This window comes from Rhipicephalus sanguineus, chromosome 10, assembly GCF_013339695.2.
Source record: "Rhipicephalus sanguineus isolate Rsan-2018 chromosome 10, BIME_Rsan_1.4, whole genome shotgun sequence".
NCBI lineage: Eukaryota > Metazoa > Arthropoda > Arachnida > Ixodida > Ixodidae > Rhipicephalus > Rhipicephalus sanguineus.
The window spans coordinates 5957282-6245639 of NC_051185.1; the positions used below are offsets into that span (position 1 = coordinate 5957282).

Below are 288358 nucleotides of genomic sequence, written 5' to 3' on the forward strand. Positions count from 1 at the left end.
GAAGAAGAGACGGGACACACACCGCAGTGTGTGTCCCGTCTCTTCGCCCTCGTCTTTCAATCGTATCCACTTCATCGACATGCAGAACCAACTGGCCCAACTAAGTGCATCCGCTATCAAATGTACAGTGCTCGTCAAATGAAACCCGAACAGCGGCAAGCCTTCGCACGGTATAGTGCGCGCCGTCCAGTTATCACCATTGACAGGCGCGCGCATCCTGTTTGACCGCACTGCGCATATGCGCACCTGTCCATGGTGATAACTGGACGGCGCGCACTATACCACTGTTCGGGTTTTATCTGACGAGCACTGTACTTCGTATATGGACAACAAAAAGCAGTGTCAGAGAGGCTTAACGACACGTGCTGAGCAAGAAAGCAAATTGTGCGTCTTATACTGAGATAGAGGCCTGGCTGGCTAAGTTATCACCGATGTTTCTTATATGGAACGCCATTTACGAGTTTGCTTTCGTTGTTGCTGTTGCTGTGCCCTCACATATGGCTCGTACCCACACTGGGAGAGTGGGCAAGAATTTTTTATATGAAGTTTTAAATATGTATAGTAATAACGGATGAATAAACAGAATAAAAAAGCAAACTTATAAAGAAAAGAGTGCAATAATTATTGATACATTCAGACCAGACAGGCAATCCTGGTAATCCTGAAGATAAATTAGAATAACGGACATAAAGTGTAACCCAACGTGCTTTTTCTGGTGCGTCTTTCTTTGCATGAGCTTGTTGGTTAAGGGGGCACCAACTTCTTCCACATTTTCGACAATCGGCGCTGGACGAGGGACTTCACGCAATGGACAATCGTTACTTGTCCTCGCTTGCGTCTACACCATCATGTAGACTAAATAGAAGCCCCACTGCTTCTTGCGTGAGAAGCGATGGCAATGCAATTTATAAATTGAACCACATACAAGGAATGCGTGTCGCGCTGCTTCGGTCTCTTCTTCGTCCTTGTCTAGTGCTAAGCAGTTAATGATGAAGAGCATGAATACGCAAAACCATTGCCTGCTAATGAGCGATTGGGATTAGTGCCTGTCTTTGTCTTCTTTCTTGCGCCAGTTGTATTTTCTAGTGCGCTAATTTACCTTTTCCGCAATCATTTTCTTCATGTCATGGATGTGTAACCTAATAGTCCAGAACAGCAACAGCGCGAACACATTGTCTCCCCAACGCGGCAACAAGGGAAGAAGAAAAAAGATGTCTCTGCCGCTCAGCCGCCGAGGTTCGCAAAGTGGATTCCCGTGAGTTGACGCAGCACTTAACATCAAAGCATCGATTACTTCTGACTCTAAGGAACCTCTCAGAGAGCCAAATGTTTGCTTGCTTATGTGCTTCGCGTAGTGAAAAACGCATACACGAATAGATGAAAAACACATCGTAATATGCGCGAACAAATGAATCTTCTAACTAAACTTAACTCATTTTTGCAGTTTCCTTTAACACGAATTAGTACGGAATTTTGATGGTGTTCGATGCGATAAGGATGCCTATGTGTTCTTCCCGATTTAAGTGGCAATTTCATGCTTTCGTGCTTGGTTCAACATTGAAAGACTGCAGAGCTGGGCCCAAAAAAGTTACGTGTAAGCTGATTTATGTGTCCAATGCGGAGCCCAACATCTAGGTGTCTTCACTATATAAGCGGCAAGAATGAATTAAAGGCTCCGATACCGCAGTAGGGGCTGAGTCTGCGCGGCTTCAATGAATTTCCTATATTTACAACAAAGATAGCTACCTAAAGCGGTACTTCAGTACATGTTACGTGTGGTAATGTATACGGGACAATTGTAGCGCTAGCTGGCCTGTTGATTGATTGATTGATTGATTGATTGATTGATTGATTGATTGATTGATTGATTGATTGATTGATTGATTGATTGATTGATTGATTGATTGATTGATTGATTGATTGATTGATTGATTGGCCATCGCAGTCATCTTGGCCCGCAATGTTGGCAGCCTGCGCTGCTGCTTTTGCTGCTGCTCTGCGCGCAAGATTTGCTGGCCGAGGACGAAGTCGACTTCAGGAAGCCTGTGAGTCATACAGGTTAGCTGTTACTTCTTTAGCATTTTTACAGCGACTGAGATTGCACGTTCAGTGACTGCTGCAGGTAAAGCAGAATCGTTACTATGATTGTCCTCTCGTCCAAATAATTAAACTAAAACGGGAAAAAGAGTGCCGGTGTTACCGAAATGCTCGGTTCCTAAGAGATCCCTCCAGGCTTGCTTTTGTCCCCTTCCTTTACCACCTTCACGGTATATCCTCATCCATAAGTGACGCTGTTGGATTCATGTATCACCAAACGATTTTTCATTTATTATGTATGTCGACTATATTCTGCTTGGCTGTGTAGAAATGCCTAGGTGTGGATGGCGAGTTCATTTGTAATATTTATACACTTAAGGCATCGCAAAGTGCTTTCGACTTTTAAGCACGAAAAAATTACGACATCTTCAATAACTACACTTATCATCACTCGTGTCGTTAGTGACCACGTAACTTTTCTATCGCGACAAAGTTTATTTATTTTGGTAATGTTATAAGACCGCTCTTACCATTAAAAAAATAATTCGTTACTTCTCCTGGTTTGCGTTATCCGCGGCACATTTCACACGTATACTTTGTTCACGGCGTTGTAGTGCACCGGAGTTGTAGGTTACCTCTTTATACATCGTTGCTGCAGAACTTCGATACGGTGTCACAGACACCTCGCCATTCGAACAGCTGACGATATAACTGACAAGGATAAATAACATCGCGTGAGTAATGGTCGTGCAAAATATATGCCTTCATGATATCGAAAAATTAAGAATGCTGTGAGTCTTGTTGAGAACTTCTCCTAGCTTGCTCAGGGGGCGTATCCTCAGGGGGCGTATCCAGGGGGGTACGCCCCCTGAGGAGCAAGCTAGGAGAAGAACCCCCGAACATACATAAAGTATAATTGAACCCCCCCCCCCTGCCCCCGAAAAACATTTCTGGCTACGCCCCTGTTGCTCATGTAGGAAATATAACAGCATCGTGGTGAGACTTATGCGAATACTTTTAAATGAAACCGACAGACAGTGTAGCTAAGGAAGGTATAGAGGGCATTATTTGTATGTTTTAAGTGTAGTGTAGTAATTATGAAGTAATTGGAAAGGAACTAAAGTGGATTAAAAATCAGCTTGCCGCAGGTAGGGACCGAACCTACAACCTTCGTAGAACGCATCCGATTCTCCACCAATTGAACTACAGCGGTAGAGCATCGGATGTGTGCTATGAAAGTTGTAGGTTCGGTGCCTACCTGCGGCAAGCTGATTTCGTCCACTTTAATTCCCTTTCATTTTTCTCATAATTGCTCTACTACACAGTGCTCGCTATCTTCTCAAGCGGGAGACGGGGATGCAAATCTCTGAGAGCCAGGAGACATTAACAAAATCTCGTCGCTTAACAGTAGGGGAGGAAGTGCTCATCCGGCAGTTTTTGAAAAAGCCAGATTTGATTGAAGGCGAAATACTGCGCCGCGTCGGACCATGGTCCTGGCTGGTAAAAAGCGACCAAGGAAAGGTTCGGCGTCACCACAACCACATGAGGAAAACGAGCCAGACCGGACACACGAACCAATCACAGACAGATTGGAGCGTCGCAGAGGATCTCTCGGACACAACGTCAGAAGAGACGCCATCGAATTCTGATGATCAACGGCCTGACTCGCTCAACATGCAAGACAACACTCCCCCGCAACCGTAGACCTCGACGTCACAAGCGGGAAGCACCCGGCAACTGTGACCATCAGAGGTTAGGCGGCCTCCATACCGCTATGGAGACTCCGTCTAAGGGGGGGAAGAATTGAGATGTCTCGCTCGAAGACTACGACAACGAAGTGCGCGCGCGAATGCACTGGCGCTGTGGCACGAGCGTCATTCTTGTGTCGAAATGTCGATTCGATGACCTGGTCAAACTTATTGACAGATCTTGGCAGCGATCACCATATCTTAGCCACTAGCATGTTTGTGGAGACGAAAAGACTGAGAAGCTTTACCGTCACAGACTGGGACCTGTTTCGAACACTCCGAGAAAAGCGTGGGCAATCCCAACACTCACCTCCTGATTTGGACCGATGGTCTGAACAATTAAAAGAGGACGTCAAGGCAGCCACGAAGTCAATCCAGACCGACCTCGAAGTCGACAGGATGGACAGCCGGTTGGCGCATCTTCTGGAGGCTAAAAAGTCACTCCTCGACCGATGGAAAGGGCAGAGGCTCAATCGGAAGCTTCGAAAAAAGATTTCAGAACTGAACGGGACCATTGAAGAGCATTGTCAGGTACTAGCTAAGCAGCAATGGGACGAACTCTGTAACTCTGTGGATGGTCAGATGAGAGTCGGAGGAAAATGGAACTTGCTAAAACACCTCCTAGATGACACGAATTCTAAGTCTAATCAGAGGCACGCGATAGAAAAGGTCCTTCATGAAGCGAAGCGGTCGGAACCCATGGGCGTCATTGCGGATAAGTTGGCAAACAGATATCTTCCGGTTGGTAGCGTGCGTCCGACGGACTATCCTACGTACAAGGGCGAGCCGAATCCAACACTTGACGAACCATTCAGCACCAGCGAAGTCAGGGCAGTATTACATAGCCTAAATGGAAGGTCTGCCTCTGGTCCGGACGGAATTTCCAACAGGGCTCTCAGGAACCTGGATGACGACTCCATCGAGTATCTCACTGAAGAGATAAATCGGGTCTGGAAGCAGGGCTTGGTTCCAGAGACCTGGAAGTCCGCATCGGTGATACTCATTCCGAAGCCGGGAAAACCCCCAGGCCTCGCAAACCTTCGACCCATCTCCCTCACGTCATGCGTGGGGAAGGTTGCAGAGCACGTCATTCACAAACGCATTTCGGACCATGTCGAGAAGAGCAATTTATTTCCATACAACATGGTTGGCTTCCGTCCGGCTTTGTCGACGCAGGATGCGATGAAGCTCATCAAGTGTCAAATAATCGACAATCCAACCAGAGACGTCCGGGCTATTCTGGGTTTAGATTTGGAAAAAGCTTTTGACAACGTGTCTCACGCACACATTCTGAATGCCATATCGGATCTCAATTTGGGCGCATCCTTTCACGGTTACATCAGCTCCTTTCTCAAGGGGCGGAAAGCGACACTTAAAATTGGAGACCTAACAACAGAGGCTTTCGAGCTTGGCCCTAGAGGAACACCGCAGGGAGCGGTCGTTTCACCGCTATTGTTTAACATAGCAATGAGAGGTCTCTCGGAAAAGCTCTCTGCTATAGACGGTGTTAGTCACACAATCTATGCAGATGACATAACTATATGGTGCACCAAGGGATGTGAAGGAGATGTTGAGGCGAGTCTCCAATCGGCAGTCAATGAGGTTGAATCATACCTGGAAAACACGGGACTAAAATGTTCCCCCAGTAAGTCCGAGTTACTCCTTTATAGACCAATCAGACGAGGTCCCAAGCCCAGGGGATGGAAGCCACTCGCAGATGTCGATATCAGGCTAACCACACGTGATGGAAACCTCATTCCTAGTCGAGTCCATACGCATGTTGGGCATGGTTATCGAATCCAATGGATCCAATAGGCTTACGTTAGATAGGATTACAAAGAAAACGGAAATGGTCATCAGACTCATTACTAGAGTGTCTAATAGAAGAGGAGGCCTGAAAGAAGACAATTTACTCCGGATTTTCCATGCCTTTCTCATGAGCCACATCATCTACGTAGCGGCCATGCACACCTGGCACAACTTCGAGAAAAAGAAGCTTAACACCCTCATTCGGAAAAGCATCAAAAGGGTGCTAGGCATTCCGATGACGGCTAGCACAGAACGCCTTTCTCAATTAGGTGTGCACAATACGCTGGATGAAATCATCGAAGCACAAGAATCAGCCCAGCTCTTTCCTGCTCTTTGGCAGGGAGAAGAATCTTAGCCATTCTGGGCCTCAATCCAGTGCTGGCAGAGGAGAGAAGCCATCCAATCATCGAGGAGCAAAGAGAAAATATTCTTGTCGCACCGATCCCTCGCAATATGCATCCGCAGCACAATGAGGGAAGGCGTAGAGCAAGAGCGATTGCGATCCTGAAGAAGATCAAGGATGATCCTCAATCGGTCTGCTTCGTAGATGCGGCACAATATGGTCGCTCATCTCACTATGCCGTGGTCGCAATAGATAACAGAGGTGAAATAATCTCGTCGGCCTCCCTGACTGGGACCACTTCTTCTAAGGCGGAGCAGGTTGCTATTGCTTTGGCACTCTTGGATGATAACAGGACGCAAATCTACTCGGATTCTAGATCGGCAGTCAGGGCGTTTGCCTCGGGCTCCATAGCGAAAGAGGCACATGACGTTCTTAAGAACCGGACCATAACTATGCACACAATCATTTGGTTCCCGGCACACCTAGGTCAAACTTTGTACTCCCTCACCAACCTCAACGACATCGCCCACTCCCAAGCGCGCGTACTAACTCTCCGCGTGGGAGGAGAAGCCTTGTCACAGAGCAGGGTTCAAGAGTTCCGAGACACTTTATTCACATTTAATGAATTCACGAAGCATTTTTATCTGGAAAGAAGAGTATTTCCTCCACCACACAAAAAGCTCACGAGACCACAGGCGATGACCTTTAGCAGGCACGTAGCCAGGATTTTTTTTCGGGGGGGGGGGGGGCCCAAGGCCTAAATATTCGAAAGAAAGTCTTTTCATGGCAAAAAGAAAAAAAAAATTGCCCGGGAACATAAAAGGCTGGACGAATTTCGGGGGGGGCCCGGGCCCCCCGGGCCCCCCCCCCCCCCTTGCCTACGTGCCTGACCTTTAGGATGCTTCAAACTAATTCTTATCCGAATCTGGCTTTCATGCACTGTCTATTCCCAAGTGACTTCAGCTCACAATGCCCTGGCTGCGGGGGAACGTGCGATTTAGAGCACATGCTTTGGCGGTGCCCCTCGTTACGTGGGGATAAGGACCTCACAGAGCAGAAATGGAGCTCGGCCCTCAAGAGCTCGGAATATCAGCAACAACTTTGGGCTGTCCAGAGAGCCTGCGATGCGGCGGTTAGGCTAGGTCTAACTGTCCCCACGTGGGAGCGGCCCGCGGTGTCACCCTAAGAGATGGCACTTCTCCGGATCTTTAAATAAAGTTCTTCGTACCGTACGCTCAGTCTGTTGTGACTCCAACGCCTAAGCCGCTCTTGTTAACGTGTTCATGTTTCCTTGTGTAAAATAAATCACCGGCAGCCACAAGTGGCTGTACAGACGCAACACATGCAAACAATGTCCCCTACACCGTCCTTAGCTCCATTGTCTGTCGATTTCATTTAGATTGCGTCTAACAAAAGAAATGAGTCCTCGATCAATCCCCGGCCCCCTCTTTATTATACTTCTAAGTCACTTAAACTAAGAAATTTCGATTCAAGCGTGTTACGTGTGGTACCAGTCCACTGCATACTGATATGGTTTAGGCGAAAGTAACGAAGTGCTTTCTCTTCCATCAGCATCTGCCACTTGTCCGGAGAAGATGCCAGTGTGGCAGTGCGTGCGCCTCACGTGGTCGGCGCCACCGTGCCGGACGAACTTCGACTGCGCCATGCCGTTCCCCTGCTGCGTCACCTGGTGCAGAAACTTCTGCGCCAACGATTTTCGCGCATGACGTCCTGAGGCGTCACCTCACAGGTCAAATGACCGCTCAGCAAACAGTTTCCTAATAAAAAAAGTACCTGAGCCAAACAGTGGCTCTGCAGGCGATTTTTCTTTGGCGTCAAGCATCAGTAAATGCTTCTTAGAGAAACGAGTGACACTCTTGCTTCTCTTTCAACGACTTCCGGTCGAGTACTTACTTTCGGTTTTCCGAATATTCAGAAAAGTTCTAAAAAATAAAACTGACACGAAATCGATTGTTATGCTTCAAGTTATATTGGTTACGTATATCACAGCATAGGTTTTCGTAAGATAAGAGCCAATTGACCGCCAGGATAACTACTGAAAATATATTGAATGACATCATTTAAAGAGCAGACGGTTTTCTTGCGGGCATCTTGGATCGTTGCGGCACCTGGCGGAGCAGATCTCAACCACGTGCTTATTCCTTCGTGGCCTCCGAGATCTGTTCCGGGGGTGTGACGAAACTCAAAGTTCGCCCAAGGAATGCACCAGGGCACACGAAGGCAGACGTGCGAGTGCCATTACCAGGCACCGAAGTTATGCATCTCCAGTTTTCGTCTGTCCTTATGCGATTATTATGATCAAATTATTATTTACTCGTTTCCCTTTTACTCCTGACAAATCCACTGTTAAGGCCGGTCGACTTCGATTAAATATACCTGCGTGATTTGCTTTCACAACATACATATTTATTTCAATAATGAGAACTTCGAATTTATTCTATTAATGAAACGAACCCTTAAAAAGTCATCTTTTTTATATTTATTTCATAAAATTTCTACGGGGGGATGGGACGATTGTCTGAGTGTCTTGATGTCAAGTTGCGAAATATGTGACAGGAGACAGCGCTGTCACGCGCATGTCACAGTGTGCGTTACTTGTGTCGAAGAAACTAAACGTTGTGTCCCATGAGTAGAAACCAGGATTACATTTTCCTGGTGCGTTCTCGTCTTCAAATGATTACCACTCTGGGGACACTTTATGTATATGTATGGGGGCGCAGTAATAGCGATATTTTGCCTTATTATTATTTTATTGAACTATAAAATACATGTACTTCTTAAAGCTGATCCAAATAAAAGACGAAGTGCGACACGGCTACAGAAATTAACGCGTGCCAACGCAAAAGCGGCAAATAAATGTTCCATGGCAGAAATCCATACGACACCGCTTTCGACTCATTGGAAAAGTTTATTTTTTTATTACTTTTATGTATATAAGGACAGGTTGGTGACAATGCGTGGCGCCGGCTATTCCTTTTCTCTCGCATAATACACAAAGGCACATAGAAGAACACTCACGCACCCAGTTATTCAATAAAAAAAAGTGTCCACTGATATTTGTGTTAGCACACAAATATCGCCCAAAAAATATTTTCAATATGAAACTCGATGAGAAAAGTCGAATACAATCCTCGACAGCTACTATGTTCATACGCCTCTAAATTTTCCTTAGCCTAAGCAGCAGTTCACCATTTACCAGTCAGCTCCAACAAGGTCAAGGTCACAACCAAGTCTGCGTAAACTAGCAATAAGAGGCGGCGGTATCTCTGTCGCCAAACGTATCGCTACGCCTGTAGCGAGTTGTGAAACATGCATTCGCAAGCTCCATCCCGGAGCTCATATTGTTCATATCTATGCCAGGCCTTGAGGAAAGTTCACGATCACGAAAAAAAAAGTTAGGAAAGAAACAAACAAAATTACGGCAAAAGCCATAGAAGCTGTTATTGCTCACTCTTCAGCAGCGATCTAGACGTTGTGCAAAAACGAAGGCGTACTACGCCTGAGGTGCCGATACGGCGACCGCATAGGAGAGCGCGCCGCATCCGCCCCGAGGAAGTCGGCTGCCGAGGCTCATTACCCGTTACCGCAGGAAGCGCGTGAAAAACGCCAGATATGCGAGGCAGCCAGCCGCGGCTGCACGCCACGAAAACGTTGCCGACATGTGGAAGGAGAGTGGCAACGCGTCCTACACTATACCACGCCGAAAGGAAGCAACACGGTGGGGGAGAGAGAAAAGATCTGTAATTGACGAGAGTGCGGACGATGACGTTGAGCGAGGGGAGGACCGGGCACGTGGCCGTAGTGACTGAAGAAAGCCGGGTCTGAAGCCGACCTAGCGGCATTCGAGAGCCCCGCCTCGGTTCGGGGAGGTTGTCGCTTCTTCCCTGACATCCGAGCCTCGACGCCGTGATTTTTGAGTGAACGGCGGTCAGAGGTATTCCAAGTATGGCAGCCATGCGTCGGCCGTCCATCTGCATGGCCGTCGTCCTGGTCTGCGGCATCGGCTTGCACGGAGTCGAAGCCGGGCGAGGGTAAGTGTGCGACCACGCCGAGGGAGGGACAGTTGCATAGGGGTTTTCACTGTATGTCTTACTGACGGCGTGGAGGGACATCCCTTATAGGGATTCAAAAATAATGAAACTAAAGCCTCTGCCCACACAATAGGAATATAGCAGGCATTGCCAATTATAAGAAAAGCATATGAACTGAACAGGGCCAAATAAACTTTTAGGGGGTAGGGTAGCGTGAAAAGGGAAACCTAACACCTGCTCACCACGGCCAAGGGAGCGGACCGGCTGCGGGATTTGTTGAATTCTTTACGAAGAGTTTTTCTTGCTGCTAACATAGTTATTCATATTTAGTTCGTTTCCTACTCGAGTTCTTCAGTTGCAATTGGGGACTACGTCCCCGTGATCTTTGTTTCCCATTTCACTTGAACTGGAGATTTGCAGAGCGAGGACTTGAAGGACCCGCCGCGATGACTTTGGCGTTATGCTCTTGAAGATGTGGTCGCGGGTTGGATTCGTTGCCGCAGATGCTGCATTTTGATCTGGGTAACGTGCAAGCATGCTCGTGCACTTAACGCAGGCGTCCGTAACATAACCACAGAAATATTGCAGCGACTACGGCCGTTTGGGATGTTAAAACCTTAACCTTCAAACGAGTGCTTCTTCATGAGTACTTCTTCGGGAATTAGTCATTCAAATATGAAAGGAAAGAAGCAGTTGTGTGCACTGATATTAGCATCCATAGTCAGCAATGACGCAAAACTTTTTTATTAAAGTAAATGACAGCTACGATGATGATGATGATGATGATGACGATGATAATAATAATAATAATAATAACAACAACAACAACAACAACAATAATAATAATAATAATAATAATAATAATAATAATAATAATAATAATAATAATAATAATAATATCAAATAACAGCTATGAAACGCAGTTAAAGGATAAGACATCCTATAATTCGCTTTCTCAATACCTACATAAAACGGGACTGCAAGCTTACGTTTATTTCTTTAGTATATTAAATGGAGTGGTAACCCAAAGGTATAAAGAAGACGCAAGATAATCAAGCCTTACGCGTCGTGACCGTTGTTAGTTCGCGCTCGTCCTGTGTGCGCTCTTTTCGTGCGTCCTTTGCGCTTGAGCGGCACGTTGCAAGTATCGGGCTGCTTGCCGTTCTTCGTGTGATATTCTAATTTCTTGCTATCGCATTCGTTGCTTCGCCCTTGCGGCGAAACTGACATTTTCTTCCCCTCTTTTCTGAGCACTCTGTAATGTGTTCCATTCCACCTACGCGATGGGGGCTTTCCATGGGGGAGTATTTTGCAGCGCAACAAAACTGCTTTGCTTGACTAGGCGTGTTGAGCCGACTGCTTCAAATATAGTTTACTAGGCCGACATGTTTTTCATTTCGTCAAAAAGTCAAATCATAAGATCAAATTTGCGCAAGGTCTGTCACCGTTACGGTACACCCTTATAAGCGCGCAGCAGAATGTGTTACTAGAATTTAAAAAAATTATCGCAGCTTCGCACTAGTGGTGCCAAGCCTGAAGGAAGAGCGGAGCTGGGTGGCCTTCCCTGTTTCTCTTTATTTTTTTTTTGTTGCTTTCTTCTCTTTCTTTCTGTTTCTTGTGCCTGTTGCTTTATAATTCTTTCTTTCTTTCTTTCTTTCTTTCTTTCTTTCTTTCTTTCTTTCTTTCTTTCTTTCTTTCTTTCTTTCTTTCTTTCTTTCTTTCTTTCTTTCTTTCTTTCTTTCTTTCTTTCTTTCTTTCTTTCTTTCTTTCTTTCTTTCTTTCTTTCTTTCTTTCACTTTATTTCTCTTTCTGTCTCGCTCTCTTTTTCTCTCTCTTTTTCGTGTCTGTTTCTTTCTATTCCTCTTTCTACGTCTTTCCATGTCTTTCTATCTTTTCATGTATTTATTTCCTTTATTTCTCGCTATTTTTCTCTTCCTTTTCTTTCTATCGCTTTTTTCTCTCCCTCTCCCCTTTTCTCTCTCTTTCTCTTTTTCACGTATTTCAAGTGCTCGACTTTGCTGAGCGGACTCTTCGTTTAACGCTCGCACCTGCTGTACTCGGCAGTGGTGCTTGCCCAATTCCTGTGGTACAAGCCCACCACTGGTTTTCTGCAGACACCAAAGTCTTTACGGCCGGCTTAAATAGCTCCGCTGTTAAAAAAATATCTGTCGTCGATCATACGGGCGCACGACTGTAGCACACGTAACCCATGGTCTTTCTGCAGCATGGCCAGACGCCCAGCCGTTTACAAAATCAAGGTTCGTTTTGAATCTAGGCTTATACCAGTTACTTGAGCAGACCGAAATTGAACAATTTTTAACAGCGAAGATGCATGAACTCGTCGTAATTCGTCCATCGGAAACAGAAATCATCATCATTATGAACCGTATCATGCTCTCTACATCCTCTTCTTCATCTTTGCCCTCCTCTGCTCTGCTTTGCTCGAAGAACACGTGCGCTGATTTCTCCGCCGTGGCCTGTAACAACCCTGATGGTTGAAAGAACAAGTACAGAGAGGGAGAACGAAAGAGGGAGAGAGAGAGAAAGAAAGAGAGAAATATAAAGAAAGAGAAAGAGGGAAATTCTTGCCGAAAAAAATTCTTCACGAGGTGGGATTCGAACCCGCGATCCGATTCTAGCGTCCTAATTATTCGGCTATCCAGGCACGCTATAGCCTTGTATAGTATAGTGTAGCAAGGGGGTGGGAAAGGGAAGTGAGCGAGAGGAGAGATGATGGTGAGGAGGAGGGAAAGGAGGAGGGGATGCAATAAAGCATAGCAAAGAAAGAATGAGAAAGAGAGAAATAGAGATAAATGAACGCAAGAGAGAAAGAAAGAAAGAAAATGGAAGAAAGAAAGGGATGGAAGAGGAAGAAAGGTAGAAATAGCAAGAAAGAGAAAGAAATCGAGAGAGAGACGAAGAGAGAGACAGACAATGAACTTTAATAACGAAGAGAGAGAGAGAAATAAATAAATAGAAATAAACAGAGAAAAAGTCATAGAAAAGCAGGGAGAAGAGAGAAGATAAAAAATGGAGGAAGAAAGAGATAGAAAATTTGCAAAACTTAGCAAAGCAGCAAAAGACAGGACTACATGTGCTCATAAGCTCCGTTCTCTCTTTAGCATTGCACCTCCAGTCCAAGGTACACCAATTTTTTTTTTCGAAACGAGGCGCAGAGGACACACACACACACACACACACACACACACACACACACACACACACACACACACACACACACACACACACACACACACACACACACACACACACACACACACACACACACACACACACACACACACACACACACGCGCGCGCGCGTGCACGCATGCACACATTTATATACACCAGCGAAAAGACAGCATCGAAGTCTGCGCCAATGCAAGTGATTTAACTGTCGTGGGAGCAGACATCACAATTGAATGATGGTGCGGTCTTCGGATAACGAGTCAAGCGAACGCTGCAGATAAGATTTAGATTGCGTTAAGGCCAAACAAACGTTGTGTAATTACTCATATTTAAACAGGCCTTGATGTGAACCAGCCCACAGGAGGGAGGTTGGAAGACAGACGGACCGTGCTTACTGTCACCCAATATAGCTGAGTTAGCGCTCGCCCATCTTGAAAAACGCGCTTTTCAAAAAAACGAGAAGCGTGGGTCCCCAAAGTGGTATGTTCCGTTTTAATGAGCCGTGTAATGCCTCAAAACGTGTACGCCTAAGAAGTGTTTTGATTATTTATGAAATTTTTCAATGAAAAAAATAAGCTGAATCAAAACGGCAAGTTGGGCGAGTTGGTAGTTGACCATCGTTTGCTGAGGGCAGCGCGACCCGGATTGAGGACTGAGGTTTGTGTACGTGTCTCTCAGTCCTCAGTCCGGGTCGCGCTGCCCTCAGCAAATGATGGAAAACAATAAGGTGAAGTTAATGAGAACTAACAGACATTAAATTGCGACATTAACAGACATTTAATTGTCTGTTAGTTCTCATTATTATTGTGTCTAACAAAGAAAAACGAGCCCTTAAAAGCCATCTTCTTTCCCTAATAACGTGAAGTGTGATATGGCAGGCTTGGCTTCGTGTTTTAAGATACGGTGCCCTAACAATCAAGGATTGTGTCTTCATGTGGGGGCTACACACATGCCTAGGCGAAAAATTCTAGCGACACTGAAAGCTTTAGCATGCTTTAAAAATTCAAGTATTCTACTCGATACGTCAAAACGAACACAAATGCAATTCCGCCTCGTGGCTTTAAAAATGGCCTCAAAATGCCGTAGTCACGGACTCTGGAATAATTATGTAACCACCTGGGTTCAAAGCAGTAGCGTTTACCCACATTTGAACAGTATATATTGTGTTCGACAACACAATGTGACAGCTGCATTTATATACAATTTGCGTGGATTCTTCTATTAGCTTTAGGGTGTCATAAGGCGCTTGTCGCAATTTAAACAATGTTTTCACGCACGAGCGCTTATTATTCTGCACAGAAACTCCTCGTGCTGTATAATTTTGCCTTGCCAACTTTTGGCGCACGCATCCAGTTACGCCAAAGCTATCGGTATTTAAAAAAAATGTTTTCTTTCAAAAATAGCTTTTTGAAAAATGGGCTCTGTTAGAGCGTATATCTACGAGGAATAAAGCCGGAGTTTGAGGAAGTAAGGTCCTGCCATCACATACACGGGCGTTCGTGGATTACAGTAGCCGCTTTCATATCCGAAAAGTTTCATTAATCAACAGTTGCGCGGCTTATTTCTAAAAAAAAAAGACAGGAAAAAAATTGCACAGCGGAAAGACGCGCTGGCCTAATACCCGTGTGACCCACGGTTTTCAGCCGTAGAAAACCTCTCGGAGCACGTAGCACGCCTCGACGACGCAGACTGCCGGCTTTATTTTGTTTTATTTAGCGTGTGTTATTCGTTACCACTTTTATTCTTGCGCTGTTTTTCTTTATATCAAACTGGTACAAAATTGACATCGTTGGAGACGAAATTTAAGCCTTCCGAACATATAGTGGAAGCTCAGATCTCTTCAATTAAGACGAAGAAAAAAATTAATCCAGTAAGGAGGCTCAGAAGAAGGAAAATTCTATGCAGCAAGTACAAACACTTCAATAAACTAGTGAATAGATGAATAACGAAAAACTTGAAAGCGATCCTAATGTTTGACTTTTCTGTCTGACGCGTCGGCGTTATTGTGCCCGGGTGTATCGCTTGGGTTCACACTGTTTCGATGCGCTGGCTTTGGTATTAAGTCCTTATTCTTGTTTTCAGCATCAAAACAAAAAATTATGGTTCTGGAGGGTTCAAGAGCCCAATCAGGGAGAGGACTGAAATGTCTCACAACTACGGCACCGGCGGCATCAAGAGCCCCGTCATGGAGAGAATAGAAATGTCCCGGAACAGTAAGTGTTTGATAAAAATAATTATTTTGCTATGGCTGCTAACTTCGCAAGAATGTTGACAGGCATGATACTTGTGCGCGGAACGCGACATATGTCTTAGCCTAACAGCATGATCTTGGCACCCTGAGCTGATGTTTGTTTACCACAGAGTGGCGAGAGACAAGGCAAAAATATCTTGGAGGGTGCTTGAGCTTTGCCTTCAGGAGTAGAATGCGACAGCGTGATCGGGCCCCGTGCGCATCGGCTCCAACGTGCCGCAAGTAAAGGAACGTTTGGACGTGTAACATAGGCCATTTCAAACTATCCTATAGAATGCCTACTGCAAGTATAGTTGCGAAGTGCCCCCTACGCCCTAATAATTCCTTTTGAAAATTGGCGACGTACCCACTTTGTAAGGTGCCACGCGCACATACGCAGCTGCACACTTTGTAATGGGTGGGCAGCTTTAAACCAAAGCAAAGTGTGAGTACGGGCTAGTTGGTATTCCATTTCAAATGTGATTACAGCGCAAGGGAAGCCACGGGAAAAAGAGACCAACGAGCGCTCGTCTTCGTTGGTCTCTTTGTCCCGTGTCTTCCCTTGCTCTGTAATCACATTTGAAACAGCTTTAAACCAGCCACTCGTTACGCAGTTCCCATGTTTTGACGCCTGGTGCGATTGTAGGATTCTGCCACGCAATAGAGCATGCGTTAGAGGGACTCCTACCTCTACATGACTTTCATATAGGGTTTTAGGAGCTGGATCGCCAGGTTCTTAAGTTGGGCAATGTCCCGCGCCGTAAGCGTAACCTTAGTTCCAAAGGCGACCGCTGCAGGCGCAGCCCGCGCGAACGAGAACTCTTCTTCCTCTTGTTCTTCGAGCGCCTTGATGATGGCATTAACGCAGGCAAAACCACATTTCCTCGATTTCCTCGGCCACACGTTCAGCCACAGCTGCAAGGTCTTCGACCGCTTGTGGTTCGACAACAACCTGACCACAATCGCTACTATAACAACGTGCGACGTCTTTATATGACAGTGGAGGAATTGTACGGAGAATTCACGGTTTACCCGATTATCTCCGAGCCAGCTCCTCAATCATCATTCACTTCGTGGATATGGCGTGACCTTTTTATTTTTTTACGAAGCATTTTTAGGCACTGTCGTGGCTCCGTGGTAGAACAACTGCTTGCCACGTAAAGGGCCTGGGTTTGATTCTCGCTCGGACCGAAGATATTTCTTCGGTGCTTCCGCGGCGACTGCAGAAGTGACACCTTGCGCATTCTCTGCCGTTCCGGTGCGCGCGCACTTGAAGAGAGCGAACCAGCAGGCTGGCAGGATAGAAAAGAACGCGCGTGCGCAGTGCGCGCTCTCGAGCTTCGCAAGCAGCCGCCATAAGGCGTTGCGGTGTTCGCCACGTACTCCCGTGGTCTCCAAAATTTTGACCGCGACTACACACACTCACATATTAACACACATGTGGAATTATACTTCAACAGACGCGTCTAATTAACATTATAAAGCATTGAAAAATTTTCTTGAAGACAGTGGCATTCTTGGCCGTTACGAGTGCGTTCAAGCTTTGTTTTGTTTTAATGCCACAGTGTATATTTATGTGCGTGTTGACTATTTTTGTCTTGGTTATGTTATGCAACGTTTCTCTTCATTTTTTAAACATCACCGTGTCTGCACATATATGTGATTGCTGAATATGTTGTTTTGACTGTTACGTTATTCCTTGACTGTTATGCCAAGATATATGCTTGGCACTCCTGTTTGTGGCACTCCTAAGAGAACGGAGCACCTCTTGTGCGTCTGCTCACGATATATCACGCAAAGAAATGCGGTGGCCACCGTCTTGTTAAAATATACGAAACAACAAGTTTCAGAAAGAGTTCTGTTTGAACCACCACCTCGTCATCAGCGCGGTATTCTCAAAGCGCTGAACAAGTTTTTGCGCGAGACAGAACTCGACAAGAGACTGTAAATAGTTTTGGGACATTCAAGGTATTGCTTCATCACCATCTTCCTCCTCCTCATCACCATCAACACCTTCTCTCTTTCCGTTCCTCTCCTCTTTCCTAACTCTGAGTAGAAGGCCAGAAGATTGATTCAGGCCGACCTCTCAGCTTTTCTGCCACAATAAACTTTTCCCTCTCTCCGTATGCTTAGAAATTCGGCCCCTATGCGCTCTACGTTAGACACCTCTAAGAACTAAGGAGTAGCAGGCGCCTTATTTGTGCGCCAACATCTCCTCACACCATGTGAATAAAAAAAAAGTATAGTCACACAAAAAAGTGTCTGAGCATCAACAGCGCTTGTGGCTGTAATCGTGAATATATTTAAAGCACTAGTGTTTTTGTAGTCTCTGAAGTTCCTGCGCTACCAAGAAGAGATTACCCACGAGGGGAGTTTAATAATGTATCTCCGGAGTATAAGGTTATTCCAGGGTCAACTAAGATTTCAGGCCCAGAAAATAAAGGCCCTCTCCAATTACCAACGCAGAATATTATGGCATGCCTTCCGCGAACTGCTCTGGTGAACGGTTTCACGCTTGTGCGTGTTTTTAAGGCGAAAGCGTTAACGTCCAAACAGTAAAAATTCTGCCGTCCCGCGTTCACAACCCGAACGGTACTAAAGTTACGTCACATGCCGTGATCTCACGACATCGTCGCTTGATCAAAGGTGGGCCAATCACTGAGATTTTCGTTATGCCACGTCACCTTCAGAAAGCATCAGAAGAGGGTAAAGGGAGAGAGAGGGGGAGGGGGCGATGAACAATGCAGTTGATTGACTACGCCACAGTAATTGAACCTCAAAGAATGAGTGCGTCAGAGTAAGCGTAGGCTTTCGCCTGGGCTCTCTTTAGCGTTGCCTAAAGAGACTGAATTTTTTATCCTGTGTATAAGTGCATAAAGCGATATTTTTATACTCCCTTCATATCTTCCTTTATTTTCTATCCTCCGTTTTATGTCTTCCTTACAGCCTGATACCAAAAGGGATATTGCGATCATGTAGCCCCCCCCCCCCCTTTCTCTCTTTCTATCTCTCTCGAAATGGATTGAGACTTACCATATGACGGCCTAATTACTGCTTGAGCCAAGTGCCACCGAAAGCTTAATCAACGGTTGCGCAAGGAAACTTCTCGTGATTCCGCCAGCAGCGAAGAAAAAAAAAGAAGAAAAAGAAGAATGGCCTTATTTGATGAAATTCTATTTGTGTTTTTTTTCCTACAGCCAGCGCATTCTGCGACGTTCCACCAAACCCCAGCGCTGCGTCGACATCTTGCCAAAGGAAACGGGACAGCATGTGAGTGTGTTCCCTTATTCATGTAGCAGATTCGTACTTCAACTGAAATTTCAAGTTTTCGAAATCGACAAGGTACCACACATTCATTTCAATTTGTATTAACCCAAATGTTTAGCGAAGGCTTGGGGAGCGTGATAGCCACGAAGAACACGCAATCCGAACGTGAGGAAGATGTGTTTCGAGAACATTAAGTAGCATAAATCATTCGAAGAGTTGCGACTGCACAATAATAATAATTGTTGAGGTTTAACGTTCCAAAACCATGACATGATTTTGAGGGATGCCGTAGTGGAGCGCTCCAGAAATTTCGACCACCTGGGATTCTTTAACGTGCACTTAAAATATAAGTACACGAGTGCATCCAGACATGGCTCCTGGCAGTACATAATGGGCGGTCACCATAAAGTAGCAGTGAAGTTTCGTTCGGCATGCTTTCCGCACACGGTGGCGCGCCCGATCGTTCACACCGACGCGACTTCATCCGTTTGCACTGGCGGTAACGGCGACAAGAACCTGCTTCCTTCTCTCATTGTTTTCGGTTCGGTTTTTATCTAAAGAGAAATAGCAGCTGAGGTAGCGTTTCCCCAACCGGTATTTGCGGACATGCCTTGACATCCGACTTGGCAAAGGCCGTTGTGAGCGTGCCGTAAGCGCGCGCTCGTTTCTGGGTGTCGAGCTTTTCTTTCTCATAAGGAACGTGCGCGAAACGCTAAATAGAATGTTTTTGTCCTTTCATATAATGTTACCGTTTACAGAATACAGAAGCCCACGGAAGCAGTTATGAAAAGCGGTGCCTTGCGACGCTTTTCTGAACTACAACGGAATGAAATTATTTTCTGTTGCTTAATGTTTATTGCACAAGAAAAAATAAAGCCACAACACCTCGACAAATGAGCTACCATAGAAACGTGCATTACATTACGTGGCTACAGAACATGACGTGTAATTGCAGTGATTGTTCTGTGGGCTGTGGTATAATTGAGCGTCATAGGACTGCATCACAGACAGGGATCATCACTGCCATTTGGCGCTGATGATCACGGGAGCAGCCGTCTGCGTTCGGCTGCTTCATACGCAAACAAATAGCATTACGTAAACAAACAGACTAAATATTTGTAATTACACCAAGCATGTGCCTGCGGATGACGAGATGTACATATTTTTACCAGGCGATATGTGACGAGATGTACGTACATATAGCGTGTCGTGTAGTTGTTCCACGTATCATACAAGCGCTACGCGTTCAGGCTGCCAAAACAAAATCAACATTTTTGCGCAAGTAACACTGACTGTGTCAGGCACAAATTCTTGCATTGATTGCACACATTGAATCAATTTCCGGGTGCTGCTCAAATTTACACAACTGATAATTATTTTTTGTCATCTTGGTTACTTCTAATTTCGAGCTGAAAGCACGCTCGAAAGACGTCATGCGCTTCGCAGAGGATGTCAACGACCACCTCATTTACTGCTGACACATGGCTTCTACGCACGCCAGTGAGATGCTATCAGAAACAAATCTCAATAGAGAAAGAAAATGGCGTTATGTAGCGTACAGCAGCAAATCCTGCGTCCTGTTGCGATAATACACGTGGCTTTCCTAACGCATGGCTTCCAGGCGGTGTACAGCCAACTGCATGACTGGGTTCCAGTTTCCCGACGGAAGACGTCACATGACATTGAACTGTGATCTAACGACCCGACAGTGGACGCCACTTCAGCGGTTCCCTGACTGCGAAGGTATACAATGCAGACGCCGGCACGATAGTGTGTTGGCGTAGGCGTCTTTGTGCACCACGGCAGGCATGCACTTTGCTTTCCTGATAAACCTGCAGGAGCCCGGCTTTTCAGAAACACTTATTAAGCTCTTTTGTTAGTTATTAAGATGTGTTTGAATATTCATAATATTCATACAAGTAGAGAGTGGAACGAACTGGCAGGGTGGTTAACCAAGGGAGTGCCCGTGTAGGATGGCCTACCACTGGCAATGCTACGCTTTGGGAGTGGAAAGGAAGAATTATGATAATCATAACTGCTAGAAGACGGTGGAGGGGGACTCCGTAATAATTTCGGCAATCTGGGCTACTGTAACGTGCACCTAAATCTAAGCACACGGTTGTTCTTTGCATTTTGCCCCTTACTGAAATGCGGGCGGTGGGTGGAAGAATTATGCGGCAGGTAAGAAAATGAAAAAAAGTAAACATTATAATGAAGATGGAGTTAAGGCACAATCAGCATTTGTTATCGAATCGGTGGCCTTTGAAGATTTAAAATAGGCGAGAGTTTCTAATAGTACTTATGGTAGTGCTCGGAACTACTGAGCAGCGGCCACAGCTTCAGCCGACAAAGACATCCCGAGACACATATGCAGCGCATCTCGTCATAACAGTTTAATTAAGATTAAGTCACAGCGGTGATCCAGGCCGTTGCACATATTTATCTGTTCACTTCTGCACAGTGATTATAAAGCCCGTATGTGCTTTTAAATTGGGAAGTGCGCATGATGAAAATCTCTTTTCCACGGGGTATAGGGTAGCAACAAAAAAAAATGAAGAGAGATGATCTCTATTTAGCGAAATGTCTCATTTCCGGGCAAACACGTAAAATTTAAATGGCCCCAACCTTTGAAGTTCTGCTCTCTGTAAGGGAACAACTTGTCCAAGCGAAAAGAGTGAATTGCATACATGATGGAGTGAAGTTTGGGCTATGCATTGCACGTTTCTGGCAATACTGAACACGGAGATCCGAGGCGGTGCTTCCTTTCAAAGAACTTTCTTATTTAGTGCGCCAATATGTATTTGCTACATATATAGTACAATAAATCGCCGGCAATATGCAAATCAAGTTTAAATATTAATTTCTGCTCATCGTCAGTTGAAATCTGGAATACATTGCCAAATGGAATAGTTGAATTTCATTCCGTGGATGGCTTTAGCCCCAAATTGGGACCATATTTTTATCGTGCATAAGAGCATTAGAGCGCATACTTCACGATGTAATCCGTTGTAGGCATACTTGAACAAAAAAGCACGTGTAATTGTACGGTACTAATATGTGATGTCAATATTTGAATGTACTGTAAAGTGATATTTATTGAATCTATCATATTATAGCCACATTAGTGTTATATGACTAATGTTGCAATTATAAGCATTTTTTTCTTTTACTGTAAGCCAAGAATGTTTGGTGATTGCCAGAGTGGCTGTTTGCAGTTTGTAGTTCTTTTTGCGTCTTCTCCCTTTTTTCGTTATTTGTTATTTCTATGCTAATGTACATATTTATCATCCACTTCCTGTATGGGCCTGTTCGAAGGCTCGGAGTATTGTTAAATAAATAAATAAAGAAATGAAACAAGTTGTTGCGTAAATACACACGAACTGAACCCCCCCCCCCTTTCTCTGTGTGGCACACAGGAATCTGTCAGCCTCAGTGTCTCCATGGGGGTCGCTGCTACGGCAACAACCGCTGTGTCTGCTCCAATCAGTACAGGGGAGACCACTGCCAGTACCGTGAGTATACGCCGTACTTTTTCGTCTCCATTAGGCAAGGCTGATTCATGGCATCAAGAGCCAAGTTAGAACGTCTCGGGACTTTCTTAATTTATTATGTCTGGGATTTTACGTGCAAAGACCACGGTAAAATTACGAGGCACGCCGCAGTGAAGGATGTACTCCGGACTGTTTTTAACCACTGGTGTTCATTAACAGGCACATAAAGCTAAGTGCACGAATGTTGTTGCATTTCGGCCAGGTCGACTTGTGGCTGCCACGGTCGAAAATCAAATGCCGTCTTCCAGCTTACCTGCGGGACACCTTACCTGTAAAGCTACCACAGCGGGTTAGGCTTCTTCAAACAGGTGCATAGGGGGACTCTTCGAAAGTTTTCAAAGAGGGACTCTTCAAAAGTTTGCCCAATCATCTTATTAAACGTGTTTAAAAATTACGAAGTCAAGCATTGAATGTAGTATTCTTCAGAGATGAAATGGTTGTTTCTTCAAGTGATGTAATCATTTTCAAGAGGTAGACCGCCTACTGGCCTCTGAGAGTAGCACAGTTATCGAATGGGCTACCATATACAGTGAATACAAAAAGAAAGACCGAAGGTCAGGGGAGTATGGCAGCTTGAAGAGATAAAAACTTCTTGAACACGGCGTGTCCCTGGAGCCGACGTTTCAACAAACGGACTTGTCTTTTTCAAGGTTGCAGCTACTTTCCGGAAAGTAGTTGCAACCTTGAAGAAGAAAAGTCGGCTTATTGAAACCTTGGCTCCAGCGACACGCCGTGTTCAAGAAGTTTTGATTTCTACTCGAGCGCTTACGGCAGAGCCCTGAATCTGCACGTGCCGTTTGCAGCCATCACCCTGTGCGACGGTCACATGCTGGGCGCGGGCGGATCGTCGTGGCACTGCAACCACACGCACGTGGAGACCCTCTGCTACGTGTCGTGTCCCGCAGGATTCGAATTTCAGGCGCCCGGAGCGGCACCAGTGTACCGGTGCAGCCTGCAGGGTGTCTGGGACCCACCTTTCGTTCCCCCGTGTGTTCCCGGTAAGTCTTAAGAACACGTCTCAAAAACAGCCCAGACAACAAGTGGGCGAAGGAAGACGAACGGGAGGGGTTCTTTTTTCGTCCACTTGTCGACTGCGCTGTTTTTTCAGATGAAGCTTAACCAACTTTCCCAAGTGTCTTGTACACTAACGTTAAAAGTGCCTGCACTTCGTGATCAGCGGTTATGACAGATTGATTATCATGCCCAAATGTAATGCGCTGGCGAGAATATAGACGGTTAAAGACGGAAGCTAGTGCGTGACATTTTATCATTTTATGTAATAGCTTTATGTCGCTACTCAAGGCTAGAGACACATGGACTTAAGTTTTCCTTCATCATTCCTTCGACCCATGCACGCAAGAAACTGCGCGAGGTAACGCAAGTACAGATCTTGCCTTCGAAACGTAAACGTCGCCAATTAGTGCTGACTATAACGCCTTGTTCTTGTTAGTGCCTACAGCTGTTACAAAGCAACTTTTCACATGATTTTTTTTCTAAAGGATTGCGTATTACTTGTCTATTGGGTGGCCGTCGCTAGAGAGAGAGAGAGAGAGAAAACTTTTATTTGTGAAGGCCTCAAGGATTATCCTCGTTGGGTGGAGCCCTTAGTTCAGGGCCCCATTGGCTCGCGCCACACACACTATAGTCGGTGTAATATAGATTATAAACTGTATTGTACAAACACTATAGCTTCTCGCCTCGCCTAGTGTGCGTTGCGTTGGGCTCTCCCGATTTATTTTAAGTTTTGTTTCAGCCCTACGAACTTTATCTAAACAGGAGGCGTCACAATATCCGCCACTAGCATAGCAGAATGATAATGCGCACAACTTTGTTCCTAGCATGTAGTATGAAGAAATGCACGCAAATGCTTTCACGGGCGCATTAAAAATTCGAGTGAACTCGGGAAAGGTCCGCAGACAGCTTACAAGGTCAAACGGAAGGCGAACTTTAACGCATTTAGCGCACATGGTAACGAGCCATGGAAGCTCATAGACACTATGTTGCGCAGCAAAAAAAAAAAAAAAAAGGCGCTTGACATGAGCGATCGAATAGTGAACACGAGACGCCAATCGCTGCTTCATTGACGAAAAAAAAATACTTGCGGAAAAAGGATATATAAAAAATTCGTTTTACTCTGCCAAAAATCAAGTGCATGTGTATGCCTTAAAGTACGAAAATATAGAATTACCGTACAAAATACAGACGTTATCACTGGGGATGGCTCTTAAAAATTACCCTGGTTCCCGATACATTTTGCCACTCGGAATATATTCTCAAGAGTAACATATTTACTTGCCTAGACATAACTTTTATTTTACTAACTCGAGAAACATTGATGCAGAACTTAGTTAGTAGCTAGTTTGAGAACTGGGGCCCCAAGGAGTTTGGGGACCCAGGAAATTTGCAAGCCACCAGGGCGCATGCGCAGAACCGAAGCAACTCTTGGGCTCTTGCTCTCGCGTTGACCCAAGAGCCAAAAATCGAAAATTAGCGTGGTTCCCCAAGGCGTCTTGGGTCGCCAGCCAGACGACGCAGACGCAGAGCGGGCCACGGCGTAGTATGGCCCGCGTCTCGCATAATTTTCATTTGGCCACGTGTGGCGCCCCGTGCGTTTGACCCAAAGCAGCCTGCGTTCGGCCCAATTCTCAAACACTGCTGATCCTCCGAACGCAAGAGCAGCCTACCCAATGCAGCTTGGGGACCCAGTGTCTTGGGTCCCCAGTTCTCAAGCTCTCTAATGCTTCAACACTGGCATATGAAAAAAGTGCATGAGCCTAAACGTGCCGCTGGATTTATGTCCACTTTGAAAGCATCAGAAGTATTGAAGCTGGGAAAAAAATGTAAATATATTCCCAAGCATACTATGATCAGAAAAATCGTAACTTAAGGTGTTCTGGCGACATTCCCTGAGCTTCCAACAGCTATGGAGGGCAAATACATTTAAAACAAATAATAATCTTTGCGGTTTGACGTCCCAAAATCACGATATGATTATGAAGGACGCTGTAGTGGAGGGCTCCGGAAATGTCGACCACCTGGGGTTCTTTAACGTGCACCTAAATCGAAGTACACGGGCCTCAAGATTTCGCATCCATCGAAAATGCGGCCGCCGCGGCCGGGATTCGATCCCGCGACCTTCGGGTGAGCAGTTGATCACCATAACCGCTAGACCATCCGTGGCGGGTACTTTTAAGACAAATACATTTTCCAAAATATTTCACACTTCACGCATAACTCTCTTCAAACCTGTCGGGATATATTTACGTCTACACGTTTTCCCTCTCAAAGCAACGCTGTTCCGGCGCACACGGTACCACGCGACGCTTGAGAAGGCGGCTTTTAGCCGTCACCTCCTTGGGCAAACATAATTTCCAGACATGTTTGGATAGCGCCCCCTCTAAAGTTTTACGATCGACGAAATCTTAATCCTTTCGCACTTTTGCCTTTAGTTCCTCTGTGACACATTTTTATGTGCAGAAAATTTCTTTCTGAGGGCGTGATGGGAAAAGCTTTCTTTTTCTTTTTTGCAAGCTGACCTCTGAGAACTACATGTCGTGCTTTCTTTTGCTTAGTTGTCCGGGAAGTATAAGAATTCCATATAGCTGAAAATAAATTGTGTTCAAATGTTTAGATTACATAAGAATTTGTTTATCCGCATGAAGGCGCACCCACGCTGTCAAATTTGGAAAGAGTGTTTTACTTACCAAGGAAGAAAGGAAAAGAAGCGAGAGAAAAAAAGGTTCCAAGGAGTCAGAATTTTTAGTTTTGACTTCTAAGCTTTCTGATATTTCCGAAGCTGAAATTTGATCTACGTTTCATAACATTTCATAAAACTTCCCAGCGCTCTTTCTATCCTTCATTCTGTCAAGTACAGTGCTCAAAGATACGAAAGTAGAGGTAAACTCGCTCGCCAACGAGTGTTACAGAATCCTTAATCCGAATTAGCAGCAGTGTTCGCATAGAGTCGTGGACCTAAAGAACATGATCATAACGTACAAGAACATGCTGATGGTCACTTAGCTATCCACCGTAGTGATTGTGGTTGCACACGACATTTTGACAACACAAGCATTGCGTATCGCAACAGAGAATTATCATCCCGCCTGATTGTTGAGGCAGCGGAAATGAAGCGTGTCGATTGTGAACGGCTTTTTACGCAAAAAAAAACCAAAGGCAAGAAAGGAAGAAAAAACAGGTGACAAGCGCAGATCAACTGGAAATTTTATTGTTGAAAACACACACATATATAGTGCAAATACACGTGGTTAAGATTAAAGGTTGGCGGTTAGATAATCAATATCAAGCTTATGCAAGCTCACCGACGGCTTTGCCACACACATGTCACTAGACTTATGAATGAAAAAAGCTTGAACAATCTCTCGCGTGGTCCTTGACAACACTTTGGTTTCATTTAGTAAAGGATGACATTTACAATCTTTACAACGTACGCAGAGACCACAAGATAGCTGCCCCTTCAGCGAACTTCTATGATCCATTAATCGGTTATTCAAACAACGTCAGGTTTGACGAGTATAACACTTTCTTGTCCATGTTTTTTTGTACAAAATGTCCTTCACGATGAATTACCAACTCGCCCTGTTCTAAGCGTGACGACACTGAATGTGCGAGCGGGCCGTCTATTTCCCTCACACAAGAAGAACTTCGCTATCTCGACAGGGTCTCTGATACAAATGGTTGAGCAATGTTTGGCTTGACAAGGTGAGTATGTTTGTTGTTAACGCGATAGCGTCAAAGAGCTCGTTTCGCAGAAATTACGGTGTCGATTTAGGTGTCCTTGGTTGTGAGCGAAAAAGCAGCGTTGCCCATGACTGAAAATTCCGGAAAGACGCAAACAAAATAAATAAAAATCTTAGATTCGAGTGAGAATAGAACCCACGCCTTCTGCCAGGCAAGCAGGTGTTCTACCACAGAGCCACGCCATTGCTTGTAACTGCTACGGAAAAAACAGTATAAGAATGTCATGTTGTGGAAGGAGTCCCCTTACCGCATGCAATGTTGCGTGGCAGAAGCGTAGAAACGCGCCAGTCGTCAAAAAATGTTGATTGTGCAAAGAGTGGTTGTTTTAAAGGCCCGCCCATTAGAAAGCACTCACGCATATTTAATCATCATCAGCAGCAAAAGCATCAACAAATTGAGAAGCTGCGTAGGTTTGCGTGCTGCCTTACGGACGCGTAGTGAGTGAGCCCTTCGCCGATTCGCAAAAGGAAGAATCATGGCGTAGTGGGCCCTTAATAACTGTACTTGCAGTAGGCATTGTAGGATAGTTTGAAACGACCAGTGTTACGCGCACAGACGTTAGTTTCCATACGGCATGGCTGAGGCATCCGCCGAGAACCGAAACGAGGCCAGCAATTGAGAGGGTGATGCGCATGAGACCCGATTACTCTATCGCGTTCGACTCTTGAAGGCGAAGCTCAAGCGTCCTCCAGGGTTTTCATTTCCTTCATGCGCATGTCTATGCGTTCAGCAACCATGATTATCGCTTTTTTTATGCCTGTATGTGTGATAACTTGCAGACTACACAAGTTCTTCCCGTACGAACGGGACAGCGCACGGAGACTTCCACCAGGGCCAGCAGACGGTCACAGAGGGCTCTGAGCATGGCGGTCAACAGCAGCTGGATCTCGGCGGACACGTGACAGAGGTCACCACGAAAAAGAACTTGACCAGTGCATCGCTGACAGACAAAGGCTCCGACCTTCCACCTGATCAGGTTTGTATCTCGCATAAAGTGGCCGGAAATGCCGGGTGTTTCTGTTGAAATGTTGAATTCTCGCTCTTTTTTCGAATAGCAGTGCTATTTTCTTGATTACACAATCAATCTACCATCAACAATCTTGAATAACTTGAATAATCTTGCATTATAATACATAATAATAATTGCTGAGGTTTTACGTGCCAAAACCACGATGTGATTATGAAGCACGCCGTAGTAGAGGGCTCCGGAAATTTCGACCACCTGGGGTTCTTTAACGTGCATCTAAGTCTATGTACACGGGCCTCAAGCATTTTCGCCTCTGTCGATAATGCGACCGCCGCGGCCGGTATCGCATCCGCGACCTTCGGGTCAGCTGCCGAGCACCGTTACCCTTGTACAGTAATATTGCATTAGTAACAATAATAATTAATTAAAAAAGGTTAAGCATAGGGGCAACAACCATGTCAAGTTGCTACAAAACAACTCTTTGTTCTTGTCCTCGCGTTCGTTATGTTGCTGACGCTGTAATTAATGCCAAATAAATTGGTTGATTGATTTATTGATTCAAGTAATAGTATTGAATAAGTATGAATAACCTTCACCACCATATTGATCACTAACTACGTCTTTGTCTTTCTTTTTCAGATTCCTGGAGAAAATGGTATGAAACTGGCTTTTATATCATGTTGGTTAAAACAGCACGAAATTTCAAACAGCTCTGCACATCTCGATCCTTCCCGCCGTACAACTAAAAAGTTTGTCCCTACCGGTTCACGCTGTTCATCGAGCGGGTCTTCAAAAAGATTATGTCCAATACTATTAAACGCCAGGAACAAGCATCCTGTTGTGAAGAGACGTAAATCCAAGCATAATCGCTTGTTGACAACGTAGCGAAATTGACAGGCGCAATTTTCATAGTCATATTTCGGACGCATTCCATGTCCAATCAGCAAATTATGTGGGGAGTTCTTACGTTTACGGTCAAGCTGGTGCATATTTATAATTGCACCTAGAACGTTTCCTGACGTCGTACAAGCCGGCTCCAGCCTACTTGTTTTCGCAACAATATAAAGAGAATCAGCCGTTATGTAAGAAACAATATTATAATATTAATTTTTTTACTGTGCACAAAATGTATCGAGCTGAAGTAATGCAAGAAGTCATTTCAAACGAAACCTTGAAAGAATGTTTACACAAGATACAGATGCGATTTGTATGCTAGCTTAACTTGTCTCACAGCATTAACAAAACAATAATAATTGTTGGGGTTTAGCCTCCCAAAACTGCAATATGATTATGAGAGAGAACAATAACGCAATACTTTCTTTCTCACGACTCGCTCACTCAGCAGCCCACAAATCACTCGCCTACTTATTCACTCCGTAATGCATTCTAGCACCAAGCCACCACTTTGCTCACCCACTAAGTCGCTCGGTGTTCTTTGACTAATGATCAATCTCAACAACGAGGCATATCCTTCATCGTATCTCCTACCAATAACACACTATTCGACGTCACTTCTGTCACGCGCAGAGCTTCCTCCACCGTCCACCGGTGTGTGCAGCACGTGGGGTCGATTCCAGTTCAAGAGCTTCGATGGCACTCTGTTCCGTTTCGCGGGTGCCTGCAGCTACGTCCTGCTCAAAGACTGCGCCCAGCCGGACCCCTCGGCGAAGTTCTCGGTGGAACTGCAACACTCTGCGGGCTGCCCCGACGTGGCCAACTGCACTCGAACTCTGCATCTTGTCGGCGCGGGAGCCGGTGAGCGCGTGAGCCTAACCCTGGGCCAGCCCCCGCCACAGGACGCCCAACCACTCGTCGACGCTATTCCTGGCCTGAGCGCGCAGCACGCCGGAAAATACCTTGTTCTCCAAAGTCCGCAGGGATACACCGTGTGGATCGATCAGGTAGGCGTTTTAGCGTTCTTCAGAAACCATAGCACAAAAAAAGAACACGGGACAAGAAAGAGACCAGGACAAGCGCTTGTCCTGGTCTCCTTCTTGTCCCGTGTTCTTTTTTGCTCTATGGTTTCTGAAGAATGATGAACAACCAACACGCCCAAACGTTCTCCCTTCTGAGGCGTCTTAGCGCCAGCTTTTGCAGTCACTTGTTCGTACCTTCAATTTACATTAACCAACATATCGAAACAATTATGGCGTATCATTTCTATGTGATCGCAGATTCGATCCAAGGCCGCATTTTGATCGCCTCATCTTCAGTTATTTAAATTTATCGTTTCTTGGAGCCAGTCCTAGCAAGCCTTTTCTGACATCTCGGATTCCAGCCTACTTCAAAAGAACCGCAGAGGAACCGGTCTGAAATATTTCTCAGTTGTGACTACCTGGCTATGGGCGGGGAACGCTGATATGTCTGTGCGCGTATCAATTGTCCTATATTTCCTCCTTGCTTTCCCTACTCGTGTTCTCCGCTTCCCCCTGCCTCGCCTAGGGTAGCAAACCGGGTACAGCCTAGTTCATTTGTCTCTTCTCTCTCTGTCGACACAGAGAGTCTTCAAGCAGCGGGGTGTTATAAAACTAAAAAGCCCTTATCTTCGAACGTGCGGTCGTTTCAATATTTTGCTCCGCATCGAGTGAATGTGCTATTGTATGTATATAGAGCGGGAGATAGAGATATGCAGCCCGCATAGCAATGTTTCGATTGCATTCCTTAATCACCTTTTTTTTTGCTGTTTACAGGAGTCCGTTCAGATTCGAGTGACGTCCGCCCTACGCGAGACCGCGTGTGGCCTCTGCGGACACTTTGACGGGGAGCCGTCCAACGATCTGGTTGTCCTAGACGCCAGAAGCGCCCTCACACCGCGCGAGTTTGGAATATCGTGGGTGGTTGAAAGAGGTACGAATAAAACATCTCGCTTGGTGGGCATTCAAATTCACGCATACTCTATTTAGGTCATTCAAATCAGCGCAGTTATTCCATGAGTGTCTGACAACCCACAACCAAAAAGAATTTATGCAACGATAAAGCAACAGATATATAGCATTGATGTGCGACTTGTCCGTCTACTGTGTGCAAAAGAGCTAATGGCGTAGGCCCAACTGCACAGGCTGCTGGCTCTAAATAATCCACCCGGTAAGATGAGGAGTCACGTTCCAAGCTATTATTAACGTGTGCACGCGTATGGGCTATTGACTATTGCGAACTCGTGACTTCATTGACGCTAAAGCTCTACATGTCTCAAGCGAACGCAACCTTGAACGAAAAGCCGTCGCGAGAGAAGTGAAGCAAGAACGGCCACGTGACATCTAATCATACAAAAGCGAATAAAAGCATGACTGTGCATATATACGATGAAAACCAAAGCAAATGAAGCGGGTAGTAAGTTTATTAGTGAACGTTAATTTAGCGAGACTTAATCAGTGAAAGTTAATTATATGATGCTGAAGGAGTGAAGCAAAACGATCACGTGATGTCCAAGGGAGCAAACGCCAAAAGCGCGTGAAAGCATGACTGTGCGTATATAAGATGATAAAGTAAATTACGTGTGTAATGAGTTAATTACCGAGTTAATTAGTGAACGTGAAACTAGAGATACTTTAGTACACGTTATTAACAGAATGTTGGATGTCGATGTAAAGGACATGGTAAAATAGCCCGCCGGATGGCGATCGATCGCCTTCGAGTCGTCTTAGAACCCAGCGAGCTTTTGGATTCCCCTTTTATCCTGTCATGCTGTTTAAGATAGTAAGCGCTGTAGCCTGTTAGTTTGAGGTAGCTTGTCAGTCTCAGGTACCTTGTAGGTTTCAGCTCTGCGGCTTGTTAAATATAAATCAGGATAGCGAACTGGACGGACTGTCTATATAATTCATGGCTTTCATTTTTTTCTCGCCACGTAACTTTCCTTGCGTGTGCTGCCCTTGGACAGCGCGTACACAATCTGAACTGAAACTTGTATGCCGCCGTCATGCAGTGGAATTCCTTCTTATCGTTCTCGATGTTCCCGCAGATTGCATCCACAGCGGCCTTGAGAGGGAAGCCTGCGCAGTCCGGTCCAGCGCTGACAAGAATGTATCCCTGGCGGCTTTCGACCGCTGCTCCATCATCTTCAACGACATCTACAGAGAGTGTCACAAGGTAACAGTAGGCTGGCGGTGCAGACGCTAATCCCCAATAATCAACGGTGAATATTAGTGAAAGTTCCACTAAAGATTACTGCGCGCCTTTCTTTATTCTTATTTGTCGAACTTTTGAAGCTTATTTCATAGACTACAACTCCCGACTCCGCTGTGCAGACCACGGGACACTGCGTGCGATGTTTGCTTTTGGGCCGCCTAATGGTGAAGAGGCTGGATGGCTAGATGCTGCTTCTGAACACGCGCTGCCTAAAGGCCACCATTGCTCACATAGATCTCATTTTCAATTGACTTCTGTTACCCTAGCTTATTAGAGCTCAACCGTGAGCGCTAAGGGACCTCACAACCATTAGGTAATAATGTGAAGGCAGCCATATTGTCGTCACTTGCGACTAATCTTTCGTAGCTTCAGCGTTGAATTGATCTTAGATTTATTTTTAGCATTACTTGTCTTTTGATACGATTTTGTGATGTGGGGCTCTTAACCTGCGAACTTCACCATGTTGTCACACTAAGTGAACTAGGGGTTTCGAAGTGAGGGGTAGAATAACTTGGTGTTTGCTTATGTATCACAACAAACTGGACGACAAAACCACTTCCGAAATCTCGGTGCTTCATGCTGAAGAAGCAAAGACACCACGGTATCCGATTCTATCGTTGTACGCAGATTGCAACAACGCGATCCCGTCTTTTGAAGACCACAAGATGTTAATGGGTAACATCACATCAAAACTCAGGAGGAAAGCATTAGTACACCATAAACACAATAACCGTGAGAATGTGTCGACAAGACCTGCGTGAATGAACATTCTTATCTGTCCTCGCTGATCCGCCGTAGCAAGAAAAAATGTACCACAAGTTGACCTTTGAGGAATAACTCACTGACTTGCGCTATTGTGCAGGTATTAAGGCCGAACCGTTTCTTCGAGTCATGTCAGCAGGACTGCTGCGACAGGCGTTCGCCCTCGGGCTGCGAGTGTGCCACATTGGACGAGTACTTCCGCGAATGCCAACGCCTCGGTGTCGAGCTCAAAGAAACTTGGAGAAGAGACACAGTTTGCCGTACGTTGCAAACTTGCGCACTCACTACCATTGCTTGACTGTTAATCTGCCGACATGCCTGACTGATGTTTTGGGCATCCTAAGAACTCGAGAACGTATTACATTTTTATGCTGTCGGCCCAGAACTCTCAAATAAGCATTGACCAAGACCTTCATTGACCCAGAACTCAAATAAGCACGGTTATGGTATAGTGACGTCACACGTGACGCGCAGTGCTACGGAATTGTGGTTCAGTACTCTGGCTCAAACGTGTTGGAAGATACATAAGCTATAGCGCACATGAAGGAGAACGCTAGTCGTATCTAGAATTTTACGAGTAATCGTACTCTTTGTTCCCGCGTTTAACGTGGAATCTCTCTATGGAAGATGTACGCATCATTGTCAAGTTTCATTATTAGCTTCACGCACAAGGTAGGTTGTTTTGTTAGTGTTTAATCTAGATAACACTTGGTGCCACTGAAAAAAAAATTAATCGCACAACGTAGTTGCCTCCTTCCTTCCCCCTTTACCCTCTTTACGATACTCCACAAATTACAACTTGTGCGCTTACAACAATGTTTCGCGCTATCCTACAGTCATTACGTTGGTACCGTTGTAGGTTTATGTACATTCACAAATTTCTATACGTATACAGTACCAACATGAGAAGAACAAACTTACGTAAGTTCTAGACAAAGCTTATTCACACTGTCGTTGCTCTACCGATATCTTTCCATGCATCTTTCCGTCTGAACAGCACACACGTGTGACGGTGGCAGTGAATACCGCGAGTGCGGTCCTGCGTGTCGTGCCACGTGCGCCGACCGCGAGCCGGCGTGCGCGCTCAGCCAATGCGCCTCGGGCTGTCACTGTCCCCAAGGACTGCTCTGGGACAACGGTCGCTGCGTGGAGTCCAGTGAGTGCGCCTGCACCTACAGGGACCGGAAGTACCAGAGTGGCGAGCAGATCGACCAAGACTGCAACACATGGTGGGTTAAGCCTGCCGGGTAACTTTAATGCCATTAATGCGCACCGACGGATACGGAACATTGCATATAACGCTCGAAGATCCAAATTCATTGTAGGCATAGAAAGAGATCAACCTTGCAAGACAGAGACTGACGAATCAGCCGACAGCTGTGAAAGTTTTGAAGAGGTGTTTTCACGGATAAAAGCTCTAGCGGTGAGGAGAGGACACGCGCGCACAGAACGGCTCAGGAAAGGCGTGATGCCAGGAGGAGGCATGGCTGTGGGAACGGAGCTGGTGCCGCAGTGCAACTGTGGTAGCTTCCCGAGATATAACGTGAGGTGTGACGTAGTTAAGAATAAGGACTAAACACACATGTGTCAGGAAACCGAGAAGAGGCAGGAGGCTTATTGTGTGTTACAGTGCGAATCTAAGATTCCGCGTAGTACCAGAAGTGAACTTATACAGCATATCTGGTACGCGTCTTTTCAAAACGAAGCCTCTGAACGAAGCGTGCATAGCTATCCCATGAGCCACAGCTGTAGCTAGAGATAGCTTGGTCATGGCCCTTGACAGTGTTCTGTACACTACTCGTATACTGACGAATTACGAAGCGAATTGAACAAACAGCGACGTAGGATCGCGTTCACGGATGTTGATACTCAGCTCAGTCATTGAGGTTGATGGCGAAGATATTTTTCATTACCTTCAGATCAAACGAAATCACCATAGCGCATTCACCTAGTAATCTTTGGAACAGCCGCAAGCAACAAAAATAGCAAGAAATATGCATAAATTTCCTTACTGTAGGCGCCTTGTTCACAACAGAAGCAAACAAACTAGAGAGGGTATCGTAATCTACGCGCTTATGATCAAAACTGTTCATATAACCCGGCAAATGTTCTGCGAATAATTCAGCTGTAAGTAGGTTAGCGAGCCGTGCAATATCCCGCAAGCTCGACACGCAAACCATATGCTTTCATTTGAGGGACAAAGAATGGGTCACACAGGCTGCTTCATTTGGTCCGTTTGACGATGACAGCGTTCTAGAACAATGTACAAATATTCTTGCTGGTACAGAACTACTGAATAAGGATTCAACACGACAGTCCTGTTAGAACAAAACTAACAGGACTGTCGCGATGATGATGTTTGTGAGGACCGCAAGGTTCTATTCCGTTCATAAACTCAACAAAAGAGCACCTGGTTTAAAACAAATCATGACACACTCAAAGGCACAGATGCTTCCCATGGGTGTTATTGGCACCACCATTATTCAAATATCGCAATCCTGTAGCATTGCTATCTGGCCACCATAGCATTGCTTAATGTTCATGCTATACTATTCGATGCTAATTCCACGCAGTGTGTGTGACGACGGCCGCTGGCAGTGCACCAAGGCCATATGTGACGCCACATGCTCGGTCCTCCTGGGACGCATCTACACCACCTTTGACGGCGGCCGGTTTCAGACGCGCGGCCATTGCGGATTCATTCTGCTACAGGCCGAAGGCATCCGGGTAATTCAGAACAAGCATGTGTGCGCTGGCCTTCCAAAGGACGCCGTCTGCTTGGGAGACATACACATACAAATCGGCGAGAACATCCTTGTGTCCATCAACCAGCAGCTGCAGGTGAGGGTTGTTGTTAGTTAAAAATGGCTTGTTGTAGAAAAGGTGTGCCCTCCTTGCAAGTTTTTATTTGCGCATGACTAACTTCAGCATGGATACTCAAGTACACCAATCACATTGCATTTACCGACCATTAGTAAGGAAGCCCTCCACCTGACAATATGAATAGAAGGTCCTAGCGTACAGCTCCCTTCAAGCACACTGTCTGCAGTGTTTGAGTTAAAATATACCAGGTCTTATATTCAAATCAACTCTATTCATCACAAAAACCCTCATAAATTTTGTGCTAAGTAAAATGTCTTCTAAACGTTTAAAAACACGCTATCCTTTTGCCACGTACAGCTCACATATAGACATTGTTCAGAGAACTAAATAGGCTGATAATGACGGAATATAGGAAGAGTACTTAACTTTAAGTTTATGGCAGAAATCAACGAAAATGTGTGTTTCGACGGTCCCTAGCAAAATTCCCGACCTGAAGCAAGCATTGCAAACTAGAAGTTTTAATCGCGGTTAACGTCCTCCTCTTGTTTCCCTCGTTTTCATATATCTCTTTTTCTCTCCCTCTCTCTGCACCCCTCCCTTCAAATGCAGGTTCTCGTCAACGCCCGAGAGCTGACGTCACTTCCCGCCGTGCTCCCGAACGTCACAATCACGAAGCCGACTTCCTTCTTCATCGAGGTTAGAGCAACCGCGCATGAATTGCGATGTTTCGATCCTCGTGTCAATCAAACAGGAAGGTAAACACCGCCCTCTCTTCCAGGTGGAGACCCGAGGTCTGACGCTCCTCACGGACGGCAAGAGTCGTCTCGTCCTAACTGCCACCGAGGGTCTGTACACAAAGACGATGGGCATGTGCGGCACCTTCAATCACAACAGCCAGGACGACTTCTTGTGTCCCGGAGGAGACATAGACTACCAGGTGCGCATGCATTCCAGCCGTGGCTGTCTTCGTCACCTAAGCATCGATCTGGAACGGATAGTATAGCTCTGCGATATTAATATATGTGACGGACATGATAACTGGCATGCTATCCGCAAATTGGTTCGTTAAAAACATTTACTATATTAATAAACTTTGTTTATCTACAGGAGAAGACTACTACAATTACACAATTTTAATGATCGAGTCGATGAAAAAAATTAGATATATGTATATCTGTCATCAACAGGTTACTGTTCAATAAGGCGCAGATAAGGTTGCCTGCGGCAGGATGCCTTTATTCATGGCGATGCTTTCTTCGTACTAATGCCAGAGTTGAGACTGCGTTAATGAGAGTGTTAGGTTGGGAAATTTGACTAGAAAATAATTGAACTAATACAGCAGGATTTTAGACGAGATTTCGCTTTGCCTTGCAAGTCGCCAAAGCTTACGTTTTCTCTTGGTAAGATTTTGCGCAATTAAATAACAGGCAGTTCAGTAATCGGTTACTTCAACATGGAATACCGACGAGACCAAACACTTTTCCGTAAGCAGAAGAGTCGTACAGGTATCATTGTATGCACTATCGCATGGGCGTGGGAATGTTACAGTCAAATATGAGCAGATGCAGGATAAATCCTGATGTAACACGAAACGACAAAGAACAACGCTTATGTTTGCGTGATTCTTATTTTTGTGCATTTGCAGGTGGAATCGTTCGCGAAGCAGTGGGCTGACGGCGAGTGCGCCGGCGTTGAGGCTGTGACAACGCAGTGCGACCAAGACACCCTGCTGTGGCCAGAGAGCAAGCACATTTGCAGGCAGCTCTACCAGGGCGCCTTTACTGGTATGTCGAATGTATTCCAACGGTCAATACCTAGACTCGGTGATGGAATTTTCTCACTAAAAATAAACTTTTCACATCTAATACGCTCACAATCACATTTAAATTTCGCGACAGCAAAATCTGCATTAAACACTTCGCAATTTACACAGACAACCCGTGCCTTGATCTTAATATATGACAAAAAAAAAACGTTCAGTAAGAAATAGAGCCAAACTGGATAGTTACATCCTCTGCCTTCATAGCACCGATAGCGCATGATGCCCCGTAATATGAACTATTTATTTAACATACATTTATTCTTTAAAAACAAGAGATTATTGAGAGCTTGTCTTTAGTGTTTTTTTTTTCTACCACGAAGAACAGTGTCTCCCCTGTTTACGAGTACGTATACCATACGTATACGGTGAACTTTATTGACAATAGTTCCGAGGGATAGCTAGGCCGCCCTAAGGCAGCATCTCGGGCCTGTCTCATGTGGGCACGGGTAGGCCAAACCGAACCGCCGCATCGTGAGCCCTCTGGACCATTATCGATATTTAATTCCTCTTGCCTATCCTTCCCTGTAGAGGTGTTAAAGTATTTGTCCTTGCAAACAGCCGTGTTACCGTTTACTTTTTTATTCTAAAATAGCCGCATCCGTTGAAACTTGCAGTTTCCGGAGAAAACAGCTGAGCAGTTTCATCGATATCTGAGGAACGTTTTGGTTATCATATACGCATGCGAAAAACAGAGCCGCCCGTCCAGAAACCACATGCAGCATATAAACACGACTGACAATGATTCCACGTGTAATTGGTGTGTCTGTATGATTTACATTCTCTTCTTAAATGTATGATTTACGAGATGCGGATGTAATACACGCGAGATTTGCACCCATCTGGGATTTCTGTGCAGTGTGTCATCATTCGGTGAACCCGGACCCGTACTTCGAGCTCTGCATCCAAGCTTCGTGCGGCTGCCACTCAGACTCTGGAGACTGCCTCTGCCCCGTGTTCTCGCACTACGCGCATGCGTGCGCTTCCAAGGGTCACGTGATCGACTGGAGACCTCAAGTGCCCGTGTGTGGTAAGTGGCTGCTAGCGCCACAGTGATTATTTTCCACAAGACAAGAGTGACCAAGATTTCTTTTCGGCAAGCAATCACGCTTTAGATTAAACAGAAAACACCGATCAGAACGTATGCGTATGATCCTATCAGTGGCAGGGCTTCCTTGTAGCTCATGATTTCTGAATTATTTGCAATAAATTTCTTGCATCTGCAGTCGGTGGTTGGAATTTAGTGATAGAATTGACGTCCGAATGTCCTCGCTCTAAAATATTCGATGCGAATTCACGCTTATTTTTAGACAGCCTTATAAAACCTTGACGCGCTGTTCGACGAGGAATGGGACAAATGAGAAGCTATCAATTCATAATATGGCAACATTCTACTTTGCTTGCTTCATAGGAAAAAAACGAAAAAAAAATAAAAGAAAAACAATACAAGAGAGGACTATTTCTACGCCTTTATCTTGAGCCGTTCATGATCCTGGCTACACCGCACACTCCGAACAGCAGCAATGGAAATCTACATTCAATGTATGCGCGATGCCTGCGTCACGTGCTCAAGCCTACTTAAGCGAGCTGCTCGAACCGATTTTTCTTTTTTTCATTTTTGACCGTTAAGAAGGTTTCTGTGTGGGAGCTGAAACGTCCTTTTCGCACATAAGTTCTGCGGAAACCTGCAAGGTGGCGGAAGGGCTATGAAAGGAAGAACTGATTGTATACGAAAATGGCTTAACCAAGAAGCTTTCTTTCTGAGGAATTCGTTTGGATTTCCATGTGGCTTTGTGCTACAGACGGGTGCGCGTCAATTTTTCCTTGTACGAACTAATTTTTTCTATTAGAGTTATACTTTGGTCGGCACAGTGTACCGGGTTTTCTGTACCTTTAACCACGTTTCTTTCCTACCAGACGGGGTTCCGTCAAACCTTAAACTTCACTTTAAGTGCTTTATGAATGTATCACGGGCCAGGCGTGTCGCATCTTATGCTCATCATCAATAAATTCCGTAGCGAGGACACACAGAAAGAAGTAGGGTGCTTCAATAGAGCAACTGTCGAGACACCCTTCATACAATATTTTCATTGAGGCATTTAAAGGTATCCTTCCTCTTCGTTGTCAAGTCTCTCGAGAGCTAACCGGCACGCTTGTACGCACACGTGCTTACCCATGATATTTCAGGATCAACCGGCCACAAGAGTCAAATCTACGTAGCCATTCTTCTGTCGCTGGCAGCTATCCTATAAATTGTATTTCATTAGCGGACGAAACGGCCGTGAGTACTTTTACGACTCCACACGCCTTTTTTTTTTCACATAGCAATACACGTTACTTTCAATCCTTATAAGTGTAGTTTAAAAGACGACCACTGCAGCACTGGCGTGGCGTGGCCAGAAAGGGGGGGGGGGGGAGGGGTTAAACCCCACGAAAGTTTTCAATTTCGCATACACGCACACGTACAAACGCACGTACGAACATACACAAAGTATGGTTGACCTGTCTAGAGTGTCCACATAATTGCTGTCGCAATACAACACGTTGTGTCTGCAGGCGTGTACTGCGAGCACGGCCAGACTTACCAAAGCTGCGCTCCGGTATGCGACTCCAGTTGCGCGCTCATCGGTCGCAACACGTCGTGTGGCGGACGCTGCGTGGAGGGATGCGCCTGCGAGCCGGGCTTCAGCCTCGACCGCCGGGGCCGCTGTGTGCCCGTCAGCCAGTGCGGCTGTCTATTCGCCGGACACGAGTACCCTGCAGGATTCAAGCAGCGTAGACACGATCAGCACTGGTACGTGGCTATTGCGCATGTTGGCAAACTTTTTCTCCCTTTGAAAATGAACGACAGAAAGCAACGTGAATTACGACATAAAATGGGACCACGCATGCGCCGATGCATGAGCGATGTCCACGTGTCCTCCCGTTCCCCTTCCTTTAAATTTGTATGCGCAGCGTCAGCATGCAGCTCATGACGGCATTCTTCCTAGCTGTCATTTCTCTTTTGCGCTGGACAAACAAAGAAGGTGTAATGATTACAGGCAAAAATCTGCCAGAACGTAAATAGCTTGCCGTTAGAAACGCGGGGCATGAATGTCGAATGTGAGCGTGAAAGAAAAAAAAAAGATTAAATAAAAATAAAAGCACGGGAAGGAAGGCTATGCAGAAAATTTCGCACATGCGTAACAGAGCAGGCCGCAAGAAAAACATACGTGTCAAGACTACCATAAATCTAGACGTTGCATATAGGCCTATCAGTTAGTCGTTATCACAATCAGAACCTATTTAAAACAGCATACTCCTTATCGTATAGGGTAATCGTGGCTTGACTAACGGACTTGTGTCCCCTTTATCGGATGTGGCATCAATTTATTATCTCGCGAGTCGCTTCACGCTTATGCCGAAAAAAGAAATTATGTCATCTTCGCACTAATGGTGCCAAGCCTGAAGGAAGTGTGGAGCTGGGCGACCTTCTTTGTTCCCCTTCATTTTTCTCTTTCGTTCGTCATCTCGATGTTTCCTATCTCTCTCCTCTATATTCTTTCTTTGTCTCTCTTTATATATGTCTTTCCATTTCTCGCTCCTTCTACATTTATTTCTCTTTCTTCCCTCTGTTTATATATATCTCTCTTTAGTTCAGGCTTCCTCTTTCTTTCTATATCTTTTCCTCTTTCTTTGATTCTTTCTCTTTTTGTCTTTCTTTCTCTTTCTGTTTTCTTTACCTTCTTCATTTCTCTCGTTCTCTTTCTTTCTTTCTTTGCTGTGTTTTACTCTTTCCCTCCTCCTCACCGTCACTTCTATTTCCCACCCCCTTTGTATACTACACTATACAACCTTATATTATGCTCTACTAGCGTGCCTGGATAGTCGAGTGGCTACGATGCTCGCCTTCGGATCGTGGGTAAGCGGGTTCGAATCCCGCCTCGTCAAGAATTTTTTTCTGGCCAAGAATTGCTCTCTTTCTTTGTCTGTACTCGTTCTCTCGCCCATCAGGGTTATTGCATCCCGCGCCGGATAAGTCGGTGCACGTGTTCTGGGAGCGAAGCAGAAGAGGACGAAGAGAGCGCGTGCCAGTTCATGATGATGATAGTTTTCTGCTCGCGGATTACGACGGACGGCTGGCATAAACGGCTCCACTGTTGAAATAATTTGTATCTTCAATGGCGCACATTCTAAGAGATATTCGCTTCTACGCTACAGTGAGTGCCTGGCAGGCCAGTGGCACTGCAGACCGGCGAGCGCCGACGAGGTGATCCTAGTGCCTCCGGCGGGTGAGTGTGGCACGAACGAGGAATACACCGAGTGCCGTTCCAACTGTCCGGCCAGCTGCGCGACACTGCACAGCCCACCGGCCGCTGGAAGCTGCGCCGTCGACGTGTGCCAGGCTGGATGCCAGTGAGCTCTCCACATTTCAACACTTGTGCGGAGCACCTTTTTCGGTCGTATAACAGCGATTTTCTCCACAGCTTCGGGAAACCTGTTTATTTTCTTCAAAGGACACGAAAAAAGCGATAAAGGATTGTTCTCGTGTTAGTAAATTACTTCTTTCACAATACCAAAATCACCACGCTTACCGCGGGAACAAGCGTGATAAAAAACACGAAAAAGAAAGAATGCCGGTGGTGACGCGCCGCCTTGCAGGTCCCGCGCCAGTCACCGTGACGTCATAGATTTTGACGGCGTCTATAGGGCCTGCGTAGTTCCTAATCGGCAAGAAATGAAGTACAATATTTCAGAGGGAGCCAGGGAATCAACATACCACGTTTCAGGAATTTTCGCTGCGGAAATGTCGCGAAAATATGAAAAAAAGACACTTCTTGAAATTCATGATTTCACCATTGGAGATTTCGACGGGAAATTTAAAAGTGAGACCTTTGACATGGATTTTCTTATTTATTATTAAACTTATCGTAGTGCAATTGAAGATAGCAGGCTTTTCAAAGCATAATTTTTTTTCAGTCAGCACTAATTTGCTGTTTCACTTTAGTGTCCCTTTAATAGACGCAACACTGTTACTGACGTGATCATTCAAACTGTTGAAGGTAATGAAGCCTACTGCCATGCAGAATAATAAAAAATCGAACAAACGGAACAGAAAGATACGACCACTGATTTTTTTTGTCCTTGTCATCGTCTCTGCCGGCATTTTCATAAAGTTGTTCCCTCTCTCTTTGTCATCGTGTAACTTATTGCTATTCCGACCAGTACCAACAAGGCACCGTTGTTCTTAGTTACACCTCATTAATTAATTTCCCGAATCTACAAATCAAACAGGGAATGCAAGCACGAAAGCGCCATAGTGTGCGCAAGTAATACCAGCCAAAATATTCAGTACAACCAACTATATTCCCCTGTAATTACGCTTGCTTATTAGGACCGCATTGGCACTTCTAACATGAAGATTACAGATTGTGTCGCATTTGCAGACAGAGACGAAGCCCACATTTGCTTGCGAGCCCAGGACAGACTCGCGGATGAAAAACTTGTTGTCGCGAAGCGCGTTGTTCGAGCGTGCAAGAATGTTGAAGAAGAGAGTAAGAATAGACTTTCGCGTCTTGCATGGCACATGCCTCGAGGGACGCACGCGTGACAAGACTGCTCTGACTCTGCCTTTTCCGCCGCAGATGCCGAAAGGGTTTCGTCCGAGACGAGAGGACCGGATCGTGCGTTCCTCCCACTTCGTGTCCCTGCCAGCACGGACTGCGAAGCTATGCCGACGGAGACAAAATTGACATCGAATGCAATCAGTGGTGCGTACAAGCCGCGAGCGCGCAGAAGCGCGCGAGCCCGTCAGCGGGAATCATGCCAGATGCGGCCCGCGACGCGTGCGAAAAAAAAGTGTGTACGTGCATTTATGAATGCTAATGAGTGCTGTCCGCTTATGAGAGGAGTGCACTTCGCTGTCTCCGCATTTCTGAAAATGTTCAGAGCAGGCACGTCGTCGCGCCGACGAGAAGAAGTGCGAGGTCTTGTGTAGCGTTGCAGAAGCGTTGAGAAATCGTGAGCATAAAGCTTGTAGCCAGGCGGGGCGTCGCTTGCAGCAGATAAAAACTATAAATAAATAAAAAACACACGTACCCCTATGCATTCGCCTAAGATTGCTCGAAGGCGAAAACCATCTTGTGGGGCTTCTTTACAGTGCAGTTTATATCTACATTTCACGTTCGCTAAGTAATATTTACTAGTCAACTTTCATGAATTAACATTGTACTTATTAATTCGGTTTTATTAGCACCAAGTAATTACCTTCCGCTAATTGATTTTCACTCGTTTATCTTTCAATAATCACTACTTCACTCACTAGATTTGCTTTTTTTGTCATCATATATTTTTTGTATGCATCTTTTTTTGCTTCACTTCTCTCACGCCGGCTTTTCGTTCCATTAGACAGGCCACGTTCTGACAGGCCACGTTCGCACTAGACATACAAGGCTTTCGCTCAAACATTAAAACTGTGCAGTACAGCAAGAGTGATGGAGGTGAGTGAACGAGGGGTTGGGAGCACCGATGGCTGTATGGCGATGGGTGAAGAATTTTAAAAGTAAGGGACACGAAACAAATGTACAAACAAAAAGCAAATTGTAAGAAAAACAACAAACAAGAAACAAGCCACTCACTAAAGCTCTATACTACGTTGTCCGGCCGCTGAGCAGAAAGAACAGAGCGTAACACGACAAAGGTTTTGGTCATTGGCACTGAGTAAGTGTAATAGAAAGGAGCTCATGGAGTTCAAAAATTTCGACTATCAGATATCTTGTACAAAGTGTGAAACGTAATCATTTCTCGGAGCATAAATCGGGCACAGGATCACTATAAAAGAAATCAATTCTAAATCCGGCAGTAAACGCAGTAGATTAGATAACCTCTAGCGTGCGTACAACAAGAAATGTCAGTGGGCATAAATAATTGCAGGGTGACCACCGTAAGTACGACTACCCCGTCACACAATTAGTACTAAACCGGCTTCTTAATCATTATTTACTATTCAGCCGACTAGCATTAGAAACGTGATATGTGACAGATGGCACGAGTTTTCTCATTCAGATTATTCACCTGAAGAAGTGGACGACTCGTTATTCAGTTAGTGGTATCGCCGCCTTTTTAATTTCAATAGAAAACTGCAACTGTTTCATGCGCCTGTAATACCTTTCATACCTATAGTGAGAACCGTTTCTGCGGATTCTTGATGCGTCCCTATATCCTTTCTCGTAAAGGTTTAACCGCCCGCTATCCACGTCTTCTCCTTGCGCAGATACTTCAAAGTACTTCTCTACGTGTGACGAAAGGAACATTGGTTTTTGTCCGTTGAAAGAACTTGAACGAATACAAGCACGCGCATCTCAGACACTGATCTCCGCGTGTACATTTTCAGCACGTGCGAGCGCGGCCGCTGGCTGTGCACTCAGCACGAGTGCGCCGGCACGTGCGCCCTGTGGGGCGACTCTCACGTGCGCACCTTCGACGGGGTGTCGTTCGACTTCCGCGGAACGTGCGACTACGTGCTGGCCAAGGGCCGCCTCTCCGGCAACGAGAGCGTCAGCGTGGTCATGCAGAACGTTCCCTGCGGAAGCAAGTCGTCGTGCGCCAAGACCGTCACCGTCATCGCTGGTGGGTGTCGTATGCTCGTACGCCGCAATGCGGACGGAAGGAAGAAAGGGGATTTTTTTAGGTTTATACGTTAGACACCCAAACGAATCGAACAGACAGTTTGGTCAGGGAAAGCAGAGATGATGTTAATTCGCCCATATTCGTCGATCGCGCCATATTCTGTCAAAAATGGACGTTAATTGTTGTCTTTGACTGCAGTGTATCAATTGAGACGTACATTGAAATGAATTGATGTGAAGAGAAATCACACTTTCCGTCGGTGGGATCTGAACCCACAACCTTAGAATTACGCGTCCTACGTTCTACCAATTGAACTGCGACGGAAGACGCTTCTCCGTCCAATTAGTTGGGTATTTCTGCGCATGTAATCCCTGAGAGTGTTAGCCAACGCCGCTCTTAGCCCAGGCGGCGAGTGCAAAACACTCTATTTTGCCAGAGGGTGCGTAATTTGAAGGCTGTGGGTTCACATGCCACCGATGGAAAGTGTGATTTTTTGTCCACATTATTTATTTCAATTTACTTCCCAATTAGTAGGCCTACACTACAGTTAAAGACAACAATTAACGAACTCTATGCTTTCCCTGGCCTGACTGTCTGTGCAATGCGGACGGGATAATTTAGCCCTGTGCGCATCTAATAAGCAAACACGCAAACACCACAATAAACATCTGAACAGCCAAAACAGACAAGCGTGTTAAAAAGTAAGAACAAGGAGGAAGCTATCAAAAATGCATTCAACAATTAAGATGGTGTATTATAGGTTCACTTATGTACAGTCTAGGTCGCTAATTTCTTTGCAACTCGCCCTGATGAAATTAAGTCATAGACTGGTAATACACCACAGCTATAAATACAATATCACCTATAAATTGTGCAGTATGGTACCCATTACAGAAATTTAGAAAATTTGAGCGAAGTTGCGGAGAAAAGCGCTGTCGTGCGACCAAAAAAAGAATGCTCTAAACTACTTGTGAGGGCGTGAACTTACTGAAAACGAAGCAGCATTTCAAACAACTTATTACTTCTTCATTTTTTCAATACAATGAACATTTCTGTGGCTGTACATATATTGCGTATTATATAGCTTCTTTGACGTGATATAACTGCACCAGATGACCACCAAGGCAATGACGTGTACATTAAGTTGCAATTATACTACCCTTAGTTGCACTGCGGGCAACTCCCTGACAGATGCACACTTACAACTACCTATTGACACTCAGTGTATGCACCAAATTGTGTGCGAAAAGCGGAGTTCGCTACGAGAGGAATTAACCCTAGCCCCACAAGTGATGCCCAATCTCTTATATTCGGAGTTTAATAAATGACAGGGGCCCGGCGGTCCGCATAAAGTTTCCTAGAGAGCGAAAGCGCATCGTTCATCACGGCCCCTAACTGGCCCTTACGAACTAAATCGCATTTGCGGGCTTTCAATAACCGGTTCTCTTAGTACTCACATTTATATCCTGAACCCAGAAGGCAACTAACTTGAAAGCAAGCTAAGGAAGGCGCCAGTAAGATTTCAATGTAAAATAACACGCGTAAAGTTGATAGACAGATGGAAGTACTAATCAGAGGGAAAACGACTGCAGGTTCTGCTAGTGTGGCTGCCCCGCAAAAGCGGTAGCTCCTGATTTTGACTGTTGCAAGTTTTCTCTGACTGATCAACCGCCTTTTTTTTTTTTGGAGACACATATTTATTTTTCTATTTATTATTAGTCTATTAGCGGGGTTACTATATACCGCACTCTGATGGCATCTCAAAATTTCTGTTTCGCTAAACTGAAAAGGTTGTCACGTGAAAGTTCAACGTGTTATGTGAAAGTTGAGTGTGTTATAAAAGCTGGCTCGAGCGTTAAAGAAGCTGTATTCAGCGTGCCTTCACTTTCCTCGCCATCACCAGGTTCGGAGGAGCCCCTGGTGCTGACCGAGGGTCACCCGGTGCCTCCAGTCCGGGAGGAAAGCGGCATGAGCGTTCGCAGCATCGGTCTCTTCGTGGCCGTCTATGTTCGTGGAAGTCTGAGCGTCTACTGGGACAAGCACACCCGCGTCTATGTCGTCGCTGGACCTGTGTGGGCAGGAAAGGTACGCTGCGGAAATGAGCGCATTTGCATACTCGCCCGCTAAACAGGTCATATTTTGCACGTCTCTTATTACGCGAGCAGCCGATGTGGACGTGCGGTCATTGCGTTAAACATTTGTAGAACCGCCTAACCAACCACTAACTCGATAGTGCTGGCGCACTGCATAAACATTCTAAGCAAAAACATGGCCACGGTAGTAGCCAGAATATGATTGCCGTCACCGCGCGCGGCGTTGGAAAACTTTGCGCAGCTAAACGAAGAAAAAATGACTGCGGTAAGGAACGCAACACACAGACTAGCACTCGAACTGTGTACTTAACATATAGTAAACATGTATCATGCAAAGTTAATTTATGCAGTATAATGTTTCGCAGCTGCATAATTGCTGAGAAACTGTAGTCGGTGTTTTAGAATAACTAAGGCCCTTTAGAGTTCAACTAAATTTGCACCTGATGGAGTGTACTCGATAGTTCTTGCATTCTACTCATTTAGAAGTCTCCACGGCCGAGAATTAGGACCGCAATCTCGTGCAGAGCAACAGAAAGTTTCATGTCCTCCTGAACAGTGAACGTCTTTATAAATGAAAGCGACCGTCGTAATATAACGTGGTTTGACCACAATTTTCATCCCTTCGATCAATCTGCTGTCAGTGCTGTGACACTGTGAGTATGTCGTCCCGCTACTAAGCGTGAGATCCCCGTCGTTTGCAGCCGGGACAGCAGAATTCTGACGATAGAAAATGCAGTGGAGGAAAGTCAGACGTTCCCAGTTTATTAAAAGGCATACACTTCGGTGTGCTCCTGCGTTCTTTCGGAATGTAAAATACACTCACAACATTTTTTCATGTTGTTGTTGTTGTCCGTTCATGTCTTACTTACTGTTTGATACAACCCATTGAATCTAACAAACCATCAGGGCAATGAAAACATAGGGGATATTAATTCTTGTCCATAACTGTAGTGTATTAACTCTGACGTAACTTGAAATGAATTCAAGTTAACGAAAAATCATCCTTTCCGTCGGTGGGATCCGAACTTAGAACCTCCAGCAGCGTGCAAAATTGGGCTAGTTGGCTTAACTTCATTGTAAAACAGCGCAAAAAGACGAAGACAAGAGATGGAGGACCACACAGGACAAGCGCTGGTGTCGTATGTGGTCTCGTGTCTTCGTCTTTTTGCGCTGTTTTACAATGTAGAGCCTTCGGATTACGCGTCGGATGCTCTACTTCCTTACTTTTTGTTTTACGTAGAAAAACCGCTACAGTGTTCTCGTCTAGGTGTGAATGCTTGTTTTGTCCACCTTGTCAGCTCCTTAGTGCCTCGAGACCATCGCGGGCAACGCTTGGGCATGCTCCCGAAAGACGTTTACGGCATCGCTCTCCTTTTTACAAATACACGTCCACCCTGCTTTTCCTTTGCAGCTCAGTGGTCTGTGCGGTAACTTCAACGGCGATGGCACCGACGAGTTCCGGTCCCCGTCGGGTGGACCAGCCCTTCCTCAGGCCGAAGAGTTTGTGGACTCGTGGCGCCTGCACAGCTACTGCGCACCAGCACTACCTGCGCAGCACGGATGCCTGCAACGCCCCGAGCGGCGAGAGTGGGCAGCGTCCCGATGCGCGGCACTCAAGGAGCAGCCCTTCCGCGAATGTCACAGCGAAGTTGACGTGCAACCATTCTACGATCGGTGAGCTTTGAAGTGCTTCGTCGATCAAACTACATACTTCATGCGGAACAGTGCAAAAAGAAAGAAAGAAAGAAAGAAAGAAAGAAAGAAAGAAAGAAAGAAAGAAAGAAAGAAAGAAAGAAAGAAAGAAAGAAAGAAAGAAAGAAAGAAAGAAAGAAAGAAAGAAGAAAGAAAGAAAGAAAGAAAGAAAGAAAGAAAGAAAGAAAGAAAGAAAGAAAGAAAGAAAGAAAGAAAGAAAGAAAGAAAGAAAGAAAGAAAGTGAAAAAGACACAAACAACCACTGACCATCAACTGAAGCTTTATTCCTAAGCCAATATAAGGGAAAGCCATTTAAGTGTTAGTTGGGCCAGTTGGCAATAAACCATTAACAACTGGCACAGTTAACCATGCTACATATTCCCCATACGTCAGTGAATTAGCATTCTCACTCTGTATGAGATGCAATCTAATCATACTTGATCCTATGATTAGGCAGCGTAACGTACTGCAGTTGCTGCGAAACAAAAATCAATATGCCCAGCCACGCAGCTAGGTGTATTGTTTACCGCCCATGAATGAAGTAGCCTTTCAATATGTATGCAGAAACAGTGAATAACTCTCAACAGGGGCGGCTGTCTACAGTATGTTCTTACGGTTCACAAAAAAGTGCGAAAGACTAATGACGCTTCTAAAGGAAATGACTGCCTCAACAACACAGACAGGCCTGACAAATAATCTGCAGGAGTGGTAGCGATGTATACCTATTGCCTCCCGCACGAACGACAACGACGTTTATGAATCACGTTTTCGTATACCACAGATTACCCTTGTTCAGAAGCAACTAGAGAGGCTAAGCGTGAAAATTCGAGATGTGCCTGCAGCAAATGTGTCAAGTCAGAATCTTAAGGTAGAATACGATGAGATTTTCCCCTTTAAGCCTAAATTTCAATCATACAGGGTGTTATATTGCCGGCTGCAAGATTATCTTGCACACGCGGAAATAAATAATATTGTAGCCACAGACGCTTCAGTAATTGACGAAAAAACGGGCGTAGGTATTCACTCCCTTTCGCTTGGCTTGTCATTTTCATTGACTGCCTGACTTAAGCCCCATTTTTGGGGCTTAAGTCAGGCATTATACTAGTCATTATACAATTATACTAGTGCTGCGCAAGGTAACATTGAACGCCCATTAAGCAATAATAATAACAGACTCCCTATCAGTATGTACGTACATCGCTTACAGCTTCATCAAAATCAAGTGCCTTAAAGACGCTTTATACGCTAATCCTCCACAGTTGAAACTCTTGAAATTATTATGGGCACCTGGCCACCGTGTGTTAGAATTAAATGAAATGGAATTAAATGAAATGACGCAGTAGCGCGAGCTGCATTGAATGGTCCAATACTTTCTGTCTTTCCTGTAGTGGCCAGCATAACTGCGATTAGGTATAGAAAATTTTCACTTCGTGCAGCCGCCACAGAATCAATAACATCATGAATAGAATTTAGACGTTTAAAATTTCCTTGGAAAATCCAGTGTTGTCATACAAGACAATTGGAAGTAATATTAACGAGATTACGATGCCGTGTGCACCGCTTCGGCTCTGGGCTTCAGCCACAGGAATGTTTTTGATGCTGTTCGTGCTTTCCTTCATGAAACAAAACCAATGCGATTTTAAATACCCATTTGTAAACGTATACTTATACTAGCAATGAGTCAATAAGGAAAGAAATCCATAAAAAAAAGAAAAATACGTTGGGTTACACTTCAATTTCATTATTCTAATTTCTAGCCAATATTAGTAGTGTGGTCTGAATGTGCAAATAATGATTGCACTCGTCCTTTTTTATATTTGCTTTTCTCTTGTCTTTAATCAATAATTATTATTAATCATATTTAAATCTTTATATCAACAATTCTTGGCCAAATCCCCAGTGTGGGTATGAGCGATATGTAAGGGCACAACAACAACAACAACAACAACAACAAGTGACTGTACCATAAAAAAGCAGTCGGCTGGACAAGCAGCCGTCATTGCGCATGTCCTCATGATGACGCTTCTCTCCTCAACGCTTAAAAAATTCCCAGTCGTTTCTTGACCACATGTTGTCTGTGTCCCTTTATTCTGTGACCCAATCGGCATTTAAAGATAACCAAATGAGGAACACAAGTGCATAATTCTACAATGCTCCACTGCTTTATTTGGCTCATTTTCAACGTACTGCCTTCTACCTCCTTGCAGTTGCGTGTCGGACACGTGCTCTTGCGACACAGGCGGAGACTGCGAGTGCCTGTGCACCGCCCTGTCCGCATACGCCCACGAGTGCGCCCAAAGAGGAGTCCGCGTCCTTTGGCGCTCTCAAGAACTCTGCCGTGAGTACAGATGCTAGCTCCCTAAAAAGTACTTCAGTTATAATATGTTGCCCAAAAGTAGACGTGTAATTGGTTAAATCACTCTGTCAGGTAATCACTCCGTCATTGAAAAGCCTCGGCGGGACTCACTCGTGCGGTAAAATCTCGTAAACTATATTCGTGATGAGCAGTGATAATAGCAGTTGTCGCCGAAACTTTCCCTGGTAACAGCTTCAAGCTGTGTGGCACACCTATATTTAGACAAAATACTGAACACATTAAGTATATTTATTGGTGACTGTAGTGTCGCTCAACAGTGTTCCATACCCTTTCCCATTTCTTGAAACAACACCGTTGCTGTTTTGAGGGAAGCAAATCACACTCTGTGGCAGGAATAACAGATGTCGAGCTAGTTGGTTGATCATAACAAGGCAAAAACAGTGCGCACTTTACGAGGACAGAAGAAAGACAGCGCCTGTGCCCTGTGTTCCTTCTGTCCACCCTCGTCAAGTGTGCGCTGTTTTTGCCCTGTGTGGCAGACAATCCCACTTGATCGTATACACGTGCCCTTCAAATTCCAATGAAAAATCCAAGTTCGTTGCCATAATACCCTCTGGATTGCTCCGCGCTGTCGTGGTTCTCGCGCCAGATACACATGGATACAAGTATGCTTTCTTTCCCGCTTATTCTCAACAGCGGTTCAGTGCGAAACGTGCGACCAGTACTCCGCGTGCGTGAGTGGCTGCGAACCTCCCAATTGCGCCCACCCGGCGTCCGAGACCAACTGCCCGGAGGCGGCGCCCGTTTGCCTCGAAGGTTGCGCCCCGGCACGGTGCCCGACGGGCGAAGTGCATCGCAATGCCACCGACCACCACTGCGTGCCATACGCGGACTGCGAGATACCGCCAGAGACCGGCTGCAACGTCGGCGGAGTCCCCTACAAGGAGGGACAGAGGGTCGCCACGGCCAATCCGTGCCAATCATGGTGCGTGTCTGTGTGTGTTTATTGGAGGAGCTATATTCTCCTTAGACGCATTCACTAAACCATTCATACAAGTGTGTTAAAGGGAGTTCACTCTTAAAGTAACTCAAACAGGCGTACTCACATGTGCACACACGCACACAGTGGCCTATTCATCCACTCACTCAAGTGTCACTGCACAGAGGTGTCACCATACAACGTGAGCTGTGCGAGTCTTTTCTTAAAAATGTCTCCTCAGGAAAGAACATTTTCATAAAACCATACTCTAACACTATCGTATTCCGTGTATTGGTGTTATTCTGTGGCACTGTTTCAAAATCGCGCGCGGGTACAGGCATTTATTCAACCAGGTCACTTTGCTGACCACTGCAGAAGTTGCAAGTGTTCCCCTTTGTTCGACAGCACACGTGTCCTCAGTAACTATAAGGCAGAAAAAGATTAATTCATGAACCTTTCAGCATATCTACTGAATACTGCTTCACTCACTTTGGACAAGAAAAAAAAACTTTATTGACAGACGCGCACGTTCTACGCATATCTAATAATTTGTTAAAGGTCTTTTATTAAGGCTCTCTTTTGTACGCATGCGCATTGAGCTCCTTCCCTCGTCCTTTTGAAAGTGACGATCCAGTTGAAGACCAGCGTTCTTACTGTCTTGACTTTTCTTCTTCCCTGCTCCATCTTTGATCTTTCTTCACGCGCTGCAAAACGTTTTATTCGAAGTTCCATCTCCCCAAGTCCCTGCTGCTTAAGAACTCTTCCAAATGTCAGGTTTGCATAAATGTGAGAGTGACATACTGACGCCTTGGGCAAAAATTCAGCACAATATCTGGTATGCAGCTCAGTAGGCCTTGATGCGATTTACCTAAAGGACATTCTGAAAAAAAACAACGGGATTCTTAGGCCTACCCAAACTTTTGTCGCTATTTATAACTGATACAGCTCACTTTTACGTATCAGGCGATCCATTCTATTCAGGAACATGCGTTTTGTACGAGAAGCTGAAGGCATGGCGGGATTACTCTAAATCCCCGTCAACAATTTATTGAGTGGTGCTGAAAGGGACCGAAAACAATTCAGGATACGCTCTCAGCCTTTACAGAGCACGTGGCAATATTCGCTGCGCTCAATTACGCGGGTCGATTGCCTGCCCTTTCTTGTGACCTGGTTTTCCAATTAACGTTGTGTTCACGCACGGCTGTGGCAGGATACTTGCGCACGCTCAAACCACGCAAGAAAAGCAGAGAAGGAAAAATAAACAAACGGGTGCAGGAATCGGGGTTGGTGTCGTTTAGATAAATGCAAGCAAGCAGCCCGTGCGTGGAGCTTTTATATTCTGCCCATGCGCTGTTCGAGGGTGATGTTTACCTATTCAATTTAGCTCGTGTTTCTCGAGATATTGTGCACCGCGCGAATGGCATTTGCGTGTCTTGTCGCGGTCCGACCTGCGCGTTAATTATGTTGGCAGCTTATCGCGGAGGCTGTGATTTTATCCAAACGGTGCTAGAAGCGTGACAGCCTAGCACGTATATCCTTGATTAAATAAACGAGAAAACTGTCAAGTAGAGGCTGTAGTTTCGTTCATCCCTTTTTGATAACACATTCGAAGCGTAACAAAATAACCGACGAGTCTTGATTTGAACTGGTAATGCCAGTGATGTTTAATGAGTCTTAAATTACGTGAGCGTACGTGAATTTCGTCCTATCTGGACTGATGATGGAGGCAGCCGTCGGTTGTTACTCGGCTTCGCCTTCTTTCTCGTCAGCCTTCGTGTAGGTCCTGGTTTCGCTTCAGGCGTAGTGTGTGTTGGCACGCGCGTAACTGAGAATTCTTTCGGGCTTCTCTTAGTATACCACACGGGCTTCGCTTAATATACAACACGGGCTCCGCTTAATATACTACACTAGTGAATACTTATTGCGAAGCCTCTAATTACTTTGGAAAACAATGCTCCCGAATTGCCTTCGAAAAAAGAAAAGTGCGAAATTTTGTTCACATCAGTGTCGATGGCTAGAGTATCACCGGTTCAGAGGCGTTTTCGTCACATCGCTTTTTTTTTTGCAGCTTCTGCAAGAAAGGTCAAATCGAGTGCATCGGCCGACCGTGCCCCTTGGAGCTGAAAACTTGCAACCAGAGCGGCTGGTCTGACTGGTACAGCATGTCTACACCTCAATTTCAGGTACTGGGCTCGTACCGTATAACTTACGATCGAACACCGCAAGTAATGACCTCAATGTCACAACTTGCGTACACATGGGCACTTACGCGAGCGGGTGCAACGGGCACAACGTACGCGGGCAAAGTTTAACATCGAAGTTGTGGAGCCGGCGTAGCAAATGTGGAACCTTCTGGCTGCCCATTTCAGTTACGGTTGAGTATTTTATTACCTAAGTAACTAGGCTCACATTTATTCTCTTTGACCACTCATCCACCGATGCGCGGAAATTGAAGATTATATGTTAAGATGCAATATTATCGTGACATAAAGTTTATGAGACATTCTTGCACTTGACGCTGAATCAGCAGCATTGTAAATGAAGCTTGTGGAAGTGACTTATAAAGATTATGAAGATACGATGGCTCGGAGTTTTGTAGTTTTAATAGGCTTGCATTTGGATTCACTTTAAAGACCATCGGTTAGCTGGTAATGAGGGGCGTAGCCAGAAGCTTGTTTAGGGTGGAGGGGGTTCAACCATCCTTTATACAGTTCGTGCGTGTGTTTGCATGTGTGCGTGTATACATACACATGCAAGATTGAAAAATTCCAGGAGTGGGGGTTGAAACCGTCTTGCTCCCCCCTCCCCCCCCCAAGCCCCATGTCTATGCTCCCCTCCTCCCTAAAAAAGAATGAAAGCTTGCAGATACCATTACGCTGCTCTTCACTGGCTAATGAAACAATGTTTTGCGCGTACTTGGTCTCACAGCGGGGCAACGACGTCGAGATCTTGCTGGCGCACGCCGACCGTTGTCCGGTGGATAACATGGTACGCGTCGAGTGCCGTACCGTCGACGGGCACGTACCGTGGAATGAGACCGGGGATTCGATGCTCTGTTCGGTTGCCACCGGACTGCGTTGCCTCAAGGAAGACCAGGACGGCGGGCCCTGTGCTGACTACGAGATGCGGGTCTACTGCGAGTGCGGTGAGCTTATCATTTGTACTCGATAAAGAGCTACGTAGCATATCTAGATTGTTTGGTCTTGGACTATGCTAAAGTTGGGTTGGATAAGGCTGTAATGCCGCAAACGAAAGAGCGGGGGCTTGGCCGAGGGTCTATACGTTCCTTAGCTTCATTGTCTGTTGGTTCCACTAGGGTGAGTCATACAGGAGAAGCCAGACATCGATGAATCCCACCTCTTTCGTTCATTCATAGCGAAGGTTTCGTTCCGGCAGACTTCATGCCTTAGGTAGTATACGAGGGTTTATTGGTCAGCTTCCAGCTCGTAATAATATCATTTGCTACGTGACGCCAGCAGGCAACAAAAGAGTGCTCCACACTTGCCGTCATGACTCCAAGCGGGGGTGGCTAGCACTCCCAAGATTACGCAAATAAAGCGTAACCCGAATAATCCGAATCCGAATAATACCGAATAAAGTGGCCTCTGTAGCTCACTTGGTAGAGCATGCATTATCCGAAGGTTGGATGGTTGGTTCCTACCTGCGACAAGTTGATTTTTCATCAACTTTAATTCTTTTCCATTTATGTCATAATTACAATAATACAGTTAAAACATACAAGTTATGTCCCCTATACTTTCCTTAGCTTAATTGTCAGTTGGTTTCCTTATTATGCCGTAAAGTGTCACTATGTACTGAATTTATCCTATTGCGCATCTTCAAGCAGAATACAATGTATTTTGAGTAAGTTTAGAGTGCGATCGTGTTGCCGTTTCTTGCCTACTTGTGTCACGTCTCTCGCAAGCATCGAACCCACGTCTTCGCACTTTGCAGGCAGACGTCATAACTGTTAAACTGGCAAGGCGAGTGTATTCTTGTAAGCAGCCTGCTTCGTTCACGAAACCGGAATGAGTGTTGTCCTATAACCTCTTGTGCAGTTCAAGAAAAACGTATTAAGTTTCTCTTCGTTGTCTCTCACTAGTCTTTTTTCCTTTTTTTTAGCCGAAGAAACAACGCCGGTTCCTCTCATACCGACCACTGTGACATGTGAGTACTTTCTCTTTCTGAGAACAGAAAAAAATTCTAGGAGAGTAGCGTGCGAGAGCAGCGACTGCCTGTAGTAATGCTTGGGGTCGCAATAAGTGAACGTCGTTTTTTGTAGCACATTTCCTTCAGATAATGCCGCGATAGTCTTCAAATGTGCAGTGACTTAGTATTAAGTGCGGAGCACTTTAGGGCGCGGCCTGTCGTATGCTGTCGTCGTCTCATGTAGCTTGGTGTAACGCTCGCAAAACCACGTATAAAAGTAGAAAAAAAGAGGAAGCAAGCGAGAAATAGAAGGAGAGAGAAAGAAAGGAAAAAAATAGGAAGAGAAATAGAAATAAACAGAAATAAAGAGAGGAAAACAGACAGAAAAACTGGAAAACAGAAAAAGAAAGAAAGAGAGGAGGAAAGAAAGAGAAAACAAAAGAGAAATAGAGAAGGCTGCCCAGTTCCGCACTTCCTTCGGGCTTGGCACCCCTAGTGCGAAGATGGCTCATTTTTTTTTTTTTTTTTAACACGCTCCTCTAAATGGACAGACCAGAAATTATTCGTCTTGTAGCATCTCAGAAGTTCATACAAAGAAAAAAGAAGCCACGTTTCTCTTTTTCAGTTGTACCAACTCATCCAACGTTACATTCTGCTAAACAATTTTCTTATTACAAGATGGTAATGTTAAAATGCAGATATGACATTAGAATTTAGATTATTAGAGAAGCCAGTATTTTTGGCTCTTGAGCGATGTTAAGTGGAACTTTGTTTCAAGGAAGTCGCTGGCAAGTAACCTCTGGGTAGGAACGATTTGATGGCACCGAGCGACCCATCAGACGCGAAAGAGAAAGTGACCTATGCATACAAGACTTATATTGCAAAAACTACAATGGCGCTGTAAAAAATACATAGGTAAAAATGAAGGATGGATCAATCACTTCAAGGGAAAAAAATGCGCGCAGCCCAGGATAAGAAGAATCGAGGTACTGACCAGAGTGCGATCGAGAAAGCATCGTCGACGGATGCGACTCTTGTGAAATACGAGCAGCTCATGTTGAAAGAGAAAACTTCGAAAACGTACGAAACAACCTCTTTTTGTCCTCGCGAAGGGCCGCTCGCATGCCTTCTCTACAGGCCATATCAATGTAGGTACTATCATTTGAAACCAAAAGCAAACAAAAAGTGCAAGAAATACTGAACCTCCATCTGTGTTTTCGCCGCAGGATCAAAGTCACAAAGAAACCTTCTAGTTTCATATGTAAAGAAAATGTCATTGCACGTTCTTTTGGAGAATAAGCGAACGGAGCCTCGACATACTAGCTTTCAAAGAAACGACTCTGTGGTTTCGACACAGTCTCTTTTTCATCTGGCTGACTCAGGGCGAAAATATGCAGCCGAGAAACGCGCTGTAAAAAGCCCGAACTGGAGAAGAAGTGGTGTTGCTTATTTGCTGAAAGTGAAGTTAGCCAAGTTAGCCAATACTCCAAACAGTTCCCGCGGTCGCAGTCTACACAACTAGTGTATTAAAAATAAAGACGAATTGAAGAAACATTCTGAAACAACACTCCGATCAATTTCGAACAATGCATCCATCGTACCTCCTGCCAAAACATCTATAGATTACAAAACAAGTAGGAATACTTTGAAACGTCGAAAGAGTTACAGAATTGCCTTAAAAGTAATAAATACAGAGAACGAATGCCTTTGTGGGCGTGGAGGTCTCACGGATACTATGGGCAGGGTGACGTGCGTTGCCTAAGGACGCAGGCACGCTGGACATATGTAAGCGCATCTCTTCGGCAAATGAGAATGATTGGTGGCCTGGCGCTTCTTCAGAATAGTAGGATTAGGCACGAAATTACATGATGATTCAGCGCGAAAGAAGCTAAAGAACCGTAATGTGAGAACGCAGAAAGTACAAAACAAATGTTTAGCATGAAGAGCTGAACGCAGTACTGTACAACTTTTAATTTTTCATTTTCATTTATTGTACGCTTAGTGCCGAAGGATTAGAGAGGGGAGGGTTATCAACCACTAATACAATACAGGTGAACATAAGCAAATAAAGAACAACAAGAAAGACATGAGGTTAACTAATCAGTTACTGTAAATTAAATTGATCCAGAAACGATGATCGGTAATATCTGCGATGACAGCAGGACCCTCCACGGTAGTCTAGTGGTTATGGTGCTCAACTGCTGAGCCGAAGGTTGCGGGATCGAATCCTGGTCGCTGCAGCTGCATTTTCGATAGAGGCGAGATTGCTTGAGGCCCTTGTATTTATATTTAGGTGCACGTTAAAGAGCCCCAGGTGGCCAATGTTTCTGGAGCCCTCCACTGAAGGGTCCCTCATAATCATATCGTAACCCCAACAATTGTTATTTATTATTATGCGATGAAAGCAGGAACGTGGTTCCAATCCTCACAAGTCCTAGTTAAAATGAGTTACGGAAAGTGGAGGTCCTACAAAAAGGAATGGCGACTGTATGTCGGTGATCAATGCGTGACGAGATATACTGGGGAGAAGAGATGAAGTCATCGTGTAAGGAACGATGATGGAATATGCGGTGACAAAGACACAAACGGCACATAGCAAGAAGCTTTATTATCGGTTTGCTGGAATCCTTACACAGAGACTATGAGCGTTGAGGAGTGAGGTATTCAAGGGCCACATCATACGGTGACATTAAGATGGTTTAAATGTGACAAACAGTTGTATACGTTAACTCGTTCGTTAAGATCCTCAATGGAGCAGTTACAATATATGACAAAACAGTATCTATGCCTTGAATGTCGTACTTTGCTATTATGGCTAATCTTTCTTTGCTTTACCATTCGGACCATTACCTTTAGTGCGCAGAATCCTAGGCCCTTATACACCCACTAAACACCATCACTGATCACGTCCTATATCATGACCTGGCGCTCTTTGTTCATCACCTGCCCTTGCTCCATAAATCACCATCTATAATCAGTATCAACCATTCAGACGGTTCGCGCTACATGTGGCTTGGTTCTGGTTCAGTGCGTCTACGCACTAGTCAGTTAGTGACACCGCTCTGTCTGTCGCAGTGACCGGACCTTACTGCGACGCCTGGACGCCGTGGATCAACCAGGACACTCCCTCGGATGACGGCGGAGACAACGAGCTGTTGGCCAACATTCAGCGCTTCTCGGAGATATGCCCAGAGTTGGCAGCCGTAGAGTGTTTGCCCGTTGACCCAGCGCACAGTACGGACGTGGAGCAAGAAATCGCAAAGTTTGCCGAGCCGTGCAATAAGAAGGGACTCCTCTGCACGCCTGGCACACCATGCGTCGACTACAAAGTCCGCGCATACTGCAAATGTATGTGCCAAGATACCTTTTGAAGAAAGAAATTCATCGGGGGGCGTTGTTTGTAAAGTTTAATTGAAGTGTATTAGTTACGTGATAAAGGACGAAAGAATAACTTGCCGCCGATGGGCTATGAAACTACAACGTTCGCGTTACTTGTACGAGTTTTTGGTTTCGTATGACACAAAGGGCAAGTTTTTTTTATCCATTTCCATTTCTTTTTATCCTGTAATTACTACACTTGAATTCAAATCTTAAAACAAGAAAAACGTGCCCGATATGCTTTCCATACCTTCATTATCTATTGGCTTAATATGGCATAGTCTAACGAAAGCTGTCCGCTTAGGAAATTTCTCTTGTTTTCTTTCGGGTTTTACCTCTACTAAATACCAGCAGGCCATAAGTATATTCATACTCTAACGAATTCAATTATTGATTGTTTGTACAATTGCCGACCGTATCGCAGGCCCGTCGACGGAAGTCCCCACGACACCGGTTCCTGAAGTCACCACAACAATAAGTAAGTACCACGTCAATCATTAGGATCCTTAAGCTTAACAACAGAATATCGCTATTAGTGGTACTCGAGATGGTATAGCTTACTTGCAGTGCTGGGCAGGTTTGAAGTAAAGGTGGGTGCAAGGTCACGAGTATGAACTTTGCTTCACGTAGCTATTGGGCTAGATGTCCATATCAATGTTAAAAGAACCCTATGCCTAGCAGTAATCCTCCTGCGAGACCAATCAGCAGAAATGTTTTACGCGTTGGTTCGCTTTCATAGAGCTTCAAAGAAATCAAACTAAAATATGGAGTACTTCGAAAATGTTGATCGTGGCGTGTTGGTTCGAAAAGCAAGGACACACTAAGAAGACGGACAACGCCCTTGTCCGTCCTCTTGTTATTGTGTTTTGCTTGCCATTCAAAACAGCAGTAGGAAACTGGGGGGGGGGGGGGGGGGTGAACTCCATTGTAGGAGCGAACTGAATTATTTGATTCTTCTGCTGGTGGGTGGCCACGTGACCTGTCCATATGTTCGCCAGTTCTCGCAGGTTATCATGGTTGAGGTTGGTGAGCTGCGTATTCCACTATGCAAGTGTACAGTGGGAAATAGAAGAGGATGGGGCGCTCGTGTTCTTGTTGCATTCGTGTATTCACGTACCATGTGGTACAGGCTTTCTGACGTGTGACAGAATTCGCAGTTGTATTCACAGAGTGTGGGCGAATGCGGTGGTGTTTCCTCCTCCTCCTCCTCTTACCATGTGGGTGAAGGCTGGTTTGTAAATGCCTGAAAGCCTTTCGACAGGCGCGGGTGCGGTGGGAGGTATACTTTTTCCGCGTCTACGGTGTCTAAATGCGCGCTACTAAAGGAATTCAGAAAAAAAAGACTGCACTAGGAGCCATGTCGGCAGAAAAAATTTCGGACTGAGAAACACGGTACTCTTCGGGTTCGTTGCGTTTCCTTGGCTTTGTGTTATTGCCGCGTAAACTAAAAGTCAGTGCACGGGTGAAGAACCAACAAAAAAATTCTCTTAAAAAATATACGGCTAAGACCATAATGAGAGTACTCAATTCGCAGTCTCGTGCTTTTCTGAGGTGCGAGAAAGCTTCTCAGGTATCGTGCGGCAAAATTGACTTGCGGAAGTAGGCTGTGAACTTGCCTGCAGCATTACAGAGGTTATTACGCGCTCGTTTAAGGATAGGTTGTTCACATAAAACGTGGGACGCACAAATACATAAAAGCAAGGTATGGGCTGCAGCATAGTTCTTTCTGCAGTGTGAACACAGTTAAAAGGTCGGGACGTGGTTGCGTTTACTCAAACACGCTCACTCTGGTTTGTGACCTTCGTATCACATTCCGTCATGTTTTTGGGGCTGTTCTAGGTTTTTTTTTCTTTTTTTTTCTATTGTTATTACTCAATTTTTTTTCACTAGGCCTATGGTATGGAGATGTGTTGTTAACATTTACTTCTCCTCCTGTTTGTCTTATAATCTAATCAGTTGCGGTGGCACCCGTCGCGATAACTTAGTGGCTATGGCATTGCGCTGCTCATCTCGAGGTCGTGTCCCGGTTGCCCTCTCCGCTGCATTCCCGCTTTAACGTGGCGACATGCAAAAGTGCTCGTGCACGCAGACAGGTTTAGGTGTAGTGTCATGGACAACTGAAATAGGAACAAGTTAGTATCAAACAAAATCTGTTTTTTCGTTCTTCTTTCCGCTAGTACGCTCAATGTCGGCATGATTCCGACTTGCACGCTTGTCTTGAGGTGTGTGTCACGTTTGGGAAACGTCCTAGATATTGCTGTCAAGCTATAACTCGCTAAATCAATTCTGCTTTGTATTTTATTGTTCACGTTTTATTCATCCATGGCTGTACATTGACGAACCGTACGCCGTCAAAATTAGCCCGTAGTCCCCTACTACGACGTACCTCGTAATCGTATCGTCACTCTCGCACTTCCGTGCTTGCGCAAATAAAGTCGACAGGTCTCTGCAACCACCGTTGACTCAGTGTACTCCTGCAAGTGCTCTCTCTCTCTCTCTCTCTCTCTCTTCTATTGTATCTCTTTTAACGCTATCGCGTTAAAAGAGATGAAATAGATAGAATAGATAGAATAAAAGAATAGAAGCGTAGAATAGAAGAATCGAATAGATAGAATAGAAGCGTAGAATTGCGCGAGGCCTCAAAACATGTGAATTGCGCATCGAGTAGGTGTTTCAAAGGCCCACCCATTACAAAGCACTGAGACATATTTTATCTCATCATGAGCAAAAGCATCAACAAAGTGAACAGCTGCGTAGGTTCGCGTTTTGCCTTACGGACGCATAGCAGGCCCTTCGCTGATTCGCAAAATGAAGAATTATGGCGTAGTGGGCACTTAACAACTGTACTTGCAATAGGCATTCTAGGATAGTTTGAAACGGCCAATGTTACGCGCACAGTGGTTCGTTTCCTTGCGCCACGTTTGAGGCATGCACCAAGAGCCGAAGCAAGGCTAGCAATTGAGAAGGCAATGTGCACAGGGCACGATTACGCTATCGCGTTCTACTCTTGAAAGCGAAGCTCGAGCGTCCTCCAAGTTTTTTTCACTCATGTTTCCTAGTGCATGGTGGCAAAGCAAACGTGCGTCTGCTTAAATTCCCTACCTCTTCGTGCTTTTCTCTCTCTCTCTCTCTCTCTCGCACTTCAAGCGGGAAATCTTTACATTAGAACTGTTATGGTCGAGGTTTGCCGTCTGTCGTAGATAGAAAATTATCATCATCATGTACCGGCACGCGCTCATTGATCGCCCAAGCATTCTGTACAGATGGCTAAAAAGAAAAGCTGAAACGTGCCCACCAGCTCTGCTGTGACGCCGCCTTACGCGACTTAGTGCAAGCTGCGGTAATTTTTTATTTGTAGATTCCTGGTGTCTTTGATCTTTAGTGGTAAGCACTAAGACGTAATTTCGAGGCCACGACTTGTAAATTACGGAAGCTTAACAAGTGAGAGATTTTCTGCCTACGTATTCGTAGATTTTTATCTGGTGCTTTAATTTTGTAACTTCACTCTGATATTAGGCTCTTTAATTTATTACTCGATGATATCCCAAAGCCGTTATATGCAACAAAAGCAAGCAAACAAACAAACTACCATATACCCAGGGAACCACAGCTGTTGAAAATAAATCCTGGGCCTCCTATCGCGGCATGCCTCCTAATCTTGTCATGGTTTTGGCGCGTCGGACTCCGAAATATGGCCACGAGCATTTAACCAAAACATGATTGTTCCGGTACGGTAATGGATTCAATCTTCAAGGGCAACTCCGTCTTCCCTGACTGACGTGACGATGTTCTTACGCAGGTGTGTGTCCTCCGGGTAGCCGGTGGTCAGAATGCGGCGTCCGCTGCAACGCCACCTGCGACCACTTCTTGCACGCGCTGCGCTCCGAGGGTTTCTGCGTGGGAGAGGACGCCGTTTGCGTGCCCGGATGCTTCAGTGCCGGCTCCCACTGCGAACCGGGCAGCCTGCACTTCGACCGCGAGAGCTGCGTGCCCGCTCAGCACTGCCCCTGCTACATGCCGGGCAGGGAAGCACCACTTGCAGTAAGCAGGCTCAAGCCGAACCAGAAATTAAACTACACGTTGACGGGAAGGCGAAACGAAAACAGAGAACGGTGGTTTAATCGTGCGCTTCTACTTGTTAACAAATATAAGGAAACCACAGGAGGGCGTCCTTCGTGGTGTTATTTTTTACGCTGTTTGTGGTTGTGTAGGAAGAAAAACGGCCCTTTCGATCCTTCTATCGTTATAATCGGTAATCGTTCATACACATATATAATTACATCATAATTACCGCACTGCATTGTGGTAATTGTGACGTAAATTGAAAGAACCTAAAGTGGGCGAAGAAACACCCTTTTCACACCAACGGAAAGAGTGTGTCTTCGTCCACTTTAGGTCGTTTCAATTTACGTCGTAATTACTGAACTATAGTTAAAGACAATGACTAATGTTCCCTATGCTTTCCTCGTACTAAATGTCTGTTGGATTTATTTGGTTATCTTATAGAAAGAAAAAGAAACGTAAACACATCTCAATGAATAAAAGCGACGCGAACAAGTGAAGGCCTTGACAGGTTAGCAAACACCTCGATTAACTGTCTTCGTTCGGGCTGTCACAAAACAAGGCTCTTTGTCGGAACGCTGCCTCATCGGCAAGAACTCCTTCGTTTGCGCTCCCTTTCAATGACCAGCGCCATTTACTGAGTGTCGCACTTCGATTGGACCAAAACAAAACAAAAAAAGAAAAAAGGGAAAGAAGAAAAGAAAACGCTTGCGTTCTAAGATTTAAAAGAAAGCGCTTGCGTAGATTAGTTAGAAAATCTCCATGTGGTTATAGCTTGTCCGAACTATTTAAGTACGGGGTCCTTGTAAACGCAGTGTGCAGTGTCGGGGCACTAAACCTCAGCATTTTCTTTTCTGAACTTATTTTAAATTTCTCGCCCGCCGCGGTGGTCTAGAGGTTACGTTGCTCAACTACTGACCCGAAGGTCGCGGGATCGAATCCCTGCTGCGGCGGCCACATTTCGATGGAGGCGAAATGCTAGAGGCCCGAGTAATTAGATTTGGGTGCACGCTAAAGAACAACAGGTGGTCGAAATTTTCGGATCCCTCTACTACGGCGTTCCTCATAATGATATGGTGGTTCTTCTAGGTAAAATCCCTACAATTATTTTATTACATATTTTAATTTTTTCACCTTGCCACAGTGACAGTTAGGTATGCTGCATCAAAGAAAGACGGAGTGTAGCTTCTCACAAAAAGTATGTGCTCCCTAGATTGCTCCGACTTATTGGCTGCTATTCATGATTATAGCTTCAGGAATGCACAAAGAGAGAGAAGTAGAATAAAGATGACAGCTAATAACTCTTTTAAAAAATCTGGGGTCTTCAGATCGTCTACATTTCCGGGCTACTTCCCGCGCTTATATTTTTGGTCTTATAGTGCTGCGGGAAAGACGATGTTTTGTTGTTTTCCTGCACTGTGGCTCATGCGCAATTAAGAGTCTTTTTTTTCGTTAAATTTTTTGACAATGTTCTTTTTTGAAAAAAACAATGTGACAGAAATGCCACGAGTCTATAGGTTGTCGCGACAACCTATGAGGTTCAGAGAGAAACCCATACGTTTTCGATAAGTTACTTGTGGGATGTTAAAGTCAAACAACAACAACAACTTGTTCTCACATAAATGCAGCCGGGAGAGGTCGTGGAGCTAGAGTGCGAGAAATGCCAGTGCTTGCACAATCAAGTGAGCTGCGTCGGCGTTCCAGGCTGCGGCACTACCCCTGCGCCGGAGACTACAAGTACGTATATGTGGAAACCCTTACTGTGCATTCTTTTTTTCGTCAGATTTTAGTTGTTGATACTACTTCAAGGTAAGTATCGAATACTCAGAAGTCAACCAGTCTGAGAAGTTAAGAAATTGAACGAGCAAGCGAAATGAAGGCTTTTTGGTAAATCTAGAAAAGGACAGCATACCAAGTGAGACATTCATTATGCATTCCTATAATTCCACGTTTTCAGCACGATTCTTTGGGACAATTTACGTAGGGAGAAAAATTACATGAAATTTTGTATAACATTACACAGAAAGTATATGGATCTATGGGAATGGCGTACGCAACGTTTTAGCAGAGATTCCTTAAAAGTGTCCGTTAAAACACATCATCAAAAGCCAAATCAAAATGAATGGCTCAATTAACACTTCTGAAGTATTACAAACGTGAACCTTTCAGGGGACAGTAACTAAGACGACTAAAGATGCGAGAACGAAGGACAGGCCAGGTTGTGGCGGCACCAACGCCTGATCACATCATTCCATTTGAAAAGCATCGGTTCGAAACAATAGCAAATAATTTTTTTAGCAAGTTAGCAAACCTAGTAGAAATGTCCTCGTAATCATCAAGGAGCTTATCCTAATTGTCGAATATGATGACATTTGAATATAGCTTGTCAACACGGATATGCTGTAGCTATAATACAAGGGTATAGATATGGTTTTCATGTGGTTGATGCGTTAACCCCAACTGTATGCCTACTTTTCTTCCCACAGCCACGCCAGCGCCTACGACAGTGTGGTCGCGTAAGTATACTTTTTTTCTAATGACCAGAAGGTAACGAGTGCTCTCTTAAACGAGCGAAGGCAGATAGCTTTCGAATAAAAAGACAACATGAGATCTGCTATATACTTACAGCAGGGATTTTAAAGTTGGAAAGCATGGTTGCATGTGTACAATAATAAATAGTAGCGATAACATTAAAGAACATTCAGGTACATAACGGAAAGGATCGATGCAAATTGATGATTGCTAGATAAAGTGTAAGTAACAACTAGAGGAGGTGAACCAGCTGGCGACTGCCCACGACGAGTCATATGCGATGCGCTGAAGCGAGCCTACGACACAGCGTAATGCAAATATTCCAAATAGTTTCTTTTTTCGTTCACTGTCAGTGGTACATATGGGCAGCAGTTTGCCTACGTTATCGCTATAATCAGCCGGTATTCACTAATATGTGTGTTGATAAGAAAAAAAAATTATAAGAAGCAGTTATTATGTAATCACTAGAAATATCTTTTTCCCCTTCATGGCAGCGTCTCCCGAAGGTGGCTGCTGGACTCCGTGGCTGAATGACGACGTCCCTGAAGGCCCCGGAGACTTCGAGGATATCCGCACGCTTCAGGCTGAGGGCAAAGCATGCGTAGACCCTGCAGCTATTGAGTGCAGAGTCGCCGGCAGTGAGTTATCTCAAAATTTTCGTTCATTATTGTAGCTCATTATAACACGGAGAGCAGGCACCTGGAGGTTAACGAAGAAGCTTGACAAAAAGCCATGGAACAAAGTATGAAAGGATAAATGATATATGTACAGACGGGTCCACTGTTAAAGGGAACACTTGCGTGCAGGGCATGTTTGGATTTTGCTCTCTTGCAAAAACATAGTGGCTTAGATTTGCATAAAACTACTAGTGGTTGACAGTTTTGCCTTTTTTTTGACAGACTCGTGCAGTGCATGAACAATGTTTCCCTGTCCACTTGCTGTTAGAGGGCCAGCAAAATGAAAGGTGCTCATTGGAATGTTCCCTTTAACAGTGGACCGAACTGTACAGTTAACAGACACGAATGCAGTAGTTTGGAGATGAGAGTAAACGGGAATAGCCTATATTATACTCGACATGAAGAGAACAGAGTTCGCAGCTCGTTTTATAAATGGAGAAGATAACAGGTGATCCGCTTGGATCACCGAGTTAGTACGAAGGCAAAGAAGGACAGCCGATGGCGGTAGAGGAAATATCTCGAGGATAGGCTTTCGTCCTGCACTGTACATTATGATGAAGATGAGTATAGTGGTGTGATGATGGTGACGATGATGACAGCGATCGTAATGACAGCTTAACTCGCTATCGGACATTAGTTTGTAGGAAAAGCCACTGTGCTATTAGCCGCATTTATCATTAATCATGACGAACATGACAGGCATATTATGTTATTCAGGTCATGACTTGTCATTCACGTTCGTAATACATTTATGTCATCCTGTGCCATTTTAGGTGTATACGGGGTTAAGACAACGACGACGAGAGCACCAATACGTAGGCGGCTAGATATGAACACACTGTCAAAGTTCCTTAGGTTTGCCAAGAAATGTTTCACATATAATATTAAAGTATCCGCCTGCATTGAGAAGTGTACTGGCTTCTTTTGTCGATTCTGTGTTTTAGTGAACATCATAACACAGATGTCCGTCTATATAGCTTGATGACACGCATTTATCTGGATACTTGGTTCCCGTGCCTGTTTGACAAACATTCATGATGCTGATCCTCTTTGCACTGGCTCTTTCTTTGCAGACAAGACGCACTGGACGCAGACGGGACAGAAAGTGGAGTGCTCCTTGAAGCATGGTCTGCGCTGCTGGAACACTGACAACAGGCCGCACAGCTGCTTGGACTACGAAGTGCGCCTATACTGTCCATGTGGTGAGCTAGAGGGTACTCGTCAAATTGTCCATTTCTATCGCCGCCAATCGTCAGTTAAAAGCGTGGGCTGAGTTCGCAAAGCTTTTCATTCGTAAGTGCTCTCGGCCGTTAACCAGCCGGCTTCACCGATAAAATACCCTGCTTCAAGATTGACTGTTACCCGCTGTGGTAACTTAGTACGTAAGGTGTCGCGCTGCTAAGCTCGAGGGCGCGTGTTTTATTCCCGGCCACGGCGGCCGCACTTCCATCAGAGCAAAATGCAAAGAACAAAGGTGGTGTTAGATTCAGGTGCACGTTAGCGAACCCCAGGTGGTCAAAATTACTCCAGAGTCCCACACTGCGGCGTGCCTCATAATCATATCGCAGTATAGGCACGTAAAAACCCCAGCAATTGTTATGAAAACGAGCCCATGAAACAGGATAGAAAGCTGGGCTAGTTGGTACAAATGCATTTTTTTGATGCAGTGCTAAAAGAGATAGACTAAGAAGGAACTGTGTGAATGTTCCTTCTTAGTCTCTGTCTTTTAGCGCTGCATCAAGAATGCGAGCCCATGAACACGAGCCCATGCTTTGTGAATACGAGCCCATGCATTCAGTTTCCGTAAAACTAAACTATGCGTAAGCTTTCATGGCTTGTTATCAGATTCTGTGCATATCCATACCTGGACGGGCCCTTCTGTGTTTTTTTCTTAGCTTTTTCCCCCTCGATCGACCTTCAGAGACACAGTTATACCAACGATACTCCTTAAGTTGAATTAGGCGTAGAGCCCCAAAACATAAATTAACAAAATAAATTGTTTAACTAATAAGCTTACGGGACAATTCGCAGTCTGCCACTTGGAACTCAGAATATGCAAAGAATAGCAAACAATTAAGCTGGCACACACATCGGTGTGTCCTTTCATAAAATCTAACTTTTAAATTATGACTTCTTGCTTTTAGCTTTTAGTTAAGCTGCGAACATTTAACTAACACACTGGTGCACTGGTGTATTAGTTGAACGTGCGCACTGTATAATGTACGATGTGTTACAGCGTGCACTTACACATCGGAAGAAAAAAAGCAGCGACGAACGAAGTTAAGCGCTGACTTCCATCTACATTTCACGACTTCCAACTACTGACTACTAACTAGCCCGGCCGCATACTTGCACTGAATAAATGTGTACTTTGTTCAGGAACGTGTTAAACAAATAGTGCACTCTTGTGGATGTGGGTGTCGTCATCTCAAAACCGAGATGAGCTGTAGCAATTCATGCAAGTGGACGCGTATTGCGATGTATGCTATTAAATTCGCACTATATGCAATAGTTGCCCAGAAATCATTCACAGCTGTTAAATAAATTTTCGTAGTTGGTTAAAATTTTATTTCTATTACTGATTCAACATATATGCAGATCGTACAGTAATGTATATCTGGGACCAGGAGGGTGGCGTGTGGTGCAACTGAGTTTTAGGGCAGTTCAGCAAAATAAGAAAAAAAAACATAGCCTAGTGCATCTTGCATAAATGGAGGAAGAAATAACAAAATGTAGAACATATAGTGGTTTGTACATCTCATGTTAATAAGAAAGGGCATGCAAACAAGGACACAAGAAAGAAGTCAAGATAGCACAAACGCCATGGTGACTTCTCTCTTGTGTCCGTATTTGTACGCCCTGTCTCTTGATTATGGATACCCACCAACTATCTCAGCTATCTGTTATCGTACGGCTCCTTTGTACTGATGTACACCACCCCGAATTCTGTGTAAAAAAAAAGCCCGGACATTCACGAAACAAACACGGAGGAACACCACCACAGCGTAGACCTTCCACCATCACGGTGGTGTCCTTCTATGTGGGGTGATTGTGGATTGGTGTTTTTAGAATGTTGAACTAACAAGCCCAAATTTTTCAATATCTCGAATACTGCCGCAGAGGAAGTTGTTCCAACAACGACAACGAAGGAGGTTGTGACGCCTGAGTGCCGCCAAGGTTGGAGCTCGTGGATAAACAGTCACCCATTGGACAACCTCGGAGACCAGGAGAGCCTGCAGTCGGTGATTGAGTCCGGTCTATTAGAATGCCCGAGACCAACGTCCATAGAGTGCAGGGAGGCTGGAACTCAGGTACGTGCTTTGATGACGAAAGAGCATACGCTGTGCGTTTCACAATATATTTTCTCGCGTGGCTTTTATGCTTCACAATAACTTCAACGAGATACATTGTATGATGCATGTGTTGTGTGCGTCGCATGCCACGTGTGTATGGCTGCATTTACTTTGACTACAATGTTGAGCTTGCCCTCACAGGCAACCTCTTCCAAAATTCTTCTCTTACTTTCTCAGAAGACTCGTGCGTTTCTTTTGCTTCATATTTTTTTGGCCAGGGTCTGAATTCTTTAAGTACTTTAAGGAGTACTTTTTTCTGTCTTTTCAACGGCGAAGCTGTTTAAGCTATCGGTGGCTTGTGCTTCATCGTGCAAAGCTTCACAGCTGGGTATGCGTCACAGGAATTGGGCAAACCCCACTACCGAGTGCAGCAGGTGCGAGCGTTAAACGAAAAATCCGCTAGGCGAAGTGGAACACGTGAGGCACATGAAAGAGAAGGAGAGAAAGCAATAGAAAGAAATAGAAAGAGAAAAAAAAGAGATGAATAAATAGAATAAAGACCTAAAAAATGTAAATACAGAGAAATACATAAAAAGAGAGAGAAAAAGATAGAAAGAAATCGACACGAAAGACAGATAGAAAAAAGCAGAGAGCGAAACAGAAAGAAACAGATACAAAAAGAGATACAAGAAACAGAGAGAAATAGAAAGAAAGAGAAGAAAGAAAGAAATAAAAAGAAACAAGGAAGCACACCCAGCTCCGTTCTGCTGTTCAAATCATAGGCGTGCGCATGGGGGAGGAAGGGGGGAGGGAGGGCGGGGGCGGCCGCCCCCCCTAGTCACCTAAGAGGGGGAGCACGAAATATACGTCGTACATTGACTTAGTAGGAGCGGGGGCGCTGCAATCAACCTTCCCCCCCCCCCCCCCTTGATGGGGAGCCCTGCACAGGCCTATGGTTCAAATCCAATATGTCCTGGCGCTCTTTGGCCATCAAATGGCCCTTGCGGCATTGAACAACGTTTATCATCATCATCAACTTCTTCTTCCTTCAGGCTTGGCACCACTAGTACGAAGCTGCCATAATTTTTTATATTATGTGATAGCAATTACATCAACATAAATTTAGGTGTATTTCTGCCGTCATTGTCGCCGTCGCCGTGAGGCTCCTTATAAAGTCCAAGGGCGATAACATCATCCCCCGCGTCGTATGCTCTGTGTGCGAGGGCAGCCGACGATAGCGGCTCTAGCGGAAATAAAACGCGCCGGCCGTCTTCCGTCGCACCAAAGGACAATGGAGGTTCCCGGACGGGGAAGATTCGTGGCTCCGGCAGGAACTGCGTACTTTAATCTGCCAGTCACGGGCGCGCGTGTCCTATCTTGACAGTGATCAACACACATACTATTGTAAGTGATGTGTAGTTTGTGTAGAAGTGACAGACCGCACGAAGGTGCCAGCGTTCTTGATTTAGACCAGGTCGGACGATAAAGGAGTTATCTCCTAGCCTTACTTTGTACAACATTCTGGTATCGGATTCACTGTTTCGCCCCTACCCGGAAACTGGCTTTTATTTCTGGCAGTGTCTCCTATTACCTCTTACTTGCCATATTATCCTTGCACAGCATAGATATCCGGTCTAAGGACTGGCTAAGTTCCCTGTCCTTCCATCTACTGCTCATTTTCTCTCCTGTATCAGTCTGAAGTAATAAAACCAAAGAATGAACAATTTTGCTGCGCGAATGGAACGTTTCAAAAACCTAAAGCAGTTGCCGGCCATATCGATCCATTTGAAGCATCGAGATTGCGTACTAAAAATGGCTTCGAAAAGTTTCAGCGAAATCGCTCCCTTCCTCTGTCTTTTCTGTAAGAGAAAGGCCGTTTTCTTGCTCAAGAAAAACGCAGCTGCATGGTATGAAGTCACGACTATGCCATCTCCAGACGCTTGCTATGAAATGAAAGCCAGATTCCGTTACAACACCGCTCAGTGCAGAAATAGCCATTCACAAATGCTTTCGAAAGAGGGTAAGCCCTGTTTTCTCTCTTAGTTGGCCCCAAGCGTTCAATTAAAGCCTTTTTACACCTTTGCTTCACGGGTTCCAGAACCCTCATGCTAGCAGCGAAAGAATTTGGCTTTCCTTTCCCGGTTACCACATGCCTATAACTTTGGTGCCTTTGTCATAGCGCCGTAGGTGCACTCTTTTTGGACCACAACATACTCGCGTGAAGGCCTCCGGCAACTGCCTTTTCCATCTTACTTGAGCGCAACCAGTCTGTGTACCTACCAGAGTTTAAATTGGAGCATTCCTTGAGTTGATATGTATCAGTTGAACGGGGGCAGCGAGTAACTACTTGAGATGAAAGGAATAGTTGCACTGTTCTTGAGAAGTTGCTGGAGTAACCATGACCACTAATGCAGTACAGATCTCACAGTAATACATATCCTAAAGTAACGATTCACTGTACCAGATACTTGAAAAGGCGTCTGCGAATGATGGCATAACTTGTCTCTGAAGTGAATTACTCGGAGACGTGGATATTTCTTGCACGACAAACTTAAGTGCGTAATTGAATAAATAAATGTTTAAATGGTTACATTGTGACCTATACTGCGATCGTCAAATTGTAGTATATGAGTACCCAAAAGCTAACCACCAAAATTTTGCATATATATATATATATATATATATATATATATATATATATATATATATATATAATGTTGTAGTTCCTCGTACAAAAACTGGTTATCATTGAGCATTTGACCTCAAGGATTTGTTGTGCTATTCGCCATAAGTCCGTTTCAGAATTTCTTAGTTAAGAAAGAACTCAAGGTAGGTGACCCCCTTGTCATGGTAATCACTCTCCATGGTAGCTTAGTGGCAAAGACGTTGTACTGCTAAGCTGGAGGACGCGGGTTCGATTCCCCGCCCCGGTAGCCGCATTTCGGTGGTGTGGAAATGCGCAAACACCTGCGTACCCAGATTTCGCTACACGTTAAATAATACCAGGTGTATGTCTCCTTTTGTTTCTTTGTCACCTGTGTATGTTCTGTTCTAGACAATCACAAATATGAGCAAGCTGGAACCGCGCGTGTGATGAAAATTATTCCGCGGTGCTCTACTACGACATGGCTAATAATCATACCGTCGCGACGACATGTAAGAACTCTGACTTTAGCTTTTTTTTCTACGGACAAAAAATGCAGGTACCCTGGAATCTGCTAGGCATGATTGGTGTACGTTGCGACCTGTCGTCCGGACTGCTGTGCCGAAGCAGTAGCCAGCCGAAAGGCAGGAGCTGCGTCGACTTTGAGGTGCGCTTCTACTGCGACTGTGGCGAACCGACTGTGCTGCCCCCACGCGTGACGTACAGCACGACGCCCGTCCCGACAACCGTAACAGTCGTCACGACACAGCGCCCGTGCGCATATTGGTCAGACTGGTTCGACACTAGCCGACCCGGCGTCGATGGTCACGATGGTGAGCGGGAACCTGGAGTTCGCGGCCACCCAGAGCTGCAGGGCTTCTGCGAACATGCAAGTACAACATTACTTCGTAATGCCAAACTTAACAAAAATACTCACAGGGTCCCTTATGCATTCGCCTAAGACGACTCGAAGGCGAAAGTCATCTTCTTTTTCTTCTCGTCGATTTAGTGACCCTCCCCCGCTCCACTCCGAAAGCGTTCTGCAGCTAACGTGGTTTTGCACTGCCTCCCGCACTGGAGGCATTGCAAGCTTTCAGCATCTCGTCTGGTTTTGCACTGCCTCCGTGATCGGCCCACCTTTGACCGAACACGATGTCACGAGATGACGTCATCATGTGACGTCATCACACGATGACGTCACATGGCGTCTCAAATTTGAGACGTCGCATTGACGTCTCGAGCTTTGGCGATTTGTGACGTCATGGAGACGTCATATGGTGACGTCATCACGCGATGGTGATTTATTTGCATCACTCGGGTTGGTGCCCGACGTCCACGGTCAATTCTGGCGCTTGATGAGGCATCCAAAGCTTTGGCCTTAACAAAGTGCGATGGGAACTAGATCGTCGGCATCTTATGTTGGCAGTTTTATGAGAAGTCCAAATGCATCCCGTTGTCTATTGCAAAGCGATCACCATAATCATTCGACTTAACTCGATAATTATCTCGAGATACCCGCGAAACTGACGAAGGCGCCTACTGAAGTCCCTTTGGTCATGTGACCACATTGAGCGACCCTGACACTCTCGTATTCGTCTAGTGTGTGTCTGTATTTGCTCTGAGTGTGCATATTTTTGTGCGTTGCATTTCTGTTTCACCTCCCCTGTTCCAATGTGCAAGCTGGCAAACTGGACATCTATCGTCAAAGTGAATTATATCCGAATTGAACATTAGGTCTTCATGAAAGAAATCCGCACCATCCCGCATACTGCCGCATTCAGCGACTAGCAATGTAGCCTAAAGCCTAATTTTCTCTTTGTAACAAACAGCATAGCCTTAATTGCTCTTGTGCTATTACACCCAGCATAATTAACTAATCTTTATTGCAGACAGGCTCACGCTATAGAACAGAACGCGGTACGAGGTTTCGTAAATTTCTAAAGAGCTTTTTGTACAAGTAACAGCCAATGTTTTGTATAGTTTTGTATCATTATGAGTAATGCAAAATGTTTCTCCACATTACAACTCTTTACGTGGCAAAGCACGCTTTACAGAACCTACTCATGCCATATCGTTTTGTAAAGCGTGATTTGCTGCAAGTAGGGGAGCTATGTGGCAAAGCGGTAAAACGGTTTCTTCGCATAACTATTCTTAACGCGGCAAAGCAAATTTTACAGAGCAATAACATCTGAAATATTTATTCTCGAATACGAGCGTGCGCGTGTGTGTAGGGGGTAGTGATGTAGTCTGTGTGTGTGAGAGGGTGGGCGGGAGTAATCGAGTTGTATGGAAAAATATTTGCATGTTTCTTCACGCAACTACGCTTATAGCGGCAAAGTATGCTTTACAGTGTAGTACAATCTGAAATGTTTATTTCCACAACTACCCGCACAACAGAAAGCATACGTTAGAGTGCATTCCGTGTGCCATCATTAACATGGCGGAATTGTTTCAAACAGGAGCTCCCTGCACTAATGACATCTACACAGTATATAATTACGCACCCAATGTTGTTTCGTCTGATCCCCATTCTGGCGTTGCGCCAATTTTGTTATCATCGAACTGCACCAAAGACCATCTACTTCGTAATGATAAAGTATCACTCGAAGGCAATGCTCCAAAATACGATCCTTGAATAAAATACGTTAACCACGTGTTTCTCCTCGCTATGCACAGTTCTGACTTATTCCTAAAGCGCATAAAATTGCAATTTTTTTTATTTAAGTATTTGTCATCCACTTGTGCCACCTCACGGGTACCTTCTGCTCCTACGCGGAGCACATAAAGCTAAGCGGTATTTCCATCATGAAATATCAGGGCAGATATAATACGCCTCCTAAGCGGCTAGACAATTAGGCACGAAGCTCTCATTTGGATACGGAAAGAATGCAGAATCACTCGATTATGTAGGCATAGGTACATGTTAAATACAACCACATGGCCCACCGAATAATATCCAATGCCTGAACTATAATTGCACTCTTGTTATAATTACACGTTGCGGAAATGCCGATGAATAAGCTGTACCCACGGCCTGAACGCCATTACTTCAATAAACAAAAACTATTTTCACTCGTGCATCAAGCCACCCTCTGACCCTTCCCAGATCTGGCGACCTCTTGCCTTATAATATATATCCCTGAAGTATATCGTTTTAGGAGTACTTCTTGAGGGTCTAGTTGGTGAAGCATCTTGATAGGATAGGCGCAATTTCAGACACCACGAAAGTAAGATAACAGGACGAGCGCCTGTTGAACGAGCGCAGACAACACCGCAGAGAACAGGATGAGCGCCAACAAGACCTGGCGCTCGCCCGGTTGTCTTACTTTCGTGGTGTCTAAAATTGCGCCTTTCCTTTCAATATATATCTTTTTAACTCTCAACTACGCTCAAGGCTACTCGTCAGAATACTTGCGTATTACATTAAGCTATTTAGTTCAATGCCTATGTTCTTAGTCGGCAGCGTTAACATGGCGTCACAATCACAGGGCTACGTGAGCGCGGCCAATTGCCGGAACGACCAGGATGTCGACTTCAGCGAGACGGGTCAACTGGGACTCGAGTGCTCCACAACAAATGGCTTCACCTGCAGCGATGCGGATCAGCCAGCCGGACACCGATGCGACAACTACAAGATTCGATTCTACTGCTCCTGCGGTACGCTCTTTCTCGCGCGTGCCAATTTCACGCTTCACTGAGCGAGTCAAATCAATTTTCTGAAAGAAAACTTACGAACTTTTTTGGCAACGTCGATTTGTTACGTACGCCGTTTTATAACGTAGAACAATCTCAAGAGACTAATTTTCTTCTCAATTCCGCTGTTCTGTTTGTAACTTGTGGTGAATATCATGTGTTATTGGCGTTTCACCTTACGCTTTATTTTGATGCTTGATGTACTTTAATCTGCCGTAACGTATCTTAACTGACTCCGAGACTTCGGGTCAAAGTGCTAAGTCTGTTATACCGCTTCTAATACGTCTGTCTGCTGGCCGTTTGTTTTTTCTAAGCGCTAGAAAACTGAAAAGCGTTAAGATTTATTGAGCGAGATCCTTACATTTTGCGCATGCCTTTATACAATACACTGTTACGAGCCTTGAACCTGCATTAGCGCGTATTAAAAAAAAATACTATTTTGTATGCTGCTATTGCCTCTAGAATACCAGTGTGAATCTGTGCACAGCCACAAATTCCGAATATTTTGGTTCTCCTGACTCTTATCATTCTAAAACTGCATTGAATAATTCTGTCAGGGGATAAAGTTATCTTAAGTGAAGAGTGAGATCAAAGTGAGTATGCCTAAAGTCAACGATTCTGTTGTTGTGTTGTTACTTCTGTCTGGTTTTAAGTATAATTACAAATATTCTCTTCGATCACGGCAATTCTTTGGTGAAGAATATTTTGCCGAATATAATATAATCATGAGGGTCTTCCTTTACAAGAAAGAAATGTGGCACCACATTTATCGTTGTGAAAACACCGGCCTTAATTCTCTCTAGGAGGTTTGATCGTTATGTAATGCCTAAATGGGCGCAGAGTGTTCAATTAACGAACAAAAGTATTTCGTTGCACAACTGGTCGTTTACTTATTTCCACAAAATACCCGTTCTTAATCTCCATTGTAAATATTGAATATTTCTCTAGTTTCTATTTTTTATATTTGCCCTATCTTAATTAAAGAGCTCACCATTATTTTTTCATGAAATATCAGACATAAAACAGCAAACGTCGCCTTCGTTTTCGTGACATAGTATCGACGTCTCACATGATGCAGTCTTCATGTCGTGTATACATATCAGCAATTATGTAAACGGTCGAAGGCATCAACACAAACATTGTATGAGATCAGAGTTCGAACTTAGGTAGGACAAAAATGTAGCACATGAGAACACATATTGCGCTAAATTTTTTTCGAAAAAGTCGTAAGCGCTGCCCTTCATTTCACAGCATTGAGTTAACTGCTTCACGAAGCCATCGCTTTCCATGTATTCCGACGTGTTTGTTCAGTTGACATATAATGTTTCTTTCTCTTTTTTTCCACCAGAGGGTTATGTATCAACGGAGATCGTCGTCATTCCAACAAAACCACCGACGCCGCATCGTAAGTGAAGCCTCTTCTTTAGGGAGGTCTCTCTTTTGTCACAACTGACCTTTCCTTTGAAGCCGTATCGGTAGAGAATTCTGTATGCAGTTGGAACGCACTGCAGTAAGCGAGTGAAGTAACAACTGGGGTTAGCGCAAGGTTTTCCCGCAGCCTCGCGACAGACAAAAGACAGACTGACTTATGAGGAACTCTCTGGTGTCACAAACATTGTTTGAGACATTACAGTTCGTAGTACATATTTGCAACTTATCCTTCCCGCTAGACTCTGTAAAACAATCCCATTCTGCTTTTGGCATTTCACCCATTGCATAGGGTGCTTAGGCTGTCTACCAGGAATGAAAACCCGTATGTGGTAATCTCTAATACGAGAAATGACCAAGGTTCATCACAAAAAAAAACGAGCTGATTGTGTCAGCCACTTCTTCAGTCTTGCTGCATGATAAAGAATTTATTCTTCTTGTTTTCTTTTCTTTTAAAAGTTGCCTTATATTGTTGTAACTTCTAACCACTGTTCTCGAAACGCATGCGCTGTTGTCGCTATTACCACATTTAGATATGCATCCTTTTCAATAAATGTTTCAGCCACTAGTAAGCGTCTTGTCGTGTCGTCTCTCTGCGTTTTCTTTCGTTCTCTAACATTTTTGCCAAGATGCAAGTCTACCAACTATAGCCCAGTTAACCATTTTGACACAGTGGGCAAAGAAAGACAGCCAATGCGCTTTTCCGTCCACGCATATAGCGCCTTTACAAATCACGTACAACGCGCGAGTGCCACAATAATTGGGAAAGGGGTACCAAATATACTGCACAGACAAGTAAACAACGCTACGAAATCCCCGTGGGTGCCTTATCTACCTATTAGTACGCTTTTCATAGTTATTCATTCCAGACATTTCATTACGCGAGATACACGATTATTTTTACGTTTCTTCTCTGTTTAACGGCGTTTCCTTTGTCTGTTCCTTCTACCATAAAAACAGACAGACAGTTACAAGGGCGATTTTCAGTATATTTAAACCCTCATATCATATTAGAACCCCGCGAAACTGCTCACATATCTCTACATTACAGCTACTAGAAAAAAAAAAGCACATAACTGCTATCGAAAAAAAAATAACTTATTGAATTTCTCGAGAATATGATTCAGTCTCTGAGCTTTTCAACAGAATCAATACTCATTATTGAGTGAAATTCGGGTATTCATTTCACGCTGATGTTCGTTAACAAGGGGGTAAAATTAATTCTGGGATTACTTGGAAAAACTCCTTTTAATCACTCAGACAGCCATTCTTATAATAGGAAAACAATTCAGAACATTCTTGATGTAAGAGAATGTCGGACGCACAGAACAAGAAATCTTCAAAAGGACTAAGTTCGTCTTTAGTTCCAATGACTAATTAATCTTCGCGCCGCACTTAGGGTTCGAAGTAACACCTGAAATGGGGCTTCACACTACGGTGGTTGTCACTAGGTCACTGGTAACCTCACGGTTTGCGCTTGTACAGTGCAAACATGATCACTCTGTGGAACAGTGTTACAAACAACTTGCAATATAGGAACTACTGGCCGTCTGGTATCACCTCGGGAGTGAGATAAAGAGAGAAGAAAATGACCATGAAGTCTAAGCACTAGTCGTCTCTTGAAGGAGCAAATCCCTAAAAGTGGTTTTGCTGCGTAATAGCGAAACAAACACACACGCACACACACGCACACTTACACATGCACACACGTCCTCGCACTCTCACTCGCATACGCAGCGGCATTCGCACACGCACGCGCGTGCACACACACGCAGACACACACACACGCACACAAACACACACTGCAGGGACTCACTTTTGCAAGGAAGCCTAAAATTTAGTGCTCGGAGAACAGTGATGTCATAGAAAAGCTTTAATAACTGCTGTCTGAGGTTTTATTGTTGTTCCTCGCAGCTTCTTGCTCTTCATTCATCCGGGTCATCGATGGTCCCGAACCGATCAGTGATTCGAACCTGAAGGCCAGCAGCAGCCAGGACCCACTGAGCGGACCACAGGCAGCACGCCTCCGCAGCCGTAAGTATCAGCAACTCGATAACATCATCAATAACAGCACGGCGTAGTCGTGATTCGTATTACGTTATATAATTTCGCCTAACTTTGCTAACGCCTCTCTGCTTTGAGTAAGATCAGAAGGAGGTGCGGTGCCCTGTAACGATTCGTTTGCGTACGATTTTTGACTGCTTCCCTTTATATTCCTGTGAATATTAAAAAATGTGATTTCACTTGATCCTTAACATATAATGAAGACTGGCTATAGATAGGATTAATACACGTGTGATGGCCCCTCGGGAAGTGAGGTGTGTCAATACTTACGCTGCTGCTTGATCCTCTCCTTTTTAGTGTGCATTCGCTCTTTCATGTATTTTTTTCTGTTTATTGTTTTATTTTACTTGTTTTCCCGTTGAGATTTACAAGTCTAAGGTCGTGCGGTTAAAGGCAATAAATTTGCTTTACAAACGCCTGTAAATTTATGAATTAGGAGCCAGGAAAAGTCGACTCGGTTTTTCTGAAACTGCGAAGCTCGTTAAACACTTGGTGCTGTCGATTCGTTCAAGAAAACAGTAACGCAAAATAAACAAGAACGGCGCGAGAAAACAGGAAAGACGCTTACTCCCAACTCAAGTTGATTATAGACACGAAGGGGCAGCACTGTTGGTCTATTCTAGCTTCGTGTTAAACAAAGAAGGGTAAGGGCCTTCCAATACATGAACTTTTCTTGTCTCGAGAAGAGTGAGATAGCTGCTTCATGAATCTATCCTAATAGAATGGATGTTGCATACAGCTTAAACATCCGAAAAGAGTTATCACATTAGGTTACTAGAAGTGACCCCCCCTTCCCTAATAAAATATTGTGTAGTACTATTTCGTAGACTCCAGAAAAGAGTTGTCTTTGAGGGAACGCAATCTGCGATTGGTAGTACTAGGTTCAGTATATAAACCTAAACCATTTCTGTAAGCTGCGCTGTCCGAAAGGAGAGCACAAATGCAGAGCACACAACTACAGCAACTACAGCAACAGCACACAACTACAGCAACTTTAATACAAGAGATGACGGTGCTCATATTTCGACATCAAACGCGCCTTACAAGTTTCGCGTATCATATCCTTTGGCGCAAGAACTGAGGGACTCCGGTTTCAGCATCAGCACCTAAAGCTTTCAGCAAGGTAGCCAACTTCATTTTGTACTGAACAAGTGGAAGAGAGGTCTATAGAAACTTAAAAGTCCATTCAGTGACAGAACATCACGAACAATATTTTTTTTTTTCGTTTTTGAAGTGATCGTCTAGACGACATATTTTTTTTTTTCATTGTTGTCGGGGCGAGGCACGCCTGGCGCGTGCGTCGCATAAGTTGTTCGACATATGCTTTTTGTATTCGATCAACATTCAGTTTTCGATCACACCAACAGCACCCGCTATCGCTGACACAGGGTTTCATAAAGAGTACAGCTCCTTCTGAACAGAGAATCTCGAAGTGTGTTAAGTACAATTTCTTAAGGAAGACATGAATACAGACCGCGCGGTATTTTTCAATCACTAGAATAAAATCAAAACGAACCTCCCGCACAAGAAGTTCGTAAGTGGCCAGAAATCAGAAGCTCAGCGCGAAGTGTAATCTGGGATGATAAACTAAACAATTGCGCCTGTCTATGGTAACTTTACATATTAATTTATGGGTATATAAACACAGAAAAATTAATGACCCAGAAGGGTTTTCGGTAATTTGGAGTACCGATCATGCACTTTGAGTAGTTTTTAAGCATGTTACCCACGCACCATAAGAAACAAATTTGCTGAAAAAGTCTATCGCATGTATCGATGTATTCTACCGACTTTTCAGCAACTTTTGGCAGTCAAATATTGCGCAATGTTGAGCCGGTTACCGCTTTTGCATGCGCATTAATGCTTCAGTTAGTCGGCTCACATAATAAACATGGTAGTCTTTATTTTTTTATATGCTTATAACACAAATGTTGCTATCTTCTGGGAAGTTTCAGAGCTTCCCTGGTATTTGGACTCGGGCATATAAATAGTTCGTGCTCTCAATAATATACGCACTAGAATAAGAACAATAAGGCTGAAAAGGCTAATTTTGCTCGCCCCAAAAACTGCAAAAGTCCGTAATGTTGGTACCAATTTCTATCCCACAACAGAAGGAAGCACGCTGGCAGCTCCGCTAATCCTGCATAGAGGAGTTATCATTTGCAAGAAAACCGACACGTAATGTTCACTTAATTATATTTTGCCTGCCTGATCCTTGTGCATTGTTAGAACGTACACATGCGCTGAGGAACACGTGAAAGAAGTGTTTTGCCACTACGTCATTTTATGTGAGCGCACTAGCATTATGTTATGCCCGCGTATGCTTTCGCAAACTGACAACTGACGGGTGAAACGTTTAATATCGTCATAACTGCTTGCGTGCATTTGTTTAATTTTTAAAGAGAAATTCTCGCACGGCTACCAGGCTATTTCACACAATAGACACCAAATGTCCTTGCACGAATAATTTCGCACATCAAAAAAGTATTCTGGTAGCTTGTTTCTGTGTACCTAACATGGTGACAAGTCGGTTCACGATGCCTGAATGCCGATTGTTCCGCAGTCGGATCTTGGATTCCAAATCCTGGCAGCGGCACAGAATTCATCGAAGTGGACCTTGGAAAAGTGACGAAGGTGTACGGGATCGAGACAGCCGGAGATCCGTCGATTGGAGCCTGGGTGACATCGCTCAACGTGCTCTACAGTCATGATGGCGTCGCCTACAGTCAAATATCTAACCCGGATGGATCACCTAAGGTACTACAATTTGAGATATCGGTAGCGAGCTAGATTGATGAAATTCTAACATTGCTGACTGCATTCAGAGAATACGCCTTGAGTCGTCATTGAATTATATTGCACTATTTATCCTGTCTCACAGTGGCAGTGGTTCACGCTGGTATGTGTGTTAACTGTGGACAGTACTTCAACGTGAACAGTTCACAAGACTTTTTTTTCTACAAAGTTTTCAAAGTTCTTTTAATGGTAAAGGAAGTTTTTCGAGATGGTGCGTTTTCTAGCGCAGATTGCTCAAGCAGATGAGGCAGCACTTGCAGTTTTATACACTGCAGAGAAATGAAGACTGTGCAATTCGATAAATGCGTGGCCAGTACAGGATGAAAGCACCGTTCCATGGCCACACAGCACACTAGAAATACTTCTGTCGCCGCCGCACTCCTCGAAGAAAAATCACATTATGGTGTGGGAACAAGATTTTAGAACAGTATGTTAAATCTGCGAAATCATCAGCATGTTCAAGTGGCATCAGAGGCGCGTGTGCGTAGCAACAATAAGCAACGAAATACAGACCATGAGTTTCGAAAAAGCAAGGCAGAGTGAAGAATACGTGCTCATTCATGTGTGAGTGAGAAGCGTGCTCTTGTCTGCATGAGCGACGTCGTCAACAACAACAACAAAAACGTGCAACTGAGCGGCACGACATTATGAATAGCTTAACCGGCTAGACATTTAAAAAATACTTATTTTATGCCGTGGACACGCGTTGTCACAATTGAGGTCACGCTTGCATGGCGCTGAGATCCATCACTCAGTTCGTTGAAAAGGCTTCGCACACAATCCTTCCTTCATATTTCCGCGTCGCCAGAAGTAAAGATAGTGCGAACTACAGTTGAATGTCCAAACCAAACGGAAGTTGTTTTACATTTGTGTCTGTCGCTGTATACATCAGCTACACCGACTGTATCTTTCTCGGCAATCTAGAGCTTTACGTTAAAATAAATCTCGCAGCCAGTCAACCGTTTCAACCAGTCCTGCTTGAAACTAATAACATTTTGTTAAACACGTTTGTGGTATTTTATAAGAAGGTGATAAAAAGCTCCAATGCGAGTGCCGTACTTTATTGGTTTAAGATGTTTACGTTGTTTCATTAATATATCATGGTTTCCTGCAGACATAATATTATTTTTACAGGAATTCAGTGTTTTTTATGTGTAGATTTGCGCTGAGACAACTACAAGTTCCAAGGTTCTTCTCGACTAGCTGGTAGTTTGTTTTAAAACCCGTATTTTCACTAACAGATTGGTCGTTAAATCAACCTTCCAAATGGCAGTCACTCACTCACTCACTGTGCAGATGCTCGGTGCGAACCATGACGCAAGCTCGCTTCACAAGCAATACTTCGAGGAACCTATTGAGGCCCGTTTCGTACGCATTCAGCCGCGGAGCTGGGAAAACCAAGTAGCACTGAAACTGGAGCTCTTAGTCTGTGCCATCGGTAAGAAATCACTCTCTTTTTCTTCAGCGTTCAATAGTTCTAGAATAATTACTTAGATATTGACGTTCAAAGCTCCCGAGAGTTCAAAAGCATTCATGAATTGACGTACTCGTAATCCGCGATTCATTTTTAAATATTGGTTTAGTAGAACTGAACACTTTTTTTAAATATGAAAATCTCTACTTTGCTTAATATCACATGGGAAATTTGCATCAGTTTAGCTGATACGTGGCCTCCGCGGCGTGTTGCCGGAGCTGATCGCGGAGGCCACGGTTAATATTAGAGCACAAATATGATATTGTTATGCAAACGTGGTAAATGAAAACATACACGACAACGAAGGAATGGAAAGAATGTATGCTAATATTCTGACGTTTTGTGCCACAACAAACAAGCTAGGTGTGTGTTTAAACAAATCTATACTTTCTTAGATGCACAAAGCTCTCATAGATATCCTCTGTGGGCCCGAAGTAATGTGAATGATGCTGAAATGATCGCTTACTCAGCAAAAAAAATTTTTTTTTGGTAATTCCACTTTTTGTGAGCATGAAGTGGTGCACGAGCGGCTTTTGTAAAAAAACAATATTGTATTTTTGATATGAAATATTCTAATGAAATCCTTTAGTTTACCAACACCCTTGGAATAACATATATGTTTACCCAGCACCTTTACAGTAGGACTTATATATCTTGTTTACAGAGACCTTTACCGTCAAACCAACGTTGAAACCTGGAGCACAAGTTGGTGAGTATGGCATTTCGTCTGATCACCTGGATGCTTTAGCTGACTAAAAAGAAAATTTAAATTTGGACTTCACTTGGTCATTAGAGCTGTATAAGGTTTATTTTTTTTCTTGCTATGCAATTTGGAAGTCTGTCTCATGCACTCATTACTTCCAAAAAGATTGTTTGACAGCGCTTTATGGAGCTTTTATATTTAGCATACTGCAATTAGGCACACCGTCCAAGATATACGACAACCTATAGGCTTTTACATCAGAGCTGTTATGCTGGAGGTTTGCCGGGTGTCATAGATAAATTGTTATCATGAAGCGACACGTGCTTTCTTCGCCCTCTTCTTCGCTCTAAGAACGCGTGCGCCAATATATATATATATATATATATATATATATATATATATATATATATATATATATATATATATATATATATATATATATAAAGGAAGCGAAAGAGAGGAATTCTTGACGAAAAAAAAATTTTTAGCGAGGTGAGATTCGAACCTGCATACCCACGATCCGAAAGTGAGCGTCGTAATCACTAGGCTATACAGGCACGCTAGCAGAGCATAGCATAGCCTTGTATAGTATAGTATAGCAAGAGGTGGAAAAGGGAACTGAGGGTGAGGCGGAGGGAAAGGGAGAGGGAAGAACGAGTAAAAAGAGGCAGAGAGAGAGAAAGGGAGAATTAGATAGAAAGGGAAGAAAGAGAAAAACCGATACAGACAGAGAAGGAAATAGAGAGAGATATACACAGAGTAAAACAGACACAGACAAAGATAGAAAAAAAAATTACAACATATGCACGGCTGAATGATGAAGAGCTTGGGCGAAGCTCCTGAAGCAATCATGGTTACACCGTGAAATGTTCAGTGGTTTCGCCCAGCAGCAATCAAAGCGATACGCCTCTTTGATTACCGCACGCCATCTAGCGTGCAGGGTGCCGCTGCTTTTTTTTCTTTTTTTTTTTTGCACACATATTGCACACATCTCTATGGGACAGCGCCATCTAGTATATCGTCACCCAACTGCAGTTTGCATGCATCTCTATGGGACAGCGCCATCTATTGAATGATACGGGAGACGCGACAGCGGGGTAACGCCGCATGGAGCGACGACCGACCAGGTGATGCTATAAGGAGCTTCGCCCCTAAAAACCGGCAGATCACACGCATTGTGGGAATCGGTTTCATGCGAAGCAGTGAGCGAGTACTTCAATGCTGTATTTTATGGCTTTGAGCCAAGCTTTTCGAGGTGGATCGAGGTGGATCGAGGTGAATCGATGTGGCGCTACTGCTTTTTCGTATATTCTTCGTCCTCGTTTACATGGCGCCGCACCTTGTGTATTCAAGTAATGAACCAACCAGCTCAGCATCGCGTCTTGTTAAACCAGATATTTATCAAATAGAGCATTTTAAGTTAACTGCAGAAAATATCTGTCTTTTACCTGCAATTTCCAGTTTTCCAGTTCACATAAAAAACACTTCATCAATTGCACCGTTCTGCTATAGTGCCAAATTCCGTCGTCTATCTAATTTCGTTTCAATCTATAATAGGAGACGGAAAAAATCTTCGCCGGTGGTCGCCTATTGTAATCCTGACGAAACAATCAGCTCGAGAAACGCTTTGAAGTATAATAGGATTACAGATTGTACTGATCGGAACAAAGAGGCCCTAATTGCTGGACGTGGGATAACAGGCTTATTATGAGCACTTCCATAATCAGCGTTAGTGCCGTTAGAAGCTTGCTGCTGGCTCCTGCATAACTGAAAATCGAATGATGTTCTTGAAAGGAAACTTGCAATGATGGCTAGATTTTTATGATTTGCTTGGAAGTGCAAGAGCTTAATGCTGCCGGACAAAAAAATTTTTTTGACAAAATTCTAAAATAGGACTCAAAAGTACCAAAAAAGACAGGCAGAGATTCTTGTTCGGCGAATCTTTCGGCTCTTCTTAGCGAGCGTATTGCACAGCCAATCAGCTTCAAATATCTGCTAGACAAATTACTTTAATAGGCTAACATAAGTTGCAAAGCATAGTCATGTGCAACCTACGAATAAATATAAGCTCCGCCCCCAGAACTACAGCGCGCGTGCCATTTATCTGTGAGAGTCACTCTACATGGTTTTCGCTGTAACAATTAGCACTTTTTCGCTGCTAATGCAAATACTGCGAGTACTTATAATTAAAATTTCCTCGTCCCTACAAAAAACGTTAAGTCTCCCCGAGAAGTGATGTCCGATTCTTTGCTGAAATTTGTAAGGAAGTTCACGTTTTTTTGCCAGAAAAGCAGCGACACTAACACGTGTTTGTACAGGAAAATTGCCTGCCTGAAATACACGAAAGGCCCTTCACGTCATGCAAATGAGCGAAAGCAATTGGATGGGACATCTATGCAAATTTTCGTAGTGGACAGTGACGGCTGTCCGCAGACCTTACATTTATTCATAGGTTGCAATCGACTACAGTGTATTTTAAAATGAAATTCTCAGAACTCTTTGTTCGTAAGAATTGTCCGCCATTAATTACCCTTAATCTACGTTACGCTTATTATCAAAAAGACAATAAGATTGAATTGAATTGGGTCGTAATAGCGATTACTCCGTGTTTCCCGTTGTCACTATTGTGAATCACAGTCTGCCAAGAGCCAATGGGACTTGAGAGCGGTTTGCTGGACCAACAGGCATTGCACGCTTCGTCCGAAAGGGATGAAGAGCACGAAGCCAACGAGGGAAGGCTGGGCGGCAAAAGCTGGGTTGCCGGTGTCGCCGACAAGCACCAATACCTACAGGTGAGTTTGCTGCTCGATTGGTCATCTTAGAAGTTCCATAAAGGGCTCACAAAGTTGGATAGGACATGTTGATTCAAATGTTTACATCGACGATAATGTATTTGTGATTTTGGCATTGTAAAGACAGCTCAGACACTCAAAATCAAATCGCAGACAAAACAACCCTGGTCCTTAAAAGAAATCCCCGTCCAAGCACTCCGTGCAGATGCGTAACGACCAAAGCTGAAACGTGCGGCCTCGATGTTTGTCACCCGACAGATTATTCTTTAAAGCTTCAATGGTCTGTCTCAAATTTAGATGCGAGGCATCTTATGGCCGAGTTCAATCCAGTGGTGGTGGTGTGCGGCGTGACCACCCTTACTGCGCATGCGTATCCCCCTCCTCTCCTCTCCTACACTCCCCCCTCTCGCGCGCCTCATTCTCTCCTGCGCAACGCCGCAATGAGCGCCAGCGCATGCGCGTCCCCTTCCCCTCTCTCTCCTCTCCTACTCTCCCTCCTCTCGCGCGCCTGTCGACCGCATTCCCCGCTCGCCCTGTGAGAATTAACGGCCAGGCTAGAGGGAAGACACGACGCGCGTAGCGTTCCTCTTCGCGTTCCACGACGAGAGGTCGGTAGCATGTCCGAGGTCGGTAGCATGCCCAACGACCGCCAACGGAACGCGATCGCGCAAGTGGTCCGGCTTCGCATCGCCTCATGGTCCCTTTTAGCGGGAGATGGTGTAATTTTGGCTTACCTCTGTCCGGAAACCTTAATTGGTGTGTGCCGCCTATGCGTTCCATTCATTTTTAGTGTACCGGTGGTGAGTAGTGGGGGTTGCCCAATTTCCGTGCCACATACGCACTAGGAGATTTTGCATACATAGGACAGACAAACTTTGCTTTCGCCTAGCCATATATAGCTTTGCTCGAAAAAGATGTTGAGATGCCTTTTGGCCGTCAGCATAACATGGCACTTCGATTCATATGTATCAACTTTACGTCTACGTGAAAAAAAAAATGAGAAAAACTTCAGATGTGGTAAAAGTAGACTTGAAGCGTCCATGCTCGCCGTACCGCAGTATTAACTTGTCTGCTCAGAACTACGGCATTGCAAAAAAAAAAAAAAAAATAAACAACTTAACAAATCCTTCCAACAACAAAAACACAATTCTTGTAATTATTTTAGCCGTCAAATTTGGAAGGAACGGGTGCGAAAGTAAAGAAACTCTATTGATGTAAGTGCATGATTAATGAAAGCGATAGCCACCGCGGTAGCTTGGCGCGTGAGGTGCCACATTGCTAAGTTCGTGGGCGCGGGTTCGATTCCGAATCATGACGGCCACATATCGATGAGCGCTGTGTGTTCGGATTTGGTTGCATGTTAAAGACCCTCAGGTGGTTAAAATTAATCCGGAGTGTCTAAGGCGTGCCTCATTGTCCCGTCGTGATTCTGGATGAGAAACTCCAGCAATTATTATTGTTATTAATGAAAGAGATAAGTAGAGTGACATACCCAACGTGTGTAGATCCTGTCGACGAAATACAAGTGTAATTATAGATCACAGAGAAAGCCCTTCGTCTTGCAGAGGACCGAAAATAAAATAATGGCGTAAAATGAGCCGAATAACACAATGCCTCCTTTGTAATCCTAAAAGCTGCTTTAACGAGAGCTGCCGCTTCTTCACTTCAGCAGCGCAGTTTTTCAAGCTGGGCCTTATATGCAGTGTTAGCAGTTAGCAAAAAGCTAAACAAACAGAAAACTAGCATAGCATAGCCACGCGAAGTATGGCATAGCAAGGGGGTGGGAAAGGGAAGTGTGAGTGAGGAAGAAGGAGAGGAGGAGGGGAGGACACAGCATAGCACAGCCTTGTGTAGTATAGTTTAGCAAGGGGATGGGAAAGAGAAATGGGGGTAAGGAGGACTGATGTAACGGTGAGGAGGAGGGAAAGGAGAAGGGTGAGATGGCATAGCCATGTATAGATAGTAAGGGATGGGAACGAAAGCGAGGGTGAGGAGGAAGGGAGAGGGTAAAGCATACCATAGTCTAGTATAGTATATCAAGGGGTGAGAAAGGGAAGTAAGGGTGAGAAGGAGGGAAAGGAGGGAAAGGAGGAGGGGAACGCCACCAGCTCCGTTATTTCCTCATCTTCGCACCACTCGTGCGCAGCCGCCCCATTTTTTTTTCTAATTTCTCACGCCGCAGGTGGACTTTGGCGAGCCCCGCGAACTAACCGCAGTTGTAACCAAGGGTCGGGAGGAGGCCGCGCAGTGGGTCACCTCCTACACGGTACAGCATAGCAACAACGCGCACAGGTGGATCACGATCAAGGACGCCGATGGAAACAATTTAGTAAGTTGCATTCCTGCCGTGGCCTCGTTTTATATTCTTCTGGCGCATGGAATTCATTTTATTGTTGTTGCCTTTACACGTGCGTACAGGTACAGAAGAGTGGTAAGTTGGGCTAGTTGGTAATCCGACGAAGTGTGTGTCCCGTCTCTTCTTCGTCCTCGTCTTTCAAGCGCATCCACTTCATCGACATGCAGAACCAACTGGCCCAACTAAGTGCACTGACAAGTTGGTAATGATCCATACTTATTGTAACTGCGCAAAAAACGGACGGAAACACGAAGGGCGAGAAAAGGGCGGCTTCTTTGTCCTTTTCTCGCCCTTCGTGTTTCCGTCCGTTTTTTGCGCAGTTACAATAAGTATGAAGCGTACAGGTACGTTTTGTGGCCAGCCAAGGCACGTAGCACTTTTTCGCGGACTCGGCAGCTGGCGAAGCATCATCTGCAGTGAAGGCACATAACAATTGACAAACATCTGCAATCAAAATATGCGATTCTTAAAAAGAACACTAAAAATAAGTGTTACTCATCTATATCAGTGGTTAATAAGATGAGCAAACCAGTACGGCCACGAACTGATTTAACAGTGAAAATACACTGACTCTGTGTTGCGTAATATTAGTGTGTTTCCTTCAATGTTCGACGCGTTTTCATGCTGTTTATAGCGCGCCCCTTCGTACCAACAAGCGCGGCTAACCTCCACATGGAAGTTTGTTGCAGATCTCATGACTCATGATACGCAGGTGTTCACGGGCAACTTCGACGCCAGCACAGCAGTGACGAGGTTGTTCCCGAGGGCGGTCAGTGCTCGATACTTGAGGATAGTGCCCGTCACCTGGAAGAACTGGATCGCCCTCCAGCTCGAAGTGCTGGGATGCGAACCAGCGCCTAGGCCTACCGGTAAGCTGCAATTGCTCCTCGCTTATTTGTGCAGTTCTTACTCACCGAAAGCACGGAATTCATAGCTGCGCCAATAATGGATATTTGAAAATAATGTTTTTTGGTAAAAATTCGAATAAAAAGAGGAAATAAATACTAACGCATGCACGTAGTTCTCGGCACTTAGCGTCCAACTTCTTTTAAAATATGTCACTCTGCAAGACATTCATTTTACGCTGCGTTGTGTGAAATTAATGTACGAAAGATTACGACACAAATAAATGCAAAATACAAAAATGGATGCTGCTTTCCGTTATTTGTCTTTATTGATGACACAACCTTTCGTGTGCTGTCTTCGTTTAGCGCCAGCGAAGCCGAACAAAAGCCAACTAGCCCAACTTGCAGCTTTACTAGAAAATATTTTGAACACTAATTCGGAACACTAAGGCCCGTATTCCTTCAGTCAAAGAGGATGGTCGTTGTTACTGCTTAACCATGCTCGACAGATCTACGCAACTGATTTCTTGAAACGGCGCTGTTCCTCAACGAAAAGACGTTTAATATTGCCTTAATTGAGAAATATGGACGGGGATTACTAGCGCACGTCATTTTTAAGACTACCGCAGTGAATCTTTACAACATTGCCAATGTACTTTTTTTTGTCTAAACTGTTTGTTTTCCTACACGATACCTCATAATTATGGCAGTAAGCTAACGATAGCGCCGATTGTATTTTCAACTGAGGCGTACTCCGTAAGCAAGATTTTTCCCTTAATTGACAGAAGCTCCAAAAGCCATTAAATAATATTACCAGGTGTATTCTGTGACGTTATGAACAGAAGCGCAATTATTAACAACGTCCCGAGAATCGCCCAGAAACTACGGCGGCTTCAATCTGAAGAACGACCTAATTACCGTGGCGACGTTCTGAGAGATAGTTACTGCATTAGTTACAGATGAGATTTGCCGGTTATTACAGATTGCGTAAATCTACAGTACGAGCAGCGCAAAATGCACAAAGCATATAAATGCTGGGAGCGCTGCAGTTACGTACCTTTTCGTGAGGCGCAGCACTTTACAAGCAAAATAACGATCAACCCGCCGCTTCAGTTAAATACCGGCGTAGTTTCTTCACCGCTTTCTATATACTAACCTTTTCTGGCACACTCGTGTATTTTCCTTGTCCTATATTAGGGGCTTATGCTAATTGCGCCCGCCCCAAATTCTCAACCCGTGTAATTAATGGTACGCACGCGACCCCTAATTACCGGCTTTTTGATAAAAAGCGTAATTTAAGTTTTCGCTAGAGCGCGAACACTGCTGTTCATGTGCGAGCTCATTATTCGCGACGGAAAACCTCAAATCAACAAAGAAACAAAACAGTACAAATTTATGTCCTGCCAAGATCATCATACGGACAGTAATCGGCTCTAGATAAAATAATAAAGGCAGCAAACATTAAAAGCGCGATTTCAGAAAAGGTGTATTCATCGCAAATGATGGCTCGCAGGATCTTTTTATTTTTATTTTTGCTTTGTTTTGCCCTATCGTGGTTATGACTGAAGATCGACGGCACGTGACTCTATCGTCGTTCATAATTCTGGCAACATAATGAAAATGAATTGCCACACGTCAGGCTCAGAACCACAGTTTTTGTGAGCTTCGTAGAGTAGTTTTATTATTTTATTCTGTGTACCTCTTTATGTGCGGCTCGCAACGTTCATCTTCGGCGTTCAGACAAACAAAAACGCACAGCGAGTGAGCGCACTGAGATGATGTAAACGGCGTGTGAGGCTGTAACCTGAATGCAGCCACCAAAGTCAGCTTGCTCGGAGCAGCAATGTTTATGGCGCAATACTAATTTGCACGAAGAAATACGGCTATCACGTTGCAGTGATCATGTGCGCAATAATATGAGCGCCTAAGCATTCCCGAGAGAAGTGCCTAGACACATCATTGTCTTAAGCTACGTAATGATATATCACTGCGAAAAATATATGACATAAACAAACGCCCCAATCGGTCAAATTCCAGCCAAGTATTCGTTCGTTTTATTGGAACAGCTGTGCGGGCTACTCATACTGTTCGTAAGATTAAAAAAAAAATGTTACAAAGGGTAATGTCTTTGACGAACTTCTGCTGCATTTTACACGAAATATCACACGTAACATTGACTTCAATAACTGGTGCACTGCTTGACGAACTGTTGTACGTGCGGTGTCCACCGCAAAAGTGTTCGCTTATGTCTTCTTGGACCTCGCATGCTTTCTCCAGGGGATTCCCGGCGGCATGCGAAGAACACACATGGCAAGCTTAGCGGCTGAGCTATGCATACTTGAGTGAGAAATTGTGGTGTCAGTATGCACTCTCGGGTGTAGCGTCACTCTTTGTTCTCTCTCTCTTCCCTTTCCTTCTTTTTACACCCATTCCTCTTCCCCCAGTGCAAGGTAGAAAAGCGGACGTGCGCCTGGTTCACCTCTCCGCCTTTCCTTATCTACTTCTCTCTCTCTCTCTGTTCGTGCTGCCGTGCTTTTGCATTTCATTATCGTCAACGTGAACCTGCGTCTAGCTTGAATTTTTCGCTGGAATGATATGCCGATATTTTCGTAACTTTTCCCTGTTCCTAAAGAGTTTTTTATTACTTTTCGCAGTTACTACTCCAATTCCAACTACGCCGGTTAGCGAGGGACCAATCGTCGTGGAAGTAGAATTCCGCTGCCCGGAACCGAACGGCTTGTTTCCGGACGCACAAGACTGCCGCCGCTTCTACCACTGCTCGAACGACCAGCCACACCACAAGTGGTGCCCCGGCGATCTTCACTTCAATCCGAAACTGCTCGTGTGCGACTGGCCTTACAACGCCGGATGCGGTGAGCACGGAGCGGAGCACGCTGTTACTCCATCGACTGCTGGCTCAGCGAACTCGTGAATTAATGTCGGCTAAAGCTATATCGGCTAACGTCGTTCGGGACGGTTCCGTTCAATCTTTTATTGCGATAGCAATTATATGGACAGTCTCGGCTGGATTTTGCCGTCGCCGTCGCCGTCGCCGCCGTCATGCACCGTATATGTATAAGTATGTATATATATATATAAAGGCCCCCAAGAAAAATAACTCAGAAAAATACTTCCGGAGCGCGGAATCGAACCAGGGACCTCTTGCCCCGCAGCGAGCGGCGCTATCCACTACGCCACGAAACGCAGATCCTCCACGTAGCTAACGGCGAGCGTTATATACACACCATTTAGCGCTGGACGGACTCAGAGACAGCAGGCGATAATAAGCGTTTCTTCATTACCAGCGAGGTGGCGCTAGGAGCCCGACGGGCGCATTTAAAAGTCGTCGGCGAGCTCGCTCGCTTCTTCTTATATTTGCGCATGGGAGAAGCTTGCCCTTCCGCTGTCTGCTCGCGCGGTTTTCTCGTGGCGAGGGGTAGAGGAATGTTTCACGCTTTCACCGTGATGTCCGCGCTCATTTACGGCGCGTACGAATGTCACTCGAGCTCAGGGACGCCGCCAAACGAACAAACAGAAGATGAGCGCGCGAACTATCAAGTTTCACAGCTCGACACTTGAAGCACGCTAGTTTCCTTCGCTGCTTCGGCCGCCTTTGCAACAGAAGCGCTGTTCAAACTGAGACTATCCATTGGCGGGCCTCACTTCGTATAGCATTAGTTCCTTGCTATCGCATTCATTGCTTCGCCCTTGCGGCGAAACTGTGACTTTTTTTCTCGTGCACCTCAAATACGATTGGCTAGCGTGGCCGTCTATGTCTCTCATTATGCAGGAAATAGCGGAATCTCTGGTAAACTGCCTAACGCAGATTAGGTGCGGGACAAAGCATGCACGCACCCGTGTTAAGGTGAAACCTTAGATGGCTCATGAAACGCGAAAATTGACCATTTGTGGCGTGAACGCGAGTGATGCAAAAAATCATCACGCGATGACGTCACCCCCTGACGTCATCGCGACGTCCCAGATGTCCAAAATTTATGATGTCATGATTACGCCATATAAGATGACGTGACATGATGACGTCATCACATGACATCGTCGCTTAGTCACAGGTAAGCCGATCACGGAGGCAGTGCAAAACGCAAAACCAGGTGAGGTGCAGAAAGCTTGCAATGCCTCCGATTCGCAATGAAAGGAGAAATATTTTTAGGTTTTATGCGAAATTTGTACCGGGTAAACTGTAGAACCTGCGCAAAAGGGCCAGCATTCACAGTACTCCTGAGTTTATCATATATGTGTACGTTAAGTACAGGAGGCACAACCTTTTATTTTTAATTCGCTGGTCTAAGATCGTCACTGTTCTTTCTTCCCGCAGAACAAGGCGGAAAGCTGGAGATAACACCACCACGTGAGTTCATTCTTATCGCTACTCTTAAGAGCAACGCAAGTTCTCTTCGTCATACACGGAGTGTGATAGGTGTTAGCCAATTGGGCCGCACGATTAAAAGCGAAAAAAGAGGATGGGCGAAAGAAATTACGCAGAAATACGTCATATGCAGGAGTATACTGGAGTAATTGTTCCGAATGGTCAGATCAAATATAAAGTTTTGGTAACTGTTTATGAACTAGAAAATTGAAGAATGTGTATTAAGAAATACAAAAGGACTTGCTTCTGCGATTATATCCAGGGGCAGATTTGAAAATAGCCCTACTTAGTCATGAATAGTAATGTCCCTCTCCATACAACAGCTTCACGTTTAGAGATATTAGGGCTTTTTGAAAAAAAAACACCACGCTTGCTAAACAGCGTGAGAAAATATACCGATGACTCATTTTTTTTTATCGAGAAGCATAATTATGTTGCAAAATACTGATAAGTGATGATCATCTGTGAAGAGAGTGGCTCCATTTACATTTGCGATACCGTTTAAGAACTGAACAACGAATTAGGGCACGATTACACTATATGAAGGACAAAAATATCGGGACGTTTTTGCGCCTACGGAGCAATCTTTTGCCCGTAACAGTGAAGTTTAACTGCACCGAATGCGACTAAAATCCAACAAGAACAGGTGACAGAAACGCTACTAGTCAAAAAGCAGCTCGTTAACTGTCGGAACTGAGCATCTGCGCAACTTAGATCGATGTTTTAAAAAAAGCTAAGAAAATGAACCGAAACCTGCAAATTTTAGTGGCTCACACGAAGATCTCATTGAGTATTCAGCCCCCGAACTTGGCCTCTCCAATCAAAGACTATTGACTATTCGCACTGCGGGTGACTCGAATAATCAAGCTACGAAGTTCCTCAGTTTAGGAGAAAAATTGCTGTAAGTGCTGCTTCTAGCTGGCACAGCGGAATCAAGGGGCCGAAGCCCTGTAGGTCTCGAGGGAACTCAGGATCGAATATCGCCTTTTAAAACTCGATGCTCTATCCCTTACTTTTTACTGACCCAGTGGCTCGTATAAAGAGCCTCGTACTCATTTAAGGAAGTTTATTTTATTGTTCTTCATGAGATGTATTCGTAATCCATGCACGTCCGTGATTTACTTATTGTTGCGCTGATATGAACTGAAGTTCACAGATGAATCCATATTTAGGTTCAACTGTTTTTCTTGAAGAACCTCGCCTAGGCTTCACGCTTTCGCTAGGACGAAGCGGGCGCGCAGCTCGCGCGCCTCGAGCCACGCTTGAGAATGACATTTTGTCACATTCGCGTTGACGCCCATAGAGATTTTTTTCAAGCCTCACCAAACAGTGAGGCACATAAGGCTTTTGCCTTAATAAAAAAAAGACGAATGAACTGGAACATTTCCCTGCCTCAAGTTAGCGACAGTCAATCACCTGTGATGGATACGCATGATAGTTGAGGACAAGTATCATCATCATGGTATGCTGTAAACATGGAGGAAATGGCTGTAAAAGACGTCGCACCGTTCTGCTTGAAAAAGTTTTAGGCGTGGCTTTACTATCGCAAACACCAATGGACAGCGGAGCTGAGGGAAAACCTCAGCGACAAAAGTCCTACGCCCCTTTACTATACTTTACTCTCTCCCTTCTTTCTAACCCTCACCCTCGCTCCCCTTTTCCTTTCACCTTTCTCCCCCTCGCCTCACTCATTCCTTGCCTTGATACTCCATTGCTTCCTTGTTCTTTGCTCTCTCCATTCCTCCTCGCTTTCCTTTCCCAGCTCTGCTATGGCAGGCTTTCCCGCTCGCTGTGCGCTTGCCCGTTCCCCTGGCTTGGCTATGCTGCGAAAGACACTGCTGTGGACGGACACAGCTCTACTATAACAGCTACGCTGTAAAAGGGATAGCGAGCAAGAAAGAGAGCGGTGCATAGAGTACCACAACACGCCGTACGCACGCAGCTTTGGTTGCAGAGTCCGTGCGCACTATGGGCGCAGAATCTGTGGGAGTTGCGCCTAACTGCGCGACGGAAATCTCAGTCCTGTGGTCTGGTTAAAAATTTACGCATTCGTGCAGTAACTGGACAGCGTGGTAATTATTCAACGGATGATGCGGAGCCCACAGCGACTAACACCAGCACTGCAGTGTTAATACAAACAGCATTAGCTTCTTGCGTGTGTCGTACTGGTCGAGGTTCATTAAAATGGAACCGCGAGGACCCTGAGTGACGCACTTGGAAACCTCTGTGGCCCAGTAGGAAAGCAAAAAAGTTATGCGGCTACTTTATATTCAACGAAGTATTGCGAATCGATTCAACGTAATCGCAAAAATCGCAGAACAATAAACAGAAGAAAGAATGGCGCACTCAAGTGTGCGCCCTGATTTCAAGACAATATTGTTCATTCAGAAATTTCGAGCACGAAATTGAACATTCCGCTGTTAAATACAGTAACTGTTTGATATCAACCTATCGGTTGAATAGCTATAATGGAAAAAAAATATGAATATTTTTCAATAACTTACGCCATCAGTTTTACACAAATATTAAAACAAGCAAACAAATGATGTTTCATCGCATTTACAGCTCACATATCGGGGAACCGGTGGCTGTATGTGTCACTTAGGTAACCGTACTTTCCCGGCTAAGCGGAATCATTTAAAATAAAATTATTGCGAAAGCAATTATATGGTTACGGGCAGGAAACTATATACACAGGGTATATTTAACAACGAAAACGTACAACGCTGCCGCAGTCCAAGCGCGTTCCGCTCAGCACTTCGTCGTCGTCATTCTCTGCCATCTTAAGCCGTGACATTACCCGCCGGAGGCAAAAGCACCGTCCCGGTGTGATCAGTTGCCGGAGCGAGAGTGGTAACGGTGTAAGTCGGAAGACATGAACTATATCGCTCGCGATTGAGGCTGTCGTTGACCTAGGATTGAGTGGAATGATCTCATAGGTCGCGTTGGTGACCCTTCGTATGACGCGGTAAGGCCCAACGTAACGTGACATCAGTTTTTCGCATAGACCAACACTTCGTGACGGTAACCACATCAAGACCAGCGACCCCGGTGAGTACTGCACCTCGCGGTGTCGGCGATCATAATCACATTTTTGATCAACCTGCGAGGCAAATAAGCGATCCCAGGCGACCTGCCTCTCTCGACTCACTCTGACACTCTCCCGGACACTCCCGGGCACTCACGACAGGTTTTTGCCGTCGGTGTCGCTGTCGCTGTCGCCGTCACTGCGAGAGAAAATTGACGCGTACGCGGGCTCTGATTGGCTTTCCTACTCGCAGCTACCGAGGAGCCATGCGTGGCGTACGGCCCGTGGGTGAGCACGAGTGAGCCGACGCCGGAGACCGGAGGTGACGTGGAGGACGTGGCCAGGGTGGTGGCCGAGTCTGGACTCTGCCTTTACCCAATTGGCATCGAGTGTCGCGAGTATGCCACCGACGCCGACTACAGCAAGACGGGGCAGGTCGTCAGCTGCGACCTGGAGCGGGGACTGCGCTGCGTCGACAGCGATCAGACAGACGGCCGAACATGTCTGAACTACAAAGTGCGCGTCAAGTGCTGGACTTGCGGTGAGTACTCGGACCGCGTTACAAACACAAGTGTGATATTCACTATCTTTAAGGGCCAGCTTTACCTTATTCAGGTATACGTGAAACAGAGAAACGCCTCAGGACAGCTCGTGGGTCGTCCACCCGTTCACAACCCACCATCTCACCTTTTCGTCCATTCATTATAGCTAATCGTACGAACAGGTCTGCTCAGTTATCGACGACTGTAGACGGACTACCCTTATACAAATGTCACTGTAACGTAGTAAATAAAGCGTAATAATAAGGTATACCTGTAGCGTAGTAATAACTAATTGTTACGTTATTGCGCACCGCCGCTTTGAAGACGAAGACTGAACCACACGAACACAAGCGCAAACTTTCAACCGAATTTCTCGGCATGACTGGTTATCGGTATTGTACTATTTATATTTTTTTGTAAATTATTTCGTAAAGGTTTTGGCTTTGTTTGCATGTAACTGTGGAACGCGATTGCATGAAAGCCTCATGTGTCCGTCGAATAAATTCAGTTGAAAGTTTGCGCTTGTGTTCCTGTGGTTCAGTATTCGTCTTCTAAGCGGTGCGCAATAATATAACGCTGAATAGGTACCAAATGGCCCAAGCAAGTACCCTTATGTAGTAATAACATTAGTGCAATACTCCTGACTAAAAATGTCAAGTCCCTGTGTTGAAGAGTTGGCTCATGCGACGATCCTTATCCGACATTGGCTTCATTTAAAATAGACGTAAGGCTTTATAGACACCTACACAGAATTGCTTCGCAATATCCGTGTATTTCTGCAAGGCGAAATTTTTCGTGCCTATATTACTTCGCGTAAGTTATACTTCATTAATTATCGTTGTCGATGCGGGGTGTTACGTAGCGCCTCCGACGACGACGGAACTTCCAACCATTCCGCCGGCCGTTCCATGTCCGGAGGTGGAAATTGCAGACAACGTGACTTCCTGCCCACAAGGATGTGCCACTGGATTCGCCTGCGACGGAGAACAGTGTGTCCACGTGGCGGACTGCCCCTGTGTCCGCGATGGCAAGAGATTCCCGGTGAGCAAAGTTCAATGATTGCCTTTAAGCTCCCTCGCTCTCATCGATTGGCCGACATTATAAGCTTGTGGAGGCTCTCCAGACATCTATGCTTTCACGCCGAATGATTCTTTAAACTGAATGATCTTTGTAAGCGGTGAAGTGACAACGCATGATTAAGTACGCTTTCTCAAGGGCAGTAATTTTGAACTATGCTGAGGAAATAAGGCACTGCAAAAGTGAAAATTAAAATGAAATCATTGATCCGTGATGAAAATAACAAACATAACAAGGTATTTACACTTTAGAAAAAAGTTGGTTGAAATTAAAGTGTTATTTTCGTGAAGCTCAGGATACGGTAAATAATAATTGGCAGAACTTATCGGTGTAGAAAATTTGGTGTCTTCTTGCAGTGAACAGAACTATGGTCAGTTCTATAAGAATAAGACCAGATCTAACATTAATTAGGCGCACAATTACACGTTTATAGAAAATTATTAAAACGAAGTCCTTTCCGCCAATAAAACCTATCTTTGCGCTCCTCTCATTAACATTTACATACTAGGCAAAGCGCACAATCAGTTACTAAGCCATACTTCTTTGATCTTTCTTGCTTTCTTAACGAGGCCTATATAGTTCACCAGGGGCATGCTGCTGGACCGATCAGAGAGTAGGCTCAAGTTTCATTACTATAATTAGGCTGAAACAGTTCGGCTGAAACCCGAAATGTTGTAGGAGGTTTACGAAAGAAAAAAAGAAGATTTCTCATACACCTATTTGTAGCTCCAAGGATAGTTGCTACATTTGAAAATTTTACATGGAAACCTATGGAAAGCAGGATTTGAGAAAGACATCTTCCCTTTAATCATTCTGTAGAAGTGCATGCCACTTCTCCCAAGCTGTGTCACGGTACGGGTCGATAACGCATCGTACTGTGCAGGTGGGCGGCATACTGGAGACAAGAACGTGCCACGAGTGCCAGTGTCACCTTGGAGGACGCTCCAGCTGCCTTCCTAAGACTTGTCCACCTTGCCCCAAGGTAGGAGACCAAGTCATAATAATATGATAATAATTGCTGGGGTTTAACATCCCGAAACCACGATATGATTATGAGGGACGCCGTAGTAGAGAGCTCCGGAAATTTTGGCTTCCTGGGGTTCCTTAACCTGCACGTAAATCTTGATACAGGGGCCTCTAGCATTTTCGCCTCCATCGAAAATGCGGCCGCCGTGTCCGGGATTCGATCCCGCGACCAGGAGACCAAGTCATAACTAACATATATATATTGCAATGTTTCCCACGGTGACCGTGTGGATGCCTCAAGAAAATACCTTACGCAGGCAACCCGTGTAACACACGTAATGAGAACTCATTGAGCAAGGAATGTCATTGGAGCCACGTGTGATTCAGAGTCAGAGGACGCAGCGGAACAAAGGGATTGATTGATTGATTGATTGATTGATTGATTGATTGATTGATTGATTGATTGATTGATTGATTGATTGATTGATTGATTGATTGATTGATTGATTGATTGATTGATTGATTGATTGATTTCATTACCATTTCATTATATTTTTACAACAAGCAACCGTCTATAAAAAGATTGTAGGTTCCTATCCCACTCCCTCAATACAGGGCAGCTAACAGGACGGCCACCTGGTTAACTTCCCTGTATTTCCATTGTTTTTCTCTCTATTCGGCACTGGTCAAGTTTCCGTTTGTTCACCTACTGATTGCCATTAGGCGTACCTAAGAACTACTTGAAGTTGAGAGTATGACGGAAGCCCGTCTGACTGGGATGAAACTTCCCTTTTTCAAAATAATTTTGGTCGGTGTCCGGATCCCTTCTTCTACGAACTACTTGAGCGTACAATAACATCGCTTATTTGCTCAGTGAATTCTTGCACTGTAGGAAAAGCATTAGGAACGGAGGACTCCCGGCTTGCCAGTCCACTATCTCGACTCACTGTTTTCGTAGAAACTAGCGTGTCGTTAGCATACCTTCATTTCACTTGACTTGACGGCTTAAAAAGGCATTCGCAGATTTCTCTTATGAGTGTTTGGAGGGTTTTAACTAACTACCATGATAAGCAGGGTGACTTCAATGTATGACAAAAAGACACTTAGGTTGCTCTAACGATGAGCATTTAGCTATACCGCGAGTATGGGGACAAAACAGCGCGGCATTCAGTGACACGGGCACGTAGTTTGGAGTTCATTAAAGTCTGTTGGCGGGATAGTTGGTTGATATTGAAAACGGAGCAGCGCTACTGAACGCTGACTTAAAGAAAGCACGCACACAAACAGATCGCTGTGCAGCAAACGCTGTGTGTGCGTGCTTGGTTGCTTGCGTGCGCGCGCGCGCGCTTGCGCCTTCTTTTTTAGATCAGTGTTCGGTCAAGCTGCTCCGTTTTATTATGCAGTTGGACACGAAAAAATGCTTTATCAATCCCCGCTTCGACATTTTCGAGTAACGTTCTATGGTTGTTCAATCAAAGTTATCGAGGCACTTTTATCGTGCGACTGCGGTTTTCTGCCAGCGAGTCACCCTGCACGTATACGCAGCAGGCAACTTTGTCACCATGGCGCTGTCTACCCACGACTCGGAAAGGCCTACCCTTTAGTAAAATGATTGCGCAACAGCATGATAAGACTATTTAGAGTTGTTTATCATGCAGACGCGTGCACTTCCGCGCTACGTAAGAATATTTTGCCTGCACGTGCTGTGCGAGTGCTTGTAAGCCGTTTTTATGTTTTGAACTCATCTCTTTTACTGGTTTCATAAGAAATTATTTACAGATATCCGGAATTCATCAGGCGAAATCTATTTGCGATTCGAAAAGGCAGCGCGCTGTACGCGCTTTTGTAACATATTTTCAAAGGTCCTCATCGAGCACCATGACTCCTGCGGTGATATAACGCATGAAAAATTTATTCCTGATCATCATCAGCAGTAGCACTAGCAGCAGCACTAGCAGCAGCAGAGTTACGAGCAGTGCTGCGCGAAGGCTTTCCGTAACGTTATTTAGTTGCGCTGTGCTTCAAAAATCTACCTCATCCACCGGGATATTTTTCGATTTAATTGCATCTATCTAATAGACCTTCTCGCCTCCGCTCCTTTCTCGTTATAACATTGTAAACTGTACACTTAGCGATGAAATACAATTGTCTGCTGAGTGCGAGCATGCGCAGTTGGAGTCATTTCTCAACATCATATTCCGCTTAAAACCAATATTGCCCGTCCTCCAAGAAACTCACCAGTGCGGAGGGTAAGCACCATTGAACAATGCCGCGAAAGACAATATAATTGAGCACAAGAAAGGACATGGCTAACAGGCTAGATACAGGACAAGCGCTGTGCCGTGTCCTTTATTTCGATCAGTAATATTGTCAATCATGCACCAACTAGTCCCTCAAAGTCCTCTTAAACCATGTAAAAAAAAAAAACTGCCAGTCGGTGAGGTATCAAAGAATGACAAGATGTTGAGCATGTTGATAGAAATTCGTCGCGGAAGGAAAGTAAGGCGTGCAAATACGGGCAAAAAACAGAACACGCCGCGTCTGGTTCTCTTCTTTCCGGTCAGTGTTTACACGCCTTACTTATTTTGCACGACGTAGCACAACATGAGATGTGACGATGTCAGATGCAGAAGGTTCCAACAATGAAAGAATAAAATGATCCAGTGTTTCAAGAGCTCCTTTTTTAGCACTCTGGTCGATTTATGCAAGGATAGCCAAAGCCACCTGTCGATGGCACTACTTTAAACCTGACAAAGAAGCATTTTCTTTTGTAGTGGCATTAAATTGAAGCATTACGTGCCGCGGTGGTCTAGTGGTTACGGTGCGCGAATGCTGACCCGAAGGTCTCGGGATCGAATCCCGGTCGTGGCGACCGTATTTCCATGGAGCCTCAATACTACAAGCTCGTGTACTTAGATTTAAGAGCACGTTAATGAACCCTAAGTGGTCGAAATTTCCGGAGCCTGTCACTACGGCGTCCCTCATAATCGCATCGTGGTTTAGGGACGTTAATCCCCAATTATTATTATTATTACTACTACTACTACTACTACTACTACTACTATTAGCTTTAAGCGTTCTGGGAATACTGTGAAACATTATACTGGCGAGCGAGGGCATGGACAGGCTTTAGTTCCCCGTCAGAGCTGAATTCTTCTTCGATGTCTACGCGCAGGGTCGGCCTCAGACGGTGAACGCGGATTGCTCCTGCGAGTGCGGAAGTTGTCCACAAGGCCATCGACTCTGCCCGACCTCGGGAGAGTGCATCGCAGAAGAGCTCTGGTGCGACGGAGTCGTCAACTGCGACGACGACGAGACGAACTGCGAAAGTATGCTGACTCCGAAACCGAGAACTATTTCTCAATGCTTTCTTTGTACGGGGCTTTAAAAATGCGCGTGTCTCTGAGTACCATGCGGGTTGGTTTACCTAACTTGGTTCCGTAAGGAAGCGCAGAAAAATGCGGGTAAAATTAAAGGAACACATGCCAAGCATAGCTTCGCAATGTAGCCGCATTAAGCGGCTTCACGGGACAAACATATGCTACGTGTGGTTGTTGATTGCGTCTTCTGCGTCCTCGTCGTTTTCGCGCTGTCCCCTAGTTCGAGGCGCAGTAACGTTTTTGAGAAAGATATAGTTGTTTTTTGCCCTTATACTCCTGGTTCATATACGTGCGTCAGCTCTCCGAAATAGTACAGGGCCGTTGTCCAGCGGCATGGGCTTGGGGTCTTGCCCGACGAGAGCGAAAGGCGATAGGAAACGTTCCACACGACCTGCCGAAGACCTGCAAAGTCTGTACAATGCGCTATCTTTCTCCCTACAGGGACCACGACTCTACCTCCGTGTCCTCCTCTCGTAAAGAAGTTCTGCGCCAAGGGTGAAACCTTGGTCTTCGTCAAAGATGATCTCGGCTGCGAGCAGTATGCATGCGGTAAGGCCACTGCTCATGTTATCCGCATACGGAGGCCTCATGATAAACTGCACCATTGCGGTCACGGTACTGCAATCTCATGAATGAGAAACAGCGCAATTTATTTTCTTCGTGTCTTTTGCCAACGCTATGACGAAATTAACCGGACATCTTAGCAGTTTTCGGAACACAGACTGGACAAATAAGTGCGAGGAGTTCTCTAGTTCTGATTAAATTGCAATTCTCTTTAAAGCAGCCGCGTGGCCACGTTAGAATTTAGCTGCAAAAACATATCACGTGAGCAAATGTATCTAGCATGTAGCTCAATACGGTCGTGTACAGCGCAACTGCCTTACTGCCGTTTCACTGTCGTTTAGAATATTTCTAGAATTAAGTGAACATGATTACTGAAACCACGCATGTCAGGCGTATGTTAGTTAACGAGACCTTACGTTCCTTATTCCAGATTCGCAACATCTCACGACAGAACGGATCGTAAAAAAATTCTTGCCAATATGGATGCAGGGAATGTTACTAGCGAATAAATAGGACCAACGACAGAGGAATTTTACGAACGATAAAATTATGAATACAGAACAGGCTGTGTTCAAGAACAATAGTGTCACGCTGAGCAACGAACTTTATTCACTGGAGTCTTCAATATTTCAGTACTACGACTTCAACCCAACTCCGAAAATATATTTGGTTAGAGAATAAGTCGAAGCGTAGAGTGGCTTGTTGGGCGAGTTGGTTCAGCATCTTAGTAGACTTTAGCGCAAAATAAAATAAACAGGGACAAAAAAGGACCACACGAACACAGTGCGCTGTGTTCGTGCGGTCCTTTCATTGTCCCTTTTTATTTATTTATTTATTTATTTATTTATTTATTTATTTATTTATTTATTTATTTATTTATTTATTTATTTATTTATTTATTTATTTGCGCTAAAGTCTACTAAAAACATAGGCGGTGCTTGATGTTCTAATGTCAAACTTACGTGCAATGCGCCAGAAAAATAGCACGAACCCTTTTTGACTTCATCATATATAGAACCATTATCTTTCACTACCTTATGGGTAACCATAAGTTTAATGACTGCGTAAGCAGCTAGAACAATTTATCACGTGATTCGAAAGAGAAAACCCGCTACTAAGTCCGCGAGAAGCTTTAAAGGGGCCCTGCAACACCTTTCTTAGTTATATTGGCATGGTCTCATTATTGACGTATGACTCTTCACGAGTCATATGCCGCAAAAATTTTTCGAATCCGTCAAGTCTAAGTGTTGTTACCAAATTATAGAGATCACGTTCCGCAGCTTTCTCCCTCAACTCAACGCCGCGAGCGCGCGGAGAGCTAGGCAGCGACTCGAGGGAGGGAGCGCAGACGAGTGAGGCTCCGCCCAGGAGCGCCGGCGGAAATTTTTTCTTCATTTTTTTCTGTCTGACGTCTGGGCGCAACCACGTGGTCTGTGCCGCCACTTCCGGTCGGCTTGCGTCGTTCTCGTCGAGCGGAGCCGATGTGTATTGCGCGTGCTTGAAAACTGCGTGTCGGTTTGGTAATGTTGGGTGTGCACCTCGAACGCCGTAGTGTTTTCATCGCTCTGCCAACCATGGAAGCAAACCTGCGCGCTCGTTTGGAACGAATGACAGCTGAGATCGGTTTCGGCCCATACTCCGATACACCGCCTCGTAAGACGGCACTGGCAGACGACCCCGAAGCGCCGCCATTACCGGACGCCAGCATTGTTATCGGAGACATGCTGCACGGCTGCCTCGGTCGGTCGTGAGAACGTGCCGACGATGCAGTTCCCAGCTGACGAGGCAACACTCGAACGGCTGCCACTCTCAACGGCAACTGGCGATGGTCAAAAGCACAGAAATATTCACGTTTTCGGCACTGCGCATGGCGAAGAAAACGGAACCACGCAACTACGAGCAGACGAGCTGTCGGTGAGACCGGAAGTGCTAATATTAATGTTTGTTCGGTGTTTTTAACGCGATAACAGAATATAAACATACATATTATCCACTTATTGAACTCAAAATTAACAACGAAAGTAATAATGAGGGTGTTATCGTGATTATAATATCAGCCAATGGTGGAACTGCCGACAATCGCGTCATATTTTGCGGACTAATACATCATTTGTCGAGAGAAGAGGGAGCGATTTTCAGCTGACTTTGAGAATTTATTGTAAATTCCAGGCCGTGCGCATCGCTATAACATTTGGCTCGCGTGTTCTCGGGAGCCTCGACTACCGATCGGCAGCGCTTTTTGAGCATGCTCGAAAAGTGTTGCAGGGCCCCTTTAAAACTACGCACTAGTCACCAACGTTATAAGATAGCCAGGGTCACCAAACTTTGTGGCGACAAAAAGTGTTAAGGTCATTGTGCAATAAACCTTGTTGCTGGGTGAATTGGTTCATGATGCTCGATGATTCTAAAATTGGCAGAACTGGACAAAGTCACTGTTTACATCAAAAGGGTATTCAACTGACCTAGTTGCTTAATGGCCTTTCTTTGTCCCTCGTTTTTTCAGTTAGTCTGCTCTAACCAGTATTACTTAAAAGTTACCTTTCGTCTTTGTATAGCTGCACGTATATTAATATTCTTCAAGTCAATGTGTTTGTTCAAAATTGATAAGCACATCTACCGCTATGCCAGACAAGGTTACTGCAAACACTTTTTTCCTCAGTAATTATCATCGCGGTGCCATAATCTGTGGCGTTCAAATGCTGTCATTTAAGTAAGTCTTGTATAAAACCGACAACTATAGTTCTGCGCTTAACGAAAGTTGCGTGTGCAGAGAATGAATAAACTCTTACAGAAAAAAAATGATATTCCGAATGGCATTCTTGACTAGCTGCATATAACGCATTTTCATACAATAGCGATACAAATAGGCATGCACTCTGGTAATAAACAGTGACCAAGGATGACCTCTGTGTGGTGCTTGTGATATGCGCCCCCTATGTCGACAGCAGCCTCACTTGCTCAAACAGACGAAGACGGTAATCTCTATGTTTCAGAGTCCGGTGTCCCGCCGCCTGCAACTGCTCCTCCCCCAGTCGGTAAGTGCACCAATAGCCATTCGCCGAATAAGCGTCCGCAATTTCTATTATTGGAGAGTTTTTGCTTGCCAATAACGTCTGACCGTTTAGAGATTACCGGGTAACCGGAGCTGTAAACAGCAGTAGCAAAGCCAATGGTGACTCCTCGTGATGATTCGTCCAGCTACAATGCGTTTGAAATATTTTTCGTCGCGTAAGTGTTCTCGTCAAAGGAGACTACATTCACAGCAGCAGTTAGGCAGAATGTGGTAGGTCACTGCAGTATCAGCTTTTCGTGCTGTCTCGATAAGCGTTGATAAATCATGTGACAGGGAATGTCACTGGAGCTGACGTTTCGGCAACAGTTTTTAAACATCAGGTTGGCACCTAATTTATCAATACTCTATGTGGTTTAATAAAAAAAATCAGGAGATGTAACTAACATGCTTGGCAGCTTAGACGACGTTGATGACTTTAGTAATGATAGCCATACCAAGACCATAGTATATCATTGCGTGAGCGGCGTCCGCTATCACAAAGTGATACCACGTACTGACGTTCCACGTACTGACGTTGCACTTTCTATGCCAGCAGTGACGTGATTCGAGTAAGAAGTATCCAATATTCTTTTACAAATGCTCACTACAGACCACTTGTAAGAGTGTGACATGTAAGAGATGAGCGGTATAGCTTCAGTTGCCATGGCAACCAAATCGATGCCTGCCGATCAAGTATCCACGGCAATGTGCCGCCTGTTATGTGCATTAGTGAAGAATCAGGGGCACACTATAACTGCTCGTGGGCCATAAATGCTTTCTTTTTCGTTAACCCTGTCGCAAACTGCATACAATATCGGAGCCCGCAAGCGTACAATATTTATACAGACTGATGAGAAGCAGCGGAATAAATGAGAAGGCCGTGAATACTCTCCATGTTGAATTTGTTGTCGCTTGAAAAGAAACGGCTTCTGTTTAACGAAGTCAAGACCAATTGCTCGTAAGAGTAAATTAGCAACCGCAGAGGTAAAACCACCATGCATTGTTTGCGCACATGTTTTCAGTCGAGTCTGAGTGCGAGCTGGTTGGCCATCACTTCAACACTTTCGATGGTAGCCAGTTCGACTACAGCTACTGCAACCACGTGCTCGTCCGCGACGCCGCTGCGGGAAATATCAGCATCTCTGGTGAGCATCCAATACTTTTTTCTGCACATTTTTGCATAAAACATAGCATTGAGCACTGAGCTTAAGCTCACAGGAGTTGTACGCTGGGCTAGTTGGTATGGATGTATACGGTAATGAACAGTGCTTAAGCTTAAGCTTACGCTGTACTTCAACACATAAAAGTTACATACGGCAACAGAACTCACAAAAGTATGCGCAAGGCTAGTGTAACAATTGGCGCCGATCTGGAGCAGCTTCAGCAATAGGTCGGTTGAATTGCTTCGTAGCAAAATTCGTTATCACCCGAGAAATAGCACCAATTTGCTTCTGAACACGCACTTGTGTCTTGTTTTTGAGTGCGGCAACTGGCTCATCGCTGACTGTAGTATCAACTCCTGTAGAATATGAGTGACTCATGACCAGAACACAACAAGAAAAAACAGAAATGAAGTTCCGTGAGCGAACTCCTTTTTTCCGCAGACACTTGATCTTGCTGCCTAAAAGTGCGATACAAGATAAAAATGAAATAATGCGGATGCTTCTTCCGCTTTTTGTCTTGTGTTTTCACAGAACTTTTAAGCGATTAAGACTTAACAACAAATTAGCTTGCTTTAAAGGCAGCATTTTATTTGAGAAGGCAGTGAAACGAGACACAACGAGCCAATGAAGTGGCTTGTCATTTGAACCAAAGCAATTTTCACGTAATAATTACTTTTAACCTTGAGGCTAAGGCTGAAACACATATTCGCTCGCTTCGAACGTGAACGTCCTACAGCTTAAGGCGGCATAACATTCGCAAAGTAGAATAATCAGTTCATTAGAAAGTGCTCCGATGACACTTCTGGTGCCGTTATGCCACGCCCTGTGAACAGTGCAGAGAGACTGCGCACTGGAGGACGAGACCACGTGCCCCAAGCGAGTGACGATCGAGCAGCTGAGTCGTCGCATCGTGCTGGGCACAGACTTGTCGGTTCGCGTGGACGACTTCGAGTACACCGCGAAGCAGCTGCCTCTGCTTGCGGAGCGCATTCCGGAGTTCGAGATCATGAACATCGGCGAGCAGATCTACTTCCGCTCCCGAGTCTTCAGCATCGAACTGAAGCTCGACATTCGTGGTCGAGTTAGCGTCAAGGTAAAGACCATGACCATCAAAATCAAACCCGACATTGAAAAAAGCGACGAATTCATTATGTGTAGATTTCTGATGTGACAGCAATTACATGTGGATATGTCGTAGTTTATTATATTCGACGATCGTAGATGCGCCTTCCTCGACCACCCCACTGCGTAACATTTCATTAATCCCTACCTTTATTTTGTCAGGTGAACACATCGTTGTACGGTACCCTGGCTGGTCTCTGCGGATTTTTTAACGGTGAACCCTCCGACGACTTCGTGACACCATCCGGAAGTCAAGCGCCGAACGTCGCGGAATTCGGCGACAGCTGGCCCACGCCCGGTGCAGGAGAAGATTGCCGCCCTCTGGAATGCCCGAAAGAAGTCCTCATAGCAGCAGCTGCCATATGCAACAAGCTTAGGTAATTACAATCATCTTTACTTCCGTGCATAGATCAATAACCGTACGCTTGGAGTGTAGTAAATTCGCTGAACTAAAATTGCTTCCGCTTGCGTTTCCGTTACTGCTGTTCCCCCATCACGCGAACCTAACATGAATTTTCAAGTGATTGGCTTCATTCTCCCATTTGCGACATGTGTGATGAGGTTCCTAATTTGTGATAGTTCCCAACTGATCTATATGACTCACAATTCCTGGGTAATCTGTTCAAACATATTTTTTACGTCAGTGTTCTGTACGTTATCTGACCAACTGGTAAAAAGAACTTTGTAGCATGTTTAAATAACAGTTGCTTGCCTGCCGGTATGGCAGTTTCCGGTATTTTTTGATGAATTTTCATATATATCATAAGAGCGCCTTAATAAGTAAGGTACTTGTACAGCAGCGGTTCATATTTTTTTTTCCTTCCCGGTTGTAAGAATAGGCGATGTTGGATTCCAGAAGAGCTGATAAGGTAATTTTGTACATTAGCCATCTGGGTATCGACATTTATCGTACATATCCACTTTCTTCAAATAACCGACCTGAACGTGCTGAATGGCGCTATGTGCTTCGTTAAGTGTGTAAAAATTTCTTCTACTTCAAACAGAAGCGAATAAGCACCTATAACATGTAACCATCATACCATATCGTAAATCTTCAACGAAAAATAAAGCAAAAGCAATGGTCTCACTGCAGCATTTTTCCCAAAAAAGCCCAGTGTAACGTTACAATTTATTAACGTGGCCGTTTGGGCGCTTTGGTAAGACGTGACTAATAATTTTCAAACGCACAAGCAGACGAGGACGGCGAAGAAGACAGGAGACACACGGGGGCCCGTGTGTCTCCTGTCTTCTTCATTGCCCTCGTCTGGCTGTGCGCTTAAAGATTATTAGACTACGGTTAACACTAGTATTAGGATTAGCGTTAACTGTAGTATCAATACAGCTAGCAGTACTATAACTACTAGTATATGTTTCACTATATGTGAAGTCGCAATGTACACTAAATCATTTCAACGTGTAGTAATGTTCACGTATATGTAAACGTGTTTGTGTGCGGATAAGAGTATCCACGAACATATCATGTATTCAATGGATGTAGCATTTCATGTACTGTTTTTATACTCCGCGCTGTTGTCGCCCAGTGTCGGCCTCCTGGCCTCGTGAAGCTGTATGCTTACAGGCTTCTTTTGACTGTGGCCTCAAACACTGTACTCGGCCATGTTGTAAATAAATCTGACTATATCCTGTTCCATTATCTTGACCAGATGAAAAAATTCTTGAACACAGGGTGTCACTGTAGCTAAAGTTTCGACAAGCGATCTTGTCTTCTTCAAGGCTTCGACTGCGGATACTCAAGTTTCCATCATCAGCTGAACTTTTGCCTTATTGGGACTATCTTGACCAGCGGTTTTATTTACGCCGCACTCTCAGCATACTCGAATCGATGAAAAATCATTCGAACACGAGCTTTCGCTGGAGCCAACGTTTCGACAAGCGGTCTTGCCTCCTTCAAGGCTGCAAGTGCCTGCCTCAGCGCGTGCATGTGCATCTTTCGCAGCCTCTCCTCCAAACCAAACAAGAAAGAGGGGGAAAGGGCCAGTGCGCAAATGAGGAGAGAAAAGGAGGGGCTAGCGTGTCAAATCGGGTGAGCCGAAAGGAAAGAGGGAACAGTTAGTGAAAAGAAAAAGAGAAATATGGGGGCTGGTGTTGTGGAATTCGCGACGAAAGTGTAGAAGGGGTGGTAGGTTTTTCGCTGAATTGTGGCTGTCAATATTGAGTACAAGCTCACAATGACAATTCCATAGTGATCAGAATGGTTAGAAGTTCCTAGAAGAAAGGCTTAGCTATCACTGGTTTTTGTTGTGCATCTACCATAACAGAGAGCTGAGCTACTTGGTAAGTATTCATGTTAAGTTTCTGCGCCTTTCTTTTCCGCCGTTGTACGCCTCTTCAGTGGGGGTCCTAATTTGGCTGAGCATTGCGCAAGTTGCGAGGCGTGTGAGCCGAAAATAGACGAGACAAATATTCTGGGCAGATGTAGGGATAAGATGGCACGGGAGTTACTGGAAGCGTTTCATATCAGGAAGAGAGGGGGTAGGTGCATGTGTCAGTGACACATCGGTGAAGCTTTGGAAGGCAGAAACTGAATATCTTGATAATTTTTACTGAAGTGAAAACGTGTTAGTCAAAATGCATTTGATTTTCTGCGCATGTGTGGTTTCTGCGTATATTTGCTGGCGAAGCCGCAAATAAAGTTAGATTAAAGTAGCTCCCGTCCTGTCTCTCTCGTTCTGGTGAATTGCCTTGTTTTTTCGCACAAAATTTCCCATCAGCTATGCACCATCTCGCCGAATTTCAAGTTTTGTTAAGCCTTTAGTCGGCTTTAGTTATTAGTCGGCGTTTGTGGTGTCGTGACTTCTCTCTTGTGTCCGTGTTTTTGCACGCCCTGTCTCTTTAACATGAATGCGTCTACCGTCTACCAAATGGATTCAAGAGCCCCTTTTGAGACGTTTATACTTATTGGCTAGAGTGTACTGTGAATAAGGTATTTTAACCATAGGCGTGCGCACTGGGGGGGGGGGGGGCGCCCGCCCCCCCTAATCACCTAACAGGTGGGGGCGCAAAATGTGCCCCGTACATTGACCCTTCTAGTCGTAGGCGTGCGCACAGGGGGGGCAGGGGGGGGGCGGCCGCCCCCCCTAATCCCCTAAGAGGGGGGCGCAAAATCTGCCCCGTACATTGACTTAGTAGGGTTGGGGGGGGGGGGGCGCTACGATGAACCTTCGCCCTCCCTGATGGGGAACCCTGCGCACACCTATGCTTCTAGTCACCTAAGAGGAGGGGTGGCGCAAAATTTGCCCCGCACATTGACTTAGTAGGGTGGGGGCGCTGCGATGAACCTTTGCTCCCCCCCCCCCCTGATTGGCAACCCTGCGCACGCCTATAATTTTAACAAAAGGTGCCATAGCGCTTGCCGACAGGGATGAGGAAGACAGAATGGGGCAAGCGCTTCTCCCGTTTTCTCTTCCTCGTCCCTGTCTGCTAGCGCTATATGGTACCTTTTGTTGCATTTAACCAACTATCCCAAAAAGCCACACTGACAAGGTACTTTACATTTTCTGTCTCTCGGTCACCGGAAGTTTGGCGGAAGTATGTCAAGCTTGAGATCGTCGAAGTTGTGACCTCCTACATTCAAATGCTTGCCACTGCTTTCGGTAATATTTTCGCCGTGTCCGCACGATATTCAAAATACTTCTTTCTTTTCTGAGTTTCATGACACGCGAGGTCACTCCCTAATGCTTAGCCGAGTGCCTCGTTTGTTCATGCAGGGAGGAGCCTTTTTCTGTGTGTCCAGGGCTGGACACGCAGCTTTCCAACTGCCTCAGCGCCACGTGCGAGTGTCTTCAGCGGGGCAACGCGACCAGCGAGTCCGAGTGTGCCTGCGAGGCCTACCTGGATGCGGTCACTCACTGCGATATCGAGAACCGAGACGAGACGCTGCAGGGATGGCGCCTGCGACACGGATGTGGTCGGCAAACATTCTCGCTATTGCATTTTTTTTTCGGAATCATAGATACGCGCTACCGTCGCCCAAAGTTCGACGAGCCGGCTACAGTCATTAGAAAAACATGACCGAGGCAGACTGATGAAAACACAAAGAGGACTAGCGCCCATAGTGTGCACTTTGTTTCTTGTGTTTCGTGTGTCTGGCGTTGTCGCTGTGCTTCTTGATACACGACCAACACTTGTAAAGGCAAGCCAAAAACATAAGAATTTGATTTATTCGGCCATTCTGCAATGCCCAAATAAGCCAGTGAAGTGAAACATTCCTCTCGCAATGACATAACGCATAGCATAACGAAAAGCATAACAGTTACGCTGTAAAATTATAGTCGGCAAGGTAGTGTTCCTTCAGTATTTCCTCGTCATGGCAAACTAATTCTTGCAGCGCACACAGTTGGGCTAGTTAGTTTTGCATGACGACGATGTGGATGCGCTTTGAAGACGCATTCACGAGCTTAGCCGCGTGAACGAAAAATAATGAGAAAGTGGGACGCGGTGAGTGAGGTAACTACGGGTGTTCGCGTCTCTCTCACGCCGCGTTTTTTTTTTTTTTTTTTGCTCGACGTACAGTGCCCGACTGTCCACCAGAGATGCAATGGCTCGACTGTGGACCAGAATGCCAGCTGACCTGCCAGAACTTTTTGAACGGCGAAGTTGGCTGCGCTAGCAAGAAGTCCTGCAATCCCGGATGTTTCTGCCCGCCGGGAACTGTGCTCGAAGGCGACATATGCAAGAATCCCGACGAATGCGCTGACAGTATGTGATCCAATCTTGTTTTCTGTCATCAGTTAAGCTGTCATGTTCTTTAGCTATTTTAGTTTATTTTATTGAGATCATCAATTCGCAACGCTCTTACAAGTGAGCAGCGTATGAATGTTTATTGTTTAACTTATCACGTTTACTATTACCACCACTGTTTACTCTTAGCAAGATATTTATGTTTATTTCATTCATTCGAACGCACTAAAATTTCTTCAGGCCTCAAGCGGCTCACTCCTAGTAGTGAGGACATGTAAATTTGGCAACGTGAATACTCCCGAAAGCAAAGAAAAAAGAGGAAAGAAATATAAGACAAAACAACCGTGGAAGCGTACAGGACATTGAATTTTCACGTGTGACCAAGGAACCGTCGTTTTGAGAACACAATGTACTCAACTCAATGTACAATAACTTAAAAATGGCTACTTAGAATATAATCACTAAATGTTTTTGGTGCTGCAGTTGGGCCTCTTATCATACTGGTTATCGCAACTTTTTCACACCAGTTTAAATACCCAGGTGACATATAAATTGTAGAACGTATCTTTTTCTTTTTTCTAAGAGTGGTGAGAGCTGTCTAATTATGGAAATGACGTGGTAAAGCTTTATAGTACGATTTTACAAGCCATATATCCGATTCTGTGGGCTCGGACCTCTTATAAATAAAGCGCACGAATGGCACTTGTCGTCGCTACGTAGAAGGTTTTTTTCTTTTACTTTTTTGTTTCGAATTTCTTAATAATGCTAACGAAGCCTGTACGTAAGTGAGTGATAACGTTTATTTGAGAAAGGGTGAAGAAAATCAAGGAAGGGTAGGTGGGTCCCTCAGTCATAGCTCCACTGGCCTGCGCGAACCACTGGGCTTGGTGCAGGAGCGCCAGATGGCTCCTGTAGGTAACAAAACACGCAGCTCACTGACAAGGTTCTATGTCGCCTACACGAAGTCAATAACTGATAGCATTTTTAGAGGAAACATCATAGGAAGCGTTAAGATAGAAGCTAGCCAGCTTAATTAGCCCTCTCTCGCTCCCTCTCTCTCACTTCAACACTCTCGCCCTCGCTCTCTCTCATTGTCCTATTCATCAACGCAGAGGTGTGCACGGGCTACGGCGACCCGACCATCGAAACGTTCGACGGCTGGAAGTTCCAGCTACAGTCCAGCGGGCACTTCGACTTGGTCTCGGACTCCGAGGGACGATTCACCGTAGACGGTGTGACCGGAAAGTGTGAAGAGCGGCTCACGTGCATCGTGGGACTCAACGTGGAACACAAGAATCACGTGGCACGCATCAGAAGGCAGAAGCCGGTGAGCAAATGAAATTTTCTTGGCTGCCATTAGAAAAGAAAAGGCATTCAGGGACTCCCCTAACGCTTACATAAACGGCACTCGTCCTTTTTTGAAGTTTGACGCAAGTTGAGCCCACCCGCGTTGCTCTACAAGTTATTTCTACTACTTAAACAGCCAACGAAGTTCGCAACAAAAGTTTTATGTAGACTTCAGGGCACATACTGAGTGATGGATGCCATTATCGTATAACATCACTTTTCCTTACATGGAGCGGAAAGTAGCTGTTAAATGTATAATGCACATGTTCAACCATGAGTCGACCATGAGTGCATGGGCACATTGATTCAGCATTTCCATACAAATATTCCCACAAAAGCTTTAAACGAATATCAATTATCATGAATAGAGAACGCGTTTTCGGCGAACGTGCGTGTCGAAACCACAGTGATGCGCAGATATTTCTGCGCTATTAATCGGTTCACTGCAAGAAAGCAATGAAGGAGCAGGATGCTGGGGGTTGCAGCTGGATCTAGCCTTACAAGAAAACAAAAACCAATGCGCGAGTTTCATATATGCTGTTTCACCAAATATAACGCAGCGCATTATGCAGTGTGGCTTGCGTAATTATTATCGTGAACGACAATTGGCTGCTTCATTACCAAGTAACCACACCTAATGCAGCTTAGCACAATGCCGGTTTAAAAGAATTGCCACAAAAGGGTGGGAAGCAAGAAAAGTACGAGTCTACCTTTAACCAAATCACGCATTTTAATTAATTTCTGATTGGCTCAAACAGCCCATAAAATTTATTTCACTGCACAGAGTTCTCGACGCCTAGTAACTGTGCTATTGTTTATTTTTTAACCCGAAAGCTTTTTATGCTGGGGTCCACCAATACTTCTGTAAGTATTTCCGTCACGGAAATGGCCCATTGTGCAAGCTCTCTTATATCAATGTACAATAAACATTCAACTACTTCGATTAGGACACGTTTTAATTTCGTGTTATACCGAGTCCCACGACGGAGGGATCAACCATGTTTTTTGAACAATCGCGCCTCACAATTTAGGTGTTTCTCCCCATAACTACACTTGTTGTGGCAAAGCACGCTTTACAGAGCGTTGTACAACTTCTTCATGAACGCTGTTTATAAAACAAGGAACAACATCACAACCTGAGAAAAACACATGGAGATGTAAGTGTGGGCTCGTTTAGTCTTTGTGTGATAACTCTTGCTATTTCAAGCTGTCCCCATATTTCAGCACAGTCATCTTTATCGACATCCACGCAACGGACCTTTAACTGCATTCCTGGCTTCCATGACCGAAAAACGTAACGCGCTCTGTAACAATGTTACCAATGTGCACGACAACAGCGCAGAATGGAGACAGATGACAAGGAACCAAGAATACGGAAAACGACAATAATGGAAGGGTGTCGGTTGTGTCACATGTTGATACAAGAGGAAGGATCCCGCGAGATCAGCGTCTTGATTGCAAATGTGCCCCGTATGCACACAAAAAAAAAACCCCTTGTGGAAGCAGCTAGATGTCGCTCGTGAATATGATGGTAAATATTTGCAGAAATGTTTAATGGCTATTATAAAACTATGTTGGAATATATTTAAGGCGAGAAATCCGAAGAAGGAATGTATGACTACAGAAAAACAGCAACACCGTGCATATGCGACACAGCACTCACGAAAAATCGACGACACTCTTTCAACATTAGGTACGTAATACGCACACACCTATAAGTAAACAATACGAGGAGAGAGCATAAGGAAGTGGCTAGAAGTATCCAGTGAATGGGGTGGCAAATATCCAAAGAAATTTTTAATGGTTATCATAAAACTATGTTGGAATATATTTAATGCCTGAAAGCTATAGAATAAATGTCTGCCTATAGAACAACAGCAGCATCGTTGATTTCCGATATGAAACTCACGAAAAATAGACGACACTACTTCAGCATTAGGTACATAATACTAATACGCACACACTCCAAGGTAAACACTGGGAGGCTAGAGCTTCAGGAATCGGCTAGAGGTCTCGCATAAAGGTGGCGATTAATATTTGAAAAAAACATTAATGGTTATTATAGAGAGAAAGAGAGAGAGCAAGAAGAGAAAAGACAGGGACGTTAACCAGACGAGCGTCCGGTTAAACTATGTTGCAATATATTTAAGGCCATAAAGAAACAGAAAGAATCTGTGACTACTGAAAAACAGCACCTTTGTTCGCGCGTGATGTGGTTGGCCGTTCGATTACCCGATGGCGTTACGCGGCTTGAATTCTATTCTGGCCCACATCTAAAGCGCTCGTTTGTAGCAGTTGCACGTATCCTTCTCAAAGGACCGCGTGGCGTGGTACGATGAAGTCTATTTAAGGGGTGATGTGGCTCGGGTTTTATAGAACGTGTTGATTTCAGTGCAACGTGTGCCGGTCAGAAACCAGAGCACGAGAGCTGGAGAAATAGCCCATTATATAAGTAGAGCGCAATTGCGTAAAGCCTACAGGGCTTAGATACGGTTAGGTTGGAAATCAAGACAGCAGTGAGGCGTACTATTGGGAGAGATGGATGCATGGACGCAAAACTTTGTTGAAAACCCTGAGGGGCGCGAGACAGCGCGTACCTTAGGAAAATGCAAAATAATGACTGGAAAGCATCAACGATGACCAAACGAAAAGGTTTAAAAACATTTTGCTGTATCGCGCCAATTGCGGAACTGCGGCTGAGCGCATCTGCACGGCGCGTGCACATAGGACTGAGTAGACTGAGGAAGACGACGATCGCAGGTCTTTGGAATAAACCTTGTTTTACTTGTGGTTCTGGCCTGTGTCAGCTACGTTACTTCAGTGGCGACGAAGATGGGATATTACTCCGGTATAATCTTCGGCTGAAGGCGGACGACCAGAAGACATGGGATCTCGCCCACCAGCTTTCGATGGAGCAGCGGGAAGCTGGGGTACGTACCGCATACGTCTTGAAGCCTTCTTCGAGGGACATGAAGTAACGGATCCCGGGAAGCGCCGCGCCTTGCTGATTTCTTCGCTGAGCGACAGCGTTGTACGGATATTACAAGGACGTAATCCAAGCACCCCGGTCAACACCTTAAGCTACGACCAGGTTGTGGAATGTTTGGAAGATCAGTACAACCCGCAAGCTAATGAAATTGCAGCCAGTTATGCGTTTTTCATGCGGAAGCAAAAGGAAGGCGAGAGTGTGCGAGATTTCATCGCGGAACTCAGGAGGCTAGCCGGAAGCTGCAACTTCGGTAGTATGATGGACCGTATGTTACGAGATCGCATCGTTTGCGGTATCCGGGACGACGACGCACGGCGTTCTTTGTTGACGCGAGCTACGCTGACCTTGAAAGAGGCCGAGGACTTCGCCAGGGCTTCCGAGAAGGCACAGGAAGACGTCCGTGACATGCAGGAGACTGGCGTGGGCAACGGAAGTGGTACCATGAACGCCCTGCTGCGACTACGACGACGTGAGTCCCGGGCGCCGAGCAGCAACCTGGAAAGCAGTCGTCCACTGTGCGAACGTTGCGACGGGCCGCATGATTCCAATGTGTGCCGCCATCGAAACACCAAATGCCGTATGTGCGGGAGGAAAGGTCATCTGGCCAGGGTATGCCGCAGGAGTCGTTCCCGGACGTCAGGTGCATATGTCGTGGAAGAAGATGAAAGTGAGAGCGAAGAATTTATGCTTGCCTTGGTGGCACACAGTGCAACCGACAGGGACGTCTCGCGGCCTCTCGAGAAGGTTTTGACGTGGGGAGGGCAGGAACTGAGCATGACAATCGACACGGGCTCGCCGGTGAGTGTGATTCCAGTGAGTGTATACGAGAGACACAGAAGGCGGTGGCCAGCTCTCGCAAAAACTGCCCTGCGGCTATCATGCTTTCTTGGACCCCTGCCCGTCATTGGCAAGTTAACCATGGACGTGAAGTCTGGGACAGTAACCGTGACCAGTACGTTAGTGGTGGTGGGCTGTCAAGGACCACTCCTCTGCGGCCGGCGTACAATCGAGGAATTTGGCAAGGCCGGCGTGTCTCTTTTGGACGCCAACAGCGCTGCGTGTGTAAACTTTGTTCAACAGAATGCGCAGTTGAAAGCCCTACTTGACGAATTTTCGCAGCTGTTTGACAACAAACTGGGTTGCTGTGAAGGGCCTCCCGTTAAGCTACACATCAAGGAAGGCGCTCGGCCTCGTTTTTGCGAAGCACGGACCGTGCCTTATGCAATGCGTGCCCAAGTCTCAGCAGAGATTGATCGCCTGGTGGAAGAAGGAGTGCTTTCCCAGATCAGCGTCTCTGAATGGGCAACGCCGGTAGTCCCCGTGGCGAAAAAGAACGGTGACATAAGACTCTGCGGGGACTTCAAGTTAACGGTGAATCCGGCTACTTACTTGGAACAGTATCCTCTGCCGAAAGTTGACGATATCTTCGCAGCGCTTGCTGGAGGTGAAGTCTTTAGTACGTTGGACCTACGTAACGCATACAACCAGCTTCCTCTAGACGCCGAAGCTAAAAGGATCGCAGTGCTGAACACGCATAAGGGACTCTACTGTTACAATCGCCTCGCTTTTGGAATCGCTTCAGCCCCAGCTCTGTTCCAAAGGCGCATGGAATCAGTCCTCCGAGGTCTGCCAGGAGTGAAAGTCTACCTAGATGACATTATTGTTGCGGAAAAGAAGCACGATATGTCGGTATTGCGACAAGTGTTCCAACGACTGCAGGACAGCGGCCTGAAGCTGAATAAAACCAAATGCAGATTCCGAGAAAAACAAGTGACTCTTCTGGGCCACCGCATCGACGAAAAAGGCCTGCATCCTTTGCAAGACAATCTCGGCGCCATACTAGGTGCACCGTCGCCAACTTCGGTGAGCCAGTTGAAATCTTTTCTGGGCTTAATCACGTATTACTCCAAATTCTTGCCTAACCTCTCAACCATGCTAGCACCACTGTATGCATTGCTGACGAAGGGAGTTGCCTGGAAATGGGGACAGGCGCAAGAAAGCTCATTTCAAGAAGCCAAGAAGGCTATGAAAAAGGCAAACTTTCTAATTCATTATGATCCTTGTAAGCCACTTCGGCTTGAATGTGACGCTTCCATGTATGGTTTGGGTGCTGTGCTGTCTCATCGCATCAACGGCAAAGATTATCCGATAGGTTTTCGATCGAGAACATTGACTGCTGCAGAGAAAAACTACTCGCAGTTGGAAAAGGAAGGGCTTGCCTTAGTTTTCGGTGTGACCAAGTTTCGAGATTATCTTTTTGGCAACCGGTTTACGCTGGTCACTGATCACAAGCCATTGACCGGGCTTTTTCATCAGGACAAGCCCATTCCACAAATGGCAGCAGCGAGGATCCAACGCTGGGCATTACTTTTGTCAGCGTATCAGTATGAGCTCGAATATCGGAAAGGAGAGCTGAATGGTAACGCCGATGCTTTGAGCCGCTTGCCTCTGACTAATCAAGAAAGCGCAACAGAAAGCTCTTCGGTAGAATATGTGCTGCACGCGCAAGCTTTAAACGAGTTTGCTCTGTGTCCCCAGAAGCTAGCAGAGAACACCGCTGAAGATAGAGTGCTTCGTCAAGTAATGACATGGATTCTGCGGGGTTGGCCAGGAGAACTGAGTGCGGGACAACAGTGTTTCCGTCCTTTCTTCACTCGTAGGGATGAGCTGACAGTGAGCAACGGATTAGTTTATTGGGGTCATCGTGTCATTCTGCCGGAGAGAGCGCGTTCTTTCATGTTGGAAGAATTGCACGAAAGCCATCCGGGCATCACGGCAATGAAGAGCCTCGCACGCGCGTTGTTTTGGTATCCGGCTCTGGACCACGATATAGAGAGTCTGGTAAAAGGTTGTCCGCACTGTGTGCAGTGTATGCCACTACCTGCAGCTCAGGTTCCGTCAAGTTGGCCTGAAACTGACAAGCGCTGGTCTCGGCTGCATGTCGACTTTGCGGGTCCTGTGGAAGGTCACATGATCCTTGTGCTGGTGGACGCAGGTACGAAATGGATAGAGGCAGTCCCACTCAAAACAGCGACGGCTGACACCACAGTGGAAGTTCTTCGGAGTATTTTCGCTCGTTTCGGCCTGCCTCACACAGTGGTGTCCGATAATGGGCCCCAATTCACCAGTGTGGTGACAAAGACCTTCTTTCAGGATAATCATGTCCGTCACGTGACAACTGCCCCTTATTATCCGCAGTCGAATGGGGCAGCAGAGCGGGCAGTGCGCACTGTCAAGGAAGCACTAAAGAAGAACAAAGTAGGGTCACTGAAATGTCGACTTGCTAAATTCTTGCTTCGGTACAGGGTAACGCCGGTAAAGGACGGCAAATCGCCCGCAGAGATGTTGCTAGGTGCCCAACCAAGAACCAGACTAAGTGCTCATTTCCCGGTGCGAGAGGTCACAAAAGAGACAGTCAAGGCTGCAGCACCACCTTCCCGCTTGATTCTTCCTGGAACACGAGTTTGGTCACGACAGTATAACCGCAGTGGACAGAGATGGCTGCCTGGTACGGTGACGGTGGCCAGCGGGGGTCGGCTGCTTACTGTTGATACGGAAGAAGGAGAACAGCGACGACATGTCGACCAGGTGCGACTTCGGGAAGCTCAACAAGCGCAGCAAGAAGCCTCCGTGACCCATTCAAGGGAGAGCGAAACGAACACCGGCGATGAAGGTTCGCTGCCACAACAACTACCCGCAAAGGAACTCGGCGCACAAACAGACGAAGGGGCGGGTACAGACCAGCCTGCAAGCGCTGTGGAAGACCCTGTCCTACCCAGACGTTCAACTCGCAAAAGAAGAGTTCCGGACAGGTTTTAGAAAAAAGTGAAATTTCTCAGCAGACACTCTAGGGGAAGGAAGTGCTGTATCGCGCCAATTGCGGAACTGCGGCTGAGCGCATCTGCACGGCGCGTGCACATAGGACTGAGTAGACTGAGGAAGACGACGATCGCAGGTCTTTGGAATAAACCTTGTTTTACTTGTGGTTCTGGCCTGTGTCAGCTACGTTACTTCACATTTTAACTTGACACTTTCACCGCTGTGACCGATATTTTGATTTGTTCATTTATTTTGATCGCTATCTTTAATCTATTTTATTACCGTTCTTTGGTGTTCTGTTGTAGCTGGCTTGTTGTGGAGAGGTTGAGGTTTACATACCCCTCGGACAATCATCTCTACTACTTCTGCAGCGTGAAAAACAATAAAAACAGATGGTTACCCCAAAGCAAAAAAGTGAACAAGAAAAAAAAAACAAATAGTAAACTTGAGCATAAAGAATATAACATTACGTTAGTTTCCCTACCTCCTTATGGAAAATAATCCACTATGGCGCATACTCTGCATTTTGTTGTTACAAAACATTTTCTGAGCAGTTATTTTGATTGTCATGTTACAGTCACATCGCACGAGCGCCGCCTATACGTTTACTTCTAGTTACCTTACATATCTGTTACCTGTGACGATGATAGTTATATGTCGGGTGCCCCCCCCCCCCCCCCCGTTATCCAAATGTGTATAGAAGTCGCATTTCTACCTTTATCTTTATTACATGACAAATGCCGGAGCCCGGCCAGAACGGTAGAATAAAGCTTCTAACAGTAGATCTGCTTAAGCCGACCGTTAGTCCGTGCAGAGAGAACAGAAATGTAATCATCATGAACCGGCACGCATTCTCTTCGTCCTCTTGTTCATCGTTGTCGTCTTCTGCATCTTCTGTTTCGCTCCCAGAACACGTGCGCCGATTTCTCTGGCGTGGGATGGAATAATTCTGATGAGTGAGAGAACGAGTGAAGAGAGAGAGAGAAAGAAAGCTAGAGAAAGAGCGAGGTGCTTCGGGGAAAAAAATTCTTGGCAAGGCTAGATTCGAACCCGCGTACCCATGATCCGAAGGCGAGTGTCTTAACCACTCGGCTCTCCAGGCACGCTAGCAGAGCATAGCATAGCCTTGCATCGTATAGTATAGCACGGGGTGAAAAAGGGAAGTGGGCGTGAGAAGGAGAGATGTGATGGGGAGGGCGAGGGAAAAGAGGAGGTGAGAACGAGTACGGAGAGAGCGAGCTAGAAAAGAGATGAAAAGAAAGAGAACGAGAGAAAAAGACAGAAAAAGAAAGAGGAAGAGAGAAATAGGTAGAAAGGGGAAAAAGTGAGAAAAAGATGGAAAGCAGAGAACGACTACACAGAAAGAAAGACATAAAGAACGAGAAATCAAAAATACCCAGAAAGAAAGGGAACAAAGAGAGAAAAAGATAGACAGGCGTAGATACAGACACAGAAAAATAAATAGAAACAGACACAAAAAAAGAAAAGAAAAAAAGCGGCGCGTAGCTTGCTCTAGTGGCGCCCACACAGCGGAGCTGATCGGCACCCGGCGTTATACCAAAGTTTTGAATCGTCGATCTGCATGCGGCAGTTCGTCGTCTCGGTCAAGCATATCAACCTGACCGTCCGCAGCAATTCATCGTGGTTAACGTCCGCGGCGTGTCTCTGCAGCGACCGCACGTTTATCAAGGCCAACATAAACTCGTCTTCCCCGTCAAAGGCGGCCGGGCAAGCTCGGCTAATCGTCTCGTCACGACTACCGGAGCAGAGCGGTTGCGCGCAGTGTCGAGGCGGGTGGGCGAAGCGAAGCGCAGTCGCGCACAGCTGGTACGAGCTCGGCAGAGCCGTGTCTGGGCTCGCCAGTCAGGCGCGAAGCTGTGCTACCGGTTGCAAGGCAACGCGCGTCGGGCTATGTTAATGCGAAAACGAAGAAATTTTTGACATTATCAGAAAAACGGAATAATGAACGGGCAGGTAAATTCTGCAATGTTCAATCATACATTAGCTGCTTGGATATGGCGTAGTGCAACTCGCTACCGGCCTCCATACTATGTTTCTTCAATACTTCTTCAAGCGAGTTGAATAATCTACTGCAGTGTTCATCATACAATTACTCCAACATTAAGTGTCCGTATTTATTGGCGCGTTGCCTAGCACGTGCCACCACGCACGCCATGTATATTATAGAATAGCAGGGGGCGGGCAAGAGTGGAGGCGAGCGGATAAAAGCCGAGCCAAGCCAGGGCCAGCTAGGTGCCCACCAGCTATGCTGTGACACAGTCTTGCCCGACTTAGTGCAAGCTGCTAATTTTTTGTGCGTTCTTCCGCATATATATATATATATATATATATATATATATATATATATATATATATATATATATATATATATATATATATATATATATATATATAGAGAGAGAGAGAGAGAGAGAGAGAGAGAGAGAGAGAGAGAGATGTGCAAGAGCACCAGGTCCATCCCTGAAATGAGGTTGCATATCGTGAATAGTGAGTGCTGCTCTAACAGCGGGGATTGTCGTAGGCAGGGTGGTCACCGTTCAGAAGTCGAGGCAAAGCACGATATGCTCTCTGATATCAATAGAAAACTCGCAGGGTCCCGTTATGCATTCGCCTAAGACGACTCGAAGGCGAAAGCCATCTTCTGCTTTTTCTGTTCAGTCAATATATTGATCTTTCCCCGCCCCCCCTACAAAAGCCTCGTGCACCTAACGTGGTTTCGCATTGCCTCCAGGATCGGAGGCATTACAGGATTTTTGCGCCTCGCCTAGTTTCGCACGGCCTCCGTGATCGGCCCACTTTCGACCAAGCGACGATGTCATGTGATGATGCCATCACGGAACGTCAGGTTACGTGACGTCATCACCAGTTTTATTGTTATTATTATTATTATTATTTCTTGCATCCCTCGTGTGATGCGGACTCCGCGAGCGCCGATACCGCCGGTCAATTTTCGCGTTTGATGATGCATCTAGGCTTTTCACCGTAAAGTATCCGTCAATATTTCACGCTTTTCCGATGTGTGCGTGGGCGTTCATTTCATCCATTCATTCGCACTGCCATTGACTGAGAGGGAACCACGTACTTTGCAGGCGGTAATCGACGGCAACGAGTACGAAGCGAAAGACCTGCCATGGAAGGGCGACGGTCTCACCGTGTTCGCGATGCCCGGACAGGTGACCGTCGTGCTTTTCCAAGAGTTGGGTGTTCAGGTGCGCTACAACGAGATCAGCGCTGCTTTCTCCATCCACGTGCCTTCCAAGAACTTCTTCAACAAAACCGAGGGTCTCTGCGGTAAGCCTTAAAATAGTGAAACTGCCAATCATTGAGGACGACTGAAATAACCCTTCATGACACACTTCGTATATATGTGTAGTACTATCGAGTACGCTAGTTCTGTTGTACAAAGAACTGCTACATATCCCGATTTTATTGCATAAAACTTGAAGTGTTCTGGTGCGTGTGCTAATTTTAATAACAAATGAAAAATCATTGCCTTTTTTTCATGCTACCATTTATCTCAATCGAAATATTTCTTTCCTTTGATCCTCGCGATTTATACTGTTGCTTCTGAACTCTACCGTTCTTAGCACCTCCCCTGTCGTCGCCCCATAAGAAGCTAGTTATAAGCCATCATTATCTTTAGTAATTAATTAGTTTGATAGATTGCAGTAGAATAAAAGTGCTTCAGATTCCACAGTACGATAAAGAGCGATCACGGCCGCTGGATGCAAACGCACGGGTTCGCATCCTTGCTACGTTAACTTACCAGCTCTCGTTTGCATTCAGGCATTGCTATGTTCCGTTCCTATGGAGCCGAAATACTATAAACGGCGTCATGAGGTAATCCTTGCCGTTTCGCTTCGCAGGTAACTGCAACGGCCAGCCAGATGACGACAAGAAGAAGAAAGACGGCACCATCTCGGATGACCTCGTCGATTTCATCTGCAGCTGGGAAACGCAGCTTTCGCCCGAGGAATGCGTCATGAATTTCACTGGCGTCGTGAGTCACCTTAGCCTGCTCTCTCGCACGGGCGTAGGTTTTTCCCTGAGGTGTCAATGCAGCGCCGAGAAAAGCAGCGCAATCATGAGACATGCAGGCTTGTGATTGGTTCGGTTAATACACGACATATGCAGCTGGGGAACCTGTTAAACACCTTTGTCCTGGCGCGTATTTATACTAATGGTGTAATTACAAAATATTTTCTTTAGACTGAAAAATCTAATCAGTGGTGTTGACCAATTTATGTTTCCTCAGACAGGCAGAAAGAACGTGTACAACAGGTCTCGTAAACTGCGTAGCTTTATCTTTGTTTTCAAGATGACAAACTTTCTGGCTAGAAGGTGCCAGCGAACACTTAAAGCCATTATGATGCATTCAATATACATCATTCAATATGTGTACCGCCCTTCTTTATGTAGATTCGTGCGCCTGTTTGCATGTGTGCACGTATGTACACACAAAAAATGTAATTATTTGTGTGGGTGGCGGTTTGAACACCCCAAATCCCCCCCCCCCCTCCACCTGTCTACACCACTGTTGTTGTCTCTATTAGAAATCTAGGAGTACTTATTGCGGTAGTATCAGTTAGGCGCGTGCCCGCTAGTGCCTACATAGTTTCAACTAGTCAAAGCCACTGCCCATTGTTGGAGGTACAGATACTGTGCAATAAGACATTTTTATTAGTGATCCTGTTATTTATTTGACTAATTATGGTGATAACACAACGGAACGTTTGCGAATCCCTCGAACCGCGTAAGAATGTTGCACAAGGAAGCCATTCAACCCATCAACTAATCACCCAACCGAACAACCAAGCAAACCAGCCAACCAATGTAAGGGTAAGGATTCCGTTGCACTTTCAGACAAGAAGGATGTATTACTGCAATGCATTTGCGAGTAAGCTTCTCCGACAATGCTTTGCTTCTTGACTTTCATGATAGATACCCAGCAACAAAATTAACGTAGCAAAGGTGCCCAAAAACAAAGATCGTGAAACTTAAACTTTCTGATTTTGATTGGGTCATGAGGGCAGCCGGGTCAATAGAGCAAAAAGTAATGCTAGCCAATGTGTAAGGTATAAGAAAACGACATCGCGCAGGAACAAGATAATTCGACGGTATCCTTTTGGACTCAGGAAACCACTTGGGTGAGCTCGAAGAGCTTCTATTAAATAGGCTTCACTGGCATTTATAATGACGTCACCAGGAGTCGACGTCTGTGTGAAGATATCCAACAACAACAGCAACAAACAACAACATCGCAAAAGTGGAGGCTGTAAGCGACCTGGGTACCCGTTTTCTTTTTCGGAAGTTGATCGGACTCTTCGCTCGTTTTCAGGAGCCAACAGCACCTCCTCCGCCGGGGGCCTGCTCGGAAATGCTCGACCGGTCGGTTTTCGGCGAGTGCCCCAATCTGGTTGACGTGTCCAAGTACCTGGATCAGTGCCGTCATGACACCACCTTGAGCGTCACGGAGAACGCAGCCACGTGCGCTTCTCTCGTCGAGTACGCGCACGCCTGCTGCCGCGCTGGCGTGCACGTCGACGACGCCTACATACAGCGATTCTGCAGTGAGACCCTCATCTCTCCTTAGAATAGCAGTGGTCTGGGCTAGTTGTCAAAGTGGTAATGCAAGCTTGTTGGATGCTAGAACTGGTAATCATTTCTTCAGCGCCAATTGTAAAGACGCATACACAAAAGAAGACAAGAGGACAGGACGAGCGTTGTTGATGCCAAGACGAGCGAGAGTTGATGCCTAGTGCTCGTACTGTCCTCGTGCCATCTTTTGTGTAACGTGTTTTTATCATTTGCGCTGAAAAATGTCATTTGGGCTAGTTAGTTTTCCCTTCTTTTTTTTTTTTTTTAATAGTGGCGTAGCACGAAGCAGAACAAGGTCTTCAGAAGCACGGAAACATCTTCGGCGTTGCTGTGTCCCTTGACCTGCTTCGAGTTGCACCACCTTAACTCATCTCTGCCTTTTCCTGCTGCGATACAGGGCTGTTTGCGCACGATTCCCGAACTCAAGCCGTCGCACTTTGAACCTGTTTAGAATAAAAAAAAATAAAATTTGGTCGTAAGATTCAGTGACTGTTACGAGGCAAATATGTTCCACCATTCAGCATTCTGTAAGACCTTTCAAGTCAAAAGCGTTCGTTTCCTGGTTAGTACGTTTTATGTGGCCACCTTTAACCACCAATAGCGGGTCCTCATTCATACGAATGCATTCCTCTGCATGTTTCCATGGCGAATGGCATTTTACTACCACTATAAAAACACCGTATATATCTGGCGCTTTCAGTGCTAGCTATCGCGTCGGTATGACAAACGTTTACACGTGACAACACAAGTTTATCATCATTGCACGGTGATGTTTGGTCATATGACTTATAGCGGTCAAACGCGACATTCTAACTATATATAAGATGTAAGATATTGGGATATACATGAATTGGGAGGTTTGCATTCCTATTTTCAGCGTATCTTGCGGGAAGAAAATCCTGGGGTCGTACTTTTGGTCCATAATTTTCCGAGATACATTTAAGCTAGCGATATGTGGTGGCTAGCGCAATGTTCCGTAGGAGCAACGGTCCTGGGTTCTGCACACGGATTTAGCCACTCAGCATTTATTAGAGTGACACTTCCGAAAGTGACCAACAGATAACGACAATAAGGTTAACGAAAAAAAAAACATAGTTAATCCCTCCATCATAGGAATCAGAATAACACGATAGTAAAACATGTCCTTACAGAAGTAGTTGAATGTTTATCGTACATTGATGTAAGAGAGCTTGCACAATGTATATTGGTGTTTGGCAGCTATAGCACCGTTAAACGTGGATGCACCCACTTTGACGCTTGGTGGTACATCTTTTTCCCGACGACTAACGTCCGTGATCAATGATTAAACAAACCCTTGTGGTAGTTGTAGTAGTTAACGGTGAGGGCATAATCAGAAAAAGCGGTGTGACAGCCAGAAGAGTGTCGCTGATTGGACGCAGAACTTGGGCTAAGGTCGCCGTCTCGCAGCATGTTAAAGAGTTATTGGACACCACGGCCACACTAGAGAAAAACGCAACGCGCCTTGTATCTCCTCTGTATACCGGCCGCGATTTTTCTCGGGGCGAGCGTAAGTGGGGAATGCGGTGTTATAGCCAAGCGATGCAGGCAGGTGTCGCAAAGCTATTTTTGGTATGAATGGATGTTATGAGCGAGGCCGACGCTTGTGCTAAGGTCACCACGTCGCGGTATGTTAAGGCGTCAACAACATTGCACTTCTATTGGAAACGCACCGAATGGCGCGGACGCGTAGCATCGACGCGTTGCAGGAGTTCATCGCGGAGGCCACGGTCATGATTCATTACTTCACTTTACCGCTCCCAGAGGGCGACACCACCCGCCAACCAAGAGCACTGTGAGAGGAAAATGTGAGATATAAAAAGTGCATTTGTAAAGCCTCCAGATTGTTTGAGCGTGGCGCAGTGGATAGCGTGCCTGGCATCTGTTGTCGCGGACCAAAGAGTTCATGGGTTCGACTCTCATTGAAGGAACTTTTTTCTTTGCCATCTGATCAAGTGCATTTTTTCGACGTCATTTCCGTGACGGAAATACGTCCCTGAAGTCTTGGTGAACCCCGGCATAAAAGACTATCGTGTGAAAAAGAGGCAAACAATCTCCTCTGCGGGACTTGTTAAAGTACGAAAGGTGGGAAAATCGAGCTCTTACGTTAACTGGAGCAGGAGCAGCAAGAGGAAGGAAAGGTCAACCAGACGCGCGTCCAGTTTGCTATCCTACGCTGGGGGAAGGAGATTAAGCGACGAAAAAATAGAAAGAAGTTAGCATAGAAAAGTTTCGCGTGAGCTTAAGCTGCTGCGTTGCACGCACGTTCATATCTTAACAACTTGATAGTACTGGACGCAGGATCTCATGTGTATCACATTCCACTATAGATGTTGACACATGTTTGGCCTCATTACAATGCATTGAACTCTGAACCTCCGACTGACAGGCTGTCTGCAGAAGACAAATCAATTACCATAGCGCTTCAGTCACTGTTAGACACCACAGGTCGGCAAAAAATGTGGAGCTCACTCAAACTCACTCAAGAAATATATTTCGCACTTTGGGCTCACTCCGATTCTGACTCACCAATATTTTCCTCTTCCGCACTCACTCGGACTCATACTCACGAAAGCATCACTCACCCGGACTCACTCAGACTCACGGCTCAATGTGAGTCTGAGCGAGTCTGAGCGAGTCGACTCATGAGTGAGTTTGCCGACCTATGGTCAATCGGCAAGCTGAAATTATCGTATGCCCAGTCCGCAAAAAAGCACTGGATGTTCTATGTCCAGAACTTGCAAGCCTTCAGTAGGCACCATGACTCGACTACTTTTTTTAATTAGTAAGTTTACTGTACGTTGTGTAATACAGTTTAGGATAAAGGCTGTAAATCTCTGAGCCGTGAAAATGTTACTCTTCCGCCCACAGACATATCGTGCCCTGGTGACACGGCGTACATGAGCTGTCACGATGGCTGCCCACAGACCTGTGATGCCGAGTATCGTGAAGAAAAGGGTGTCAAAGGTGGCTCCGCTGCCAAGAGCCACTACCACAAGGCCGACTGCAAGAAGCTTCTGGTCGATGGATGCTTCTGTCCCGAGGGATCGGTCTTCCTCGACGGAATCTGTAGACCACGAGAAGTCTGCGGTACGTGGGTTTCTCGCTTTCTGCTGCTTGGGTCAAAATGCACGCTACTAATGGCGACATAATTGGTCTCCTGCCTTCTGCTGTCACCACTTCACTACGAAATGTACATACTTACCGAGCTCAGTGGTTGAAACGCGACACTAGGAGCGCATGGTGGCCAGAAGGTTTTACGCCACTTCATAGCACTAGAGACAGAGTCAACGCAGCACGGTATACGACGAAAAAAAAAAAAAGAAAGAACCCATGTGACGCATTGTCCCTACATGTGCTCCACCAGCGCGTTCTGGTGGTCAGAAAAACAGTTCAGTCTGAGTACTGTTTTGCCACGCGTTGCTCTCAACATGGCTAGGCGCTTCCTGTTCCTCCATGATAAATATTTTCTTCAAATGTATTGGTGACTCCTTTAACTCAATAGTTACGTCGTAGATATTAATATCGTCAGGTAAAGGCAAGGCAATGTTACCGTAAAATGTTGTAATATTCTATCCGCATATAACTATAGTACGGAAGTCATCTTGCCCAACACGATGACGAAATTTAGCTGCACGTCGACATTCTAAGCTAGCGTAGTGAAGTAATACTGGTTCTGTCACTTTCTTTTTTCAGACCTTTGTGATGAGGAAGGACACAAGGTGAGCCTACGAGGTTTTGGTCAGTCTCTCGGATAGAATGTTCAGACATAAATGCGGCACATATTATTTTTATTTTGCTGTAATTGTTCTGGAAAACATGAACTATGTTTCTTGAACAGACTTACTCAGCAGTTCTGTCTGATTCGATTAAGCATTTGGTAGATTTTAAGGGGCTCTAATGTTAAACATCCCCTCTAGTCAACTCGTGTTATAAGGAAATTGTTACCCGCAAAAAAAAAGCTTCAAGGAGCCCTGAAACACTTTTCGAAGTAATCATCGAATGGCTTTATTAAAAGGGATTAGTGCCTCAGGAATCGACTGCCGTAAGAATTGTTAGAATCCGTTAGGTACGAGCGGAGTTACAAGGATTTGTCGCACGCTTCAAGTGCTTTCTCTCTCCTTTCGTACCTCCTTTGGTAAAGCTATGCAGGGCGGGGAGTGGGGGGGGGGGGGGGGGACAAAGGGGCGAAAAGAGACGCCCATTCGTCAGCGCGCGTGATGACCTTCAGTATGATGAAACGGGAAACAGCGCAGTAAAACACGACGAAGAAGGAACACAAACCACACCAAACGAAGTGATGAGCTGTTACTGCGCTGTTTTCCGTTTCACCATGCTTTACCAACTAGCCAACAAGTTGACCTTATTAGACCTTCAGTACTTTCTTTTCTTTTCTTTTTTTTACTCGAACGCGAGGCGTGCTTCCAGTGTGATCGCGAGCGCGGGCACGTGGCGGCATCTCGCGGCGGCCGCGATGACTATGGAGCTCATGATGCTCATATCAGCCAATGGCCGTGGACTTTGGGTTTATGGCGCGATCATTTGGGTTCATGGCATCATTTGTCGAGCGAAGAGGGAATGATTTCTAGTTTATTTGAGAATTAATTGTAAATTCCAGGCCGCGTGCTGCGCTATAATATTTGGCTCGCCTGTTCTCATGGGCCTCGAATACCGATTGGCAGCGTTTTCTGACCATGCCGAAAAGTGTTGCATGGTTTTTTAATTCAGTAGACGCCCTAGAGTTCGCAGAACAGTCAAAAAATCACAGCATATCCACGGAGTGAATGATGATGAGTGGGCGAAGCTGCGGAGGTTCATCGGTAAACCGTGAATCTTCCGTGAATTCTGCCCAGTACATCATCACCGACGTGAGATAGGGCGCGTTTATACTAAAGGTTCGATGAGTTATGACGAATTGCAGCTCACTTTAATTTTACATGTACGCTGTGAATTTTCATTGTTTAGAAAACCATTGCTTTAGAAAACATCTGGCGTCTTTCGTTAAGCAGCTGGCGTCTTTTCCTCTTGCTTTAGAAACATCTGGCGTTCTTCCGTTTTGCTTTTACAAAACATCTGGCGTCTTTCGTTGGTTTATTTCATCAATCAACAGCGTTTTGAACAAAATTGTTATTGATTAATCACGCACAGGAGAAATCTCACCAGGCACTACCTTGGAGGTAAAGAATGGCTGCTAATGGGAATGAGAGACAGAAGAAGTCGGCTTTTAGCTACCGCTGCGAATTTTTTATTGTTCAACAACGCACAGGAAAAATCTCCCACCGGCACCACCTTGGAGGTCAAAGCGTAAGACTGGTTACGGACTACGACTACGACTACGAGGGACGAACGGGTGCCGCCTTAAGGAGCTTCGCCCCTAAAACTCTGCGTGACGCGGTGAAGCGCTCCGCATAGCACTGTTTGTTCATGGGTGTTAGCAAAAGCCTTCAATTTAAATATCTTGCCTCAGGAGATGATTGGGTTACGCAGCCATACAAAGAATGTCACGAGAGCGAGTGCGAAGAAAAACCAGACTTCATCAAGCCTTACTGGCAGTACGAGAACGGTGCGCGAAACTTTTAGATACATCTGTTAATGATAGTAAGAACTTGTTAACGCCACCCAAACTTGCTCGACGGTGTGAGCTTTTTTATACACAGTTGGCACAAGCATACCAGTGTCACTCATTCTACTGTGGTTGACAGTACGTGAATTTTGTGTAAGCTCCGTATCCTTATTTCATACCAATTACGGCACAAAATATTGCTCGTGATGCGCAAATTTTCTAGAGCCATTGCAGACACGTGGGTTCGAGAACCAAGCTACACTTGGTGAATCAGTTTGCTTATATTTGAGGTTTCAACATCGGCTGCTAACATGCTTTCATCAATACGCAATGGCAGACAGTCGGATAAATCTTCCGGAAGCGTCTCCATCCACGCCAAGAATCTCAATTACACGCTTATACAGATCCCGGGTAAAGTGTTGGCTATAGCCAGGAAACTTATCGAAAACGGTCTAGTTTCCTGGCTATATCTAGCACCTTAAGCTGGACATGATTAAGAGTCTAGTTCAACAGCATACTGCAGAATCTTCCTTCTATTTAGTCTCTTCAATGCAGGCTTCCAATTAACGATCAAGGCCTATATTACAAATTTTTTTAGAAAAGACTTCAAGTTCACAAGCGTTTCTCTCTTTCTCCCTTGTAACCTTTGAATCCATCTGAGTCGCGATAAAATATTAGTCTGAAAAACAGATGCTGTCTTCTTACTGGCTATCTTACTCGCATTCATTACGTACGGTGCGTATTATTCAGTTTTCGCTTTAGCATTATAGGATCTTTTCTGTTGTATTCCCTTTTATCGCAAGCAGATTTCCTGTCCTTCTTCGCTGATCAATCTCTCTTCATTCATTATATATAGCGAGACCTAGCGCAGGCAAATACTCCGTTTAAAAATTGTTAGTTCGGTAAATGATGCTTTCAAACCACAGAAACGTTTAATAAACGGTCTTTTAGTCAGCTTGGCACGTTTGCAAATTATCCCTGAAAGTGTTTTTCTTGCAAGGCTATACTTTCCGGCACGTGCTTGAAAGAGTTCACTGATTTTAATATTAATTTTCTCCGACGTCGAATACTTAAGGCACGTCCCGATCAGACACTGTCATCACTGGCAACTCCTCAAACGATATGAGCAAGTCAGCCTCGAATGAAGCAACCTAATCGTTCATTAAAAAAATTAGGAACGCTCCCACTTTAATCAGGGTCTTAGCACTCTCTCTCAGCAGCACAGAAAGGAATTCAACAAGAGAACATATACAGGGCAAGCGTCGGTCCTGTCTCCAATGCGGAATTTATCAATATTGCTTTTAGCTCATCGTAGCAGGTGCTTGCTTGGAACAGCGCGGAAACGGCTCCTTTATCAAGCGCTAATGTTTTCAGGTTACGATATCCAGGATCGCCTAAAAGCTTAAAAACTTCACTCGCACGTGCCTTTCAAGAAAAGTTGCCCCTCTGAAGCCTAGCTCCTGGTATATAAGCTTCTCTGCAAACATGAACTTTTCGCCTCGAAGTTCTCTCACTGCGCGTTGAAGCTATATTTTTTCTTCTTCTTGGCGCAACGGCCACGTTCAGCCAAACAGCGCCAGCACGTTTGAGTTAGACAGTGCCGAAAGAAAAACAGCTGCGCAAAATCTTCAGTTCTGGCCAAAAACACGTAGCTTCGTTTTAATTTACGTCCTTTATGTGCTCTGAATTTCATTAAGCGATCTATAGAGCCATGGATAGGCATAAATGGAAAAGTGCAACGAAGCAATTTAATGAAGAAGCTTGGGTGTGTGGTGGTGTTCATTACGAAACTAATTCAAGGCAAAGTAAACGGGGATAAGACCGACACACAGCGCTGCTTGTGTGTTGGTCTTTCTTGACCTCGTTTGTTTCGGAATAGAAAAGAAGCGACTACAAGTAAAATTTTCTCATCATAATACAGCGCGCACACGCAAATACAAAAGAAGAAGGAAGAACTGACAACACGAGCGCTGTGTTGTCAAATTTTGTCAGCTGACACCGTAGCGCGATTTGAATGTTGTGTAGGCTGACTACAAAAGACACAATTTACGAAGGCAGGTGATTACGGTCCTTATGTGGAAATGAGTGAATATGGAATAGCATACTCAGGCTGTATAGTAAAGCAAATTTTCATGGGTAAAACAGTGCGAGTTGAAATAAGTTACTTCTTGTTGTGCGTGTACTGTACGTCCGAACAGATAGACAAGCATAGAAATGATTACAATAGTCACACTCAGCCACAATGAAATAAATAAACTAACAAAAACAGGACTTTTGACCTTATGCTTTATTATTTGCCTGTAGTTCTAATTTTCACAACATGCATATATCCGAATGAAATATGTCGTGTTCGCTTGCAGGAATTGTAAACAAGGCGCATGCATGTTCGCTCATGCACGTCGCGAAAATTGTTTATAGTACCAGAACGTTTATTTCATCCTACATTATTCTTTATATTATTATTTTATTTATTTATTAGTGAAACCTACATCGCCCAAGTGGGCATTATTGTAGGGGGGTTAGAAAGGAAAAACACAGTTTTACAGTAAAAAATGGCACACATTTGCGCAGAAATGCCTGCGTATTCACGAAAAGCACACATCTTGTAGTGATGAACAAAAAGCATCGGCTGGGAGATCAACAACACACGCATCCAACTTATTCCATTCACGAGTAGTGAAAGGAAAAAAAGAGTTAGCGAAGACACCGGTACGACAGCTGATCTCGCGGATTTTTTTTGAATGATCATTTCTATGTGACATTCAAGCATCTAGTATTTTAGAGTTTGTGGAGCAGTCCACCATAAAATTGTTGATTGCAATTGCTAGTTTCATCAAATGGATTAACTAAGTAACTATTCTCAGGTCGTCGCAGCTGCATAGAATATCGGAGAGGCAGAGTTGTTGCTATGTACTCGACAACGCGTCGACACTGCCCGCGCATGGGCTGGGCTTACCTTAAAAGCCTCAAACCAGGGTCATTATTTTACTTCGACCTCCCTTCGCAAAATAGGCTGCCTGCTGAATTTGCAGCATTTATTTTTTCGTAGTATGAATGGCTGCATTGTTCAAGAGGTGACTGATACCAAGAGTTTCGCGTGACAATTGCCCTTCATAATAAAGCATCCCCACGCACGCAATTTCATAGATAAGGTAATTTAATTACTATTTCAGGTGTACTGTTCTTAATTAACTTCTAGCTAGTCACGCCGAGAATTAGGGCAAGTTCGACGCCACTTTTCCTAATAATCGTGTATATTTTGTAATCGTCTATAGTTGTTCCCAGAGCTTTCATAACACGTTCTGGTATGGAACAGCCATGCGTGAAGCCAATTATTTTTGTCTGGTGGTTCGAAAATGTTACAAGCAACGCCCGGATGGCTGGAGGTCAAGATGGCTGGCAGGTAGCTAAATAAATGCTGTGCACATTTAAAGGACCCCTGACAGCGAAATTTTTGTTGGTGACTTTTTGGCTGTAATTTGTAGCTTTGTGTCTGGTAATCTCTAAATTAAATCGTAAATGCTCTAGCGTATCGTACAACTAATTCTAGCATAGTTAATTGTGACCATTTTAGCATCACTTCAAAACGCCCGCCTAAAAACCACAAGAAACTGGCGCCCCATGCGGGGGAGCGTCAAAGACACGTGCACTCAAGCTGTGGTGACGTTGACAGCGCGGTTTTCAAATCGGGGCCCCGAGCGCGGTAGAGATTGAAAGTATGTGGGTGCCTCGGTATGGGTTAAACCTGTTAAGCGCGTGTCCCCTCACGAAAACTACCTCGAGAGCAGCCCGACAACACAGCCAGTGGGGTGCGGAACAATAGGCCTCGCCGGGTGCCAGTCGTCGTATTGTGCACGTGCGCCCCGCAAAGCTTCTGTGACGTCCACAATACTTGCTTTACACTTGGAACGTCACACGGGGCCTCTATCTACGTCATACCAGGATGTCGCAAGGTGCAGCCAACTCAAGTGAGCACTCACGCTTACTTTAAAACCAAATTAAGATATCTTAAAGGCAACGTTCGTCACTAATAATCGGTCAGATGTGCTCCCGTATACAGGAAAGTCAAACAACACAAAGATCTCGAGGTTTCAATTTTGGTGTCAGGGGTCCTTTAAAGTAAGCACTTTTTCATTTTCCCATTGCTCGTAGGTGGGTGACGAGTGGCAGCGTGACAAGTGCACCCGCTGCACGTGCAAGAAGGGTGGCCGTGCCGACTGTCAGCACGAGGTGTGCCCACCAGACCCTGTATGCCGTGAGGACCAAAAATTGGTGCGCCAGAGTGACAAAGACAGCTGCTGCGACGAGAAACACTGCCGTGAGTGCCCACGGCTTTCCCTGCCATCTGGGAGCTTTATTTCGTGCTTGTCCGTGCTCTTTAACTGCGCCTCTTTGATGATTTCATGCACAAACGACGAGCACGAGAGTTCCGATTGAGCTGTTCTGTGCGCTTCCGCTAGGTCGCAAGTGTAGAGTTATATAATGACCACGACCTCACAGAGGCACGGTTCGGCCCCCGCTGTGCGGTTCCAAAAGTAGCACAACTATTCACGAATAACACTTTAGCCTGAGCTCTCTCACACTATGGCGGTGTGCAAAGTGTTCTAGTGGCAACACTAGGGCACAGAGAGAGAGAAGAGGAAAGGCAGGGAGGATTACCAGACGAACGTGCGGTTTGCTACCCTGCACTGGGGATAAGGGAATGGGGAATAGAAAGAGGAAGAGAGAGAGAGGAGGAGACACTGCACGTACAAAGGGGTACAATCGGTCACTGAGACTGGAGCTTCTCCGACTTTCATGACATCAGCGCTCTGACATTCCATTCGCGAATCGCGGCATTTGAGAGGACCGTGGGTGAGCTGTGGTGATTACTGAAGCGCTGAAAACACTGGATCGAGAATTTCCAGCAGTTGCAGGGCACTTCGGGCTGTCGGAGTGTTTAGCTTATTCAAAAGCATGAGTATGGGCAGCTCACTCTAGCTCGAAGCACCTGAGGCGTGCACCGCACCTCGAACAGCTTGTCGCACAGCATAAGTGTAAAAGACGGGCATTTGACAGTCATTTTCGGCTACTTATTTGAATACATGGCATATTCAATGTCAGCCTAACGGTCTTTGCGTGTTCTTGAGGCGCATCTTAGATTCAGAATACAGATTATTGGTCTTGTATGAGAGGAAGAAGCACAAGGATAACCATGGTCGGGGCATCTATAAGCGACAAATAGAACATCTGTAATCTACAGCAAAACTTACGAGGCTTTAGACGCCATCCAGGAGAAAGAGCACCAAAGGTTTAAAGCAGCTGAGACAAAGAGTCAACTCTTTACGAAAAGACGAGCAGAAAGCATTTTGAAAATTTCATACATTCTTCGCGCATCGCATCTCACCGTTTATATTTCAGCACAAACAACCAGAAGCAAGATTCCGACCCCTCTTTCCAGAATGAATTTAAAAAAAAACATGAAGAACTAAACCAGAACTGCCGGGATGTTCTTCGGCCAGCAATATTCATGAAAATATTCTTGCAGCTGCTTCCACCGCACTCTATGCGGCAGAGAATTCGGTGGAAAGGCGCAATGACTCTAAGCGTTCATAAAGCGTCCTAAAGATGTGCACCGGCCGAAAACAGCCAAAAGAAAAAAAAACACGAATTGACTCAAGCTGTGATGTAGAGACTCGCGACAAAGACATTGGCGCCGCGTACCCACCCATCCGTTTTTGTCCTCCTTTCATGCTTTTATCAGCAAGTACGCGTTCTGTAGAGAGAGAGAGAAAGAAAGAAAGGCGCTACATATTTCTAAGAACCGGCGGCACCGGCTGTATTTGATGATGTCAAGACACGTCGCTGTTGCGAACAAACGGACGCGGGTCCCTTTATCGCCAAGGTCGTTTCGGGGCAGCTTCACCGCGCACCCCATTCATCGAGCATAAGGGATATTCTCGAAAATTACCAGGCTCTACGCGGCTGCAGCACAACGCTGTAAAAAAAAGAAAAAAAAAAGTGTACGGAGGATTTTTTTTTTTTTCACGAGCCATATTTTTATATCTTCGATACGAGGGAAGACGTGCGGGTTCGTCCAAGTAATGACGTGATTACGGTGTTGCCTGCCATCCATTCTACAGAGCTCGTCGTTAAAAGCGGGCACTGTTGCGAAAGCTATACATCTTGGACACGCTTTAACTGGAAAATTATTCAGGACGGTAACGCTATCGCAAGCACCGGTGGCTCGCGACACGTCGGGATCCTTCGAGTGCGCAGTAAAGAAGTGGCTGGTCGCGTGTGTTTCTGCAACGACAGAAAATTAGGGGCCGGATTCCTAAAGCGTTTCATTCGTAAGCGCTGTTTCCTGTCGCCGATCCGCCTTCGCTAATAACACATGTCTGTCATCAGGATTCACCGTCGTGTGCTCTTAAAAACGATTCAATAGCGTAAGCGTCCTATTTCGCAAATACTGGCCTCGATTAGCAAATATGCTAGCCCAGTAGCAAACTTCAGCCGTAACATCAAGAAGGTTCCACGACGTCTGTAAATTACTATGTGCTCACTCCTGATTCCACAAAGATTGAACAAGGAAAGGAAATAAGTGAAAGGGTTAAAAAGGAACAAGAGAGAGGAAATATTGGTAAAAACCCGTTTCCTCGAAACGACAGTGAGAGTGACCGCTGGCTCGATGTACTTCGCGTGAAACATGCCGTTATTCGCAGAACGCAGCTCTATTACATGCTGTCGCTGAAAGAGACATTTCGAAGCGTTATATATATATTTGTTCCCGCGTCCATGGCTCCCAAAGCCAAGCCAGTGACTTCTCAGATATTTTGATAAAGGCTTACTACACAAGTTCCGGCGAACTCGGTATCTAATTTCAAAGATTGTGCCGCGCATGAGAATCTGCAGTCTGGCAGCGATAGAATTCGGGGTGTTAATAAATTCTTGCTGATCAGCAGCACGATGGTACGTCCGATAGCCGTGCGCAACAGTTTCTACATACTTACCGAATGACGTATCACAGTAGTGTCTTTTTCTATTAGAAGTATATAAGGAAACGATGGTGCCAACGCGTGGCGCCAGCTGCTCCGTCTCCGTTGGGTAATATGCAAAGGCTCATGGAACACTCACGCATCCAGTTGTTCAATACAAAAAGGTGTCCACTCAACACAAAAGTTCACAAAATACAAATATTTACACAAATGAAATGTCCACACGTAACATAAATGTTTGCTAAGATGTTACAGCCGATCGTAGATCATTTGTAAATTGTCTCTTAAGAGGCGCACTCTAACCACAACATTTATGTTTTCTAAAATAATTCTGCACAAACACGAAACTAAAGAAACACATGGTCGGGAATACAGGTTGATACGACGCTAACTTGTGTTGTTTTCGCTTCGATTGGCCTACATACGAGTGTCGATTACCATTCGCTGATGTCCCTGCAGCAAACATATATTAGATGAAGGCGCAGATTACCTTCCGAGACGGCCTTGGCCTTCATGACGATGCTCGGTATTGCCCAGGGAAATACTTACGGTCGTGGGACGGGCGCCCACGGAGCAGCGAGGAATAGTGTACGCGTATCCCTTCCATTATGGCAGCCATTTTTCTCAGCTGACGGAGCGACGGGAAGAGATAACGCAAGCATGGAGTCCAAAGAAGGACGTAGATATGTTTTGATATATATGAGGAGAGATATAGAGTGGCGTGTGCGCTGATGCGACTCAGCCGCGATGTGTGGTGGTGGTTGTGATGTTGCAGCAGGCAGGGTTAGCCGGGCATACATAGCCCGGCATACAAACCAAACCTAACCTAACCCATACATTACCTAACTTAACCTAATGCGAAATGAGCGGAGTTGGGGTTCTGTTTTGTTCTGTACTGTTCTGTTCAAGGTGACTTGCTGTGCAGAGGTTGATATCTACATCGCCTCGGCTATTCCGTTTCTATAAATTCTTCAGCGCAAACAAAAAGGAAAAAAGAAATAGTTACCCGAAAAACAAAAGTGAACAAGTAAAGAAAGAAAATATAGCAAACATAACCAAATAAAGAAAACATGGCAGTGGGCAGTTCGCTTGCAAGAGATCACTTTGCAATAGAACGTATACACACGTACACATCTCTGTCCAAGTTTGCGCACATCACGCGGATTAACACATCATTTCGTACATAGCGCTCGTGATGAGATACGGTGCACTGATAATTGGGACGAAACTGGCATGGAACTAGCCTTACACTCCCTCCAGTATATATGAAAAGTTTCGACACTGCATCGTTCGAAAATATGTCGCTCGTCGCGCAATTTCGAAATTTTCGATGAAAGCTTGTACAAAAATTCTCTTAATGATGCGCCACGTGCATTGAATATAAACGGCCATCGGTGCGATCGAAAATAGTGCGAGTCGTTTCGCGCCAATTACTGTTCGCAAACGATGGCCTTAACCGATTAACTGTTTGTAGGGCTAAGAGAAGCAACTTACAGGGCTAGCACTGCAGTTTAAAATACGTTGCATGCCATGGTCGCTTTATTAGTTCTCTATAAACGAAACGATGTGCAGGCATTTCAATTTCAAGTGTTCTTGAAAGGTGAGCCGTAAGTTGAGGGCTTCTTGCTTTGAGATTGTTCTTGGTTATATATTACGAAGTACTTCGACGCCGACACCGGAATTTCTGCGAAAGGAGCTCTTTAATGCAATAGCGTTAAAAGTCTGCGGAGCGAAGAAAAAAATCGACCTTTCATTCTGCCGCTGTCTCCGACTTTACTCAGAAATACAGTTTCTGGCACGTTAAGATGACTGGTCTATAGGCGGCTGTCTGTGGAGGTGCTACTCGAACACTGTCCCCTTCATTGGTCAGGCCGCGCGGAGGGAAGGCACTTTTGTGCTTCTTCGAAACAACTTCGCGCAAGTTCACTACTATGCCTTCACTCACTATCTCTCAATATCTCTCACTATCTCTAATCTTTGTAGTTCCCTTTCCCATTCTCCAAGCGTACGGTAGCCAACCAGACGCTTTTCTGGTTATTCTCCCTGCCTTCTGCGTATCTGTTTCCTCCCTTCCTTTGTCTTTGCAAGGCCAGCGCGGGGAAAAAAAGAAAAACGATGATTTTTGTCTCTACGTTTCCTTTTCTGATGACTGAGAAGGAAGTATTGATTTCTGAAAAGCTCGTTCTGCAATTTACGGCGCCTTGTTCTACGAATGACGATAACACGAGCGAAAAGGACGGAGGGACTTCTTTCCAAGAAAGAAATGCACGATATAAAACGGAGCACTTTCCGCTTAAAACGCCAGGTTTGGTCGATTCTTGAAAGGAGAGCTGCCTTCAACTTAAGTTGAAAGAACTGTTGAAAGCAAAACGTCAACAGGGGTCCAGATGTGAAACAAACAAATGCGACATCGGAGAGCTTTTCTTATTGCCACCTTTGCTTCTTATTTTCATCGCACAACGGTGTCTTCATCTGACAGGTGTCAAGAACATGTGAGGCATATTTTTCACACAATTTCGTTGACGCCCTGAAAGCATCAAACCTCCACGCAAACCTGACACGTGTTTATAACGCCTCTCGGTTAGTTCGGTGCATTACAATGTGGTAGGTTACAACTAATGGGGGTTCATTCACGCTTCCTCGTCAATTGCGACATACTGAAGCACTAAACGTTCACGGAAACAATTAGTTTAACAATCACGCAAACGAAGCCTCACTAACCATAACTAACAATATGTGTGTAAGGCGGCACGTACGAAAGCATTCGCATCAGGAACACGAAGCAAACAAGGGCTCAAATTATTGTCACCCGAAAATTCACCACAAAACCACACAGCGGCACACGATGAAGAGACCCAACATTCTTGGCGCATACATCCTAGCACTAACTCCAACGAAACCGCTGAGTCATGCACACATGTTCCTAAACGACAATTCAGAGGGGTAAAGAATTCTTGGTCTTATCCTAAGAAACGACAGAATCGCTACGCGCCATCGTACAATCGGCCTGTCATCAGTGGAGCTTGGCAATGTACGCAAACGAGCGGCCTACAAAAATATTTCTAATTCTTTGTTGTTCCTGGTTAACTTTTTTTCTGTCGTATGGCTTGTGAAGTGCACTAGGGCGGAAATAAACAAAAATCCCTGGAGTTCCTTAAGTAACCCTAAGGCGACTTAAGACGAATGCTATTAGGCATGCACGAAAGTATTCGTTGGCATTGTTTTCGGTAGTTTCTTGACATGGATTGTTCTGCATGCTACGATAGCGCGTTAGAGAAAATGTGGCAAATCTTGGAATCAATTAAGACTCATACGCGAGGCAAGTTCGCAGATGGATTCATTTTTAAGTTCAACTGTTTTCTCGGGGGCCTCCTGGCGCTTCTTCTTTATCTCCTCGGCTTCGCGCTTCGGCAAAGGAGAAGCGAGAGCACAGCTCGAGCCGTGCTTGAGAGATCACTTGACTCTTTGTAGCGTTCGTGTTGATGCCGAAGAGTTATTTTCGAGGTCGACTGAACGATAACGCATAAAAGGCTTTCACCTTAAGAGGTGACGTACGGTCGTACAGAAATTCTGATACCGCGGTGGTCTCTGCCAGGCCACAAAACAGGCGACTCCGTCCTGAAGACGCGAATCTGTCGTAGGTCTGACACTTCGTATGAAAGGCCATTTTTTTTCTGGGTGGCAGAAAATTCGTCGACAAAAGGCCGGGCATATGACACAAATATGTCCTACTGTGGAAGAGTTTGTAGCGGATTCTTTTTTTTTTTTTTCAACTGGCATCATTCCAGTCCACGAAAAAGTACCATGGCAGCGAAATCGCCGAATACACGTGCAGCTGGAGGCCAAGCAGTAACGTATATCCTTGGGCTCCACCACCTCTGTCCTTGGCCGGCACCGAGCAAACACATAAAATGGAACAGTCGTAAGGGCCCGCTACTCGGCGCGGTAGCGTCGCAATCATTCTGAGGCAAAGAATAGCGACCCCAGGAAGAATGATATTGCTGCTTTCCGCGTCACGGTAGCTACGATCGAGTGAAATGGTCGTTAAATGTCCCGGGCGCACCGTTATACGATAGCCTGTAACCTTCGCTTCACTTTGTTCTTTATGATGTGGGCAGCTTCCACAGTCACTGTCGTTGTACTGCATAATGTTTAGATGGTGGCAATGTTATTAGTAATAAGTAACTGTCAGTGGCGTTGCCAGAATTCATAACGTGATTCTTGACGTAGCCAGAAATATTTTTGTTAGTGCGTGCGTTTTTATGTGTGCGTGTATACATACACATGAAAAAATTGAAACATTTCGGAGGGGGGCGGGTGTCGAACACCCCCAACCTCCCCACACCACCACCCTGGTTACACCAGTGGTAACTGCAGTCGTCGTGAGGTGCCTCTTCGATGCGCGCTGAAAGGTACTAGCGTTTCCGTGGCGCACAGCCCTTAATTATATTTCATTTGGATTCGAGTTCTCGCGTTAGTGAACTTCCCTCGAAGGCATTCGTGCTGGTCTAGTGGTTACGGTGCTCGGTTACAGACCCGAAGGGCACGGGTTCGATGCGCGGCCGCGGCGGTCGCACATCGATGGAGGCAAAAAAAAGTCACAGTTTCGCCGCAAGCGCGAAGCAATGAATGCGATAGCAAGAATTTGAAATGTCGCACGAAGAACCAGAAGCAGCTCGATACTTGCAGCGCGCCGCTGAAGCACAAAGAAGGACGCCCTGAATGAACGCACAGGCATGCACAGGGCAAGCGTGAAATAACAACTGTCACAGTTGTTACGTCTATGTGCTTGCGCGATCAGTTTCGATTTCGCCGATGGAATTCGGTTACGAATATCTCAAACTACGTTCAACTTTTGGGATTTCTAAAAAAATAGGTATGGTATAAGTTGGCACGCACTACAACTTTGTAATGTAAACACCTGCCCTCAAGTGAATAATTGGAAAGTTAATTAACGAGTTTTTTGTTAATTAGTAGAAACAGTATCGTTTTAACTGTGGCAAAGTATTTCTGCCTCGACGTGGAGTTCGTGTGCGAAAACGACAGGAGCCTTACTGGCATAGGTTTTTATAAAAAATCTATTGTGTCTAAAAAAAATAACACCCTGTATATATATCAGTTCCCGTTCCTTGTATACGGTGATTAATAAGTAATATGAAGTGCAGGCCCACGTACAAAGACGCAAAAATTTGCATTTATTGGACGTTTAGACCGGGGACAGGCCTTCGTCAAGGTTTAGTGTAGAGGTGCAGTCGCTGACTTTATACGCGCTCACTCTTTCCTCGCGCCTCCCTTAGAAAGATGGATGTGCTTTGTGTACATCTATCTGCTGGTTTGACCGACAGTTTTTATTGTACTGTACGGTCATGCTACCTTGTGCTGACACTCGGACATTGTCGGTCATTTCATTTCTTTATTTCAGAGGACGTGGTTGAACTGTGCCCAGAACTGAGCCTGCCCAAGTGTAAGAAGGGTGACGTGGCCAAGACCAGGACGGACGAAAGGGGTTGTCCATTGTACTTCTGTGGTAAGACACACTTCTGAACGATTCTTGAAGAAACGCTGAACAGAATCATGAAATGAATACATGATTTTTTAATGTCGACTTTCCTTGGCGGAAACGAACCAATCCGAAAATTTTCATTGTATTCTCGCTCATATGCACATCTAGAGTGTCAACTCCTACCAGGTATAAAAGCCCCCAAAACTTAGTTGCGTGAGTTAGGTGATTACTCATGCACACCCAACAACAGATATAGTCAAAGTGATACGTAGCATGATAGTTTGTTTTTATTCTGTCCAACTCTAATAACTGTTTCATGGTACGGTATGATAAACTTTATAAAATAGAGTCCAAAGGGGTCGATCTGAAAGGTAAGACCAATGCGGGCCACTCGCACGCCGGTGCTCTTACTTAATATCATTCTGCTCGATATAGGACATGGAGTCGGTGAAAATGATCGTTACAAACTGGAGGCGCCGGCATTTACAAAAACATGTGAATAAGGAAACTGTTCATGCACTTAGGTCCTTTACATTTGATCTTCAGTGTACTGGTATTTTAGCAGGACGCGAATGCAAAATATTGTGACGAACCATTCGGGTAGTCTTGAGAAAACTGTTTATTGAGGGCCAACTTGTCAAAAACAAGAAGCGTTCTCCTTCTTGATCGAGCGGCTCTTCACTTCTTCCTTTGTTTTCTGGCCACAGTCATACGTGATCCGATAGCGTGCGGCGAAGGCGCGTGTCGTCGTGGCCTATTCTTGTTACTACAGCGCGCCGTTGTCTGCTGGAAGGGCGCGCGTAGTTTGAAAGTTGTTTCGTGACTTGCGTCAATATTCTGAACATGCCTCTTTTAATCTTGTCAGGGAGTGTATTTCAAAGTGTTTGCGCTCTGATAGAGGATTCTGCGTTGCAACGCGCAGCTGTTTCACGAAGCTTATCTCTTTTTAAAGGAGCACTGACACACAAATTTTGCACCTTGTTTTTTTTTGTTGTTGTTGTTGCAATGGATAGCTTATGATACACTTATCACGGCTGCAAACCTCGTTTGCGCGAGTGCGCGACGGTTATTTATTTAGAGACGTTTTTAGAGCGCCCAGTCGCAGTTTCGGTTTCAAAGAGCACCGAGCTAGGCAGCATCCTCCGGCGGCCGGGAAAACACAGCTGGCCACGTGAACACGCAAAATTGTGACGTAGGCAGCGCGCGAGCGTGGGTGCGGTGGGCGCCGGACCAGGTCAAGTGGCGCCAGCTATGGAGGATTAGAAACAACTAACAAACGCGTAATCTATGTCCTCCGAGCATTCGGAAGCCCCCATCTCGACTCGCTAAGCTTACAGCATCGGTTATTTGACTATGGCTCTCAAAAACGGCGCCGAATCGGGACGAATACATTGCTGTCGAAGCTTAAAAGAGCACTGACATCAAATTTGAAAGTCGAGATGTACCCTTCATTCGATTGCTCGGTATGCATAGGTCTCCTTGGCCAAACTTGAATGGCGTCCGCCGCGTGGAAGTAATTTTATTTCGAGCGCAAACAGTGTACGAAAGCTCAACGGAAAATTGATCACGCTGCGACATCGACACTCGTGCTACGTAACAAGTGTGATACATTCCGACCATACCATCCTGAGTGACGATGCGCTGGTAACAATGACGTAGACGATCTGAATGTATTTATTGCGCCGCCGACGCCAGGCGACGCTCTCACCGGCTCTCACTCCCAGCCAGTGGCTCTCCTCGCTGTCCCGATCAGTGCCTGCGATTCATCGTGTCGTATCGACTGATTTGTCATGTGATCCTCAGCGCGAGTGCGATCAGTTGGAGCGACTACGTGCCAGCATGTTGGGGAACCGCTGCGTAGTACGGACCTTCTCGTCGAGGCGCGGAAAAAGCGGAAAGTGCGTGGCGTTTCATTACACGTACGGTACACGCCAACACGACCACAAGTTATCGAAGTGGAGCAGCTTATAGATAAATATCATCGCTAACAAGTAATACGTATGTAGCGTTATTAGTGAATGTTAGTTCGTCCGTGGACTTCCTTGCACTAGCGTAATACCGGGTTACTGCAGCCGTAACCGTGAGAGGCCGGATAGGTGGGGCCATCTGGCGGCGCAGAATTGTTATTGTAGAAACCTATCGTATTCTATTTGTCCGCTGGTGTGCATTCGCTATGCCGATATTCCATAGACCCCTTTGCGTATACCGGAATGTTGTGCACGCTAAAATTCTCTGATACATCTAATTGAGACACACCAGCGAGTATGGCCCAAGCGTGCGTCCCCGGGCACCTCCTCGTTGCTGCTTGGAACAGCGTCCATTTCTGAATCGCTGTTTTGCAAAGCGTCGACGCGAAAATGATTCGCGACGTCGCGTATCGCGGTGATTTAAGTTCCAGAATGCCGTCTTCAACACTAGTCGACACTTTTGACGGCGACGACGGCGATGCTGGTGACAAGGCATGACTGAACGCGCGCGCCTAGCAGACGAAATGTTAGCTGAGCAGCTGATCCTCACGTCACTCCTTTCTGTGGACAAGTGGTAAACTGGGCGCGGTCTGGAATTGACCGCGAGGGAGCGCTGCCAGCGCTAAGAAATGGCGGGCTTGCCGGCCGTTTTGAATCGTGCTAGATACCGGTGATATAAATCAATAAAACAGATAGTTATTCGTCCCTCAGTTGCATTTTCGGTCGTGAATCGCTACTAGGGGGTAGATAACTACTCGTGGATGCAAAAATCTTGTCATGCGTAAATTTGATGTCAGTGCTCCTTTAAGGACATGAATCTAAAGCAAATGGAAGCATCAGTTCGGAACTTACACGTTACAGAGCGCACGACGGCCACTTAATAGATTCGAAGTGGACGACAACCGCTTTTGGCAGTGCTGCCATGTTTTTCGGAGGCGCGAATGTTTCGCCGGCGAAGCTTGCCGTGCAAGTTGGACAGCTCTCGCGCGTGCGGCGACGGCCGACGTTCTGCGGCACCGCGCCGTTGCGGCAGGCTTGCCGCTAGCGTGAGCGGGCCATAACATCTGCCAACGGGCACGACGAAAGAACAGTGGAAGAGAACACAACTAGCACACGCAAAGCCACAGGCAAGGAGGAAGAAATGGCAGGTAGCACGGCACAAGCGCAAGGGCACAACCAGCCACCAGCCAACGCAAACTCGTGACGTAGGTTTGTTTACACATCCGCCGCGTTGATGTCGGCGTCGCGAAGCGCTCGCATCTCGCTCAGTCGCGCGGCATGCACTTTAAAATTGATTTTAAATATGTTCTAGGCTATATTGGCCCTTGATATTTCGTAGACGTTGTGTACGGCTCCACATACATCTATTTCACTCATTATCTCGCCTTCGAAATTTTGTGTCAGTGCTTCTTTAAAGAAATGTGCTTAAGTAGAGGTCGGTGCTTATGTGTGGCGCCAGTATTCCTTGCCTTTTGCATGAGAGTTGTCGTCGTGAAGTTGTCAAAATCACAAGTCTATACAAACGCACTCATGAATGGATTAACAGAGAGCTGAGCTAGTTGGTAAGTATTCATGCTAAAAAGACAGGGCGTGCAAACACGGACACAAGAAAGAAGTCAGGACACCACAAACGCCGGAGTTTGTGGTGTCCTGACTTCTTTCTTGTGTCCGTGTTTGCACGCGCTGTCTTTTTAGCATGAATGGATATTCACATAACTAATCCCACTGCAATAAATGTGTTCACTCGATAGCAGGGTTCCCATAGCGTAGCAGTTCCCGTAGCACTTGCAAATTGCCTTTTGACGGCCGCACTCTAACTACAGCAGTCGTATTCACTGAAACGAATGCAGCAGAAACACGAAAATACAAAAATTCAAGAAACCTGTTGCCAAGAATGCCTGTTAATAATAACAATGACAGGAATAATGTTTATGCCACCCCGACCACAGCTCGAGGATTCGCCAACCGAACACCCGGGCTTGTCATGCTATGATCAGGGAAACTGCAGTTATCAGGAAATGACTCAGCACTACAGCTCAGCCAGGGAAATGTACCCGCCAGCACACCAATCTCTTAAGAAGTTTTAGGAATGAGCTAGGAGGCGACTGCAGACAAATACCTATCCTAACCCCGTAGGCTATCGCTGCTACGTCCCGGACCAATACCCAAATACATTTAAGCATTGCAAACGAAAAGGGGATTTATTCCACGTGATGGTCGTACACAGCAGCAGACCATAGCAATCAGGAGGTAAATAACACTGAGCAGTGGGAGGCTGTGCTGCACAGCTGTGACCTTGACCTGCAGGCCAGGGTTATCAAGAGAACCGATAATGCCACCCGGGACCAGGGGCGCGTGGTCGTCGCCTTACCATGAAACCGCTCACCCGAATACATTGGTTTTGAAATACATTTTTGCTCACTATCTTCTTTAGTATGTTTGTAATATTTCTGATTCCTCAGAAACGTGTACTAGTGCGCTTGTCTTCATAATTGTACTTCGTAATAGTACAAAGGCATATCGTCACAGCGGATGCTAGCGCCGTCAGCTTCATTGATGTGAAGATGAAGAAACAAGGCCGAAAAGAACTCCGCGGGTCCCTTGAGCATTATTATTGCAGTTACAAGCAGGCTGAGAGTGCTTTGGGGCTCTCTAAATAATGAGTCACTCTACTTTGCAGAGTGGGGATCCCAGCGGAAATCATGAGAAGCCGGGCATCAATCTTCATTTTGTTCGTTCATTCCGCCCGGGCAGAATCGCACCTGTCGCACGCAATTTGTGCTCTCCCTGCGCCCGCTTCTCCCCCGACGGGTTGTCAGCCGCCAGGTACAAAAGCAGCAGACGCGGTGGAGCGTGCAAAATAGTTGCGAATACTCTGGCCACAAGAAACGAGCCTTTTGTATTTTTGGCTTACGCTAACGCCCGGCTTACAGCCGCATGATACGGAAGCCTCGGCTCTGACGTTTTTACGCGCCGGTTAAGTTCGGTAAACTCACACAACACACCACATCCTCCCTGTCGGTTGATGTAGCAGATAATGCGGAACTTTACTTATACCAGAACGTGGTACGATGCACAGATGACGTTTCCTTCCTTTCTTTCCGAACTAGTTTGCCAGTTACGTGTCATCTGCAGAAAATTAACTTTTCTAATGTGCAGGCATACGTGTTGAGTGAAAATTGCGATAAAAATATGCGCGATCCGTGCGACCGCCAGCATTCAAAATAGATGCGCCTTGCGCAGTGCGCACACGTTTTTCGTGCTTCTTACAGCGTAAACCGGCCCAGTACGTAAGTCATCCGCCATTTTTTCTTTGTCCGCAGGTTTATCAAAGAACTGCGTATTTTTTATGGTACGTCAGTATGACATCTATAGTCGGCGTATAGATTTACGACGTTGCAGCTTTCGTTCCATTTCGTTCGTAGGCATATTGGCTATGCCTTGTGGGTAAGTGTATTGGTCACAATACACTGAAGGAGGTAGACTGACAGTTGTGACCTTTGAGGGACAGTAGACTTTCTGCACACGAGTCTGCGAGATACGAAATGTGCACGTTAACTCTCTTTTCGAGATCATTGTACTCTGCTCGGAGAGTCGTGCGAGGCGCAGCTCTCCATAGGAAGCTAACGTCCATCTTTAAAGAGGGTTGCATATGTGGCAAATAAGGACTTACCATGAAGAGTGACAGGTATCCTCTTTTTTCTACTTTTTTTTTAGAGTGTTGTTCATTTTCACGCGAACCGTTCTATAGAAACATCTACACAGGTCCCCGTCAAGCCTCACCAGTTTTTCCGTTTGCTCCTTAAAACCCCTCTCTTGCTCGTAAATACAGCAAGCTGGACAATCTTAAACCACATCATGAAATACATATAACGGACTGCAACTTGCTTTCATACATGCAGTAGTTAATTATAAGAAAATTCAGACCAGGGCTTTATATGCAGCCCCATCTTAACTATACCTCCACAGGTGCATTGTATAGTTACTCACTCTGTCCTCTAAACTACGTATTAAACCAAAATCAATGCCTGATTATATTAGCGCGACAAATGGATATGAAAAAGAGCACATCTCGTTTAGAAAAAGGAACCTCTCTACGCTTGATTTCCGAGGGCTTGCGGTTTGGGGCGTCTGCTTGGTCCTTCTCACACCAGTATAGTGCAGTTTTGTATTGCATCATCTTCAGGATCAGCCCGCTCTCGAGGCTACCACAAAATGCCGCCGTTTCATGATCCGATGAAGGTAAGTCCACATATGCGGCCAGTCACCGTCTGATGGTAGAGAGGTGAGGCCTAAGCTGATGCCCAAGCATTTTATTTTAATCCGTTTACTTCCTGAACAATTTTGCTAAGAATTTATTGGCATCATCACTGGACACGCATTCGGATCTTGCGCTACGTCGATTCGCGCAATGCTTCGCACCAAATTTCACCCGAATTATCATTTTGTATATTTCATTTCAATACAAGTGTTTGATGCCGGGTTGCACCCTCAACTGATTGACGCCGCTTCCGTCACAGAAATAACGAAATCACTAAAAGAGCGTTTAGAAAATGTAGTTGGCAATTTAGAGTACGATGTACTACGGGATGGCAGTAAGCTGTTTCGATGAACTAGAAATGGCACGAGCCACTGGCGCTTCGCGACGGCGTCATTGGAGCCAAGTTTACCGCGACATATCTTCCATATACCACTTTACACACCCCGCAGAAATGTGATAGCCGCATCGATTGACTTCGTTAACATCTTGTGTTTAATTACTACTTGATTTCGTTTTTATCCAGGTATTAGGGGAATTTCAATCGCTGGGTATGGAAAATTCGTAAACTGGGGGTGTGCTGGAGCCGACGTTTATACAAGCGGACTTGTCTTCTTCAAGGCTGCAACTTTTTCATTACAAGCATCCATCCTCCCCTGACTCCTGCCTTTTTTTTTTAGTCGCTGGCTATGACTTTTATCTAAGACTTTGTAATCTTCTAGGCGGACTCAAAATAAAGCTATAATTGGCTTATGAATTTTGGCATACTCCGCACTGACAATGCTCTACGTTACGAAAGCCCTTAGGTAGGCATTTTCGATGCGTATTTAGTGCAAGGAAGTCATTCGGTGGTGCGTTAAAAAAACTCAACCATAATGACCACTCTACAAATGTGTGCTTTTTTATTTCTTATGTCCACCAAACCTCCGGTCTCTCTTATGAATACATTATTCACTTTCGTGTTACGACAAATTCCTATAGAAGAGGCTTCCCACAATTTTTTGTGATAACCTTCTACCCTACAGAGTGCGACCCGGCACTGTGCCCTCCCGTGGTGTGGCCCACCGACCTGGAGATTGGCCAGGAGGTCGTTATGACGCCAGAGGGCTGCTGCGCTACTCTCGAAGCAGTCTGCTACCCGGAAAAGTGTCCGCCCGAGCCTTCTTGCCCGCCCGGCACCAAGCTAGTCGCCACGCCCGGGGCATGCTGCAACAACTACAAGTGCAGTGAGTGACGAATCCGTGCTCGCCTCAGAGAAGTATTGACTTATTAACGCGAAAGCCTTAAATGCCTCACCAAACGCGAAAACTGGCCGCCGGCGTCGCTTGGTACAGGTGGTCTGTCGCTTGGTCAAAATGGGCCGATCACGGAGGCAGCACAAAACCTCGTTAGGTGCAGAAAACTTTCGGGGTGAGATGAGTGGGAGGGGGAGGTTGCTATAACACCAAGTGGTGTGATAGCCGATATCTAAGAAAGAAGGATCAACAGCTTTTCATTTATAAAGCGTAGGTATATTTAAACTTTTTATACGTTTCTACAGTGTGATGCTAACTAACATAATTTTATGTTCTATTTCGTTAACTTTATCAAATTTCTACGAGATCCTTGTGTCTTGTATCCTATCGCGGACTCCTGAAGCAGGCGTGTCGCCCCTCAATTTAGCGAGTTTAATTTACAATTTCGTGCTGTACAGGTTGTTAGATTCTAAGTTTGAGATTGCTTTATGTATATCATCGCTTTGTTGCATACTGGCTATACAAAATCCTTTATATGGGCAATATCTAGAGTTTCTCTGACGCTACTTGGCCTGCGGGCAAGTTTACGGCGAAGCAAACATAAAGGAGGAACCCATGTTTATATCAGGGCGTAAGAACTACCAGGAAGTTCAGAAATTCATAACATCCAACGGAGCGCGATACTTTGTAAAAATGCGCTTTCAGGTTCATTCAGCTGAGAAAGTAGGTCACAATACAAACTAAGAAAAAAGAACAGCCTGCTTCGCATGGGACTAAAAAACAAGCGGGCTTGGATGTTCAACAGTGTCAAACTTCATTCGCAGAGGGAAATACGTTATACTAAAAACGTGATGCACTGGTTTTTAATAACTACGATAGGGCGTTTTCTCCTACGAGCACTGGTGCGAGAGAACTGTTTTGAAAGCGCCAGTGGAAACGGCTTTGTATGTATCAGATAGTAATATCTCAGAGACCATTCCTATTTCGTTTCATGTGCGCGCGCGCGCGTCTCTGCGTCCACCGAACAGCAACAAATTTACTTCCTAGTTCTTTTTGTTCCACTCCTGGAATCGCATCCACACTAGCTCTCCCCGTATTCGGCAACCGCCTCATTGTTCAGAAAGTAGCGTCAGCGTTTCGCCTCGTTTATGAATTATTTTTTCCGACACTACCATTTTGATCAAAGAAAGCTCTCCTCGGCATAGCCTCATTTTCGCATATTATATTCCTGTTTATGCTTTCAACTCTAACGTTATGCGTAACTGTGATTCCAGTCGGCGTAATAATAACGCGTTCATAATGATGTGGGTGCGCATCTTTTGAAAAAAAAAATTTTACTACGGTTGAAACCCGCAATAACGAAATCGGCGGGGAAAGCACAAAATTTCGCTTTTGCGGGAATTTCGTTGACGCGAGAATGCGGCAGAAAAGACATGGAACTTACAAAAGACACATTTTATTTCCAAAAGTCAGTAAGTTTGCTTTGGCGGGCCGTATACCATGCAGCAGTTTCATGCCTCTCGATCGGGAATCTCGTTTGCCACGGCACAAAGTTCGCCCCATGCACTGGTCAGTGACGGCGGCACTGCGCTGTCACCAGTACCGTGATCAAGTGCGCCTACAGGCGAACCTTCTTCCGGCTCCACTGGATCAGCGCGGATCAGCGCAGAATCGTGGACAGCGAGCTGCACGCAACGCAGAATTCTTCGGCGATGTCCATTTTTCGCCTGCCCTTTTCCACCTCACTGATGATTGCAGCCTTATCTTCCACCGTGATGAACTTTCGGTTTTTCGTTGGAGGCGGCATCTCCGCAGGCAGCGAAATCGGACGAAGCAATCGCAACACACAGTTCACGTTGCACCAAGCGACGAAGCAAACGCTCGACAAATGGCTCCACACACGCGACAATGGATTTGGATACGTAGTCCGCGATAACGAGCAGGTGTTTCGGCAAGCCATCATCATCATCATTGTCACCAGCTTTATATTTTTTTTTTTTTTTGTAAACAATGATGGCAGTTGCTTCTCAAGTGCGCTGCAGCGATAGTTTTGCACAATTTAAGTGTAGCATGAATGCATTTCAGCAGCTTTCGAAGGTAATTAATGTTGCGAGAGCAGATTATTTGCGCACTCGTGTTTCAAAAATTTCGTTAATGAGGGACTGCGGTATGAATATCTTTCGTAGTCGCGAGTTACGAAATGCATTGACTCCTATGGGCGTTCGCCGGTGTTCCGAAAATATTTCGTTGCGGTGAGAATTTTGTTCCCTCGGGATTTCGTTATCGCGGGTTTCGACTGTAGTCACATGCTGTCATCTTTGTTCGCTACACTGCTACGTCTCATGCTTTGTTAAGATAAACTTGCGTACGCACGCCTCCACTGTTAAAGTCTGCACGCCACGTGAAAACGCGTGTAAGTTGAGAAGCACCAGATCAACACAACCTTTCGCAATACCGGATGTGCTAGGGACTTGCTCAGAGCGCTTTGTTTACAAGATCCCTTTTCTGTGGAACTGTACTCCGTGTGCGTATAGTGCTTTTGCGGGCACAAGAGCAGCCCCAAACACGGGTGTTTTTTATTGGATTGTCTACCCGAGTATTACCGCGCTTGTACGTATAGTGATTTTCTACGCATCTGTGTTTCATGTGCATATAAAAAAGGCGCGTCACAGCGCCATGTTTACAACCGGTGCGATAACGTAGAAGGACGGCGGATCGGGCTAGTTGGTATTCCATACTCAGGCGGGAAAAGTGCGAATAAGAGGGACACAAACAAGTTCTGCTTTTCGCATTTTTCTCGTCTAAGATGCCGTAGAGACACGAGTTCGAGTTCCAGTGGAGACGGTTGTGGACAACGTTTTCTCTTTTTTTTTTTTTTTGCTATGTGGTAAATGAGAAGGGAAAGATGAGTGCGGTTGGCTTTTTGGCAATCGCCAGCCTCTGCAGTTTCATGTGCAACACTGAATATCGCACGGAAGAAGGACACCACCAGATTGTGCCCGAGAACTTAAGGGCTAACACCGTAAAAATAGAAAAAGCAAATTTTCAAAATGCCGACAGAATCGAAAATTTCGTTCACGTTTCGCATATAGTCAAGGCTGTTCGAAGCCCCGAATTAAAGTTGAGAAAACTGTCAAGTCAGCACTGCGCATATATTGAAATGGATTTTGTCTCTTCCTCGTCGTCTCCATATTTTAAAAGTAAAATCATCATTTCCCTTTCTCTCTCTTGCAGAAGCCCCCGAGGGAGTGTGCTTGTACACGCATCAGTACGAAGTCAACGACGAAGGCCGGGAGGTGCCCGTTGAAATGTACCGCCAGAACGTCTCTTTCTACGAGGTAAGCCTGTACAACGCCTGGTTGTTTGCACTGTTTCATAACCCGCCACAGTAGCTTGGCACGTAAGGCATCGTTTCTCACGAATGAATTAAAATAACACCTCGATTTGACCGAACAGAATTGTCCTCCAGTCCGCCGACTAAAAATCGCTTGAACGCTTCATTCGGAGTGATGTGCGGCCGATAGCAACTATGGGGACACAAAAGAAGACGTCATGCATGGCTTCGGATTAATGTTGAGTGCGTGATGCTCTTAGGAGCTTAAACATTCATAGCGCGAAAAAAACTGGACTCCTGGAAGCAGACAAATGACAGCGCCCGTCTCCTTCCCTCTGCCTAGCTTTCTTTGCGCTACGTCTCACTAGAAACCTATAGCAGCACGCCCAATGCACTACGTTGCTTGAACGTGTAATGTAATACAACAACGAGAACTCTTTTAACCATTGTGCCTGCTTTGAAATCTTCTGTTATAGTCGGGGAAACGAAACCTCGGGCTCAACAGGAAAGCAACTTAGATACTACGTCGTTACCGCGTAAAGAGGACAAAACAGTTAACGATAACAATAAATACATGAAAATACACATTAAATTAATATGAAATCAAAAAAAAGAAAAATGTTAAACGAGAAAGAGGTGTGCCGAATGGCCTTCACGAGCAAAGCTATTCGGTCGGATATAAATGAAATAAAATCTCGGAAATCTATAGCGCGGTTTAGCAATGTGGAAAATGACCACGACAAATGTAAGAATAAAAGCGTCCAATGGTATAAACTGAACACAAAACAGAGGGCTCCTTGAAACGAAGCTGGGAAGATGTTAGGTTCGGGGTGCTAGTCAAATCGTTCATAAGGATGTCAATTCTAGGCGTGTAAAGTATAGTAATGAACTGAGCATTTCTCAACAAAAGAGATGCTTAAAGAAATAGTGCGGAAAGCGCTTGATTGGTGAATTTTAATATCAATATTTTCGTCGTTTTAGGCTCCGCAAAATTATCTAAACGAATATCATAAAGCTCGCTTGAATATTGGGCTGCCATTACTACCACGCAGTGATCAGAGCGAAGACAGATGGGCATGGCCATGACTTGAGAAAATTCCTGCACACTCAATCACCTGTTTCATCAGTGAATGATCTATATGAATAAGTAACGCTTCACTTTTTTACACCAGAGCGCTAAACCTTTCACTTGTGCTTTTACGTTACATGGTATGACTTTTTTTCACAGGCTAACAGCGTTTGGAGGGACGGTCTGTGCCGAAACTGCTCCTGCGACGGCTCTGGGTCTCAATTCATGGCACGATGTACGCACGAGACCTGCTACGAGAGTGCCGAGCTGCCTGACGACAAGGTGCGGTCGTAAGCGATAATAATCTGATGGCGCATGCAACGAGCTCGCCTTTAATTTAAGGTTTACTTGTACAGTTATAGGTGTTTCAATGTCTATAGGAAAGCACCAAGCACTCATCGTATTTAGTCCACATCATGCGCATAGAAATTTGATATTTGTTGCCTTTTATTCCTTCCTTTGGACGTCATATTTTCGTCCCATTTTTTTTTCTTTAAACGCTTACCATATTTGAGCTACATGGGGCACATAGAAATTTGAATTTCATTGTGTTTTATCCCTTCCTTCGCGCATCAAATTTTCGTCCCATTTTTTCTAGAGCCGCAGCAGTTAAGACATGTTTTCCTTGCTGCCCTTAAGACAAAATGGCTTGTTCAAGCATTCCGCTACATAATTTATAGTTTTATGTAAGCTTTCACTTTTTAAACACCAGCGTATCATCTAACAAAACCACTGCGAATTACTTTTGCACTGCAATACTTGGTTGGGCGAAACCATTCGCTTGCGATTATTCCCATGATGGCTGAACGTGAGTGTTGCTGCTCCCACACATAAAATCCCCACAGTTCGCTCCTCTAACTTTTGAAGGAAACTCTATGGTTCAGCGTAGGCTAGAAGTACGCCGAAGATGAACACTGAATTTCTGTGCTGCTCCAACAGGAACGTATATTTGTGCTATTCCTGCTGCTGCCCAATGCTCCGGGGAAATCATCTCCGAGTTCTGACTTGTCACTTCTGCCCACACACTTGCTAGTGCGATAGTTACTGCAATGTATGTGTGCAGCAAGAAGTCATCAACACGTGTCCTTCGTAATACGAGCGTGATTTTTTCTTTTTTTTGCTAAACCTACAGATAAAAACCAAGAGTTAAGACGGAGAGAAAACGCGTAAGTCTTGTATTAGTATATTTAGCGCATAGGCACTTGTTCTTGCAGGGCTATACCGTAAAAATTAATTTCGTGCTGGCCTAATCACCCAATCTCACGCTTCACCAGCTCATAGTACTGACACCGAGTTTCATGACACGGCTGAACACGATCACCACTGAGTTCGATCACTATGCCACTCCCTCTGTTTTCCGTCGGCTCTTCTCAAATAATTATTTCTGATTATTACACTTATAATAATTATTTTTAAGTTTAAAAGGAGTTGAGAGCAAAAAAAAAAACGAAAGGAGGCAAAAGGACAAAAGCTTTGAGGACGCTTGAGCTTCACTTTCAAGAGTAGAACGCGATAGCTTAATCGGGTCCCGTGTGCATCGCCTTCAGCCGTGCCGAAAGGAAAGTAACGTTTATGCGCGCAAAATTGGCCGTTTCAAACTCTCCTAAAATGCCTACTGCAAGTGCAGTTGCAAACTGCCCACTACGGCATAATTCCTCCTTTTGCAAATTGGCGAAGTACCCACTATGCGTCCGTAAGGTGCCACGCGTACCCGAGCAGCTGCACGCTTTGTATTCAAGCACGTCCGAGATGTGCGTACCACCAATCATAAGTGGCGCATAGTCATAAGTCGCCCTTAGTATGCTAGAGGAAGTATGCGTGGTGGCCGAGCGCATAAAGGCATGGAGCGAGGGCTCGTATGTTGGAATCCCCGGTCCCACACGAACCAAATATTTGTATTATTTCGTTATTTGCTTCTGCCTCGAATTTTCGCTCACGACCAGCGTTGAGTTTTAGCTCACAACCAACGACGCCGACACCGACGCCGGAATCTCTGCGAAACGAGCTCTTTAACGTTATCGCTTTAGAACACCAGAGAAGGAGACGCAAACAAGCGCTGACACAGACAGCTTCGACGCAGAAATCAAAGGGCATGCGAGTGTGTTGAAGCAGCACATAGCCACAAGCAGTCGCAGTTGTATGCCATTGTATACCCTCCGTGACATTGCACGAAAAAGAAATTCATTATGTTGGGCTTGTTTGAAGGCTGTGCCACGCGTGGTGTGTCGCACGTTTTCGCGTATTTGGGTGCCCCCCCACCTTCATTCCATCCCTCTACCCTGCATCTTTTGCGCAGTCTCTGTATATTCTCCTGACTTTTTCCTTATATTGGTTTGTTCTTCGGAATAAAGGTTCAGTTGTTAGTCAGCGCTTGTTTGTGCCTCTTTCTCTGGTGTTTTGTCCTTTTTTTTTTGCGCTGTTCCGGAATGAACCATTGCCAACTTGCCCAGCTTACCACGCTTCTGCCAATATAATGTCCTGATAAGCATAGAGCTCCCTTTCGCGATTAACTGCTAATCAAGCAGAACTTCTTGTTGGGCTAGATTGTTCATGTTAACGGAAGTGTTGATTAACTGCTAAATGTAGCACGACTACTCCAACGTAGATCTTGTTCTTTATGGTTCGTATATATTGTTCACGCAGGACTACTACTTGACCGTGGTGGACGTGCCGCTGCGATGCTGTCCCAGCATCGTGCGACTCTTTTGCAAGGACGACTACGGCAACATACGCGAGGTAAGTGCAGGATTCACATAGTCAATGAAGAGATAGGACTGCCCGAAAGCACGAACAACACACCAAGAAAACGTTTCGCAAAAGTTTGCTCCTTGGTCGCTTTCTCAACATTGCCGTTGTAGAGAAGCATTGGAACGCTCTAATGGGTCGTCCTTTCGAGCGTCTCCTAGTGGGTCGCCCTCTTCGCCTCTTCTCGGAGAGCACGCCCCTCGTGCTCGTGCTCGTGAGAGTCTGCGAGTCTGCGCTCTGTCGTTGTGCATCGTCGCCGTCAATCCCGCCGTCAATAAACGCCTTAACAAAGTGGTGGAGGTCCGTATATATGTGTCGGAGATACTTCCGCAGAAGAAATTTAAGTAGATTATAATTATGTTAGAAAACAACTTATGCATTTGGAGATTTTTTGCTTCTTCACTGCGCTCGATTACACTTCGAGGCACGTTGTCCAAGGTCATATACAATCAGACAGTGTCGTCTGTTTCTCAGTCCTTCGTCTTTGGCACGCTGCACGTTTATCCTATATGCTAACTTACCAACTCGCCCAGCTTACTGTGCTAATCAAGTTTAATGAAACCCAGCAGATAATGAAGCCAAGGAAGATATAGGGGACGTTAATTGTACTGTTTTAAGTGCATTGTAGTAAATGTGATGTAGATGTGAAGAAAGTAAAGTGGACGAAAAGACAGCTTGCCGCCGGCAGGGACCGAGCCTGCAACCTTCGAGGTCACATACGTTCAACATTTCTTTCGTATGCCCGGATGTTTCACCATATATTTCTATTAAAACCACAGAGGCTAGAAAAGACAAAGGAATCCCGAAATTTACGTGACAAGATAGATTGGTTTGGTGTGCATAGGTCGGCAAACTCACTCATGAGTCGACTCACTCAGACTCACTCAAACTCAGATCGGGCCGCGAGTCCGAGTGAGTTCGGTTGAGGAAAAATTTGGTGAGTGTGAGGCCGAGTGAGTACGGCTGAAGAAAAGTTTGGTGAGTATCAGTCCAAATGAGCCCTCAGAGCAAAATATATTTGTTGAGTGAGTCTGAGTGAGCTGCAATGTTTTTGCCGACCTATGGATCGAGGGGAACGGAGTTTCAGCTTGGCCAACAGCGCTCGTCTGGTGTATTTCCTCCTTTTGTCTTCGTTTTAAATCAGCGCTGTTCCTGGGCAAGATGGTCAATATAAACGGCACATTGCTGCAGGCGTGACAACATCGAAGCGGTCACACTACGACACATCGTTTTTTTTTTTTAATCAATATGCAAGTGCGTAAGAAGGCAACCATCAAACAGAGGATTTGGTGGATAAATAAGACTTTCTTGCAAGTTATTCCACATACTTTGCCGACTAACTGTAATGGACTGTCATCAGCATGATTGCAATGTCCTGATGTTAATCCCAAGATAGAGTTTAATCCGAATATTATATGTGTACAAAGTTTAAAATAAATCATTCCATACAACAGCACTATATAGCTGAGATTCGAAACATCCGGCGCATTTTGAAAAAAAAAAAAGAAAGAAGTTATCGCCCATTGTACATGTGCGGGATACAGCATCATGAATACAAATCTTACATTTCCCAGTGGCGTCTTCTTTCTCCTCATATGCAAGCACACTAAACATTTTGTCAGTGATGAATTATCTTACCATTTTGCTTGAATTTTCTCAACCATTGTCTTAGTTAGAACACGAATAATGTTTCTCAGAAAGTCTATCGGCCGGCATTTCCTCTCTGATTACGAAGCATTCGCCATTTATGAAAAGGTTACTGTTTAGGAATGAAGTAGCAGATAATTAGACATTTGTTTTAGCGCTAAAAAATAACTCGTGAGAAAGGACAAGACAAGCGCTCCTGTAGTCTCATGTGTTTGACTTTTTTAGCGCTAAAATGAGATATTGACTATTCATCAACTTGCCCAGAAAAAGTTCTTGTTAACAGATATCTATTTCTTATTTATATTGTGATCTTGGGACGTAAAACCACAACAATTACACATTCTTTATCGTGCCCAAAAACACAGTTCCTGTATACAAAATAATCACAGAAACGTCAAATGATCGCAGCGAAAATTGTGGAACGAATTAACTTCTGTACAATTAATTGTTTATTATGCGCAACTGTATTTTTCATGACCTCCGGTGGATACATATAAGTGCTCATGACCAGAAAAATCGCAGACCCAAATGTCAGCAACATGTGCAATCACGCACATTGTCGTGAAAAATCAAAATTTCTATGATCTTCAAACTGCAGCTGCAAGAACGGTTCATATTTTTGAGTATTGCAACTTTTATGTAGCCTGGCGACGTGTGGCAGTCTCGCGAGGACCCGTGCCAGTCGCACGTTTGCGAGAGAACCACGGCGGGAGAAGTTCACAAGGTTCTTCGCTCCATCGTATGTCCCAAGTGCCCCGAGGTGAGTCGTCTCTGTAGTACAGACTTGTGGTCTAGTTGTTTATTTGCTATAAATGACGTCATAGCACTGGAAAGACAGGACGTGAAAGACTTTCATTTGCTACGGCATCATTTATAGAATCTCCGTAGACCGTCGGTTGTGCCAAGGATAAATCTGGTCTCGCGGACATAGCGGAAAGGCTGCCTCGCATACAGATCAAATTAACGACGAAAATGCAATTCGTCCCTCTGAAATCGACAAGAATCCAACATCAAAAGAATCATGATATTGTAACGAACAATTCAGGTAGTCTTGTGAGAACTATTTATTGAGCGCTAACTTGTCAAAAAACAAGAAGCGTTCTCCCTCTTGATCGAGCGGCTCCTCACTTCTTCCTCTCTTTCCTGGTCACAATGTCACGCGATCCGATCGCGTGCGGCGACTGGCGCCGTTGTCCGCTGGGAGGGCGCACGTAGTTTAAAGACTGTTTCATGGCTGGCATCAATATTTACTATGCAGCATTATAGTATATTCTTTACAAAGAGAAGTGAAAAGTGTAATTATATATTCTTAGTGTCTGATTCCCTAATATATCCTAAAAACGTTATTACTACCGCTAATATAATTTAAAGCAACTGTTTTATTCTGTTCTGCATTTTTCAGTTGATGCTGCGTGTTAGGACATGTCCTTTACGTTATTTCTTACCACCCACCCACCTTTATGCCTTGCAAAAGGCCCTTAAAGGAACAATAAATGATGATGACGATGTGGATTTGGGATATAAATAAAATTTAAAAAAATCAAAGCTATACTAACTGAGATCCCGTTTTATACGACGCGCCTGTTGCAGTGGACGTTTATTCCATCTACATAGATATAGATTATCTGACTGTTGTATTACTTGTTTTTTATCCTCTTCTCATATCATTTTTGTTTTGCTGTGATATGTTAAAAGCGTATTATTTTATGTATTCGCATGTATTATTTTTCTGTGAATGTTATGTTTTTTTCTTAAATGATTGCTCTCGCCACTGTTGCTACTATGATATGCTTATTACCGTATTTGATTTTGTACAGGAAGTCCCGATGCAGTCTCTTGACTATGGGACCTCCTTCTGCATACCAAACGCTCGTAACTTCACTCAACTTTTAATAATAAAATTCTTATTCTGAAATTCTGATTCCTTTGCAGCATCAAGTCGGCTCAAATGTTTTGTGACGCAAGCTTGTCAATACATAAAAAATTGCATCCATGTTCAAGGTCAATCATAAGAACCCTGAGCGACCGCACGACTAATGTTTCACTGCTTTTAACGCGATAGCGTTAAAGAGCTCGTGTCGCAGAAATTCCGTCGTCGGCGTCGGCACCGTTGGTTGTGAGCGAAAATTAGACTGTGAGCGAAAAATCGAGAAAGAAGCAAATAAAATAAAGAATAAAAATTTCGGTCCCACTGAGGATCGAACCCGGGCCGTTCGCGTGGCAGGCAGGTGTCCTACCACAAAGCCACGACGTTTTTTTTTTTTTTTTTTTTCTTTATTGAACAAAGCCACGACGTTATTTGCAGCTGCATCGGCAAAAAAAACTACATAAATGCCATGTGGTGTCACGACGAAAAGGAGCCCACTCGGCGATTTGTAGGCGCATTTGGGAGGCCATGAAACTATGTCGAAAAAGGCCGGGATAGTGCAGCCATCGCCGCTAAAAACACAAACTTTCAAACAGCTCTAAAAATGGAGAACTATGTCCATCTAGCGGAAAACATATCAACAAGCAAACAGCAAACGCTAGATAATGTGCTGCCATCTGTGAGGCACTGTGAGACTCTTCATGGCCTCCGAGATGGCGAGCGCGCGGCGTCTATCTTGGAGGCCATGCAACTCTTGCTTTAGATCAAAAACCTGTACCATTCGCGCGCGCGCGCCTGTGTGTGTCTGTGTGGGTGTAACAATACACATTAATAAGTATGCACTTAGTGGTTGAAGTGCGCACTAGGGACCGGATTTCGCTATTGCGTTCAACTCTTAAAAGCGAAGCTTAAGGGTCCCCCAATTTTTTCTGTTCAATTCAGCATCCCCTTCAAGCATCTTATTATTTTAATAAAATCTTATGACTAGATTTTCCTCACGATTTCTCAAGTGCAGCTTCGATCGTCAGTTAAAGCTACTGCTCGTGTACATTTTAGTTATTCAAAGTTGAACAATTCTGCGGCAGCCTCGCAAAATATGTTGCGCCAGCCAACTTTTATTTCTCTGCCTGATTAATAGGATGTAATGTTCCCGTTTAATGTAATTTGCCAACTTTGTGTTTTTAGCTACCGAGTCTAAACAAGTCGATGCGAACAATATCATGTATACGCTTTAGAAATGCGAGAGCCTGAGCCTCCGAAATCGGTGCATGTTCAATGGTAATACGATATACGCATGCGGCGTAATCGCATATTCGCATACCCGATATAGAACTGCTGAAGTTTAATGCGCGTAAAAAAGCCATGGCATGGTAATTAATGATGTCCCGCTCTATGTGACACTCTAGAATTCGCAGGAGATCGCCCCGCCTAAGGGCGAGTGCTGTCCCCGCTGCCAGGTAGTGGCGTGTGACGAGGCCGGCATGCTACACCCGGTTGGCACTCGCTGGAACTCTACCATCTATCCGTGCTACGTCGCTTCGTGCGAGCAGCACGGCGACAGCGTGCGCACAGTCTACAACAGCCCTTCCTGTGCACCTGTGTCCAAAAAGTGTCCCAAGGTAAACAAGCGTACTGTGTCGAGTCTTCTCTGCAATGCATTCATACAACTGACGTTGTTGCTTGAACGAAAGAGGGGGATTGTTCGAGGGCTCGTTTCTTTTGTTATACACAACCTGATGAAACGGACAATGAAGCAAGGATGGCATGGGGACATTACTCGTATGTTTTAACTGTGGTATAGTAATTGCGACATAAATGAAAAGGAATCAAAGTGGATGAAAGATTAACTTGCCGCTGGTAGGGACCGAACCTACAACCTTCGGATAACGCGTACGATGCTGTACCAAATACAATGTCTGTTGGTCTCATTAGATTCTGACGTCGTTACTGCCGTTCAAGTATTCCAATATATATAATGTAGATAACGTAATGCACGAAAGGTCAAGCAACCGGTGCCATCGAACATTTTCTGTGGTCTAGACGAGACAGCGTCGTGAAACGGACGCCTTCCTCGATATCCTAGATACATTACTAAACTCCGCCTGTGAGCGTGAAAATTAATTTCGCAGCTTGCCGTTGTGTACATGTGCATGTATTAGTTTACCTATAATGGTGCGCACTTGTTAAGTATCCGTGGAAAATATGTACACTGCGTTACTGCTGAGACACTTTCCATTTGCCTTCAGTAGCTTATATGTCTGTGTCCCTAACAGTTTTGTTGAAAGTAATTCCCTTTCCTGGTTTGATAAACCGTTTTTCACAAGCGTGCCTGCAATATGCCGTGTCTCTGGAAGGATCCGAGTAGCTTGCAATGAAGTGTCACGCCTTTTTACGTTTATAAAAGTGACAGATATTTTTGGGCAGGTGGTAAATACCACCACGACACAGTAAGATGTGCTCGGGCGATGTAACTGCCAGCCTCAATCTTCAAGATAAGCCCATCGGTGGCATACAGCTATCGCCATCATTTATCTGTCATTTCTTTACAAAAATATTCCTTTTTCTATATACCCCTCCTGTCTCAACAAGAATACACGGGAAGGGAAGATCGAAACCTGTAGACGAAAATGCAACGCTCTCGGGTGCATGCGCTTCCCCTGAAAGCACTGAATCTTTCATAAAAGCGGCTACAGATTCGGTGGAGGGAAATACACGTCGCTTTACGGACCTTCTCGCCATATTGCACAAGGCAGTCGACATTACACGCGCTCAGACCTCGGGAGGGGCACGACATAAGGGCGGGGAGAGACACGGCTTTCTATCTCGACTGGAACGTTACTGGCGTCAGCCTTAAATGAGACAATTACTGGTCATAGCGGTTCGACCGGCTGCTTGATTTGTCATGATTCGTCACAAGTGTTTTGTTATTCGCAATGGGACAAGCAAGGAGACATCGAAATGACCATAAGGTGCTTAATTTCATGTTCGCTGACGTCATTTGCAAGCCGATACACTCACAACGTACCCAGTGGATGATGTCATCACCCCCTTTTTACTCGCACTCTCTAAACGTATCTAGTGGAATATTTTTTTTTCTAAATTACGAACACTAACACATGCTTCGTTTCTAAATTCCCAGGATATGGTAGTATGGGACGAAAATCACTGCTGCCAAAAATGCAACATCACCACTGGTAAGCTATAACGTTTTTCTACTTAGTGCGCTTCCAAATTCACAAATTAATGTTTAGTGTTTGCTTACGAGTGCCTTCAATTTTTATGATTTGAGGGAGTACTTGGCGACGAGAAACATATTTTCAAATTAAACATTATGTCAGGGTGCAAGGAGTTCGCTGAACTGGAATCAATTTGCGATGTCGTAAGTTGCGATGCACACTACCTAGGTTGGTACCAGAAACACATATTAGCCCCGAAGGCTTCTAAGACTAATGTATCTGAACTTTATACAGTCTCTGTACTGAAACACTACTACCGTTTATTTCTCAAAATAGCGCGTATTGGCACCATTAAATAAATTCAATTATTTCCAAGGCGTCCACGAACAGCTAAAGCTCTTAGAAGTGATTTACTTGTAATTCATCAAGAAAATAAGAAAGCCCAAAATACGAGCGAACATCGTTACAAAATAGTGTGAAGAGCTCTGAAGAAGAACAACCAAAATCACTCAAAAAATGCAGATGAGAGCTTAAGATGTCATCATCATCACTCAAGGCATATCGTTAAGTTGAAAGACGCATTAGAGCGTTAGCGGTAGATGTTGACTGAATACAGAAAACACTGAGGTCGCGTACGCTATGTCGTGGCACGGAAAACACTAAAGACACTAGTAACTGCGTACAGGAAACGGTATTGTGGTCAAATTTATACAAAAAATAGATAACCGCGATGCAGCGCCGGATTTCAAGGGGTCTAATGTTAAACAATTGCACATGCCCGTTGACGCTAGGGCAAGGTAAAACTTTGAAAGCAAATTATGGTGCTTCATTCACCCCATGCTGCCTTCTGCGGTGGCACATAATCGTCACACAGTTCGTGGAAGGCAAGAGATGCAAAATAAAGTATGGGCGGTAATTCTTCATTCCAAATGTCCTTTGCGCAGTGTCCGAAGAAGTCTGCTCACCCGCACCGATGGAACTTCAGCAAACCCTCAAGAAGTTCGTGTACCGCCATCAAAAGTGGGGACTTTGTGTCAACACAGAGCCAGTTCAAGGAGCAATGGAGTGCGCCGGCAACTGCGAGTCACATGCTTATTTTGCGACTGGTAAATATTACTCATAACGTTAGTCATAACTCTGACGCGTTTTCTTTATGAAGCCAACGTGTAGGACGCACAACGTTACATTACTCTTGACAAGCAGGCCATAATCAACACTGAAGGTGCATACACTTAATAGAAGACGATACAAGATAAGCCAGTGTTGTCAAAAATATTATAATCTGTGAAACAATTAAATTAGTATTGTGACCACCTAAGCACGTGTCTCGAATGAGTTACGCGCAGTACAGGCGTGGTGTTGTGAGCTGCACCTAGATGAATTTGTGCCTTCGAATACAAAGAAATTATCAATGGGAAACTAGGGTGTACCAAAAGGCATAAAAGAAAAGTAAACATACAAATATTTTCAAGAATGCTTGTCTGCGTCTTTTCACTTCTTTGTTGGCAGTCGTCGCAGTGCCTAATCATCCGTTCTTACACGAAAACTTAAATACTTTTGCAGGAGATTCACAGGAGCTTCAGTCTGACTGCAAATGTTGCAAGCCTTCAACTTGGAGTACGGTGAAGATTGAACTGAGGTGCCAGAACGGGAGAAAGCTAGCGAGATCGTTCAACCAACCAGCCGCGTGTTCCTGTACGCCGTGCGTTCCCAGTACCAGAGAACGAGAAGAACCCTATGGTAATCAAGGTTTTGTCGGTGTCAAGATCCCCTTAACAAACACTAGTATGTACAAAACGATGCAAGGCGATCAGCCACCTCGAGACGAGGAAGCGAACAAACCAAATACCGAAGTTGAGTCGAAGCCAACTAAACCCGAAAGCAATGTTCCTATTGCCCAAGTTCCCTACAGTCCAGAGAAGGAGGAAGAAAACCCAATAAGATTTGAGCCCATTGCTCAGCAACCATACAAACCGGAAGACGTGGCGGAACAGCCAAAGCGACCTGAGCCAATCAGCCAAATCGCACAAGAACCCTACAGGCCTGAAGATGTTGAAGAGCCAATACCAGCGAAACCGGCAGGACCAATCGCCCAGGAACCATTCAGACCAGAAGACGTGACAGAACAACCAAAGCGACCTGAGCCAATCAGCCAAATCGCACAAGAACCCTACAGGCCTGAAGATGTTGAAGAGCCAACACCAGCGAAACCGGCAGGACCAATCGCCCAGGAACCATTCAGACCAGAAGACGTGACGGAACAACCAAAGCGACCTGAGCCAATCAGTCAAATCGCGCAAGAACCCTACAGGCCTGAAGATGTTGAAGAGCCAACACCAGCGAAACCGGCAGGACCGATCGCCCAGGAAGCATTCAGACCGGAAGACGTAACGGAACAACCAAAGCGACCTGAGCCAATCAGCCAGATTGCACAAGTACCCTACAGGCCTGAAGATGTTGAAGAGCCAACACCAGCAAAACCTGCAGGTCCAATTGCCCAGGAGCCCTTCAGACCAGAAGTCGTGACGGAACAACCAAAGCGACCTGAACCGATCAGCCAAATCGCGCAAGAACCCTACAGGCCTGAAGATATTGAAGAAACAACAGCGAAACCGGCAGGACCGATCGCCCAGGAACCATTCAGACCAGAGGACGTGACGGAACAACCAAAGCGACCTGAACCGATCAGCCAAATCGCTCAAGAACCCTACAGGCCTGAAGATGTTGAAGAGCCAACACCAGCGAAACCGGCAGGACCGATCGCCCAGGAACCATTTAGACCAGGAGACGTGACGGAACAACCAAAGCGACCTGAACCGATCAGCCAAATCGCTCAAGAACCCTACAGGCCTGAAGATGTTGAAGAGCCAACACCAGCGAAACCGGCACGACCGATCGCCCAGGAACCATTTAGACCAGAAGACGTGACAGAACAACCAAAGCGACCTGAACCGATCAGCCAAATCGCGCAAGAACCCTACAGGCCTGAAGATGTTGAAGAACCAACACCAGTGAAACCGGCAGGACCGATCGCCCAGGAACCCTTCAGATCAGAAGACGTGACGGAAAAACCAAAGCGACCTGAGCCATTCAGCCAAATTGCGCAAGAACCCTACAGGCCTGAAGATGTTGAAGAACCAACACCAGTGAAACCGGCAGGACCGATCTCCCAGGAACCATTCAGACCAGAAGACGTGACGGAACAACCAAAGCGACCTGAGCCAATCAGCCAAATCGCACAAGAACCCTACCGTCCAGAGGACGTACCACCCCAAAATCTATCAAAGCCGAGCCTACCAAGTGCCCGAGAGCGTTTGCATCAAGAAGCCGTGGAGGAGAAAGCTCGACAACCCGGGTCAATGAGCCAAATAGCACAAGAACCGTATAGGCCGGAGGAAGTTGTGGAACAGCAGCCATGGAATCCGTTTTCTCCGATAAGTCAAGTGCCATATAATCCTGAAGACGCAGCTGGCCCCGAGTCTTTCAGCTCAAATCGCCCATTCGCTCAGGAGCCATACAGGCCTGAAGACACGCCGCATCATATACCGCCGGCTGGCCATGGCCCCATTGCTCAGGAGCCTTACAGGCCCGACATTGACCAATTGAGACATGGTGGTGGCTTCGGCTTAGGTCTTGCCGGAGGCGTCGGCTTAGGCCATGGCGGTGGCTTCGGGTTAGGTCATGGCGGCGGCGTTCAAGGCGGCGTAGGGGTCGGTAACTCTGGTGGACTGCACGCTGGCCTTGCTGCCGGTTTTGACGGTGGTCATCACGGCAACTTTGGCGTCCACTTTGGCGGACGTCTTCCAGGTAGCATCAGCGGAGGTGTAGGAGGTCACCTTGTCCCAGAGATCGGTGGCGGCTTAGGTCATGGCGGCGGCGCCCAAGGCAGCGTGGGAGTTGGTAACGCTGGTGGACTGCATGCTGGCCTTGCTGCAGGTGTTCGTGGCGGCCCTCATGGCAACGTTGGCGTCCACTTCGGCGGAAGTCTTCCAGGTAGCATCCGCGGGAGCGTAGGAGGTCACCTAGTCCCAGATATTGGTGGCGGTTTAATACCAGACATAGCACATGGTGTCGCACAGCATGCTTCGCACGTCGTAGACCACGGTGTGGATGCGGCTCTTGGGCATCTGCAACGTCAAATTGACCAAGCCGCACTCAAGCATAACCTCCAGCCTACGTACGCTGCGCAAGTGCCGTACAGACCAGAAGATGCCGCAGAACATTTCAACTTTGGATTGGGTGAATTCGGTAGGCATGAACCCCCAGTTGTACCGGAACGCTTGGAACAGAGCGAGCAGTTCGCGCCGGGAAACCGAAAGAAATCACGAGGGGGATCTAAAAAAAGGAAGGACAGGAGCAGACGACCCCTCAGTGATATCTAGAGCTGACTCCCTCCCTTTTCAAACGAGCTCGCCGTCTCACCGCCCTCTTCTGAGCATAATCAAAACATACAGTGTCCGCCATGTTTTTTACCAAAAATTAAGACAAAAAGAAATAAAGCTCTGTCTTCATGGTTGTACTATCACGTTTACTGAGTCACATTTTTTTTCTGTTGAGCACAATAAGTGCTGAAGCAAGGGTTCTCCTGTCAAATATGTTTTACACCAAGCAATAGCCGTTTTTCACGCTGTTTCTGGTTATAGTAACAACTTCTAACAAAAACTCTGAAGGCAGACGCGCAATTAAGGAGATGTTATAATCGTCATGTTTGCCTAACCTCAGTTCAACTTCAATTACTTATAACCATGTGCCGTCACTGAATGTGTTCGTGTGCTACACGTAACAATATTTTTAGGACCATAACAGATCAGGGCATATATTTTCTACGTGATTACGTAGCCTTAATTACAAAAATATATGCAGATACAACATACATTAAAGATGTGTATTGTTGTGTGGTATTGTTGGAACTAAAAGCCAGAACTAAAGCCTTTCCGGGTCTGTCCTTCTGATATCCGAGCTTTAGGCTACATTGAAAAACAATAAGAAGCAAACAAACACGCATGCCGTAGAACGGAGGAATTTTAATTCTTTACATAGTTGTAAGTTGCACACGCCTTCTATACATTTCCTGGAATGCATACAACAGCCGTACTTACATAAGTGAAAATCTAGTTTTCCTTCTCTTTCTTTTTTCTTTCCTATATTCTCTATCCTTCTGCTCCCTTTCACCATACCCCCGTGTAGGGTAGCAAACCGGGTGCAACCTGGTTAACCTCCTTCTCTTCCTTTTGCCTTTCTCTCTCTCTATCTCAAAAAGATTTCACGCAATAAGGTAATGTTGTCTTCTGACAAGGCAAGATAGAAAGCGCTTACACATTTCTATGTTTACTTTCGAATATAGGATGTGTTGCGAAAAGGGCGAAAAGAAAGTGCGGCATCCGGCTTGCAAGCTGTTAAGAGGGCGGCAAGCCATCCTATCCTTGGCAAGGAAATGACATCCCTTAAAGAATTTCCTTTCTGGACTCGAAAAAAAAGCGAATTGCGCACATTTCGGATAGGCCTCAGCTACTTACTTTGGAGTAGAATCCCCTTTGTGGCCAAGAGGACTATTTACTTTAATCGTCCCTCAAGTGTGCGAATGAAAATGTTAAGGGAAAGTTCCGTCTCTTTTACATGACGATAAACAAAATGTGCGTAGGAGTAAAGTTCAGCCACCGTCAGCCACGTGTTCAAAAATACTCACCAGCACGGATTCTACTGAGAGATGGAAAGAAAAACTGAGGAAGAGGTCCCAAACAAGGTGGTACAAGTGTTTGCTAACGAACGCCTCGAAGCGCTCCCACATAGCGCGGAAGCATTCGTTGAATACCAGAGCATTAACGATTTTTTTCGTCGGCTGCATAAAAGACGCGCTAAAGGCCGCAAACTTCAGCCAGTCCTTCCCTACCCCTCTCCCACTCCCCGCTTTGTATTCTCTTTGGGTACGCGTTCACGGCAAACTGAACGTTGCTGCAAGCGCAGAAACGGCGTACAGCCCCCGAGTGCTTTCGTGCTCGCCTGCCTTAACGGTCGTGAATTCGTCGTTTGGTGGTGTGGGCCAAACGCCGAGCTCTTGCATAAAACTTTCCACTGCTAAGGGTGGACTGGTGAATCTTCTCATCACGTGGTCTCGTGTAATCGTAAAGGATCGCTCATTGGCGCGTTTGATTTCATTTTGTGTCTTGAATGGTGTTACGCTACACACACACTATCACGTTCGAAAATTGTAGGCTTGCCAAATAGGTTCTGTAGAAGACCGTAAGGCGAAGGAGGTTTCATCCAGAAAAAAAAATCCACCCGTTTGTGCCAGGAAGCTACAAGAAAATTCAGGCAAGTTTTCCACAAAAAATAAAAAGCTTCCCAGTTTGCGAAATAATCGTCGTGGTCTGGAATTAAATACCAAAACTAAAACCTTCCCGGGTCTGTCCTTCTGACATCCGAGCTTTAGGCTACATTGAAAAAACAATGAGAAACAAACAAAAACGCACGCCGCAGAACGGAGGAATTTCAATTCTTCTTTACATGTTTGTAAGTTAGCCCTTGTGTCGCCGGTGCCTTTGTAGTGATCTCGTATATTTCCCTTTAACTCTTCATATGTAAAAACTAGACAGGACTTACTTGTTTCTATACATATGCTTATTCACACAGCATGTTGACCACTCGACCATGGACGCGCCGTCTCCGTGTTACCGACCAGCCAGCAAGTTCTGAAAGAAGAAAAAGAAAAGCTTGCCAAACATACTCATAGAGCTAGTCTGGCTCCTTCACCACTTTGATCATATTGTAAGAAAGACGAATCAGCTGAACATCATTTTAACACGAAAGTGTTTTATGCCGGTGTCCACCAAGATTTTCATGACCTATTTCCGTCACGGAATTACGTTAGCAAAATGAATGCCATCTGACAAAGAAAAAAAACTATAAGAAAAAGTTCCGTTTACAGGAGTCGAACCCATGACCTCTCGGTCCGCGACGATGGCTGGCGGGCGTTTAGCCCACTTAGCTACCGTCTAATTTTTTTTCTTTATTGCCTCACACAAGCATGTGTTTGGCGGTACCTACACACACAAGTGAAAATAATTGTGTATAGCTACCGCCAAACACATAACGGAGGCTACATGAACGTGCCTTTTATCTTTCACACTTTCCTCTCGCAGTGCTCTTGCATGGATGGATGGATGCTATGAGCATCCCCTTTATAACGGGGCGATGACATGTGTGCCACCAGGCTCGAAAAAAAATAATACGCGCCGTTGCTGCGACCACCCCGTTCGGCGCGTTTCCATTATAAGTGTAATTTCGTTTAAACACCGCGAGGAGGTGGCTTCAGTCCTAGCCTCACTCATAGCATCTATCCATATCGAAAAATAGCTCTCCGACGCTCGCCTGGCCGTCGCACCGCGTTCTCCGCTCACCCTGTGAGAATTAACTGCCAGGCTAGAAGGAAGGCACGACGCGCGTAGCGTTTCCCTTCGCGTTCCGCGATGATTGAAGGAGTGTCTTTCGAGTATCAGTGTTTATTATGTGCTTGTTTACGCCATATTTGCTCGGCATTCACCCATATGCGGTGTCCACGCATATGTTAGGAACTTCAGCTACCGCAAGGGTTAGATCATGATCATGGGCGTTAGTCGTGTGTACGGAGATGTGCCACTAGGCGTCAACGCGAGTGCGTCCATATCAGGCGGTTCTACATCTGCCAAACAACAATAGACATTTTACAGTCTCTGATATACAATGCACTAATGCAATCAACTACTTCTGTGACGACACGTTTCAGACAGACAGACAGACAGACAGACAGACAGACAGACACATAGATAGATAGATAGATAGATAGATAGATAGATAGATAGATAGATAGATAGATAGATAGATAGATAGATAGATAGATAGATAGATAGATAGATAGATAGATAGATAGATAGATAGATAGATAGATAGATAGATAGATAGATAGATAGATAGATAGATAGATAGATAGATAGATAGATAGATAGATAGATAGATAGATAGATAGATAGATAGATAGATAGATAGATAGATAGATAGATAGATAGATAGATAGATAGATAGATAGATAGATAGATAGATAGATAGATAGATAGAAGGGCGCACACGAAAAGTAGAGAGAAGGGCGAGAAAGAAATAGAGGAGGACAGAAAGAGAAAGTTCGCAAACCTTAGCGAAGCAGCAACAGCCAGGACTACCTAGGTACACCAATGAGCTTCGCCGTCTCTTGAGCAATGCGCCCCCAGTGCAAGCTACGCTAACTTTATTGACTCGAAATTCGCAAATTGCCATTATTGATTTATATTTCTCATCCTAAAATTTCTCAATATCCATTTAATTTATGGTGTCCATTGTTTTTAGAAAAGTTTTTTCGTTTCGTGGCCAATCGCCCAGGGTGGATGTGAGCCAGTGACGTAGATAATCATCATAATGCACAGGTGTTTACCAGTAAGACCAAGTAGACACAACAGCTGCGTCGAAACTTCGAAGGCGTGTAAGCTGTATAGTGTGTCCCTAAGACAGTTTGGACCGAAAGGAATTACGCTGTTCCACGATGTCAGGGCAGTACCGATCGAACCAAGATTATCGGCTTTTCCCTACACTCGTTTGCTGTGGGCCGGTTTGCTGAGAGCTGTCAACAATCTCGTTAACCTAATGCGCTGAGTGCCGCGCCTCAATGTAATTTAGCGAGTTAAGGCGTCACCGGTCGCACAGAACCCAGCGACCCGGTATTGAAGTCTTCGAGTGTAGGAACTTGAATAAGTATGTAATGTTTGAGCTAGAAGATGAAACTTTTTAGGCCTAAACTAAGCACGGGCAAACATCGTGGTTTCGGGACGTTAAACCCCAACAATTATTATTATTATTAAGCAGGGCAAAAGAACACAATCAACAGGACGGACGCAACTGTGTCACAAAGCTTTGGTTTGAGCTAATTGCCCATACGTACGCATTCAAACATCTACGCGCGAAGCACACGAGGGCAAAGAACACTGCGCGCGTCATGTCTACAGTGTTCTTTGTGCTCGCCTGTTTCGCGCCTAGGCGTTTGTCATTGGGTCCTTTTTTTGATGTTGAGTTTCGGGCGAAACGGTTTTCTTCAAATATAAATCATTACCGAATAGCACAAACCGAGATTCAGCTGGAAGAAATAGTGCGTAGCGAAGGATGCCGTATCCAGAGTGTCCTAAAAAGCAAGACGAAATTAAATATCAGCGCTGCCCGGAGAAAAAGTAAAGGATTCGTTGTCGGCAGCTTCAACTGTGATAAAACTTTTCCATTAACAGTGAACGTGAATGTAGTAAAAAAATTTCACTCGTAGAGTGGATCTAGTAACTGTTGTTCTGGCGTCTGCGAAATGTGTTTTCGTTATTTGCTTGTGTAAACCTAGCTGGTCATAGGATGCTCCCTCCTTCGCTTTGACGCAGTGCAAAAACCCACCTCTACAGGATGAACCCAGCAAGTGTGCGTTGTCGGGTTAGTTGGTAAGACGTCATTCGAGAAAAACTGCGCTTAGGACCAGTAATTAGAGTAGAAGAAGACAGCACGAGCGCAGAGTAAGAAGTGGTTTATGGAAAGCACAACGTCTTGCCTCTTCGAACAATGCCCATCGGCAAGACGCACTTGTGCATAACATCACCCAAGGGTCCCTATGTGTCCCAGAAAATCAAGCATTTTCTTGAAATGAAAAACTGGTAGCTTCCCGACGCGCCTATCTTGGCAATGTCTCGTGGTAAGCGACGCTTCCAGAATTTCCCGTGTCATTTGACCTTTCTATGCACCTATCACCTTCGTCTGATCAAAAAGTGGCTTGCAGACCTTAGTGTACGAGCTACGATGAACTGGCAGGCGCTTTCCACCAAGAGAATCGACGGTGTATGAGTATTCCATTAGGCGCTTACTTATGCACCACCCCGTTTCACCCACATAGGCCCTTACACAGCTCAGCGAAAGCTCGCAAACAACACCAATTCTGCATAGTACACCCTAGCGTTGTTTGAGGCCACAGCGAACATTCCTTGGTTTCTCTTTTCTGGGAGGGTGTACCAATGACAAGACTTACCGGGTGCTGAAAAAAGAACGAGAACGCCCAATTTTTCAGTCACCTTAGCAAGACTTGTGTTTGGGCAAGTTGGTTCATACATGATACGTATACATGATACGTTCACAAGTCTGGTGATAAGTGTATCAGTGTACCTTCTATCACACTCTGTGACAAGGAAGTCGCCTTCCTAGAAGGTTATTTGTAAGGCTACCATTCTTTGGCGTAGATGTTTTGTGCTGTTGTCTTTGTTTATAGGATTGAGTGTTTTGTTGTTTTTAAACTTCGTTTACCACTGTTTTCTGACGCAGCTCCTTGTTTTTAAGCATTGTTAATGACCTATTGTTTCTTATGGTTTTTGACGCGGATCTTATGTGTTCAAGTTTTGTTTTGGTTTTTATGGTGTTAGGGGAAAATTGTTTATTTTACTTACGCGGCTCGTGGTTAGGTTTTTAGGAGTTCCGTTGAGCATATGTGCAGTTTCTGTAGACCACATTTCTTTTTTGTCCGACGGTGGGGTAGTTTGTTTCCTCATTGCTAGGATGGTTCGTTGATGGCCTGTTCAGTTTTGATGGCGCCTGCTTCCTTTTGGGTTTCGATGTTAAGGCTTGATTTTGATGTTAAGGTTTCTTGAGTGCGCATGCGTCTTTCCAGGTATATATATATATATTTTTTCATATGCAAGTGTGTCGCGGTCTTCAATATCGGACGTTTTCTAACGCCTTTGAGCGGTAGGTACTTGATTCGGCGTGGTGCGTGGCCATGACGCGGTTTTTTGGTGAGGTATTGGCACTTTTGTTATCGGGTGGATGAGTCACAATTGTTATCGCCCTAGCTGGTTGCTTGTATATATTTTACATGTCTGCTCAATAAACCTCAGTTGAAAGTTGAGCGCCTGTCCTGTGTACCTCTTGTCTATGTCCCCGTCCCATAGCGCTCGTATGTCCGTATCTTTCAGTCACCCTTTTCGTACCACGCGAAACCTTGTGAAGAGATGGAATGACTTCGAACTTTGTGAGCCTTTCCCATCAAAGAGAACTGAAGGAATGTTGGCTGTGACATCAAACATGGATGCAAGTATGCACAGCTTTGTGAGTTCTCACTTTACTTTTGTGTAGGTTTCCTGACCATTCGTTCACTTAATTCATATTCATTTCTTCGTACCTTCACCTCCTATTTTTTATTTTTTCCTTCCGAAAGCGTATAAGCGGGCGTCGTGTCCCTCTCGGTAGTATTTGTCAGCCGGCTCCCTCCCGGATTGCTTTGTCCTTTTTCTATGTTTGCATAACAACAACAGCAACAACAACAACAGGGTGATTCCACGTAAGATCGAACAAACGATGGCTGGTCGACCTCTCAAATTTATTTCAAAATTTTATATATTATTGCCTGATGAGTGGAAAGAAGAGATCCGCAATTTGTTTTGCCGCCAAAAATTTTTTCGAACCACAGGAAATCAATAATGACGAAGAGGTGGAGTGGAGCGCTCATCCGCTCTGCTGTTTTGGCCAACTTTCGTTATGAATTGCACAAAATATATTAAAGTTAGGTAGCTGAAAGTTATTTACCTAAATATATGCATGGTTTTGCTTCTGCTCAGGTATTTTTAGTTTTTATGTGTAGTGCAGATGTTTTTATAAAAAACCTCAAAAATGGCCCAATCGGCAAAATTTTCTTTACTTTGAAGGTCTTTATCTCAAAAAAAGCCTCGTAGCAGCGGTACAAAAATTCCGCATTACGTTCTTCGCATGCTTATCTACCAAAGTGCCAAATCTTGTATTTTATATAACTTTTCAGTAAAGAGATATCATCGGGCTAAGTTCAAGAAAACACCGAACAATGAAAACTTCTGACGACAATTAAAAAAAACCCCATTTTTTAAATTTCTTAAACTTTGTCCACTTATTCTCCTCCACATTAGCTTTCACAATCATTAAAAACATGTTGCATAATGTCGTTGCAGTAATAGTTACGGTCCCTCCAATGAGACTCTTAGGCAAGGATGGGCAATTCCGACTTCTTGCCCAGCAAGTGTATAAAATGCAGGCAGGATTGAATTTCTTTTTATTAAAAGGTCAGCAGCTACCTAAAAAGGTGTCGCCTGCACTGAAGACGTTAATTTTGAAATTATTTGGTCACTGCAGCGGCCACGAGCGCGGAGCTACCGAGTAGGCGCGCGCGCACCCGAGATGCTCGTTGTAAGAGACAGGCGCAGTGAGAGCTCGTTCTCGCGTCCTCAGACCGATTGAGTTCGAAACAGTAACACCTCTCGGGTGACTTGAACGCACGTGCACTGGAGCTTCGCTATTCTATCCGCCCTCTGTTCGCATCTCAGCTAGGCGCTGATAACACGGCGGAGATGGAAGCAAGATGAAAACTCTATTCGGGAGCTATGAGCGCTCGCTTCACGCACGCTGCTGCCACAGAAACTGCGCTGCGCCAGTTGCGATCAGTGGAAAGCATGAACGTGGCGCTCCAGTGGCAAAGCAAAATATGGATTGTCAAAGGAAAGAAAAGCAAAACTATCGGTAACCGGATGCGCTTGCCTATATTAGATGTCGGCAGCAGACGGCGTGAACTGGCCGCGCGTTCGGTGCGCTGTTCACACTTCATTCGGCGCGGATAGTTCTTGTGCTTTGCTCTTACTCTACTCCTCCTGTGCGTCTCATGACGAGAAAGTATAGCTCTGAATGAGTCTATTGTGGAGACTACCTTTCGAAGCACAAGAAGCTTAAAGGAGTACTGACACGAATTTTAAAAAATTTCGTATTGTTGATCTAAATAAAAATACTGGTGTCGAGAAACCTAAAACGACTATTGTGGTGCCTGGGAATGCATCCTATATATTTTAAGTAGCGCCACCTTTAAAAGACACTTTCGGTTTCGATATCGAGGGGGTGGCTTCTCTGTGTCGTTTCATAGCAGTGTGACGTCACGGAGATACAGAAATTCGCGACGTACTAGCGGGAAATCCGTCATCTGCTCGTGGTGCAATAGACAACAATGAGTGAATTGTCGTCCAGTGACCCTGACAGTGATTTCTAAGATTTAGGCTGCATGCAGGACGCAGAACTCGCGAACTCGGGGGAACTGTCTTGACTTGTTTAAGAAATTTAAAAAATGGGTTTTTTTTTAATTGTCGTCAGAAGTTTTCATTGTTCGGTGTTTTCTTGAACTTAGCCCGATGATATCTCTTTACTGAAAAGTTATATAAATACAAGATTTGGCACTTTGGTAGATAAGCATGCGAAGAACGTAATGCGGAATTTTTGTACCGCTGCTACGAGGCTTTTTTGAGATAAAGACCTTCAAAGTAAAGAAAATTTTGCCGATTGGGCCATTTCTGAGGTTTTTTATAAAAACATCTGCACTACACATAAAAACTAAAAATACCTGAGCAGAAGCAAAACCATGCATATATTTAGGTAAATAACTTTCAGCTACCTAACTTTAATATATTTTGTGCAATTCATAACGAAAGTTGGCCAAAACAGCAGAGCGGATGAGCGCTCCACTCCACCTCTTCGTCATTATTGATTTCCTGTGGTTCGAAAAAATTTTTGGCGGCAAAACAAATTGCGGATCTCTTCTTTCCACTCATCAGGCAATAATATATAAAATTTTGAAATAAATTTGAGAGGTCGACCAGCCATCGTTTGTTCGATATTACGTGGAATCACCCAACAACAACAACAACAACAACAGTCAGTCAGTCAGTCAATATCTTTTATTTAACGTGCCCAGGAACAACCACAAGGTCTTTGTGCAGACGCACGCAAAAATAAAACAATAAAAAATAAACAATGCAATACAGGCAGTCTTCAGAGGAAAATACAAATAAAAAGACAGAAACGTATAGCCAATAAGACAACACGAGAAATATTGAAGAGGAAGGAAAAATAATATTGAATAATAATAATAATAATAATAATAATAATAATAATAATAATAATAATAATAATAATAATAATAATAATAATAATAATAATTCAGTGTTAGAGTGATCCCGCCTGTCATTACCGCGTTGTCTGGAAGAGCTCACAGACTCATGAAGGGTCTGTGACCTCATGTCCGACGGTGGGCAAAAGGTGAATCCAACAAATTCGAAAATACGTGGCCGCGTCCTAGGGGAGCCAGGCGGACACGCAATACAAAAGTGCAGTGAAAAGGCGACGATAAGTAACGCACCCAGTGTGCCAGGCGACAACCGAAAGCAATAAATCTATCACAGGCGTGCCCCCGTAAAAAAAAAAAACACGCACGCCCCCCCCAAAAAGCGTGGGATGTAATAAAAAGAACTGATAGAAATTGGCCGTTCCCATAGTTGTTTGGCTTCGGCGGTTCCAGCAGGGTTATTCACCTAAGGATCGAGGCAACGTTACCGGCCCACCGACAACGACGGCCGTGAGGCCCAGGAAGGTCGTAGCGTAGAGACGGTCGTAAAGCGAGGAAGCCGCAGCTTCCGGCGCAAAGCGAATGATAGCACGGTCTAGCGCCAGCGTGCAGTCATTCGAAAGACTTTCGGCGACACCCACTGAAGAACAGTACAGTAGTGTTGGAGCTAACACGTAGAACAAATATCCGACTAGCAAAAGCAAAACATTTTGGCTGATGGTGAGCCGGTGTTTAAATTATCGCATCGCTGGCTAAGTATACCGGTTGGCGTCCATATTTTCTTGCACAACTTAACAGCGATGGAAAGTGTGAAGACAATGAAAGGAAGCCTCACGGTAAATATAATAGCTGTTGGGGTTCAACGTCCTAAAACCACGATATGATTGCGAGGGACGCCGTTGGGAAGGGCTCCGGAAATTTCGACCACCTGGGGTTCTTTAACGAGCACCTAATTCTAAGCACACGGACCTCTAGGATTTTGCCTCCATTGTGCGGAGCGGTGCCGCACCGCTCCGAAATTTTTCATTGATATCATCTTTTATTTGAATAGAGAGGTCAGTTATCTTTAGATCCCAATGGCATCCACACGAAAGAACATCTGTGCATGCTGAGACAAAAAAGCACTGCGGAGGAGATCTAATTTGACTTTAGAAAGCAAGGCAAGTTGGACAAAGATTAGTTAAGGCTAAATCATACGTTGGAAATTACGACGCTTCTCTATTCTTTCGCAATACTTCGGGGAGACGCGCATGGAAAGAATCGGCGCTGAACAATCGATACGTTTACGTTGTGCAGTCGGAACTCCCTTCTCTACTCTCAATACGTGCACCATTCTTTCCAAAATCGCACACACATTCGTGGCACGTATTTGCTAGATGGCTTGCAGCGGCCGTGTGTCTGTATTTAGGCGAAAGTCTTAGATGCCTTATCAAACACGAAAATTGACCGCCGTGAGCGGCGGCAGCGAGATCAACACGAAGCGATGCAAAGAAAAAATCGCTATTCGATGACGTCATCATGTGACGTCACAATGACGTCAAAGATCGCCAAAATCTATGAGGTTATTATGGAATCATCATAACGTCACTATGTCGTTATGATGATGAAACGTGGTATCATACGATGACATCATAATATGCCATCACCGCTTGGTCACAGTTGGGCCGATCCCGGAGGCATTCTAACCACGTGAGGTACAGAAGGATTCCAACACCTCCGATACCGGAGCCAGTGCAAAACCACGTTACGGGCAAAAAGCTTTCGGGGAGGAGATCAGTTCAATCGACTGAGAAGAAAAAGAAGAAGGAAAGGAAGAAGAGCATGCCTTTAGCGTTCCAGTCGTCTTAGGTGAATGTGTAAGAGACGGGGTGACTTTTTCACCTTTACAAGAGTGAAGGACACACAATGAGCCAAATAGGCGCACAACATTCGACTTTTTTCAAGTGCACTTCAATCAGACCAGCGGAGGTGTTGAGCAAGAATTTCATTTTCTTTTTCTTCATAGGTCCCTCTGTGTGCAAAACGTGCGCACGGCATGACTTAGACTGATCCCTTATGTGCATATCATTTCCTACGGTGGTCGATGCGTAATTACATTTTTAGACGACGAGCTCTCATCCTAACATCTTTTTTACAACATTTCGTCCCTTACTTCCGCATGAGAAGTGAGGACACATAGAACACTTGTATGCAAGTATAATGCCGAGTGAGTTTACTGTTTATTGAACCCGATTCAGTGTTTCAATAATGTTCATAGATTTCTTACGTAGTGCACTTGCGTTCATTACATGAAAGCCTTAGCGACTAGTGTCTCTGCGGCTTATGCAGACAATGCGCGCTGATGCGTAGGCAAAAAAAAAAGAAAAAGAATGCTAGTGATTTTCGTCTAAATATTTCCGGTAGTATTCAGAGGTAATGTGAAGTTTGTGTGAAGCATGTTTAGTGCACGAAAATTATGTACACAATATACCGAGTCATTAGATTGATATTTATGTTGCAAGGCCGCCAATGAAGGCTTAGTAACAATTTTTTCTGTATCTATCTACCCCATCGTCGGCAAAAAAGGTGGAGCTCTCTCAGACTCACTCAATATATATATTTTGCGCCGAGGGCTCACTCGGACTCAAACTCACCAAAATTTTCCTCAACCGGACTCACTCATACTCAAGCTCACCAAAATATAACTCACCCGGACTCACTCAGACTCAAGGCTCAATCTGAGTGCGAGTGAGTCGACCCGTGAGTGTGTTAGCGTGAATTAGCTTTTTCCATCGTGGTGTCAATGCTCGTTAGTGCCCATATCTCACAAAGTCTGTGCTCTACTGTACTCTTTTTGATCTCATACCTTCAAATACGAGTTATGAGTTGTGGAAATCCAGTACGGACATTTTTATTGAAAGACATGACTCCCACGCGACATTTTTATCGAGAACTTCCCGTGAAAGAGATTGTGGGGGGAGGTCAAGGCAGCCTCCTCCTTCCCTCTTTCTGTAACTCGCACCTCTGATCAATAAATATTGAACTGACGTATGAACGCTAGTGCGTTGAAATATGTGTGAGTAGACGTGGGTTTGAACGTGAGCCAGCATAAGGCTGATACTCAAGACCAGGTTCCACCCCAACGAAAGGCACGTGATAGTTTCATTATAGCCTGGGCGCCACATAAATAGGGACATTATCAGCGATGTCGATAACTGCCTTGATGTACTACGATGAGACAGCGAGATCTGACTGGAACAGTTATCCCCCGGGTCACATCTTTTAACGACGTCAATACCGTCCTTCTTGAACAGCGACGTCCACAGAAAAAAATTTGCAGGCGTTCGAAAGATAGGCTAGACCACGGATGCTCACGCCTCACCAGAACTCTCCGTTGCAGCCCCAAGGGCGTGTCGCACAAGCGTTAGAAAAGGCAGGAGGGGACGGTAGACACGAACCCGGAAGAAGAGGACTCGCAAAGATACGAGAGCGAGCTTCGACCGCCAACGTTAGCAAAAGAAGAGCAGAGAAGAGGCTACGTGAAATAGAGGGTATTTACATTATCCCGATGCTTCCTGGAATGGGCTGCAACAAAAACGTACTCGGAGGATAAAGGGATAAAGAATGCTGTACGAGGCAAGTACGGGGCATAAAAATAAGCCAGTTCTCAGCCCTCCTCGACCACAGTTTCTTCCTTTCTTGAGCTCCTTTCTGAGCTCACGTCAACAACAAGTTCTGTGCAGTGGCACCGACATTCTAAAAGACAGGGCACGCAAACACGGACACAAGAAAGAAGTCAAAACGCCGTCTAACCACTCACTGTCTTTTAGAATGAATACTTACCAGCTAGCTCAGCTCTCTGTTATTCTAAGCCACAGACATTTACGCCGCGGTTCGCTCACAATCTGGAAGCAGACCACGTACAATCTATTATGCAAAAGTTAGTAACGCAGCTCAAGGGGAAGAAACAAGAGGTACAGCAAAGAGCGTTCTCTCCTGTACCTCCTGCTTCTTCGCCTTGAGTTGCGTTATTGCATTTTGCTCAGCATGAACCAACTAGCTCAATAACATGTTTTATTAAAGGGGTCGTGAAACGTCCTCCAAAAATTTTCAACTACGTGTGTATTCAGAATCCTGGCCGTCCATTTAGTACTATACATCGACTCGTTTGATGTCTGGGTTCGCTGAATTACTAAAAAAGCGCAATTTCGGTTACCCCGCTCACGTTCCAGTCAACTGTGTAGCTGACGTCATTTTAAGACAGCCAATGAAAAGTCTCTGTCGTTGACAAAACATGGCGACGCAGCGATGTTTTTGAGTTTTAGTTGACCGTGGTTCGTAGCATCATACTGTTTAGATCATGGAGGAAGGAATACTAAGGAGAGGCCCTGACGTCACATTCGTGAAGCCCCCACATCGCAAACACCCGCATCGCCTCCTAGCGAAAGCGCAGCGAAACATTTCGCGACTTCCGTTGCGACGTTTGCAAGCGCATGCGCGCATCGCGAAACTTTGCAGCCTTTTTTTGTTTGTTTGTTTTTCGCCGTGCAAGCGGTGTAGTCGATCACGCATGCTGCTCTTTGTGTGTGTTCTTTAGGAAAGCTACGCAATGCCCAGCTGTTGCGTATACCCGGTGCAAATCGCGTGCACTGCGGACAGTATCGGGTGTCACTTTTCATGTGTACGTATACGTTCGCTTCATGGCTGATCACTAAGGCACGGTATTTGCGTGCGAAGCTCTCGGATGTGCGCTCTGTTGCTTGTTACTCATTCTGTCAACTCAGAACTCATGTGAACTTTTGTTTTTGGCGTCTGACGCGCCGTACGTAACATGCGCTGAAGGCATCGTACGTTTTAGAGGCTGTGTCGTTCAACGAAAGGGCAATAAACTTTTGTTGTTATTATCAGACTACGTGATATATGTATTGTGCGGTGTGCGCTCGCTGCGTGCTTATGTTGTGTGCGCACTGGAATTACAAACTTTACGTACACGATCGCCTATGCAACACAGCGGGGTCCTCTTTTCGACGTGAAGTTACGTCAACTATAGGTTGGCGTTGCGCCGAATAGCCACTGCGCTCATTCCCTATACACGAGCAAAGAACCGCTAATCGGGCAATAGATCGGGAAATCGGGCTACGAGAAAGGAAAAGAAAGATCTAACGCCCAGCAGAACGCGTAACTGACTGCTAGGTGAGTTCGCATACGGTGATGTAGGGGCTGAATGTTTTTGATTTACGTACCGGTACTTTCTGTACTGATGCACAAATACGCTCCACGAAGAATTTCAGCACGCAGTGCTCGGGCCTGTCACGCACGAACAGCCTGGTAAACGTCTGCTTGCAACGTTTTACTACGTGCAAACCGCACAATACGCGCTAAGTTTACGCCGGGACTACAAATCTGAGCAGAAGCGAACCACCGCGGAGAGCACGCCGCGGGGCGTCTGCTGTTTTGTTTGCCCCATACCGGTTTGTTTGCCCCATAAATCTGACGTCACTTCCGCCACACTTTTCGCAATGCATTGGAATACGATAGGGCCTCTCCTTAGTTTTTCCTTCCTCCATGGTTTAGATTGTGGTGCCGGCAACACCATAACATCATGGACACACAGCGGGCGATGGCTGACCTTCCCGAACTACAGCGTCGTCTGCTAGAGCGGAGTCGGCTGTTAGGCTTTGAGCCGTACGCCGACGCACCCATGCGGGTGCGAGACCGGCCATCGTCAGAGCAAGACAGCGGCAGCGGCGACGACGGTGAAGAAGCCTGCGCCGTGGAGGCACCTGTATCGAGACCACGTGGAAAAACCTGCGCTAGCGGAAGCCCCGACCATAACCTCACACCTCCTGAGCTTTTTCGGTGGTGCGTCGAGCAAGAGGTTCTGCGTCGGTACGGCGTCACGCTTGAGGCGAGCGTTTTTTGTGTCCAAACCGAGACTCCGAAGGACATTGAGGTTGGTTTGGTAGTCTTCTGGCAGAAAGTGGTCGGAACACACGAAACCACTCTCTGAGCCCAGACCATCGGGGCCATCGCGGTTGATAGCTCGAAGCCACCCTGCTCTGCGCTGTGGCTCGCTGGGCAGCTTGTGAAAGCGAACGTTGTTTGCACTTTCATAAGTTGTGCGGCACTGTCTGACGACGCACACAGTTGGCATAGCGAGGACTAAGCCACCGAGAACACACAGTAGAACACAACTTGCGACGCTGCACTGACTGCACCGACCGAGCCCAGCAAACCGACGGGAAGGCATGGATACACACGTGAAAGAGCCCGGATGTACTTGAAAGCGGAACCGAGCAGATCACTCACTGTGATTGTACAGCTTAGAACTCAGAGCGCCAAAATAGCTCTGCTGCTTTTTCTTTTTTTAGTATCCTATAATTATATTACTTCAGAGCAAAATAAAGCGAACGCTCTCTTTGTAACTTCTCTTAACATGACGTATCACTGACGTCACATTTTAGTGCTTTTAGCGGCCGACGGTCGCGCATGGTCGCTAGCGATCTCCAAAGAACTGTGATTTCAAATGGGTGTCATTAATTACAGAATGGATATTGTGCCGAAATATTTCGGAATTGGTATGTCTAATCCGTATTAAATCAGGGAAAATTGCAACCGGGAAGTTTCATTTTCGTTTCATGACCCCTTTAAGCTATGATCCACTGTATGAACACCACGAGTGCTCAAATTTTAGCCTGACTCCTCTCATGAACTGCTAAATTTTTTTTATCAACTGTATAACGGCATGGCAAACATTAATCCCGGGCTCCATTCGCGGCCTCCAGGCAGAGGGTCACCTCGTTTCTCCCACCCATACGTTGTTAGACCGTGTGTGCCTAGAGTTGATGTTTACAAATATTCGTTTCTGGTCAAAACCGTCGAAGAATGGAATAAACCAAGATTGGAAATATTTGACGGTACTAATTCACTCGCGTGTTTCGAAGAAAGGCTACAGTCAGTAGGTGTCTAATTTCGACATTCCTATTTTTATTGCGATAGCAATTATATGGAATTATATGGAACACTCTAGGCTGATTTTTGTCGTCGCCGTTGCCGTCGCCGTCATGTTCCGGATATGTATATGTACGTATTATATAAAAAGCTACAAAGAAAAATAAAGCAGAAAAAGAACTTCCCAACTACCCGACCGGGTATTCGAACATTCGACCCCTCGCTCCCCAGCGCGCTGCGTTAGACAAATCAACCATGCGCCATGCATGCGCCGGCGAAATAACGTCCAGCTATTTACCTACAACATTTACCGCTGGTGGTAAGCAAATCTCGGAGGAGCTTGAGCGTGTTTTTTATCTCGCAACACTCCCACATTTTCTTTCAGTTTGAAAACTGCCCTTGAGACGTGCACGACAAAGTGGCCCCTTTCTGCACCCCCTCGTGATGTCGAAGGAAAAAAAGAAACAAAGAACACCGGGTACACCTTGCGTCAGACGCTTCCGTGTGGCAGGAGACGCAGGGGGGTCACTGCACGCGCCGCAGTTTAAAAGAAAAAGAAATATCTAAGAGGGTCTGATTCTCCATTGTCGACACGCAGTCTGGGCCAATCCCCCAGAGTGGGTATGTGCCATAATTTTGAGGAAACAAACAAACAAACTAACACTGTCGACATTTGCAGCGCGTTGCTCAAGCACAAAGACGGTCTGCCGCCACACCACGGACACACGGCCGTGGTGTGGCGGCAGACTGTCTTTGTGCTTGAGCAACGCGCTGCAAATGTCGACAGTGTTAGTGGGGATGCGATCATAAACCAAGTGATTTAGCTAATTTTCTCGGCAAACCTCTAATACCTAGTACGGAGCAGTGGGAGGCACAACTCGCCAGCTCGGACCCGGGAGTGCAGCTAGCGCTCCTGGATCATGTCCGGCGGGCAGCTAAGGCCAGTGGAGCCCTGGACGTTGGGCCCCAGCCATAGAAGCTCCAAGATCCCCCTTTCCCCTTTCCCTTGAATAAAGTTTCACTCTCTCTCTCTCAAGCACAAAGACGTAACAACTGTGACAGTTCTTAGTTCACGCTTGTCCTGTGTATATCTGTGCGTTCACTTCGGGCGTCCTTCTTTGTGCTTCAGCGGTGCGCTTCAAGTATCGAGCTGCTTGTCGTTCTTCGTGTGGCATTCTAATTTCTTGCTATCGCATTCATTGCTTCGCCCTTGCGGCGAAACTGACTTTTTATGTCCAACCTTACAACATCGTTTTTATGATGCTGTTTTGTATTTTGTTATATGCTGTTTATAAATTTCTGTTCTCAGTTCGCATTGTGCTGTTTGTATATTTTCTTTCAATGTTGTAAGTATTCCCACCCTGTAGCAGCCCGAAAGAGCTCACAATATTGTCAACAGACAGACAGACAGACAGACAGACAGACAGACAGACAGACAGACAGACAGACAGACAGACAGACAGACAGACAGACAGACAGATAGATAGATAGATAGATAGATAGATAGATAGATAGATAGATAGATAGATAGATAGATAGATAGATAGATAGATAGATAGATAGATAGATAGATAGATAGATAGATAGATAGATAGATAGATAGATAGATAGATAGATAGATAGATAGATAGATAGATAGATAGATAGATAGATAGATAGATAGATAGATAGATAGATAGATAGATAGATAGATAGATAGATAGATAGATAGATAGATAGATAGATAGATAGATAGATAGATAGATAGATAGATAGATAGATAGATCAAAGCAGGCTTCTCGCGCCAGTAACTTGACGAAATGAAAAAAAGACATTTTAATTGAAGACAAAACGAAACAAGAATGAAAGTAAAAGCGAAATCGCATTTTCATCTTACGAAACCTCTTTTTCGCAACATCTCAGTGATCTGTTTCCCTAAAGCTTCCAACAAACACTTCGCATATTCAAAGAGAGAATTGGTGAAATGGCAAGGTGTGCGTCGCAATGCATGATCTAGTCCTCCGATAACGTGGGTTTCTTTTCTGTCTTCTGATGTATTCCTGTAGTTTAAGTAGCGCTGGTATGTCGTTTCCGTCAATGCTCGCGCCTTGCATTTCTATTTTTTTTTGTTTACGTCATCTAATTTTTTATCGCACTTCTGCGTCATGTCCACGCTGTCTTTCCCGTCTTTCCTTACCCTTTCCCTTCCCCCTAGTGTAGGGTACACTCTTAACGAGGTACTGGTTAAATGCTGGCTATATCCAGGAAATCAGACGAAAAATGTCCGGTTTCGTGGCGATATGTAGCACTTTAAGCGGGACCTGATTAAGAGTGTATAGCAAACCAGAAGTATTTCTCCCGGTTAACCTCTCTGTATTCTCTTCTAGTTGTTTTTTTCTCTCTCTCTCCGTTTCTCTTACGACGGCTGCAACTGAAGCTGCTCTGCGCGCCACAAATAATTTGAAACGGAATGCAAGAGTCGCATACTTCGTTGTATTGTCTGCCTAAGTGTGACATGGGACAGGATGTATAGGTGGACTAGCTGGTACTACATATTGGTATAAAACTTAGAGCTGAAAAAGAAAGGCGCAGAATAAGGAAAGGTATACACACGCGCTTGGGGCGGGTGTATGCATTTACTTGTCCGTGGGGCGTGTGTATACCTTTACTTGTCCTGCATGTTCCTTTTCGCGCTTTAAGATTTATTCCAATGTGATACGACAGCGTGCCACCAATCCAGAGAAGAAGCGAATACTCCATTGTAGTGGTGGTGGTCGCGGCGGTGACGTTGCCGCAGGAGAGGATAACGCTCGGGCTCAAACCGCTTCCTCATAGTTTGAACCAGAGCGCTGGTTTGATAGTTTTGTACATCGATCGGCCTCTGAAAGATAACTCGGAATTCTTAGGCTGTTGATTAAACCAATAATTTTCACTGAGACGACAGGATATCTGCCTCAAAACCAGGCACTCTTTGCTTCGTGAAATAAGTTTAACTGTGTTTACCTTTAACGGTGTTAGTTTGAGCTCGATGGTTGCACATAGTAAGGAGGACTTCTATATGAAAAAGCGCCGGTGAGGACATTGTGTATCGTGTTTGTTACGCCCTCGTCAGTGCGTTCTGCTGTGCAAAAATTTCCCTAAACACCTCTTTGTCAGTCTGACGGCACCCCGCTAATTTGCAACAAGTTTTCCTTGCGACGGGACATTTTGTTTAATAGAGACGGAATATGCCCACTCGTACATATTCGACTAATTCTTGCGTGTAAAAGTCATAAATTCATTAATTTATCTATTTATACAGTCGTATGTGTTGTTACAAGTACTAAATTTTCGGAATTTGTCATAAGTGTAGGAGCCGCAAACGTTCCTAGTCCTACGCAACCACGTCGATACAAATGAAAGATTCAATCCCTTGCTGCTGTGAATTGTCCCTGCTATGCTCGCATGTTAATTCACACACGATTCGCAGCCCCCTTCGATGTAGTCTTACAAACAATATTACAGTGGCCCGGTGTATGTTCAATGGATGTAATGTGTTTCATTGAGCTAGCTTTTGTGGATTTTTACACTTTGTTCTGTGCACACTACTTCATTGGGCATTAGTGTAGTTGCGCATAAAGAAAAACAAATGCATAGGCATCACGCATAAATAAAGGTCAATCTATTTACCGGCGCCTTAACCTTCATTATAAAGCATCTGTCACAAGTTAAGTCGTTTAACTGTAACACAAGACATCGGCAGTTCCCACAGTGAACGCTACTGTCAAGGTTACTCTCGCATACGTGGCGCCAATAATATTACTAAGACTCAAGTTATGCGAACTCAGACTTGAAAGGCGAGGGCAGCAAGCTACATAACCATTTACTCTCACCAAAGTATACAATCTGTTAGCGAAAGCTAATGGGACTAGGTTCTTTCAAACCGGTTGGTCACTTCGATTGAGGTCAGAATAGCCTTAGTCGGGTCAAGCTCTAGGAATATTTGTCAAACGGCGTGACCAGCCCTAAAAATAAGCCGTCAACGAACTCTTTCTCGACGCTTGGTAGGACTCGGATATGTAAATATCACTTGAGAAACGTGCTATGGCTGCCAAAACTGTGTTATTAGGGCCGAACCGAGTGGATCGAAAAGGCCAACAGGGTACCGCAAGTTTGTTTCTTCTTTTTTGGTATTCGACTAACTTGATGTTTGCCTCGACTGCTTTGAGCGAAAGATTACCCCCTGTAGCCTTGAGGTGTGCAACAAAGGTTTGATAGAGCCTTATTCATGCTATGCCAGTTATTCGCACACAATTTTTCTTTAACTTCTTAATAGATTAAAACACAAAGCATTATAAGGCTGTGGGCAGCGTTGAGAAGTACTTCCACGGCTGCTCGTTGGCACAGTAAGAACGTATGGTCTATACTTAGGACGCCGACGCGTAATATTGAAGGAGCACAGACATTTTGCCCCAAAAAGATCGTAATACCAATATTTTTATGGTGCACATATTGTCTGAGAGCAATTATATACCGAATACTAGAACTTTCGTTGCATAAGAGGTCGCCTTGTGCACAATGCGAACTAAATTCATGAAGTTGTTAAAACGCATCTTCGCGAACAAATAAACAGGGGCTGCATAGTTTGCAGAGATTACGGCCGGGAGACGCCGTATGCAATTACTCCGCAGTTTTGCTGGGTGCAGGCATGTGGACGCAATATTGCGGTGAACTCTAATAGCGGCTCCATCGCAGCAGGGTCTGGAAATGTTCACTCCGAAAGGATTTATCACCGAGCACATCTTTTTACCTGAAGATATATAGAGAGGTCAACAAAGCTTGCGAAATCAACGATGTAATGGTATTGAATGCTTCGAGTTGCAGACCGATGTCTAAAGCCTCGAGAAAGTTTTCCAACAACAATTTGCACAGTTTAGAGCAGTGTGGCCGCACAACTGTTTTCCCTGAGCAAACTTCTACCCACCTGCTTCTAAACCAGCCGAGTTAGTTTACGAACTGACTGCGAATGTACACGTGGGTTTTCTGGTTTGCATTGCACGTGCTTTGTAAAAGGAAACTCCTAATAAGCGCACACCGTTTTCAACATGGTCTCTCGCATCCACAAAACTTGCTTCATTCTTTGCCCTGCCAAAAATATTCTGCGTCCGCTCGCTCAATGCTTCAACGACTGAACCTTAGTTGCTACTTCCGAAGAAAGGCTCCAGGCACACCTCCCTCGACAGCGGCATGCATTTTTCATCGGCAGGCTCCTCAACATGCAACTCTCGCGTCGGCATCATCGATCGAGTTTCCAGTGCCCTTGTGGTAGCCACCTTTTTTTCTTAACGAAGACGTTGTATTCATCACGTGTAAATTTGTTTGTGGGCCTCCGCAGTGCCCTAAAAGGAACTTCAGTTTGAGGGGGGGGGGGGGGAGAGGGGGCACAAGGCAGCAAGTTTCAGCTGGTTGTGTTCTTAGGTGAGCTGAACGTACTCCTTCTGAAGAAGCTCTGTCGATATTTTTATACGTTCATTCCAGAATGAGCTGAAACTTGCAACGAAGAAGTTGAGAGTAAAGGAAAGCTGTTGAGGTTAATAAAAAAATATCGCTTTCTAACTACGCTGTGCTGAGAAATCGCAAGAAGTTTTATGCCGTATCACCGAAAAGAATGACCGCAAGCAACGGATGTATGCGCGGAATAATAGATGGCTGTGCGGGACCGTCAACGAATCTCAGTAAGTTCCCTGAAACACGGCCACCTGAAACATGTTTCGTCGTATCAGTTGACCTTTAATTTCTGTTGAAGCAGTGTCGCCGCAGCATGCATAGTGATCTCACAACGCCAAAAGAAACGCTTTCGTGTTCCCATTTGATGTGAACATGCCTGGGGATCATCTGCAACTTTTTTACAGATATAATAGACAGGTTGAAGCAGAAATGTGGAGCTATAGATACTCCTTCTCTTCTTATTATCTTAACCTCTCACGGAGAGCCATTCTACCACAGCTGCAGTGGCGTAGCCGGGGGGGGGGGGGGCACACCGGGCTCGTGCCTCTTCCCTCCCCCCCCGAATTTTTTTCCGCATGGGATACAGACCACAAAGTGAGACTCGACCCCAGATATCTGCCCAGACGCAATGTCGGATCAAGAGGGTGCCCCCCCCCCCCGCCCCCGAAAAAAGTTCTGCCTACGTCACTGCACAACTGACAAGTTCAAACAATAAAGAAACAAAACACACGGCAACGCATCAATACAAAAGTGATGAATGTTTTTTTCATTGCCTAATAAAGTTTTCTTTCAACCATCCACCCATTCAAGTGCGCAAAAAGCGAAATACGTTCGCTCAAAACCCCCCTTTCCCTAGTTTCTTTTTTTAACCTACGACACGATGATGGTTATATAAAAAATAAATGCTATGGAAAGCCCTCGCTGGAGAGTGATTTTTCCTCCCAGAAGCATCACGCGCGAACAACCGTTCCCTAATCACTTATGCAAATAGCGCTGCCGTCAAACTGTTCCTAGCCACTTATGGAACAGGTTGCGAAACATCCCCACACGCCATGCAGGCCCCGTCGCCCAAAGAGTTATGCAAAGGAAAAGAACTTTCGCTTTGGGATGGTTTTTCGTCGCGTGCTCAGGCCGTGTCGCAACATACGGGCTCCACGCACAGTGGGTGCTGCCGCTTCCACTGGTATAGAGATGATGAAATAAAACACTTTCTTGTTGTTCTTTTTAACGCGAGAGCGTTAAAGAGCCCGAGCCCCCAGAAATTCCGGTATCGGCGGCGTTGTCCGCGACGCCGACACCTGCTCTGTCTCTCTCTTCGAGAGTGGGAGGGAGGGAAACCTGTGCGCCGATGTTCTCTATAGTCGGTTACAACCAGGGCTCAACGTTTTCGGATAAATCCGAAAATATACGATAAACGCTCGCCGGTAAAATTTTGCAAAATTCGGATTTATCCGAGAAACTCAGATTTTAGCGGCCAATATGACCCTGTCCTGTTCTTTATCGAAATGGCTTGTTCTAAGCGTACATTGATACATCGGCCGGTTTGGCCAATGCAGATTTTTCCTCACGTCGACAGTATCTCGTAGACTGCACACATCGCAGATTTACCAAGGGGCTTGTCGCGCGTGGAGCGAGTCAACGTATGTGGGGTCCTCAAGATCGCGAGACATCTTGACATACGGTCCCCTCGCGGCACTGGGGTGCGCCAGAAATCGAACATACGGAACTCGTAAAGTATGATTGCGTCTATTACAACAAACTTCAAGGTTGTAATACGCACAAACGTAGGTGTTTTGTATTCAAGTATTTGCGTATGTGTACATGTGTTTGTGCGTTCAAACCTTCCAAACGACTGAAATAAGCTTCGTGTGTTCTAATGTTTTCGTGTTTAGGTATCGTTTCATCTAAGATATTCGAGTATTGAGAAAATGCAAAACTAAACACCGAATTTCGGAGAATTGGGGATTTACGAGAAATAAACTGCGATAAACGCCGAATTTCCGCCAGAAAAAAAAAACTGCGAAAAACACCCTCTGAATTTGAAAGAAAATAAACTCCGAAAACACGGAGCCGTAGTTACAACCTAAGAATAAGTGTAAGCTCCGCCCACAGCCGTCGCTGTCACAAACAGAGAGAATTTGCATAGATGTCCCGGCCAATCGCATTTGCTGATTTCCATGACGCCACGCACATTTCGCGTATTTCAGGTAGGCGATTTTCCCATACGGACACATGTTAGTACCGCTGGTTTGGACTTGAAAACATGAACTTCCTCCGAACTGTTAACAATGATTCCGACACCACTGCTCAACCACACATAATATTTTAGGCAGGGACGACAAACTTTTAATTCTTAGTATGCGTAGTATTTACACTAACAACCAAAAAGTACTTAAGGTGTGAACGGAAACCACCTAGCACGACTCCCTTGCACAGATGAATGTCAGAAACACCACAGTTCAGGGGAGGGAGCTTGTATTTATTCTCAGGATGTAACCGACTATAGTTTCTGCAACCCTAATACAGGAATACACGCAATAGTGTTCCGTTATGGACGAGAAACAAAACATTCCCTCGTGACGCGTCATCCTTCACAAAGCAATGCAATTTCAAAACGAACGCCTCGTTAAAGCCGCTGTGCTCTTTAGGTGTCGATAGAGCTCAGATTGCAGGTTGGAAATCTTGTGAGACCTCGGCGAAAACGCCGAACTGGTTTCCAACGCGATGCCTTCACTGCTGAACACTTCGTCTCCCCAGCGTCGCCCAACGCAGGTTTAAGCCTTCGCAATAAACGCTTTCAGTGGGCGTCTTTTCGCCGGAAGAACTCGAGCCTTTGGAATCCGATTTCCTCCATGATTCGTAGCGTGCTAGCGCAAATAGGCGAAGTGGAGGGAAATTGGGAAGCGCTTTAACGCCAGCTTTATTGAAGTACGCGGCTCAGAATTCCCTCAGCAAAGCTTTACGAGCCAGACGAAGCATGCTGAGTTTTCGCATAGAAGTTATTGATCATGCAGATATGAGAATATCACCGTGCTTCTGAATACCGCGTATTGAAAGCTTGTGAACAACATAATAAGGTCGGAATGTGAATGCACTACTTTTTCAAGTGAAGCTTGTATTGACTCCCGCGTGAAGCTGGTGATGGTGGTGTTCCAAAACACCCACCTCATCCACAGCTGGCGCGCGCCAGAGAAATAGTATAAAGAACATAAATTTTCCTTCCAGGACTGGGGTTTGAAGCCGGATCCCTCTAGTCCGAAAGCTAGTGCCTCGACCACTAGGCCACGTGCCCATTCTTGTCCAATGAGAACTGAACTGAAGCATACGAATGCGTTCTACTGATGATGCAAAAAAAAGAAAAAACGTGGTTATTCCCTCCGTCATAGGAATCGGTGTTACACGGAAGTAAAACGTGTCCTTACAGAAGTATTTGAAATTTTACTGTAAACTGGTATAACAGGGCGTGTACAATGTCTGTTGGTGTTTGCCAGCCAGAGCACTGTTTAACGTGGATGCACCCACGTTGACGCTTGGTGTCACATCTCCAACCCGAGGACAAGCGTCCGTGATGAATGATCAAACAAACCCTTGTGGTACCTGTAGTAGTTAACGGTGAGGGCGTAATCAGAGAAAGCGGTGTGACATCCTGATGAGCGTCGCTGATTGGACGCAGAACATGGGCCAAGGTCGACATCTATATTGAACACCACGATCGGACTAGAGGGAAAGGCAACGCGTGTCGTGTCTCCGCTCTAGCCCGGTTGCGATTTTCCTCGGGGCGAGTGTAAGCGGGGAACGCGGTGTTACAGCCGGGCGAGGCAAGCCAAGCCAGGCCCGCGTGGCAGAACTTTTGTAGCGTTAGCTACACTGGCCTAGCCGAGCCAGTTTCGCGCGTCTCCTCAAGAGCCGTGCTGCTCATGCGCGAGGATCAGTGATGTCACACAGCTGGCGCACCGGAGCCGGCACCTCCCGCGCACTCCGCCGCCGCCGGTCTGCGCATTCGAGAGGAGTGACGTCGTAGCCGTGGCAGACATACTGGCGCCGCCGCGCTCGGAGCTATTCGCCTTCGCTGTGCAGTCGCCGTCTGACAATGCGCTGGAGCCGCTTGATAGCGCCTCTGGCTAGCGTTTGCCAGTGTGGTATCGCCATGGAGAAGGAGATCGCAAATGCTGCTCAACGGCGCAGAAGAGCGGAGGAGCTTAACTCATCGGATCCCGAAGTAGTTGCCTGGAAAAATAAATATACATGTGCCACATAATACGTATACCGTGTGTGTGTCATTGGAGCAGAAGCATGATAATCAAGCTAATCCTAGACAATCAGGAAAGCTAAGAATAATCAGCTGAACCTTTGCTAACGCTACGTATATCCTGGCATAGCCGAGCTAAGCCACTGCAACATTTTTTTTAAATTTTTGTGGATGCAGGCTATAAGCGAGGCCGAGGGTAAGGTTGCCACCTCGCGGCGTGTTAAGGCGTTCACATAATTGCACTTCTCATATTGGAAACGCGCCGAATGGGACGGACGCGTAGCAGCGACGCGTATGCATTACTTCACTTAGCTTATAGCGTGTTGTGACGTCAGGGTACAGTAGGAATCAAAACTAGCTTTAAAGAACATACTGTAATTACTTTTTGAGGGTGCACTCTTGCCTACCAGTACATTTTTTAGGCTCTTCAATGCTTGGCCTTTCATCTGGCGCAAAAAAACGACAACTGAAACTTTTCGTGCCAGTACTAAGTTTGTGTCAAACAAAGAAACGAGCCCTCGAAATTCCCCCCTTCTTTCATTCATTCCTACCGAGGGTCTTGTTCTGCACACTTCATTCCTTCAGGTAATATCCACTGGCTTATAGGTCAGCTGTCCGTTCATTAAAAGTAGGGGCGTGCGAATAGTGAAATTTCATCTCGAATCGAATTCGAATCGAATAGTGCCGAATAGTGGCCAAAAATATCGAATATCGAATCGAATATCGAATAGTATATTTACATGAAATGTGTACCGCCAGTTACGGGAAGACAAAGGAACAATCAGTCACGCTATCGCGTGCTGACAGCTTCATTACGCACTTGTTCGGGGGTAGCTTTTGTTTCAGCTTTTATGGGCGCGCAAGCATGTTGATAGAAGAGCCGCCATTTCAGTCAGCAGCGCCACTCCTGACCTCCTAACGGCTAACAGAGGGGGGTACGGTAGCTAGTATTCTTTCCCTGTGATTGAGAAATAAGGCTCATCTGACAACTGTAAAGTTGTGCTTCATCGCCATGGATGCTCCGGGCCCAAAAGTCTTCGGGCGCCCGTTCACAGCAGCGTTTTAACTGCGCGCCGGAACGATGGGAGTTTCTGGACTAGTGGTGCGGTGCGGCAGTGGTGACTGCCCAACGTGAACAAATTTTTACATGCAATGCCAATCACCGAGGGTTTCGCAGGCCAAAGTCAGTTTGTTTTACGGCGCTTGCGGCATATGCGACCGAACTAAGCAAGAAGTACGTGCCTTCCTTTCAGGAGCGCAGTTGTGAAGGACTTGACAGTTCTCTCACGTGTTTTTCTACGTGCGGAAATGACATAATTTCCTTTAGGATCAACATGCGCTCGCTTTTGAACCAGGATGTCGGTGAAAGTTTAACGAACGGCGACGTTAGCGTTAGTTTTAGCCACCTATATACCGTAACCAAGTTGCACCATCGGCCTTTATCGCGTTTTAGATATTCGTCCTGTCGAATTATTCGAAACTTCGAATACCAGCTATTCGAAAGTCGAATCGAATTATTCGATTAGGAACTATTCGATTCGAATTCGAAACTCGAATATTCGCACACCCCTAATTAAAAGACCACGTGCTACGTAACGCCTGCTGGCAAAGGAAGAGTGGTCTACACTCGCTGCCATGGCTACGAGCGGCGCTGACTAACACCCCAAGGTTTGCACGCACGTAAATACCCGATAAAGCGAAAGAGAGGACGTCCAGCGCCGTAGCTCAATTGGAAGAGCATCAGGCGCGTTATCCGAAGGTTGCAGGTTCGATCCCTGTCGGCGCCAAGTTGCCTTTTCGTCCGCTTTACTGTCCTCACACACACACACACACACATATATATATATATATATATATATATATATATATATATATAATTCAAAAGAAAGTTCTGAAGGTCCGGTGCACATGTAGTTGAAGAAATGAAGGAGCACACTACGAAAATTGCATATTTTTACTCATTTACGTTTCGGCCGTGGCACGGCCTTCTGACGAAGGCCGTGCCACGGCCGAAACGTAAATGAGTAAAAATATGCAATTTTCGTAAGTGTGCTCCTTCATTTCTTCAACTATATATATATATATATATATATATAGGGGTGTTATCTGTAGTATTTAGAATATAAATGTGAAGAAGTAAAGTGGACGAAAAGATGACTTGCCGCCGGTTTAAATCAACATATATACCCCCAGAAATTGGACGGTGGGATGACCGCCGCCGTAGCTCAGTGGTAGAGCATCGGACGCGTTATTCGAAGGTCGCAGGTTCGGTCCCTGCCGGCGGCAAGTCATCTTTTCGTCCACTTTACTTTCTTCACATTTATATTCTAAATACTACAGATAACACCACCTATACTTTCCTTGGCATTATTGTCTGTTAGTTCTCATTAATATTGTGTCTAACAAAGATAAACGAGCCCTTGAAAATAATCTGCTTTCCTATATATATATATATATATATATATATATATATATATATATATATATATATATATATATATATATATATATATGTATATATTACAATTACTGCGCTACATTTAAAACAGTAGCATTAACGTCCCCTATACCTTTCCTGGCTTCATTATCTGTTGGTTTTCATAATTATTAGGCGGAAGTAAGAGCAAAAATCATTAGCGAAAGATAGAGATGTGTGTACATCTCTATAGCCACCGCAATCGTAGAGAGGTTACGGTGCTGGGCTGCTGACCCTGTGGGAATCCACCACGCCCTCCCCTTTGGCGCCCCATTCACCAGCTAGCGCGTGTGCTGGCCCCGCGCGGCTCGAGCGCCGGGAACTGGCGTTAAGCGGCGACATGGCTACCGTGCCTACGCCGCCAGGCCTTTTTGCCTGGTACTAGCCATGCGTTGGTCTTCCCAGCACGGTGCCACGTGTCCGGACAATGCTCGCCGAAAACAAAGCTAGCCTACGTCACTGCGCTTCACCTGTTCTCATTGGCCGCCAGTGACAACCGCTCTCCCATGAGCTCGCTTCTGTCTGGCGCTGGCTCGCCGAGTCAGATGCTCTTAGCCCTTCACGAGAGGTTGACACCTCGTCCATGCGCTCGACTGCTGCCCTTTGTGTGATAGTCGTAGCGCCGCTGGCAAGCGTACTCGACCGGTCTTGCGGAGTTCCCTTTTACGGCCTGCAAGCCCGTGAGTGTAGCACTGTGCTGCATCTAGGTTTAATAAGCCCGTGTTTGTTGACAACCTGCCTCGAGTGCCTTTTCTGCGCCGTGTTGGAGAGTCGACAAACACGGCCGTAGCGTCTTTGTTCGCTGCGGCAGTGGAGAACGTCGCGTCCCTTCCCGGTCGCCTCGTAGGGTTAGCTTCTCGCAGCCATCTCCACAACCCGAAAGACGCGGGTTCGATCAGGGCCACGGTGGTCGCATTTCGATTGAGGCAAAATGCTAGAGGCCCGTGTACTTATATATAGGTGTCCGTTAAGGAACCCCAGGGGGTCGAAATTTCCGGTGCCCTCCACTACGGCCTGATAGTAATCATAACCTGGTTTTGGCACGTAAAAACTTTACAATTATTGTTGTTATATACCGACACACTATAGCAAAGTTTGAAAATTACACACTATCGCGAAGTAGATTTGGACTGTATAATAATTACCGTATATTATATGACAAGTTCGCACGTATAAAACAAAAATATACGTGATCAGAACAAGGAGCAGAGGAAAATACTAAATATTTCATCAGAGTTCTAATATTGTTCCAAAGGAAATAACAGATATCATCCCAGCTTCTACTAGAAAACTTTGCTAAACTTTACTGGAGTGAACCTGACAGAAAGGGCGAGATGCAACGAAAAAATGAACCACAACCGTGAATCATTTTCGTATCCGGCTGCCTGCGCGATCTTGCGCAAGGAACAACTGATTCGTCAAGGTCATAAAAATAAGAAAAAAGATAAGGCAGTCATGAGAAATGAGATGCCGGGTCTCACGTGCACAGCTCATACTACACTCAGATCGCAGTATCATCAATCAAGAACCAACTGGCTCGGCTAATCAGATTTGCCTTTGTCAGCCAACACAAACTAACATAGCACAAAAGAGCGCGCGCCAATGCAGGTGCAGTGCGCAGTATGTAGCCAGCCACGGACCGATCACACAGATTATATATATATATATATATATATATATATATATATATATATATATATATATATATATATAGGCAGGCATGGTGGTGGAGTGGCCGTAGCGTTGCAAGTAGTCAAGTAGATCCTCCGTGAGAAGTCACAACGTTGTTTATTTCGACGTTTCAGCCAGAGTCTGGCCTTCATCAGGATGAAGGCCAGACTCTGGCTGAAACGTCGAAATAAACAACGTTGTGACTTCTCACGGAGGATCTACTTGACTATATATATATATATATATATTATATATATATATATATAATATATTATATATATATATATATATATAATATATATATATAGATATATAATATATATATATATATATATATATATATTATATATATAATAGTTGAAGAAATGAAGGAGCATGACGAAGCCGTGCCACGGCCGAAACGTAAATGAGTAAACATATGCAATTTTCGTAAGTGTGCTCCTTCATTTCTTCAACTACATGTGCACCGGACCTTCAGAACTTCTTTTGATATATATATATATATATATATATATATATATATATATATATAGATATATATATATATATATATATATAGATATATATATATATATATATATATATATATATATATATAATATATATTATATATATTATATATATATATAAAGTCAGCTTCGCATATCAGGCGAAACACTACACTCGATCTAAGTACTGATAGCGATAGCCATGCATCTGGCGAGTATAAGCAGTAGTTTCATCGGCCCTATGCAGGATTTTTCAAGAAATGTGCCCGAAAATCCTCAAAAATAAAAGAAATGGAATATTTGATCCCTGCCTTCATAATCACTTTTTCTGTAGCGGCAGACATTTTAAGACTGTTAGAGGCGTGAATTAGGGCAGCAATAAAGAAATTCATTTAATGATATTTTAATTACTGAAGACAGGCTGTCGGGTCAAATGGGAATATTGGAGCACTTCCTGCGGAGAAGCCTCTGATAATCCCAAAAAACGACCATTGGCAATTTTAGCAGAGTGATGCAATCTGACCGCTTTGGGTGGCGAAACCGAAATTGCCATATTCTTCCGCAACGTCCAGAATGGGTGAGCGTCGACATAACATCGGTCAATAGACTTCTCTTCGTGTGCGTGCAGACTGCACTTGCGATTATACCATGCATGCTTCAATTAGTCTAGCATGCCCTCTCTCGTTTTGTCTCCATGGCTAATCACAACACATTGTGATCAGGTGGTAGACGCGGGCGGAACATAATCGTGAGCTCAAAGACGATATGGAAAGGCGTATTCTCACACCCGACATAAATACGCCCCCCAGTCTTGTTCTCTGCTTACACAGCTTATCGTCCATACTGAAACAATTCAATTCACGGATGTATTCTGCGCATTACGTACCCCTTTAGGCGTGCCTTTATCAGCCCGAATGCATCCCTTCATCGAGTTTGGATCGGAGCGCTGGCTCAGCACCTATGCAAGGATCCCTATGTTTTTGTCATCGCCGTTTGATACCTTAACGGCATGGAACGATTTGGTTTCCCTGTGTATGACTGATACAGGCGGAAACGAAGAGATGCGCAGGTTTCTTGGTTCACAGCAGTCAGTAAGCTTTCCGAAGCCTCTTAGAGAGCGATTCTTTCAAATCGCGTGGTCATTTCGCTTACGGTGCGGAATCGTATGTAAAGGTATTGGCAAATAAATTGGACTTAGTTGTTTTATTGGCATTTCTCTTTAGTGGGAAAGACGAAGCATCTAGAAGGGTTCACACTGTTACTGGGGTAAAAGAAACTTGTGCGCTCGTTAAACACTATAGCGTTCGGCTGACAACGTTAGTGAGGAACACCAAAGTAGTCCAAAGTAGCGCATTGTAAACTTATAGTGCATTGAGTTTTCTTTAATGTGCGGAGTATACTTCAATAGAACACCGCAGAAAAAAAGATTTTTGTTGAGATCATCATTCGTTTCAAAAGATCGCTCTACGATGCCAAGGAAAAGCACAGAGTTCCATTACAGACTTCAAACAATATCTTCGACCCACCTTTTTCGGCAATACGCCAGATGCCACTGGCGAAAATTCCGTTTTCTCTTTGTTTCTGTTTTGCTCACCTATTCCTTTGAAGTGACGTTTGAGTCTCCGAGAAACGATATCAGAAATCTTCACAGCACATAGAGCCCCATCGCCATTCCATTCTTTATTGTTGAAATAAAGTCTATCGCAGGCATTGAAGAACCGAACTCCGGAAAAAGGCAAATTGAGTAACGTTCGCTTAGTTTCTTTGTCTGCTGTGTACAAAACAAGTGCGAAGTGAATGACGGTAGACAAAGCGGAACCCGAAGGAAGCGGTGCGTCTCTTATGTACGAAACTTTAGACGACCAGGCAGCTGAGTCACCCCCAACTTTCTGTAAAACAAAACTGTGCAGTAGAGTAGAAGCTATACAACACGAACTTACAACGAAGTCATAAACAGTGTGACTTCACAAATAAACTTCAATACTAAATTTTATAAATTCAAATAAAAATACGACTTCTATTAAACGAATAAAGAAGCTGTAAAAACATAATGCGCCTTTATGTGACTACCTAGCTTTATTTGGCATCGTTGTATATTGCATATATGTGAAACGATGTTCCCAATTTGCATTGCATTTTGCGGTACACCTTTTTATCTTACGCTGTATATTATTTCCATTATTTTCAAATATTAAGTGATGTAAGCATTACTGCTGTTTCTTCTGTGACTGCATCCATTGCTGCTAACCGTACGGTCCCTCAAGCTGTTTTCGACAGCGTTTTGCCTGGTGGAACCCCAAACTTGATGCGTTGGAAGTAAAAGTCAAAGTTCAAAGTTCGTGTTCAGCTGGTAAACAAAAGGACACAGACACGCCAAGTGTGAATCTCATTTTGCGAGAATACCGTTTACGTTCACAAGAACCATAAGCAACATTTTCTAACCGCTTTGCGAGCTACAGACAAGGACAAAATCAACTTGCACATCATAGTAGCCCTGCGAAACATAATTCACTCCCCTTGTTGGAACGTAAAACTCATCGAGTTGCATTTACACTTGAAGCGTTTCATTCGTGAGAAGCATTAGTAAATTGCCGACAGCTTTATTCACTATCGCGATCGGTTCCCCACATGCTTTCGCCAACATTCCCGCGGTGTGAACGTTTTTCGTGGTATTGCTTCTGTCGTTAAGTGCGTTTCCTTACAAGACGGAGCGCCCGCCACTCATAACAGCCACCAGGCGTTAGTGAAACTATCGAATGAAGATTGCTCATGGCACTTTCTTTGTAGGCATGAGCCTTGTTGTGCAGAGCGGGATAAATCGGAGGACGAGTCCCCTATGTATGCCCAACATGAGTATCTTTCTGTGGTGTTCCTGAGGATAACCGGTGCAAACTGCCTGCCATTTCAACTCGGTGGTTACGCCGTTCAGCTGCCATGAACGTGGTCACATACAAAAACTGGCAAATTTCCCTGTCTTTCCAACTCTTGCTACTCCTTCATGGTCACTTCCATGTTTCCAGGTGGACATTTGGATGATTGTTTTAGTGGTAGCGGTGAGGATGTGTTTCGGGCGCATGGTGATTTTTATAGTGTTCGTAGCCCAAAGCTTCGGCACATAAAGCCGCAAGCATTAATGTATCTAATAGTACCTCTACGTAGAGCTCAGCGTGGCTGGAAGATGTTACTCCATCACGTCTGGCAGCCGTACATTCAGGGGAATATTACTGCTAAGAGAGAGAGAATGGTAAAGAAAGAAAGAGAGGCTAACTAGACGAGCTCTCCTCTTGGCTTCTCTATACTGAGGAAGGAGAAAGGGTTTATGAACCAATAAAATAGAATAAGCATCTATGATGCCACCACAAGGTCATTATTACTATGGCAATGTCTAAATAACTCACAAAAACATCGTCAATGCGCAGTCACCATGTCTTGTTCAATGTGAGGGTTACCTATTTCTGGCTTACGAACGGTTAAGGAAATACCTACTCCGGTCACTGGTACGTATAACATTTCTCTTTAAAATGACATTTGCAAGCACCTTGAACAAAAGCCCGCAGAAGATCTCAGGACTATCCATCAAACAGTCATGAAACAATCGCTACCAATCTCACAGCCAAGCTCTGGCCGACCGCAAAATTTTCAGTTATGAACACCTTCTCTTTTCTTGCGCATTATCTTGCTGACACTAGCAACGTTCATAACCATTGCTGAGGGTAAACCTCAGCAATTATTACGAGCGTTGCTAGTGTCAGCAAAACCGCGATATAATTATCAGGCACACTGTAGTGGGGGATTGCGAATTAATTTTGACGACCTGTGGTTCGTTAACGTGCACCTGAATGGAAGTACACGGGTGCTCTTGCATCTTGTCCCCCATCGCCATGCGGCCGCTGTAACCGAGAGTCGAACCCGCGCCCTCGAGTTTAGCAGCGTGACACCTAACCCGTTAAGCTATCTCGGTGAATGAGACCAGCGCCTCCTCGTGGGACTATACTAGGGGACAACTTTCTGTGGCAACGAAGGGAAAGCTACAGTGCCACAATGCACGTATCCTACCGCTAGTAAATGTAGTCCCACAATTGCGTCCGTATTTACTGCACGAGATATATAAAATACTCCTTCATTTTCTACATGTAGCTTTTTGAGACGGAATGCAGCGCACACAAGCGAGATATTTGTATTTCTTTTATTTTATACGCTGTCACTCTGCGTTTTTGCGTGCTTGAAAAAGTCGCGCCTTTTGCCCGCACCTTAGACGCTAAGCAGCGTTTGCGTCGAAATGCAACGCTAGCCATCACTTTCCACGGCGTTACGAGACGCGCGCCAAACCGGACTACTTCGCGTAGCAGTACATGTGCAGACGCTCCGCCCCCGTAGCTTTCCCTTCATTGCCACAGAAAGTTGTCTCCGAGTATAGCAACTTTAGCTACTACCCACGTTACTGGCTACTAGAGTACTACTGCACGCATTTAAACGAGAAAGCATGGATGGGTCTGGCCGAGAAAAGGCGAAAGAGAAAAGAACGAATCTCGAAGCAGCACGAAGAAACGAGGACAGGAACTTCAAGCCGTGCTTTGTTGATCAAGGTACAAGTCGATCCAGAGAAAGTTGTCTGCTCTGCCGCTCATGTTTCTTCCTGAAAACGGCGAAACCTAAACCGTGCCAGCCGGTTGGAGGCGTGTTCGCGAGAGCGGAGACAAACAATCTCAATCTTTCATACTACAGTATCTCCCGATGAAGCGGGTATCGTCTCTGAGCCGCGATCGATAAATTGTTGTTCAGTGGGTTACTATTGCGGCAGCATACTTCACAGCGCGGCAACTATGTATCTGCGTGTAATACAATATAACGCTGTGTTAGAGTGCACTAGAAAACATTATAGTACACTCTAGCTGTGTCTTTGAAATCACGTGACTGAATGATATCCAAAAAAAGCGCAGGAGTCAAGAGAAGATGAAATCTTGCGATGAAAAATTTGTAAACAACGATGAAAAATTTGTAAACAAACCCTGTTTGCGAATTTTTCATGACTGAATGAAGATAAGCTACCATGTCCACTAGTCCTTAGCATGAATCGATACCAACTTGCTCAGTTTTGCCCTTCGAAAATGTCCACTCTGCCTAAGTGTACTGTTACCGTATATGGATTTATTTAGTAGATTTGGCTTGGCAAAATTCTATATATAGAGACATCTGCTTGTCTGTGCGCGTTCTGTTCAGCCGCTGTTATGGCAAAAAAATGTCACAGTTTCACCGCAAGGACAAAGCAATGAATGCGATAGCAACAAATTGTAATGTTATACGAAGTGGGGCTGGCAGCAAACCTTTGTATCCGATCTCGCGTAACTCTACAAAACCTTGGTGTAAGAGAATACGGCCGCTCCAGGGAAAAATGCTCTTTCTGCACAGTGTCTTCGCATTGAGAGCGCAGCACGTAGAAGGGTATACGAGCCGCTCACTGATGGCTGCCGAGATAGCGCGCGCGCCGGCGTTCGCGACCGCGCCTTTGGAATCAAAGTTAAAAGTTGCTGCTCGAATGACACCCTCCCCCCCCCCCCCTCACGTCTTTTCATGCTCGTTCAAGACGGGCGGGGCGTTTCCTCGCTGCTTCGACGGCAGACTTCCCGAGCGGAGTGGTGTTATCGCATGTGACATCCGAGCGACGGAGATGGGCCGGCTCGTTTGGTCTCTGCTTCAGCCGCGTTCGTCGCCCGCACTCGTGCGTTTTTTCCCGCGGTCGAACATACTGTGCGCGGGGTGATGTTATCAATTTGCACTTTATACGGGACATGACGACAAAAACCAGTCGAGTGCCCATATAATTGATATCGCAACAAAAAAAAATTAAAGCAGCTTCGCACTAGTGTTGCGAAGCCAGAAGGAAGTGCAGAGCTGGGCAGCCTTTTTTTCTCTTTCTTTCCTCCTCTCTTTCTTTCTTTTTCTCTTTCCCAGTTTTTTCTGTCTTTTTTTCTCTCTTTATTTCCATTTATTTCTATTTTTCTTCCTTGTTTTTCCCATTCTTTCTCTCTGTATTTCTCGCTTGTATCCTTTCTTTTTCACTTTTATACGTGTTTTTGCCTGCGTTACGCCAAGCGGCGACGGCATACGACAGCATACGACAGCCCGGGCCACTAAAGTGCTCCGCACTTAATATGATCATCAAGGCGCTCGAAGAACAAATGGAAGAAGGCTTCTCCTTGGCGCGAGCGAGCGCTCGATATGCTTCTTCGTCTTCGTGTTGCTGCGCTGTTTTCAAGGTTAATACTAACAAACTTGCCCAATTCTCTGTTCTCCTATACATTAACTCTCCCTAGGTTCTCTCTCATGTATTTTTTTTAGCTTCTGCAATTTTCACGTACCCTAATATCTGTGAAAGAGAGTAGCCGGCGCAACATAAAAGAGCTAACATCTCCTAAGCGATATATATTAAGGAAATTTTATGATTTTTATAATCTGCGCAAAAAAAAAACAATCTCGGAAAAGTGACACCAATACATGCCATGTAATGTCTCCAATGACTAAACCTGATTTCTTGGGCGCCATTGGAGCTTCTTGAAGTCTAAAATAGTGGTACCGCGCTAACTGTTGCTCCCGAGAAATCTTAGCCGTCAATATTATCAGCATCACCAGAAAAAGAATTAATTACTTTATTCACGTTATATACACCCTCTCATATCATATCGTGGTTTTGGTACATTAAACCCCAGATATTATTATTATTTATTATTATTACAACCTCTTCGCATTGGCCATGAGGAAGACCACGATCATTCTTTTCTTTTTCCGCTTTTGACAGTTTGTAAACATCAGTGCATCGATGAAAGCAAAGCTCCAATCTTTCTTTTCAAGTCGCAAAGACAGTTTTCAGAATGCCGGCAAAGTTCGCAAACATAATGGCCTCAATGAATGGCAGAGGCACCCACGCAGTGCCTGTTACACAGCAACTGAACCTTTTTCTAAACACTCTGCAACGGTAGGTTTATCAGATTACTCGAGTGAACGCGTCGAAACACGATCCATCGCGCATTTTTGCGCAAGCAATTTTTGTTGCGACGTCAACAAGAGAATAAAAAAAGCTGGCTGCATTAGCTTGTGAGACTCAATAACAGTAAATGCGGATAACTCCTAGTAAAAGCGCGTCGAAAGAAAAACAAGAAGGAACGGAAGCCAAAGTTCTCTAGAGTTCAGCAGCAGGGGTTGAATGCTTTCCTCATCGGTTATTCCATGCCTGTGTTTGAACCCGAAGCAAAAGCTTGTTTAGTGTGCTCTGTACTCAGGGAGGATGGAATAATCGAGCACCGAAGCAAACTATGCTGCAGAGAAGCTCCGAAGGTGTACTCTGACGCCAGCAACGTCCTGGTAAAAATGACCAGCGTTAAATTTTTCAGAGTCCCCCAAGAGCAAATATTTGCTTTGAATCCTCCGCTAGAGCGTCGCACTTCGGTTTTTTTTTGTTCTTTTTTTGTGACCTGTCGTGCAGCGAGGCACAGCTAGGACGTTTCACGTGTTTCGAAAATGAGAAAAAAATGCGAAAACCTTACGCATCAATACCAAAGCGCATTTTTGGTGCTGCTGATGATCAAGCCAGCGCGCGCTATGAGCCACCTGTTCTTTCTTTTACCTGACCAAGATAAAAGAAGAGCAGCTTCAATCGAGTTATTTTCATCAGTAATTGCTATGGTTATCAACTAGGTAACTATTGATAGCTGCTACCACGAATTCGAATACGATTTTTTATGCTTGTCGAGTGCTGATGTTGATGAGGGGTTCATACAAAAAGTGCGACACAGAAATAAATGGGCGTAACCAGAAACTTTTTTCAGGGTGGGAGAGGAAGGGGAGGGGCGTTCACAAAGACTTTGTGCATGTTCGGGCGTGCGCTTGAAGGCAAAATTGAAAAATTCGGCAGATCTCATGCCTTCTGGGAAATGGTTTCATGCGAAGCAGCCGGCGAGTAATTGTCTATGCTCCACCTTTTTGTTGCTTTCAGCCAAGCGTTACGAGGTGGATCGATCTGTATTTGTAAGTTTAGTAGTAATACGGACGTATGTGCTCTAACGTGAGGGCTGACGTTACGTCGCACCATAAGTTACCCTTTAAACGCCAGTGTTCTCGACGTGCCTGGTAAGCCCAGGATGTGCACACAGCTACTAGATAGATAGATAGATAGATAGATAGATAGATAGATAGATAGATAGATAGATAGATAGATAGATAGATAGATAGATAGATAGATAGATAGATAGATAGATAGATAGATAGATAGATAGATAGATAGATAGATAGATAGATAGATAGATAGATAGATAGATAGATAGATAGATAGATAGATAGATAGATTTACAAAAAAATTGCAGTGGCTTAGCTCGGCTATGCCAGGATATACGTGGCGTTAGCATAGGTTCAGCTGATTATACTTAGCTTTCCAGATTGTCTAGGATTATTTGCCGTCTTCTGTTCATTCTTCGTACGCTGAACCGCGAATTGCCAGGCAACTACTTCGGGATCCGATGAGATAAGCTTCTCGGCTCTTCTGCGCCGTCGAGAACCATTTGCGCTCTCCTTCTCCATGGCGTTACCCACCTGCAAGCGCCGGTCAGAGGCGCTAATAAGAGGCCCCAGCGCAGTGTCAGACGGCGACTGCACAGCGAAGGCGAATAACTGCGCGTGCGCTGGCGCCACTGTGTCTACGACGTCACTCCTCTCGTATGCGGCGCAGACCAGCAGCCGCGAGCCACGCGCGTCGGTGTCGGAGAGCGCGTGAGATGCTGATCACTGATCCTCGCGCATGCGCAGCACGGCTCATGACGCTGCACGCGAAATAGGCTCCGGCTAGGCAAGTGTAGCTAACGCTACAAAACATGTTGATCCACCTCGTAACGCTTTTCTCAAAGCCATAAAATACAGCATGGAAGTACTCGCTGACTGCTTCGCATGAAACCGATTCCCACAACGCATGGGATCTGTCGAATTTTATTCCTTGCATTCGTCGGGTCAACGCTGCCGGTGTCGGTTTTTTTCTTAACGCTCTTGCATTTCAATTAACCATGTCTGTTCTCGTTGTTAGTGGGTAGATATAAACTGCCAATCACCTGTGGCGCATACCTACATACCGCGGCCCGTGACACGCGTATATGCCCCACGTGTCTAGAGGAAAGGGTTTGACGACGTACGCGACAGGATTTTCATGTTATTCATGTCACGACCAGACAGTCATATTCGTCAAACCCTCTTACCCTCCTATACCAATTTGGTCTACGCCAAATTATGGAAGCGATCACGGGAGCACCCAGACGCACACAGACAGACAGACAGACAGACAGACAGACAGACAGACAGACAGACAGACAGACAGACAGACAGACAGACAGACAGATAGATAGATAGATAGATAGATAGATAGATAGATAGATAGATAGATAGATAGATAGATAGATAGATAGATAGATAGATAGATAGATAGATAGATAGATAGATAGATAGATAGATAGATAGATAGATAGATAGATAGATAGATAGATAGATAGATAGATAGATAGATAGATAGATAGATAGATAGATAGATAGATAGATAGATAGATAGATAGATAGATAGATAGATAGATAGATAGATAGATAGATAGATAGATAGAAACGCTCAAAGTGCCTTAGGTTCGCTAAGAAATGCTTCGCATTTAAAAATTTCGGGTGGTAGGCGTTTGAACTCCCCGATACACCCCCCTACCCCTACCCACCCGGCTACGCCAATGCACAAAAAGTACGTTTGCATCTTATTTTGAGCTTTGTTTCATCTCCTAACTCCGTCTCCTGGCAGCAAGTCTCCGTTGAGGGTAACGATCACCCGTGGTATTAATATGTGTGATCTTGTTTCCGATAATAAAATTGTCATGGACTGCCATTTTTGCGCGACCCGGCGTCACAGACGACGCACTCCCCCGCTGACCGGCGGAACCGCTTGCTCTTGAATAAACTGGTCTTTAGAGCCGGGAAGCGCTGAATGGGGTGTTCTTCGAACGTTCGCCGCCGACGTTTGATCCTTTGTACCTACGGCGGCGTCGCAGGGTCGTGGAAGGCCGCGATGTGTCCCGAGCAAGCTGTATACTGCAAGACGCACCGGCTGAGAGCCAAGGAAACTGACCATTCCCACGGGCAGACCTGCTGGTGGAGAAGCCCCAACAGGTTGTCACACTCACTCAGTTGAGAACTCTCTCCTAATTAAAAAGGGGTGTGGTCAATATATTTTTAAGGCAGAGATTCTAACAATGAAACGCGCATGATTGGACCCATGTAGAGGTCCCTTTTTCCCTCAGGAAGAAAATGAGGGGACAGGAAGGGTGATTTAAGCGCAGGACTTTGCCCTGCTAAGCCTTCTAGTTGCTGACCAACATGGTGTAGAAGCAGATCAAGAAGTATCCCTTCTAGAAGTTCTTCGTGTGGCTCTGTATCGGCTGGCCACCTAAACTCAGCCGTTCGTCTAGTTGTGACGCGAAATTAACGTCTGCAACGTAGGCATCGGGACTTCAATCTCGGGTTAGCTCAACCTGGCCGAGATCGCCCTTCAAGCACTTCAAGCAGTTGTGCCAGAACTCTCTCTGACTTCTCGCATCCGATCGTCATGGACTCAACGCTGCCGGTCATCACAGGTATGCCTCCACCTGTATATATCATCGAACTTTCTCATCAGTTATTCTATTGTTTGTTAAGTTTGTGTAGTTTGTAATACTTCTCTCTTGTGCGCTGATTTATTGATTTTATATGTATTTTGTTAGTTGGTATTAAGTTTTGTACTGATCCCTTGTGCTGCAATATCACTCAACTAAAGTTGTCTGTTTTGTCTCACACACGTCCCTGATCTCTTTACTTTCTCTGCTTACGTACGGAACGACCTAAGCTGCTGTCAATCCCGTCGCCAGATTGTATTCTCCGGATCTGCATATTGGGCAAATTAGAATTGGCGTGAAAATTGCCGGTGACTGAAGTAGTACGTCGTGGAGGAAATAACCACCAAGGAACCGCGCCGGACTGTAGCCTCGGTGAGTCCGGAGCTCAGACGAGGCGCTCCCTCCAATTGCGACACCGTTCAACAATAGACAGGCTAAGCGACAGGAAATGAACTTTCGAGATCCCGAGCACTTTGCTAAATTGTGCTTTGATGAAATGAGGCACGAACTACGCTGTCTAGTTAACATCGCCATACATAGCTCCTTGATGCCGTGCAAAAGTAAAGAACCGTGATAATAAGAAAAATGTGTTGCTTTTTTTTTCGTTCCTACAACAATCTTACGTTCTCAAAGCAATCCTCTTCTTTTTTCATTTTTTTTACGTAGAAGTGCCAGACTCACTATGGGGAACTTATCACCGCCAAATTAAATTACGCCGGTTAGAAAGTAGGCGGTTGTCGCCGCGGAAGCTATTTGCTTCAAGTGGCGAACTGTGTCGGTAGAATCCCACTTTTCATTATTGTGTTCATATCTTTCCTTAATAATTTATTTACCCTCGAAAGGCGATAGACACCCTCGAAGTTTGTTACACATCTACGATGTGGAAATTAATTCGTATCTTAGTTATTACGCTCTGGTGCTAAAGCGAATTACTCTTTTCTGTAGACTCACACTGACAGTATGCTGGTTCATTTCCTGAAAACGAAGAATTAAACAAAAATGTTTGAGGCAACCTAACTTCCTTGAGCCTTGAACAAAAGTGTACATTTTGAGAAAAAAAAAGATATTTCACTTGGTCAGAATCGAAATATGATTACGAGGCATGCCGTAGGCGGGGGACAACAGCTTAATTTTGACCACCTGGGGTTCTCTAACGCGCACCTAAATCAAAGTACATGGGTGTTCTCGTATTTTGCCTCCATCGAAATACTGCCGCCAAGGCAATGAATTTAACCCGCGTTCATTTGCTTAGAAGCGCGAGAACTTAGCGCTAAGTTATGGCTAAGCATCAGCGGCAGATGCCGATTTGCATAGTTTGGCACAATAATACCTAGAGGGAAATCAAGATCGAGATGTGCCCATCATTCGATCGCTTGGTATGCATAGGTCTTCTTGGCCAAATTTGAACGGCATCCGTCGCGTGGAAGTTATTTTAATTCGATGTCAAACAGCGTAGGAGAAAAAACAAAAAATCGGCTGCCCTGCAACATCGACACTAGTGCTACGTGTTCGGTGTGATACATTGCACAAAAATCACCCCGAGTGACGATACGCTAGTAACAATGACGTCGACGATCTCTGAGTGTGTTTGGAGCCGACTGCCAGCCATGCTTTCACTCTCTTTGCTGTGTCGAAGCGTGCGGCGTGCGTTTGCGGGGCGCACATGCACAATACGACGACTGGCACCCGGCGAGGCCTATTGTTCCGCACCCCTCTCGCTTTGTTGTCGGGCTGCTCTCGAGGTAGTTTTCGTGAGGGGTCACGCGCTTAACAGGTTTAACCCATACCGAGGCACCCACATACTTTCAATCTCTACCGCGCGCGGGGCCCCGATTTGAAAACCGCGCTTTCTACGTCACCACAGCTTGAGTGCACGTGGTCTTTGACGCTCCCCGCATGGGTCGCTAGTTTCTTGTGGTTTTTAGGCGGGCGTTTTGAAGGGACGCTAAAATGGTCACAATTAACTACGCTAGAATTAGTTATACGATACGCTAGAGCATTTACAATTTAACTTAGGGATTACCAGACCCAAAGCTACAAATTACAGTAAAAAAGTCACCAACAAAAATTTTGCTGTCAGGGGTCCTTTTTAAGGGGCGCCGTTGCCGCGATGGGAACGACGGTATATGTGTCTGCGAAGCTTGGCTGGTGTTGCGCGAGGCTTCGGCTGAAAAGCGAACACGACTGCGCAAATTAAGCTTCTCTAAAACAAAACTTTTATAAGCGGATCTTATTCACGCGTAATAATTACAGACTAAAAGTCCGCCCACATGTACAGCATAACGAAACAACTAAAGAAACAAACAGACGACGAGCAGTCGCAGAGTGAACGCTGGCTTTGTCGTCTGCCTTCTAGGTTTAGCGGCCGTTCGTTACTTCTCACGCTTCGTAAAATTGTACATCAACTCATGAGTTTCCAAAGTTAAATAAAACTTGTTTCTGTGCAATGATAAAAAAGAAATAGCTTACTACGCGATCCTTCAGTACGAAATCAATCATTTTGACGGAAGGAACGATAGCCAGATGCGTCTTCGAGGTGTCCGGGCTCTTCGTGAACGATACCAATCTGAGCCAAGTCCGAAGCTCATGCATACAACCGCTCACTAGCGCCAGATTTCTCTCTAGGTAATTGTGAGAAACTCTATGCCGATTGCTATAAATTATTTATAGCTCAATAATTTTAGTTACCCCTCGAAGCATAACGGAAAGCTACACGGTGTCAGCAATTTTCATTGAACAAGCCGAATGACAAAGTGCTATCCCAAGAACACTTAACGCTTAACTCAAGCGTGGCAAGCAAAAAAAAAATGTAGCAAAAATGATCTATCGATGTTTGTCACAATAATAATTGTGGGTGTTTAACGTTCCGAAACCGTGCTATGATTATGAGGGACGCCGTAGTGGAGGGCTCCGGAAATTTCAACCACCTGGTAATATTTACCTTGCACCTAAATCTAGGCACATACACACACACACATATATATATGACGTTCTACGCTTTACCGCGTTTCCTTGTTAACGCTACACTAAAACCATAGTCCCTTGAGGGACTATGCTAAAACTTTCATTGAATTCAGGAAGTCTGGCTTTAATGACAGACTGATGCACGTCTAATGCGGCGCGTCTAACCAGGCGTACGCAAGCTAAACAGGCGCGTTCGTCTCGCCGCCCCTGACCTACTTTCGCCGTGTGGCTCAGTCATCTTGAATTTGCCGCGATGCGCCGGTGGCCATAGCGACGGGAGATAAAACATATAATGTCTTGAAGTTGCGTCGCATCGCCGGTAGATATCCGCTGCCGTCATCGGACAGATAGGACCGCGCCGTTGCTATATTTATCTGCAATCGCGCCCTGCGAGCAAGCTACCAAATCTCCCCACCAAACGTGTTTAAAATCTTACAACGTGCGTGTGGTTAAGACTGAGCTTTCGGACAATGTATTCCTCGAGCGGGAAATGCGGCACTCTGCAAATGGACTGTGAGCCTATGCAGCCGTCCAGCATGCTCAGGCTTTCCGTTCGCTCGTTAACAGTGTCCGAAAACCTACCGCTGCCAAGGGCCGTTGCAATTCTGCCTTGGAAACCTGACCGACGCGCCAGCACTGCCGTGAGTGCACCTTCTTATGTCTTTCGCCTCCGTTCTTTGGGAAAGTAGGTCGCACAAGTTTTATGTATTTACATGAATGCATTTTAAACGCGCGTAACATTTACCATGTTCGCGTGCTTTGAAATGTGTTACATACCACCGGGTGTCATTCCGTGGGGTCTGTCTAGCGGTGCTCTTGCGGTGGTACAGCATCAGATTGGAGAGTCTACTTGCACGTCAACAGCTCCGGCTCACGTGACCTGTGAAAAAAACATCATTAGTAGAGCCAGCACGTCGCTGGCGACCCCTGCTCTGGCAGTGGTGATGCCGTCAAAACTGAAAACCGCGAAGCGCTGCGGCGCAGGTTACTCGCCGTGCCGCGTAAACAATATACGACCGTGGCGAACTCGATTCCATAATTTGTGTACAGGTGCCCACAAAATAAGTCGGAGCGCCGGAACGGTGGCCGCTCGTCGGCGGAGCGCGCCAGTGAAAAAGTAGTGTCATATGGTCTGAGCATGCGCGATATCCCTAGCAAGCTCACCTCGCTCCCCAGTGCATCTACATAGGTGTTGCCTTGCTCCAAAAGAATAGAGTTGGGTGCCTTTTAGCATTTCACAGGGGGGCTGTGCGGATGCGGTCTCTAATAATAATATGTGGCGTTTAACGTCCCAAAACCACGATATGGTTATGAGAGACGCCATAGTGGAGGGCTCCGGAAATTTCGACCACCTGGGGTTCTTTACCGTGCACCTAAACCTAAGTACACGGGCCTCAAACATTCTCGCCTCCATCGAAAATGCAGCCGGTATTCGATACCGCGACCTTCGGGTCAGCAGTCGAGCGCCATAACCAATAGACCACCGTGGAGGAGGAAAAAAAATGCGGATGTGGTCTCTAAAACGCTCTTTGCTCGCGTTTGCACGCGGTGGAGCATACGTGCCCGTGCATGCGCCTAAATCGGCATCGGTGCGTTTGAAAGCAACAAAATGATTCATTAATCCCGTAATGTGACCGTCCGGTCACCCGTCGCCGGCAACACTTGCAGTAGCAAAAATTAGAAAGCGGCATGCATATATATATATATATATATATATATATATATATATATATATATATATATATATATATATTCACCCAGCACCTGGAGTAGCATGTCAGGCGAATAGCCAGGCTAACAGCTCCAGCTTTTCATTAAAACATTTCTCTCTCTCTCTCTCAGGATGCGCGTAGTAGTTTACGCTATAATAAATTTATTCTAAGACGACGTGAGGTACGACGGTACGATGCTTTTACAGCACAGGCGCGTGAGCGCGTATTTACAACAAAGCGCATGAGCGCGCATTTACAGCCCAGGCGCGTGAGCCAAAGACAGAACTCCCGGCAAGGCAAACGATGATAATGATCCCGATGATTTGCATGTTCAAGTGAAATGATGAATTACACAATCAGCGCTCTCAACATTCAGGCAACGACCCGATCATATGCACATCATTCCACCCTCATTCACCTTCCGACTTGCGCTTTCAAATCTAAGGAAAATAAGAAGCTAACCTCGTTTACTGGGCATAGGTATATGTTCCAAACCTAAAGCTTCGTCTCCATGGCAACCGCTGAGAGGCAATCTCATATGGGACGCGCGTGGCATCCATACCTGAGGATGCTGACCGCACGGCGTCATCGAGATAGGAGCTCTAGCGGCCACTACTATACGGCAAGCTGGCGCGGCTCCTTTGCTATATCGTTTCCAGAAGCCGGCGCGCTTTCTGTCCGGTAATGGCGTTTTCCTTTTTGCGAGCCGAGATCACACAGCGTAAGGCACAACTCGACTGCCGCCATTCTTATCGTTTCAGCCCAGCGCGAGAGACGGGCTGCTCATTGCGTCCTTATACTTTATGTCACAAAGAACAGACTGCTGGGCGAGTTGGTAATTCATGATGAATGAAAATAGCGTAAAAAACGTAGGATAAACGAAAAAAACTACAGCACAAGCGCATGCGCTTGTGCTGTAGGCTTCTTCTTCTAGTCCTACGTTTTTTCGCGCTATTTTCAGTCATCATGTCACACAGAACAGGTGCAATTGCTGACGGCCGCCGGCGCCAATTATGTGCCACCCACTGCGATCGCTCGGTGACGACCAGTGGTGTAGCCAGAAGTTCTTTTCTTTTTTTTCTTAGGAGGTGGAGGTCCGGCCATACTTTATGTGTGTTCATGCTTCTGTTTTTCTTTTTTTTGACAGTTAATGTTGATTCGGCGAATTGGTACATCATATTCATGTATAGCTTCAGCGCAACTAATAATATGACCATGAAGGACATCCTGTCGCCTGTCTTTTCATTCCTTGTTTATGCCCCCTTCCTTCATGTGCATACTGGATTGCGCTAAAGCTATGCAAGAATAGCCTGTTTGTATGTGTGTGTATATACACACGTACGAAACTCAGAAGAAGGAAAAAAACGCCAGGCCTGCACGGCTCACGCAGCACAGTCGCAGCGAAAGCTAGAGGAGCGGCCTTTCCAGAGCCCGTTGCAAACGCTCTTGGGGCGACTACTTCAAGTACACTTGCAAGTAACCACTACACCATGAATCATCATAATTTTTGCGAACTAGGGTAGCACCAACTATGCCATTATTCTTCATTCTGCGGAGAACTGACTCTACAATTGGCTCTATAAAGACCGCTCGTTCCAGCTTTCGCTGCGACTGTGCTGCGTGTTCCGCGCAGGCCTGGCGATTCCTTTTTTTTTTTTTTTTTCATTGCGCGCAATAGCGGTTACGGACAACTACGCCATCAAAATCGATTGTTGTGATCTCACAACAGCTTTTGCTGCAAAATTCCGTGGGAGGAGAGGGGGGGAGGGGGTCAACCACTCAACTCTCCCGCCCCCTGGCTACGCCACTGGTGACGACGGCCACCAGGGGCGTAGAACACGAGACAGTGGATTCGATTCCCACTCACTATAGAGCCGCATTCAGGTGAAGAAGGCAGAAACGCCCGCATTTTATGCTTTTGGAGCTCCTTGGAAAAAAAAAAAAGAACAGCTCCGCTTCGCGGACACCGATGAAACAGCAAAGCTGGCGGCGTTCCCTTCGTTATAGGCAAGCGCATTTCTTTGTTTTGCAAGTCTTTCAGGTATGTTCTATCACTGCTCTTTATTAAACACTCTTTTTTAAGCTTTGAGGTGGTACTTGGTAGTTTTATTGCATCTTGACCATACCGCTCTTATACACAGTTTTGCAAAAAAGCCTTCGCTTAAGATGCCCCGATATGTTGTATCACTGCTCTTCATTAAACACTCTTTGTCATTGCTTGGACTAACTGTTGCCTTCTTCGTCCTTAATGGACCCTGTTGTGAGTAGTGGGATTTACCCTATTTCTGTGACACTTACGCGTTTATGATGGCGATAGTTTTTTACCGGTCATACGTTTTACCTCCAGCTTTAGCGCCTTCGCTGTTAAAAAATTCTAACCTGATAGATTGGCAGTCGTATCGGAAGCTTATTGTGCCATCATTGCCAGAATTTGGGGACATCTGTAGTGGGAGCCTTCTCTCGTCGGCGAGAACGGTATCATGCCGTAACCGATTGAGAAAAAGGCGAAATAAGTCATATCTGATTAAAGAAAACTAGTTATCGAAATCTATTACTGATACTATACAGCAGAGACCCACTGGAACATTTTGGTAAAATTGCCGGATCGCACGATGAAGCACGTGTCTTCCCCAAGACCACATGGGCCGAACTGTAAGATATTAAATATTCTGGAATTTTACGGAATTTTCTCCACGCAACTGGAAGTTTACCATAAGTTCCTAGTAGGTCTCTGCGGTATAGAACCGGGAGTCGATTTTGTCGACTAGTTATTTTTTTTTCGTCAGGTATTTTCTTTTCCGCCTATTTCCCATTCACTTACAGCAGGGCGCCGCTGCCACCGCCACATGTACACGTCCGCAAATGCTTGTTTTGCGAAATTTGTCGGATATTTACGAGTGCTGGACTTATGAGCAGCGCATTTATATGCACTGCCGTGGTGGCGGTTTTCATCTGTAATGTCACTTCTCTTTGCGTCCTTTGAACTTTGAGAAAGCACAGAAATGTGTGAGTCATTCCACTGACTCACAACCCGATAAGAACAATTCTAAGGTTATGGGTTCGGATCCCACGGTTGGAAGGGCGATTTTTACTCCACTTTAATTCATCTCAATTTACCTCACAATTATAACGTTAAGGTTAAACTATTAATGTCCCCTATTCTCTCCCTGTCCTAATTTTCTCTTGGATTCATTTTGGTTGTGTCTAACATAGAAACGAGCCCCTCGTAAAATCCTTCTTGTTTTGTTCATCCACAGTTGCGGTATTTCGAACCTCTGATTCCCTCTTTAACGTGCTCCTAATAAAACCATCCGTGTTTTTCCTATCTGACAATACAGGTCTTGCGTTTTCGTGTCGGGTAACTCCAGGCGATCCTGGCGGACACTAGAGTTACTGTGCTACCGCGATGAGACCCACTATGTCAAGGCGAGTACTCACGCAGGAGGGTATAAAGAGTTTTTAATATTATTATTATTTACGACATGCACTTTGGCGAGGCTGTATTTTCTGGGATAAGCCTAACCGCTTTATTCTAAATCTTTTTAATGATTTTACACTTACCCGCTACGCTAATGGTGCGGCAGTTATATAATATTCAAGGTTTGATGAGTTGCTAAGAATTTCAATTAATTAGATCAGAAACTGCATGAACTCTACAGAAGTTCCAACTATGTTACAGCAAGCTTTTTATCAAGAGGAATTTGTTTTCGCTAAGACAACCTCGTATATATAGTTCCCCGCACAGTGGACCATTTGCTAGTAATTATCGCGTAATGACGTTTAATTAGATAATTATAAAATATCTTCCAACTCGACAGATTCCATTATAATTAAAGTCTGCCCCATACTTTGACTTACAGTGGAAGGGGGGGGGGGGTGCTGCGGTACACCTTCGCCCCCCCCCTGCCCCTGAAGGGGAACCCTGCGCAAGCATATGCAAATAAAGAGTGTGCAATTACCCATTTGTAACATATGGGTGCTGAAACTTGAAGGATGACAAAGAAACACGTTAAAAAACTAAGTACCATGTAGAGCGCAGTGTAACGGAAAGCGATAAGCATCGCATTAAGAGATCGGAAGACAGCGGAGCGGGTCAGACAACAAACAGTTGTAGCTGATATTGTTGATAATAAACGAAAGAAGTGGACCTGTGCCGGCCACGCAGTGCGTAGGACAGACAACCAGTGATCATTTAGAGCAACGGAGTGGATACCAAGAGATGGGAAAAGAAAGCGAGGACGGCAATAATAATAATAACAGTGTGAGCACAATATTCACAGCATTCGTCCTTCATCCTCTTCACCTGTATGTAATCATCACCACTGTGAGCGTCTTCTTCGTCCGAAGGGCAGGTCAGGTGGTTCTGCCGAATAAAATTCGTCGAGACCACGGCTATGCTGCTGCAGCAATAATAATTATTGGCTTTACGTCCCAAAACTATGACTATGAATGACGCCGTAGCGGAGGGATCCGGTAATTTGACCATCTGGTGTACCTTAACGCGCACCTGAACCGAAGCACACGGGCCTCTTATCATTTTGCCTCCATCGAAATACGGCCGCCGCGACCGGGATTCGATCCCGCAGCCTTCGGGTCAGCTGTCAAGCACCATAGCCACCAGACAACCGCGACGGGCGAGTGGGACAGCAGGGAACAAGATGAAGCGATTAAATTAAGAAGTTCACCGAGATAAAAGAGAATCAGCTCGCGTTGCAGGGTGAATTTGAGATCGCAGGGAGAAGCCTTCGCCCTGGAGTGGCCATCAAAATAGGCTGAGGATGACTATGATGGTGATGATGATAGGATTCAAATATTTATTACTACGTTCCAACGTAAATTAAGGATCTAAGCGCACGTTGGGTAGCTCCTACAAATGATATCGCCCACGCCTTCCCACGTCAGCCTTCGCCGGCACGCAAAAATCGCTGCAGAACTCCCCTTACAAGCTTAGCTGCAAAATAAATTGTACAGGCCCCGTTAGTGAGAGCAGTTCGGGAGAACCCGCAAAAAAAAAAAGTCTAGTCTTAGAGGGTCTCACCACAAAGCCTGCTCCTGCAATTCTTTTAAGGAACTTGTAAAACGGGCAAAAACATCGCAAGCGGTTCAGTTGGGCGATAGTCGATATTACTTCTAGTGAACGGTATTGCCTCCTCCGACTGCAGTGGGCGTTAAAAGCACCGAAGCTCTCGCGAATAGTGAACAGCAAACTTCGTGTGTTAAGCCTAACCCATTACGGGGCTTGGTAACGGAGCGAGAGTTGCTAGTATCTGTCTCTCTTTCTTTTGGCTGAATCCAGTTTTGATAATCTAAATAATGGTCGTGTACGATGAGGCGTTGGGCAAGCCTTCGTTCATCGAATTTACTGCGCCTATCTCAATGTGCGCTGGAAAATATGTCGCTAAACACAATTCGATCTATTAAAATGTAAAAACAAAAACAAGTCTAACGCAATATGCTGAAGATAAATCGCAAATGGCGCCTAAAAGCTTCCTGTATTTTGTCAGTGTGTTGAGACAGTTTTATTAAGCGCAGAAACGAGACAACAGTGATGCACGGTGAACTTTCGAGATAAAAAGAAACAGGTTGCACGAGGATACTAAAAACGGGCTCTTTCCTCGGTTGAAAGGCGAGTGTTTGAATGGGCGTAATTTTCTGAATACACACGCTTTTTTCAATGCTTGAGTATCGTCTTTATTAACACAAAGGAAGAGGGAGTTGAAGGCATCATTAAGGCTTTTTTTCATTTCATGCTCCTGCCACCCACCATCTCGGTCCCTAATACATATCTTCTGGCAACTATATATTTAAACATTTTATGTGGGGAGCTGAGTTGCCGTGGTATTAAACTTATAATCACACTTAGCGTTTCCATTCAGGAGTTCTTTCATCCTCGTGAATGAGGACAAGACCAGACGTCATGAACGAAGATAACCAGACAGCGCAGAAGCTATTTTCTTCCACTCGATTACTTTCCTCAATATCACTAAAGAGTATACTTCTGCGCTGCTTCTTTATTTAACCATGCTTTTGCTTCCTACGACCCTCTAGCGTGCTTTTAAAGACGAGCTAACAGGCCGCGTTTCCGTGTTTTCTTGCTTGTTTGAAGAGATTAGCTTTTTTTTTTCTCGTGATTTTCATGCGACTAAGCTATAAAAAAAAATTTCCGGCGAGGACGATACTCCGTAATTCAAAGTGTTAGCGCAGCGGCGTGCTTGTTTTGCTATATATATTGAAGTGGAGAATTTTAGAGAAACATGCCTATGCGCACAGTTACCGACAACTTAGTTTTTTTTTTTTTTTGAGATTTCACTACTCTGATTTTTATAATTATCATCATTTTTTTTCTTTTTCATATTCTTTCTTTCTGTTTCGGCGGCGCCAACCGCAGTTACGGACAACCCTAAATTTTGTTTATCAGTCTGACGCTCTTTATTTTTACGTTGTTTTTGTATCTCTTTTGGATTTATTATTTTTCATTTAGTTTCTGTTTCGGTGGCTCGAACTGCAGGGCAGAACACGAGTTCAGCGTGGTTCGAGTCACGTGAGTCAGATCTTCTCGCGGTGCTAGTTCTCTCGGTTACGGCGAGGGCCAACGACACTAAAGCTAGGAACGGGAGCATGAGAGCTGCGCTCTAAAAGTCCACCTGCTCTTGATGACAATGTTGTTAAATATGTTGATAAAGGTGGTTCAAAGAGCTCATAAGGTGGTCCAGGTAGTTTTCGTGGAGAGGTGCTTAGGTGGCGTTGAAATCTAGCACTGGCATACAGCAACAGCCGCGTATACCACTGCTCTTGTTCTGTCTGTGCGGTGAGCTGTGGAAGAGAGCCCTGCTCGAAGCCGAAGGCCGGTACATTGCGCTGATCGCTGACATGTTATTACAGCTTTCAAACCATTGGCCCCTGTTGCTCTGCTACCCCTACTGGAGCAAATGAAACATTGCGATCACTGACCTAGTAAAAAATATTGAAGTTTCGAAACACCCACCGCTTCCTTCTTCTCCATTCAGCGCGCATACTGCCGTTGTTCAGTTAAACACGCAGTACGTGAAGCAGCGAACGGGCGTCCTTTTGACTTGGTCAGTGGTCGTAACTTTTCTTTGCAACGTACCTGACCAGAGGAGCTATTGTATACTAGTCTTGTGGTGGAATTATAGAAGAGCAGCTAGGGACTGTTGCGAGCCGTACCTCAGTGAACAAGGCTTCGAGATTTCACCTGAGAAATCTGCGTTGGTCGCGTTCACGCGGAAGCAAATGACGGGTTATGCTGTATCCATCAATGGAGAAAATATTTCTTACGCCAGGGCGCACAGATTCTTGGGCATCATCATTGATAGAGACATTTGCTGGAGTCCCCATATGGCCGATCTTAAGAAGCGCCTGACAGCCATCTCACATCTCTTCAACTTCCTCGGAGGGAAAACGCGGGGTACATCGGTGCATGCTATGTGGCAATTATACCGGGTCCTATTTCTCGGGCACCTGCGGTACAGTCCACCGGTACTTAGGAACACTTGTAATAGCAACATAACGTAGAACAGAAAACGCTCTGTGTCAGGCACTCAGTGTGTCTCGGACTGCCACGCTGCCCGTCAACAGCGGAGACCATCGCCATCGCAAAGGATCATCCTGCCACCATTCAAATAACCTTGAAAGCACTTAGAGCGCACACTAGACACCTTGCTCGTGCCCCTGCCCACCACCTAGCCTCGCTTCCAGGAGACCGGCCCGGTGCCCCCTTTTGTAAGAGGATTTCGAGAGTGCCTTCCAACAGTCTGCACGCCTCCTGGAAGAATCCTGACACCCCCTTGGTATCTGGACTGACCTTGGTGTCTGGAACTGGATTTCATCTGACAGTGCCAGTGAATATCCAGGAGGCGGAGTTCTCGTCGCCAGCTTTAAAGCAGCTGTCTCTATGGATGCTGCACAACGACTACGAAGACCACGTTAAACTGTACATGCATGGCTCGACAACTGTCGAGGGATCTGCAGGAGCTGTTATCTTCCAAGCGAAAGCCGAAAGCTATCATTTTAGAACGGGCGACTCAGGCTCGCCTCATTTAACGGGCCGCATTCACGAAATTTTTTCCCGCAAGTGCCGGGGCAGTGAAGGAGGTTGCAGGAGCGAGGGGACCGGGGGTTGCAGCTTGAACAAGATGTCAGCTAACGTTGCCATTCAGAAGCATGCCTTTGCCATATCTCATATATGGGTCATTTCATAAGGACATTTGGCATCACGATTCGAGAAACGTATTGATACCGATCTCCACAATCACTAAAATCTGTACGCTGATACAACTTTTGTTCCACTGTTACGCTTTAACAAATGGTGACCGCATTGCATTTCTGTCATCAACTTTACGCCGTGGTGTACAAGATCAAATGGTATTAGAAATAATACAAAGCGATCAGCATTTAAATGACAAAGGGCATGACAACTTTTCAGTGGCTTCCAGGCCACTGTGGCATCGACGGCAACGAATGTGCCGATAATTCTGCAAGGAATGCTCAATAAAGTGGCGTACAGGAAGGCATTCCTCTATCAAGAACCAATGCATCGTCAAAAATTCGCTCGCTCGCGCGTGATGTGGTACATTCAATGTGGAATACGTCCGGTTTTATTGCGATAGCAATCATATCGACAGTCTCGGCTGGTTTTTGCTGCCGCCGTCATGCAACGTATATGTATAAGTATGTACATATATATAAAAGTTTTAAAGAAAAATAATTCAGACGCGCGGAATCGAACCAGCGACCTGTCGTTCCGCAGCGCGTGGCACTAACCACTACGCCACAAAGCGCAGATCCTTCAGGTAGCGAGCGTTAATATACACACCCTTTACCGCTGGCAGCTCTCAGAGATGGCAGGCGCTTACAAGCGTTTCTTCATTACCAGCGAGATGGCGCGAGGAGCGCAACGGGCGCATTTAAAAGTCGTCGGCCAGCTCGCTCGCTTCTTCTAATATTTGCGCAGGGAGAACCTTGCCCTTCCACTGTCTGCTCGCGCGGTAGTTGCTGCCGGGGGGCAGATGTTTCTGCAGCGTAGCAGCGCGTCCATCACGGGCCGCTTTTCTTGCTATCGCATTCATTGCTTCGCCCTATCGCATTCATTGCTTCGCCCTTGCGGCGAAACTGTGACTTTTCTGTATACCCGCCTTCAATGTCTGGGTGTGTCACTTCACTCTTGCCACAAAAAGAAGCTTTGTCGAAAATTTCGCCCCAGCAGCGAGAAGAGAGGCTCAAGGTGGAATATATTCTTTAGAGATACAATCTCACGGTTTCTTCTTCTACTGCTTTCAACTAAGTGCTATTAGCAATAGTGCTTTTTGGCCAGCGTATTCAGGCACCGCTTCATGCATGCAAAGATATAAACAAGTGAGCCAAACCGTTTATTATTTAGCTGTCCATCTTTTATAACACCCAAAAGTCGATGACACGTAAAAATTCTCAATCGCAATTGTATGAAAAAACAACCACTGCTGCATTTTGCTAAATAACACCAGACAAATAGTTAACGCAGACAAGTAATTCAGCGCAGCTTTCGTGTTCCGTATAATAAAGTTCGCCTGCTTAGGCGTTTAAGTTCGCCTTCCGCAGCAGTTCCCACAAAAATAAAATGTTCTGTGACATCACTTTATCAAATCACGATGACAGTTATAAACGAGTACTGCTATTTTTTCTACGGTTGAACTCAGTACGCATACTCGACATACCAGAAATGTGAAACAGTGCTCTAAGTACTTTACCAGATATACAATTTGTGAAGTGCAGTAGTACTAAATGTTTTAAAACAACAAGTTCTAGCTACACTCTTAGAACCAAAAAGGGTATCTCTTACTGTTCTCGGTGAGACCTGACTTGCCACATACATAACTCCCTTAAAGGTACACCTTAATTCTCTTTGGGGAGTCGTGCCTCCCACGACTCTCCGAAGGGAGTTTAATGATCTCCGAAAGAGAGTTAACGTTTATCTTTAAAGAGAGTTATATATGGGGCAAGTCAAGACTCACCACAATGAGTAAAATCGAATTTGTTTTAGAGGACATCTGTGCCACTTGAATTATCATTATACGTATACAACGCAAATTAAACTGGCACAAAAGAACAAAGCAGAAGAAAGTGGTCGCAACGAACAATTGTTCATTGCCATATGGTGTCTTTATGGTGTTTTGGTATTGTGTCACTGCGCATGCGCAACAAAGGCGTTGTGGCAATAAACAGGTGTTAGTAGCTCCTGTTTCTGTGCCCCTCCTTCTTTTGTGCCTGTTTAACTTGCGCAAAATTAACACTAAGATAATGCAAGACCTGCTGGACTAACAGTCAACCCTACTGAACCACTTTAACGCCAGCATTCAAATAACTAAACGCAACGGCCAAAGAGGGCACTGTAGAGTGCCTCCGGAAAATACACTAGAAATGCACCATCACGTTGTCCTCACAGCGCCCCTTAGTACGCAATGGAGAAAGTGCTGGTATCTTGTAGCTTCGATGCCGTACAAATTCGCAACGTTTCGAAGTGTGTCTTCGAAGCAAATTCGACGCACCACGAAGTAGCCACCGGCGTTCCAAAGAACACAAGCGCATTGTCATCAAACACTTCACTGCTGGAGCCGCGCACTTGTTCCGGTGCTTGTCGCGACGAAGACGTTCCTTTCACTTGCAGTGCGTTGGTTCAGCGGGAACTGCATCGCTTCAGTCTATCGCGTCACACAACACAGAAAGCCGACAACATTGTTATCAGCACTATTGGCACTAGCGGCTGGGTACCAAGGTCAGCGTTCTCTCGAGAGCTGGTGGTATTGGACGAAATGGTAGCTGATCTAGAAAAAAAACGTGCGTTTCTTAATGACTAAAAAACGTGTAAATCACTGAGGTATCGCAGCTTTCAGTTCATGGTTTGAGCGCACATTAACTCATGCTGGAAACTCATTCCGAATGATCATGATCTTTAATGACAATTTGACGCGCTGCTCAGCCTTGCGTTATCCAGCTAATCATGGCGTGGCCTATAGTCTTCAAACAAGCTTTTGAACGCCCCTAGAATGGACGCACGATGAGTTATACCGGTGTCGCACGGTGCGTTGCTGATCGCGATTAAGCCCGATCGGGATAACATCTCTCAACAGTGATTGGCTCCCTTCCGCGGCTTGGCTTTAAGGAGCCAATCACAATCAAGAAATTCGATCCAGATCAGGCGCGATCGCGATCAAAAGTAAGCGTGTGATACTGCTATTAGTTCGTAATAGGCCTTTCATTTATCGTCTTCTTTTCGCTCATATGTTGTTAGTAATTATTTTCCTTCCATCCTCCTTTTATAGACAACCTGATGTCTTAAAGCTGATATACTTCAATTTAAACGTAGCAGGGCAAACTAAGGATCCGGTATTCTGTGCTTGAGAAAAGGAGTTTTGTTCATTGGAGTTGGAAGTCTTTAATGGTTCATCGCAGTTCGTCTGTCGAAGCCGTCTCACGCAGGAATGTAAAAGCTTGGGTGCGGGTGCTCGGAAAGTTTACACCTACGCTGGAGGCAGCTCGAGTTTGTTTTTTTTTTTCCCTGTCTTGCTTGCGACACACAGCGCTCTGAAAATAGCATGAGCTTATGGTCTCCGGCATGGCAACTTGAAATCAATTAAAATAGCGTAGTCTTTTTAGGTTCTATGGTGGACTGCACTTTTGATTCTTCTTGCGCCTGCCCGTTAAGTCAACACCTTCGGTTGGCAGGACGTGACTTCTATTTGTGGCAATGAATATACTCTTAGAAGCATACAAAGAGGCAATAAAACCGACGCCTCTACAAAAAGCGATAGCTTAGGTGGATGCTTCGTTAGTTGCCTACAATTTCTATCACTGTGGCAGCACGTCAGACTTGGCTGGAATGTGGCCTCAGAGGCAAACGTGATGTGAATGCTTCCGACGTTAGCAACGACTGCTTCTCGAGGCCACAGAGAACACGGCGTACTCGCTTGCGTCCTCACTCGTACGCACTTCAATGATGCAGTTATCACAAACACAACTCGCGCAAGCTCACACTGAGCAAGCTAGCAGAGAGTTACAGAGTAGCCAATGAAACAAGCCCTCGTCCATCCAGTGCTGGTCCCTGCAGCCCCAGCTTCGATTCTTGCGGTCAACTATGACGAAACGAAAATAAAATACAAGCACTCGGTGTGCAGCTCGGCTGAGGGTAGGAATGCACTCCAGGTGCCATTCTTCCATATTTGAACGCAGCCGTAACGTAACATGGCAGGAGCTTCCAGGCTGAATGGTTCACCGATGACGTAAGAATGGCACTCAAAGTGTTCTTTGGAATATGTGCAGCCAGGTCATCAGTGTCACAGTGGCAGGGAGCGCAATGGCTACACGTGCGGAACAGCCGCTGCAGCTGGGCTCATCTATGCGGTATCCAGAACAGTGCGTGGTCACGAGGTAGCCACCAGCCTTGACGATGATGTCTTCAGCGAGCTCTGCTGCTTCCACATCGCAGTGCAGAAGTACAGCTGCTTTGGCGCACTGCTTGTAGCCGTCCATTTGACTGCGAGAGAGAGAAAAAAGAGTGACCGACAAAATATTGTTTTTGCGAGAGAAACGTACAAAAATTAGGGAACTAAAATTGCACCATCTGCTGCTCAGTCTGTGTACGGAAAGCAGTTGATTTTGCTAATTCGTTATGATCTTGCTTGATAAACGTTTGTAGATGTACTTCGTTATTTCTTCTATTTTTTTTTAAGTGAGAAGGACCGGTGGGAGAAATGTTATTTGGTGAACTCGGATCTATCCTTCTAAATGTTGCCACCCATTGCTTCGTCCGAGCACCACGTATCAGACACGTTAGAGACTAAAGCTCATCACAGTTTGTAGCAACACGTTGCGCGTTATTCAAATTTCTTCGAACTGCACATTTCATCATTTATATTCCACCCTGGCGCCACGGAAGAGCCGAAGCACCTTCCTCTTAAATGTCGTGCAGAGATAAAACATCACTTTCGCTCGGGTGTGCGGTAATTTTGCGTTTTAGTCCAGAATTTGCAGTAGCTAGCAGGCTCTTTCTGTTTAATTGCCCTTTGTTCACAGTTAATAAATCCATATTGTCATATTAATGACTTTGCTTGTAATTATGGGTGAACTAATGTGAAGACTGTGTATGAGTGTCAAAGCCAGAGTTCTCTTCGCACGCTTGCGGAAAGTCCGCTTTTAGTGCCAATGCAAGTAAAAAAGGATTCTTCTTGTATCTTGTGGTAAAAATAACATGTCTCCCTTAGTAGGACTGCAAACAAATGCGGCGTATTGCCCCAAAGTAAAACGTTCTGTTCTCATTTCAAGATATGCGCAATTCAACGCTCCGTTCGTTCCATCATTTCACTCTTATGAAGTCGAGCATAAAAAACGCGCTCTGCTCCAGCGTACCAACACGAATTGCGTATCTTGTCCTGGGGGCTGAGCGTCTGTCCTTGGAGTTCCGTTCGCTGAGCCACGTAGATCGACGCACACTTGTTGTAGTCGTCTTGCAGCTCCTTGTAGCATTTGGAGTGTTTCAGATAGGCTGCGCATGTGCATAAAAACAACGAAGATAATGTTACGATCGAACAACGTATTGTATACGTTGGGATCTCGAACCTATAAATCTTCATAAAATGTAACCGTTCAGGGTACGCACTTCGACAAATACCTCAGCCATATCTATAACACCTTCTCTCGTCACTCTCAGTTAAGAACGGTAACAACTGCTTGCTCTGTTTGGAAGCAGGTACACCGGGGATCAACTCACTACAATTTACTATTAATTAGGTGACACCTAGGAGGCACCGGATTGGCGAACTTGTTAATACGTAAGTACAACAGCAGTGAAGATGGGGAAGAGGTAGCTTATTCAGAAAGTGGTCTTGAGATCAAAAGACAATTGTCTAAATCGGATCTATGCTCAGCGCCGGCACCAATGAAACGTGCAAGTCTGTCCCAGTAGACGGAAGTCTTTCATGTCGAGTAAACGACATTTTGTGAGCGCGACTAACAACATAAACAGCTGGTTAGAAAATCGTTGGCACAAAACAAGAACGTGGACGAAGAAGTAACACGGACAAGCGCACACTCGCAACTGACCTTTATTAAATCGATGCTCACTTCTGAAACCCTCACGCATGCGTACAACACGCACAACAACAAAAAAATGCACACTGACCTATCATGACAACCTCTCAGATAGGAAGACAAACTCGTTTTCAAAAAGCGACAAGGACGGGACGCTGATGCATTGGTCTCCAAGATGATTAATGTACATCGCCTCCGCTAGTTCACGTGCCACCTTGCCTTTGCTCCTTCGTAAGATACTTCGTAAGATTGATCAACTCCTTGACACCGCCTTGCCCAAAGACAAGGTCCTACGCGTATTTAGATACGTCGACGATTTTTTAGTTCTTTTGAATAAGGAGCAAGACGAGGGCTACTCTGCGTGTGTCACGGATGTTTTACATACTTTTAAAGTACTTGGACAAGGGCTCAAGTTTACCCACGAGCTTCCTGATTATGACAAGCTACAGTTTTTAGATCTTCATCTTACGCTTGACGAAAACCATGTGTGTTGGATGTATCACCCTCGTGCTCAGAAGGAATTTTTTACCGTTTCATTCTGCCCATTCTAAAGTACTGAAAAGAGTCATTGCGAGTACCAGCTTACAGTTGGCTCTAACTAGGTCTTGCCCCCACGTTCTTCAGGAAAGCTTCAAGTTGCAAATTTCCAGGCTTGTTTCTGCGAGTTTTCCTCCTTTTTTGTTCACTTGGGTGTGTGAAGCTTTATTGAAGAAATTTCGTCGTGAGGCCCCCAGTGCTCCAGAAACAAGCAAAACGACTAAGAAGAAGCGCCCTGTTGTCATCCCGTATGTGCACAGAATAGCTCATTCGCTAAAGAACGTGGACTCTCGCTTTGAGGTCCCTGTCGTGTTTTCGGCACCTCGGAGGCTTTCACGAATTTGTGCTCGTTCGAGCGGCGCACCAAGTGCTGAGTGTGTCAAGAAGCACAAAAAATGTTTTTTTTTTGAGTGTTCAGTGGGCGTTGTCTATAAGATTCCGCTCAGTTGTGGCAAGGTGTACATCGGCCAGTCGGGACGGTGTATCAATGATCGCCTAAGGGAGCATGCGCTGTCAATGAGGACTGGCAAAGGATCGCATTTGCCGCATCTTTGCAAGGAGTGCTCGTGTGAACTTTTGCTGAATAGCCCGAGTATCTTACGAAGAAGCAAAGACATGGTGGCACGTGAACTAGCGGAGGCGATGTACATTAAGCATTTTGGAGACCAATGCATCAGCGTCCCGTCCTTGTCGCTTTTTGAAAACGAGTTTGCCTTCCTATCTGAGAGATTGTTATGATATGTCAGTGTGCATTTTTTTTGTTGTGTGTGTTGTACGCATGCGTGAGGGTTTCAGAAGTGAGCGTCGATGTAATAAAGGTCAGTTGCGAGTGTGCGCTTGTCCGTTTTACTTCTTCGTCCACGTTCTTCTTTCGCGCTCACGATTTTCTAACCAGCTATGCACCAACAAGCCCGACAGCATGCGTTATTGAACATAAACAGCCGTTGCGGATAGCGACAAATATAGTGCTATTTGTCTGAGGTTTATTGCTATTCGTGATGAATTTCAACAAACCGTAACTGTGAGTATTGGTTGTTTGGTTTACGGGGTTTAATGTCCCGAAGCGACTGAGGCAGTGGCGTCGCCAGGGGGTGGCACACCAGACCTAAGACCCCCCCCCCCCCCCGCCGAAATTTTTTTCTCCCATTGGATACAGAGCACAAAATAACACTGGACCACACTTACCTGCCCAGACCTCATGTCGGATCAAGGGCGTGACCCTCGAAAAAATTTTTTGCCTACACCACTGGACTGAGGCTATGAAAGACGCGTAACTGAAATTACTGACATCCAGCAATAGAGAGCGAGAGAGAGATACAGCAAGCCGTATGCCTGTATACGTTGGTAAACTTAAAAGCGTGGCATCTATATGCGTGCGCAGGGCTTCCCCATCCCCACAGGTCGAGTCCAAAAGACTGCACGCTTCACAATGAATGCAAAAGTTAAAGTGAAGCGATGACGGTCTTCTCGCAATGGCCTGCAATTGGTCCCTGGCCTTCCGGGAGTAAAGATGGGAAATAAACAGTTCTTGGAATGCAACATCAGGGGCCTTCGGCCGCTGTTATCGTCAAAAACATGCGTGGCCACAACCCTGCTTGTTAATTAAACAATGACGGGACAGCTCCAAGTGAGTAAAGGTAGAGGGCAAAACTTCGCCTCCTTCCTTATGTGATTGGGGGGGGGGGGGGGGCGACTACGCCCTCTTGCAGCCCCGTGTGCACGCTTATGGTTTCATCATTCTGCAAAAATATGTGGTACGGGAGGAAAGAAAAAGTGCGAGAGAAAGACATTATACGTAAAATACGATAATAAGCGGCGAGCAGCTGTGTGCGACGTTGCGGTTATTTACAGCCTTGTAACGTGAAGGCGTACACGCGACTGAAGCTTTAAAATATAGCAGGTTACACATATCTGCGGTTAAAGAACGAAAGCGGAAGTGACTGTCCGATTCACACGGCCCCCATGGCCTGAAGACACTGTAATGGCATGAGCCGGCTTTCGTCTCTCGTTGTATCACTCACTCAGCCTGAATGGAGATCCTTCCCTGCAGAAGTCTTCGATGAGCTGAGCTGCGCCGCTGGTGAGTCTCTTGTAGATTTCCCGCTGCTTCTCGTTGAAGCAGCGCCGCGTGAAATCATTCACGCAGTCCAAGGCACTGGTCAGGTGGCTGCGAAACAAAGCGCGCAACAGATCAATTATTACTATCCTAGTAAGCAATGTGTTAACCTTTGCTAGCCACATCAGCGAACGGAGACCCTCATTTTCTCCTTATTTCGCAGTCAGAATCATAATCGATATCGGATATTGGCGGAGTTCTCTTTACAGAGCAGGTGCCCTGGTGTAGCGTGAAGAGCACTTCATCGCTAACTGCATTGACCCACTAAAGTTGAAAAAAAAATTTTTTTTTCGTGTGCAGGTTTTTTATCTGTACGAGAACACTGTCCAGAAATTTCTAAATCAAATACTAATGAAATATTATGCATGGCACAACCAACATTTCATTTACGCACGTTTGTTGTGGAGACTGCACACATCTGTGACGTCATGGTGACGTCATATGGTGACGCCATCACGTGATGATGATTTTTTTTTTTGCATTACTCGTGTCGACGCCGCCGACTGGGGACGCTGACACGGGGGTCGCGGTCAGTTTTGGCGGTTAATGAGGCACCTAAGGCTTTCGCCTTAATAGCTTCCCTAAAGCTAGTTTCACTTTCGTGTCCCAGGTGATGATACTGGGTCGTGACGGGATTATGCGGAGGAAGGTCACGTTACCGCATGATATTTTGGCAACCGCCTTAGCTCGCTCAATTGCGCCTCCTCTGCAACTACCATAACCAATCGACTAGCCTATCAACACTGTGTGAAGTCAGACGTTGTTTTGCGGGGCGCTAAGCTTTTTCGGTTGGACTTGTTCTCAAAAATAGTAGAACGAAATTTGGCGCTCTACCACGGCTGATTTTTTTTTCTGTGCATCCGTTTGTATTACTTCATTCTGTCAACTAAACTACCCACAAGTATATTTTACTTTATCGACAGAATAGACGTGTCGATTATTATTAAAAGAGCCCTGCGACACACATTCAGCATGCCGTTTTCATCACTTCTTCTGCTACTGTTAACGCGCAGATATCACTGCGCTAGCAGTATCGCTGAAAACAATGTTCTTATAATATTATTTCAACAGACAAACCGCCTTGTGCTCGGACTACAGCGACGCACAACGGTGATTTTTGTGATCGGAAGTGACGTTTGGCACGCGGCAGTTACGCTAGTGGCTGCGCGTTTTGATAGGCTTGACACGCTAAGCAGCATGTAATATTCGCATGGTCTCAGCTAGGTCACACAATTATGCGCGAACAACATAAAACCACCCCTTTTTATACTTCAACACACACAAAAGTATTTCTATTTGCATATGACGTATCTTGCTGCGCTGCCTTGCGCAACCGCCACCATGAGGCTAGACTTCCGAACGCTCGGTGCTTGGGATGAATCAGTGACGTCAGTGGTAGAGCGAAATGCGAAAGGGAACGTCTCGTCTCGTAGACTGCTCGGGTTTTTGAAGGGGGGAGTTTACTTACTTCCATTAAAGAACCGAGGACCAGGAGAAAAAGGCCACGAAGGCCTGACAGAAGGCTCCCGCTCTCATTAGCAGTCAGTACTGCAGTACACGTGGATACATATTCTGAAATACACTGGAATCTTCATATGAAATCAATGTTACATGTGCAGCATAGAGGCAAGCTAATTATATCAATTTGAACAGACTATTATAGTAGTTTAAAATACAAAAGAAAATGGGCATTATACAATAGTAATGCAGACTGACTACGAACTGTGAAGACGAATAACTTCACTTTTCGTGCCCCAATTTCTATCAGTCGTTTTGCGTCTATCTCTGTATTCACTAGCACAGACGCTCAAGTGCTACAGATAGTACCAGAAAATACGTTGCAGGGCCCCTTTAAAGGGACACTAGAGAGAAGAACAATTTATCTCGTATTAGTAAATTACTCTTTCTCAATACCAAGATCACTTAGAAGGGTATCGGCTTGGCCTAGTTGGTATGTCATGACGAATTGTTTGTTTTGTTTTGTTTGTTATTGATTGCGCAGCCTCTACCTTAACGTTTTTCGCTTAGCGCATCCTCTGTCACATGTTCATCTTTTGCATTTTGTGTCATATATAAATGTTCGATTCTGCTTAATAAAATCAGTTGGAAGTTAGCGCCTGTCCTCGTTTTCTCTGTCTGTCCAAGTACCCCGTTTGCGCTATACAATTCGTCACCAAGATCACCACGCTTGCCATGAGATCATGCAAAAAGAAAATGCGGGTCGCGACGCCACCTTGAAATCCCAGCGCCAATCACCGTGACGTCATAGATTTTTACGGCGTTCACTAGTGAATAACTGTAGAAAACAGCGCTAAAAGTCGGGACGAAGAAAGGACACAAAGCAAAAGGTTTGTGTCCTTTATTCGTCACGTCTTTTAGCGCTCTTTTTTTCTGTTAATCATGAAGCAACCAGCCCAAATGCGTACCCAACTGCAGTTCACTAGTGCCTACGTAGTCCCTAATCAGTAAAAATGAAGTAGATTGTCTTCTGAGTGGGCCAGAGACTAAACATACAAATTTTCAGGAAATTTCATTGAGCCAATGTCGCCAAAATACGAAAAATACACTTTGAAATCTGTTACGTCACGCGCGGATATTTCGGCTCAAAATTCAAGAATGAAACTTTGCCTTTGATTTTCTGCTATATGGTGGTGAAACCTATGATGGTGAAATTAACGTCATGAGCATATTCAGAGTACAATTTATCAATCCAAAACGATTAATTGTTTCCCTTGAGGGTTCCTTTAAGACCTGACTTGCAGTGCTTACGAGCAGATGCGTTTCAGCTCGGCTTCGGTGGTCGCGAAGGCGAGGCTCTTGTTTTGAGACAGCAGGTCCAGCTTGCTGACGCAATCCGACACCTCCCCGTTCTGGCACGACCCGGAACTACTCGTTCCAACCACGTCACCGGAATTCGTGGTGCGGTCCGACCCCGACGCATGCGCCGTAGAAGCGGCCCAACAGACGCCACCGTGCCTTTGGCAGCACCAAAGAAGTGCGACACCTGCACGAACAATTTGAGCGTAAGTGCCGAAAGAAGTGCAAAGATCATCAGAAAAACAATACAGCTCATAAGTACACCTCAAGTTACCGTTGTTCGAGTAAAGGCGAGCGCGGAAATGCAAGCGTCATATTTGCGTGTTATACATTTACATCTACTGTAGTAATTACCTGCTAGGAACAGTAACAGAAAGAGTAATACGGAACAAACGAACGTATTTTTGCGAGCTTTAGTATGCAATGTTTGCTAAGTTGTTACGGGAACAAGGGTTGTCCTGGGCACCGGCGTTGCCAGGGGGAAGGGGGTGGGGAACCCCCCACCCCCGAAAATTTCCAGTTTTACATATATATATATATATATAAATATATATATATATATATATATATATATATATATATATATATATATATATATATATATATATATATAAGCACATATTCAATGGCGCGCACGAACATACATAAAGTATGGTTGAACCCCGCTCCCCCCCTCGAAAAATTTCTGGCTACGCTACTGGTCCTCGTTGCCCCGGCTCTCGGTCCGGAACGGCGGTTCCAGCTTGCTGATGTACGGTCAACGAAAGACTGCGAACGAAAGTATTGGTCTGAAATTAAGATGTGCCCACTTTGTGAGAATATATATTAATATATTTGTGAAAAATTTCCATCCATAACTCAAACCGGGGTGGAAAGACGTGAGTGTTTACCTGGAACCACAGTATGTTCTATATGCGGTGGCTACGTATAAATGCGAGCTTCCAGAGCAAGGCGTCTATTGAGGCTTCCTAAAACGCCTCTTTATTAAACGGCGCGTACGGGACTCGCAGCAAGTGCTCCGCTTCCCTCCGGCAGATTTCCGGCGCGAGGTTTTCTCGTTAGGGCGTCTGTCTGCCGGCACTACACGAAACGTGGACGCCTCGCTAATTTCCCCGACAATTGTCGCGCCTTGTATGCGGCGAGATTGAGAGTCTTCGGCTGGAATAGGCGACCGACGAGCCCAATTTTCGAACCTTTGGCGCTTCTAATTAAACGGCGCAGTCGTTAACTCACTTCTAGTATGACCAAAACCAGGCGGCGGTTGTCGGTCTCGGAAGGATTGCACGGCGCTTTCTGGGAATTCAAGGCAAGCGAATGCATTGCTTGAGCTAAACACTGATTTTTCATAACAGTATATTTGATATGTGTTCCATTATGACACTGTTCGAGGAATCCTCGAAGGTGTTGCTTTCATTACTAACAGTCCATACGAATATACACTTCTTGAGTTCGTCTTCAGGTTAATAGAGTGCCACGAACACTTTTAGAAATGAAATCGTATACTTGCAGGATGAAGGCTAACGCATTATAGATCGTCCCTTAACTCGGCGACATAGGCCGAAATAGCATACGAAATAAGATATGAAAAATTCGTTGATCTCATAACACGAAAGCGAACCGTGCCTACAATGAATTAGTCGAATCGCAAAAACAATGTGGCAACAGATTCAACGCGTCCTTGCGAAATCTGCATGCAACCAAGCTTCTTCCTCTATCTTCCCTTTTCACTCAATACTCCGATGCACACAACGCGAAGTGCCTTCCTGCTCCGTCTCCACTCACTTTTGTAAAGGATAGGTATGATGTCCACGACGATTTCTAAACGAACCCGTCTGACAGGGGTTCCTTAGCTAGCCTATAACGGCAAGCGAAGTGGAAATAAGAAGTTAATTAAGAGACCGGAAGTAATAACAGAGAGTTAAAAGGCCGTAGCCGGCAAACGAACGTGACTTAAAAGTCATCTCGCACGGATGCTGAGAAACTAGCGTGCTCTTCTAGTGATGTCACTTCCGTGTCAGTAAATTATTGTCGGAAACCGGCATAAAATACTTACCTATTAAAACTTGAAAGCTTTGTCTCATGGAGCGAGACATCGACAGAGATGACAAGGTCTGTACGTGGTGCTTGAACTGCTCGCACTAAGTCACAGTCATCGCAATAGTCCTCTCAATAATGCTCGGCGTTCTTAGCGGATTTCGGTGTTTAATTAGAAATCCGCAGCGTTGTTCTCTTTCGTCGTCCTCCCACTTTATAATAACTTATATATTATGTATGTAATGTATATTATACATAATATAATCTAGAATGTTCATTATTATAATTTTTAATAATTTATATAATGAATAAGCAAGGGAAATCGCCGAGAAACTTATTCTTTTGTTCAAGAAATGCTTCCGTAGAAATAAAAGAAAGCGACAACTCGCGTGCAACGCTCAAGTTTTTCTTTATATCGCTTGAAGGCTCCAATCATTAATCATCGCGGATCACTTCATTCAAAACTGCGCTCCGGGTAGTGTTTTCTGTCTTTCTGATTATCAACTGTAGGCACCAAAAAGAATTAATTATACAATACAGTAATGAGAAATAAAATGTAGCTTTTACTGTTCGTCGTAGAGGTTTAGTTAATGATTTTTATGACCAAGATTAAAAATGTGTCTGTTAAGTTTTAGGTTGAACTTCTTTTCCCTTCACACACTGTAGAAAGCGAGAAAGAAGGAGGAAGGGAGGAGAGAAGTAGAAAGGGAGTGAGCTTAACCAAGTCTCCGGCTAGCTGCTACGCACGTGGATTCATTCACGCATGCTTACTTCATTTTCAGGATACCCGCTACTTTCGACAGTTTGACGTGTGTACCCTGATCTAAAAACCTGTGCCGTGTTTGCGCGTCAAGCGCTGTCATTAGCCGTGCTCCTACTACTCGAATCTCGCTGTACACTGTGTGGTCACTCGTGGGTCGCCAGAACACAGCGCATTAAAAAAAAACTCACAGGGTCCCTTATGCATTCACCTAAGATGACTCGAAGGCGAAAACTATCTTCTTTTTCTTCCCAGTCGATTAAGTTGATCCTCCCGCCCTCGAAAGCTTTCTACACCAGCGTGGTTTTGCACTGCCTCCAGGATCGGAGGCATTGCAAGCTGTCTGCACCCAGCGCCTCCTCTATTTCTGCGTCTCACGTGCCTCCGGGATCGACCCAACTATGACCAAGAGACGTCATGTGATGACGTCATCATGTGAACGTCACAATTTTCGGAGCTCTGTGACGCCACGATAACGTCATAGAGTGACGTCCTCACATTATGATGTTTTTTTTGCATCACTCGTGTTAACGCCGACGGTCACTTTTTGTTTTTTATGAGGCATCTAAGGCTCTCGCCTTAAAAACAGCAAAGCCGAAATACTATACGATCAAATCAGCGAAGGTGGTTAGTACGATGCGTTAGCAGTGACCACGTTTAACTAACTTAATAGGTGCTGACGGACTAATTGGTGAGCCATGATATTTGATGGAACAGCGCACAAAAGGACACAATCACGCACACATAAAATGCACAAACACAAGAGCTCTGCTTGCGTCATCGAATATCCCGTTTAACTTGTTTCTCAAGACACAAGTTCGATCTTCATAGGTTCGTTTGCATAGTTTGATCTCTGTTCAAGTGCTACTCCATATCTGTCAGAATGTGAACGTTCCTTGGAACGCAGGGAGAACACGACAGAAAAAAGCCGGGCGTCGTATTGTGTTCTCGATCCCTACCCTAGAGGTATGTGCATAGTCTGGCCGCGTCTTAGGGAATAAGCTGAAACTAAAGAAATACTTTCGTTTCAACGGAGAGACGGTACGTGAGAGTGAGCACGTTGGTATTGTCTCACGGCAAAGGTGGCAGCCCACAATTGAGGCACACGGTCCCGTGTCGTCCTTCTATCCACGTGCCTCGATTGTGGGCTGCCACCTTTGCCGTGAGACAACGGACGTTGCACGAGCTGTATGGTTTTTACATTGCTTAGCCAAGAGTTCTTTTTTTCTGGGAGAAGTTTCATGTACGCCATGCCAAGCAAGGAAGATGATCGACGAGCCGTGCCCGACGACAGAGAAGAATGTGCGAATTCTTCTGAAACACTTCGTCTTCGGCGTAAAATGAAATAAGCACGAGCTGGTAACCCCTTGGCACATTCTCATTCCGACACGCTGCTGTGCTTGTGTGTTTCTGTATACAGCTGTCTCCATGCTAGCTATACGTGCTTCTTTTATATAAGAAGAGAATTTCGAGGGCTCGTTTGTTTGTTTGGCGCAATGTTAACGAAAACCAGCAGATAATGAAGCCAAGGAAAGTATAAGGGACGCTAATTGTACAGTTTCAATCGTGTTGTAATAATTGTGATATAGATGTGAAGAAAGTAAAGTGGACGAAAATACAACTTGCCGCCGGCAGGGACGTATGCCCTTTTATGTAAGGGCATACGTATAAAACCGAAGCAAGTTTTAGACGAACCGTAGCCTGGTCAAGGTCGATCCTAACTATTTGATAGAGGTGTTCATCTTTAAGGCGTACTAAGGAACCAACGGCAAAATGAAAAAAAAAGTACCCGCTATGCAATAAGTATAGGGGTGTCGTTTTTTTGACGAACGTCTCGCATATTTCACAAAAGAAGGTACCCTTCTTTAATATTGACTTCTTACCAACTGTCTCAAGTTTTCCCCGTTCTGCATTCCTTCGTTGCGCAACGGCGTACAACGATGAGCATGGTTTCAACAAATTCGCTTAGTCTGCAGCTAGGATCGAGGCTGGTGTTGTTTTGAAGTATATCACGTGCAAATGGCCTTTCAGTTTTCGTTGACCTTTTTTACTTTTGGCTCTATCACATTACGTGAAACGTTTGGGCGCGTAGTTGAAGCCTCTTTTACACAACGTCGGATTACATTTGTTTGAGAGTATCGTAAAATCTGCCGCTGCGGGTCGAAATATGACATCCAACACAAAGGGGCGTGAGAAAACAAAATCTTATCACTGATACATTCTTGGAGAAAATGACTCCATTTCTATCCAAAAGTTAATCTTGTTGTCAAGGTACTTATTTTAACACACACTCCATTTGTCGGCCCCTTTTAGGAGCAACCGCCAAGTGCAGGAAACTCGCTTGGCGGCGCCTCAGACGTTGTGTATTCAGCTGGTGTTTGAGATGGTGCTTGAAATAGTGCTTGAGGTGGTGCTTGAGAAGCTGTCGCATACTCGGAAGACAACGGCGGCGGGAGCACCGTTACGCGCCACTGTGGCGATTTAAAGTTTCGAAAAACGAAAATCCACCATTGCGAAGTCCGACCACGAAACGCATCATGTTTGCAGAAGTTTTCGTTCTTACCGTGGCGCGTGTAGCTGATAGCGTCACACAGTCCAAATATGAACGGCACTCTGAGCGCAACATTATCGCTTGGCTCGTTTTACTCACGCTTCCCGAAAGTAGTGCGCATTCGATGGTTTATTGAGACTACGCGATCGCCATCTTCTCTTCTTTCTCTTTTTTTCCTTCCTATCCGCCAGCCTTCATACATCCTCTAATCTTCAACTTTGTAGTCGTTCCGCCGTGGTTCGGTTAAAGTGTGCGGAGCACTATAAAACACAATTTACTCTTGCACTCTGGATGATCATGACACTTGGGTCAGCGCATTTACGAGCGGTAATGTACTGAGACCCTCCGAATGTTTCGCAACACGCAAACGAAAGAAAATGCCAACCTAAAACGTCTCCGAAGACTGTTCTGTAAAAAGCTGCATGGTGGTTATCATTTTGCGTGAGGAAAATATGCCCGCCTTACCGATCAGCGAGGAAGAAATCGAGGGTTAAATGTGCATTCTGCGAGACCATACTACGTGCACTCTCTGCATGCTTCTAGCATTCCGATGGCAGCTGCAGAAATCAGCCGCTTCGGAACGGTTGCTGGGTGTTCCGGAGAAGCGAGATCCAGAACCATCCGGGAAGGGCTCGTTTCCGCCGCTGTACGCCGGCAAATGCCGAAACATATTACAGCTATAGCGCCCCCTAGGTAACAGTTAGCTTCCCCATAAATGAAGGCAAGTTATCACTTTTTTTCCTTACAAAATAGGGAGCAATACATTAACGTCAACCGACTTCTAGCACGGAAAGATACAAAGATATAACATGAATGTGAGCTGTACCTGGTCGAACATATCTATCTATCTATCTATCTATCTATCTATCTATCTATCTATCTATCTATCTATCTATCTATCTATCTATCTATCTATCTATCTATCTATCTATCTATCTATCTATCTATCTATCTATCTATCTATCTATCTATCTATCTATCTATCTATCTATCTATCTATCTATCTATCTATCTATCTATCTATCTATCTATCTATCTATCTATCTATCTATCTATCTATCTATCTATCTATGCTATTTCACCTCCTAGTGAGTATATATATATATGTATGTATATATATATATATATATATATATATATATATATATATATATATATATATATTCTTTTTCCTGCCGCCATGACATGGCACTACTCTAGGCTTCTCTCTCCCTCTCTGACAGCAGCAGGCACGCTTTTAGGTGCACGTGCAAAAAATATAAGTTAGGGTGAAATCGCAACGTGAAGAATATCAAATGAAAGATTTTATTTCATGCGCGAAATATCACTACCTTCTCGCACTAAACGTCAGACGCTGTGTACGCGCCTCAAGCATTCTGACCACTTCAAGCGTGAACCATACAGTAAGCTGAACACCGTTTTCCGCAAAGAAATAAAAAAAAGAAGTCGTCCGGTATTCACAGAGAAGCAAATAGGTGATGCAAAGATCGGCCGAGAATAAGAAAGAACGGTGATGTCGGGAAGGGCATCACGTCGCCACTGCTCCACTTTTGCAGCTATCACCGGGTTTGCGAGCGCAATTTCCGGCCCAGTTGGCGCGCGTCCAAAGCAGTTTTGACAGGACGTGTTAGACTGGGCCTAAAACGCGTCGATATTGATATTACATCGCAGTAAATCTGTACAGTGCTAGTGAAAGGAACCTCTCACATCGACTTTTGCCAGGTACCGAATTGAAGGCGTTATGACTCTCGTAATTTCGTCAGACGTTAGCGCACCCTTCCCTCTTTTTGACTTCAACGGGCGAAAGAATGTGCAGGCTTCCATATTACTGTCGATACCTGAGCACCATGAATTAAGTTTAATAATTTCAGCTGCTACCGCACAGACACGACACTAGACAGTACGACGAAGCACCACAGTGTACAAATTGTCATGAGTGATTAATGGAAGACGTGCATATTGTAAATTCGCGTTGATTGCAGGCCACTTTCTATATAGTTTAATGTACTTGTGTATTCCCTTGCGCAGTCGCATGCACATATTCCAGTACTTTAACATAATCCCCATTGCTTCGTTTCCCACCTATGCTAAAACACGGGGCACCGTCCCCCAGCAAGCCAAATTGTGACTTCTCGGTTGTTGTGGCTAGGAATCGAACCCGCATCCTTGAAATTCGAAGTGCGGCCCCTCAGCCGTAGTGCTAGAACGGCATGGTAAAGACAATAGTTCCAAGTTGTGTTCACAAATGACTTTTCTTCAACGGAGGTTTGTTTTTGAAAAGCCCCTTCTTGCATCGTGATCGTCCGGTTCACGAGAATGACCTCGTTTGATGAACTCATAGAGAGCGTTTTTATGGCGTGCACTACGTATTATAGTTCTTTCTTTGAGAGAGAGAGAGAGAAGGAATGTAGGAAAGGCAGGGAGGTTAACTAGACAATGCGTCCAGTTTGCTACCCTACACATTGGGAGGGGGAATAGAGGAGTAAAAGAGAGAGAGAGAGAAGGATAGACACATGTCCCACCACACACAGTGCCGAGTTTCACAGGCGGTCGCCCAATAAGGTTCTTTTCGAGTACCGCAGGAGGGCTCGTGTGGCTTTCTGGGCTGCTATGCTGCGCGACCAGGCTCCTAAGATCTTTGCTTCATTAAAGGACCGGTTATCCAGTCTATTCAAGGCACACCGGAGAGTCGGGCGATCTTCATCAAATTGGGCACAGTGGCACAAGAGATGTTCAATAGTCTCTATACAATTGCAGATCTCGTATTGGCATGGCAGGTTCTTTCCTTGAGAACATTAAGCGTAACATATGTACGTGAACAAGGAAAGTGTGCAAGTATCACTGGTGCCGCGTTATCGATTACTTAAGGGCCCCCCTACAAACCCTCTCATCTCTCTCTTTCTCGCTATATATATATATATATATATTAGGGGTGTGCGAATATTCGAAATTTCGAATATTTTTCGAATAGTGTTTGCTATTCCATTCGATTCGCACTGAAATTTTACTATTCGAACTATTCGAACTTCCCAAAGACAAATGCTGTCAACGTCCAATTGAAAGTGACCTCTTCAGAGTTTTAATATGCTTCACCTCATTACACTCTCGTATTGCGGCAAAGCTGTCTTTCAAGCTCCGTTACGGTCGAACTTAGCCAAGAGACAAAGTCCGATTGGAAGTGGTCCCTAGATTTTTAATATGCTTCACCTCCTCACATTTCCGTATTGCGGCAAAGCTGCCTTTCAAGGTCCGTTACGGTCGAACTTAGCCAAGAGTCAGTCAACGTCCGTTTGGAAGTGGTCCCTAGATTTTAAATATGCTTCACCTCATTACACCACTGTATTGCGGCAAAGCTGCCTTTCAAGCTCCGCTACGGTCACAAATGTATTAACTCAAGAAAACGCTGGTTCCAATATGGAGATGAAAGATGTGGCAGAGTTGGGGGCTCAATTAATGCTGTTTTGTACCTGAAATTTGGGCAGGAAGTCCGAAAAATCGGGCGCCGAAGCTTTTTAGCATCCAAAATTTCAGATGTTCTTATATATCGACGTCTACGAGGCAGATTTGGAACTCTGGATTTGAAGGGAGCACACCCTTGTCCGCCACATCAGTTGGGCTTCCACGGATGTTGAAAGAGGAGGAGAGGCTGAGGAAATGGCATCTCTGCCTATCACGTGTAGTGTTGTCGGCAACACTTTAGTTGCACCAAATCATGTACGTAAATACAATTCGGCCTCTACATTGCCTCACTCTTGATAAGAAAGACAACTATGAAATATGACCCCACCAGCGCTTCATCAACCTAGCGAAAAGAAACACTTTCATGTTGCTATCTCACAAGAACATACTTAGGGATTCTCTGCAACTTTTTCTGTAATTTCACTTCGAATTATTCGAAAAATGTTTGAGAAATATTCGCAAATTATTCGAAATTATTCGACTCGATTCGCACTCAATCTTCATTATTCGAATTCGCTTCGCATCCAAAATTTTGCTATTCGCACAGCTCTAATATATATATATATATATATATATATATATATATATATATATATATATATATATATATATACATATATATAGATATATATATATATATATATATATATATATATATATATTTGTGTGTGTGTGTGGGGGGGGGGGGGTGCTGCGACAATGCTATGCGCTGCTTTGAATCTATACCGGCCTGCTCGAGTGCAGTTTTACGCAATTCTGGCAAGACGCCCAGGTCAGCTGCCGAGACGCATCGACGCTCACAAGTCATCGGTGCGTGACACAGCATTGCACCGTACGGAGTCTTATATACACTCTGTGTTCATTCGAATGTTGAAATACCCACTGCCCCTCTTTGCCACGCTCTAATCGTTCCTTACGGTCACCGCTCGAAGGAGCTGCTACACGTAATCCTCGATTCGTTGCGCAATGGAAGAATGCCTGTCGCTGTGTAAGCGTTCCCTTGCTTGCACGGCTTACCGCCAAAAGAATACACTCCGTGTTTCTTCGCGCATGGCTTGAGTCGTGCCTGAATGCTTTCACAAGTTTCCATGTGTACTTCTTTCCGCACATCCGGCGACTTTACCCTAGGTGGGGGCAGTCCACTGAAGCGGCACGTAAAGCTGACGACTACCCCACTTTGTACGGCACTTTACGTAAGCAGGAGCTGTGTACCATGATAGGGAGTATGGGTTTTATATAAGAGGACAACAGCCTCTTCCACATAGGTAACAATGTCCAAGAAAGAACACCAGAGACCAAAAAATATATCGCTTTCTTTTCTTATATTCTACTTCTATCTGTCTTGTAGGTTTCTCCAGTGTGATTGTCTGGCGCGCGCATTTGGCTTTGGTGGCGTGCGATGATTTTCTGCGGTATCGTTATGCTTTCTGCGAAAGATCCTCCTTCCCTCGTTAAGAGAAATATATAGTAAGTGCAAATAAAATCTTGTGCCTAGCGCAAGACATCCTTAGCGCCTAATGCGCGAATGAAACCGACGCATTATCAACAAAAATGATAGCGAAATCTGCGTGATTATTAAAGAACAATTTCCCGCAGTCTATACGTCAGACTAGCAGGATTATCGTGCGTGTTTGGGGGGGGGGGGAGGGGGGGGGGACATAGACGGTTAGTTGTGAACTGTTAAATCTGCTGAAAGTCTATTGCGCCTGTCATCTTCCAACAATTTAACTTTGCGGAGAAGCCGGCAACCTACTGTGTTTTTTTATGTTATTTATTTACATCGTACTGCAGGCCATGTGGCCCAAGCAGGAGGGGCAAGGTACAACATAAGAAATAGACGTACAAGGCACAACTGAAAATCTGAAATAAAAGAAGGTAAACAAACAAACAGATCTAAAATGAAAATGTTGTTTAGGAAATAGTGAGCATGTAATTCTGAAGTGATTCAGGTGAATCCAGGTGATCAAAAGGTATCAGGTTGCATTCCTCAATAGTTCGGGAGAAAAAAGAAAATTTAAAGAGGCTAGTCCTGGCAACATAAGTGAGAGTGTGAGGGAGTGGGAATGACGGGTTTTCCTGGTTTCAGAAACGGTTACGTAAGATCTGGGATCTATATAAAATTTATTACTTAATAAGCGGTGAAGGAATTTCAGAAGTGATATTTTTCGCCTTATTTGAAGTGTTTGAAAACCGTTTGAACGTAAAAGTTCAGTTATAGAATCATCTCGACCGTATTTAGAAAAGATGATACCCGCATTTTAAATAATAAACAAATAAATAGATCACCGCGACCTTTAACTGTAACTAAGCTGTTCCGCGACTTTAGCGCGACTTCTAAACAAATGTTTTTTTGCAAAAGACACATATGCGAACTAGCTCCGAACAACAAGCAAAGAAACAGGCAAACTATCTACTTTCTTCACACTATGTACCTCATCAAAATGACAATTATTTGCCATGATATCTGCAAGGAATAGTTGTACGGCAATTGCGTAAAGAAGGGGAACTTGTTTCCAAAGCTACGCCTCCATTCACGCTGTACTCTTCCGTATTTCTTTTAGTAGGTTGCACTTACTTAGCCGCATGCTTCTTTGCTATCCTTTAGGAGCACAGGGCCCCTCAAGCGGTTCTAACAGCTTTTACTCGTCCTTATCATAACATACTGTTGTTGTGGAATAAAATTTCAATTTCTATTTCAGTTGTTATTACGGAGTAGTTTCTTAAAGTCACAAGGAAAACACTTGCCAAACAGGAGCGTTCAAGAGCAGCAGGTAACAAGTTCGAAGATCCGATGTATTTACCTGCACGTTTTCGCCCGACTAAGCTTTTCCTTGGAACTACAGTAAGTTGAGCTAGTTTGTAGGGATTCGATGCAGACAAAAAGTAAGGCTTGTAAACCCGGGTTGTCAGTATTGTCCCTCTACCTTCTTTTGTGTCCCAATACGTACGCCTTACTTTTTTAGACGATGAGCCTTCACTGTTTTAAGTGTTGTTCTGTATTCGATGACAGAGGAACCCTTCTTCCCGTATCCGCGTCGAAGATGGTGAATAAAAGTTTTTTTATGCCACCGTACTACGCTTGCATTGCCTGAAAAACGGCGGCAGTGAGTCGGCGCAGCTGTAAAAGAAACGATCGAACTGCGAAGCAGCACCAGACAAGAATAGGTGGGACGAAGCGAATGCTCCGGTGGATAACAAGAAGCGCTGTGGCGTGGAAGGGCGTTCTTTTCTTTCGAAGCCCGAACTGAGTCAAGACAGCGACCGGAAAAAGATACGAAAACGAAAGAACAAGAACGAAACTGTGACGTACTAAAAAGAAAGACACACCACCGGTTTCCTGGCGATTTAGCCGAGCTGTAGCCGCAGACCATGCCTCGGCTGTGGGTAGCGGTGGGGAAGCACTGGTTCGAGATGGGTACGACGCAAGGCGTCGCGAGAGTCGTAAAGGTCTGAAGCTTACAGCGGTGCGCGTTGCCACGAAGCGGAAGATAGTGCGGCGACGACGCACGCGCGGTGGAAGCAGTCATTCGGAAGAGATTCCGACAGCTAGCGCCATAAAGACTTCGCTCTAGAAGTGTGCAGTACTGTGGAAACTACAACGCTGCAAGTTATGAACTTGTGCAATGCATACACTTGTAGCGTTCGAACTTTTTCAAGCGAAGTTAGTTATCTCGGTGGCGTCGCAGGCGAACGAAGAAATGCGGCCCTCGAAGGTGCGCCGGTCACATGCATGTTTGTGTGCGACGTTCTCCAATAATTGATACGCTCTCGATCGTGGGCTTGTCAGCGATCAGCCGTTAATGATTAGGCAATCTGTTCTTTTGTCGAGGTTTCATTGTTGCTCGGACATGAATGCATGACCGCGTCGTTGTTGGGTGTAGCAAGTGAAGCGTCGCGCTGCTAAACGCGTGTATGCCGCTCCAATTCCAGGCATGGAGAAAGGAAACAGTTAGGAGGGAGCATTGGCGCGATGCGAAAGAAAGAAAGAAAAGAAAGAAAGAAAGAAAGAAAGAAAGAAAGAAAGAAAGAAAGAAAGAAAGAAAGAAAGAAAGAAAGAAAGAAAGAAAGAAAGAAAGAAAGAAAGAAAGAAAGAAAGAAAGAAAGAAAGAAAGAAAGAAAGAAAGAAAGAAAGAAAGAAAGAAAGAAAGGTAGCACGTCAGGCACGCACATGCAAAATTTCGCTTGCCCCAATTTTCCCGACAGGGCAGGGGCTCCTGAACTTTTAACAGCGAATCTTTTAAAGCTGGCAGTAAGACGTCCGTTAACAAAAACCCCTGCTGCGCCGTTACCATAGCAACCGCCACAGCAAGCCACCGCCGCGCCGAGGAGCACCGCCGCCGAGCCGTCGCCATAGCAACCACCAGTTTCTTACACCGGGGCTCAGGGACAGCGATTTCAACGCATTCAGGGTGGCAAGCTTTGCGCGTATACCGGATTCGTCCGTAGCCGTCTCTTGGTCGCCGCTCCTTCGGCCAAGAACGCTGGATCCAACCGCCGCCGGCGTTGTCATTCCTGTGATGCAGCACGACGAGCTGGGGATCAACCAGCTACGCTGTGACAAGCTTTGCACAACTTAGTGCCAACTTCCCGCATTTTTTGTGGAATATTACAGCCTGAGGTTGTTACTTTACAGGTTGTTCAGCTACGGTTATGAGGTAGCTATAGAAAGAGAAAACGTAAAGGAAAGGCAGCGAGTTTAACTGGCTTGTAGCTGGTTTACCACCCTAAATTGGGGGAAGGGTATGTTGGCAAGAAAAGAATACGCGAAAGGATGCAAGAATGAACAAGTGATGCATGCGCACAGATAAAAGCGTTCATAGCGCAATCACTGTCGGTCACAGAGCTTGGCGTTATTGAGAAAGTTCAGCAGAGCTCCTATGGCCAGCAGCCCTCATGACCGTCGAACCCATGGTGCGAAAACCAGAACTGTAGAAGATACATGATCGCTAATATTCAGCTTCTGCATGTTAAGGTTGTCAGTCTTCAGGCTGCGGAGCCTCCGATTGCTAGTATTGTCAACGTTTCGTTGTGGTAGCTCGAACTAATAATATCCGGGGTTTAACATCCCAAAACCACGATATGGTTATGAGAAACGCCGTAGAGGAGGGCTCCGGAAATTTTGACTGCCTGGGGTTCTTCAACGTGCACGTAAATCTAAGTACAAGGGCCGCAAACATTTTCGCCTCGATGTAAAATGCAGCCGCCGCTACCGGGGTTCGATCCCGCGACCTTCGGGTCAGCAGTCGAGCGCTATTACCACTAGACCACCGTGGCGGGGCCAGTAGCTAGAACTGATCATTTATTTAGGTTTTAGAACTCGTAGGATTTCGAGGTTGTGCGAGCTATAGATGGTTGCCACTTATTAGCCGTAGGACGGCGCGGGATCTGTAAGCGTTCTGGTTGCGGAATACATGTGCGCGCTTAGGCTTATCGGTGATGAAGGCTGCTTTCGCCTTCGTGTAGTTTTAGGCGAATACATGAGAGACCGTGTGAGTATTTTGCAGCGAAAGCTGTTATCAGATCACAACGGCAGTGGGGTAATTGTCCACCGCCGCCGCCGGTGTCCGTAACCACTATCGCGCGGAATAAGAAAAGAAGTGAAACGAGAATAAAATTTCTAGGCATCAAACTGGGCGACAGATACCACCGGTGGTGCGTGTTATTCTTTGCTTCCACCCTCCACCTACCTAACCATTGGTAAGTAGCCACTCTGTGCTCTCGGCCACGGCTCTGGAGCCAGTGATGGTGTTTGGTGCCCTTACATATATTACAGCGAAAGCTGTTATGAGATGACAAGAGCCGATTTTGGCGCCGTAGTTGTCCGCTGCCACCGCCGCTGCCCGTCACCGCTGCGCGAAATCAGAAAAACTGAAGATAGAAACAAATCCTAGGAAGGGATGGGATTTGAAGCCGGGCCCCGCTGCATGGCAGTCAGGTATTCTACCACAGGGTCACGCTGGTGCTTGAAACTTCTCGCAAAAATGCCCTATACAGGTCTCATGTCGGGCAAGCAATCGCATTAACATATGTCATAGAGCGTCGTAGAAGAGCAAAATAGCAACCAGTCGTCACACGATGTGAATTGCGCAACGAGTGACCGGGTGGTTCATTGCTTCCAACCCATTACAAAGGTACAGCCATAATTATTCATCGTAAGCAGCCACAGCACAACAAAGTGCACATAATGACTAAAAGATGGGTAGCGGGTACCTGGCTTATCCGCAGAAAGACGAATAATGGCATAGTGGGTGCTTCCCTACTTCATGAAAGTTACCATTATTTATGGCGTAGTGGATACCTTGCATATGCGCTCGTATTAGTTGCCCCAATAGAGCCGATTACGGGCTCTTGAAAGGCCGCTCTTCCAGCTTTCGCTGTGACTGTGCTGAGTGTTCCGCGCAGACCTGGCGATTTTTTGCACGTAAGGAGCCAAAATTTTAAATTACATACAGTTGAAAGACGGTGCACACAGTATGTTTTACTGCTATCGTATGACACTCGTAAGCTCGCGTAATGTTTGTCACTCGTACAACAAGACGAGCGACGATGACAACGGAGGGGAAAGGTAAGATCGAGCGCTTGTGTTACGAAAGATATCAAACACATCGGCGGCTGCAAAGAAGTAAGAAAATTACTTGCTTCGTAGAAAGGGCTATTTTCATGGTGCATAAGCCTCACCTCTGTAAGCCACAAGACAGGAAAATTCGATAAGACTCAAAGCAGCATATTACCGTTAATTCTGCGACTTTATTTCGTTTTGTGTATTAACGAAAAGCCACATCATCTGTTAGGCAAGCTAATTTCGGGAATTCTCGGGGGCGGCTTGGAGTAAGCGGGTGTAATATATGTGCAGAACGACATAAGCCGATCGGACTTCCCACGTATCCCTTCTTAAGTCGTCCTTTTTCTTTTCTTCTTCCTTTTTTTTCTTTTGAACGCAGGCGGTAAACCGTGTTGACGCTCGCGCAACGACCATTCCTGGAACCGTGTATTCGCAACGCGAGTTTCTCGTACTCAGAGAGTGGCCACACCGGCTTAACCATCCACACGCCCCATCACCGCTCGGTACCCGTTATATCATCCCGGACGATAGCACGAACGCGCCGCCTGTAGACAGGAAATTATTTTTTTTTTTGTCCTCTTGCGGGCACATCGCACTTGCGCGCTTTAAACTTTGCATAATTACATATGCAAGACACATGGTCGAATAAAAGTGCTGTCACTGAAGCGCATGCGATATTTTTACCGAAATAGAAAAATCACAGTTTCGCCGCAAGGGCGAAGCAATGAATGCGATAGCAAGAAACTAATGCTATACGAAGTGAGGCTCGCCAATGGATACTCTCAGTTTGAACAGCGCTCCTGTTACAAAGGCGGCCGAAGCAGCGAAGGAAACTAGCGTGCTCCAAGTGTCGAGCTGTGACACTTGATAGTTCGCGCTCATCTTCTGTTTGTTCGTTTAGCGGCGTCGTTTAGCGACGCTCCGTAACATGAGCGCGGACATCACGGTTAAAGCTTGAAACATCCCTCTTGCCCTCACCACGAGAAAACCGCGCGAGCAGACAGCGGAAGGCCAAGGTTCTCCTTGCGCAAATATAAGAAGAAGCGAGCGAGCTCGCCGACGACTTTTAAATGCGCTCGTCGCGCTCCTAGCGCCATCTCGCTGGTAATGAAGAAACGCTTATGAGCGTCGGCCATCTCTGAGTCCGTCCAGCGGCAAAGGGTGTGTATATAACGCTCGCCGTTATCTATGCGGAGGACCTACGTTCCGTAGCGTAGTGGCTAGCGCCATTCGCTGCGGAGCAAGAGGTCCCTGGTTCGATTCCGCGCTTCGGAAGCATTTTTCTTTGGGGCTTTTATATATATATATATACATACTTACACATATACGGTGCATGACGGCGACGGGGGCGGACATTTTCCGGCCGAGACTGTCCATATAATTGCTATCGCAATAAAAAGAGAGATTAAAGCGGTTCGCTCCGAGAAGTAGTTTGCGTAACCGAAGGCGCTTCATCTACGTGTGCAATATGTTTAATGCTCGACTTTTGCTATCCTTCATACATTTCTGTCATAGTAAAACGTTAGCTAAGCGCAGTAGCGTTGACATGAGCGTGGTCAACGCTACAGTCACTAAATGTCTGCGACATTTTGAAGAGTTTACCGCTCGTGTTCCATGAAATATCGCTTTTTTTTTCTCTCTCTCTCTTAAAGGCAATTGGCCTCTCAAGAGGCTGATTAACAAAGTGCCTTGGATTTTAAAACATCTTAAACAGTGAGATGAAGTAGGCTGGCACGCAAATAAAACATCGGCAAAAAGAGAAGTATTACGGCCTCCGCTGGCGGTACACTCTGTGTCTCTTAATTAGGCGATGCCTCGGGGCCCATCTCCTGGAGATCAGGCAGACCCAGTAGCGAGGAAATTGAGTGCACGTTATAATAACAACCGGGTTAATTGCGTCAAAAAATCAAGCAGCGGCATGCATGATCCGCTACGGGGTGCGGGCTCGAACGCTACAGCTAGTCTTCGTGGGCACAGCCGCAAAACGATAATAAATATTTCATTAATGTACAGATTTTTTTGTTTTGTTTACTAATTGTGCTTTTATTTTCCACACCTGCTGGGGAAAGTTCTGGCCTGCAGTATTATGAGATAATTAAAAAAAAAGATTGCTGATCCCTCCGTCACAGGTGGTACCTGTCGTCACAGAAGTAGTTTATTGTTTATAGTACATTGGTATATGAGAGCTTGCACAATGTCTACTGTTGTTTGGCAGGTATAGCACCGCTTGATGTGGACGCATCGCACTCGCGTTGACGTCTAATGGCACATCTCCGTACCAACGACTAACGCCCATGATCATGATTTAACCCTCGCGGTAGCTGAACTTCTTAACATATACGTGGGCACCGCATATGGTGATTCCGGCGCAGATGGCATCAACAAGCACATTAATAAACACTGATACTCTATATGCACTCCTTCAAAGCGTCGTGAAACGCGAAGAGAAACGCTACGCGCGTCGTCTCTTCCCTCTAGCCTGGCCGTTACGTCTCACAGGGCGAGCGGGGAACGCGGTGCGACAGCCAGGCGAGCGCCGGAGAGCTATTTTTCGATATGTATGGGTGCTATGAGCGAAGCTTGGGCTAAAGCCTCACGGTGTGTTAAAGCGTTGACGAAATAAAATTTGTATTGGAAACGCGCCAAAGTGCACGGTCGTAGCAACGGCGCGTCTTTTTTTAACACGAAAGTGTTTTATGCCGGGGTCCACCAAGACTTCAGTGACGTATTTCCGTCACGGAAATGACGTGGAAAAAATATACACGATCAAATGGCAAAGAAAAGAAGTTTCGTCAACGGGCATCGAACCCACGACCGCTTGGCCCGCAACAACAGATGTCCGGCACGCTATCCACTGCGCCACGGTCACAGACTGTAGAGGCTTTACAAACGCGCCTTTTATATCTACAACTCTCCCGGTCGGCAGGGTGGTGTTGCCCTCTGGGAGCGGTAAAGTAATTCGTCATTACTGTGGCCTCCGCGATTAGCACCTGCAACGCTTTACACGTCCGTCCCATTCGGCACGTTGTCAATGAATTAACACACCGCGAGGTGGCGACCTTAGCCCTAGCGTCGTAAAAGCGTCGGCCTTGTTTATATCATCACGCTAATCCAAACCAAAAGTAGCTCTGCGACGCGCGTCTGCCTCACCTGGCTGTAACACCGCGTTCTCCGCTCACGCGTTCGCTGCGAGAGAAAAAGCGGCCGGGCTACCGGGGCGGCACGACGCGCTTTGCGTTTCCCTCTAGTCCGGCCGTGATGTTCAATCATATTTCACATACCGCGGGAGTTGTTCGTCCAATATGCGACGCTCTTCTGCCTATCGCACCTCGTTCTCTGATTACGCTTTCACCGGTAACTACAGCTATCACAAGCGATTGTTTTAATCCTTTAGCATGGACGTCGGGATGGAGATGTACCACAAATCATCAAGTGGGTACGTCCACGTTAAACGGTGCTATAGCTGCCAGACATCAATATACATTGTGCAAACTCTCTTATATCAATGTACAGTAAACATTCTGTTAGTTCTGCAAGGGCACGCTGTACTTTCGTGTTATTCCGATTCCTATGACGGAGGGAGCAACCATGTTTTTTTCTTTTTTTTTTTATTTTCGAGCCTGGTGGCACAGATGTCACAGCCCCGTTATAAAGGGGACGCTCATAGCATCCATCCATCCATCCATGCAAGAGCACTGTGAGAGGAAAGTGTGAAAGATAAAAGGCGCGTTCATGTAGCCTCCGTAATGTGTTTGGCGGTAGCTCAGTGGGCTAAACGCCCGCCAGCCATCGTCGCGGACCAAGAGGTCATGGGTTCGACTCCCGTCAACGGAACTTCCGTGACCGAAATACGTCATGAAAGTCTTGGTGGGCCCCGGCATAAAACATTTTCGCGATAATAAATACCTGCTAGTTGGTGATGTCCAAACAAGACATACTTTAAGAGGACGATGGAGGCTTGATGAACAAGGAATATATATATATATATATATATATATATATATATATATATATATATATATATATATATATATATATTTCGGGAGTCATCTACTAGGGCAGATTATGGTGCCGATGAAGAGTTGTAACCTCGTATGTAAACTCGGCGCGCAGCTGCAATAAGTGTGCGTTGCAGCGGCCAGTGGTGAAACATAGGACATCATACTAAGCAGCGAAAGGTCATATAGTCCCGCGAACAATTCGCGTGTGGACCGGCACAGCGGACTACGACATACGCCCTCGGAGTGAGGGCACAGCGAAAGCAGACATATTGATGACTGTGCTAAACAGAGACGCTAATTAATCCGACTGACTTCCTGCAGCATCTCACATGCGTGTATATACCACAGGTCAGGTACAGCGGTTGCGTTTGCCGTGCAACTATAGAACGCAGAAAAATAGTCTGGTTAAAGCTTTTGAAAACATCTCCAGCGGTAACACTGGAATCGATAAGAACATGCATTTAAAACAGCCTCATTATATGTCTATGAGACGCGACCATTGCTAGAAAATAAGGCCCTATGTCGTACTATAAGGTGTTTAAGTTTCCCCTCTTTCGTCGAACAACTGAAGAATGGAATCTGCTTCCCGTTTCTGCACCAAAGTTTTCTTCTGCCAAACGTAGAGAACCTTATACAGTAAAACCTTGGTGCTACGAATCTCCTGGGGTTACCAAAAATATTCGTATGATCCGAAATTCGTATCACCAGAAAATATGGAAAATTAGTATGCGACAAAAGAAAGTTGGCATATGCTTTGATTCAGTGGTTCTCAGGGCCGCAGCGACGTCATGAACAGCTCCGCATAATTGCCAGTAAAGTTTTTAGACGTCAATGATCATACTTGTACTCGTAAATACACGGTGCATGCGCGCTTGTGTAATTAACGAGCCAGATGTGTTGTGCCCCGTGACCGCTAGTAGCCCCTTCCGAATCTTACTACGCTTTTCTGCATGACACTAGAGTACTGCGGTGAAAGTGACTTAAGAATCGCTTTGCACACGATAGAGGCCAAGCTCATTCGCCAAGACCGCCCGCTACGTCTCTTGGGGTCTTCATCCACCCTTAATGGGACTTTATGACGGACCCGCAGCCTAAGTTTCAGTCTTGTTTCATAGAACGTCTGATTGCGGGGACATGGCTTGCATCGACGTAACAGGCACGTGTTAACACAGTACAAAGACGATGCTGCCTCGAGCACAGGAGCACGCGTCAACGCGTCGGCAAAAAAAGAAAAATAAAACGCGACGCAACGTCATCTGTAATCTAAACACGAAGGCGCCTAAAGGCATCCAAGATTTGCGCGCACTATCTCGGAGGCAACGACACACCGTTGATGGTCACGCAGCGCGCATGCCTGCGCCCGCGCGTGACTGCCGCGCCTTCCGCGACAGCGCGGGCAGTACCTGTTCGTACCTGTGCGCTAGCGTACGTTCGTATCAAACGTCGGGACGTGCAAATCGGTTCGCAACAACCGTACTCCAATACATTGCAGGCTAATGGGCCTTGGCCGGGACCACAGAAAAAATTCGTATCACCTCGAAATTCGTAGCAGCCGTGATCGTATCACCGAGGTTTTACTGTATAATGTGCTTTGAATGTTACTTCGAGTGTCTTTTTATTGGGGTGTCTTACAGTTTGTATTGATTGTGTAGTATCTTTTATCACGATGCCTGTATTTGCTACTTCTATGGCTGTTTTTGATAGTGTTTTGTCGTGTCATTTTATTACAACCTTTCGGGTGCAATTAACCCCTTACGAGAATTCCCAACTCGCCTGCTGTAGGTATTTGTAATGAATAAATAAACAAGCAGGACCGTTCGATGCAAAGCCGGACCTGGCAAATCTGCCGTCAACGCGCTTCGCTCAGCTGTCCGCAAAACACTGCAACGGCGCGTGCTCTGTAGGGGCACACGGCCGCTGGATGAGAACTCCCACCGTGTGCGTTTCCATCCAGCAGCCGGAGTCGGTTTACGAAGCGGGACATTGATTTTGGGTGAGTTGGTTCCTAGTTTACCGGATTGAACGCGACGCAGGAAAGAGGGGAACAGCACCCGTACAGTGTTTCTTCCCTGTTCCTAACTTTCCGCGCTTCATTGTCGGAGGTTAAGCAGGTACATCCGCGTGGAATATTTGCAGTGATGCACAGTTTCTGTGGATTTCCGCATGACGCGGGTCTCCCACTACTGTTTACACTCATTAAAACGAGCGCAGTGCGCCCGGCGGTGAGCTCAAAAGTACTGCGGCTGCAGTGGACGCTAGAACGCAGGGCTGACTGCGTTTATGCATAAATAATGAGAGCCTACCTGCGGGGACGAATAATCCGCGCTCGACGAGAATGGCCGGCGACGGAAAAATTAGAATAAAAAAAGAACGCCTGTCGCATGCGCGAATCCTTAATTACCTGTATTTGCGGCTCGAAAGTAAGACCTGGTGTTTTTGTAAGAGGGAGACAAACCTACTACATTATTGCTCACACTTTTCAATACTTTTCTTTTACGTCGCACCAACAGAACTCACTGTCAGGGCTTCCTCCCAGTTATTTCGTCATCGCCACTTTTTGCTATTATCTGTAAGTCGGTCATATATTTACGCTGAGAGAATGAAAAGAAAATGACGTGCTCTCCCCTCTTTTCCACCCTTTCCTAACGCCGAGTAGCAGGTCAGAAAATTCATTCGGGCCGACCATTCAGCTTTTCTGCCACAATAAACATCTCTCTCCCTCTTTCTCTCTTTGGCACAGCGCTCGAATTCGCCCGTTTTGACGCCTGCAGGACAGCATGTTTCCATATCCTAAAGAGAGCAGCAGCCGAACTTCCGGTCGCCGTCACATCACGGGATCGGAAACGTCACGTATCACGTCATAGCACCGCAGTAAAACTTGACTGAAAGGGAAGAGTCTGTCAGACGTTGCATAAGTATTGCAATATTACCAGTGTACATCGTTGCCCAGTGTCACTGGCATAGGTCAGCAAAAGAAAATTGGACCTCACTCAGACTCACTCAAGAAATATATCTTGCTCTGAGGGCTCACTACGGACTCGGACCCACCTAAGTTTTCTTCAACCGGACTTGGACTCACTAAACTTTTTCTCAACCGGATTAACTCATACTCAGACTCACGGCTTAACTTGAGCCTGAGTGAGTCGACTCATGAGTGCGGTAGCGTAAAATTAGCTTCTTCGATCATGGTGTCAGTGCTCTTTAACGCCAATATCTCATAATCGATGCTCTACGATACGCCTTTTGATCTTGTACCTTCAAATACGAGTTATCAGGGGTTTCAACTCAGCAAGGACATTTTTATGAAATGCGCGGCTCATACGAGATATGTTTATCAAGAACTTCACGTGAAAATGTTTACTGGGAGAGGTCATAGCCCCCCCTCCCCCCCGCTCCATCTGTCTCACGCCTCTGATCAATAAATATGAGGTGGCGCATGAACGCTAGTGCGTTGAGATATGTGTGAATAGACTTCAGTATAAACGTAAGCCGATATAAGGCTGATAGTAATGCTGAAGATGAGTAGATAGGACCATAGGTCGGCAATAAAAGGTGGAGCTCACTCATACTCACTCACGAAATATATTTTTCGCTTCAGGCTCACTCGGACTCAGACGAACTGACCAATATTCTCCTCAACCGGGCTCGCTAAGACTCACTAAAATTTTGCTCAGCCGGATTCACTCGGACTCAAACTCGACAAGATGTTACTCCCCCGGACTCACTCAGACTCAGACTCTCGGCCCGATCTGAGTCTGAGTGAGTCGACTGATGAGTGATTTTACCGACCTGTGGTGACTGGTGGACAAGAAACGTACGCCGTGCCGCTTTGATGTTCTCACTATTTTGCCCGTATCACCACTGCCAAAAACCGGAGCATCCCGCCCTATAGCATTGAACTCATAAGTGACGTTTCTGCTAAGGTCGCGTGACTCTCCCGCATGTGATGGCGACTGGGAGTTTCGCTATTGCGCTGTTTAAGACATGGAAACGCGCAGCAGGACATGAGCCTTCAGTTTAACTTCCGTCAATTTTATTCTCGTAAATACAAAAGCGCACCCAATGCAAACGATATATGAAAGTATAACTGCAGTTAGTGCGTGCATCGTGAAACACTGCGGCCTGAAATACGTTCAATACCGAGAAAAGATGTTTCAAAGCAGAAGAGCTAAATCTATTGAAATAAGTAAAGCGTTAGATTATGCGAAACATGTACAGGGATAATATATGCAATACAGAAGTGAGTTGCGCGGTCAACTAATATGAACACAAGTTCATATTGAATCAAATGGTAAATTGACCCTTTCTGTACAAATCAAGAAAATAAAACAATGGTAAAAAGACACGGACTAATACTCCGCGAACTCCGAAGCCGAATACACTGGACGAATACCCAGTAAACTAAAAAAGAATTGCAAAAGAACAAAGATGGGAGGAAGGTGGTTTATGAATGCGACAAAACAGGTCGGTGCAAAGCGGGAAGTCTGATATCCGGCAAAAATTGTGGACCTCTAATCACCAATATTTAGGTTCTGGCGCTTGCAAAATTGCGAAAGTGTGTCATCAGCATGAGCGCGTACAAAGGAATTTGTACCAGTGTAACCTCATTGGCGTGTACACGTAAGGAGAAAGAATCATGTCCGTTCGTAGGACGACATTCTTGTTTTTGACAGAAGATAGGTAGATAACAATTTTTAATGATTACCCCGGAGATGTTAGCCTGGTTCAATGACTGGCTCGCTGCTCCATGTGTCGGGTGGTCACTACGGTATATACAATGATCAGATATACTGTACACAAATAACACGTACGCTCTCGCACACACACATACACAAAAGATGAAAAATTGGTAAACAGGGGGCGTGCTGGAGCCGACGTTTCGACAAGCGGACTTGTCTTCTTCAATGCTGTAACTGCTTCAAGGCTGCAAAGCGCTAGCACGCCCCCTGTTTAACAATTTTTCACCACAAGCTTCCCTCTTCCCCTGACTCCTGCTTTCTTATGGATATACACAAAAGGTTTTTTTTCATAAAGTTTCGTTAAATTAAGGCATGTTCGTGTACAGTGCGATAAACAAACACACTTTGTTTGCATTGACACGACGACGACCACCTCATCGTAAGTAGCAGCGCTGCATCAGACCATGTAGCATCAAGCTACCAGAAAATGCATATAAAAGTATGGCCCGTGAATAGATGAGTTAGGTCAACATTTCTGTACATATATAAAAACCCTCTGTCGGTATCTTACAGTGTGTGAGTAGCACGCGCTTACAGTGCGTACTGTTTGCGGGCACACATAGCGCGGTTATACGAGTACGGGGCGAGGAGGAATATATCGAATCGTCGGGGATGAGCAAAAAAAAAGGAAAGCTGTATGTAGAGGGAGCGGCAGTCGCCAAGGCGTGCGGCCGCGTACGAATTGCTCCGCAAACAAGTCGCCGAGTATTGTGCTGCGCCGGAAAACAACATTCTCGGAAGCATGGTCGTGTAAACAAACTTCATTTCGTGTTAAATGTTTGTTCGGCTGCTGCGCGGATAGGATCTTTTTTAAACGCGGGATCGGGACAAAAATAATGATTTCTCTCGCGGGAGACCTTAGTGGCGCGATGGCATATATACGTAGTCTATAGGGATATCGCCTGCGTAGGCAGTTTGACTTTCCCAAAAAATGCGATTGTTCGCATGCGCATTGCGTTTGTGGACTTCGTTGGTGTTGGTACCGCTCTCGCTTTGGCTCTCTTGTTGTTGTTTTTTTCTTTTTCTTTTTTTAACAGGTGAAAAGACAAAGCGCGTGCTCTGGTATACTTGGGAGTTATCATGAAGTTACCGCCCCTTAAATAACCATTTCCAAGTTCCTGTGTATCACCTGCCAATTATTTTAATGTGTCCTTCCCCTTTTCTTTTCTACCCGCTCATGCTATTTGCACGACACTTCACATTCTACTGCTTTCCCTCGCTCGCGCTGTGGCCGAAGCGGAATGCCGCAACGCCCGCCTCCCGTTTATTTTTTTTTATTTTTTCTGTTTTATTTTAGCGCTCCACTGAGCGTCCAGCTAACCGTGAAAACACGGAACACCCGATGCACAACGTGAGCTAGATGAACGTACCGCGCCCTCGAAGCAAAAGTGAACCAAGATCGCCTCTATAGACAGAGACTGAGCGTGTCTGTTCCGCAAGTAGCACACTCATGTCATAAACAGGGGTGTGCGAATATCAAATTTTTCGAATATGAATCGAATACGAATATCCACCTTCGAATATCGAATCGAATATCGAATATCAAATGAAAAATGCCTCCACAGTAACTATATTTTATTTAACATGTAGCTATTTGAAAAAAAAAAAACATTAACAGCCTGACTGGCAACACAACATACACTGCTATCTCCAGAACACAATGTCCAAGCTAGCACAATGCACACCACAACACAACCAAATATCACGGCACAATGAAAGTAATGACTACATGTTATCATGAATAAATATGAGTTGCTCCACACGATCAGGCAGCAGGCGCTCTCTTGTAACAGAGAACCCCCCCCCCCCTTTCCACTGAAATGGCACGCTCGCTTGGAACAGAAGTGGCTGGTATAGGGAGTTACATGGGGCAAAGCTTTGCCAGACTGGGGTATCTGAAGGTGCCTACAGTCCGCCACCAGTCACGTGGGTCGCTGTCTTTCTTCAGAAGTGGTCCCGCATAGTGAACGAATGGTAGTGCGGCACGTTACGGCCGCATAATATTGAAAATGTACGGTTACATGGTCGCCAACAGCGCTGCACGTCCGAGATGCACCAGCAATAAATCATACGTATTGGGGCGCTCGTCGCAGGCAGATATCGTGCCTCCGTGTACTTGCGATATTTATCGCTCCTCTCGCCCTCGGCAACGTTTTTAGCGATACGAACGCAGCAGAAATGTGGAAGACGAGTTATTGTATGCATGAGAATCGAATCGCATATTCGAATTTTTCGAATATTCGAAGTTATCGAATATTCGAAACTTTTCGAATACACGATTTTCGAATCGAATACGAATATTTCGAATGTAATATTCGACGAATATTCGAAACTTTCGAATATTCGCACACCCCTAGTCATAAAAAGAAAAACTTGGAAGTCGTGCGTCTGGAAACAGCAGGCATTGACCGTTGCGGCGAGGAAAGCCTTCTATAGGTATACAGTTCATTTTCACATTTAAGTGCTATTGTATATGGTGCACACATCTTTCGTAGTTTATATGGCATATGATAATAATAATAATAATAATAATAATAATAATAATAATAATAATAATAATAATAATAATAATATCTTATTATGCCTCAAGAAATACGTACATGGACCAGGGGAGCTGCAGAAAAATCTCTCACAAATACATGAACGAGCTGCGGCCCCTTCATGCATGGAGTTAGCGGTAGGAAATTTAAAAGCACTTGATCACGCACATGGTTTACAAAAAAAAAAAAGAACAAGGCACAATGTTTGCAGTTATTCATTTGCATTCATTGCATTTCCCACAACCTCAAGAAGGTGGGTGAAAAGGCGAATGTTAAAGTCGCCATGTCGGCAGCCAGGAAGTTGTCAGCCTTATGCAAAACGACATTCCCAACTGCCGAATAAAACACTGGGGCAGCTACGAACGAGTGGTGCGAACACTGAGGAAACAGCGGAGCCGGTGGCATTCCTCTCCTCCTCGCACACCCATTGCTATACTGTACGGTACAAGACTATGTTATGCTTTACCTGTCCTCTCCTTCTCATCCTCATATCGCTCCTCCTTCCTGTTCATCTCATCCTCACATCACTCCTTCCTGTTCTGTACAATATATGGCTATGATATCCTTCATTCTCTCCCCTCCTCCTTAACCTCCTCCTCACCCTTGAATCACTGCCCCCTCACTCTCACTTCCAACCTCCTTGCTATACTATACTGTACATGGATACGCTATGCTTTACCCTGTACCCTCCTCTTTTCTCTCCTCACATCACTCCTCCTCGCACTCACTTTCCTTTCCCACCCGCTTGCGACACCGTACTATAAATGGGTATGCTATGCTTTACGCTCTCCCCTCCCCCTTTTCCTCCTCCTCGCGTTTACGTCACTTCTCCTCACCCTCACTTCCCTTTTCCACCCCCTCGCTATACTATACTATACTATACTATACTATACTATACTATACTATACTATACTATACTATACTATACTATACTATACTATACTATACTATAAAAGGCTATTCTATCCTTTACTCTCTTATTTCCCCTTTTACTTCTCCTCACCCTTACTTCTCTTCGCAAATGGAAATACAATGTTATTTGCAACTGCAATTAACACCCGTGTTCTTAGATTCAGGCGCAGCTTAAGGAACCCCAGGTGGTCGAAATTAATCCGGAGTCCCCCACTATTGCGTGTTTCATAATCATATCGTCGTTTTGGCACGTAAAACCCCAGCATTTGTTATTAATAATTCAATTTGCTTTGATTATAATATATATGCTCAGTCATGCTTTCATTCGCCATTATATGACTTTCTCTCCTCTAGACATCACGTGATCTTTTTTTTTTTCTTCACTCCTCTCGCGCCGGTTTTTCGCTGAAGGCCATGTTCGCATCAGACATCGAAGGCTTCCTTTTAATAATAGTAATTACAATCAGGGAAAGGAAACTTGCCATCGACCCGTTTGTTGCGCAAAACCCACGAGGCAATCCAAGCTGATTTATCAGAAAGAAATGCTTCATAGTTAACGAACCAAAGATTCACCCTGAATGGTCCCCAGACCAATATTTCGCTAAGCTATTATTTCTGATAAGCTATTATGTATTTCCTCGTAGCCTTGCGCAACAAACGCGTGGAAAGCAACTTTCTGTTACATAACCACTCCTCGTTCTCGCAGGATTCCGCACAACTGATTTACCAGCAAAGAAACACACGCGGATGCGGCGTTTTCGCGGACTCCAGCTGCGACCGCAGTGTATACTTTGCGAACTCCAGCTGTGACCGCAGTGTATACTTTGCAGAAAAGTTACTTTAGAAAATAAGAATAATGCCGAAGTACGCGCGCATAATTAATGGTGTGTGCAGACTGAAAAGAAGGCGAAAGCATGAGCGAAGAGAGCGTTTCGTCGTCATTTGATCATTTCCGGGACAAACAGCTGGGCGTTCTTACGGGCGCCTGTCGTACGGACGGCCGGGCCTGCCTTTTTACAGGTCTCGCCTCAGAGGCTGCCCACAATGGTTTACAGAGTGGCGACAGCCGCCCAGGCTTCGTCGTTTCGAGAAAAGAGGACAATGCTTGGCTCCTTGCGGAGCTGAGCGTCGGAAAAGCGGCTCTCTTTTGTTGGCGACTGCTGCTCCGAAAGGCTCGCAAGTCTCCGAAGTGCGAGGCTGACATCGCACCGTCTGACGTACATGTACATTGCTTATTGCCGCAGGCCGGAATTTACAGAAACACATCGCCTGCATAAGACGCATCTCGCGAGTTAATTACTCTTCGAGGAACGTAACACGGAAATACTGAAACTATATAAACTTGCGCAGCATCCTTTACAAGCTCAGTGTGCATCTCTTTGGCTGAGATTGATGCTGGTTGTTTATTGCCGGAGAAAATAGTTTTGTCTTGAGATTTTGTAATCAGAACTCCCTTGCAGTGGTTCTTTTTACTCTTTCTTTTTCCCCATGTACGTGCTTTCTCTTTCTCTCGCTCACTGCGCCCTCTTTCCAGCCCCTATTTCCCGACACCAGTGCAGGGTAGCAAACCGGAAGCTAATATCTTGTTAACCTGCCTGCCTTCCTCTTCATCCCTCTCTTTCTCTCTTTGAATCCACAGCACGGATATGAAGACGGCGCTGTGACGCCATACAGCTTGCAGCATTTATTTCGCACATGGGCTGTTTTTGCAAGGTATACCCGGTTCTGACAGTGACGCGTTAACACCGTGCAGTGGTTATTAAACTCTATAAGCGGTTATGCTACACTGATTAACATCCGTGCCTTTGCTCTCTTTCCTGCTTTCCTTGACGTTAACGTATGTAAATGCAAAAATTTGCTTCGAAATAAATCATCCCGCTTCTTTATGGAGACGCGGCTTGCATTGGCTTGAACGAAAGGTTTAGCTCTTCCTTCATACATGTTCTCCTCTAACTTGCTTGCAGCATAGCGATGGAACTCTACAGCACCTCGTAGCAGGTTTCACTATGTTCTGCAGCACAAAAAAAGAATGGCTACCCTAACATAAAAAAGAACAATTTAAAGAAACAAAGAGCCAACTGTAAAAAATAAAGAAGATAACATGACAATGGACCGTTCGCTGGCAAGAGTTCACTTTCCAATGGTACGTTCACTGTCGATTGAGACGTCTACTAAGTATCTTGGCTTTCTTTTGTGCTTCAGATCATTACTACTGCGACTTTTCGTCATAAACGCACCATGCGGTTAGCTCTTAAACAGAGCATAACACGGAGCACCTAAGTATGTGAAATACATTTATGCTTTACAAGTCACTAACTTAGCAATGTCTCCTTTCATAAGATTTCTTGAATAATGTGTTTTTTTCATTATACCGGGCGTGGGCGCGTGGCTGTTACCTTTTTTTTTTCGATTTATTCTTTATTTTCCCTACGAAAAATTGTTCTGAGTAAAATAAAAGTGTTTCTATGCACGCTGAATAGAATGATATAGTCAAGTAATCAAAGTGATTCCACATCTCTTCACAACAGCACCTCTCAAAAGCAGACCTCGCTTTCTGGCTGTATCAGTCGTCTTGATATTCATAAGGCGCCTGTGTTCTGTTCGACCTCGCTTACAATTCAAAGAGCTGAGTGTCAGTATTTCTGCGAATACGTAAAATAAATCAATGGACTGCGAAAAAGCAAAATGTAAAGTCGTTTCTTTCCTATTCATAAAAAACAATAGCAATGAAGCTATACAGCGCACAAAAGTATTACTTCATCTTCTTTCTTTCTTTCTTTCTTTCTTTCTTTCTTTCTTTCTTTCTTTCTTTCTTTCTTTCTTTCTTTCTTTCTTTCTTTCTTTCTTTCTTTCTTTCTTTCTTTCTTTCTTTCTTTCTTTGAAAAGGTGCAAAAGACAACGAGGGAGCAGTTTTCTGTAGACACCCTCCGGGGTGGTATGGTGATGCCACAAAATAAAAAATAAAAAACATCATCAAGAGCTTAAGGTTTTTTTTTATGTTGTTTATGTTGGTACTTCAGCGCTCTGCTCGTTCTAAATTGCGTTGTCCAACGCCGGTGAAACAAAAAATAATGCGCCGAACTGGCGGACATATTCAGGCCTGGTCGTATACTTGAGCATCCTCGGAGGTTCCGTCATCACATCGCTAACATTATCGCAATGCTTTTCACACGAACCTGGACGCATGCAGGCCGTGAGCTCCAAGCAGAAAGCGACGATCTGACGCATAATAATACTTGAACTTATATTTATAATAATAGTGCTACGTGCCAAAACCACGATATGATTATGAGGCACGCCGTATAGGGAGGGTGACTACGGATTAATTTCGACCACCTAGGGTTCTTTAACGTGACCTGAACCTAAGTACACGGGAGTTCTTCGCATTTCAGCCCCAACGAAAATTCGGTAGCCGTGGCCGGGAATCGAACCACCATCCTCGAGCTCAGCAGCGCGCCCCACCCACTTATCTAGACGAACTTAAGCTTCCATTTTCTCGCTTTCAACGGCGCGCCAAAAGACGCGCGCCGTTTCCCTGCGCGCGAAAAGACGCGCTGCAGGGATTACTGGACAGCGGATTAGTGTCCAATTACGATGACTTAGAAGCGCGCCATTGATTCAATTTCAGTACAGGAGATAATGCCAGCGACGCATTAGGGACCGAAGTATATCGAGAAAGCCGCGAGGGTCTCAACCAATCGCGTCGCCGCATTGAGTGCACACGGTCTGCCGGCGACTCGTTCATGCTTGATAGAATTTTATCCTTACCATTACGTAATCGTGCCTTCTCTCTGTTAGGTTGTGTCCTGTTCCATCGTGTTGCTAATCACAGCTTCCCTCTGCGTGTATCGACAAGGCAACAAGACGTTTCTTCGATCGAAATTTAACATGAGGAGATTAGGACGTTAGATTAGCTTCATGTATTGTGAAAGTAAGGATGTTGGTCCGTTCTTAGATGCTTTGAGCATCTCAGAACGGGCCGTCGTTCCCTTAGACCTCATGCTCTGAGCATCAGTTCTAAAGCAACGATTCATAATGCACATTTGTCACAGCTGGTTTTATTTGTGCAGCGCGGATTTATTCCTAAACTCTCTTCGACCTAAATAAGGCTTAATCGAAAACGAGAAAGCAATTGCAGGATATCGAAACGCTCAATTAAGTCGACAGCTGAGTGAGTTGGTGAATAATCCTTTTTCAGTAAAAATAAATTAAGTAGCGGTCGTCATTTCTTATCAGTACGCCTTATCACTTGATTATTAGGAATAAAATAAAATTTAAGAAAAAGCAGTAAACATGGCAGGCAAGTATCAACATGACAAACCGTCTCCTCGAATAGGGACCATGCAAGAGTTCAGGAGAGAATGTTTCGCACGCTCTGCAAGGTGAAATGATGGAGGGAGAGTATGGCCCCGTTTCGCTGAGGTTTCGCGCGCTGTCATCCTCTCACTAGCACGTCTCGGTCATAATTCTGAACAAACTGCAACCACAGCGAGGGGTCCGCAAATCGTGGACACCTGAGATTTGCATCCGACTGAGAGCGGTGACAGTGGTGACGCGAAGGTCGCGAATACTGTCCATGGATCACATTGGTCGACGAAGGCGAACACAGTCTTTTTGCTCGCATCGAACAGCGCGCAACGTCATACCAAGTTATGACGACCACGTGGGACTTTATGAAAATAAAATGTAATCAGCGTTTTTCGCAGTTATAGTCATCGCGTTGTCGCTTATTCAGGCGAAAGCCTTAGATGCCTCATCAAACGCGAAAAGTGACCAATGGCGCCAGCGGCGTCAACACGAGTGATGCAAAAAAAATCATGTGATGACGTCACACAATGACGTCATGACACCACAAGTCGTGAATATTTGTGACGCCGGCCATCATGACGTCAAATTGAATTCACTAAGCGTCACAAGATGATGTCATTACGTGACACCATCGTTGGTCACAGGTGGGCCGATCACGGAGGCGCTGCGAAACCACGTGAGGTGCAGAATGCTTCGAATTCCTCCGGTCACGGAGGCAATGCAAAACGACGTTGGGTGCGGGAAGCTTTCGGGCGGGGTCAATACTGAGGAGTTAAAAAAAAGAAGGCTTTCGCCTCCTAGTCGTCTTAGGGAAACGCATGAGGGACCGTGTGACTTTTCCTATCCAAGTCTCGATAAAGACCACCTTAAAGCCACAGCCGACAGTGGTCTCGCGTCGGAAGAATCCGTAAGCTAACGTTGTGTTCATACGGTAAGGTTGCTTTCCTCGCTACAGTGTGCAGAGTCAATCGCATGCAAGTGCGCTAGCTCCCTTTGATCGCAGACAATCGACAGAGGTTAAATTTTTGATACGTTTAAAACCACGACAGGAGAGGACGCAGAAGCTTTGCGTTGCTTTCTTGGTTCCCTTAAATTATGTTTTGAACTTGTGAGCGGTCATGCCACAACTAGAATAAAAGCCAACTCCGGCGATTTTTCGAGGTCGATGGATCTCAATGAAATTCGCTGGGTACGTTCCTTTGCACGTTTCCGTCATTTATGCCAAATTACAGGCTTGAGACATGCGCAGATTGTTTGCAAATGAATTTTAAAGATTGTCTGCAAACGCCCTCCTGGCTTCCCACAATTATTGGCAACATTGCGTCTGTGACGTCAGTATTGGGAAGGCGGCGGAAGTGACGCACCGAGGGCACCGCTAACTTCGGCGCTTCGGCCGCTACAGCGAGCGTCTGTTGTGCACAAGGCGACAGACAGCGTTGGTTTGGCCGGCGCTTCGCTGGTCGTCCCGGCTGTCACAGTTTTCATACTCCGCGCCGGCGTGACCGGCGTGCCTTGCACGACTTCCGGTTCGTTCGTAACAACGTCTACGTCATACGTAGACAGTACACTCTGTTGGGTTTCGGTTTCGGTGTCGCGCTTTCTTGCTTACTTAAAATTATTCTTCAATTTGCCGAGTATTTCTGCTATCGGGCCCGTAACAGGAGCGTCTCAGGAACATAAAAGCACCATTACTTTGACATGGCCAAAAAATCGCCGGAGTTGGCCTTTAAGTCATTCGCACCAGAACTTTATCGAATAACCTTGTATGAAGTGTCATCAACAAATTATGTCAGGTCTCGTGTGAAGATGTGGCTGAAAAATCTGCACGACGACGCCACTGTCACCTGTAGTGATGCGTGTGCTTAAAACTTTGCAATTTATGCGCACATTACACAGAGCGCATAAATTGGTCTGTTAACGGTCCAAAGAACACACGCTACACGCTTAATGGGTTCGTACCAGGGGTGTGCGAATATCAAATTTTTCGAATATGAATCGAATACGAATATCCACCTTCGAATATCGAATCGAATATCGAATATCAAATGAAAAATGCCTCCACAGTAACTATATTTTATTTAACATGTAGCTATTTGAAAAAAAAAAACATTAACAGCCTGACTGGCAACACAACATACACTGCTATCTCCAGAACACAATGTCCAAGCTAGCACAATGCACACCACAACACAACCAAATATCACGGCACAATGAAAGTAATGACTACATGTTATCATGAATAAATATGAGTTGCTCCACACGATCAGGCAGCAGGCGCTCTCTTGTAACAGAGAACCCCCCCCCCCCTTCCACTGAAATGGCACGCTCGCTTGGAACAGAAGTGGCTGGTATAGGGAGTTACACCGGGCAAAGCTTTGCCAGACTGGGGTATCTGAAGGTGCCTACAGTCCGCCACCAGTCACGTGGGTCGCTGTCTTTCTTCAGAAGTGGTCCCGCATAGTGAACGAATGGTAGTGCGGCACGTTACGGCCGCATAATATTGAAAATGTACGGTTACATGGTCGCCAACAGCGCTACACGTCCGAGATGCACCAGCAATAAATCATACGTATTGGGGCGCTCGTCGCAGGCAGATATCGTGCCTCCGTGTACTTACGATATTTATCGCTCCTCTCGCCCTCGGCAACGTTTTTAGCGATACGAACGCAGCAGAAATGTGGAAGACGAGTTATTGTATGCATGAGAATCGAATCGCATAGTCGAATTTTTCGAATATTCGAAGTTATCGAATATTCGAAACTTTTCGAATACACGATTTTCGAATCGAATACGAATATTTCGAATGTAATATTCGACGAATATTCGAAACTTTCGAATATTCGCACACCCCTAGTTCGTACACATCGTCAAGTACCATCGACGCGGCCCTGTTGTGTAGGCTGTGGTTTGGCGTTGCGTTTACCAACGCCTATGCTTTCTACATTGGATGGCCGACACCGCAGCCTGTGACCACTGTGGCAACGCAGAAAAACTGGGCCTGTTTTTTGTGTCTGCCCACAGTATAGTGCACAGCGACTGTCCCTTTGCAACGCGCTCAACAAGTTGGATGACCGAACTTTGTCGGAGGAAAGAATTCTGCGCCACCGACAGGGCGGAACGTCGCAGAAGAAGGCCCAGCAAGCGCTACTGCGCTTCTTGCGATCGACCGGCCTTTCTGAACGACTGTAACCAGAGCGCCCTTCCTATATAAATTCCTCGAATTTAAATGCGCGACCATCGACGATTACCTCTTTCCGAGAGCTTGTGTTTCTCGACGCGACCAGGCCCTTTGAGCTCTGCTGACGTTTATGGACCAAACAGGTCTGGCCACCCGTTTATAAGCGTTGCTTTTTTTTTTTTTTTGTGTGTGTGTGTGTGTGTGTGTGTGTGTGTGTGTGTGTGTGTGTGTGTGTGTGTGTGTGTGTGTGTGTGTGTGTGTGTGTGTGTGTGTGTGTGTGTGTGTGTGTGTGTGTGTGTGTGTGTGTGTGTGTGTGTGTGTGTGTGTGTGTGTGTGTGTTTACCTATTGTCACGGGAGTGGGAATACCCGCAATAAAGAAAAAATGAATGAAATGTATTTCCAGGATACACACGGGGAGTCCTTCAGCCAAGATGGCGGAACACCAACAACAACAACGCGAGCGCTATTGCGATCGTCGTCTTCATCGACTCGATGGAGCATTCCTGTTTGTTTGTCACGGCTTGTAACACTATTTTTGTCCAAGTCTTCATTTCTTTTCTTTACTTTCCTATCTCCTTTCTTCTTTCTCTCCTCCTAACTTCCTTTCCTCTGCCTCTTCTCTCCTCCCGAAAGAGCAGGCAGACGTTGTGCCCCTCTAGGCGGCAGTTGCCAGCTTGCTCTCTCCTTCTTTCCTCTGTGTCCTTGTGTATCTATGTATGCAAAATAAATAAATAAATAAATAAATAAATTCCTGAGTGTGTTGTTTTTATTCTGTGTGTGCATGTGAGTTTCTCTCTCTCTCCCTCTACACCCCCTTTCTTGCCCTTATTTCCCCACCCCAGTGCTGGGTAGCAAACCAGATGCTAATATCTAGTTAACCTGCCGGACTTCCTTTTTTGATCTCTCTCTTTTTTTTCGCCACTACCTTTGTGGGTCCCTTCAACAACAAGAGACTCACATAAATGGTCGTATCCTGAAATAACTTTTGTAATGATGCGCATTACACGCTTTCTTGTGATGTGATAGTGTACAGTGATAATAACCAGCCTCGACAATGTGTGTGTATATGTATATCGCTATTATTTCCTCTTATCAGTGCCCCCTCCTTCGTTGCCTAGCGAAGTGTAGCAAACCAAATTTCATTCACACCTGCAGAGATCGCGAAAATGTACGCAACAAAAAAAAAAAGTCGTACCAAGTGGGAATGCATGAATGAGACCATTATTTCGAGAAAGGGGACGGCTGTCGGGCACTGTTGATGATTAGGTGTAAAGGGGGACTGGGTTAAGAAAAAGCATCTGTGAAACGCTCACTGTGCATAACAAGGTATCGAAATGACTTGCAGTCGACACAAAGTTAACGAAAAATAACGTTTTGAAAATCAGTTCTGCAGAATCCCGCAAGGTGGCGGAAGGGTCAAGAAAGGGAAAATAGACAACCATCCATTTGTAGCACGAAGCCACAAGGAAATCCATGCGGATTTCTCAGAAATAAAGCATCTTTTTTTTCTGAGAAATCCGTATGGATTTCCTTGTGGCTTCGTGCTACAAATGGGTGGTTGTCTATTTTCCCTTTCTTAAAAAATAACGTTGATGTACGAGGAGCAAATAACAGTGTAAGACGCTCTATAGTGTAACCTCAGTCCTTCGTAATCGGATGACAGCCGGATCGTCCAAGGCGGATAGACGCACAGTTCTTCAGAGCGAACAAATAAAAAAAAGCCCGCAATCATAGCGAGTGCTGCCGCCACCGAGCGACACGGCAGACTGAAGCGAAAAGAGGTTCCAGTAGCTCCTTGAAAACGTGTGTTTCGGAGGGAAGAGAGGAGATAGCACGGAGGGCGTAGGCGGCACCGGGCGACTCTCGAACACGTGTTAGCCAGTTTCTTTGCCCGCTGGGACTCGTTACAAACCATCGGACTAACGAGCCCGAACCGAAAGCGCCGGTTCCCTTTTGTGTTCCGGATCGTCTGTTATGTTTTCCGATGTCCAAGCCCGTTTGCGATCTTGAATGGAGTCGTTTCCTCGGGAGAGTTTGTCCCGTTTGCCGGCTGAAGAGGGAAAGTTTGCGCCAGCGACCACACAGGACAAACGGATGAGCGGCTTTGATATGTCGATATACTGCTGGCTTTGAGGAGGCGGGCAACGGGATTCGAAGACCAACTTGCTGAGATTGCTCCGATTGCGAGCATGGCAACGGCAGGGTATATCAGCCATAACCTTCGGGGTGTCTCCAGCAGACTTTCTCCTTTCAGATGTCGCCGGAGAAGGGGTTCTCAATTAGACACATTCGAAATTCGATGCCGCTACGTCAAGCGGCAACAATGAAGACCTATTTGCGTTTGCGTGGTCTTGTTTCATCTTCAACGAGACGACACATTCGTGGTGATTGGTACGTCTTCGTGTCGACATTTTCATTGAACTGCCCGTGACTGTAAGTTAGCTGACGCTTATTCGATATACTTTAAGGCTTACCTATGAGTGAACAAAGAGAGCAAGTGGAAAGACGTTACAGTGACCTAAGGAATACATCCAGAAACATTTCCAGTCCTATTGGCTCGCATTAAGGTTTCACCCACTACGAATGCCTTAGATCAATGATGCAACCTTAGGAAGAAATGCTTGTGAAATTCCCTGTAATACGGTAATGTCTAATCCCTCAATGCAAACGACATTTTTTTCAGCAAATGCAGCCCAGCATATGGAATCGATATGTACAACCGTCAGGGGTAAAACACAAATAATGCTCATTTTTGTCATATATTTTAAGGGACAGTAAGGTGAAGCAATGAATAAATTTAGACTATTAAATTATTCTTTGAAAGTTCTACTGTTGTTAATTTGGCCCTCATATGTTTATTTAAAGAGGAAATATAGACGGTCAAAGTTCCCTTTTAAACACTTCCGCCGCAGTCTCTGCGCATGAACATCAGCGTGACATCATGGATTTCGGATTGTTTTTCGTATTTTGGCCACGGTTGTAGAGCGAAATTTTCTGATACTTGGCGCCTTAAGCCTCTGGCCTCCTTAGAGGACAATGACCTCATCGTTTTATTACGACATTATGCAGCCTCTAGTAGATGCTGTCGAAATCGATGACGTCACAGCGAATCGGTGGCGTCGTCACTTGCACGCTTTTCTACCCGTTTGCTCGCTTACCAGGCGTTTTCTCGCGGCAAGAGTTGTGCTTTTGGTATTGTGAAAGGGTTATTTGTTACTAATACGAGAAAATTCTTTTTTTTCTCTTCAGTGTCCCTTTCGACTAGTCTGAATAGTCCGTTCGTGTAAACTATTCCCGGATAGACCTGAGCGGAGCCAGCGACGTCAGCGAATTGTGCAACGTTTAATTAATTATTAGTGAGCAAGAATCTCGCTGAAAATTTGATAGGATAGCAGAAAGAACCGATTGCTCAAAGCAAGCAAGTGTGAAGGACGTTGCACATTTTGCGTAACACCCTACGCTATTTATTGGTGCTACGCTTTACGTAACGCCGAAGAACGGGAGTACACTGCGTGGGCCCGCGCTTCATCTATCGCTCTATTTACGAAGTGGATGAGATAACTCCCCCTCATCTATCATCCATTAAAGAAGCTAAATGATACGACTATCCGCTATTCGAGCCTTGCATTTTCTTCTTCGCAGCATTAGTACAGCACTGCGACCCTTGCAAATGATCTCAGTCGTTGCCTCGGTGCTGCTGTGCGATAAGACGACTCATTTGTCAGTGTACGCTATCTCGTTCCCATTTCGTTGCTTCAGCCCATGTAGTCCAGCTGTACGTCTGCTCTTCCGAGCAAGCGATGGTACTTCCGGTCGGCAGTTGAGTTCTATAGCGATGTGCCAAACACCCACTCACAATGATGCGAATGTGGGTGGGAGAGGTGGGGAGGTAAGGGGGTGGGGGGCGCTAACGAGGGCGCGTGGTGACAGGGTTGTGCGTTTAGTAAGCTCACTGACAAGTGGCCGCCGGCAACGCGACAGAAGAACTTGCTTCGGCGCCTTGATCCGGTCTAAGACGCCATGTCTTAATGTTCTCTTCGATACCTCCCGCAAGCTATTGACTCAGCATTCATTTAACGACAAAGTAGTAATTCCTATGGTGGCCAGCGCAAACAGAATGCGGTACGAGCAAAGGAAAGGATGAAATGCCGACAGTGCAGCTTGTCACCCGAGCTTAGTAAGACCGTCGTGGTGACTGGACAAAAGAGCCAGTGTACTCGGGGAATCGCGGAGGCGTTTGAAATGGTAAAAATGAAAGACACGTGCTTGAGCTGCCCTTCTATTGCCCTGATTGATGAGGAAGTGGATTTCCTAGAATGCGCGCATTAGTTAACATCTGTGTGTCCTAATATAGCTTTTTGTGTGTGTGTGTGTGTGTGTGTGTGTGTGTGTGTGTGTGTGTGTGTGTGTGTGTGTGTGTGTGTGTGTGTGTGTGTGTGTGTGTGTGTGTGTGTGTGTGTGTGTGTGTGTGTGTGTGTGTGTGTGTGTGTGTGTGTGTGTGTGTGTGTGTGTGTGTGTGTGTGTGTGTGTGCGCCTGCGTGCGTGCGTGCGTGTGATTATCTTTATGGGAGTGCGGTTTATGTGATAATCTCTTACCTGTCCATTGTGTCGTCCTTTCCTTTGCTCGTACCGTGTCAGTTTGCCGTGGCCATCATGAGTATTTTTCAACTCGCCCAATTTGCCACCCTTTTATAGTAATCCCCAATTTTACAGGATGAAACAAAATGGCGTTTCGTCCTCCGTATTTTGCCATATTATCGCCAAAGCTCCCACATTATGGGGACCTCTGGATGTCACTCAGGCTCTTCTCTTTTTTTTTTTTTTGAACATTTTCGCTGAAGAGTTGACTATTGTAGGCGGTGAATCATCTGGGTCAATGTAACAACTCCTTTAACAGTCAAATATACTGCTGACAAGCTTAACTCACGGTGTGCGCACGCTATCAGGGTCAGATTTACATACACATCACATACATTTACAATCACTCTAGTTGTACTATGCTGTATTTGTGTCCGAGTCAGTCGCCGTGGCAGCTTATCACGTAAGTTGTCGCGCTTCTAAGCTCGAGGGCGTGGGTTTCATTTTCGGCCATGGTCGCCGGAACAGCCGGTTTGCTACCCTACACATGTGAACAGGGTGGGGGAGATTTAAAGATGGAGAGGAAAGAGAGAGAGAGAAAGACAACACATCACACATCACAGTCAGAGTCAGTCACAGTCCTCAATATGGTCAGTTGTTGGGCTATAGTTGGTTCGACATGTTGCATAGGGGAGCGCGGATTGGTTACAAAGAAAGACTACACGACAGAAAAGACGCTCAGTTGCAAGCGAGCGTCTTTTTTGTCGTGTGGTCTTTCTTCCTAACCAAATCCGCGCTCCCCTATGCAAGAACAGTCACAGTCCGTCACCCTTTCGTGGTGCGCCACATTACTGTCACAGCCGCTTGTTCAAGTCCGTTTCCTTTAAAAACCTCAGTAGTGCCTTCGTCGCCTTCATTTGCGATGTCTTCTGTCGACGACATGTAAGAATGGTTTCGACAGCCATTGATCTGTTGTCAAGGTGCGCTAGAGCGGACGTCAGTGACTGTCTCTGAACATTATGCAAAGAACACCCGTGTGCTTAGATTTAGGTGCACACAAGTGGTCGAAATTAATCCGGTGTCCTTCACTACGGTTTCCTTCACCTTGTCCTTTGTCCTTTTTGCGCTAATTAGTTATGTTTCCAGTCAATTTGTACCAACTAGCCCAACTCATAATACTCAAAATAATATTTTGATTTTAGCACGTAAAACCCCAGCAATTATGGTTTCTGCCGTGAGTCTTCTTGCGCACCTACCATTGCGTTTCTTTTTCTTTTTCATGCTATTCAAAATTGTATGCCCCACTTTTCGCGTAGCCTGGGCCTAGACCGTCCCCGGATCTGACGGAGTTCTCAATAAAGTTGCTGCCACCACCACTTTTCAAGTAACTATATAAACAAGACGGAGTATCACAAAAACATGGAGCCCTGATATGTGGCCCACAGCTTTCCAACAGAGGGGCATCCCTGAAGTCGCGAGTTCCGGCGCCTTGTTATAATCTTGTTATAAGGAATAGGCTTTCGGAAATCAAACACCTACTCCTGAGGAGCGTTTCTTCCAAGGCGGCTACAAGGCGGCAAGACAAAGTAAAGTGAAGCTACAAAGAAAACTGACAAGAAAGAACGGAGAGAGAGAGAAATGACCTTATTTCAATGGCTTCCTGTTGAGGCTCGCAGCTGCTCGCAGCCCTTAAGGCAGCTGACGAATGACTGACTTTTTTTAAAACTAATTTCTGGAACAGCCTGGCACACTTGATGGGAGGAAAGAAACAGAAAAAGGAGAAGGCAGGGAGGTTAACCAGAAACACTTCCGGTTGGGGCACACTTGATGATGTCGAGTACACCATAGGGGAGTAGAATGTCTCGTCGGCAGCGTATAAGCTGATATAGTATACTGTCGTAGAGCGCGGTGATCAGGGGCGAAAACGTAGTTTGATGGTGCTTTTCCGGCAGAAAATCCAAATGATTCTCGCGAATCCTTGAAACATGGGCGCATGTGTGAGTCGACTGCTACGTGCTTTGGAAGCAGATGAGATCCTGTGGCGGTGATCATTTATCATATCGATTGTTTAGGGCTAGACCCTGTATGCTCTCCAAACCTCGAACGGCTCCCGTTTCCGTTTCTTTGATAAGAACGGCATATTGTGATGCAGCAATACCGCTGGCTGAGCCCAACCCGTCCGAAAATGTTAACATCTGAACAATGCAGCACAAAGTTCGTTCGTATTGACGCGATGGACGTCCCGTGCGAGATTTTAGTCTATGACGAAGTCAGAAAAGTTATAGTTTGGCCGTTGACAGAAACTGGATACGAAGACGTAGGCTTCAGCGTAAAGCTGCACTATTCGATAGTAGGCTGAGCCATTGTTCTCCGAGATAAGAAGCCGTCATGGTCGCAGCCGGCTGTGTTCTTGCCCGCACCTTAGGACGAGTTACCGTAGATGATCCAGATGCAGGTGTCACGGGCACATATTTATGCTAGTCACTTTCCTCGGTAAGCATTCAGCGTGTTCTATGAAGGCGAAGTTGAACAATGTAGGGCACAAAACTGCGCCCTGTTCGACTCTTCGTCTGATGTAATGAGCTGACGATGAACCATCCTGAATCTGCCGGACAAAAGCCACCTCTCAGTTAAAGGGTCATGCATTCACTGACACATGCAACCGTCTATAGCTTCGGCCTCCGGTGAGCTTAAAGTGATGTCGTGGGATATGTTGCCGTATGCACATTCTACTTCCAAATGTGTCTTTCTTGGGCGTTACCAACCCTGGTATGTTAGCAGGCAAAGCAGGCCCGTAGCCAGGAATTTTTTTCAGAGGGGGGGTGGGGGGCACTTGCTGAAAACCTTGACTATTTGAGAAAAACATCTATTTTCATTATTTATTTTTGGTAAAAACACCTACTTCACCAAATTTTGTCGGGGGGGGAGGGTGGACTAGGGAACCCCCCCCCCCCTCCCCGCCTACGGGACTGAGGCAAAGTAGAAGCAGCCAGAAGTCGACCAGCGAATGTCGCCGGAACCAACATTTTGACCACCTCTCGTCCCCTCGTCGAAATGTTGGCTCCAGTGATACTATTTGTTCGACAACATTTTATCTCTTCCAGCCTCTGCCTTCCCTTAAACTCCTGCTTTTTTGTCGTTATATCTCTACGCATTCCAATGCAGCATGACCGCTGAGCCTATTTTTGCTCATGTGCGTCATGTTCGAATTACGCATCGTTATTTCGTTACCAAAAACCCTATAGCTCGGACATCTCACTCACTCACTCACTCACTCACTCACTCACTCACTCACTCACTCACTCACTCACTCACTCACTCACTCACTCACTCACTCACTCACTCACTCACTCACTCACTCACTCACTCACTCACTCACTCACTCACTCACTCACTCACTCACTCACTCACTCACTCACTCACTCACTCACTCACTCACCCTTCCCATCTCCCTACCTCCCTCGTTTTTCTCTGAATGTTTTTTGTTTGCAACGCCCCGAATGAGGATGTAAAATGATGCGAGTAAGGAATATCGCTTTTCGAGGGCGACGTGAAACAATGTATGCACAGACGCGGCACGCTAACCAAGCTTGTGCTCATGTAACGCAGAGTGGGCTGCAAACGCTGGTCGTGTTACAACACGCCGATAGAAACAACACAGCCTGATGCGCAAGAGTGGGCGTATGCACTAAACCGCAACCACGACGAGCGCTCGCCATCATGTGCAGAATAGTCAACTATGAATGACAGATGATGACAGATTATGACAAATACAAACCTATAAAATGGCTTTCTCTTTTTTTTTATGTTTGATGAAGTCATATACGCTGATAACTCTTAAAAGAACGAAGCTGCGGATGGAATTATACTGTGAAGTAGATGGCCGTTTAGGGCATGTGCTGACATCCTTATAACTAGGTGTTTCAGACAGGTGCTATACGAAAAATGTAAGCGTATTTCAGCGTGACGCGTTTTAAATTTTCGCCCCCGTTTGTTACATCTTCAGCACTGCAGTTCAATGTGTTACAAAGTTGATTTTCCTCTCCTTTTGACAATTTTGGTTTGTAGCAAGTTAGGAGATATCCTTTAAGAGAGTTGACTGTTGGGCTAGTTGGTGTTTAGACATGCGCAGGAGATAGGAGAAGGAGATATCCATGACCTCAGTAAAATTGTCGCCGCAGCAGTAGTCAAGTAAAACTCTATTTTTCTCACATAACTGAGCCTTATCCTATTTATCTTGGTGCTCGCTACGTGAGCACTGCATTGCGCACGCAGGCTAGAGCAGGGAGATCAGGGACGTCGCCTCAACATATCCTGCGCCTTATCACGGAAGTGCCATTCACGATTGGCCATTACGCTAATCATTTTTCGCCATTTCCAGTAGTAAGTCATAAACACAGAGAAGCTAACTTTCACATCATGGTACGTTAACAAATGACAATCCTTCTTCGTGAGTTTTCTTCGTATGCGCTTGCAATTTGTGCAGATTACCTAGGATGCGTGTTTTTTTTTTCCTTTTTTTTTTGCATTGGAATGCCTCAAGCAACCCTTGAACAATCGTCGGCAGTAAGCGAAGTGTGCGAGCAACGCGCACCCATGTGCACTGCATGAAGCCACCTGCCGACGAATGCAAGGTGGATCGAGCTGTTCCACTTACCTATGACGCTCAATATCCAATAGCGGCGGAGACGCGGCATCCTCGCCTCGGAGGCGCAAACTCGTCCCTGTCGCAGTTACGACAGCGCGGACGAGCAGCTCCCGATCAAACACGGTGCAGGATTCAGGAGCAAGCACAGGGAGCAAACAAGGAGCCACCTGAAGCCACCGCGCTACGCACAGTGCTCACGTCGTCTGCAACGCGCTACACGTTTCGTAGAGAGCCGAGCGCCCAAACCCACCCACATGGGCTGAACTGGAAGCGTGGCGCCCTCTCCGAGCACCCGGCAAGACTAAACAGCAAGTGTGCGACCGCAAGCTACCGAACAGGACCAGAACTTCGTGAAGTTCTGCTCCTGTCCAGGAGCTTAAACCCACCCATAACCTTTCCGAAATACTGAAAACTGGATTCTTCCGTGCACTCGTTTAATTATGAGAGAGCAAGTGCTCTGTTACAGACTTCCAAAACTTCTAAACAGCTCGATGGAACATGAAATGGTTATCGAATCTACCAGCAAGAAAACATTAAGACATTTTGTGTGTGTGTCTCTCCAGTAGTTTACATTTGTGGACAATCGTACGTTTTTTTTTTTCTTTCTCGGTTTATGTGTGTTAATATAGTGTTCGTATTTCTCTTTCCTTCGTTCGCAAACTGCAATAAATTATATTCAACTTGTTTCTATTATTTAAGAATAATAGCATGTGGTTTCGTGTTTTGTTTTATTTTTGTGTGCACATTAAGTCCGTTTATTTTTACATAAAAACAAAAAAGTACTACCTTACGGTATTGTTGCCGCAGTTGCGTGTATTGGGTGATTTTCTTTTTTGTACCACATGCACTGTCATGATGTATGCCTTGTAAAAGGGGGTCAGAGTCCTCGTCAAGTGAGGAGTTTCACTTTTTGTTCGGGCCTCATCTATATTTTCTTTTGTGTGTGTATGTCAAGAAAATTGGAACAAGAATTGAATTGAACTGAAGTAATCAAAGAGGACCAGGAAGTAGTGAAATGATCCAGGTTCAATGCCCTTAGTCCTCCTACACACCTAGTGACCGGTGATGGTAATCCCGTCTACCCAATATTGCGAAGAGTCACTCAAGAAAGTCCACAATAATGGACAACAGAAGCAATCTTTCACGGGGTCATCGTTAGAAAACGCACCTTCCTGAGCCAGTGCAATATGAAAACTGTTTATCCTAAATTCCATTCCTTCTGTTATCGGCCGCAATCACAACCGGCAACTTTCGTTGATAGCGCAGGTGATGCGTACTTCGGGACAGTCACACAAATGTGTAGAAGAATAGCGTCGCAGAATCGTCACATTGCCCTCGCGCAAGAATTGTTTAGAAAATTACAAGGGCCATGTTTCGCGAATGACTTGTAATAGTGCTTGTCATCATCCGCTTATCGTCGAAACAAAATCAAATCAAAGCTTCTTCGAAATGAGATGCACATGAGTTCAAGACGTAGAAGAGACAACAAAAAACTGCTTGCGGCAGTGCCCGCGTTTGTATTAGGCGAAAGCCTTAGATGCCTCAATAAACGCGAAATTTGACTGTCGGCGTCCTGCGGCGTCGGCATGGACACGAATGATGCAAAAATCATCATCGATGACGTCACCATATGATGCCATCGTGACGTAACAGATTGTTAAAATTTGTGACGTCATGAAACGTGTCGTCAAACGATGGTGTCATTACGTGACGTCGTCGCTTGGTGAAAGGTTGGCCGATCCCGAAAGCAGTGCAAAACCAGGTGAAGTGCAAAAAGCTTGCAATGCCTCCGATCCTGGAGGGAGTGCAAAACTACGTTGGGTGCAGAAAGCTTTCGGAGGGGGAGAATCACTACATCGAGTGCGAAGAAAAAGAAGATGGATTTCGCCTTCGAGTCATCTTAGGCGAACGCGGCATTTCGCGGTAGACTCTACCGAGCCCGAACCGACGACCGGGACCTACTGTGCGTCAATCTCGCCAGGAAGGTAAATAAGGCATCGCCTGTTCTACCAGCTGCAAGTAATGTATTCCTAGTTACAATGGAGCGAATCGTATCACCAAGGATTTAGAGGTAGGTACGGCCTGGAGAAAAAAAGATTCGACTTCTCGATCTGCGTGTACAAATGTCGTCATAAGGTGGACGTTGTCGACCAATATTTGCCCTGGTGAGCCAGACTTTTAACTACGCGAACGGCTGCCTAAGTGTAGGCGCGGATAATCGAGCGCTTCGAATATTCGAACGAATATTACGGCATTCGAAATCGTTTCGACATGAACTTAAAATTTCTGAAATTTCGAAGTATTCGAAAGGAGCGGATAAACAACTTGCCCGAAGAAACCCGCCTGAAATGGTAACTTCACGGCATTATACCTGTGTTATGCTGTGAAGTTATTTGAATGAAATCTGTAATGCCGCGAAGCCACCCTGCAAGGTTGGATCCCGATCACTTCTTTTCTTCTTTTTTGTTTTCAGTTGACGATCTTCTTACGCGGAATATGGGCTATGTACAACATGTTATTAATGCTAATGCAGTTTGCCGCTTATAACTCGCTCCGCACTGCAATTCAAGTCCTGCTACTACTCGAATTCGTTTCGACTTCGCTTCGAACCAAGAAAGTGGTATTCGCCCAAGCCTGGTTTTAATTCTTTAAAGTATTGCGTTAAGTTAGTTGGGTCATGATAAAAATGCTCATTTTTTATATGTGATGTATACTATTCGAACTATTCGATTCGAATTTATTCGACCAAATCACTACGCGCTTCGAATACACTTCAAACGCTTCGAACCAACAATTTACTATTCTCCCATAGGTACATAACAAAAAAATACAGAAGTAGTGAGATAGAGATAGGTATAGTTCTATTTGTTTCGAAACCTCCAGCGTTTATTTCTGAGTTAAGACTCGACTATTCCATCAATATAGCAGCAGTACTATGTTTGTTTCCAGATTTATCTGAAATAGTTAATGCCAGCGCATTGGTTTATATAACTTGGGGACGTGCGGGACAGCACAGTCGCAGGTACGTTAAAACAGTATGCATGTCGTTTGCAAAAAGCGCCAAGAGCTACGCGTGGTGAACCGCTACCCATTTTTGTATAACGTCGAAAATCCCGGCATAAAACTCAGTAAAGTTGAAAGTTGGGCGAGTTGGGGATAGTTCATGTTTACGTGGGAAGCAGCGCACTTAGACAAGGCACGACAAGTTTCTTCGTTCCTTGCCGTTCCTTGTCTAAGTGCGCTGCTTCCGACGTGAACATAATCCGGCATAAAAATAAACTCAGACCTAAATGTGGATAAAATAGCAATAAAGAGGCTCTGCAATAGGGGCCAGTCGGTTATACATGACCTGAATAATAGCGTGACCTTAATGAGAACCAACAGACAATCAAGCCGAAGAAAGTATATAGGACGTTATTTGTAGTAATTATTATATCGATAGCAAGAAATTAAAGTGGGCGAAAGGACGACTTGCCGCCGGCACGGACCGAAGCTGTAACCTTCGAATAACACTCCCAGATTTAAATGCAGAGATATGCCCAACAATAAGGACAGCAGAGCATCGGACGCGTTATTCGAAGGTTGTAGGTTGGGTCCCAGCGGCGGCAAGTTTTCTTTTCGTCCACTTTAATTTCTTTACATTTTGATCACAATTACTACAAATAACGTCAGCTATACTTTTCTTGGCTTGATTGTCCCTTGGGTCTCATTAAGGTAGGGCCTCTTTCGTGTGTATATATATATATATATATATATATATATATATATATATATATATATATATATATATATATATATATATATATATATATATATATGTGTGTGTGTGTGTGTGTGTGTGTGTGTGTGTGTGTGTGTGTGTGTGTGTGTGTGTGTGTGTGTGTGTGTGTGTGTGTGTGTGTGTGTACATGTACATGTACACGAACACACAAACGTTCCACTTCCACGTTGTTCCCAGAATTATGCGAATAAAGGCCGTTCATCCTTTATTAAGAGGCTTATGTACAGCTTTACAACGTCGTACTGTCCACTTAGGAGGTTCGCTGAAGTATGTGCAGTCTTAGAGCAGCGCCAGGTGTGTGTGCTATGCTTTATGGGCCAGCTCCCGCAGATCCTACCGTGAAGCTTTAGTTTGATCCGTTCTAATTAGCAGTTTAGCCCGTGCGTACGCACTTCATTATTTTCCTCGAGGCGCATTGAGGCTCGGCACTATTAAGAATGACCTTTAACGAATGAAAGTTGAATAGGTAGGCATGAGGTGCCATGTCTGCAGACGTTGGGCTTGAGGAGAAGGTACGAAACTACATTCACTGTATGCAAAATCAATGTTCTTTAGACCCGCCACGGTGGTCCAGTGGTTACGGTGCTCGACTGGTCACGGGATCGGATCAGGGCCGTGGAGACCTCATTTCGATGGAGGCAAAATGCTAGATGCCCGTGTGCTTATATTTAGCTGCACGTTAAAGAACCCCAGGTGGCCGAAGTTTCCGGAGCCCTGCACTACGGCGTCTCTCATAATCATATCGTGGTTTTGGGACGTCAAACCCCAGCAATTACTATTATTTGTGTTCTGTACATTCGCAAAGTGCAGGAGGTTGAGTGAAAGGAAAACGTTTACATCCGTCTCATTGAGCTTAGTTCGAAGCTTTATAAAGTGTCGGTATATTTTTAGCGGAAAACAAAGGCTTGCAGTTGAATAAACGTTTGTCTTGGTCCAGAGTCGAACTTGCGACCAACGCCGACGTGTCTCACGAAGGATCATAAGGAGTGTTGCACCAATTGGAAGCCACGGCCGTCTCGTTCCATTTCTGTCTTGAGCATCTTCTCGATAGTTTCGCAACCAAAGGCACCAATACTTACAAGAAAAGGCACTTAAGAACAAGACGAAGCAAGCGAATAAAATACGCCACCTAAGAGATACATTCAAGCACACAAACGTCACTGACGCCCACTTCGGTCAGTGATCTTCTTCGACGAGCGGCTTCCCACGTTTGCCGCATGACATCTAGCGTTGCTTTAGCAATTGCTTCATGCGTGGAGTACAGAGTGTTCTCCTCAATTTGCATTAACTAAAGGCAATAGCCGCCTGTATTCTGCATATGGCTCTTTTTCTTCTGAAGGCGACTCCCAATACTACCACGCTAGATCGTCGGCAGAGGGCAGAAAGCGTAAGCGCCCGACATGGAAACGCCATCAGAGGAGACGAATTGCGTACGGAAAAAAAGTGCAAAGGAAGGGTCAATGATAAAGCGAGGCATGTACAGTGGGCATGGGCAGAAGCAATGCCAGTCATCCTTGTTGATTATCGATGTTTTTTTCTGCTTGACATTTTTCACCCTTTATTAAGAGGCTTATCTACAGCTTTACAACGTCGTACTCTCCACTTAGGAGGTTCGCTGAAGTATGTGCAGTCTTAGAGCAGCGCCAGGATGTTTTTTTCTGCTTGACATTTTTCATGATATCTTCTAAGCGTGTGCGCGTTGCCGGCCCTCGTTTCACAGTGGATATGTGTATCGTCATTTCTTTTCCTTATCATCTTTTCTTATTGTTTTTCGGCTGGACGTATAGTCTCTCCACGCAGAGTGCTGGCGACAGCGGTGCTTATATTTTCCTTCACTCATACACACTTACCTGTCCAAGTCACGCTACTCCAGCTTCTGCAGTGGGCATTCAGCGGCAGTTATTGTGGCTACTCCCACGAACAAGGGTTTCTCCAGAAAGTACACTGAGAGATGTCATGCTAGGGGTGGGTGTCTTAGACGGTATCACACTGACAGTTATAGGCATTAACAAGTGTTGTAAATGTTTTCTAAGCTAATCC

General features: G+C 45.3%; 2 protein-coding genes and 1 long non-coding RNA gene across 4 annotated transcripts; 1 reads left to right on the plus strand and 2 right to left on the minus strand.

Moving 5' to 3' along the window:
• Window positions 1-9783: 9783 nt before the first annotated feature.
• On the plus strand, window positions 9784-172690 carry LOC119406893 (hemocytin). The gene is made up of 78 exons (XM_049419568.1): window positions 9784-9989; window positions 15264-15394; window positions 18609-18681; window positions 20300-20421; window positions 22095-22190; window positions 23033-23227; window positions 27767-27963; window positions 28594-28609; window positions 29482-29855; window positions 30645-30801; window positions 31913-32040; window positions 32942-33101; window positions 33839-34070; window positions 35415-35682; window positions 36274-36360; window positions 36443-36601; window positions 37310-37448; window positions 38343-38513; window positions 40040-40277; window positions 41684-41878; window positions 43108-43233; window positions 44856-45091; window positions 46995-47176; window positions 48596-48858; window positions 51084-51214; window positions 51890-52178; window positions 54241-54355; window positions 55101-55317; window positions 56295-56339; window positions 59397-59669; window positions 60124-60177; window positions 63499-63740; window positions 65390-65498; window positions 66248-66277; window positions 66788-66931; window positions 68044-68172; window positions 70091-70281; window positions 73467-73796; window positions 76396-76564; window positions 77949-78005; window positions 79943-80062; window positions 82656-82849; window positions 84185-84326; window positions 85027-85071; window positions 87703-87857; window positions 90040-90186; window positions 90926-91082; window positions 93713-93931; window positions 95392-95424; window positions 98724-99011; window positions 99875-100053; window positions 100973-101071; window positions 104231-104384; window positions 104877-104984; window positions 107993-108034; window positions 109074-109196; window positions 110048-110307; window positions 110499-110713; window positions 114065-114264; window positions 114870-115055; window positions 116150-116364; window positions 126303-126504; window positions 127080-127213; window positions 128552-128783; window positions 131701-131919; window positions 132526-132551; window positions 138545-138710; window positions 146792-146896; window positions 154123-154323; window positions 157567-157670; window positions 158895-159017; window positions 161379-161471; window positions 163771-163887; window positions 166401-166613; window positions 168134-168188; window positions 169115-169276; window positions 169734-170579; window positions 170982-172690. Exons 1-78 carry the CDS (start codon window positions 9904-9906, stop codon window positions 172550-172552), a joined length of 14406 nt encoding a protein of 4801 aa, XP_049275525.1. The 5' UTR covers window positions 9784-9903; the 3' UTR covers window positions 172553-172690.
• Window positions 170286-171444, minus strand: LOC125760009 (uncharacterized). Of its 2 annotated transcripts, XR_007417672.1 has the most exons (3): window positions 171252-171444; window positions 170847-170981; window positions 170286-170444 (listed from the first exon to the last, which is right to left on the minus strand). It is a non-coding gene; the product is annotated as an uncharacterized LOC125760009 (long non-coding RNA). The 2 variants fall into 2 exon arrangements; XR_007417673.1 differs by lacking the exons at window positions 170847-170981; window positions 171252-171444 and adding an exon at window positions 170715-170775.
• A 55402-nt stretch (window positions 172691-228092) lies between the features above and the next one.
• LOC119406894 (uncharacterized) lies at window positions 228093-265424 on the minus strand. Its single transcript, XM_049419830.1, has 5 exons — window positions 265379-265424; window positions 238219-238453; window positions 235355-235500; window positions 232116-232251; window positions 228093-231243 (listed from the first exon to the last, which is right to left on the minus strand). The coding sequence occupies exons 1-5, from the start codon at window positions 265422-265424 to the stop codon at window positions 231003-231005; spliced, it is 804 nt and encodes a 267-aa protein (XP_049275787.1). The 3' UTR covers window positions 228093-231002.
• Between the last annotated feature and the right edge of the window lie 22934 nt (window positions 265425-288358).

Bases quoted from the DNA above. Each gene is read 5' to 3' on its own strand.
- LOC119406894 (XM_049419830.1), bottom strand. From the start codon at position 265,424: ATGAACAGGAAGGAGGAGCGATATGAGGATGAGAAGGAGAGGACAG. The intron at 235,501-238,218 runs GTAAGCACTGCA...TTTGTTTCGCAG, and splicing joins GAGCTGAAACGCATCTGCTC to CCACCTGACCAGTGCCTTGG. The intron at 231,244-232,115 runs GTACGCTGGAGC...TCTCTCTCGCAG, and splicing joins AAGATACGCAATTCGTGTTG to TCAAATGGACGGCTACAAGC.
- LOC119406893 (XM_049419568.1), top strand. From the start codon at position 9,904: ATGGCAGCCATGCGTCGGCCGTCCATCTGCATGGCCGTCGTCCTGGTC. The intron at 166,614-168,133 runs GTAAACAAGCGT...CTAAATTCCCAG, and splicing joins TGTCCAAAAAGTGTCCCAAG to GATATGGTAGTATGGGACGA. The intron at 169,277-169,733 runs GTAAATATTACT...ATACTTTTGCAG, and splicing joins ACATGCTTATTTTGCGACTG to GAGATTCACAGGAGCTTCAG.